Here is a 288358-nt window from a genome sequence, read left to right on the forward strand (position 1 = left end):
TATAGACAGGACATACAGATACAGTAAAGGACAGTACATTAGCCTTAAAATCATAATAGAAATTCAGAGAAAGAATAGAGAGATTTAAGCTTGAGTGACCTAGGAAGATTTCTAGAAAGAAGAACATATATTTGAGAATTGAAAAATGGGCAAGATTTGGATTAGGCACAAGAGATTTCCTTCTAGTTGAAAGGAACAGGAAGGAGGATGTGAATAGGTAGACCATGTGGTACAGAACAGGAATGATTGAGTGCCATTGTGAGATTAGGCTAAAAAAGCCAGATCCAAGACAGACTGAAATGTTTTGCAGAGGAGTGTGAAGATGGACATTTACACATTAGAAAGGCAGAAAAAATATCTAAGGTGAATAACATGATAATAGAGAACCAGATGGATTAGAGAGGAGGAGAAGGGACATGAAAGGCTTGATAGCTATCACATGAATCCAAATGTAAGATAGCATTGGAGAGAGCTAACTGGGGCCATAGGACAGGACCAAGGCAACACTGAACAGACAATTTGGGAAACCATCATATTAAACTAGAGATGACTTGAGACTTGTATCATCCTTTCTTTTAGTAGGTCCAATATACTACCTATGGAAGGAATAAATAAAACTACAAAGATACAATTCTTCTTTCGTCCATTCTCACCTAACCCTGAGGTCCAGATGGTGATTTTTGTGGCCTTCCTGATGATGTACCTGACCAGCCTCAGTGGAAATGCCACAATTGCAGTCACTGTCCAGGGCAACCACTCCCTCCACACCCCCATGTACTTCTTTCTGGCTAACCTGGCAGTTCTAGAAATCTTCTATACATCTTCCATTGCCCCACTGGCCTTGGCAAACCTCCTTTCAATGGGAAAAACTCCTGTTTCCATCACTGGATGTGGCACCCAAATGTTTTTCTTTGTCTTCTTGGGTGGGGCTGATTGTGTCTTGCTTGCAGTCATGGCTTATGACCGGTTTATAGCGATCTGTTGCCCTTTGCGATACACCCTCATCATGAGTTGGTCTTTGTGCATGGAGCTGATGGTAGGGTCCCTGGTGCTGGGGTTCCTCATCTCACTGCTGCTCACCATTTTAATATTCCAACTCCCATTCTGCCGAAACAATGAGATCTACCACTTCTACTGTGATGTACCTGCAGTGATGCACCTGGCTTGTGCAGACACACATGTTCATGAGACTGCCGTCTATATCATCAGCTTCATCGTCCTAAGCATCCCCCTCTCACTCATCTCCATCTCCTATGTCTTCATCGTGGTAGCCATTTTACGGATCCAGTCAGCAGAAGGGCGTCAGCGAGCCTTCTCCACCTGCTCCTCTCATATCCTGGTGGTCCTCCTGCAGTATGGCTGCACCAGCTTTATATATCTGTCCCCCAGTTCCAGCTACTCTCCTGAGATGGGCCGGATCGTGGCTGTGGTCTACACTTTTATCACCCCCATTTTAAACCCCTTGATCTATAGTATGAGGAACAAGGAACTGAAAGATGCCCTAAGAAAAACATTGAGAAAGTTCTAGGTAGATTGATCCTTTGATTTATTTAAATTGGAACACTTTTAAAGGTAAGTGGGATGCTATAAATAGTTATGCTGAGACGATATGCATAAGCCAAGAATGTCCTCAGCAATCTGAAGTATGTGGCCCATTATTCTGGGAGCTCCAAAGGAAATGAATGCCCCTGTCTTACTGAATTAAAGGTATGTCACATGGGCAACATGAAGAGGGAGGATCAACATTTATTTGACAGCAACTATATACCAGGTACTTTACATGGATTATCTCACTTAACCCATAGTGAGTCTTCATTTTACTGAAAATAAAACTCAAGTAGCTAATAACAAATATATCCAGGATGAGAACACAAGTACTTAGAAATCTAAACACTAAGCTATCCTGGTTCTGGTCTTGCTCTGCCAGTAAAAACATACGTAATCTCAGGACAGTCATCCAGATGCTGACTGAGCTTCCAAAGAGAGAGATCAGGACCTCATAAGACTCTCCATTCCTCAATGGACAACTTCAGTCATTAAAGTACTATACCTATTTTGAGCTAAGGTCTGTCCACAAACAACATTCTCCCATTGGTCTTGCTTTCACTCCTGAGCTCTCTTCTATTACACATGAAAGCTCTTCAAATAAGGTAAAAAAGATTTGTATCTTCTGTAAGTCTTCAGTCTTCTTTTCTCTACAACAAGTACTCTAACTCTTCATCCAGGAGATTGTATTTGAATCCTCTCACCATTTCAGTCACTTTCTAGATGTTCTCTAGCTCCATACCCTTGTACAAATTTTCACCCAAAAACAGCCACAATACACTGGGAATATTTGCTCTGGGAAACCATTACTTGTCGTGACCTATAAACCACATTTTCATTAATTCATTCTGACCACTTAGACTCATAAATTTGGTAACAAATAAAACTTCCGTGTAGGCCGGGTGCCCTGGCTCACGCCTGTAATCCTAGCACTCTGGGAGGCCAAGGCGGGCGGATTTCTCGAGGTCAGGAGTTCGAATCCACCCTGAGCAAGAGCGAGACCCCGTCTCTACTAAAAATTGAAAGAAATTATCAGGACAACTAAAAATATATATAGAAAAAATTAGCTGGGCATGGTGGTGCATGCCTGTAGTCCCAGCTCCTTGAGAGGCTGAGGCAGTAGGATCGCTTGAGCCCAGGAGTTCGGGGTTGCTGTAAGCTAGGCTGATGCCATGGCACTCACTCTAGCCTAGGCAACAAAGTAAAACTCTGCTCAAAAAAAAAAAAAAAAAAAAAAAACCCTCCATGTAGCTTCCACATAACTTTCAATTCTGCCTGAACACAATTTATTTTAGTTGAATAAATTTAAGATATTTCATTTAACATTGATGAATTGTGTTTTATCAGTTTTGTCAAGTGATGCAAACTGCCAAAGTCATCTTTGGGCTTTGTTTTATTCATCACAGTTTTGTGCCATGGTTAAAATTATAATCATATTTCATTGCCTTTGTCTAATTTATTAACAAAAATGTAGAATAGGATAGGATGAAGGCAGACTCTTTGGTAGTCTTCCTCTTTGGGAATTATTCAGTTAGATATAAATCTGCTCTATTAATACCATTTGTGGTAGATTGTTGCAATTCTGGCGCACGGAATCCCACCTCCCTACATCCATGCCTTCAGGTAGTCCTCTCCACCATAACTCTAGGAAAGATTGTGTGACTTGCTTTGGCCAATGGGACATTAGCAAATGTATTGCAAGCATAGTCTTACACTTTGGGGCCTTTCTTTTCTTGCTGTCCTAAGACCTCCCGATAGCCCAGGCAAGGATGCCATCCTATAGAACAGAGATAACCCCTCCAAACTGAGACTCCCTAGACCAACCAGTCCCAATCTACCAGCGGACTTTAGCCACATTAGTAACTCCAGTAAGACCAGCAGAGTTTAGCCCAAATTGTTGACCTACAGAATCAGGGCAAATAAATGATGGATATTGTAAGCCATTACATTTGGAATGGTTTATTTTGCAGCAAAACATAACTGATGTGCCATCCAATCTATAATTAACCATCTCTCCCAGAAGGATATCATGGGAAACATATCAAATCCTTTCATGCAATCAAAACATACTACAGGACTTATATAAATACAACCATTTTAAGCCCTATTTTAAAAAATGAGGTGCACTTGGCATGATTTATCATGAATCTTTTTATATGGGATTTTAGAAATCACTGGTCTTTTCAAAACACTTTTAAATTATATGTGAAATCATTCATTTCCAGAATTTTACTGGAGATTGGCATTGAGATGGCAATCTTATTGTTTTGAAACCCACTAATAGTTATATACACATTTTGTATCTGTATTTTCATCTGGATGGGAAAAGAAACATTTCAATAGTTGTTAGTGCCATGGCAATGGAAAAAGTAGCCTTCATTTTTGAATACCAATAACAGTGGGTAGCACTTATTAGACTCAGCTAATTCACGGTCGAGACAGATTACATTTTAGGAGGATGTACACATCTTGTCTTTCTTAAAAATTACATGCTTCTTGTATAAAGTGATTGTGTCTTTTTCTTTTTTCTATCTTGTATATTCTTCACTGCTTCTTTAACAGTGATGGTACTCCATAAATATTTGTGGAATTGAACAAGACTTTCTTTGGCAATAAGTTTTTTCTGATTTTCATACTTTTATTATAAAATGTCACTAATAAAGGTATATTTTCATTTAAAACATTTGTGTTTTATTTGATTCTATTAATAGTATCTGTGAATCCTATATTCTTTAAGAATTACAAATAATGAAGAATACACATGAGCACTATAAAATATCCATTGGAAAGGAGTAGGTGGTTATTATTGCATATTAAAGGAAGATCACATACTTGCTATCTTTAACCCAATTTGAGCAAGGATTTCTAAAATATCAGTCATGCATAGAGGATTTTGAGAATTTGGAAATTTCACATGCCTTGGAGATAGTGTTATTGATGCTGCTTCACTTTATCCCAATGATTCTAGAGAGTCAGGTGGACAGGCATGCTCTACAGTCATGCCCAGAAAAAGAATCCCCACACAGACTCCCGGTTTTCTCATCATCTCTTTTATGTATTGCAGTGTTCAGAAGGAGAAGAAAGGAAAGAGAAGTTCTACTAACCAGAGTAGAAAAGAAATAATGGGAAAGAGGTTGTGAATAGATTCTGGAAAGAACAAATGAGATGAACAGATGAGAACAGAGTGGACAGAGGAGAGGAGATATTAGAGGAATCTCTGGAATGTGACTGCTATGGTTCAAATGTTGTCCCTCCAAAGTTCATGTTGAAACCTACACCTCATTGTGAAGGTATTAAGATATGAGGCCTTTGGGGAAGTTATTAAGTCATGATGGCTCCTCATGAAGAGGTTATTGTCTTATAAAAGGACTGGAGGGAACAAGCTAAGGACCTTTGAGCCCTTTTGTCCCTCCCATCACTTAAGGACACAGAGATTCAAGGCGCCATCTTGGAAGCAGAGACTGGGGCCCACACCAGACACCTAACCTGCTGGCATCTTGGTCCTGAACTTCTCAGCCACCAGAACTATGAGGAAATAAATTTACATTCTTTATAAATTACACAGTCTCTGGTATTATAAGCACAAATGTACTAATATATGACAAAATTAAAGGAGTCTTAGGTTATTATAAAAGGCCGCAAGGAGTTGAGTGGGCATTGAAGCATCTATGAACATTCTCTGGAAGGGACAATGGGACTGAGATCCAGGAGAAATCTCTTCTAGGAGCTGTGTAATGGTGGGAATGTTGCTTTCATTCTTCAAGCCTATTAAGGCTTCAATAACAAACCCCACAGACGGGTAACTTAAGCAACAGAAATTTATTTTCTCACAGTTCTGGAGGCTGGAAGCCTAAGATCAAGGTATCAGCAGGGTAGATTTCCTGTGAGGCCTCTGTCCTTCACTTATAGATGGCTGTATTCTCCCTCTGCCTTCACATGGTTTTTCTTCTATGCATTTTTGTATCCTCTATTCTCCTCTATCCTCTATTCTCCTTAAGACCAGTGATATTGGATTAGGTCCTACTCTAATACCTCACTTAATCTTTATTACCTCTTTCAAGGCCCTATCTCCAAATATATTCTGAGATACTGAGCATCACATCATATGAGTTTGTGGGGGAGGTGGGAAATTAAGTTCATGACAAATCCTCAATCTCAATATCTAGATAACAAGACGATGCTTGTTAATATCTAAGAGGTCTTCAGGCACTGACTTTGATTCATTAATTCACTCCCACTTTCTCTTTACATCTATTAATGTGATGGCCATTTCTCCTCACATTGGAGAGGCTTCTATGGTACTTTCTATCATGCTGTGATGGAAATGTTTTCTCAGCTGCTTCTTAATCAGAAAGCAAAATAGAACAACTTTGGCATGAATGAATGAGGCAGCAATTACCCTTCCTCTTTTCTAAGTAGGACAGCAAGACCAAGTGCTAGGATTCTGTGGGTGTCTGACTTGGGAAGACACTCCCTTTTAAAAGGGGTTGCATCCTCAGGCCCTTTGGAAGGCTGATGTTGCCATGTGACTTTCTCATCATTTTAAATAAGTGGGTATGATGGCGGTGGGGACAGTGGATAGCTGGCCAGGGTGTGTGGGTTTGTTAATTATAAATTACAAACTTGAATATCCTCCACGTGCTTGACTGGTGTGGCACAATTTCTGGATCTGGAATTTGCCAGACCAGTCAGAGAGGCTGCCTAAGCAGGGGCACAGGACTTGATGGTCTTTGGCACCTGAGGCCAGTGTGCACCTTGTAAAGGATAAGGCAAGTTGGCTCGTACACAGTCTGTCCCAACCAACACCTGGTGAGTCTTCACATACTGTGGATCCTAAAAAGCTAAAACTCCCACATTCCCTGACAATTTAGGATGTTCTTTAGTTTCAAATCATATGAATTTCCTCAAGACATGACTTAGAGCTGAGTAAACTGCAGAGAGAGGTGCCATGAGTATGAGAAGTCCATTGTACTGCTGCGAATCCAGCAGACGAAGCAAGGCTCTGGAGCCAAAAATGCATCAAGGACTCCTCGATTCACCAGGCTCTTCCAGGCAAACAGAGCTCTTCTTCTGGAGCTATTTCTATGCTATTTTTATAGGAGTCATTCCTGGAGACCCAACCTAATTAGAGCCTATTTCTCCATCCCTTTCAATGATTTGGTAAGCACCTATATCCCTTCAATAAATTCTTCCCATTTAGAGTAAGAATTGCTAAAACCTAACTAATACACCACAATTCTTTTTTCTATTACGTATATAAATATATTTTGAGACAGAGTCTCATTCTGTTGGCAGGGCTAGAGTGCCATGGTGTTAGCCAAGCTCACAGCACCTCAAACTCCTGGGCTGAAGCAATCCTCCTGCCTCAGCCTCCCCATTAACTAGGACTACAGGCACAAACTACCATGCCCAGGTAATTTTTTTCTATATTCAATTGTTTGGCTAATTTCTTTCTATTTATAGTAGAGAGGGGTCTTGATCTTGCTTAGACTCATCTCGAACTCCTGAGCTCAAGCAATCCTCCCGCATCGGCCTCCCAAAGTGCTAGGATTACAGGCGTGAGCCACCTCACCTGGCCTCAAACCTGGTCTTTTAACCATTCTTTTACACTTCTTCAAACACATTTTGAAAATTTGCCTGCCACACTGTATCTTTCAAAAAAAATAAGCAAATAATTTAAAAAGATGCATACACAGTATAATTTTATTCAGGAAAATGTATGACTAATGTTAAGACTTTTGAAATATTAAAAGTACCTTGAAAACCCCATTAATAATCTTGAGGGCCCTTTGAGATATGAGCATCCAAGGTAGCAACAAATAGATGACCTCTAAAATTTCTTCTAATTCTCTGATTTCACAAATGACTGAAGAAGATGATGAAGAAGAAGAAGCTCTAGATGACCTCTCATTTCTCCAAAGAATACTGGAAGAAAAATCATCTCCCCAGATATTTTACATAAAATTGTATAAAATTGAGTGAAGCATTAGCATTCATTAATTTTAATAAATATTTATTGAGATATTACTGTCAGTATTTGAATGGTTCAATATGTGATACCTGAGTGGATGATGGATTAAAAGTTCTATTTTAAATACACTAAATGTGGCCTGCTGTGGTGGCTCATACCTGTAATCCTAGCACTCTGGGAGGCCAAGACGGGAGGATCCCTCAAGGTCAGCAGTTCAAAACCAGGCTGAGCAAGAGTGAGATTCCGCCTCTACTATAAATAGAAAGAAATTAGCCAAACAACTAAAAATAGAAAAAAATCAGCCAGGTACAGTGTCACATGCTTGTAGTCCCAGCTACTTGGGAGGCTGAGGCAGAAGGATCGCTTGAGCCCAGGAGTTAGAGGTTGCTGTGATCTAGGCTAACACCACGGCCCTCTATCCCAGGCAGAGAGTGAGACTCTGTCTCAAAAAAAAGAAAAAAAGGAAAAAGACCAGCCTGAGCAATAATAGTGAAACCCTCGTCTCCACAAAAAAAAAAAAAAAAAAAAAAATTCATTAAATATGTTAAATGTGAGATACTTATTAGTCATCCAAATAGAGATGTCAGATAGACAAGTGTATACACAAGTCTGCAGTTCAGGGACGAGATTAGGCCTGCTATTGAGTTATCAGCCTATTAAAGCCAAACAACTAATGCAGCTCACCTACAAAATTATGTCAATAGAAGAGAGGACCTAGACCAAGATCCAGCTTGTGCAAAAGTTAGGAAAATAGAGGAAGCCAGCAAAACAGACTAAGAAGAACTATCAGAGAGATAACAGTAAAATTGGGAGGAGAACATGCTAATGACCCTGATCTGATCCCTATACATTATATGGATTGAAACTTTACTGGGTTTCCCATGAAAAACTACAATTATTATTCGTCAATTTAAGAATAAAGTAAAAATTAGGAGGAAATTATTTCCCAGAATCAAAGACAGTAGGAAATATTCTAGAATATGGCAAAAAGAATAATGATGCATGTAGAAATTTGTTTAATGGAGTCTAGATAAGTACAGTGAAAACAATACTTTTTCTTTCCCCCAACTGACCTCATCATTGAACTTATGAATAAGTTACTAAAAGACCATCCCTGGGGAAGATGTACCAATGGAATAATTCTGATGCAATTTTAACTTTTAGGTACACTACATTTGATCTCATTAATTTTTGCTTCCCAAGCAGACCTCAGTCATCTCAGGGGATCAACAATGACTTGTTAGTTAGATTAGTTATGAATGTCATTATTTGATGATAATTTTGATTCTGAATACCAGTGCAACTCCAAAGGTAAGTTCAAGCTACAGAGGTGTGATAAGTAAAGCCTAGATGATACTTTGTACAAAGAAGAAAGAGGCAAGATGGAACATACCCTCCATCTAAGTGGTGATCTGGTAGGAATCAGATCTCATTTTAAAGTGTCTTAAAATAGTACCCAGGATCAGTGAGATATGTGACTACAAGTGGTCAGCATGTCAGCCCAGGAAAATTTGGAGGACAGTAAGACCTCTGGAGTCCTCAGTGTTTGGCAACAGATGCAAGTAAATATGCAATGGCTTGAAGTCCTCTTGAGTCTGGCAAGTGGTAAGAATCTCCTCCCAGACCCCAGATTTTAGAAGATTAGAAAAATCCTTTGTCAGTAACCAAGCTAAAGGTTGGGGCATACATTGGTCAGGGAACAGAAGCTAAGTATTGAGATTTTCACAGGAGGAGTCAAAGTCCAGTCCTTACTCACAACCAGTATTTTATACCAGATGGTTTCTGTGGAACTCTAGAACACATACTGTGAATGCCATGCTCTTCAAACTGATGAAAAGAAGAGAGAAACTGCTCAAAACAGTCAAGGGATCACACACTAGATCAGATAAAATGAGCTCAATATTTACCAGTCCCAAACTACAGAAATGTGAGTTTCTTCAAGGGTCTACTACTTTTTTTAAATATTGATCATTTCAAATTTCAAATTTATAGAAAGTGAAAAATTAGAAAATATCTACTTCTATTATAAAAGCAGTGACCAGAAGTTTCCTTTACATAGGAGTCACCTTTATGCATTAAAAAATAATTGTAATTATATGCAATTTTTCAAAGGAATTTACTGCAAAAAGAGAGAATACCAGAGCTCCCCTAGCATGTTGTCCTTTTATGACAGCTCTTACCTGGATTTGACTTGTGTCATTTTAGTACTGTCTCTTTCATTCTATTTTGAGCTTTCTGAAAAATCTCCTTTTCCACATTTCTCCCTCTTCTCCCAGAATCTAGAGCTATGCTTTATATTTAGCTAGCCCTTAATAATGTTTTTATAAGGACTTTATTAAAATAAATACTGGATGATCATTTTCTATCAAAAAGATAAAAAACAAAACCATTTAAATAAATAAATACTGTTGATAAAATGAGTAGGTGGTCAGAGAAAGAAAAGGAGAAGCAAAAAGGAAAGCAGGAGAGGTCACAAGTTAGGGTACTGAGCACTGCCTTTGTAATAATCTGAGGAATGCTCATGGCATACCATTTTACAGTGACATAGTTTGTTGATAAAGGACAATTAGAAATAAGATTTTGTCTCTCTAGGGCACCTATCATTCAGCCTTGCACATAGTGCATTGCTCACTGAGGTACACTTTCTTTTAATGATAGAAACAGACTTGCCTCCAGACTGACCTAGGAATTAAGCTCTAGTCTGCCATTTCCTAGCTAGGCAAGTGAAACTCTTAAGCCTCAATTATTTCATCTGAAAACACATAAAGAGTGAAGGTATGTGTTGCACAGGAATGGCCGATTTACTGGAAATGATGCCTGTAAAATGATTAGCAAAGTGTACAAATCTTAGAGTACTTGGCAGTACACAGCACCCAATCAATGTTACCCACTGTTTTTGCAGTAAGAGAACAATAAAGTTTTGTTGAATTTCTGAATGCTTCGTATGATATACTCAGAGTTCACTTGTAAAAAGTGTCATGTTGAACCATGTGAAATTGCCTGTGTGATACCATGGGTTTTTATCTTTATTTTTTTTTCTCCCAACTCCTATGCTACCACCTTTTTTTCCAATCTCAGGATAGATAATGAAGGAATCAATGACTCTATATACTTTAGTGAGTAGTTAATATGTGCTAGGCATGCTAGTAGTTTCTTTCATGGACATTATTTAAGTTGCACCTCACAACAATATTGTAAAGTAGTATATTGTTATTCTGAGCAAACAGAATAAGAGGCAAGTGGCCCAGCAAGATCCAAAGCTAATAAGTGGAAAAGCTGGAATTTGAGCACAAATCGTTTAATTCTAACATAGCCTACTTTCTTGAAAGCATCATTTTTGCCAAATTTATGTGCTTTCCTATGTTTTATGTATACATTCCCCTAAAATCTAGCTGTATAACCAAAACAGGCAGTTTTATTGACTTAATTTAACGGCCACTTAGACTTTCCCTCTTTTCTTTGCAGTTATGGGTAAACTGAGTTTCTTGCAAACTACCTTTTTCTCCCTGTGATTAAAGGTTTTCTACAAATCTAAATTGAGAGAAACTGGCAAGGGGGGTGCAGGAGGGCACAAAAGTGTTACAAACAGAATCAGAATAAGGGAAATTCTGAATGACAGTCTTGTCCTTTTGACTATATAGAGTAGATGGCATTTCAATCATCTTTGAGTCCACTAAGTACTTTGTGCATTTAAATGATGAATTAAAAATTGACCTACTCAGCCGGGTGTGGTGGCTCACGCCTGTAATCCTAGCACTTTGGGAGGCCGAGGCAGGAGGATTGCTTGAGCTCAGGAGTTCCAGACCAGCCTGAGCAAGAGTGAGACCCTGTCACTATAAATAGAAAGAAATTGGCCAAACAACTAAAAACAGAAGAAATTAGAGGGATGTGGTGGTGTGTGCATGTAGTCCCAGCTACTGGGGAGGCTAGGCAGGAGGAATGCTTGAGCACAGGAGTTTGAGGTTGCTGTGAGCTAGGCTGATGCCACAGCACTCTAGCCCAGCCAACAGAGTGAGACTCTGTCTCAAAAAAAAAAAAAAAAAAAAATTGACCCACTTGTGCAACCTTGGCCTTGTCAGTCACTCTCTTTGGAAGAGATGGACCAGGTAACAAGGCAGAGATTTGAGCCTGTGTACATCTATGATCTTCTGAGGTCACTAGTCAACTTATACCTGTATTACCTGAAGGACAAAGAACTTGTGAAGCCATGTTCTTAGTTGCACGATGGTAAACAGTCTCAAGAGAGGATAAGCTATCTTTCCAAAAACTAGCTCTCTTCTGGGAGTTTTTCTCTGGGCCATACCTATCTTAGAAGAAGCTGGCTACTGCTCTAGTGTTTTCTTTCGAATAACAGACAAGATCTTTACCAAGTCAAGAGTTCCGACATGGGAACTTGGGGAATTGTATTTTCGATTGAGTAATAGCCAATCTATAGCCTAAATCAATACAAAACTTTTCAACTTGCATACTCTAATTAGTGTAAAAGACCATTTACATTCCTAAGGACTTGATGATCACCCACAAGAAATAAATTTTATTGAACTCTTACGTTTTTTTATCCCTGAAAATTGATGCAAATCTTCCTAATATTCCACATTATCTGCATGTTTGTTTTGATATGAAATCATTCTCCAAAATTTTTCATGTTAAAATTGATCCTTAAAACAGCTGTGCCATGTTGATCCTGGAAACTTACTTTCTACAAAAACACAGCTTTATATCCTCTAGATTCTAGAATATGCACGTTCCAGTTTAAGAAGCCTGTATGGATCCAAATAACCACTACCACTGTTCCAGATTTATATAGAGAATGAAGTCAACAAAACATGTAGCTATTGGTTTGTGCAATACTCAACATTTGGTACGATATTTGGGGATCATATGGTTGGGATATCTGAGCATATTGAACCATCTAAAAGTTGTGTCTAATTGGTTTCTTCTTTGCAATAACAAAGCACCTCATATACTTTAAAGTTGATATAACATCTAGATAGAGCCTAACTTACATCTTTACCTTGTCATAATACAATAGCAACAACAACAAGCATCTCTTTCTTTCTGGAACAAATTTAGCAACAGACCAGGTAGCCTTTTTCCCCCATGTTTCTTTTAAGTATTACCTGTTGGGCAGGAGGAGGTCATAACATGATGAGTGGGAAACTTTTTTATAAAGAAATTAAGAGAATAGTTAGATCAATATTATAATGGATATTCTAGTTCTTGGATTTCTCATGTGATACCCTGAATTTCACAGTATTTCTCTAGGTTTGATTTCCCCTTCTCTTTCCTAAACCTTATATTAAATGAAGCCAATGTAGGCTTTACACTGCATTGAGACACAAGTGTTTTGAGAATAAGGATTTATGCCCACGACAGAGAGTGAGCCTAAAGAGGCTGAAAAGAACAAAAACAGAAGGCACCAGAGGGACTTTTCATCTCTGGTGTCCAAATGAACAGAGAAATTCATTTCATTTTGAATGTATAGGCTTAGTTCAACCACAAGACTGTACATACTGGTTTGAGGACTAGACTGTTAGCCACCATGAGGCAGGAGCTTAAAACTATAGGCACCTATGACAGCTTGGGTCATGAGTCATGGAGGATTCTACCTTCTTTTTGTTCCCATGTTTTCCTTCTTGAAGAATTAATTTAAAAACTCTCCCTTTCTTTCTACCTAAAACATAATTTTTAGCCAAACACTTTCCCTTTGCTCCTTAGAAGAGAAAGAAGAGAGATTCTTTTGGTTGCATTGGCGGGGAAAACATTTACTAGATAAATCACGATCTAGATTGTAATTATGTTTCTCAAGTCTGAAAACACTGTAATCCAACATATTTTGTCTTAGATTTTAGGTGCTGTTTTTCCAGTAGACCATCTAGTTTTGCTATATGGTCTAGCAAAGTTTTGCTAGCTAAACTGGAATCAATCCAGTTTAGTTTTGCTAGCTAAACTGGAATCAATCAAATAATACAACTATTTAGGATATATAAAGTATAGAGGAAGATGGTATAGTGTAAACTAGGTTAAGCACAAGAGCTCTATAGTCAGACTGTCCTCAAACTCTAGCTCTCCCACTTTCTAGCTATGTGACTTCAGAAAATTTCTTAACCTCTTTAAACCCTATATGTCTTCATTTGTTAAATGAGGATCATGATAGCACATGCATACTAAAATGGTTCTATGGCTAAAGGAGCTCATGAATAATTAAGCACTTTTCACCATGCCTAACAGTTAATATAAAATAAATGATAATTTGACATAAGCCCCTGTCATCAGAGCCCCAGCACGATCTTTGGGCTAAAATATAGTTAAGGACAGGACATACAGATACAGTAAAGGACAGTATATTAGCCTTAAAATCATAATGGAATTTCAGAGAAAGAATAGAGAGATTTAAGCTTGAGTGACCTAGGAAGATTTCTAGAGAGAAGAACATATATTTGAGAATTGAAAAATGGGTAAGATTTGGATTAGGCACAAGAGATTTCCTTCTAGTTGAAAGGAACAGGAAGGAGGATGTGAATAGGTAGACCATGTGGTACAGAACAGGAATGATTGAGTGCCATTGTGAGATTAGGCTAAAAAAGCCAGATCCAAGACAGACTGAAATGTTTTGCAGAGGAGTGTGAAGATGGACATTTACACATTAGAAAGGCAGAAAAAATATCTAAGGTGAATAACATGATAATAGAGAACCAGATGGATTAGAGAGGAGGAGAAGGGACATGAAAGGCTGGATAGCTATCACATGAATCCAAATGTAAGATAGCATTGGAGAGAGCTAACTGGGGCCATAGGACAGGACCAAGGCAACACTGAACAGACAATTTGGGAAACCATCATATTAAACTAGAGATGACTTGAGACTTGTATCATCCTTTCTTTTAGTAGGTCCAATATACTACCTATGGAAGGAATAAATAAAACTACAAAGATACAATTCTTCTTTCGTCCATTCTCACCTAACCCTGAGGTCCAGATGGTGATTTTTGTGGCCTTCCTGATGATGTACCTGACCAGCCTCAGTGGAAATGCCACAATTGCAGTCACTGTCCAGGGCAACCACTCCCTCCACACCCCCATGTACTTCTTTCTGGCTAACCTGGCAGTTCTAGAAATCTTCTATACATCTTCCATTGCCCCACTGGCCTTGGCAAACCTCCTTTCAATGGGAAAAACTCCTGTTTCCATCACTGGATGTGGCACCCAAATGTTTTTCTTTGTCTTCTTGGGTGGGGCTGATTGTGTCCTGCTTGCAGTCATGGCTTATGACCGGTTTATAGCGATCTGTTACCCTTTGCGATACACCCTCATCATGAGTTGGTCTTTGTGCATGGAGCTGATGGTAGGGTCCCTGGTGCTGGGGTTCCTGCTGTCACTGCCGCTCACCATTCTAATCTTCCAACTCCCATTCTGCCGAAACAATGAGATCTACCACTTCTACTGTGACATGCCTGCAGTGATGCACCTGGCTTGTGCAGACACACATGTTCACGAGACTGCCCTCTATGTCATCAGCTTCATCGTCCTAAGCATCCCCCTCTCACTCATCTCCATCTCCTATGTCTTCATCGTGGTAGCCATTTTACGGATCCAGTCAGCAGAAGGGCGCCAGCGAGCCTTCTCCACCTGCTCCTCTCATATCCTGGTGGTCCTCCTGCAGTATGGCTGCACCAGCTTTATATATCTGTCCCCCAGTTCCAGCTACTCTCCTGAGATGGGCCGGATCGTGGCTGTGGTATACACTTTTATCACCCCCATTTTAAACCCCTTGATCTATAGTATGAGGAACAAGGAACTGAAAGATGCCCTAAGAAAAACACTGAGAAAGTGCTAGGTAGATTGATCCTTTGATTTTTTTTTTTTTTTTTTGAGACAGAGTCTCACTTTGTTGCCCAGGCTAGAGTGAGTGCCATGGCATCAGCCTGGCTCACAGCAACCTCAATCTCTGGGGCTCAGCGATCCTACTGCCTCAGCCTCCCGAGTAGCTGGGACTACAGGCATGCACCACCATGCCCGGCTAATTTTTTGTGTATATATTTTTAGTTGGTCAATTAATTTATTTCTATTTTTGGTAGAGACGGGGTCTCGCTCAGGCTGGTTTCGAACTCCTGACCTTGAGCAATCCACCCGCCTCAGCCTCCCAAAGTGCTAGGATTACAGGCATGAGCCACCACGCCCGGCCGATCCTTTGATTTATTTAAATTGGAACACTTTTAAAGGTAAAGTGGGATGCTATTAATAGTTATGCTGAGACGATATGCATAAGCCAAGAATGTCCTCAGCAAACTGAAGTATGTGGCCCATTATTCTGGGAGCTCCAAAGGAAATGAATGCCCTTGTCTTACTGAAAATAAAGGTGTGTCACGAGGGCAACATGATGTTATGGGTCTAGATGAAGAGGGAGGATCAACATTTATTTAACAACAACTATATACCAGGTACTTTACATGGATTATCTCAGTTAACCCATAGTGAGTCTTCATTTTACTGAAAACAAACTCAATATATCCAGGATAAGAACACAACTACTTAGAAATCTAAACACTAAGCTATCGTGATCTGGTCTTGCTCTGCCAGTAAAAATATACATAATCTCAGGACAGTCATCCAGATGCTGACTGAGCTTCCAAAGAGAGAGATCAGGACCTCATAAGACTCTCCATTCCTCAATGGACAACTTCAGTCATTAAAGTACTATACCTATTTTGAGCTAAGGTCTGTCCACAAACAACATTCTCCCATTGGTCTTGCTTTCACTCCTGAGCTCTTTTGTATTACACATGGAAGCTCTTCAAATAAGGTAAGAAAGATTTGTATCTTCTGTAAGTCTTCAGTCTTCTTTTCTCTACAACAAGTACTCTAACTCTTCCTCCAGGAGATTGTATTTGAATCCTCTCACCATGTCAGTCATTTTCTAGATTATCTCTAGCTCCATACCCTTGTACAAATTTTCACCCAAAAATAGCCACAATACACTAGGAATATTTTGCTCTGGGAAACCATTACTGTTTGTGACATGTAAACCATGTTTTCATTAATTCATTCTGACCACTTTAGAGTCACAAATTCGGTAGCAAATAAAACCTCCATGTAGCTTCCAGATAACTTTCAATTCTGCCTGAACACAATTTAGTTTAGTACAATAAATTTAGCATATTTCATTTAACACTGATAAATTGTGTTTTATCAGTTTTTGTCAGTAATGCAAAGTGATCTTTGGACTTTATTTTATTCATCACAGTTTTGTGCCATGGTTAAAATTATAATCATATTTCATTGCCTTTGTCTAAATTATTAACAAAAATGTAGAATAGGATAGAATGAAGGCAGACTCCTTGGTAGTCCTCCTCTTTGGGAATTATTCAGTTAGATATAAATCTGCTCTATTAATACCATTTGTGGTAGATTGTTGCAATTCTGGGCCCCACTGAATCCCACCTCCCTACATCCATGCCTTCAGGTATTCCTCTCCACCATAACTCTAGGAAGGATTGTGTGACTTGCTTTGGCCAATGGGACATTAGCAAATGTATTGCAAGCATAGTCTTACACTTTGGGGCCTTTCTTTTCTTGCTGTCCTAAGACCTCCCGATAGCCCAAAACTGAGACTCCCTAGACCAACCAGTCCCAATCTACCAGTGGACTTTAGCAACATTAGTAACTCCAGTAAGACCAGCAGAGTTTAGCCCAAATTGTTGACCTACAGAATCAGGGCAAATAAATGATGGATATTGTAAGCCATTACATTTGGAATGGTTTATTTTGCAGCAAAACATAACTGAAGTGCCATCCAATCTATAATTAACCATCTCTCCCAGAGGGATATCATGGGAAACATATCAAATCATTTCATGCAATCAAAACATACTAGAGGACTTATATAAATACAACCATTTAAAGCCCTATTTTTGAAAATGAGGTAAATTTGGCATGATTTATCATGAATCTTTTTATATGGGATCTTAGTAATCACCAGTCTTTTCAAAACACATCCAACTTATGTGTGAAATCATTCATTTCCAGAATTTTACTGGGGATTGGCATTGAGATGGCAATCTTATTGTTTTGAAACCCACTAATAGTTATATACACATTTTGTATGTGTAGTTTCATCTGGATGGGAAAAGAAACATTTCAATAGTTGTTAGTGCTGTGGCAATGGAAAAAGTAGCCTTCATCTTTGAATACCAATAACAGTGGGTAGCTCTTATTAGACTCAGCTAATTCACGGTCGAGACAGATTACATCTTAGGAGGATGCACAAATCTTGTCTCTCTTAAAAGTTATATGCTTCTTATATAAAGTGAATGTGTCTTTTTCTTTTTTCTATCTTGTATATTCTTCACTGCTTCTTTAACAGTGATGGTACTCCATAAATATTTGTGGAATTGAACAAGACTTTCTTTGGCAATAAGTTTTTTCTGATTTTCATACTTTTATTATAAAATGTCACTAATAAAGGTATATTTTCATTTAAAACATTTGTGTTTTATTTGATCCTATTAATAGTATCTGTGAATCCTATATTCTTTAAGAATTACAAATAATGAAGAATACACATGAGAACTATAAAATGTCCACTGGAAGGGAGTAGGTGGTTATTATTGCATATTAAAGGAAGATCACATACTTGCTATCTTTAACCCAATTTGAGCAAGGATTTCTAAAATATCAGTCATGCATAGAGGATTTTGAGAATTTGGAAATTTCACATGCCTTGGAGATAGTGTTATTGATGCTGCTTCACTTTATCCCAATGATTCTAGAGAGTCAGGTGGACAGGCATGCTCTACAGTCATGCCCAGAAAAAGAATCCCCACACAGACTCCCGGTTTTCTCATCATCTCTTTTATGTATTGCAGTGTTCAGAAGGAGAAGAAAGGAAAGAGAAGTTCTACTAACCAGAGTAGAAAAGGAATAATGGGAAAGAGGTTGTGAATAGATTCTGGAAAGAACAAATGAGATGAACAGATGAGAACAGAGTGGACAGAGGAGAGGAGATATTTGAGGAATCTCTGGAATGTGACTGCTATGGTTTGAATGTGAGTCCCTTCAAGATTCATGTTGAAACCTACACCTCATTGTGAAGGTATTAAGATATGAGGCCTTTGGGGAAGTTATTAAGTCATGATGGCTCCTCATGAAGAGGTTATTGTCTTATAAAAGGACTGGAGGGAACAAGCTTAGGACCTCTGTGCCCTTTTGTCCCTCCCATCACTTAAGGACACAGAGATTCAAGGCGCCATCTTAGAAGCAGAGACTGGGGCCCACACCAGACACCTAACCTGCTGGCATCTTGGTCCTGAACTTTTCAGCCACCAGAACTATGAGGAAATAAATTTACATTCTTTATAAATTACACAGTCTCTGGTATTATAAGCACCAATGGACTAAGATATGACAAAATTAAAGGAGTCTTAGGTTATTATAACAGGCAGCAAGGAGTTGAGTGGGCATTGAAGCATCTATGAACACTTCTCTGGAAGGGACAATGGGACTGAGATCCAGGAGAAATCTCCTCTAGGAGCTGTGTAATGGTGGGAACGTTGCTTTCATTCTTCAAGTCTATGAAGGCTTCCATAACGAAGCCCCACAGACTGGGTAACTTAAGCAACAGAAATTTATTTTCTCACAGTTCTGGAGGCTGGAAGCCTAAGATCAAGGTATCAGCAGGGTAGATTTCCTGTGAGGCCTCTGTCCTTCACTTATAGATGGCTGTATTCTCCCTCTGCCTTCACATGGTTTTTCTTCTATGCATTTTTGTATCCTCTATTCTCCTCTATCCTCTATTCTCCTTAAGACCAGTGATATTGGATTAGGCCCTACTCTAATACCTCACTTAATCTTTATTACCTCTTTCAAGGCCCTATCTCCAAATATATTCTGAGATACTGAGCATCACATCATATGAGTTTGTGGGGGAGGGGGAGAATTTAGTTCATGACAAATCCTCAATCTCAATATCTAGATAACAAGAAGACGATGCTTGTTAATATCTAAGAGGTCTTCAGGCACTGACTTTGATTCATTAATTTAACTCCCACTTTCTATTTACATCTATTAATGTATTGGCCATTTCTCCTCACATTGGAGAGGCTTCTATGGTACTTTCTATCATGCTGTGATGGAAATGTTTTCTCAGCTGCTTCTTAATCAGAAAGCAAAATAGAACAACTTTGGCATGAATGAATGAGGCAGCAATTACCCTTCCTCTTTTCTAAGTAGGACAGAAAGACCAAGTGCTAGGATTCTGTGGGTGTCTGACTTGGGAAGACACTCCCTTTTAAAAGGGGTTGCATCCTCAGGCCCTTTGGAAGGCTGATGTTGCCATGTGACTTTCTCATCATTTTAAATAAGTGGGTATGATGGCGGTGGGGACAGTGGATAGCTGGCCAGGGTGTGTGAGTTTGTTAATTATAAATTACAAACTTGAATATTCTCCACGTGCTTGACTAGTGTGGCACAATTTCTGGATCTGGAATTTGCCAGACCAGTCAGAGAGGCTGCCTAAGCAGGGGCACAGGACTTGATGGTCTTTGGCACCTGAGGCCAGTGTGCACCTTGTAAAGGATAAGGCAAGTTGGCTCGTACACAGTCTGTCCCAACCACCACCTGGTGAGTCTTCACATACTGTGGATCCTAAAAAGCTAAAACTCCCACATTCCCTAACAATTTAGGATGTTCTTTAGTTTCATATCATATGCATTTCCTCAAGACACGAATTAGAGTAAAGTGCAGAGAGAGGTGCCATGAGTATGAGAAGTCCATTGTACTGCTGTGAGTCCAGCAGACGAAGCAAGGCTCTGGAGCCAAAAATGCATCAAGGACTCCTCGATTCACCAGGCTCTTCCAGGCAAACAGAGCTCTTCTTCTGGAGCTAGTTCTATGCTATTTTTGTAGGAGTCATTCCTGGAGACCCAACCTAAATAGAGCCTACTTCTCCATCCCTTTATGATTTGGTAAGCACCTATCTCCCTGCATTAAATTTTTCCCATTCAAAGTAATAATTTCTGAAACGTAGTTAATATACCACCATTTTTTTCTATTATATATATATATATTTTTAATTAATTAATTTATTTTTTGAGACAAGAGTCTCACTCTGTTGGCTGGGCTAGAGTGCCATGGTGTCAGCCTAGCTCACAGCAACCTCAAACTCCTGGGCTCAAGCAATCCTCCTGCCTCAGCCTCCCCAGTAGCTGGGAGTACAGGCACGTGCCACCATGCCTGGGTAATTTTTTTCTATTTTTATTTGTTTGGCTAACTTCTTTCTATTTATAGCAGAGATGGGGCCTTGCTGTTGCTCAGGCTCATCTGGAACTCCTGAGCTCAAACAATTCTCCTGCCTCGGCCTCCCAGAGTGCTAGGATTCTGGCGTGAGCCACTGGGCCCGGCCTCTATTACATATTTTTAAGGGGATTTATTTTTTATTCAGCTGTTCAATATAACTTCATTTTCTTGTAAGTACAAATGTTTTCCTAACCACTCTCCCCATCCCAAGATAAGTGTCATATTGTCTCTGGTGTTCACTTTGTTGTATCTTGCACACAACTCCATCACAGCATCTATGATACTTTAGGGCCTTTATTATTACCTTCCTCAAGTACCATGTGGCCTTTTTGGAGAGAGAAACTAATTCTGTTACCATGGTGCTTAGAAATTTCAAAAATATTGAATTAATTTATTAATCATTACTTTATAGTTATCCTTTTAGAAACAGCTTAGTCTCTGCCTCCACCACCAAGCTTTGCTTAACTCTTCTTATTCCTCTCTGCTCTTACTATAATAGCATCTTTTTCATGAGCAAGTATCACTATATATTATTATTAGAGAAAGATTTTATGCCTGTGTGTTTTATCTCTCAAGTCATTAATGGAAGAGACCATGTCAAATATATCATTTACTATCACATAAAACTTTTCACAATGAATGGGTGATACTCTAAAAAAAAGTCCTCTGGAGAAGTACAGGTTAAGTAACTTAATAGAAGAAACAGAACACACCAATCAAAGCACAGAAACAACAGATACTTTAAAGACCAACAAAGACCATATAAAATACCATCCTTCTTAGATGTCCATCATTGCTCTTCCTTAAACATGTAGGAAGATGCACTATGCCCAGAGCCTAACATTCGACTATTCTTTTGTGACTATCTACAGATTTCCCAATCTTCATCAGAGCTTTGTCTTTAGTGATATCCAATGGGGGTAGTTGTTAGCTCTGCACAGGTTCTTTCTTTATCCTTTCCTTGTCATTCTGGATCAATGACATTCTCTCAGAAGGGAGAGCCTGAGTCTCCTATGGTGTACATCTGTGATAGTATGTATTTCCTCCTCTTGACCTAACTAAGAAACTAAGAGAAGTGAGGAACTTCTTTAACATGAACAAATGCACATTAGCACCCTTAATTACATATCTTTCAAGAAGGAATGCCAGGCAATGCCATGTTATTTATATTTCACAGGATGCTTGGAGATTGTATGCCTTGTTTTATGAAAGAAAAAGAAAGGAAGAAATGAGAGAAGGGAGAGAAGGAAAGAGGGAGGAAGGGAGGGAGGAAATAAATGGAGCCCAGATTAAAGGCATTTTCTCTATAGAGAAATCATGAAGCATGTCTTATTTATAATATAAATAACAAATTAGTTCTGGTCCAGTTGCAATGATCCTACAAGTTTTGGTTACAACCATCAATAATTCATTCATTCATTCAACAGTTCAGTGGTGATTATTGAGTACCTACTGTCTGTGGAATCCTGACACACACTGGGAATGCAGCAGCAAACGACACAGAAACGACTCTTTTGCCCTCATGGAGTTTAAATCCTCATGGAGGGAGACAGGTAGTAACTAAAAAAGATAATTATAGACTTTGATAATTGCTGCAAAGGCAATAAACATGGTAAATATTTTCAACAGAAAATATTAATAATTGACTGAGGAATATCCACTTTAGATAAGACTGTGTACACAATATATTCAATTTCCCATATTGTTAACCTTACCACAGCAAATTTGTCACAACTAATTGACCAATATTGACACATTATTATTATTAATAACAAAACATCATACTTTATTGGGAGTTCCTTATTTTTTACCTAATTTCCTTTTTCTGTTCCAGGATCTCATCTAGAATAGCACGTTACATTTCATCACCATGTCTCTTTAAGTTCCTCTTGACTGGAACAGTTTCTTAGACATTCCTTGTTTCTGATAACCTTGACAGTTTTGAGAAGTCCTCGTCAGGTATTTTGTAGAACACTCTTCAAATTTAGTTTGTCTGGGGCTTAGAAAGGGAGTAAGAGGTTTTTGGAAGAAAGACCACAGAGGTAAAGTATCATTGTCATCACATTATATCAAGGGTACATGTTATAAACATAACTTTTCACTATTGATGTTGACCTTGATCCACCTGGCAGAGGTAGTGTTTGTCAGGTTTCTCCACTATCAACTTACCCTTTTTCCCCTTTGCATATTTTACTCTTTGGAAGGAATTCACTATATTTAGTCCACATTTAAAGGGAGGGAGTTTTGCTCCCAAACTTGAAGAAGGAGTATCTGCAGAAATTATTAATATTTGGAATTCTACTGCATAGGCGATTTGTCTATTCTTCCCCATTTAAATTTTTATTCAATCACGTATTTATGTCAGTATGTAACCATGATATTTATTTTATGTTTTAGGTTGTAATCCATGTATTCCTTTTTTTTTTTTTGAGACAGAGTCTCGCTTTGCTGCCCAGGCTAGAGTGAGTGCCATGACGTCAGCCTAGCTCACAGCAACCTCAAACTCCTGGGCTCAAGTGATCCTACTGCCTCAGCCTCCCGAGTAGCTGGGACTACAGGCATGCGCCACCATGCCCGGCTAATTTTTTCTATATATATTAGCTGGCCAATTAATTTCTTTCTATTTATAGTAGAGACAGGGTCTTGCTCTTGCTCAGGCTGGTTTTGAACTCCTGACCTTGAGCAATCCGCCCGCCTGGGCCTCCCAGAGTGCTAGGATTACAGGCGTGAGCCACCACGCCCGGCCTCCTTTTTTTATATTGTGAATATTTTTATTTACTACAGGTAAGAAGAGAGGGAAGATAAACGAATTGAAAGAATGGACCAATGGAGGAAAGTAGGAAACAAGTAAACAAGAGACAAATTTAAGAAATCAAAGTAAAGTCTCAGATACACGGGGCTGCTGAGCAAAAAGACCCCTCTGATCCACTCACCACAGCTAAACTTGTGTCTATCAGTCCTAGGCAATAATCAGGAGACTTCTTATTCTTGATTTTTTTTCTTTGAGACCTACATCTCTTTCAGAAAGGATGTGCAGGTCAAAGACTAGATAAGATGTGCAGGCACTGAGTTTCTCCCATCTCTCTTCTAATTTCATCCCATACCCAGTGTCAGATATTGTATGACATCCTGAGACATAAAGATGAAAAAGACATGTTCCTCTCTTTAAGGAACTTACAGTCTAGAGGGGGTAACAAACATGTAAACAAACCACAATGATTTGATGCACAAGGGCTATAATGACAATCTAAATAAAGTGCTTTCTACAGTCCTTATTTTGTTGAAAAAAATAATAAAATAAAATAAATAAAGTGCTGTGAAGATGTGCAATGTTTGGGGGATGGACATGCTTGAAGCTCTTATTCGAGGGGGGAGGGGGCATGGGCAATATATGTAACCTTAACACTTGCACCCCCATAATACACGAAAGAAAGAAAGAAAGAAAGAAAGAAAGAAAGAAAGAAAGAAAGAAAGAAAGAAAGAAAGAAAGAAAGAAAGAAAGAAAGAAAGAAAGAAAGAAGGAAGGAAGGAAGGAAGGAAGGAAGGAAGGAAGGAAGGAAGGAAGGAAGGAAGGAAGGAAGGAAGGAAGGAAGGAAAGAAAGAAAGAAAGAAAGAAAGAAAGAAAGAAAGAAAGAAAGAAAGAAAGAAGAGAAGAGAAGAGAAGAGAAGAGAAGAGAAAAGAAAAGAAAAGAAAAGAAAAGAAAAGAAAAGAAAAGAAAAGAAAAGAAAAGAAAAGAAAAGAAAAGAAAAAAAGAAAAAATAAAGTGCTGTGAGAGGCATGAGGAAGTGAATTACAGTTTGCAGTTAGTAAGCAAGCCTTCCCACAGGATGTGGCATTTGGGCTTGTGAGGAAGAATGAGACAAACTTTCCTAGGATTTAAATTAGAGAAAGGCAACCCAAAGAGAGACACTGACAATTGGACTGTCATGAGGAGCTATCTTTAAAGATAATAGAGTTATCTTTAGGAAAAAAGTATATTTATCTATCCAAGGCATCAAAATCAGAATAACAAAATAACTAAATACTATGTCTTTGTAGGACAAGAGAAAGAGGAAAACAAATGTGTAAAATTATGTGGAGTCTTAAAAATTGATTTGTGCATAAACTGATCCTCAAAAATGAAAGTGATAAAGACTTTCCTTGACAAACAAAAGCCAAAGGAGTTCATCACCACTAGACATACATTAAAAGAAATGCTAAAGGGAGTTCTTTACGTTGAAACAAAAGGACACTAAATATCAATATGAAAATATATGAGAGTATGAAACTTGCTGATAAAGGTAAATATATAGACATACACAGAGTATTGTAATCTGTTACCAGCAAATTGGTATTAACGGATCAATGCCTCAGTGGACATATAGGAATAACATTTATCGGGTGTCGGGCAGGTGGGAGGGAGGAGGAGGGGATGGGTATATACAAACACAATGAGTGAGATATGCAACGTTTGGGGGATGGTCATGCTTGAGGCTCTGACTCGAAGTGGGAGGGGGGCATGGGCAATATACATAACCTTGACACTTGTACCCCCATAATATGCTAAAAGAAAAAAAAAGAATATTGTAATCTGTAATGGGGGTAGGTAAATCACTTTTAATCTTGCATAAAAGTTAAAAGTATTAAAAACAACAATTTAAGCTTAGACATGAAATCTTAAAAAAAATAAAAAAATAAATAAAAACAACAATAAAAATAACCATAAAATGTGTCAATCGATACATATATAAGGATTTAAATTGTAACATCCATAACATAAAATGTGTTGGGGGTAAAAGTAAAAATGTAGAGTTTTTGTATGGAATTGAAGTTATCAGCTCAAAATACATGGCTATAAGTTGTTTTATATAAACTCCATGGTGACCACAAAGAAAATACATACAGAAGATGCACACACACACAAAAAGAGAACGGAATCAAAGCATATGAATACAAAAAACTATGAAACACAAAGGAAAACAACAAGAGAGAAAAAAAGTACAAAAGAACTACAAGATAGAAATAATTACAGTACTAAGTCCTTCTCTATTAGCATTTACTTTATGTAATTGGGTTAAACTTCCCAATCAAAAGACATAAAATAGCTGAATGGATTTTAAAAAACAAGATCTAACTATATATTGTCTATATGATACTTACTTTACATTTAAGAACCCACATAGGCTGGAAGTGAAGGATGGAAAAAGATAGTTACCATTTTTCATGAAAATGGTAACTACAAGCAAGCAGGCATGACTATATACCTGTATCAGATAAAATAGACTTTAAGTCAAAAATGTCACAAGAGACAAAGAAGGACATTACATAGTGATAAAAGGGTCCATTCACTAGGAAAATATGGCAATTATAAATTTATATGCATCCAACATAAGAGCACCTAAATATATAAAGCAAAATACTGACACAACTGAAGAAGAAATAGATTGCAATACAATAAAATTAGGAGATTTCAATACTCCTTTCAATAGAGGATAAAACATCCAGACATAAAACCAATAAGGAAACAGGAACCCTGAACAACACTACAGATCAAATGGACCTAACAGGCCTGTACAAAATATCTGACAGCAACAGAATATTTGTTCTTATCAAGTGCAAACAGAACATTCTCCAGGTTAGATCACATGTTACGTTCAAAAACAAGTTTTAACAAATTCAAGAATATTGAAATCATACCAAGTGTCTTTTCTGACCACAATGAAATAAAACTAGAAACTAATAGCAGAAGGAAAACTGGAAAATTCACAAATACGTGGAATTAAACAACACATCCAAGCAACAAATGGTTCAAAAAAAGAAATCAAAAGGGGAATTATATAATATTTGGAGACAAATAAAATGAAAACACAATGTACTAAAACTTATGGGATGCAGTAAAAGCAGTACTAAGAGGGAAATTTATAGTAATAAACACTTACATGAAGAAAAAATAAGGATCACAAAGAAACAACCTAACTTTAAACCTCAAAGAGAGGATGTTGGTACTTGGAGACAGGAGTCTGTCAACCTCTTCATTTACCAGAAAATTAATAAACTCCTCTTTCCTTCTCCTCAAACCACTTGTCTTCATTCTTCTGATGTGGCCTCAAGGACAAGTGCCAAACTTTTGGTAACAGAATTTGGTGTCCCTGTGTGGGCCCATCAACACACTGTTGGAAAGGCACCCACAACTTCTGGAAGAGTCAGGGAGCAGCCTCAGGTCAAAGCCATAATCTTTTCAGGTAGGAGCAACTTCTTTTTAAGGTGAGAGAGCAAGGGATGATCCCATCAGCTTCCAGAGACTGTTTTTGTTCCGGGGAACCCCCATCTCTGTCCCCTTGAAGTAGATTCAGCTCCCTGCAACCTGAACTGAGTTGAAGAGAAGGAAAAAGATTTGGAAGCATCATGACAGCCACAGCCATTTGTAAGTAAAATTTCCCAGGACACTGAGACCCTGTTTCCACCCAAATGTGGTGGGGGGGGGGGGAGTTTCAGACCTCCTTGTTAGATTTGTGTTGAGGTACCAATTTGGTGTTGGAAGTCAAGAGGTTGAGTGGAACCAAGGAACCTGATTTGAACTGAGCTCATTTGTGGTTCCCAGAGAACCAGGAGAAATGGGGAGATACTGGCTCTTCTATCTCAAAGAATTTGGTTCCCAGTTTGTCCCCCTTTTGGATTAGGAGATGTTGATTCTCAATTGAGAATTCAGTTCTCATTTTGTAGTTCTCATTTGGTCAGCTGTGGCATTTTGTGTTGTGGATTTCCTGTATTATCTGTGTTTGTTTGTTTGTTTGTAAAGTTTTTTGCAACATAGGAAAGCTCTATCTCTTGGGAAAAACTTTGGCTGAATGGTTAACTTATAGCTATGAACCTATCTGTAAAGAAAATGGTGTTATTATAATCCAATGTGTGTTAGAGTGTGATCACTGAATCTGAGAAAAAAAAATCAAGGTGTTTTTATTTTCCTTCAGAGAAGGAAACAACTCTCCAATAATGCCTAAAGGGGAAACAAAGCATCTAAAAAAATGGAAGGAATATGGAGAAAAGGAAAAGACAAAAGTGTGGAGGGAACATTCTTATTTGGGTCTCTTCCCCTCATCAGGCATCTTCTTAGCATCCAGTTGTGCAAGCCCCCTATGTTCCTGCAAGCACTATCCCTTCTGTGTTCCAGCCCCGCAGTGGGGCAAGTAGCTATTAACACTAGAGGGCAGCCAAGGGTCAGAAATAGGAGTGCAGGTGGCAGGCAGCCTGGCTAGAAACTGACCCCAAGGCGAGGAGAAGCAGCAGGTAAATGAAAATTCCCATTGGATTGATAGGCCTTGGCATTTTAGATTGTGTTGGGAATTCCCTATATTGTTTGTGAGTTTTTGTCTGGTGAGTTTTTGTACCTATGTCTAAAGATTATTGTGATACCACTTATCTGGAGTGTGAAGAAAAGTGGTGGTTGATGATCCATGGTTTATTCTGAGCTGTTGGTTCTTTTTAAAATTCAGAGCTCAATTGGCTGACCTGCCACTAGAGTTAAAATGTTGAGTCTCTGCTCATTTTTTATGGTATACAAAATGATCTGTGTTTGTATTATTATTATTATTTTAGCCAGTCAAATTTAGCAGTGGAGGGTTGAATACCAACTTTTAGTGACACTAATGTTAATAAATTCTGATAACCCATTACCATCAGACCAGCCAAGTGTTTGTATTATTTTTTATAAATGAGATCATCCCACCCCTGCCGGAACCCCCACAGCTGGCCAGAGTGAGGTGCCAGGTGGGGCCACTGCCTGGGGGCAGACCTGGCAGGAAGAAGAACCAGCACACATGGCCTGGCGGCACACAATAAAGAGAAAGGAACACCTGCCACTGCCGCCATCATGGCACCATGGGAGGGGTCAGGAAGGGCCTGGGCTGAACCAACTCTTCAATCCCACATCCAGTAAATTATGACTCGGGGTTCAGAATCGTCTCTGTCAGCAGCAAACTCAACTTGGGCCAGAGGGAACCCATAGCCAGGGCAGGCATTTGCAGTAAACTTCAATGTGCAAGAACAATCAGCAGGATCCTTTGAGACAATCAAAAGGAATGGGTGAAAAAGCCTCCCCAGACTGATTTTTTGTAAAGAAGAGGGACCTTGAAAGGAACATTGCCCAAAAGTTGCAGAAGCCTCCAGGTAGCAAGAAGCCCCCAGGAGACAAAATGGTTTTTTCAAGTCCAGAACTCAAACGGCCAGAGCCCCCTGCCTCCAAATATCTCCACAGGAACCCTGGGGAAAATTGACAGTGGGGATTCAATTGATGCCAACCTGCGTGGACAGAAGTGGTCTGGTGGGGAACGCCTTACCCCAACTGCAGCCCTGACCCCAGCAGCAGCCACATCCAGCCAGACAGGGAGCAGTGGGGGAGGGGCTAGGCAGCAGTGAGGCAGTATAAGCAAGCAGCTGAGGAACTTGAATGGTACTCTTACATGTAAATGGCAGGATACAGAGACTGTGTTGCCTCGTGGGTTTAAAAGGGCTTTCTTGCTCTGTTTGATAGAAGCTTGGCAGAGGACTTGTAGAACCTGCAATTGGACAGATTTGTAAACTTGTATTAGCTTATCTAGAGTTCCAAGGAATGGCATCAGGATCCCAGACTTTGGATTGATGGTAAAGCCCTTGTATGGAGAAAAAAAAGGAATGAGCCTTAGAGTCTTAGTATAGATGCTGAGAGGCAACCCAAGACCAGTGGCATGTCAAAGCAAGTAGACAATATTGTAAGAGAATGGCCTCTTTGCCTCTGGGCAGTAACAGCTTGGAGTGGTCCAAGGTCCAAGAAAGATGACCCACTACACAAGGAGCCCAACGTGTGGGGGTACACTTGTTCGATGATTGGCAGTTTTACTCAGATGCCTAGGCTTGTATTAGTAGATACCTGTTCAGACTGGGTAGAGGCTTTTCCTATGGTGAGGAAAGAAAGGAGCATCTTAAGGTTATTGGAATCCTTCTGGAGGAACTCACTCTGAGATGGGCTCCTATCAGGAACTGACAGGGCCTTCACTGAGTTCCTGTGTGTGTACAGGAACAGGCCTCGGAGGAAAATGGGATGACGGGCATCAACAGTCCAGGGAAACAGGCCAAGCAAATAGAGAAAAACATGATGGTGACAGAGGCCGTGGACAGACAGCTACAGAGATGGCTCAGCAGCTCTTCCTCCTAGAGTGAGGACATCAACAGACACCCGTTGCCAATAGGACCCAGCAGCACACTCCACAGAGCCCTAGATATTTTGCAAGAGTGATAATAGACCCTCTTTGTAGCAGACGGTCTTTCAATTTATAGTAGAGACAGGGTCTCACTCTTGCTCAGGCTGGTTTCAAACTCCTGACCTTGAGCGATCCGCCCGCCTCGGCCTCCCAGAGTGCTAGGATTACAGGCATGAGCCACCACGCTCAGCCTGACACAAAATTTTTAAAAGAAATACAAAAAGAAAGGGTTGTATCTATATGCAAAACAAGAAAATATCTCTGAACCATTCACCTCAATATTTGGGAAATGACTTTTTTTTATTTAGATGTGTGCAAAGTCTTTGTTTTCAGTTATTATCTGGGTTCTCCTTATCAAAGTTAATTTACTACAACTTCAACTTTATTCTTCAGTCTGATGATTATACCTTAAGGCCACAGAGTGTCATTTGAGAATTATCATATTATGCCCACATATATATCCCTAAAGATTCTAACTTTGTTTAATAAAGCCCAAGGTAATGAATCTGGGGAGTGGATAAATATTGAGCTGAAGCCTTGGTCTCCTGACAAATCTCTTGTTCAATATCAACATTCAAAACTCCAGCTTCAATTTCTGGTTCTTGTCCAAGTTTTGAAACTAATTATTTCTTTTGTTTCCTTTTTTCTTAATACCCATGACCTTTGATTATTCCCTTTACCACGTTCATTCTTTAAGATTAGTGGAAACATGCAATGCTATACTTCCAGATGACATACTCTTTAGAACATCAAAGTAATGACAATTCACATGTGTACAGTACTTTCCATATACAAAACTCTTCCAAGATGATTATTATTTTTATCCTTTTAACAGAGCCCCTATAAAACTGACATTATAACACATCTGACACAGATTGACACAGCGTCAAGACGGTTAAGGGATTAGCCCGGGGTCATCCACCTAGTAAGAGGAGGAAGTTAAACTTCAACTTAAATGTTTTGATTAAGTTCAGCTAACACTCAAGGTAGCATACAAGTTCCCAAAGTGATGTTTGTGTGTATTGCGTGGTTCTAAATATGAAACTCCACGATGTACTCTGCCATCTGCTTTATAAAAACATGAATCCCACACTTTAATTGGCCAGTTTCCTCTCAGCAGATTTGAACGTACAGCAAATCTATCATTAGCCTGGAGACGTCCATGTTTCCTAGTGCACTAATAATTTTTTTTATTTTAGCATATTATGGGGGTACAAGTGTTAAGGTTACTTATATTGCCCATGCCCCACTAATAATCTTTTCATCACCTTACTTAATGAATCTTTCAGCTCTTTGTTTCTCATGCTGCAGATCAAGTGATTCAGGACAGCTGACAAAGGTACAGACAACAGACAGGACATGGCCCATTTCTAGGTAATACCTGGAGCTGGTACATAAATAGATAAGGCTATATATAGCAGCCATGGTGGACAACTACAGTCAGATGAGCAGAGCAGGTGGAGAAGGCTTTGTGCCATCCCTCTGTTGAGCAGATCTTCAAAATGGCAGCCTCATGAAGATGTATGAGATGCAGATGAGGAAAAGGGGATACTAAGGATGATGACACTGATGATGAAGATCATGGCTTCTTGCGTTCATGTATCTCCACATGCCAACCACAAGATAGGGAATACATCACAGTAGGAGTGAGTGCTTCTGTTGTGGCCACAAAATGGCAGATGGAAAATCAGACCTGTTAGTTGTAAGGCTGGAATGAAACCAAGGATCAGAGCTTCCGATCCCAGCTGGGCACACAGCCGCCATCTCATGAGGAGGCTGTAATACAAGGGATCCCAGATTGCTACAAACTAATCATAAGCCATGATGCCCAAGAGGATGCAGTCAGCACTGCCCAGAAAGACAAAGAACATCTGTGTGCCACAACCAGTGAAAGAGATGGATATTCTCCCCATGGTCAGGAGGTTGACCAAAGCCAGAGGGGCAACAGTGGAAGAGTAAAAGATCTCCAGAACTGCCAGATTGGCCAGAAAGAAATACATAGGCGTGTGGAGCAAACAGCCCACACAGTGACAAACATTGTGGCATTACCAATGAGACTGCCAATATACAGGAGCACAGAAAACACAAAAATTAAAATCTGTACCACCAGGATGGGTGAAAATGGAATTGGATCTCTCCAGTTTGGTTTTTACCACCCATAAAAATGGCACATTGGATTTTCTAGGACAAAAGGGAAAAAAAGTGTGCTAGGAAAGAAAGTGGTATGTCTTTGGGATGAAAATGATATGGTTTTATCACCTATAACTTTTATAATTATGAAGATGAATTTATGCTGTGCAGATCACTGTTTGCACATGTATTTGTCAGTCCATATTTTCAAGATAATCGGCTGGGGTTAACAATGAAGCCAATTGCCATGAATAAAAAGCCAGGTTAAATCATCCCATGCGTCAATTGAGCTCAGGACTTTGACTTCATTTTTGTTTTGCAAGAACCCCTCAGCTTCTGAACTTATACACTGCATAGCAATAATTTACTGCCTATCAAATGTAAAGTCATAATGATCCTTATTCCATAACCTATCATATGCTTAAGGGTCATATTGTCTCATGTAAACCGTAATACATTTTTTTCTGAAGGATTGTCTTCCTCTAGAGAAAAAGAGGTCAGCTTGTGCCAATTCTGCAGCATTAAGCATGATGACTCCATTACCAAATTGTGGTTGCAGAGTCAGCCCGAGCTTTCTAGTGCATTGGCCCTTCATTCTACCCACAACATGCTCATGCCTTTTATGGACTTTCTCTACACTTCTAACCAAGAGTCAAGAAAAGCACAGCAGTTCTATAAAGAGCAGCAATGTGGATTTCTAGCTTCGGAGAGTTTATAGACATTCATCTCCCTGTCACAATTGGACAGTGCACACATTCTCATATATGGTAGAAAATAGGTAGAATATTTTTACACTATTCTAAGAATTTTATTTTATTTTTAGGATAATTCATCTTATTACATTTTCATTCGTCACAATTATATAGCCTCCCACAGGGTAAGGACTGTATCTTCCTATTCCTCATCCTCTAATGCCTGGTATAGTGATCAATACGTGTTTATTGAATGAATTAGTAAATGAGTAAGTGTCCTTCACAACTGGGGGAAACTTTTGTTTAGGCAGAGTATGTCATCTTGTAAAGTTTGACTTAAGGGTTCATGGAAATAAACCATTTCTTTATAGAACTGGTATAGCTTAATTTCTTTGAGTTTAGAAAACATGGTCACCAGGCCAGGCGTGGTGGCTCAGGCCTGTAATCCTAGCACTCTGGGAGGCCAAGGCAGGAGGATCACTCAAGGTCAGGAGTTCAAGACCAGCTTGAGCAAGAGCCAGACCCCGTCTCTACTAAAAAAATAGAAAGAAATTAGCTGAACAACTAAAAATATACAGAAAAAATTAGCCAGACATGGTGGTGCATGCCTGTAGTCCCAGCTGCTCGGGAGGCTGAGGCAGGAGGATCACTTGGGCCCAAGAGTCTGAGTTTGCAGTGAGCTATACTGACACCATGGCACTCTAGCCCAGGCAACAAGGAGGGAGGGAGGGAGGGAAGGAGGGAAGGAAGGAAGGAAGGAAGGAAGGAAGGAAGGAAGGAAGGAAGGAAGGAAGGAAGGAAGGAAGGAAGGAAGGAAGGAAGGAAAACATGGTCACTTAAAGTTAACCCATTTCATTATTACTTACTAGTTTTACTTCAAATAAATCAAGTCCAGACTGTTTTCCTGTTTGAGGAAAATATTCTCTCTCTACATCTCTGCTTGAAGGAAATCATGCTGACGTACATTTCTGGCCTAGGCACTGTCCTGCTCAGGCCTTCACCAGTGAAAGGGGACTGAACACTGAATGTAGAGCTTTCTGTGGACTATTGGAGGGCAAATCCGGCTACAATAGACCCTCAAAAGAGAACTGGAGAATTGAAAACAACAGAATCTTTTTTCAGCTGTTTTACCATTGCTGTCACACTAATAAACTTTCCCTCCACCTAATAATCACCAGTAGGAAGTCACCCAAAGTTTCTTGTGTTTTGTTACTTACTGCTTGTATCTGAGTCAGGCTCATCTTTACGGGAAGGGAAGTTAGATTTTAACTTGGTTTTGAAGGGTCTTGAAAGACCCTTATTCACAAAATTAAGTTTTCCCTGGTAAAATGAAAATACACTGGATAAAATGGAAATGTGCAGTAAGATGGATGAGAGTAGGAGTGTAAATTAAAAGGGTCACATATAATACCATTAAATCATTCAATAGCACCTCAACTGATTGTATTAACCAGAATCAGTTTAGCTTCTCTTTCAGGCCCTGGAAATAGGGGAAATTTTAGAGTGCTATATATTTGAGACTAGAAAGTGATATGACCCAGGTATAAACCTTGGCAAGTGACCAGATGCCCAACCCAACGGTATTTGAAGGACAATTTGTTATAGACCATCTTAGGTTTTTTCGATGTATTTATGATCCACTATCTCATTTAATTTTTGCAAAATGTTCAACAGAAGTAAGATAGATATTAATCTCTTCATATTCACCCTGAGGCAGAGACAGAGTAATTAACTGACTCATTTTCTGATGGTGACATAGATGGGAGGCTAATATTTAGATTTCCTTATACTTATTAATGATTATATAAACCTTGGCTTGATTCTTGTCACAGTACCATGAAGCAGCTGTGGTTTTGTCACTGACACTCCCAGTGAATTCAGGACAGAACAACAAATGTCTTTTCCCAGGTTGAAGCTCTCATAATAATGGAAAAATGACTTGAATGATACCAGAGGAAAAGATGAAGGGAATTCTACTCCTGAGCCCAGGAGTCTGAGTTACTGTGAGCTAGGCTGACATCAGGGCACTATAGCCTGGGCAACAGAGTGAGACTCTGTCTCAAAAAAAAAAAAAAAAAATTACAGGGTGAGACTTGGCTTAGTCTGAAAGGAACTCAGAAATATTCAGAAGTAAAGCTGTGGTTACAAGACCCAAAAGCGCCAGTTTCTAACTACTGAAAACACAGTCAGTCAGACCGATTGCCTTTTGGCTAGCAAAATTAGCAACAAAATCTAGTAAGGTTAAGAATGTGAGTAATGGAATCAAGCAGACCTGGGACCATCACCTGGCTGTGCTATTAGGTTATTAAGTTTTAAATGACTAATTTCCAAGTACTAAGTTAGACAGTTGGTATCTCTGACATTTCACTTTGACACTTTTTGTTTTATATTTATTGTGAAGATACATCATCATTATTTCAAACACATGGTTTGGCTTATGACTATCTTTCAATTTTTTTTTCTTTGAGCAACTTTCATGAAACCATCAAAATCGTCAAAACATTCGTGTTATTTTTGAATATGAGTTTTGTCGTGGAACAAATGCAGCACAGACAGCTCAAAATATCAATGAAGTGTTTGGGAAGGATGTCGCTAATGAACTCACAATATGTGGATGATTTGAGAAGTTCCATTCTGGTGATTTTAATTCTGAAAATAAGCCACGCAGGTGAGCTGAGACCAAGGCGGATAGTATGAGCTGAAAGGTGTAGTGGAAGCGAATCCATCTCAACCTTACACGTGAATTAGCAGCAAAGTTTGATGTTACTATTCCAACAATATTGGACCATTTGAAACAAATTAGCAAGGTCAAGATGCTGGATAGATGGGTACCACATGAATTAAACAAGCATTGGAAAAGAAATTGTCTGGAAGCTTGTCTTTCCTTGCTGTCACAACATAAAGGCGAACAATTTCTACACTATATTGTTACATATGATGAAAAATGGATTCTTTTTGACAATCACAAGCATTCAGCACAATGGTTGGATAAAAATGAAGTGCTGAAACACAGTCCAAAACTGAATATTCATCAAAAAAAGCTAATGGTTTGTGTTTGGTGGTCCAGCGCTGGCATTATCCACTTCATACAGCTTCATGAAACCAGGTCAACTGATTAAAGCAGATGTCTACTGCAACCAACTGGATGAAATGACAGGATGCTTGTTATAAAGTAGCTGACATTGGTCAATAGAGACAGGCCAATCCTCTTGCAATACAACACTCAACCACATGTCATACAAACAACGTTGCTCAAACTACAGAGGCTGGTCTTGGAAACTGTCATCCACTGTATGCACCAGATCTTGCACCAACTGGCTATCACTTCTTCCAGGCTTTGGATCACTTCTTGCAAGGAAAAATATTCAATTCTCAAGAAGCTGTGGAAAACACCTTTTGCAATTTCATTGCCACTCACTCTCCAGGCTTCTTCGCGGCTGGCATAAACAAGCTACTGTTATGATGGCAAAACTGTGTCAATAGTTTAGCTGCATACTTTGATTAACCACTTCGGGACTGCGCTCACCGGCTGCGAAACCTTGCCCACAGCTGGCACTCATAGCCCGCACGATAGTTTGTGCTGTGCATTGATGATGAATCCGTTTTGCTCTTGTGTTATAAGGAAAGCTTTAAAGCATTGAAAGCTTGTTTTCCTTTACAGGCCACTTTACTTGTAATGTAAATCAGACTGGGTAACATATATGTTTTCATTACGTTATTTTTAAATATTCACAATTTTATTTTGATAATGAAAAATGAGAAAAGTCATATCACGGCTGTCGGCTAAAGTTGCTGTGTGCATTCATCTGCAGCTGTCGACTACAGTCGATGCTGGTTCTGAAGTGGTTAATTGACTGCTTCTTGTTTAAGACAAAATAAACTAAACTTATTATTTGAAATCAGACATTTATATTTAATGACCTATTTACCAACTGTGTAATCTTGGCAACTTAATAAAATCTTTGGACTCATTTCTTCATCTTCAAAGAATAATAACATTAATATGTATCCTGTAAAGTTATTATAAAGATTAAAGGAGAGGCCGGGCATGGTGGCTCACGCCTGTAATCCTAGCTCTCTGGGAGGCTGAGGTGGGAGGATCTCTCAAGGTCAGGAGTTCAAAACCAGTCTGAGCAAGAGCGAGACCCCGCCTCTACTAAAAATAGAAAGAAATTAATTGGCCAACTAAAATATATATAGAAAAAAATTAGCCAGGCATGGTGGCACATGCCTGTAGTCCCAGCTACTCGGGAGGCTGAGGCAGTAGGATTGCTTGAGCCCAGGAGTTTGAGGTTGCTGTGAGCTAGGCTGATGCCATGGCACTCTAGCCCTGGGCCACAGAGTGAGACTCTGTCTCAAAAAAAAAAAAAAAAAAGAAATTAAATGAGGCAATGACTATAACATGATTTATATAATGTTTGGTGTAAGTGTTCATAAAATGCTGTTACCATAATTGATTTTTTAAATGTTATACTAATGGCCCCATAAGAGTCTTACCATAGACAACATGATTTCTTATTCTAATATAGTGTGTAAAATCCCTGACAATCATTCTTTTTCTATTTTCAGATCTGTATGTACAATACATGCCTTCTTGCACCAGGTAAAGCAAAGTATCTTGGTTTGGCATTGTTAATACTCCAATTTAAACCAGGAAAACCCAGTCTCATGAGGGAAAACTGTGACCATAAAGGCATTCCTAACCTTGCCAGAAGTTTTCTGTTTCTCTTTATTTTCCTGGATTTTAATTACTATAATTGATGACTTTGGTTGTTTACATTTTTCATTACTTCACATTCTCCAAGAAAGAGGGGGCTGTGGTTCTCCTATCTTGTGCATAACACTGTATATATAGAATGCTTATGATAATCATATCTGAATGCAGAGAATAATATAAGAACGAATGTATGAATAAAAAAATTAACATTTTCTTACTTGAGTATGTTAGGAAGATAGACAATATATAGCATAGTCTGGGAGATTTTGAGGTCCTTGCAAGGACTAGTTCAACGTAGGGTCTTATTACAATCCTCGTAAGAAACGAGAAATAGGAGGGAATTTGTCTAGAATGCCCTGTATCTAGGAGATAAAGCCAAAATTTTTTCACCTGATTTTTTAAGACCACATATATTTGTGTTAAATAATGGAGTCTGATGAGTAATGATCACTGCCATTCTTGTGACTAGATAGATGCATAGCTTCTCCATTCTCTTCATCTTGAAGTTTTCTGCTATGAGCCCAAATTGGAAGTTGTTCAATGCACAGTAAAACTTTTTTGATCCCCTTTGCTTGTCTTAGCCCGGACTAGATTGTGAGAACAAGGCCTCATGACAAATGGCAAATCTATAAATCACCAATTGTCAAGAAAGATGGTCAAAACTTAGATCAAAATTCTATGATGCTCCAAAGTCTTCCCAGTTTTTGCAGGTATTACAAAAGCGAAAGATAGGGGCTGAATTTGTATTATTCTAAGCCATAATTGGAGTCATTTTGTCGTTATCGAAAACAGTGATGTGGTTTCCTACTGTCTATTCATAGTTAGCTCTTCAGCACAGAATCTGACACCTTAAAAGGCAGCTAAAAAAGATGCTGCAATTGGTGGGAATTTACCTTCCTCTAGAAGGATGAACTTACCTTCTAATGCAAGTATTGTTTCTAAAGATTTCTCTCAGACAGCAAGCCTTTACAACTCTTGCAGACACCTTTGGGACCAATCTCCCTTGTGTCCTTAGGTTCCTGCCCTCAAACAAGTGCCAGGTCATGGCATTAACCTTGTCACTCCTGCTCTTTAAGTCAGACTCACCTTCAGGAGAATCTGTCAAGTCAAATCATCTCTTCAGCAATTTGGCATCTTGTTCTGTTTTAGTCGAGTGGGTCATTCATGCTTTACAATCTGGTCTCTAGGAGTGTTTTCACAATCCACAAGTAAAGTCTTATCTCCAACAGTGGTTAACAGTCCTTAGAAATTCAAAGCAGGAAGAAAAACAAGCAACCCTCATCAGCCACTATTCAGTAGCTTTTAAAGAACAGACGTACTTCTCATTGGCACTTTGCCCTGATGATGTCATTCTCTTTCTCTATTTTTGTAAAGATAGTTCTTATGGTGTTATTTTCTACAATGGTATAATTAAACCTAAAAACAACAACCAAAAGAGACTGTTATTCTGGAGTAAGATCACCAGTATTATTTTTTTCTTTTTCTTTTTGAGACAAAGTCTCACTTTGTTGCCCAGGCTAGAGTGAGTGCCGTGGTGTCAGCCTAGCTCACAGCAACCTTAAACTCCTGGGCTCAAGCAATACTGCTGCCTCGGCCTCCCAAGTAGCTGGGACTACAGCCATGCGCCACCATGCCCGACTAATTTTTCTTATATATTTTTAGTTGTCCCATTAATTTCTTTCAATTTTTAGTAGAGACAGGGTCTCGCTCTTGCTCAGGCTGGTCTCGAACTCCTGACCTTGATTGATCCTCCCACCTCAGCCTCTCAGAGTGCTAGGATTACAGGCGTGAGCCACCACACCCGGCCTCCTCTGACTATATATTTTCAAATTAACCTGTGTTCAAGGAGATTCTTTCTTCTACTTGATCAATTCTCTGTTGATGCTCTCTATTGCATTTTTCATTTCATTCTTTGTATTTTTTATGTCCAGAATTTTTCTTATTTTTTCATTACAATCTTTCAGTTAAATTTTTCTGATAAATTTCTGAATTGTTTCTCTATGTTTTATTGAAATTTGCTGAGCTTCCTTACAGCCATTTTGAATTCTTTGCTTGATGGATCACAATCTCCATCCCTTTAGGGGTGGTCACTACCACTTATTTTTTTCCTTTGGTGAGATCATATTTCCCTGCTTGTTCTTGATGTTTTGGATGTGCACTGATGTCTACACATTGGAGAATTAAGTATTTATTCATTTTCACAGTCCGGCTTTCTTTGTGCCTGTTCTTCTTCAGTAGGCATGTCCAGAAGTTTTAAGCAGACTTGTGTTCACTAAGCCTGTGACGACTGCAACAATTTCAGCACTCAAGTGTGCCCCAAGCCTAAGTTTGCCACAAGTCCCACAGGGACTTTGAGGTTCGTGTGGTGTCCCAGTCCAGATGAACCTGGGGAATACCCAAGAAGAGTACCAGGGTGTGTGGGAAAGCCTGTATCAGTAACCTAGACAGGTGCACCTTCTAGCAGTTCCCTGAATAGGCGGGATAGTTCCTCAAGTGCAATGAGAGGGGCTGGAGCTGAGACCAGGCTTCCTCAGGATCTGCTGTGGGATGGAAGCTGGCAGACTAGTCCCTGTGGCCCAGATGGATGCATGTCTCCCAGAAGTTCCCTGCATAGGCATGAGAGCTATCCAACTGTGAGAGAGGCCAGAGCTGAGATGGGGCTCCTCAAAATCTGCCATGGGATAGGGGCTGACAAGCCCAGCACAAAGGCTCAGATGGATGGGTATCTCCCTGGTTATGAGATATGGGCAAGTCTCCCGCTGGGTCCTTGTACAAGCATTACTAAGCTGAGACCACAGCTGAATGGAGCTGAAGCCAAGCCATGGGGCAACTTTCATGTCCATTGCCAAGGCTAATGCTGGCACGCAGATGAATTGTCTCCGCCAAGGCACTAGTGTGCATGATTCCTTGGCAGATGGTTTTGGTTGCAGGCTCAAGGCCAATCAGGGCTGTTGCCAAGTCCCTTGGAGAACAAAGCTGTTTCTGGGATTGAACCCTGTAGCACAACTGTCAGGTCTGCCAACTGGATGTAAATCTCCACTCTCGAAATGACCCTGCTAGGTTTTGGGCTCCACCGGGCTTATACAACCTCCTACCTGAACACTGAGGCTTCCACAAAGAGGCTTTTGTCTGGATGGATGCAGAATTCCTGTTGTCATGGAGGGTTACAAGTGGGGGACCTCCTGTTCTACCATCTTGCTGGTATCAGTCCAACAATAGACTCTATTTATTTGTCCAGAAAATTTTCCATGATTAAAGAGTCTGTCGTTTGCTTTCATTCAGGCTGTGGTGGTTTTAAAATATGTCCACAAGTTCTTTGATACTCCTTCCTTTATAAGGTGGAGCCTAATTCTTCTCCCTTCCAGTGTGGTCTATATTTAGTAATATATTTCTAGCAAACAGAGTGTAGCAGAAGTGATCGTTGGTGACTTCTGAGCCTAAGTCATAAAAGATATTGTAGTTTTAGCCTCTCTCTCTGATTACTCACTGTGGGAGAAGCTAACATGTCCTGAAGATAATCAAGAAACCCTATGGAGATGTTCATATAGCAAGGTAAGGAGGCCTCCTATGAATAGCCAAGGAGAAACTAATGCTTCCTGCCAACAGCCTTGTAAATGAACCTTCTTGGGTGCAGATTGCCCAACCCTAGACAAGACTTCAGACATGTGGAGCCCCAGCCAATATTTTGACTACAACCTCCTGAAAGACCCTGAGCCAGCACCACTCAGTTTGGCTGCTCACAGATCCTGATCCTCAAACACTTAGTAAGATAAATAATTTTTAAGCTGCTAATTTTAGGGTAATTTTTATGCAGCAATACATAACTAACATACAATAACATAGCCTTGATTGCCTTGGAAGTGATTGAAATAAACACATTTTCAACCATTGAAAAGCTGATTTTTCAGGAGATTTTATATACAAATGGCTTATACTCCAACAAGGATATCAGGGCATGTCCTCACCAAAGATTTTATAATCTCCAAAATTACAAAAAATGAAAGAAAGAGGTGCCAGGCTCTTTTAAACACCCAGTTCTCTCTGTGAGAACAGAGTGAGAACTCACACATTGCCTTGGGGAAGGCATCAACCCATTCATGAGGAATTTTCCCCCATTTCACAAGCATCTCCTGCCTCCAATATTTGGGATCAAATTTCAATGTGAGATTTGGAGGGGGAAAACATCCAAACTGTATCAATGGACAAGGATATATTTTGAATGGAATGCTGCCATTCCAACTCTGTTCTAGTGATTCTACAGAAAACACAAGAAATCAAAATAAAGAGATATTAAAGGTTACTTGAAGAGGAACTGGCCCTACAAGTAGAGTGTGTGAAATGACACTTCCTATGAAACAGTAGGTAAATTTTTTGCCATTTCTGTTGTATATATTGGCTTATGATTAAAAGAACAACTCAAAAGTGTTATTAAGTCATTTACTATTAAGTATTAAAGTAGATGTGATCAGTTCTACTTGATCCCCAACAACAAAAAAAAAAAAATAGAAAAAGTAAAGTAGATGTGGTTGAGAATAAAATGCTCAATAAGAAATATAGTTTCTATACTTAATCACTTATTCTCACTGGGATGGGCCCAGGAAAAGGGTATCATCCTTTTCCTGGGTTAAATAAATGAAAGAAAAATAATTCTCTATCAGTATGTATACTTTTTTTTTTGAAACAGAGTCTCGCTTTGTTGCCCAGGCTAGAGTGAGTGCCGTGGCTTCAGCCTAGCTCACAGCAACCTCAAACTCCTGGGCTCAATCAATCCTACTGCCTCAGCCTCCCGAGTAGCTGGGACTACAGGCATGTGCCACCATGCCCAGCTAATTTTTTCTATATATATTAGTTGGCCAATTATTTATTTCTATTTATAGTAGAGATGGGGTCTCGCTCTTGCTCAGGCTGGTTTTGAACTCCTGACCTCGAACAATCCACCTGCCTCCTGCCTCCGCCTCCCGGAGTGCTAGGATTACAGGGTGAGCCACTGCCCCACCAGTATGTTTACTAATACAGGAGCTTACCTTTTCTGTGAATCCAATGCAGGAAGGTAGGCCTGCACATTCTCATTCATATTATTGCTTCTCCTTTTAATTATCCTACATAGTTCACCTAGCAACATTTTTCATTTTTCATCTTTAAGTAGTACATAAATCAAAAACTGTATTTTCTCATTATACTACCAAAAATCATTTTGTCTATCCCCAATAACTCATACTCACCATAGGTGTTATGCTGAAAATAGTCCCTAAATTATACCCATTTCCTAATTCCCAGAATTTGTGAATGTTATTTTACATGGTAAAAAGAATTTAGCAGATATGATTAAGTTAAGAATCCTGAGATGATATCATTATCATGGATTATCCAGATGTGCCCAGTGGTAACACAGGGCCTTTATAAAAGGGAGGCAAAAGGGTGGGAGAGAAAAATGTGAAAGCAGAAGCAAAGAGAATTTTTTTTTTTTTTGCCAATTAATTTCTTTCTATTTTTAGTAGAGACCGGGCCTCGCTCTTGCTTCGGCAGGTTTCCAACTCCTGACCTTTAGCGATCCACCCGTCTCGGCCTCCCAGACTGCTAGGATTACAGGCGTGAGCCACCGCGCCCGGCCCCACCCAGAGCTTCTACCTAGAAATCCAGTGTTTCCAGTACTCAATGTCTGATTAGTCCAATCACACTAACATGTAAGGAATTAGGCGAGGCTTCATTTTCAGACACTGGGAGGCCAGCAGCAGCTCACACCTGTTATCCTATCACCACGCCTCTTATCCAATCACGTTGAAAGACCTAGAAGGGAGAATCGCTTGAGGCTGGGAGTTTGAGGAGTTACCAACCTGGGCAACATATTCAGACCCGACCTTTATAAAAAAAATTTAAAAGTAGCCAGGCACAGTGGTGCACCTGTAGTCCCAGCTACTTGGGAGGCTGAGGCAGGAGGATCGCTTGAGCCCGCGAGTTTGAGGCAGGAAGGAGCTGTGATCTTGCCACTTGCACTTCAGCTGGGACAACAGAGCGAGACCCTATCTCTAAAATTTAAAAAGGAAACACCCAAAGAAACAGGTTGCAAAATCCACAAGAATTAATTCTTTGTGGTGCAAGTTTAGTGCTGACGGGAAAAAAATAGTTCAGTGAGTTCCAATGGGCTTAACAGCCATAGAGAGTGCCAAAGGAAGTAACAAACCACCAGACTTCTGGAACCAGGGTGCTGAAGCTTATAGATCGGACACATTCTTTCCTGGGCTCGACCCTCTCAGGAAGCGGTGTCACCCAGGCTGGAAGACCTTACCGCTGTCCTGGCCAGCAGCCCACGGCTGTGCTTCCCTTTATGGTCTTCCGCTCCACGTGCTTGAAGCGCCTGGAGCCTAAAAATATCACCTTAGTTACACCACCCCGAATGTGTGGTGTCTTCAGCTTTTTATAAAAAAAACGGGCGCTGTCATCACTTCGAGCCATATAAATCACAGCCCTGACCTGCTTTTGATTCAGCATGAGACATGCCGCTGAAAGTGGTGACGAATTCTGCCCCTTTCAGGGACCACGAACTTTCCATCTTGTTTTCTCTCCACAGGGCGCAGAATGTAATGTGAAGACCCCGGGCAGCCCGAAGAGCGCGCTGGACGTTGGAAAAATACCCCAAGAATCTCCATTTCTCCCAGCCCAGGCTGACGCTGGACTCGCTGAAGACATATCCTGTGACAATCACACGGGTTTTCTCAGCCCGGTAGGTGACGGAAAACTCGTGACAGGACGCCCCGCCCAGCGCAGGGCGGGCGCAAGAGGAGGGGGCGGAGCTCCAAGTCCCAAGCGCTAAAAAGCCCGCGACGGGCAGCGCGTGCGCAGTCTCTCGCCACGGGACCTCGTTCCCGCCGCCGAGACTAGGAAGCTAGACGCCAAATCTGTCCCCGCGCAGCCGCCGCCGCTAGGCGCCGTGTGGGGCGACCGCCCTGCCCGAGGCGCGCCTGCGCACGTTCCCACGCACGCTCCGGCGTACGGCGGCGGCCAGGGGTCGCGAGCCGGTGGAGGACCCACGCGCGGAGGAGCCGGGGAGTCAGCGCTTCTTCCCTCCCTCCCCCCACTCCCCTCCCCGCTCCCTCCCCCCCTCCCCAAGAATGTTCCGCTACGAGGTGAGTTGTTGCAACCGGAAGTGACCCCTCCCTCCCTCACGCGCTCCTCTTCCTTTCTCACCCCCCGCGCGCCCGTCCCGCGGCTCCTGGGGGGAAGGGGTGGGCTGCGGGAGCCTGGGGACCGAGCCGGGCCCGACTACCCTGGGGTCGAAGGTTTAATCCTAGGGCTGGGAGCTGGCTTCAGGGGGCGGGACCGTCCCATCACTTGCCGCTGGAGAGAGTTGACCTCCCTTTTGGGGTGGGGAGGGCCCGTTAAGTTCCATAACCAGAGCACCCTCCCGCCCCACCCCGGGAGGAGCCATGGAGGGGAGAGTATTGCACCTACCCGGTGATTCTTCTTGAAGAGTCACCCAGGAATGCACAGGGACAAGTTTCCCGCCCTGGACCAGGAACCCCCACCCCCAACTCCAGTTACACTCACACACTACTCCCCCCGTACGCACAGGCAACCTTCAAGTCCCGGGAGCCTGAACCTGCCCTTTGACCGGGGCCTCAGACTAAAGAGGGCTCCGAGTTGGAAGGGGGGCGTGTCCAGCAGAAGTTCCTCTGGGCTAGTGGAGGGAGACATGGGTTTGGTGACGGTCCCGGGAATGTAGCAATAGCAACAGAGTCCTGATCCTGTCCCCAGCTCACTGTGTGACCTTGGAACAACTCCTGATCTCTAGACGTATTTTAAGTTTCTGGATTTGTAGAATGAAAGAACTGATCTAGGTGATTCCTGAGAGTATTTTCAATTTTAAAAAGCTGTGATTTGGTTAAGTAGATCTTTGTGATTACTGCTGGAAGTTGCCACTAGTAAAGAGGCAGTTGCATGCCTGATTTCTCCAAGTTTGGGAGGGCTCTAGGATGGGTAGAATGGCCCTTTGGCCTAACCTTTCCTTTGGGAACAGCCTAGCTAAGAGGTAGCAGGCAAAGTATATCATACACCCACACACTGATAGAACGTGGAATTCTAATTCTGAATCTTTGAAAGTTGGTGAGACTTGATAGGAGTGATCCAAGACCAAACTTCAGTTTTCTTTTCAAAGAAAACTTGGAGCATAAATCAGTTGAATAAAACTGAAGTGGAGGGGGAAAATGTTTAAAATAGGACACACCTAATATGTTATGGTGATATCTAGCTTTTGTTCAGCTATCTACAATCTTTGCCTGGTTTGATCCTCACAACTCTGAGATAGTTGGTATTGTCCCTGCATCACAATTTAAGAGACTGAGGCTTAGAGCCTAGCACAGAGCCTTAGACACAATAGGTTCTTAGAAGTACTTGATGAGTTAATCAGAAAGAATGACTTTTCTATGTTTGCACTACTTGCAAGAGTGGAGCCAGAACTTGAACTTGTCATATCACAGCTTTTTTGTAGTTCACTGAATTGTGGTTTAAAAAACTTAGCTTTCTGTTTTATTATTAGAGTTTAGGTCTGTAGGAAATAGAAGACAAGAGGGATATAAAAAATAAAGAAAAAGCTTTAAAGGGAGATAATAAAATAGTTAAAAAGATGACGTAAATATAATTAGGAAGATGAGAATTTTGCTGAAAAATACATAAAACTCAAAGGAAGAGAATAGTGTTCATTTTTCATTGTCACCACTATTCCAACCAGTGACGTAAAGGAAGTTGTGGGTCTAATTTCTTGGTTGCATGAGGAAATGCTATTATTAGATTCTTGATAAAATAGAGAAATGAAATGCTTGTGGGGAGAATTAAATGAAATGAGTAGAAAATAGAAACCAAAGGAAAGAAGATAGCAAAATTCTCCAATATCAGGGAAATTGGAGATTGGAAAAAAATGCCATCTTTACAAAAGTCATAATGAAACTATTATATTCGTTGAGAATGTAAGGTGAACATTTTTAGAACCTTTTTTAATGAGGATGTGAATTTCATGAATAGCTAATGTCTTTTCTCTTTTTTAGTCTTTGGAGGATTGCCCTCTGGATGAAGACGAAGATGCATTTCAGGGCCTGGGAGAGGAAGATGAAGAGATTGATCAATTCAATGATGATACATTTGGGTCAGGTGCAGTTGGTGAGTGACATCTTTCTCTTATATTATCATCTTGGCCTCTTGTTCTTTTCAAACGCTCTTTTTTTTCTTTTGAGACAGAGTCACACTCTGTTGCCCAGGCTAGAGTGCTGTGGCATCAGCCTAGCTCACAGCAACCTCAAACTCCTGGGCTCAAGTGATCCTCCTGCCTCAATCTCCAGAATAGCTGGGACTGCAGGCATGTGCCATCACACCTGGGTAATTTTTTCTATTTTTAGTAGAGATGGGTCTCATTCTTGCTTAGGCCAGTCTCAAACTCCTAAGCTCAAGGGATCCTCTAAGCTCAAGGGATCCTCCGGCCTCAGCCTCCCAGAGTGCTAGGATTACAGGCCTCAAATGCTCTCTTTTAAAGTGCTTTGCCTTGGTAGGAGTAACCTCATTCACTAATTTGGCAAGATATGTTCTTGATCTCAGTCAGAATAGTTTCTTCTTGACTGAAAGCATCCATCCTGCTCCTCTGGGCCTAATTTTGCCTCATCTGTAAAACCAGGTATTCTCTAAGCCCTGTCCTTTCCAGTTATATGATCTATGGCTGTAGGTTGCTATCATAAGAAATTCAGTTGTCTAGAGGAACATTTAAAAGAGATTTAAAATAATCCTAGAAGTTGAGGAGAATTTTTATTTGTAGAACATATAACTTAAGGAAAACTAGTGGACTAGTAGAAAATTCAGTAGTATGTGGGTACATGTGTTTTCAAATTCAGTCTATCACTAGAATATTGTATAACTGTGCAGTTGTCTTATTAAGTATCTTCAAAAGAGTAAAAAAGCTTTTTATACCAAAATCTTAGTAATAGAAAATCTTCATAAGTTAGAAAAGTGTTGTACATGGATGAAATTTTTTCTATCCCTACATATAGATAAATATTCTAAGAGCTGAAAAAAGTTTAAGAGCGTAACTAAGCTTATAAGTCACAGGGTTATAAATAATGAGATGGAAAATTTAAGAAGCAAGCTTATATGATAAAGTTTGAGAACAGTTGCTACCTAGAACAAGTTTAGAACATGTAGACTAATAAGTTAAAATTTAAACTGTTTGTTTGTTTGTTTGTTTTTGAGACAGAGTCTCACTCTGTTGCCCGGGCTAGGGCTAGAGTGCTGTAGTGTCAGCTTATCTCACAGCAACCTCAAACTCCTGGGCTCAAGCGATCCTCCTGCCTCAGCCTCCCGAGTAGCTGGGACTATAGGCATGCGCCACCATGCCTGGCTAATTTTTTCTATATATTTTTAGTTGGCCAATTAATTTCTTTGTATTTTTTTTTTTTTTTTTTTTTTTAGTAGAGACAGGGTCTCACTCTTGCTCAGGCTGGTCTCAAACTTCTGACCTTGAGCGATCCACCCACCTCGGCCACCCAGAGTGGTATGATTACAGGCATGAGCCACCACGCCTGGCCTAAGGTATTTTTTTGAATGAGTAGGTAAGAGTGAGGCAGTGCAAAATATTTTTGATTAGACTGGTGTTGGAAAGCAGTGATAACAGTGTTTATGTTGGGATGTGTAAATATGTGTGATTTCTTTGGAATCACAGCACTTCTGTCTATGCAACAAATATTCAAACTTAAGTAATAAGGAAGAAAAGGAAATTTAGCAGTAGTAGGTACTCCCAAGATGTTGAGTATCAAAACCAAATAAGAGGTCTTAAGGTGTTATAATGGGTTCTGGTTTTGCAGTGACTTAAATAGTTTAATTTAATAATTAAATTTATTAATGTTTAGAGTAAGTTGAATAAACTGGCAAAAATGTAAAAGTTTGTTATTGTCAATCACTTACAAAATTCAGTAGAGGACTAAATCATTGTCCTGATTGCGAGCAAGAGGAGTGTTGAAAGTAGAAGCTAAACTCATTATGGAAGAAAACTAAGGATCTCTTGGATAAGTCTTAGGTTAGGAAGTGAGATTGTCCAGGAGGATGACATGATCCAAGATACTGTTGTCTCTCTCCATGAACATCACAAGGAAAAGAGCATAAAGTAGAATTATAAAAGCAGGGAACTGATGTGAATTGCAAATTATATTTGGAAGATAGATTAGTAATAACCAATAGAATACAATAGAAACTACAAACATTGTGTGCTTGTTTCTAAAATTCTTTTTCTGTTAAAATATTGTACTTAATATTACCATTTTTCAAAAATTTTTCGGTATTTGATAGAATTGATTTATAGACATTATATTAAGATGAGGCAGCATAGGAACATGTCTTCAGTTTTGAACCTGGACAGAAGAGGAATGGTCTTGCCTTCTCATTGACTTCCAAAGTGCTATGGACAATCTTCCCTGCCCCCTACCCTGAGTTTCCATTTTTCCTCATAAGATGGGAATAATGTCACCTTCAAAGAATGTTAGAGGCCATGGTGGTGGCTCATGCCTGTAATACCAGCACCTGGGGCAGAAGGATCACTTAAGGCCGGAAGTTTGAGATCAGCTAGAGCAAAATAGTGAGACCCTGTCTCTACAAAAAATTTAAAAATTAACTGGGCACAGTGGCATGTGCCTGTAGTGCCAGCTACTTGGGAAGCCAAGTCAGGATGATCACTTGAGCCCAGCAGTTTGAGGTTGCAGTGAGCTATGATGACACCACTGCACCTTAGCCTGGGCAACAGAAGGAGACCCAATCTCAAAAAAACAAAAAAGAATGTTAAGAGTGTGCAGAACTGTATTTCATGTGATGGGAAAGAAGAAAAGTACATGCATGTTGAAAAAGCCCTTGGGATATGAGTATGAGAACAGGTAGTACAAAGCAAAGACAGTGAAATAGCATATAGGTAGCCCACTTTGTACCCCTGGGCAGATGTGTGATTAGGAAGAACTTTTTGGTCAACAAAGTTCATAATGGAGAAAAGATTTTCAGAAGTGAACCCTTCCTTTGAGAATATAGTATATTTAATTGTAAAGTGAAAATCTTAATTCCTTCTAACATCTTGGTATAAATACTATAAAAAGAAACTAAATTAACCTGTTATTTGTGTGATAACACCTCTACAGGTTGATACATAGCTGATATAAAGAGTTCAGGAGGTGAAATGTCAGACCTTTAATGTATGTTTTGATTTGATGATTTTTAATTCATGGAGTGGATATCCCGAATAATACCTGTTATTAAGTGGGTATTACGTCACTGGATACTAATGTTATGATGTCATCTTTTTTTTTTGAGACAGAGTCTCACTTTCTTGCCTAGGCTAAAGTGAGTGCCGTGGCGTCAGCCTAGCTCACAGCAACCTCAAACTCCTGGGCTCAAGCGATCCTCCTGCCTCAGCCTCCCGAGTAGCTGGGACTACAGGCACGAGCCACCATGCCCGGCTGATTTTTATATTATATATATTAGTTGGCCAATTAATTTCTTTCTATTTTTATGGTAGAGGCGGGGTCTCCCTCAGGCTGGTTTTGAACTCCTGACCTTGAGCAATCCGCCCGCCTCGGCCTCCCAGAGTGCTAGGATTACAGGCGTGAGCCACCGCGACCGGCTGATGTCATCTTTTTTTTAAGAACCTAGTCACTGTCTTCTGCATGAAAAAATATTTGCATCATCTTAGAGCAATAAATATGTTGCAGAAATCCCACTATCTAAAAAGCTTACACTTATATGGTGCTTATTATGTGCTAGGCACCATTCTAGAAGTTTTACACATATTATTTATCCCCACAGCAACCTTGTGAGGTAGGTACTGTTACTATCTTCATTTTAACAAATGATGAAGAGTGACAGGATAAGTAACTATAAATAAAATTAATAGTGTAAACTACCAGTTATGTTAAAAAAGTTTTTGAGGAATCTTTGGAAATCTCCTACCTCCACTTGGAAGGCCTCCTCATTCTTTCTACCTCTCTTTTATTGATACCGTGTTTCCCCCAAAATAAGACAGGGTCTTGATATTTATTTTTCCTCAAGAAGACCCCCTAGGGCTTATTTTCAGGGGGTGTGTTATTTTTTTAAGTACAGTACAACATTCTACAATTATTCAAATATGGTTAAGTTATCTTCTCCTGGAACATCGTCATAACTCCTAACTCATCAAACCCCTAATTCCATCCTGAATTTCTTGCAATTCTATTTCCTTTAGAACAGTTGGCCTGAATCTCTCATGTCAAGCAATAGAGCTCTCATGGGGCAGATGAGAAAGGGCTGCTCATCCTCTTTACCGCTCCTCAACAAAATGCATGGGTTGTGCAGATACGCTGTGTAGCCACCCCCATCACTAGGTCTTATTTTCGGGATAGGGCTTATATTGCGCAAATGCTTAGAAATCCTGCTAGGGCTTATTTTATGGGTAGGTCTTATTTTCGGGGAAACAGGGAAGTTGCTATATATAATCTTTAGGAATTGAGATTGCCTTAAAATTAAATAAATTCTATTTCCTTTTTATTATGTTTTTATTCAAAAGTATCCATAAGAGGAGCTTCAAGGGAGTTATTACAACAAGTATAAGTTTATAGACTGCAGCCAGGAATTCAGTAACCCACATCAGGGTATAGGTTAATTAGTTATTGTAGTTATCTCTTTCCCTTCATTTCTTTGTTATTCTTTTGTCTACCCTTTATCATTTTGATTGATAATGGATTAAAGTCAAGTGTTGGCATATCTAAGTAACCATATTTTTAGATCATTTTAATAAGATACAAGGGTGAAATATTCTTTTAAAGTAAGGGCATGAGACCTGACATTTCAGATGATTTTGCACAAGAGCAAGAAAAATCTAAGGCAAGACATTGTGGCTCATGCCTATAAATGCTAGCACTCTGGGAGGCCAAGGTAGGACGATAGCTTGAGCTCAGGAGTTTGAGACCAGCCTGAAGAAGATCGAGACTCTGTCTCTACTAAAAATAGAAAAAGTTAGCCAGGCGTGGTGGTGCATGCCTGTAGTCCCAGCTACTTAGGAGGCTGAGGCAGGAGGATCACTTGAGCCCAGGAGTTTGAAGTTGCTTTAAACTAGGCTGATGCTACAGCCCTTACCTGGGCAACAGAGTGAGACTCTGTATTAAAAAAAAAAAAGAAAAGAAAAGAAAGAAAGAAGAAAATCTAAATTGATAATGATATTCTATGGCATAGATTCCTTTGCCTTCATTTTTAAGGAAAAATAGATTATACATATTTGGTAGGATTTGTTAGTTAGCAAACATGAATATGGGAATTGGTAACTGAAAACAATGCAAATTTGAACTCTGCTGCATTAGAACCAATTCATTAACAAATTAACTTTTTAAATTTGGGAAATAAATATTTTTAAAAATCCTTAAATCTGGGATTATAGACTCCCATTCTTTTGTAATTGCTGAGTTAGTAAAATTGCAAAAACTCAACAATTTATCCTGTCTCAGCTTATTCTTCCTTACCAAAGATGACACAAATACTAATGTTACAATTGATTTTTAATTATACTGTTCTTTAAGTATTTATTTCAGATGACTAGTCATTTATATTAGTAATGTAATTTTCATCTGCAGTGGATTTTTGGTTTTTGAGCACATCAGGGTATGCGTGTGAAGGTAGACCATCATAATAGAATGGCTATCTTAAGTTCTTTTCTGTGAGATGGCATTTCAGAGGAAGAGTGCCACCTGACTAGACACTCGAGTAAGAGGAAGCTGTTGGATAGGGAAGAAAATACCACATGATTAGAAAGAAAACCCATGTCCTGGTGGCTTAGGTAAGGATATTTTTATAGCTCTTGCCCACATCCTTTATTCCAGTGATGGCAAAGTGATCTACAATTTAAGGTATCCCTTTACCACAGCTAGTACATTCAAATCTATCACAGTGCCCAAAGACTAGGCAGTGGGTCTTATGATACCAGTATTATAAATTTGGAAGTCCCATTTCCCTCACTTTGTGGATCACTAGTGTTAGGTGATATATTGTCATGTGATAAAAATAGCAGATTTTAAATGTTAATAGTCTTACGCTGACAAGAAATAAGCCTATTTAAATATTCACTTAAGATGGTAAGATATGTATAATGTTGGTTACAGTATTAGCTGTCATTGCAAAATTGCAGATAATCCAAGTATTTATGAGTAGGGGATAAGTTAAATTACAGTTTACCAATAAAAGAGAATCTTATATTGGTATTAAAAAGAGTGAGATAATATTATTAGTAGTTTTATCTGTGTATGCATGCATGAAAAGATATCCAAGATATATTGCATGAATAAAAAGAAACAAGTTAAACCTTATAGTTTGCATATTTTTTAAAACTTAACATAGCTGTGGAATTATGGCGAACTTTCACTTTTTCACTTACGTGTTTTTGTCATGTTTGAATTTTTAACAAACATGTATTTGTAAGCAGAGAACAGAAAGTCTGTGTTTCTATGTTAGCTATTAAGTGAATTGCCTGTTATCCCTGTTGAATTTTGTAGAATATATAAAACATATAACTAAGGATAAAATACATAACATATACAAAATAATACTTTTTTGTGGGTTATAAAGTAATACATGTGTAGATGAGGTAAAGGTAGAATTAAAATGAAAGGATTGTTTAGGGGAAAGTTCCAGTGAGGATGGGAGAAGCTTCCACATGAGTGCTGAAAGGAGCAAAACTGAGTAGAGCTTTCATGATGGAAGCAGAGTGGAATGATTAGATTGAAGAGAACTGGAATGAGATGTGGTAGAAATAAGATCCAGTTCCAGAGCAGCTGATAAAGGATTCTGAAGATTTTCATTTATGCTCTAACTCAAAAATAATGCTGTCATCATAATAAATGAGAAAAGAACCTTAATGTCAGTGCTACAGACTGCATAGTAGTGTGTAGGAATAGCAAAAGGGATAGTAAAAAGAGGAATTGACCCTGTTCCAAGTCTCTCTCTCCTCTCCCCGGGTTTACTGCAGCAGCTGCTGACAGGCTTCCGTGTGTCTCCAGTAATGCCCCCTTGCCTTCCCCAACCTGTTTTCAACACAGCAGCCACAGTGATTGTTTCAAAAAGTTAAGCCACATCAGAACTCCATTGGCCCCCTATTTCACAGTGGCCCACAAGACCCTGAAGGGGCTCCCTCTTCCTGACTTTTGGACTTCAGTTATCCCCCCCCCCCCACAACTGTTTCATTCCAAACACAGTCCTTGCTGTTTCTCAAAACCGTCAATCTCTCACCTTAAAACCTTTCTACTGACTGTCCCTCTGCCTGGAACCCTCACTTTCCAGATATCCACATGGCTAACTCTCTTAACTCTTTTGAACTTTTGTTTAAATGTCACCTTCTTAATGAGGCCTGCCTCTGACAATCTATATAAAATTTTCAATCTGCCTTTCTTCTTATTCCTATAGCATTTTCATCTTCTAATATAGTATCTAATTTACTTATTCATTATGCTTATTACCTATTATCTATCTCTACTTGAATACAAATTGCATAAGGGAGGGACCCTGTCTAGTTTTGTACACTAATGTACCCTGTGCACCTAAAACAGTGCTTATCACATAATAGATGTAATAAATATTAATTGAATGAAATCAATGGATTCAAAAGCTTGTAAAGAAGATGGCAATTATAATCTAAGATAAAGTTGTATGCTAGTGCTATGGGTTTTAACTTTTCTTTAAAGTGTTTGCCTGAAATGTCATAGAATCTCAAAACCAACAGGAAATAGTATACTCATCACCAGTTTAGAGATTGTTTTCAAAATATAGTTTGGATATCATTGATAATGTTTTAAGCTATTAATACAAATGCCTGGATTTTATTTCTGGTGTCATGTTATTTGTTCTATAAGCACACTTTGTATTTTCCTTAGTTTAAACCTTATTTCCTATCTCGTAAGTGATAACTTTCCACCTGTGTTCTGGAGTTGGAATTATTCATTTCGATAACAAAATTTTATCAACCTTTTTCATTCCAATATGAACTCTATTGTCTTGTAGATGATGATTGGCAAGAAGCACATGAGCGCCTGGCTGAATTGGAAGAGAAGCTACCAGTGGCAGTTAATGAACACACAGGCAATGGAGAGAGGGATGAGATGGACTTGTTGGGTGACCATGAGGAGAATCTGGCAGAAAGGCTCAGTAAGATGGTGATTGAAAATGAATTAGAAGATCCAGCTATCATGAGGGCAGTGCAGACCAGGCCAGTTTTGCAAGTGAGTAAGTTACTCTGATTGGAGAACTAATAACAGACTAATAATTAAAGTGAAGTATTAAGCTTTGCCATTTTCTTTTATCTACTATGATGAGAGAATTGCATATGTCATAGCAAATTGATAATATAATTCCCAATGATAGCAATTCTAGAGGTGAAGTTGGGGAATCATGTATATACTAGAGCACCATAATTTCTTATTCTCAAGCAATTAAGGCTTTTTTGGAACCATATTCCCCAATAGCAGATAAGTCACCCAGAGTCTCCACAGCATTCTAGACTTTGTGTGTGTGTTTTCCTTTTATTAGCCCCAACCAGGAAGTCTGAATTCCAGCATCTGGGATGGATCTGAGGTTCTGAGGAGAATCCGAGGACCACTGCTTGCTCAGGTATTAAATATTTTCTCTTTGTATAAAATTTCGAATACCCCAGATTTTTAAGTTGTCTCCTATTGTCATCCTTTCCTTCCTTTCCTGGATGTAAAGTGTGCATCATTTGCGAGTGTTATGTTGACTGCTGCATCTGTACCTGTTGGTGTACCCTTCCTTAGCCTCTAGGATAAAGGTTGCAAGAGAGCAAGTAGAACTCAAATTTGTCAGTGTATTATTTAAATTACTTAAGTCATTTCTAGGCAAAAATACAGGAACAGAGAATAGATCAGTGTTTACCAGTGGTTGGGTATAGCAGTAGGGGTTGACTACAAAAGAATTTTGGAGAGTGATAAAACTATTCTATATTTTGATTGTGGTGGCATATCCCTTACTCTTATATTTATCAAAACTCAGCTATAATTCAAAGAGTAAATTTTATTATATGTGAATTAAAAATAAATAAAAATTTAAAAACTAATTTCTCAAGATATTTTTGGCATCTGTAGAAATTAAGTATTTCAAGTTAGCTAAATTTCTTTTTTTAAACACATCCTCAATTAGGAAATGCCTACAGTGTCTGTATTAGAATATGCCTTGCCTCAGAGGCCTCCACAGGGCCCAGAAGATGATCGGGACCTTTCTGAACGTGCGTTACCAAGGCGGTCAACTTCACCTATCATTGGGAGTCCTCCTGTTAGAGCTGTCCCCATAGGCACCCCACCTAAGCAGATGGCTGTACCCAGCTTCAACCAACAGGTACCTCTCATTAACAGGCACCCAGCCCAGAATATTGGGAATCTGGGCAAAATTATTTGGGGAACTGGTGATGCTGGGAGGAGGGTGGAAGTTTTGGGTAGGCATTAGATTAGAAAGAAAAATAGCCACTGAGAGGAGAAGTTAGTACAAATAAGAGACACAGTCCCTAATACCCTTTGCTGCTGCTGTTGCTGCTGCTGCTGCTGCCTTTTAATTGGGGAAGAAAAGGGTAGTTAACCACACTTAGTACATATATCCTTTTTAAAGTGTTTTACTGGCTGCCTAAAACATTAGCAGAGAAATAACTGAAAGCTGGGGGGAGTGGGAACACACAGCATTGTCCACATCCCTTTTTACCTTTAAGATATCCCTGCTTTCCCTAGAGCCTGTGCAGTCCTGTTCCATAGACTTTCCTCCACCTGAAACCAGCAGCTGAAAAGGAAGGCCAATTTGGAAGGTATGGGGGGAGGGTGGTGGTGGTATGGCCTAGTTAGGCTCAACATCCTATGAAATGGTGGAGTCACAATGTATCATGAAAGTGCTGAGCATGGCGGCCATATCACAGGGGCTTCAGAATAGGACTTAGTTAATCCTCCAGCTTTCTTATCATTCCTTCTCCCTCAATGCCAAAATAAATCCTCTTGGAGAGAATTTGCAAGTCAGAATATCTGCTGGTACCTCCCTCAGATAGCAGGGAAGGGTGGGGATAACTGGAGAATTAGCTAAATCTTCCTCAGTTAAAACTGCTTTCCCTAGAGCACTGACACTGCTTTATTTGTGAGAGGAAGTGACCAAGGGTTCTATATTTGAACCTAGAGCCATAGCAATTTGCTTAGAAGTAGGGCTTTGCATTGAGTTCTGTGTTTCTGCTAGTACTTGAGGGGAGGGAGTGTAGGTGGAAGAAAAACTGATTTCATTGAGTGTAGTTGTATATATGTTTGTCCTGATAGATTCTGTGTCCGAAGCCTGTCCATGTTCGGCCCCCAATGCCACCGCGTTATCCTGCTCCCTATGGTGAGAGGATGTCTCCAAACCAGATCTGCAGTGTCCCGGTATGTCACTTTACAAGCTAACAGAAATGTATAGTATGTATTTTCTGATCACTATCTGTATTATCACTACCAGTAAATAGAATTGCTGACATCTCCTAAGTTATACCTATTTTTTTTATAATCTCCATACTTGAATTTCTGGATCTTGTTGTCTTCAGGTCAGAGGACGTGGTTCATGTTCACTTGTTTTTTTGTTTTGTTTTTCTTTTTTTACCTCAACTTCTGTCTTTAAAATTCTAAACTATTTGAGATCATCTGGTTTCCTATTATTTCAGTCCCTTATTCTACTGCTTTCTTTTTTATCTTATTTGGTCATAATTTCTGGCATTACTCTTTTTTATATTCCCTAAGTGGAGAGCTGGACTCAAGTTTATGTCCAAATTTATACTGCATTTCTACTGAGTTGCCTTATTATATTGATTGATTTACCTGTTTCAGAATATGAGTATAATTTATTCTTTTTTTTCCCCCCTTAGAATTCTTCCCTCCTGGGTCACCCTTTTCCTCCTAGTGTTCCTCCTGTTCTCAGCCCCCTCCAGAGAGCACAGCTTCTTGGAGGAGCACAGGTAAGCCTGTGATTAGGTCTGCCCATAAAGAACTTTCCTACTTTCCCTAAGGTTCATTAGATGATGCCTCTTTTTTGGGGGGGTGATCACTACTACCTCTTGTTTTTTCCTTTACTTTTTCATACAAAGTTATTGATGGACACAGTATTGACTTTCCTGTAGATAAAAGCAAGGGGGCTTGCTGGTTAACTAAATCTAAGATCTTGTCCCTCTTTGTAGCTACAGCCTGGACGGATGTCTCCCAGCCAGTTTGCACGGGTCCCTGGATTTGTTGGTAGTCCACTTGCTGCCATGAATCCTAAGTTGCTACAAGGGCGAGTCGGGCAGATGCTCCCCCCAGCACCAGGCTTCCGTGCCTTCTTTAGTGCTCCACCCTCCGCTACACCACCTCCGCAACAGCACCCTCCTGGCCCAGGACCTCACCTGCAAAATCTAAGGTATCCAAAATGAATGCCATTGCTTACCCATTGTCAGCCAAGTCTCTTGATCGTGGATGTTTAGTTTTATAATACAGAAATCTCTTGCTACTTCCTAAGTAATATATTTTGTGATAGTATTGGATCTTTAAGTTGGCAAATATGGAAATGTTTAATAATCTCCATACTTTCTTAGGAATCATGTATACCTCAAGAGTCATGCTTCCTGTGTACTTCTGCACATTACAAATTAACCACCTCTTTTATTTCTCCTGAAATTTCTTAAGTCTTACCTCATATCCATTTTATAAACACACACACATTCTAATATATACACACAGTGCTCATCACTTAAGAATTTTTGCCGTGGCATACGCCTATAATTTCAGCTACTTGGGGCTACTCAGGAGGCTGAGGCAGGAGAATCACTTAAGACTAGCTTAAAACACATAAAAAGGATTACCAATATGCTAAAGAACAGAACTATAGATGGTAAAAAGTCGGCTAATCTCCATGCTAAATTGCTTGCTTCTACCTTCTGGTTTTATAACATAGGGGGTTCAAATTCCTGTTTCAGTGAAATTGTGTGTTATTACATATCATATTGTATCAGTGAGAGTTTTTATTTATTTTTTCTCTATATTTTTAGTTGTCCAGATAATTTCTTTCTATTTTTAGTAGAAACAAGGTCTCGGTCTTGCTGAGTCTGGTCTCCTCCCACCTCAGCCTCCCAGAATGCTAGGATTACAGTTGTGAGCCATTGCACCCAGCCATCAGTGAGGGTTTTAAAAAGAAACAGAACCAATAGGATAGAGGGAGAGAAAGCACAAGTACATTCAGTGAGTTCTATTTTAAGGAACTGGCTCATGTGATAGTGTAAACTGACAAGTCCTAAATCCATAGGGCAGACCAGTAGGCCAGAAACAGATAAGAGTTGAAGCTATAGTCTTGAGTTTGAAATAACTAGGGTAGGCCACCAGGTTAGAGACTGACTTCTGTGTTCCAGTCTTGAGGCAGAATTCCTTCTTTGGGAAACTTCAGGTTTTGCTCTTAAGGCCTTCAACTGATTGGATGAGGCCCACCCACATTATTAAGGATAATCTCTTTTTTGTAAAATTAGCTGATTGTAAATATTAATCACATCTACAAAATACCTTCACAGCAACATCTAGGCTTTGTTTGACCAAATAACTGGGTGCTATAGCTTAGTCAAATTGGCATATAATATTAACCTTCACACATACATTTTTATTGTCATTCCTACATAGTTGAAGCTGAGTATGTTAAATCTGTTTAGACACTTCTGTTAAAACAGGAGCAAAAAGGAACAGAATTACATTGCTTTAGTGCTAATTCACTCAGATTTCAGGATCATTCTTTTAGGAGTTGAGAATTGGTCTTTGTAGAAGATGTGTAAAAATACGGCTTTTGCCTCTAAAAGGTCTCCTTAGAATAGACTTTATAGTTTTTTGAGTGAACCTCTGTGAAGTTATCTTGTACTAACAACATTCTTTAGAACTTCAAATCATCAGAATAACAGAATTGAGAATCTTTTTTCCTTTTTTCTTAGATCTCAGGCCCCAATGTTTAGACCAGACACAACTCACCTTCATCCACAGCACCGTCGACTCTTGCATCAGAGACAGCAACAGAATAGAAAGTAAGTATTGATTGGCCCTACTCCTTCATGGCTTCTTAATTCAGCTTTTAATTTTGACAGTGTAACAAGATACTATTACTTTAGTTTACTTTTTTTTAGTAAGTTTACTTAGGGTTAAGCTTATTTTGTTGGTAAAGTCAAATCATAAATGTTGTCATTTTGGTTTTGATGCACTAGCTTTAAATGGCAAGATCTTTTTCAGCTAATTTCCAAACTATTATAATGTCAATTATAAATCAGAATTAAAGTTTAGATCTGATTTTTTTAAAGCCAACATTTTATATTCAATCCTTACCAAATTCTTATAATATTCTTAACTCCTTTACCATCTTAGCAAGAAAGTTAAAGTTCCTGTCTTCATGGGGCTTATATTCTGTAGTCATTCATCTATATGAAATAAGGGAACTAAACATAACTGCAAGTTTCTTCAGACTTCATTTCTATTCTTTGAATGTGTATGATTCTTTCTCAATTTCAAAGATTCCAGAATATTTTGGGTTGGGGGAGGGAGGAGAACAAATATGAGCTCATAAAAAAGACATGAAAATTACAAATGATAAAGGGATAGATTACTATACTTGTCTGTATTAAAATATTAAGCTTCTGTTTAACAAAAGGCCTCATATACAAATATACAGTGTTCAATAGAGGAAACTCAAGTGGCTTGTAAAACTGAAAAGGTGTTTAGACTTTCTTGTATCAGAAAAATGCAGATTAAAATTAGATAACCATTAGCATCATCAAACAAGCAAAACTTGAAATGTCCCAGCACTGTTATTGTTGGCAAGGATAGAGTGCACAGCTTCTTGAGAAGAGAATTCAGCAATAGCATAATAAGGTTGAAAACATGGATACACCAATCCTAGCAGTTCTACTTTTCAATATATACCTGGTTATATTATCAACATGTGTAAATATGGAAAGTATAATACTCAGTGAAGAAGCAAGGACTAGAAGTACATGTATAGTACCACTTATATAAAACTAAATGACACACAGAATAATACTGTGCAATATTTAAAGACAAACACACAAATAATAAAAGTACAGAAACATTTCAGGGAGAATATATACCAAAAGCAGAATAGTGGTTCCCCTGTGAAGGAAGAGAAACCAGAAACTGGGATCCAGAGGGCTACAAGAGGGCCTTCAACTGTAAATGTAACACTGTATTACCATTTTTAAAAATCTGAAGTAAATTTGACCAAATAAAGCTTTTTTCATTAAGTCTAGGTGGTGAGTAAATGGATATTTATTATAGTATTTGCTGGGCTTTTCCTTTGCATTTGAAATATTTCATGATTTTCAACAACTTAAAAAAATTGTATAGACTTCAGAGTCAAAACAGCTGGTGTTCAGATCTCTTACTCTGCCACTAAGTGTACTGCATGGGACAAGTTACTTGATCTATTTTGGTCTTGATTTGTGTCTTAAGTAGAGAAAAGAAAATGATTTGTATCAAAGGGTTATTGTAGGGTTTATATAAAAGTCTATAGGTGAAAGTGCTTAGCATATGGTAAAGTACTCAGATCTTAGCTTTATTTCCTTGATTATGTGTTGCATAGCTCTTTCCTCTTAAATTCTACTGACTTAGTTCTTTTTTACTCCCTTTTTAACAAAATGAAAGGGAATCTTTTTCTTTTCATTGTCCTGGTTTATTTACATGCTGTTAAAATGCATAATTAATGTGCTCACTTGGAGTGAATGTGGCGAATGTTTTTCAGTCAGCATCGGAATCTCAATGGTGCAGGGGATAGAGGAAGTCACCGAAGCAGTCATCAGGATCATCTCCGAAAGGATCCGTATGCCAATCTCATGTTGCAGCGGGAAAAGGATTGGGTCTCTAAAATCCAGATGATGCAACTGCAAAGCACTGATCCCTACCTGGATGATTTTTATTACCAGGTAAATACTCTCTCTGTGCTAGTTTTGAGTGTAACAGTTTGGTCCCTTACACTGATGAGCATATTCATTTAAATATTGGTAGGCTTAAATATTGATAGAATTTTCTTTTGAGGTAGTTTTCAAGTTGATAAGAATTAGCAAATTCTATCCTGTTTTTAAGCCAGAGATTTATAGTATTCATTAAGGTTTGCTTATATGCCTTTTACTTCCCACATACAGATGTTCTTAGACCAATGTTTTCAAATCTCTTTGGCATCATTAATCTGGTTCTTTTAGTTAAGAATATTGGCAGTCTAAAGACATTGATGATTGACTCATTTGAAGCTGAGATTTTTTGATACAGTAAATTTATAGCATTCTAACAAAAATCAGAGATCAATACATTTCTAGAGTTTAACTTGTGTTACTGCCACTGGTATAAATTAATTATTAGTGATATAGAACAGCCACGTTCTGTTCTTGTGTTGCAACTGAATCCTTTTCTCATGTGGTAGAATTACTTTGAAAAACTGGAGAAATTGTCAGCTGCTGAAGAAATGCAAGGTGATGGCCCTAAAAAGGAGCGCACTAAGCTCATTACCCCTCAGGTGGCTAAACTGGAGCATGCCTATAAGCCAGGTAAGGTCCTCATCCCCAGGCCCATAATAAGAGAAATTTGAGATGCTTCTGATATTATAAAACATAGACAAGTATCTATGTGTATAGATAGAGATGTTTGAAAATGATTTAAAAAGCACCATTGTCCTTAAGAAATGCAAAATCAACCTGTAGTTAAGCATGGACTGAATGGTTTGACAGATGACCTTTTGAGTCCTTTTCTACTTGAGATTTCATAATTTTTTAAATCTATTAATAATTTTTAGTACTCCTAGAGTAAATAAAAGAGAAATACTGTAGATTTTCATTTTGATGATCATTGCAACAACAAAAAAGAGAACAGCTAGATTTTGAACAGAGAAGAGTAAAGGTTTGATCACTGCCTGCCTACATTGCTAAGTTCTTATTTTGTTGGAAATTTTTTGTCTTTGCAGTGCAGTTTGAGGGTTCTTTGGGAAAGCTTACTGTCTCTAGTGTGAATAATCCGCGAAAAATGATTGACGCCGTTGTGACATCTCGCAGTGAGGATGATGTAAGTGTCAGCAAAATTGTGTATTTAAGAACATCTGTGTTGTCACCACTTCTTTTGAGGTCACTGTGAAAAGGATCAGAAATGGTAGAGTTCTTTGTAGTCTAACCTGGAGCTTCCCACCACATGTCATGGCTCTCTAGTTTTCTATAGATGTGCTGAGATATTAACACCTTCATTTCTAAGGCAGCCAGGCAGGGCCTAGGGTAGCAAGAGTCTTCGGACTTGGTAACTCTACCTGCAAACAGTATCTAATTACTCCAGTTTGCCATAAAAATTACCATTTTTCATGTATTTTAAGATTTTCCTATGATTTCTTCTTCCTTTACTACATAAAGTAATTACTCATTGCCTATCTGTGAATTCAGTTTAATAATTTGTTCAGGCCGGGCATGGGGGCTCACGCCTGTAATCCTAGCACTCTGGAAGGCCGAGGCAGGTGGATCCCTCAAGGTCAGGAGTTCGAAACCAGCCTGAGCAAGAACGCGACCCTGTCTCTACTATAAATAGAAAGACATTAGCTGGACAACTAAAATATATAGAAAAAATTAGCTAGGCATGGTGGCGCAGGCCTATAGTCCCAGCTATTTGGGAGGCTGAGGCAGAAGGATCACTTGAGCCCAGGAGTTAGAGGTTGCTGTGAGCTAGGCTGATGCCACAGCACTCTAGCCCAGGCAACAGAATGAGACTCTGTCTCAAAATAATAATAATAATTATTATTAATAATATAATTTAATTAATATAATAAATATAATAATTTGTAAGCTGTATGACCTTTGTCCACACTAGTATTGTTTTAGATTATTAACTTTCAGAGAATCAATTCTCTGCTTAGAATTGTCACAGATGAACCTATAGATGCACACTAAATTGTTTTTAACAGAGGTTAAGAGTTCACATTGAATAGTCTTGTCTTTTTTAGGAGACAAAAGAAAAACAGGTTCGAGACAAGAGAAGAAAAACCCTTGTCATAATTGAGAAAGTAAGTTTTAGAATCTGTTGCTATAGTTAGTTTCAAGTAAGGAACTGTCAAATGTATGTGTACACAAGAACTGGAAGAATGAGCGATCTGTGATTTTAATTAATAAATATATTCTTGTTAAGTGACTACTGTGTACCAGAGCACTCTAGAAAGGATTTAGGTGTACCTTGCCTATGGCATCTTGGAAAGAACACTTCAGTTAAAGTTAGAAGTACTGTTTTTTTTGTGCAAGCTAATTCAGTTAATAGCAGAGGATCTTTAGGCAGGTCACTTTCCTAAGCCTGATAAAAGGAGAATAAAAAATCACATTGTCCCACCCGTGAATTAATTAAGTCAATTTAAGTCAGTTCTTAGCTATTTATTGGGCACTCCCTGGGTGTTGGGCACTATTCTGGGTGCTGAGGAAAATGAGATAAAATATATATAATTGGTTTAAAAACATAAATACCACATTGCAAGGCCATAGACCATACTGGTTAAGAGTACAGACTCTAGACACAGCTTGCAAATTTCCATTTCTAACTGAGTCTGTGACTTGGGGCAAGTTATTTAACCTTTCTGTGTGTCCTCAGTTTCTTCATCTGTAAAAATGGAGATGATAATTGTATTTGAGTTGTGGTGAGTATTTGGTGACTGAGTACATGAAAAGTGCTTAGAACAGTGGCTAGCACCCCGTGGAAAAATTATTATCATTTTTATAAATATAAGGTACTTTCTTGTGGCAATAATACAGATTATTATATATTTCAGTGCTGTTGTTGCTGCTAGAAGATTGGAAAGTGTAATTATTTCACTATTTTTACCTGCTAGATTAGAGGCCAGAGAGGGACAAAGAATTATGTTTGAAGGATCTTTTAAATTATTTTATTATATTTTTCTGCATTTAAAAGAGTACCCTTTTTTAAATTTCAATTTTACTATAGTGATTTTCCATTCTTTTATTTAAGACTATTATCTAATAGTCCTAAACTGTGAAGTTGATTATCTAATACTCTGTGAACCTGACCTAGCATGCTGTGTCCTGCTTTGTGTCTACCTTCTTAGACCTATAGTTTACTCCTTGATGTAGAAGATTATGAGAGGCGTTATCTCCTAAGTCTTGAAGAAGAGCGACCTGCCTTGATGGATGAAAGAAAGCACAAAATTTGTAGCATGTATGACAACTTAAGGGGTAAATTGCCTGGACAGGAGAGGTAAGTATTGTGTACTTTGAGGAAACCATGTGACCAACTAGACTCCTTCCTTTACCAAACTGAGCATTACACATTTCTACCTTTTAGGTACCCTTACCTACCATCTCTGTAGGCTCAGAATCTATCTTTTCAGCCTAACTCAAACACTACTTCATATAAAACGTTTTATAATTTTTCCCAGCCAGGAAGAATAATCTCTGTCCTGAATTCATTTATTCAACAAATACATATTCAGTATCTTCTAGGAACTATGCTGGGTACTGGAGATGCAAGGGGGAACATTACCGAGTGTGTGTGTGTTTGTTTTTGAGATAGAGTCTTGCTTTGTTGCCCAGGCTAGAGTGAGTGCCGTGGTGTCAGCCTAGCTCACAGCAACCTCAAACTCCTGGGCTCGAGCAGTCCTGCTGCCTCAGCCTCCCGGGTAGCTGGGACTACAGGCATGCACTACCATGCCCAGCTAATTTTTTCTATATATATTAGTTGGCCAATTAATTTCTTTCTATTTATAGTAGAGACGGGGTCTCGCCCTTGCTCAAGCTGGTTTCAAACTCCTGACCTCCAGCAATCCACCTGCCTCAGCCTCCCAGAGTGCTAGGATTACAGGCGTGAGCCACCCTGCCCGGCCTGGATTTTTGTTTTTGAGCTTTTATGAGTACCAGGTTTATTGTACCTGGTTTATGACTACCAGCATGGTCAACCTTGTAATCTTTTTGTATTTGCTTTTTTACTAAGTTGGGAAGTATAAACATTTAAACTCTTTAACAGTAATCTTTTTCTTTGCATCTCTGTCATCTCTCTCACACCCACTGTCTGCAGTAGAATCTTAGTAATGGTAAATGTTCTATAAATCCTAAGTATTTATTTGATGAATACAAGAGGGCTACATCTCCTGAGAACTCCCTTTCCCTTTGCCCATTTAAGAGAATTGTTGATCCTTCTAAACTAGGACATACACAAAACAGAAAATAAAAGCATCCTCTTTTCAACACACCTTGTCCAGAATTGAGCTGACAGAAGACTGGTTGAATAAATATAGTTTATCCATAGATTGGAATGTTACGAGCCATTAAAATGTATGTAGTTGTCTTTTTTGCACCCTTCCATGTGCTCTCCCTTTGCTGGACAATGGTCTGGTCATCATCTGTGATGTAAAATGTTACTATATATTCATTTATTTATATTTTTATATTTATCGTAAATATATTTGTTTTTATATTTTTATCATATTTATATTTGATATATTTGTTAAAGTATATTTATATGTATATTTATTAACACGGAAAAGTGTTTACAAAAAGTTGTTGAGTGAAAAACAATTCTATGGACTCTTTTTTTTTATGAAAGGAAAAAATATGTAATACACAGCAAAAGGAAAAGGGTTCTTTTTTTTCCTTTTTTTTATTATTATTTTTTTATTTCATCATATTATGGGGGTACAAATATAGTTAAGGTTACATATATTGCCCTTGCCACTCCTCTCCCCCCACTGAGTCAGAGCTTCAAGCGTGTCCATCCTCCAAACAAAAAGGTTCTTAAAAATGACACTAATAAAACAAACTTGAGATTATGAAATTCTTTATGCTTATATATTTTTTAGATAATTGCTCTGTTAACTAAGTGACATTTGTATAGTCGCCTAAAACTTAATAAAGAAAATGAATGCGTATGGTTTGGCCAAGTTTTTTTGACATGATGTGTCAAATGATGATTCTTGACATTTATAAAACATGAAAAATCACCTTTTATTATTTGGTTAAGAGTTGGAGAAATAATTTTATTTTGTAGTACAAATCATTATAGAGTGAAAATGAATGAAATATATTCACTTAGTAACATCTAAGAGGGAAAAAAATGAGGGTTTCTTACATTGCTCTTGTTGACCTAAGTTGGCTTTTTTCTTCCCTTGCAGGCCAAGTGATGACCACTTTGTACAGATCATGTGTATCCGAAAAGGGAAGAGAATGGTTGCCCGTATTCTTCCTTTCCTCTCCACAGAGCAAGCAGCTGACATTCTCATGACAACAGCCAGGAACCTCCCTTTCCTTATCAAGAAGGATGCACAAGATGAGGTGACCCACCATGTGGGATATCTTTCCTTTGGGTCCTTATAGTTGATAAAATTTCTAGAAGCCAAACTTCTTTTTCTCCCCCTCTTCCCTTTTGTGTTCATTTAATCTTGGGCAGTATGATTTGGTTATTTAAAGCAAAACCTTAAGTACTCCAGGCTTGTTTTTTTTTTTTTTTGAGACAGAGTCTCGCTTGTTGACCAGGCTAGAGTGAGTGCCGTGGCGTCTAGCTCACAGCAACCTCAAACTCCTGGGCTCAAGCAATCCTTCTGCCTCAGCCTCCCGAGTAGCTGGGACTACAGGCATGTGCCACCATGCCTGGCTAATTAGTTGGCCAATTAATTTCTTTTCTATTTATAGTAGAGACGGGGTCTTGCTCTTGCTCAGGCTGGTTTCGAACTCCTGACCTCGAGCAATCCGCCCGCCTCAGCCTCCCAGAGTGCTAGGATTACAGGCGTGAGCCACCGCGCCCGGCTCAGGCTTGTATTTTTAATCCCATTTTGGTTGAACAGACTGTGTTTCTAAACATGAGGAAAGCGATAATTCTGTCTTACTTGACATAGTTGTGAAGATACAGTCTATATCAGAATTAATGTGGGAAACCAATAATCTAGTTCTACCTCAAACTGCTGAATCAGAATTTACAGGAGGAGGATCAGGGCCTCTGTATCTTTAACAAGATTCTAGCTGAATCTGCTATTCACTGAAGTTTGAAAACCTCTAGTCTTGGTTACTTTGCTCAATATAAAGTATCCCTCACTGGACTGTTATCAATAGCTTAACATAGCCAGTAGACGTAGTTGAATGTTGTCCCACAGGAATTGGGCCAGCCTTTAAATAAATTTTTATTGTGATCTAAACTAGGCTGGAATTTGAAACATGGTTATCAAGTTTATTAAGTTAATTCTTGGATAGAGTTTCTCTCTGCTTATCCCTGTCATAGCACTTGAAAGATTAGCAAAATTTAAAATAGTCTTCAAGTTCAAAACCAGAAATAGACAAGAGTAGGACAAAGAACTGGCCATTAATTGGTCTGAGATTCAGAATATAAAATGTATGGGGGTGAACCTGTTATTATAGGCTACAAGTTAAGTAATAACCACCTGGGTAATTAGTCCCCAGAAAACAAAGGATGCCAAGATACCTTTTAATGCTATCCTATGAGTTAGAAATTATTCCTTCTGTATACCCTTGAAATGTTAGCATCTGCAGAAGAAATGAATGAGTTTAGATCTCATTGGAAAAAGTGAAATGGGATGAGACAAGTATATTTTTTAAATATTCCATAAATGAATTGGAGAGAAGTCTAAGGATTTGAGGTTTATCCTAGGGAATAAAAAGGACCAGACTGAAAAGTAACAGCTACTGTGCAGCATATAAAAGTTTTGTAGACAATGAGGCAAGCACAAACTCATCAATGGAAACAAGTTTGTTTTTTTTTTTTTTTTTTTTTTTTGAGACAGAGTCTCGCTTTGTTGTCCAGGCTAGAGTGAGTGCCGTGGCGTCAGCCTAGCTCACAGCAACCTCAAACTCCTGGGCTCGAGCAATCCTTCTGCCTCAGCCTCCCGAGTAGCTGGGACTACAGGCATGAGCCACCATGCCCGGCTAATTTTTTTATATATATATATCAGTTGGCCAATTAATTTCTTTCTATTTTTAGTAGAGACGGGGTCTCGCTCTTGCTCAGGCTGGTTTTGAACTCCTGACCTTGAGCAATCCGCCCGCCTCGGCCTCCCAAGAGCTAGGATTACAGGCGTGAGCCACCGCGCCCGGCCAAGTTTGAGTGAGCTTTATTCATTCAGCAAATAGTTACTGAATATTTCTATGTTCCAGGCATTATCTTACATCCAAAAATAAAGCACCTAATAAGTACTAGTTCTAGATGCTAAAAGATAGGAATACAAAAACACCTGCCTTCATGGAGCTTACCTGCTAGTGAGGAAAACTTGTTAAATATAAACTTTGAGTTTTTGCCTATATACATTAAAAAGTGATGGACCACATCTCCAAATACCATTTTCTTGAATTAATAGCTAGTTTCATGGCTGAAGCATGAAATGTACAAGACATCCTGGAATATCTTGTGCAAGTAAGCAAGGAAACTAATAGATTACTAGGGTCCTGTCTAAAAGCATGCACAAACCAATGTAAAATAAAAAGGCTCATATTGTCCAAAAGTGGGATAATTTGCATCCGAAAGAAAAATTACAGCAGTGGACTAAAATGAATATCAAACACATTTAATTTAATGAGTTAATGATACCAAAAGTATATTGATTACCTTTGGAGATTATAGGGCCATCAACTCATTATTCTGAAAATAGATAAATAAAGGAAAAGAAGCATTTTTCCTGCCTTTCCATTACAACCAAATGTCATAATTAGAGGGTTCTATGTAGAGGAATTTCAGCTAATAAATGCAAAAGAAATGATAAAATTAGAAAATAACTTTTTGTAAACTCTAATGGAAAAGCAATCAATCAATCTAGACAGCAGTCATTATTATCTGCTAAAAGCATTAGGTAAAAAGTGGGTGGGGAACTTTACAATGGCTGGCAACACCTGAACCTACTACTGCATTGTGAATACCACTAAGAATGGGATAACAAAGTACTATGTGCCTTTTTATGTAACACAATAGAAAGCACACAGCTCTATTCATGAAGTTTTTTTCTTGCATGCCTCTCTCACCCCCTGTTGAACCTGAATCTAATGAAAACTGTAGTTTTTCTAACTATAAGTTTATGGGAGAAACAGTAACAGAACCTAAGTGACACCACAGAGATGCAGTTAGCCAGATCCAAACTATGAGAAAATGACCTAGTTTCTTCAACAAATAAATGAGAAAAGGAGTTGGGCAGTGGAAAAGGATCATTAAACATTTTAAAAGCCTTGTCAGACAAATGGAACGTGTGGATCTTGTTTGAATCATAATTAGAACAGATTAGCTGCTAAAAGATATTTTTGAGATAATTGGAGAAACTTGAATTTGGAGTAAATAATACTAAAAAATTGTCCAGGTATGGTGGCTCATGCCTATAATCCTAGCACTCTGAGAGGCCAAGGTGGGAGGATTGCTTGAGCTCAGGAATTCAAGACCAGCCTGAGCAAGAGCAAGACCCCATTGCTACTAAAATAGAAAAATTGGCACGCACCTGTAGTCCCAGCTACTCAGAGGCTGAAGCAGGAGGATTGCTTGAGCCCAGGAGTTTGAGGTTGCAGTGAGTTATGATGATGCCATTGCACTCTACACAGGGTGACAGAGCAAGGACTCTATCTCAAAAAAAATTTATTGTTAATTTTGTTAGGTGTGATATTGTGAGAGATTTTGTTAGAGATGCAAACAAGTATTTTTGGATGAAATGATATGATATAAAGGAACATAGATTTAATAAGATTGGTAAAATCTCGATAATTTGTTTTTGAGTTGGGTAGTGAGTATATGAACGTCATTATACTGTTCTTTGTACTTTTGTTTTAAAATGTTCATGATAAAAGCTTTGTTTATTTAAAGTACCACAAAAAGTGTTTTACTCTCTCTTCTTGGATACCCTTTATAGTAAAACCAGCCATCGCTTTTTATATCACGGGCATTGAGTGCCTGGAAGCACTCTTGATTTCCTTTTATAATAATATATTATAGTTATTTATGTTGTAAATTATATAATATAGTTATTTATATTAATAGCTGCATATTTTAACTTTCCAGTCTGGGCCACATGCAAAAAGAAGTGAATGACCAGAAGGCTAGAATTCAACAGCCAGAGGGTCGTCTTCTAGCTACTAGCTATATGACTCTGAACACTGTGTTTATGACCACTTAGCTTCTCTAAAAATTGTTTAATCATTTATCCATTTCTTAATTGAGCTATTATAAAAATAAAACAAGATACAATTGAGTCTGAAAATACTTCTCAGTAATTCTGTAGTGCTCTGAATTTAACCTATCTTAGACTGCTTCTCACAAAATTTTGAAATTGCCAATTACCCACATCTTTCCCACTGTACTTAAGATACCTGAGAGTCTGTGTCCTATTTATCATTTGTTTTTAGCCCACAGTGCCTGCCATATTGTAGGCATTTAAATATGTGTGGAATTAGCATGATTAGCATACTGATGATTTTATCATGAGTCTTGGTATGTATTTGGAAATGATTTTACACCCTCAGTTCACACAAAGTGGTGGCATTTCCAATGCAAATTGAAATGAAAAAGTTCCTAGTAGGTACCTTAGAATCCATTGTTAAGACTCTGGTCATATCTGCTAAGCTCATCACCTCATTTTTCTTAAATCTTGCCTTAAGTGGTTGAGTATATGACTGAGCGTCCTTCGATCCATGCCCACAGATGGAGGGTAACTGAAGTAACCAGTTGCCAGAATGTAATGTTTTTATATTTACTTCTTGTAGGTGCTGCCATGCTTATTGAGTCCCTTCTCTCTCCTCCTCTATCATCTTCCATCAATGACTGTCACCAGCCTTCTGCAACAGCTAATGAACCTACCTCAAAGTGCAGCTGCACCAGCACCCTCCAATCCTCACCTCACTGCTGTGCTCCAAAACAAGGTATTCTTGTCCTTTTATGTTCCTGAAATTTGTGAAGTGTTTAAATTTGAGTTATAGATAAAAATAATGGCTATGGCAACTTGTAAAACAAGGGTTATTTCAGTTGGGAGTTACAGTAAGCTCCTATTAACAAGGCTAGAAATAGCAGTGGTGTCAACAAAATAGGACTTTATCCATCTCAAGTGAAATAAATGTAGATATAGAGAACCTCCACAGTGTCATTGGTGATCCAGGCTCCTTCAGTTTTTTTCCTCTGGCATTCTTAGCAGTAAGTAGCCTCCATACTCGTGATCCCTCATGGTCCAAGATGCTCATAGAATTCAAGACTTGTAATGCAGGGAGAAGGGTGGGTGTAGAGTGCAAAAAGGTATGGATTAGCTATCTATCCTCATTATTGGAACCTTTTCCAGGAGCTTTAACCAACAATTTCTATTTAAGCAGTGGCCAGAACATAGTCACATGGCCACACCTAACTGCAGGGAAGGCTTGAAAATATCTTTAAGTTCACATCATTGTCACTACAAATAAAATCAGTTCTGATAATGGGGAGGAAGGCATATTAGGTAGGCAATTGCCGTAACAGTATAAATAGTTGAATCTTGCATTTTATATTTTACTGGTGTTAGGTTAAAGTCCAGAGATTCATATGGGAAGCATAATATGGAAGAAAAAATATGAATTTGATTCCCTCTTTCTTTTGCAGTTTGGCCTGTCACTGCTCCTCATCCTTCTGAGCCGTGGGGAAGACCTACAGAGTTCAGACTCTGCCACGGAATCAACACAAAATAATCAGTGGTCAGTATGGGCTGTTACTTCCCTTAAGATCTTTTAGGTAATCTTTTAAATTTTTTTTCTCATATAGTTATTATGTTTTTTCCTTATCAGGACAGAGGTGATGTTCATGGCAACCCGAGAACTTCTACGGATTCCCCAAGCAGCCCTGGCCAAGCCAATCTCTATACCCACAAACCTAGTATCCCTCTTTTCTCGCTATGTTGACCGGCAGAAACTGAACTTGCTGGAGACAAAGCTGCAGTAAGTTTGGAACAGGAGAGTTCCATATCTCACTAAAGTTGGCACTTTAGAAGTTTATGATTGTGGGTGGGGTGGGGGGGATAAAACTTAATTTGGTAGAAGAGATTGATATTTATTAACTATTTGTGGATCTACTAGATATAAAACACTGTACTGGGTACAATAGTGCCCTCAGAAGTTGACTACATGCTAAGAGTAAAGAAATATCTTGGATGTTTTGTTATGAGAATGCTTAACAAGGATGTAACTTTAACACATAAGATTACCTTCTGTTTTAACTCATTTATACAAACGAGTCTCCTTTCTCTCTTTCTTTATACCCATAGGCTAGTTCAGGGGATACGATAAAAGATCTCCAAATGTGTCCTGTACCTCCTTTTGGCTGCCACCTGCACTGCTGCCATCACCAATGGAGTGTTTTTAATGAGGGAGGGAAGGTAGCTTATTCCCCAAAGCAAAGTCTTGTGGGATCAATTCCGGTTCACAGGGGTTGTCTCTAATCTAAATGCCAGATATTTCCCCACTGCTCTGTGAAATTTGGCTGGGTGATACTTCTGCTGGTTTCTTCTTTACATTCTATGTTACAATTCTGCATGTTCTACTTTTACTCAATTTTGCATTTTCTTTGCCCTAGATACACAAATATAATCTCTCCCTCTATCTCACCACCACTATTCCAGTTCAGAGTAGATTATAGCCTGCCAAAGTATTCCTTCCTTCATCCTATTGAAGTCTTTCTTTTCATTGCCCCATATTAATATGACTATAGGAGAGCCAATTAAGTAGAAATCAAGATAGAGATATACATACACACACTCTACCCCTATACATACATATATGTGGCCTTCAGAGGATCCTTAAAGAATGAGTTTTAGATTGAAAAATATTTAGTTGACTTATACCTCTTCCAAACACAAACCAGCTGATGTGTTTTTAATGAGTTTCTATTCCATTTTGTAATTATTGGGTTCTACTTGTTTTAGTATAAATACAGGGTATGCAGCACATTTAATAAAATCAGAACTCTTAATTGGCTGATGGCCAGGTCTTGACTAAGTCCTTTTTCTCCTTTCCACCTGTATTTTCTTTGTTTCTGTCCACCTTAATGGAAACAGCACACGGTTACACCTTTTTTCTGCTACAACTACAGTTATCCCCTCAAGTGCATTCAAGATCACCCAGGATGATCCTCACTTATAGCCTGCTTTGGCAGTGTCACTTTTTGCACACTCGCTCTGTCTTCCTGAGACTCCTTCAGTAAGCCATGCTTTACTTCTCTCTTCTCCATTTTTATTTGGTGTCATGGGTAGGAACCTCCAAATGTAACTGTGGAAGCTAAGTTTGGCCTGCTTTGTTCTTCAGTCTCTGCACCATGGCAGAACTGCTGTCCTTGCTATTTCATCTCACCCAGGGCCCCTTCCCAGGCAGCCAGCGGCCTGGGTTTGAATGCTAGCGGGGACAGCCTGCCACGATCTTTTCTATTTACCCCTGTCCCGTTCAGCAATCAACTAAGATAAGGGGTTTTGATTCCTAGTGATAACAGCCCTGAAGAAAATTAAATCTGAATTAATTTTACATGACCGTCCTGATCTACTTTCTGCTGTCCTTACCTTTTTGAATGTAGTGGGGGGACAGGTTATGATAATTAAAGAGAATAAACATTTTGCACATACATGTATTGTACAACAGTAAGATCCTCTGTTATAACCAGCTGTCCTTGTTCACAGTCTCCATTTCTTCCCATTCTGTAGCCCCAGGCTCCACCAGCTGTTTCTCGGTGACATTTCCTAGCTTCCCTCTACCATCATCTACTGACGGTTTTCATTGCGCCTTTCCTACCTTCCCTTCATAACTGATCAAGTGAATACTTGATTATTATTTTTTCCTTACTGTGCATTATCTTTTTTGTTCAGTTCTAATTAATGAAAATAAAAGTTTCTAAATTTACATTTTTATAGGGTATTGTAAATAAAAACAAATTGTATACTTGATGAAAATGCGTGTCTGCCTTTCTACTTTCTTATTACTTTTGAACATGATTTTTAATGTGTTTTTAGCACATTTACATAGACTGGCAAACCTCTTGATGTTGGAGATGAGTAGGGGTATCATTACATAATGTTTTTGCCTTTTTTATTTTGTTGTGAGGAAGATAGATAAATATATTATTTGTATAGGGTAACTTTCCCATAAAAACCTATGGTGCCGGCTCAGAGTTTGGTGGCAGATATGCCTCTCTGAGCACGCCGGCGAAATAAAGCTGACTCTCCAAAAAAAAAAAAACCTATGGTGCCTTCAGTCCTACTCTCCCTCATTTTAACTACAAAACAGAATTATTAATATAAATTGTGGCAGGTATACTGTAGTTCATCCTTCCCTGTCCTGTTTCTCTGTAGGCAGCGGTGAATCTGTCCTCTGACTTCTAAGACACTCAAGTAGCCCAGTTTGGCACCTAGCTGCCCTCATGGTTAGTATTTCCTTAGCTCTGACTATGTACTGTCTCAAAATTCATCTCTTTAAAGGAGATGGGAAAATAAACTTACTATAATAATTATTTCAGACTTGAGTATCATTTTTACTCTAAACTACTCAAGATAAAACATTCAGCAAACAGAGAAAGGCAGAAAACAGTTTTAAATCTTAATGAGAGGAAGGGAGATAATTCAACATTATTGGGTGCCCACTTACATAAAGCTTATTTTTTTTCATGATGAGGGTCATGCTCCTTGAAGTTAAATAGCTTGCCCGAGGTGACACAGCTAATGGGCAGTAGAGCAGAGAATTCATGCAGGATATTATTGCTGTGAGGGATAAAATTACCTTCTGGTAAAAGATCCCACCTCTTAACATGAAAGAACACAGGTGTCATTAAATAGCCCTGCTTTGTTAGGGTGGACTGGCCCGGGGATGCCCTTACATTCCTCAAAAGAAATTTAAGTATTATATGTTTTGTAAGAATAAGGCTAAGAAGTGCATCTACTTTTATGAATATAACATAGCTTATATTACTAGTAATAATACCAGCTGATTTTTGAGTATAGAGTATGTACCTGATACTGTTCTAGATGCTTTAAAAGTTATTTTTAAGCCTCAAAGTACCCAATGAGGGCAATATTAACTTCCCGGTTAATGTACATCAACAATAATCAAAGTAGGTGATGTGCTAAAATACTTTACAGTATGGCACCGAGTTAAAAACTGATGTTAATGTATGTGATCTTATGTAAGACCCTGATGAATAATAGGTAATAAACCCTAATGGGTAACAGGTAACAGACTTGTGAATAATAGTGCACAAAAGAAAATGTAAGTGAATAATATTAAGAAGTTAACCACCCATGGTAATCAGAGAAATAAAAAAAAAATGTTTTTAACCTACTAAATTAATAAAAAGTTTAAAAATAATGCTAGTGAGGATTTGAAGCTGCCACTCACACTGGTAGGGGTAAATTTACATTTCTGGAAAGTACTTTGACAATGTGAAGAACTTCAAAAGTATTTATAGCCTTTGACCAATTTGCTTTTAGAAAGGAAAGATTACAAAGTGATATTTATCATAGCTCTATTTATAATAGAAGAATTAGAAATAGCCTAAATGTTCAACAGTATAATAATGGTTAAGTAAACAATATTCATGTGTCATGGACAATGAGAAATGCAGAATATTTAATCATAGAAAATGTTTATGATACAGTGAAAAAGTATATAGTATATATGATTCTAATCCAATTTTTTAAAGAAAAGTGTACATGATGAAAAAAAGAATATTGGAAAGATATGTTCCCAAAAGTTATTGGTGTCTCTGGATAGTAGGATTATGGAGAACTTTTTCTTTCACTTTTCACTAATTTCCAAATTTTCTGTAGAGAAAATGTATTGCTTATGTTCTTAGAAAATATTTTTTTTTTTTATTTCGGCATACTATGGGGGTACAGATTTTAAGGTTTCAAGAAATGCCCATTTCTCCCCCACCCCCCAAAAGTCTGAGTCTCCATCATGACCATCCCCTAGATGGTGTGCATCTCACTCATTATGTATGTATATACCCACCCCCTTCCCCCCTCCCACCTGCCCAATACCCTATTACTGTAGTACCTATGTGTCCACTTAGGTGCTACTCAGTTAATACCAGTTTGCTGGAGAATATATCTGGTGCTTGTTTTTCCATTCTTGGGATACTTCACTTAGTAGTATGGGTTCCAGCTCTAACCAGGAAAATATAAGATGTGCTATATCACCATTGTTTCTTAGAGAAAATATTTTTAATGAAAAATTGGTTTTGAAGAATTTAGCTCCATGGGGAAATACTAATATAATGTTTAGTAAAAATAGGTTCTGTATCTGTACATGACAATCTTTGTGGAGAAAAAAATATATGGGAAAAGAGAGTGCAATCAAGGATGACCAAATAGTGGTTGCCTTTAAGGAGAAATTTGTGGAGGATTTTGTGTGTAGGTGATTGTTCCTGTGTTTTCATGTTTTCCAAATTTGTCTTCAATGAGCATGTATTTTATTATAACCATAAAAGGGTTATTATCTAAAACCTGCTAAAATTAGTAGGTGTCTATTTCTGGGTCTAACAAGGCAAAAGTGTTTAATCTAGTGCTTGACTTCAGAGCCATTGCATTTGACTGTATAGCAAATTAATGTGCTAGGAGTCTAGAAAGTCATCAGAAAACAAGGCAATTATCCTGAGAGGTGTGGTCAGTTATTTTATTATGAACCTTTAAGATGATATACCAGTTGAGGGATCAAAGAACCATTTGAATAAATCCAAGCTGTATCACCCATATTTACACTAAATTACATTTTTTTCAAATTAGTTGTTAAATCACTAAGGTTGTCCTATTAAACATTAGGAAGACCAAGACATAACTTTCTGAATCTGATGGTCATCTACTTTTGGGGGTAATGAGTCCATCGTGTGAGAAGCAGAAGTGGGGAGATTGAAGGGGTCTTATTCTTTTCCTCTTCTCCCAACTGTGCTTAAATACATTAATATTGTGATCCCTAAGAAATTAGTATGTGGGCCGGGCGCGGTGGCTCACACCTGTAATCCTAGCATTCTGGGAGGCCAAGGCGGGCAGATTGCTCAAGGTCAGGAATTCAAAACCAGCCTGAGCAAGAGCGAGACCCTGTCTCTACTATAAATAGAAAGAAATTAATTGGCCAACTAATATATATTGAACAAATTAGCCGGGCATGGTGGTGCGTGCCTGTAGTCCCAGCTACTTGGGAGGCTGAGGCAGAAGGATTGCTTGAGCCCAGGAGTTTGAGGTTGCTGTGAGCTAGGCTGACACCATGGCACTCACTCTAGCCTGGACAACAAAGTGAGATTCTGTCTCAAAAAAAAAAAAAAAAGAAAAAGAAATTAGTATGTGGGTTTTTAGGAAGCAAATCTTTAATCTGATTCACTGTCTTGTAATTACCTAATAGCATTGTTTTGATGTCCTTCCTTCCTGCACCAGAGTTGTCTTGTGAATAGACTGCAGGTCTCATGACAGCCTCCGCTTTGCTTCTTATTTTTGCAAATGTTGCATGTAAGGCTGTTCTGAGGAGCTTGTTTGTTATTCAGCGTGACTCTCCAAGATTCCAGTTTAGACAAGTTCATTCTCCAAAGCAATGAAATCAGACTTGAGATCTGAGAAATATCTAGATGGGCGGTTAAGTAATCAGTAATGTGTATACTTGTGAATATACCATATCTTAAATTGGTTAGATTGTACCAATCTAAAGAATGAGAAAAAAACTACATATAAGTAACAGAGAAGATATCTGAAATTCCACCCCCTAGAAAAACCACTATTAAGAGTTTATTGCCCTACAAGTGATTTCTCCATACATATGCATACATAGATTTATAGTTATTTTTACCTTTTTTTCTCTTAATACCTCATGAACATGCTTCTATGTCAGTGTATAGAGAGCTACACTGGGGTTTTTTTGTTTTTTGAGACAGAGTCTCGCTCTGTTGCCCGGGCTAGAGTGCCATGGCATCAGCCTAGCTCACAGCAACCTCAAACTCCTGGGCTTAAGGGATCCTCCTGCCTCAGCCTCCCTGGTAACTGGGACTACAGGTATACTACATGGTAGCCACCATGCCCGGCTAATTTTTTCTATATATATTTTTAGTTGTCCTGATAATTTCTTTCAATTTTTAGTAGAGATGGGGTCTCACTCTTGCTCAGGCTGGTCTCAAACTTCTGACCTCAAGCGAGCCTCCCACCTTGGCCTCCCAGAATGCTAGGATTACAGGTGTGAGCCACCACGCCCAGCCTACACTGTTTTTTTTGATGGTCAGGTGGTATTCCACTGTGTTTCATTGTGCCGTCATTTATCTAATGGCTCCCTAGTTAATAGGATTCAATCTTCAATTACTTTTTGTCAGTCACAGTTCTTCATCCAACAGTGAACAAAAGGTAAATCCACAATATCACTTTAGATTTCTATGGCTATTTTATAGTGTACAAAAAACCTACATTCAGGCCGGGCATGGTGTCTTACACCTGTACTCCTAGCACTCTGGGAGGCTGAGACAGGAGGATTGCTCAAGGTCAGGAGTTCAAAACCAGCCTGAGCAAGAGCAAGACCCCATCTCTACCAAAAATATAAATTAATTGGCCAACTAAAAATATATAGAAAAAATTAGCCAGGCATGGTGGTGCATGCCTGTAGTCCCAGCTACTTGGGAGGCTGAGGCAGAAGGATTGCTTGAGCCCAGGAGTTTGAGGTTGCTGTGAGCTAGGCTGATGCCACAGCACTCTAGCCTGGGCAATAGAGTGAGTTTCTGTCTCAAAAAAAAAAAAAAGAAAAGAAACCATACATTCATTTTCTAAAACAGCCATCTCTATGACCTTTTGAAATAGGATGGGCAACTATAGTATAGTACCAAAACTAGATCAGCAAGACCTTCCATCTGGTAACGACTAAAACTGGGATTTAAACTTTAAGTTTAGTCTAGTGTCCTGACTGCAAGAAAGCTACTATTCCTGGACACATGCTTCACAGAAGAGCAGCTGAAAAGCTGCAAGACTTTATAATGTTGCATCTGCAATCTCTTCTGATTGGATTTTAATGCCTTCACTTTCAGTAGGCAAATTAAGCAGTCGCCTCTCAGTAATATCAAAGCAGGCAATTCACCCCTGTGAGGGGTCGAGTCATGGTATTGCACACCTGCAAGGCCCTGCACCCCCAGTGAAGCCAGAAGCAACATCCGGCTTCTAGAAACTGTTGCTTGCTTGCCATGGAAACTGTTGGTTGCTTGCTTGTTTGCGCCAACTTTGCATTGTTCAAACCCCTGTATAGTGGGGCTGCCAGCCAACCAATCATGTTAAAGGTCAATGCATGATCCACGCGTGATCAGCCAATGCATAGCGTATGCACCATAGGGATAAAAGACACGCTGCAACCCCGGTCGGGGTCCTTGCCTGCGAGAGTGGCCACTGCGTTGGTGCTCAAGGCTTGGACCCTGGATAGCCAGAAAATAAACTCCTCTTGTGTGTTTGTGAAAAAAAAAAAAAAAAAAAGCAGGCAATTCAGGTCATAATTATCAGGACCAATTGCCATATATAAGGACCAGAGTCACAGGGATGCAACTGTCAATCATCTGTATGATCCTTCTGGTTTAAATATTATAAAGAGAAAAAAACTTGCTTCCACTCTTTCTCCTTTCCAATATTTTGAAATGCATTTTTCTACATTAGATATATTCAATCATAGGTGATTAGTGTGTTCATTAATTCACTGCATTAATATGTGAGCTTCACAAATGCAGACATAGTCTGTGTTGTTCACAGCTGACCCAAAACCCAACACAAGGTCAACACCTAGCAGGCATCCAACAGACTATGTATGAATATGCAAAAGACATCACTGATCATGAAATAGTTAAACTATTAAGAGAGCTTAAAGGGGTTATTCAGAGAACGGACCTTGATGTAATAAATTCATTTATGTGTGCAAGGCCCATTTCAAAATACACTGTTACTCATTTTATCACAGCAACTTCTAGGTTAGGAACAATTTGATAACATAACTCAGGCAAGCACTTGCGTGTCCCACATTACTCCAGGTACAGCGGTGAGTAAAACAAAACAGCCCCTATTCTGGTGTCGCCCATGATCTGAGGGGAATACTTAACAGTGATAAGTACTAAGGAGAGAAAGTGAATCCATAGTGGGTGAGGGGGAATTGTACTGTAGTCAGGCCTCGATGAGCAAGGGACATTTAAACAAATGTGAATAATGAGAAGAGGACAGCCGTGCAAAGTTTGGAAGAGCATCCCAAGCAAAATGAAAAAGGTGACCATGTCTGTGACATGAGAATGAGTTTGGGGAATTCAAGGAACCACAGAAAGTTAGTGTTGCTGGAGTAAAGGGTGTGGGACAGAGAGTGACCACACAGGGCCTTGAAGGGATTTATTTTCTCATTGAAGTGAAAAGCCTTTGCAGAATTTTTATGTAAAAAAATACAAAACAAAACATCATCTGATTTATGCTTTTAAAAATCCGTCTGCTGTATGGAGATGGAAATAGACAACAGGAGGGAGCACTTTTCAGAGAGCTGCATACTATTAATATTATCCCTGTTCTACATGATGAGGAGACTGGGCCTTTATTTATTTATTTATTTATATTTTTTTGTTCCCACCCAGCACTGTAAATAGACTGGGCCTTTAAAAGGCAAAGTCACTTTGGGAATATTTTCTTCCAAATACATTTAGAATAGCATTTACTTTTGGAAGTGTTTAGGCAAGTGGGATTGGGATAAGGACATAGGAAACTGGTCATTTTGAATTTCTTATGTTGAGTGGTGGATTTACTAGTATTAGTTTTACGATCATGCTTCATAACTTTTATATAGCATATATATTTTGTATATATTAAGGACTGAATTGTGTCCCCCTGAAAACTCATGTTAAAGTTCTAACCCCTAGTACCTTAAAATGTGACTGTATTTGAAGACAGGTTCTTCAGTGGTAATTTAGTGAAAACAAGGTAATTAGGGTGGGCCCAAATCCATTATGACTGGTGTCTATAAAAAGGAGATGATGACACAGGAAGACAGCCATCTAAAAACCAAGGAGGGAGAGCTCAGAAGAAATCAACCCTGCTAACACCTTGATCTTGGACTTCCAGCCTTCAAAATTGTGAAAATTTCTGTTGTTTAAGCTACCCAGGTGGTAGCACTTTGTTATAGTAGCCCTAGCAAACTAATAAACATAGGTGTCAAATATTTCATCATTAAATTTTTTAAATTGTTTTTAAAAATCCATGAGATAGAAGAATATATACCAAACAGTTAACAATGGTCATTTCTGGAAGCTGTGATGCTAGGGAATTTTCATTTTGTAAATTTATGTTTCTGAGCCCTTTTAAATCCTTTATGATAAATATATAATAGGTTTATATCTGAAGGAAGGAAGAAAAGAAAGAGAATGTGGACGAGACTTGTCCAAGATCACAGTGAATGAGCAGTGGTAGACAAGGAAAACCCGAATTACAGTTGTAGTCATTTTTCTACCACTTCTCCACCAATAGAGAAGTAAGAAGGCATGTGTGGGTCTTCCAAAAATGTTCCTTAAAAGAGAAGAACTACCCTTTTGTCCTCCCTTCCCTCTTTTTTTTTTTTTTTTGAAACAGAGTCTCACTTTGTTGCCCAGGCTAGAGTGAGTGCCATGGCATTCTTTCTATTTATAGTAGAGACGGGTCTCGCTCTTGCTCAGGCTGGTTTTGAACTCCTGACCTTGAGCAATCCACCAACTTCAGCCTCCCAGAGTGCTAGGATTACAGGCGTGAGCCACCACGCCCGGCGTCCCTTCCCTCTTGCCTCCTAGAATGCAGTTGTAATGACTAGAGCTACCTTGGGTCAAAAGGTAATAACAGAAACAACATACAGTGGAGGAGAAAGAAGTCTGTGTCTCTGAAAGACTTCAGTGAGTCACCTTACCAACCCTGAGCTGAGCTACCCACCTCTGTATTTCTTTTACATGTGAAAATAAACTCTTATGTGCTTAAACTAATGTAAATTGAGTCTCCGTTTCTTGCAAATAAACTCAATCCTAATTATTACAAAGGACTTTATCAGTCATTTGGTACAGGCTGAACATCCCTAACCTAAAAATCTTAAATCCATTGTGCTCCAAAATCTGAAATATTTTGAGCACTACGACATGGCACTCAAAGGAAATGCTCATTGGAGCATCTTGGCTTCGGGCTTTACTGATTGGGAATGCTGAACTGGTAAGTACTGTATACGTAATGCAGATCTACCAAAATACAAATAAGTCCAAAATCCAAAACACTTCTGGTTCCAAGCATTTTGTATAAGGGATATTCAACCGGTATTACATTAAGTGCAAGTGGGGAAAAATTTTTTTGAATATTTTTTAAATTATTACAAATTTCAGGGAATCTTTGCCCACAGACTCCATTTTTTCTGAGTGCATGATTACCTGTTGTGAAACAGAAGGGTTATGTAGCTTCAAAAGGATGTCAAAGTGTTCGGGTAGTTCTGAGGGATAACAGGAGCAGAGGCAGGTTAATGATACTTCTTAAAAATACAAGAGTTCCCCCATCAAGATTAAATCAAATGTTACTTCATTGTATTGATGACATCTTCACAACTGATTTATTTGAATTGTTTCTGTTCTTTAAAAAAAAAGATTCCAAAGCACGTGTAATATGAGAGTCGGTAGGCCTGTTCATATCTGTGTTCAAATGTCAGCTTTGCCTTTACAGGTTACTTTACTTGTTTGAGTCTGTTTCTCCCTCTGTAACAGGTGGTAGAAAAACTGTTAAATAAACTGACCAAATAAATAAATAAATGAGATTGGCTGGGCCTGGTGGCTCATGACTGCAATCCCAGCACTTTGGGAGGCTGAATCGGAAGGATCACTTGAACCCAAGAGTTCAAGACCAGGCTGGGCAACAGCAAAATCCTATCTCTAAAAAAAAAAAAAAAAAAAATTTGTTTTTTAACTTTCAAAAAATATATTTGTGAATGTGCTTAACACTTAATAAAAAACTAGTATCTCTTCACTGGATTAATCCATTTCTACTTCATATAAAGTCCCAATATTTCCCAGCTTTTCTATGGCATGTCTAATACCCTCAAGGAAGACATGCAGGGCCTCCTTGGGTTAGTTATGTTGTGCTGCAAAGATAGTCTTGCATAAATAATAATTGCAGTTAGTATTACAATTTTCATTTAATCCTTCCCCAAAATCTTGATAAATAGATGCTATTAGTGTGTTCATAAGGAAACTGGTGAGAGGTTAAGTAAGCAGGCCAAGATTGCATTTACTTAGCAAAAACAAGATTTGAAGCCAGATGGTCAAGACTCCGATAATATGATTACTTACTACACTATAATGCATAAATAAGCCAGTAGTTCCTCCTGGTAGGGAGTTAGAGAAGTGATTTTCCCATTCAGTATGTAGCTTCCCTTTTAAAATTTACAATTATTCTCTATTTGATTATAAAATCAATACATAGAATGTGGTTCTTGCTCTCTAAGAGTGACCATTCTAATAACCCAAAATTAGAGGGTTGAATTACCTCTCCTGAGACTCTGTCAAAGAACTTGTTCTGATATACTGGCAGTTCCCATCTCACTTTTGTGTCTTCCTAGTTTCAGTGAATTTCATCATCCTGTTGCACAAACAACAGGAACAAAAGAGGAAAATCACAGAGCTAGGATGTAGCCCTTGCTCCAAGAAAAGTTAAGACAGCAAGCAAGGGAAACTAGGCAGACTACTCCTTGATAAGCACAGAGATAGAATTGATTCCTTGAGCTCTTTTTCACTCTTTAACACAGTATCTGGAATTAGTAGGCTCCTTGTTTTTGTTTTTTTGTGTGTTTTTTGAGACAGTCTCACTTGCCTGGGCTAGAGTGCTGTGGCGTCAGCCTAGCTCACAGCAACCTCAAACTCCTGGGCTCAAGCAATCCTCCTGCCTCAGCCTCCTAAGTAGCTGGGACTACAGGCATGCGCCACCATACCCGGCTAATTATTTCTATATATTTTTAGTTGTACAACTAATTTCTTTCTATTTTTAGTAGAGATGAGGTCTCCCTCTTGCTCAGGCTGGTCTCAAACTCCTGAGCTCAAGCAGTCCTCTAGCCTAGGCCTCCCAGAGTGCTAGGATTACAGGTGTGAGCCACCGCACCGGCCTGGAATTAGCAGGCTTTAAGATTTGTTTAGGGAAAGCATGAATGAGTGACATTAACCTCAATGCCCCTCTGACAAACATAATATCAGGCTTACCACCAAGGACAGTATCGACCAGGTGTTCAGTCTACTGCTGTTTTTATGTAGGTTAAGGGAACCATGTAATATAAGTCTTGGCCTATGAGTAAACAAATGGTTTAGTGTTGTAGTGGATACTCCAGTGCCACCAAGATTCCCTCTTTAGGACCAAGTACTCATACCCTGAGCTGCTGAAAGTATTGCTAGCTGCTGACTCACAGCTGAGCCTCTCTCCCTTTGGTATTTTCCTCTCCCCAAAGGAAATGCCTTGGGTTTTACCCTCTCCTTGGACACAGTCTGCATGCAATGACTGCTCAGTGCTGCAGATAAGTGCCCAGCCATCTCTCGAGGCCGGGCACCTGGGACAGGCCAACTCAACTTCAGATCTCCCCATACCTGAGGTCTCTGTTGCAAGCGCATCTCAGTTTAACTTTCCGCTGGATGCATACTGTTTCTTTCATTCCCTCACAAGTGTTATTCCTGAGAGCACTCCCCAGGAAACTTCTGGGGGAATCTGACCAAAGACAAACTCAAATTTCTTGTTCAGTTGAGAGACTCCTGCTGTCCCTCAAAACTACAAAGTTAGGATAAAACTGGAGAGCCCAATGCCTGCATTGCATTACACTGATAATACCTGCACTATTAACAAATCATCCCTTGGCAAAATTTGGGTGATACGGCCAGTGCCAATTTGGAGAATACGAAAAAAAAGTTTGAAAGTTCACCCAGGTGAGCTGAAAACCTACATCCACATAAAAATCCCACACATGGATGTTTAGAACAGCTTTAGTTATAACTGCAAAAACTTGGAAGCAACTAAGATGTCCTTTGGCAAGTGAATGGATATACTGTGGTACATGCATATAATGGAATATTATTCAGTGCTGAAAAGAAATGAGCTATCAAGCCATGAAAAGACACGAAGGAAACTTACATACTAAGTGAAAGAAGCCAATTTGAAAAGGCTTCTTTTCAAATTATAGTCAGTCCTCTATATCTGAGAGCACTGAATCCACGGATTCAAAGCAAACCAGGGATCAAAAAAAAAAAAAAGATATTTGCATTGGTACTAAACATGTACAGACTTTTTTTCTTGACATTTCCTAAACAATTCAGTATAACAACTATTTATATGGCATTTGCATTGTATTAAATATTAGGATTTTGGTGAGCTTTTTGTTGGATTTTTTTGTGTTTGGTTGGTTGTTTTTTAGCTATTTGAGACAGTTTCACTCCGTTGACCAGCTTAGAGTGCAGTGGCATGATCATAGCTCACTGCAGCCTCACCTCCTGTGCTCAAGAGATCCTCCTGCCTCAGCCTCTGAGTAGCTGGGACTACAGGCATAAGCCACTATGCCCAGCTAATTTTTCTATTTTTAATAGAGACGGAGTCTTTCTCTTGCTCAGGCTAGTCCCAAACTCCTGGGCTCAAGCAATCCTCCCAATCTGACCTCCCAAAGTACTAGGATTATACGTATGTGCCACCACACCCAACTAATTTTTGTATCTTTTGTAGAGATAGGGTCTTGCTATGTTGCTCAGGCTGGAGTATATGATATTATAAGTAATCAAGAGATTATCTAAAGTATACAGGAAGGTGTGTGTAGGTTATATGCAAACATGACACCATTTTAGTTATTTTATTTTATTTAGAGAAAGGGTCTTGCTCTGTTATGCAGGCTGGAGTGCAGCCTGCATATTAATCATATTAATAACTCATTGTAACCTTGAACTCCTGGGCACAAGTGATGCCACCTCAGCCTCCGGAGTACCTGGGATTATAGGCATGAGCCATGACACCTGGCACTACACCATTTTATATAGTGGACTAGAGCATCCATGGATTTTGTTTTTTGCAGGGGGTCCTGGAACGAAGTCCCTATAGTTACTGAGAGATGACTGTGTATGATTCAAACTGTATGTCATTCTGGAAAAGCAAAAACTATGGAGACAGTCACAAGATCAGTGGTTGCCAGGAGTTAAAGGAGAAGGAAGGATGAATTGGTGGAACAGAGAGGTTCTTTAGAGCAATAGAACTAATCTGTGTATTATAATGATGGATACATGTCATTCATTAAAACCCATAGAATGTACATACAACACCAAGTGAATTCCAATGTAAACTATGAACTCTACGTGGATGATGATGTGTCAGTGTCACTTCATCAATTGTATCAAATGTACAATTGATACATTTGGATGTTGACAGTGAGGGAGGCTGTGCATGTGTGGGGGCAGGGCGTATGTGGGAACTGTCTGTAACTTCAGCTCAATTTTGCTGTAAATCTAAGACATCTCTTAAAAATAGCATCTATGTAAAAAAAAAAGTATGAAGCAACTATGTCCAAAGCATTGGAATTTGACAGATAAACCAGTCTGGACCTCATAAATGGGATAGGAAAAGAGGGTTAGGACTTGGTAGGAAAGGGCTTTGGATGGCAAAGTGAGTCACTGATGATTGCTAAGCAGGGAACACAGGTAAAGTAGAGGCTGTTTTAAGAAGATCCTTCTGGCAGCTGTCCCGTGAGGAGGATTCTGGAAGATAGACTGGAGACAAAAAGACTAGTTCAGGCGTCCTCAAACTACGATCCGCGGGCCACATGCGGGTATTTTTGCCCGTTTGTCTTACTTCAAAATAAGATATAAGCAGTGTGTATAGGGATTTGTTCATAGTTTTTTTTAAACTATAGTCCTGCCCTCCAACAGTCTGAGGGACAGTGAACTGGCTCCCTGTTTAAAAAGTTTGAGGACACCTGAACTAGTTTAAAAGCAGGAAGAAAACATAAATGTCTAGTAAAGAAAGGGGTGCATAAATGATCATCCAGTTTTTGGTTACTTACTGGACATAGGGATGAGAACGATGACTCCTTGAGAAAAATTAAACACCAGGTTTTAAAAGTTGTAATTATTTTACACATTAAGCATTGACTGAATCACCATCCATCATGTGTCCAATATTATCAATTCTATCTCTAAATATATCTGGTATTTGTCCCCTTCTCTCCGTCTCTGTTGCCACCACATTCAATCAAGTCACCGGTATTTCTCTTTTAAAAGGCTGCAGAAGCTTCCTAAACTTTTGTGACTCTACACATCAGCCAGTGATAATTTTAAACAAGAATTGAGGTCATTGCCCTAATCCCTTCAATTTCTTCCTGTTGCACTGAGAATAAAATCCAAACTCCTTACATCATGAGGACTTTTTTTTTTTTTTTTCCCAGCCCGAGTCTTACACTGGAGTGCCATGGCGTCATCAGCTCACTCCAACCTCCAACTCCTGGGCTCAAGGGATCCTTCTGCCTTAGCCTCCAGAGCAGCTGGGACTACCGGCACTAACTTTTCTATTTTTAGTAGAGACAGGATCTTGCTCTTGCTCAGGCTGGTCTCAAACTCCTGAGCTCAAGCGATCCTCCCACCTTGGCCTCCCAGAGTGCTAGAATTAGAGGCGTGACCACTGCATCCTCCATCATGAGGACTTGTAGCCCTTTCAGTTCTACATTCTCCACACCTCATCTCTCCACCTCAGTTACTGCCTCTCTTTCCCTCCTCAGGTCTTCACACAAGAATGATTGTCTTTGTTCTTTACTCCCTCCTCCCCAGCCCCCAGATGGTAACTTAAAGAGTTTATTCCTCTTTGAAACAGGTTACACCAGTTATTCTCTTTCATAGCACCCTGCTTGCCCCTCCATGTCACTGTGGATATGTATATAATTACTGTATGTGTTCTCTCTATAAATGTGTGTATTCATTTATATGCTTCTTATTTAATTCCTGTCTGTTCCCAAGATCCTTTATGTTTCATGAGGGACCAGAGCCTATTTGTACATTCATTACTGTGCCCCCAACACTTAGCTTAGGCCTGGAGATGTATAATAGATAAATATTTGTTGTTAACTAGGTGAATATGCTAGACTGTGTGCTAACTGTCAAGAGGGAACCAAAGATGAAACAGATACAGATCACGCATTGAAGGGATTCACCCTCTATTGGGAAAATATGACTAAAATATAAATAATCGTGAGGTAAGACAATCAACATCACAGGAAACTCTACAATTCCTGAGGAAGGGGCATTACTTCTAGCCAGGGAAATCAGGAAATTCTGTGGAGGGACAGTATTACACCAGGCATTGCAAGGAAGGAAAGCATACACAAAGGCACCAACCTAAGAAAGTGTAGGGCAAAAGTGGAGAAAGATGTGTGGATCAATTTAACGGGCACATGGAGTATATCAAGACAAAATAAGGCTGGAAAGGAGAGGTGACACCAAATTGTCAAGGGCCTCATTTGCCAGGCTAAGGCTGCTGGGTTGTATTTTGGAGGCAGTGTTGGGCAACCACAATAATTCAACCTAGCCTTTCAATATCCTTTAAAATTTTTTTTTCAAATATACCATGAAAGTATTAGGTCATTACATATGAAATGTCCAATTTTGAATCAAAGGTTTAGTTTATTATATGTCAAACAAGAAGCAGTACAATTAATCAAGGTATGCACCTAAACTACTTACACAGTTTAATTTCACCATCTTGATGGTAGCTTGTTTATGCCAGCAGCGAAGAAGCCTGCAGAGTGAGTGGCAATGATGTGGCATTTTCCACCGCTTGTTGAGGATTAAATATTTTTCCTTGCAAGAAGTAGTCCAAAGCCTGGAAGAAGTGGTAACCAATTGGCGCAAGGTCTGGTGAATACAGTGGATGACAGAGAGTTTCCAAGTCAAGCCTCTGTAGTTTGAGCAGCATTGTTTGTGTGACATGTGGTTGAGTGTTGTCTTGCAAGAGGATTGGACTGTCTCTATTGACCAATCTTGGCTACTTTTGTCAAGCATCCTCATGATGTCATCCAATTAGTTGCAATAGACATCTTCTTTTCAGTTGACCTGGTTTCATGAAGTTGTAGTGGATAATGCCAGCGCTGGACCACCATTAGCTTTTTTTGATGAATATTCAGTTTTGGACTATGTTTCAGCACTTCATTTTTATCCGCCCATTGTGCCAAATGCTTGCAATTGTCAAAAAGAATCCATTTTTCATCACACATAGCAATACAGTATAGAAATAGTTTGCCTTTATGTCATGACAGCAAAGAAAGGCAAGCTTCGAGATGATTTCCCTTCTGACACTCATCTAATTCATGCGGTACCCATCTATCCAGCTTCTTTACCTTGCTGATTTGTTTCAAGTGGTCCAATATTATTGGAATAGTATTGTCAAACCTTGCTGCTAATTCACACTTAGGTTGAGATAGATTCGCTTCCACTGCGGCTTTCAGCTCATCATTATCCACTTTGGTTTCATGTCACCCACGTGGCTTATTAGTCAAGATTAAAATCACCAGAAAGGAACTTCTCAAATCATTGACGTACTGTCAATACTTCAGAGTTCATTAGTTACCTCCTTCCCTAACACTACATTCATTTTTCAAGCTGTCTGTGTAGCACTGGTTCCAAGATGGAACTCATATTTGAAAATAACACGAAGTTTTGACTTATCCACGGTTTCACAAAAATTTCTCTAAAAAAAAATTTGAAGGATAATCATAAGCCAAGCCATGTGTTTGAAAGAATGAGGATGTACCTTCACAATAAAAATAAAACAAGAAGTGTCAAAGCGACATGCCAGAGATATCAACTGTCAAGCTTAGTACTTAAGGACATCAGACATTCCATACTTAATAACCTACCTAGAAATAATAGTACAATGAGGACCCATATACTTACCACCTGGATTTAACAATTAACATTTTGCCACATTTGCTTGATAGGTAGGTAGGTAGATAGATAGGGGTGTGTGTGTGTGTGTGCATGCGCACATGAGCATTTCAAAATATATATTACTTTTTCTTTCCTGACTTTTTCCTTTCATTGTCTTTCCTTCTTTTTTGCTGAATCATTTCCAAGGGAATTACAGACATCACAACTCTTCACTTCTAAATACTTCAGCACATTTTTCCAAATTTTAAAGGTGTTTTCTTTCATATCCAGCACACCATTATTATAATGAACAAATCTAATAACTGCCTAACAACATCTAATACCATTTCATTTTCAAATTTCTCCAATTGTCCCCCAAATGTCTAAAAGTCTTGTTTTTTTTCAGAACCAGAATCCAATCAAGTATTTGGTTGTGTTTTTTTAAGTTTTTAAAATTTAGAACAATTACCCCCAATCCTTTTTTATGACATTGATTTTTCTCATTCCTTGTGTTTATTTTCCATAATGCAGTTGTCTTATAGAATGTTTCACGTTCTTGATTTATCTGATTTTCTCCTTGAGGGTATTGTTGAGCTGGTTCCTCTAGCCCCTGTAAACTGGAAGTTAGATCTAAAGACTTGATTAGATACAGTTTCAACATTTTTGGCAAGAAAACATCACTAAATGATGCTGTATACTTCATGCTGCAGCACACCAGGAACCTCACAAAAATGTTGGTTTGTCCCAGGGTTAGTGATGCTAGGTTGGATAACTGGATTAAGGTGGGGGTAGCCAGATCTCCCTGTTATAAAAGTATGCGTTTCTCCTTTGTGATTGGCAACACAACTCACATTTTTGTAGCTGTTTCCAGTTTATCAAACACATTCAAATGCACTTAATCACAATAGCATCCCTGTAAGGTTATTCCTGTTTAACAGAAGTGAGAACTGGGGCTTGGAGTGCTTAATGACTTTCACGAAGTTATAGAGCCAGGAGGTTGCAAAGGCAGAACTCAAGCATAAATGGATTTAGTTCAGTTAAAAAAAAAAACAAACTCCTAAAAAGCCTACATCTAACTGAAGATTTTTAAAGCGCATTCTTTCTCCAGAATTAAATAAATATTTCTCTCCTTTTGAAACCATTTCCTAAAAAAGAATATTTGTCTTTACTTTCTTGACACTGGGAAGCACAATGCCAAGGAAAGTCAATTTATTTTAGTGTCTAACAGCTATTTCTATTGCCTGTTCAAACTAGCAAAATGTAACAGATGCTGGATTCCCCAAAGTACAGAGCTTTTGGCTACATTTGTAACAATAGTTTACATCTAAATGTTACATTAGTTATTGAATTTGTGATTTTCACAAATGTGCGAACAAAGTAAGTTGATCAAAAATAACAATTTTCTACAAGAAGAGAATTGTAATGTTCCCAATACAAAAAAAATATAATGTCTACACTCTGGGAGGCCGAGGCGGGCGGATTGCTCGAGGTCAGGAGTTCGAAACCAGCCTGAGCGAGACCCGTCTCTACTAAAAATAGAAAAATTAATTGACCAACTAAAAAAATATATATATACAAAAAAAAGAAAATATAATGTTTGAGGTGATAGATACACCAATTACCCTGCTTTGATCACTACACATTGTATACATGTATCAAAATATCACATGTACCCCCCAAAATATGTACAACTATATCAATAAAAAAATACCCCCACCCAAAAAAAAAAAGATTTTTCTGGCTAAAGTTAAGCATACACATGTGCACTTATGATGCTAAACCCAACGGCCTTCAATTCTGGAAGAATCACAAGAAGTCAGGTCCTGGCAAATCTATTTTCTCCTGAAGCCAGGTCAGCAACTTGTGGGACAGAATTAATAGAAACATATGACCACCTAGAATAAAAAGATAAGGGGTGCGCTGCCATAATGAACAAACCAGGTATGGGAATTAGGGATCCAGCAGGGGGGCTGAGGAAGCTATTTCTGGGCTCCCCATGAATCTGGGCCTTCAGCTCCGAGTATATAAGGGGGCCCTAAAAGGGGGATTCTGGCGCCGGCTGATTGCCAAGTCACTCTGACGGCCAGGTCCTTCTTAACAAGAAACTATCATGGTCATAGTTCAGAATGAGGGAATCCGACATCTCGCCCACATCAAAATACACTTGGAGAGACAGGTATGCTTTTGCCTCCCATCCACTTCCCCAAAGCTGGAAGCGGGTAGACACGTCCCCAAGCGCTCTTCCCGGATTTTATTGGTTGTCCCAGCCTGCCCTCTCTCATTAGGTCTCTTTCATTGGTCAGCATCGCAGCATTCACAGTCAATTCTCAGAACCAACCATCACCAATCATCGCTCCGCCTCTCCGCCGACATAGGAGTGACATAGACGATAACCAATAAAAAATAAGAGTGAATACGAGGGTCCGCTCCTTTTTCCTCAACTCGTTCAGTAAATGGTAGAAAAGGTTGAGTAGCTGATACCAACCACCAATCCGTAAGGGCGGAAGAGGGAGATGCGAAGAGTGATGGGAGGGGGTGACGTGGCAGTGACAGGAGCATAAACTGAAATGAATGGCGGAAACCCTAGCCAATCGGCGATCCAATTGGCCGGGCACCCTGAATTCTTCCGTCCTCCCAGAGCGCTAGAAACTTCAGAAAAGCACCAATGAGCTTCTACATGCATCTGATTGGCCTTCACTCAAACCAATCAACGGCGGGTCTGGCGGACGCGTCCCACCCCGGGCTCTCACTGGGCGGTGTAGAATGACAGGTCTGAGAGAAATGCCTATGTCTGTGGGGTCTTCCTCAAGTGACACTCAGCGGCACCAATCGACGTCCTCCTTCCCGGCGGCCGAGCCCTCCTTCTCGCGGCGGGCCTGGCGGGGCGGGGACGCTCCGCGGCGGCGGCTGATGCGCTAGCCGTGTGGGGCGCTCCGGGCGGCGACGGCGGCTTTCGTAGGCGGTTCCGGTCCTGTATCTCCGGGCGGCGGCGGCTCATGGCGGCGACGGAGCTGAGAGGAGTGGTGGGGCCGGGCCCGGCAGCCATTGCAGCTCCTGGCGGCGGCGGCGCCGGTCCCCCCGTGGTGGGAGGAGGCGGCGGCCGCGGAGATGCGGGGCCGGGCTCTGTGGCTGCGTCAGGGACTGTGGCCGCGGCAGCGGCGGGCGGCCCGGGCCCCGGGACCGGGGGAGTGGCGGCGGGGGGCTCAGGCGGCTCAGGCGCTGGGGGCTCGGGCTCGGCTCGAGAGGGCTGGCTCTTCAAATGGACCAATTATATCAAAGGCTACCAGCGGCGGTGGTTCGTGCTGAGCAACGGGCTCCTGAGCTACTACAGGTAACTGCTTCCGGGGCGCCGTCACTCACCTTGCCTCCCCCAGAGCAGCCGACAGTCCTGGCGCCCTCACCCTAGCCGGCCGGCGCCTCAGCCAAGGTCGCCCCAGGCCCATTTTCGTCACCTGTGCGGATTGACAGCCCGCGACAGGAGCCCACTGTAACAAAAGTGAAAACCCCAGGACTTACACCTCCCCTCCCCCGGGCTTCCCACCCTTGATACCACATCTTCTCCTCATTCCCTGGCCTTTCCAATCAGCAGTTGTTCGGAGAGCATCTGTTCTTCCATTGTATTTCCACCAGCACATGGGTGCAATTATTTATTCTGCAAGCCAGGCACTGTTGTAGGTGCTAAAGGGGCACATGTAGGAGAGCACATCTGAGCACTGCTCCCAAGGAACTTAAACAGTGCAATTCTCAAGTCTTAGCTGTCTGTGCCCATTCTCCAAAATTCAAGGTTATTCGTAGCTCTTGATGTACCCGTCCTTACTCTCCACATTCAGGCACAAGGACAGCACACACTGGGTAGCTTTGGTATACTGTCCCGTTTTCCTTCTCTTTCCAAGACTTGCATATGCTTTCACCTTTTGGACAGCCCAGAATGAAGATGTGCACTCTAGTGCTGCTTTTATTTTTGCTTGCCCCACCTCCTCCATGGGAATCATTCAATGGGAATAATTGTTTTATCCAACATTTCTGTAATCTTTTGGTTAGTTAGAATTAAGTGTTATTAAAAGAATCATCCATGTTTTTGGTATGATTACTTCTGTTCAACAATGTTTATTTTGGACCGTTTAATGTATATTTATGGTGACACACCCTGGCCATAACATAGCATGCTTTTGGGCTACTCATGTTACTATAGATAGAGGAATGAAGATAGATGATTTAGGGACAGGATGTCAACATTTCCTAAGGGCTAGACAGTGTGGCTAAGATGTTTTACATATACTTTGTTGACTCCCAGCAACCACCCTGGGAGTTAGGAGATATTCCCATTTCATTGATGAGGAAACTGAAACTTAATGTGGGCAACTTTCCCCAGGTTTTGGAGGAGTGAGGATTTGAAACTACTTCCGTTCACACCAACATAACCTAAAACCCAGGTTAGTGTTAGTCAGTCAATTACAGAGATAATTATTTATCAATAGCAAGTTTTATGGATCATGCCTACTATGTGTATTTTATACAAAAAGTATAAAGTCTTTTTTAAGGAAGACTTTTCTTAATAAAATGACATTCCTAATTGAAATCTTTTTCTAAAGACCATCTTGTTTGAGACCTAAAACACCGATGTTGAAAAGCAGCTCACTCTGTATTTCCTTTCCTTTGCTAGTAGTCATTGTGCTACCAAGAGAGTTGAGGTGGACAAGTCTCTTTTCCATTAACTCCATTGTATTGGCTCTTAGAGAATTTTGAGGAGAAACTGAAGGTAGGAGTTGGAGGTTGTTGGTAGGAGTACATTCTTATCTTTCCTCTAACTGTGGAAAATGCCTTAGCTCATCCTCACAGCTTAAGCAACATTAATTGTGAATAGTTGTATATATCATTTGCATTATTGTACTCAGAATTGATTTTAATTATGACCCTTTCTAACATATCCAGGACTATCAGTTTAAAGTTTAGATCACAAATCTAAAATTTTTGTTTGCCCAAGAGTTTTTTTCCCTTACTCAAGTTCATGTTTTCCTGTTGTTATTGACCATCATTCTAATGTTCAGTTGACTTATAGCCTCATTTAAGTCATAAGTCACTATTAGTACTGATACCCCGATTTCAAAAATCATCTAAGGGCCTTCATGCATGGTTATTTTCGCCTCACCCACATTCTTGTAGGATCTACTTTCTGAGCCGTTGATTCTTTGATCAGTACAGATCTTAGACATTAGTAACTTATATGTTGCTGTCTCTTCAAGTATTTGTAACCACTTTTAACCTTTCCCTTACAAGAGCTAGTGGTACCTGTCTGACTACAGATAAAACTCCTTTCAAAACATACCAAACCACATGTTGGGAAATATGCCATAGGCCTGTCCTTGCTAACTAAGATGGTTCCACCCACAAACCAACCAAGCAACAGGATCCAGAGTTATCAATTCTATGCAGTATCCTTAAAATTGCATTGAAATGCTTCCTACCAACTATACTGGCAGTTTATTCTTGCCAGCTGGGTCCTTTTGGTCCTCATCTCCCTCCTGGAATTTTTTTTAGCCAAGTTGTCATTCCTCCTGCTATTCATACCTCTAAAACCTGCAATCTCTTATGTATGCCATTTCCAAAATACTGTTTTCCTTTTAACTGAGATCGTGCACTTCCTGGACCCATCCTCTGATGAACTGTCTTAATAGGCCTAAAAGACTTTGGCAAGTCACTTCCTTCTTTTTACCTATCCTGTGCCTCTTACATACCCAGTTACATAGATGTCCCATTATTTAAAACCTCATGTAGAATCCTAGCTCACCCAGAAACATTGCAACAGGCCACAGAGTTAGTTTTCTGGCTAGCTTCTAGAGATTGAATTGCTATTTTCAGCTGGCCTTTTCAGGGAAGAACTTTCTAGCCATAAAATAACACCTAATACTATAGTGCCTGAAGAACTTATCTTGCACCCTGAGAATCATGTCATTCCCACTTCTGCACTAATCATTTATAATCATAGGTATATCTGCCCAAACCCAAGAGTTCCGAGGTCAAACCTGCCTTCCTCCCAGAGTTCCTTGGTATTTTTTTTTAACTGCTACATACTTTATGTGATTTGAGAAACTTTTAGTTTATGAAGATGACCCAGGCAGAAGAGATTCCCAGGAAGTGGTTTGTGAAAAGTGCCAATAAGGAAGAATGTGGAAGAAGGTCCAAGTAGCACCCTTGGAGTAGAAAGCAAGGGTGAGCTGGCCTGTCAGCTGTGTGTCTGTAATTCAGCCTGCATTATTCATAATGTAACTGAAGCTGGGGGGAGGGAGGTAAGAATAGAAAAGGCAGGGATTCACATTACAGTGTGGCAGGTGCAGAGGATGGAAAGTGGCCCAGTCTATTGAGACCCCCCCTGGCCTTCCCATACTGCTCATTTGTACATTTGGGGAAGAAAAACCAGTCTCATGTGACAAATTGAACAACAGTAAACCTGTCTTTCTAAGGACAGTAGACGGACAGACTTTCTCAAACATACCAAATCTTAGTTTCTGGAGATGGGGTGTGTGCCATTTTTGGCATGCAGGAATTCTGGATGTGCCAGATGTGCTTGGCTGCTTGGCTCCACTGAAAGGGAAATGGCTTTGCTTTGTACTGTGGCAGTTGGCAAAGGACTTTGACCTCTTTATGTTCCAAGTTGAACAGGGAAAACTACAGTCTCCATATGCAGGTTTCTGGGCATAACCAGTGGGTAGCAGGGAAATGACACAGTTTTCACTGCATACTCAATTGTGTGAGAAGCTTGATATTTTATGTGAAGTGTTTTGTAGCTTGTTGTCACCAACTATGCTGTAAAGTTCAAAAGTTAGTCTATTAATAGAGCTGTCAGTCAGTAGAGATGGGGAAAATTTTTACACCCAGTCCTCTGAGAGCAGATCTGCTGAATCTTCCCTAGCTATTAATAGGATGGCTTAGGAGTTCCCACCAAGAGAGGCTGGTGGACGTTAGGAAAGAATATATTCCAGGAGGATTAAAACACCTGGTGATTCCTTTATGATCATTCTTTCTTTAATTTCCCAGAAAGCTAGTTATTCTTACTTCATATCACTTGAGCCCTAGCCAATATTTAATACTCTAAACATTTAAATGTGTCTTTTTACATTCCTGCAATATGATTCTAAGCATGGTGTGACAGTTCATGTTTGGCCCGTTACAGTGAGGGAGATGGTTCAGTATATTAAAAAATGGAGCTAATCTTAGGGAATAAGACTGCTGTAGGAAATTTTGTTGCATGAGGTTATAAAGCTCTATAGTTACAACTTGCTAAATAAAAAGTAATTCCTGACTGCAAAAGGGCTTGAGGGAACTTCTTGAGGTGATGGAAATGTTCTACATGTGGTGGTGGTTACACAATTTTATAAAAAATTCTTTCAACTGCACACTTAAAATTGCTGAATGAGTATTTCATGTAGTTATACCTCAGTCCAACCTATTTTTAAAAAGCAAATGAGAGGAACAGCAAGGGAATAAAATATGACTCAGAAACAACACATACAGGCTTTGAAAGAAAATACCTACTAATTGTTTCTTGAATTTTGGGGAGCCATTTGAGGGACTAGAACTTGCTGATTCCCAAGACTATAATATTTTCAAAGAGCTCAGAGTTAGGAACATAAATGGAGTTAGGAACATAAATGGAATGTGATGAAGGATAAGCCACCCATCAGCTTTCTACTTAGCTTGTCTTTATCTCACTATTGCAGGTCAAAGGCTGAAATGAGACATACCTGCCGTGGTACCATTAACCTCGCCACAGCCAATATCACTGTGGAGGACTCCTGCAACTTCATTATTTCCAATGGAGGTGCTCAGACTTACCATCTGAAGGCTAGCTCGGAAGTGGAGCGACAGCGCTGGGTTACAGCCCTGGAATTGGCTAAGGCCAAGGCTGTGATGATGCTTGCAGAATCAGGTAGGGAATAAAGAACACCAGGCCACCAGGGGACATTTGGCAGTGTCTGATTGTCACAACTGAAGAGGCTTGGGGGGAGATGCTACTGGCATCTAGAGAGTAGAGGCCAGGGATGCTGCTAAACCTCCTACCATGCACCAGACAAATGCACAACAAAGAATTATCTGGCCAAGGAGAAAAACTCTGTCCTGGAGGCACAGCAGTTGTGCTTTTGCCTTTAATGCCAGTTGACTGCCTTAAAATTTTGAACGATAATTATTTTATCGTAGGTCAGTTTTAGGATTATTACAATTTACAAATTGGATCTGGCTGTACTTTTATCTCCTGATGTCTTCTTACTTAACTATTTGTTAGTTAAGTTGAAACAATCCTATATAGACTGCCAGCAACTGTGTATGTGATATTTTCTATGAAAAAAAATTGTCATTTTAGTACATTGGTTACACTAAAAAGAGCAGGCAAGTTATGTTTTTATTTTCCTTCAAAAAAAAATGGTAGGATTTCCCCCTGAGATATTAATAGTTTAATCATATGGAGCTTGTTCACTTAGAGCTGACCAAGATAGTCACCTGCTGACTTTTGTTTGTCATTTATTTTATCCTCTGTCATTTATACTGTATTCAATATCAATTAAGCAGTGAAAGGAAAATTAACCACTTTGTAAATTTTTTAGTAACAGGTTATATTCTGACTTTGGCCCTGCCTCCCTGTCTAGCAGATAGGGCAAGTCTTTTCTTATTTTTTTTGTTTTGATTTTAGTGCTGATGTTAGCTCCCCCAAGGGAAGTGACACTGCTAGAAAAGCATTTTGCAGTTACAGAGTGTTAAGTATAAAACTTACAGTGAGAGGTACAACATAGTTCTCTACTTGACTTATTATTAGAGAGCTATTTAACATAATACCTTGTATTGCTTTCATGGTGGCTCTAGTGTCAAGTGACTTCGTCATGAAGTTCCTGAGCTCCCTTTCAGAAAAGATTAATTAATGGGCCCTTTAGTGTTGTGGACTTGGTCTACAAAGAGCTAGTCTGTGATTCTCAACTCATTTCATATAGGGCCCACTGATCATCCAACAGATGGTGGTGGATTTGCAATAATTATTAGCTTGGACTAGATTGGAACCTTCAAGCTAGAGTTAAAAGGTCAATAATTCGTTCCCAATTTTAAAGTCATTCAGCTTCTCTGTGTTGTCCTATAGGTCAGTCAGTGGCTTTCAAGCTTCAGTGTGCATCAGAATTACCTAGGCAACTTATTAGAAAGGCATATTTTCGGGCTTTGCCTCACACCAGCTTAATTAAAGTCTCTGGGAGTGGGGCCAGAGACTTTGCCTTTTTAAGAAGCACCTCAGGTGTTTGTGGTGTGGGTGCTCTGTGGATGACACTATAGAGAAATCATCTGGTAATGGCAAGCTTTTAGTCAGTCAGAATGCACAGCATGAGGAGTGTTGGTTTGGTTGTGAGCAGAGTGGGGTCATAGAATTTGTCTTTTCATTCCTACAGATGAATCAGGAGATGAAGAGTCTGTCTCACAAACTGACAAGACTGAACTGCAGAATACACTTCGGACTCTCTCCAGCAAAGTAGAGGACCTGAGCACATGCAATGACTTGATAGCTAAGCATGGCACTGCTCTGCAGCGTTCCCTCAGTGAGCTGGAGTCCCTGAAGTTGCCTGCTGAGAGCAATGAAAAGATCAAACAGGTCAACGAACGAGCCACACTCTTTAGGATAACATCCAATGCCATGATCAATGTGAGTGCAGATGGTGTCTGTGTTCTGTTTTGATTCTTTCCCTCTTTGAAGCATAATTCTTCCCAAATGTCTGAAAATCGCAATTGATAAAGCATAGAGTACTAGGTCCTGCTTCACTGCTCAAGGACTTGAAGTTACATTGTTTATTGCATGAACTAGAACAGGCTGCACAGATGGAATGACTTTCATGCTCTGCTCAAGTGGCCAGGAGGACATTGCTTAGGAGTCCAGAGTTCCAGCCCTGCTTCTACAACCAGCAGGACCTCTCGCAATGATATTAGTTGAGTCCCTTAATCTGTCTGGGCTGTGGTTTTTATTTACTTATATCTAACTTAATCTGTTGGAACTAAAAGATCTCTGTGTCCTTTCTACTGTCATGGTCTTTGAGCTTTAAGTTAACACAGTCACGTGCTCACTTTGCTAATGCATTCTGGCATACAGGGGGGTAAGTGGAGGCTGGATCAAGTACTAGTGAGAACCTTGTAACATTCATTAGTCCCATCTTTTGTCCTTAATTTCAGGGATAATACTGTTGATATGATAGCATGCTAAACTTTGAGTTTCTTTTAAAAAGCGGAGCCAATGCTTCTGCCTTCTTATTACTCCCACCTCGGGTGGCTATTGTTGGATTGTGGAATATTTTAGCTGCTTGGATGCAAGGCTCTGAGTATATACAAGCACCGCTGGTATTACTGATGTATTAATGGGTATGAAATGAATCCATGGTTTAAACAATGCTGTTTTTCCTCTATGGGTAACTGATTCTCACCTGGCAGGTCGTTTTAGTTACCTTCCTCATAAAAACACTTGAAGACTTTTCATAAGTGAGAAGAGTACTCTGTGAGAAAAGGTTTATGCAGGGTGGTTTTTTTTTCCTGTCTAATTAAATGGGATTAAATCACCTCACTGGTGCCAGATTTTCTCTTGTTTAGGGAGCAATAGTAAGATATGACATCTGCTTAGAACTAGTTTAATTCACATGGCCCTTAAAGATCAACACTTTTTCCTGTAACCATGGGGAAATTTAGTGTTTCTCATTTAACCACTTTGTTGAGTAATAGAGAGTTGTGGTAACCTTTAATTTAATATTTTCTGAAGCATTGAACACTTTGTTCAGTGCTCTGTTTCACACAAGGTAAAAAAGAAGACAAATTATACTCTCCACTTAGGGACCACAAAAAGATTAACTATCTGCTAGGACCATCCAGCAAATCAGTACTGATGCTTGCATTTCTGATATATAATCAGGCACTCTTTCCAAACTATCTCATTTCTTAGTGACTGTGTGCCTGGTTTTCCAGTCTTTTTGTGATCAGGAAAACCTCTAAATCATATGGTCAATTAATAGTAAATACTTTTTAAATAGAACAGTTCAAGATCAATAGTCTCCTGAAAGTGAATGTTGCTTTTTTTTTTCTCTCTCTCCTTTTTTTCTTCTTTCCCCCCCTGAAATGTTGCTTTTTTTTTTTTTTTTTTTTTTTTTTTTGCGACAGAGTCTCACTTTGTTGTCCAGGTTAGAGTGAGTGCCGTGGCGTCAGCCTAGCTCACAGCAACCTCAAACTCCTGGGCTTGCGTGATCCTTCTGCCTCAGCCTCCCGAGTAGCTGGGACTACAGGCATGCGCCACCATGCCCGGCTAATTTTTTATATATATATCAGTTGGCCAATTAATTTCTTTCTATTTATAGTAGAGACGGTCTCGCTCTTGCTCAGGCTGGTTTTGAACTCCTGACCTTGAGCAATCCGCCCGCCTCGGCCTCCCAAGAGCTAGGATTACAGGCGTGAGCCACAGCGCCCGGCCGAAATGTTGCTTTTTTAACCACGTCAGGTCAACACCTCACTCCATGACAATTTTTTTCTATTCTGATGTGAAACTTTTACTAAATAAAAGACCCCTTCATAAAGCTGAAACTTTAATTTGGACTTTTCTTGAAAATATGCTTATCTTTGTTTCTTGGGGAAATTCTTCTTCCCCAAGTTCTAAGTGTCCAGAGTCTGTGTTAAAGGGAATGATCCCTTGAAAGTCAGAGATTAAGCTCTGTTTTCTCATTCTGTTCTCCCTTGGTGCACTCCCTGTACCCCTTTCATAGCTAATTATTGCTTGAAATACACTTTTTATCCCTGTGTTATTTCCATTGTACCTTTTAGGTGATGCTAGCAAGGACTTAAGTATAATATGCATTGTAAAAATTAACATGCTAGAGCATCAAAGCTCTAAACCAGCAAAATTATATCAAAGGAAGAATACATTTCACTCAATTTCTTGATTGCTTAGGATATAGCTTTTATTACTGTCAAAGTGAATCTAATCAGGGAATTAAATTTGACACTGTTAGTATATTCATTTGCTATCTATTGAGCACCTGCTGTGTTCTAGGCACTGCGTTGTTAGGAGATATCCCTGAGGGTGGATATGGTCCATGCCCTCAGAGAGATTACTATCTAGTGAGGGACAGAGAAGCAAATGGATTCTTATGGGGTGTTCTAAGTGACTTGATGGAAAAGAGCATGGGCTGCTGTGGTATAGCACAGTGGAAGTGTTTGGCTCAGACTAGGGGGATTAGAGAAGGTGACACTTCAAATAAATTCAGAAGGAGCAGTGAGACTCTTCCTATGAAGTAAGGCAAGCTCGAGCTTGGGGCCTGGAGTCCAGCTGCCTCGGTGACCTAATTGTAAGCTGGGACAACATACATCCTCTGTGATCACAATTCCTTTTCGCTAAATGGTGATGATGCTAGTGGACCCTTCACAGCATTGTTGGAAGGATTTTGCTAGGTAATTTATGTGAAGTACTCAGCAAAGTGCCTGACATAGCCAAATTTTAATTATGACCAGTATTAAAAGAGAGTGAGGAAGAAACATTTATCCAGGTAGTGGTGTGGCATATGCAGATCATTCCCTTTCCCTTGACTATTAGTAAAGCAAGGAAGTAGCTAGATGTGAGGCTGGTTAGTGTGAGCCCAATATGGTTCTAAGTGCTTATTACCATGTAAAGCAACAACTCTTTTAGGTTGTTATTATTGTTATTTTTTGTTTACTGATAAAGGAAGATGAGGCACAGAAAGGTTAAATAACTTGCCCAGAATTCCATAGCTAGATAGTGGGGTGGAGCTGTGATTTGAGCCCCAACAGTCCCAACTCCAGAGTGTGTATTCTGTACTACCTCTGAGTATGGAGGATGGAAAGATGTATACAGATTCCAAAAATATTGAAAAAGAATCAATAGGATTTGATAGTTGTATATGAGGAGGGAAGCAAAAGTAAGAGAAGGGTGCCCTTAGTTTTCTGGCTTGGACAACTGGGAGGGCCCTGGAACTACTCTTGGCATGGAGAACATCAAAGGGAGAAGCAGAGTCAGCATGAAAAGTGGTGAATTCACTTTGGGACCCATTGATTTTGAGGTTACTTTGAGCCATTGAATAGGCAGTTGGATATTCTGGTCTGAAACTCAGTGAGTGCTGGGCTAAAATTACTGATTTAGTAGCCATTAGCCTGTAAGCAATGGTTGAAGCCATGGGAATAGATATTCTGTTTACCTTTTCATTTCTCTGTAATAGGGGATCAACTTTTTTTTCTCTTTTTTTTATTTCAGCATATTATGGGGGTACAAATGTTAAGGTTATGTATATTGCCCTTGCCCCCCCTTTCCCCTCGAATCAGAGCTTCAAGCATGTCCATCCCCGGGGAATCAACTTTGAAGCTTACATTTCTTGCTTCCTTCATTTATTTATTAAACAAACTTTATCAGGCTCCTACTATGTACAAAGCAACTAAATTAGGAGCTGTAGTCTGTATATGAATAAGCAATAAAATGTGTCTTTAAATTACACATGATCCATCTGGAGAGAGAGAACATCAGTCACGATACTGCTGTGCATGTGTAAAATAGAAATCTGTGCAAAGTGCTATGGAAATGTAGAGAAGAAACTGACTGCTTATGAGACTAGGGGGGAAGGTGTCAAGAAGTAACATTTGCCAGGAAGTTTTAAAGAATGAAGATTTCCCTTTTCTTAGAGACAGGGGATGGAGAAGGGCATTCTAGGCAGAGTGAATAGCATTTACTGAGGTAGGCAGGCCTGAAAGAAATTTGTGTGTCCAAGAAATGGTAGCAGTCCAGTATGGTTCCATTGTAGGGTGCAGGGGTAAATACATCTGTCTGGAAAGGAGGATATAAGACAGGTGGTAGCCATGGTGTGAAGGGCCCTTTATGTTCAGTCTTTAGTACTTAAGATTTTATCCTGATGTTAGTGGGGAGCCAGTGGTAGAACTGATATGATCATATTTGATGTGTGTGTTTTTTCTCTAGATCCTTTCTTTGATTCTTTATGTAGGCTTCTAATTTTTAAGATCAGTTGTTTCTCTTAGTGACCAAAATAAAATCAAATAGTTTTTCCCATATTTGGTCTAATTGAGTGCAGGTTCTCTGTTCTCAGTGTCAGAATTCCTTAGCTTTAGGTTACTTGAGTTAAGTAAAGAATTTGTTGGTCAGCTGTTCGGGAGGCTGAGGCAGGAGGATCACTTAAACCTAGCAGTTTGAGGTTGCGGTGAGCTCTGATGATGCCACTGCACTCTAGCCTGGGCAACAGAAAGAGACTCTGTTTCAAAAATAAAACAAAATAAATCTTATTAAATAGGGTTTTTTTTAAAGAATTTGTTGAAAGCAGTTACTCTATGGAATTTGTTGAAAGCAGTTACTCTGTGTTTTTTTCTTGTCTTTCTCTCGGTCAGTAGATCTCTCTTTTTTTGGTGCAGTTCACATACCTGCCCTTTGTGATATTGCCACAAATAGTATGTCTAGGTTTACTGCTCACTTGGCATTTGTTTGTCCTCGTGACCAGGAATGTATAAAAGAACTATAATAATCATGGTTTTCTGGATTTGACCTTGATTGCAGCATGGAGCTAGCTGTCTCTGATACCTTGTCATAACAGGGAAGGTCTTTCATGGTAAAGTTCCTAGAATAAGGTTACTTAATGGGCTTGCAGAGGCCTGAGGGGAACCTCTGTCTAGTTAAAGTGACATAATCAATGCTTTCTCTACAGGCCTGCAGAGATTTCCTCATGTTAGCCCAGACTCATAGTAAAAAGTGGCAAAAGTCACTACAGTATGAAAGAGACCAGCGTATCAGACTGGAAGAGACCCTTGAGCAGCTGGCAAAGCAGCATAATCACCTGGAGAGGGCCTTCCGGGGAGCCACCGTGCTGCCAGCAAACACTCCTGGCAGTGCAGGTTCTGGCAAAGGTGAGATGCCTACCTGTTAGGCAGCCTTTCTGATGTGAGCCAGGTGGTTTTTCTGTGATTAATAGAAGAACTCCAAAGTTTACACAATCAATAGCTCATGTGAAATGGAATTGGGATTTCTTTTGGCTTTTCCACTGCTTTCTACCATTTGTTGCTATATTTGTGGTTAATATTTAAAAGAACCTGTCATATCAGGCATTTGGTAAATATAATAACCAAAGTAAATGAACAAGGCTTTTCTCCCTGCAGATCAGTGCTGCTCTGGCAAAGGTGACATGAGTGATGAGGACGATGAGAATGAATTTTTTGATGCACCTGAAATCATCACCATGCCTGAAAATTTGGGCCACAAGTAAGTTATCTTGAACTGTTGGAGAAAATAAACATATCTGGCCATTAAAAGGTTAGAAACATTTCGGCGGGCATATCATAGTTGATGTTTACTAAGATCTGGGTCTTTTTCTGTAAGTAAGTGGAAAATTGTCAGCTTTTTTACATGAACAAGTTCTCCAGAGATATTTAAGTTCATACCTATTCTGTCTTACATGTCTTCGTAAGTTTATACATTGTACTTGGCATTCTGCTTTGGAAAGAAATGTGGGGAATATCATCAGAAAGATACCTTAACAACAACAAAAATGTTGAGGACCAAACTCTAGTTCTGGCCTTTGTTCTAATTCTATGTTTTCTATCCATGCAGACGTACTGGCAGCAATATCAGTGGAGCCAGCAGTGACATTAGCCTTGATGAACAGGTAATACTTATATGGGAGTTATCAAAGCTGAAGGACTTGGTGTATGATTCCCAAGGATTTGTTTGTGAAGTGCTAAGAGAAACAGGAAATACTGATTTTTTTTTTTTTTTTTAGCATGGGGGAAGGGAAGGTTGTAAATACTAGGTTTTCTGTTCTTTGTGGGTGATTGAATGGCTTTGTTTTTGCTTTCAGTACAAGCATCAGCTAGAGGAGACCAAGAAGGAAAAGAGAACCAGAATACCATATAAGCCAAACTATAGCCTCAATTTATGGAGTATCATGAAGAACTGCATTGGAAAAGAACTCTCTAAGATCCCCATGCCGGTGAGATTCTTACACACCCAGGTTGCTGCCAGGAGGTCCTCTCAGCCTCAGTGGGAAGAGTGCTGATATGACAGCCCCATCCACTTATGTGGCAGTTTGTAGCATGGTCTTTGTTACCCTTATGGTCATAAACTATCCCTTAAAATTAGCTACTTTAATCTTGCTGTAGATCCCAGATCACCTAGAATCAGATGCATATGTTCAATAACAGTTTTTTTTTTTTTTTTTTTTGAGACAGAGTCTCGCTTTGTTGTCCAGGCTAGAGTGAGTGCCGTGGCGTCAGCCTAGCTCACAGCAACCTCAGACTCCTGGGCTTGAGTGATCCTTCTGCCTCAGCCTCCCGAGTAGCTGGGACTACAGGCATGCGCCACCATGCCCGGCTAATTTTTTATATATATATCAGTTGGCCAATTAATTTCTTTCTATTTATAGTAGAGACGGGGTCTCGCTCTTGCTCAGGCTGGTTTTGAACTCCTGACCTTGAGCAATCCGCCCGCCTCGGCCTCCCAAGAGCTAGGATTACAGGCGTGAGCCACAGCGCCCGGCCAATAACAGTTATTTTTGAGCAAATCCCTATGCTGGGTACTCTGGAGCATGCAAAATAAATATAACATAGTTTCTGTTTTCAAGAAGCATGTAGTTTAAAAGAGACAGATATGAAAACAGGTAGAAAATATTATTTTCGGTGGTAGTCTAATGGAAAGACTACACATATAAAGGTTTAGGGAGCACAGAAGCAAAAATAATTCATTCCAACCAGAAAGAGGAGCACCATCTCCATAGCAAAGATGGCACTGGGGCTGACCTCCCTGCCTCCAGTCATGCCTTCCTCCAATTTGGCCACACTGTTGCCCAAGTGATCTTTTAAAAATTGCACATGTAGTCATGTCACTCTTCAGCTTAAATTCCTTTACTGGGCCAGGGACAGTGGCTCATGCCTGTAATCCCAGAATTTTGAGAGGTCAAGACTGGAGGATCACTTGAGCCTAGAAGAGTTCAAGACTAGCCTGGGCAACATACTGAGACCCCATCTCTATGAAAAATGTAAAAGTAGCTGGCATGGTGTCATGCCTGTAGTCCTAGCTATTCAGGAGTCTGAGGTGTGAGGATTGCTTGAGCCCAGGAGTTCAAGGTTATAGTGAGCTGTGACCTCAGACCAATGCCCTCCAACCTGGGCAACAGGACAAGACCCTGTCTCAAAAGAAAACACCAACAAAACCCTTTACTGAGTCTTATTTTCTTTGAACATAGTCCAGATTTCTCAGTGGGTTTGGTACTTCCTCCCAATCGACAAGGCTGAGCCCATACACATCCTGTGATATACACTGGGCAGTGTATATCACTTGCTTGTTCATTTCACAAGCATTTTCTGAGGCCTATTTGCCTGGTATCGTGGCAGTGTATCAGTTAGGTATAGTTCCAGTTTAAAGAAACAAAACCAAAATATATTAGTTTAAACCAGGGATCAGCAAACAAAGGCCCTCAGGCTAAATCTACTGCTAACTATGTAGACCACAAGATAAGAATGGTTTTTATTTTTACATGGTTGGGAAAAAAGAAGAACATAATAGTTTGTGACATGTGAAAATTAGATGAAATTAAGGTGCTATTGTCCATAAAATTTTATTGGAGTACAGTGATATTTATTTATGTATAGTCTATGGCTGCCCTCATCCTATGACAGCAGTGGTGAGTAGTTGTGACAGAAACCATATGGCCCTCAAAGCCTAAATATTTATTATCTAGCCCTTTACAGAAGAAGCTGGAAACCCCTGCCTTAAACAAATATTGACTTAACTCACTCTATGTTAAAGTCCTCTATGTAAACTAACTCTATGTAAGTGGTCCTGGGCTGGTACCCTACTCCCTGGTGTGAGGACCAGGCTTCCTTCTGTCCTGTTGCTCTGCTGCCTGTGGCCTAAGTTCCTAGGTCTGAAGTGGCTACTGCATCTTGAGCCATCAGGGTCTCATTCTAGTCAGCCAGAAGATGGAAAAAGAAGATGAGCAGGCTCTGCCTTTTAAGGATACTTCCTGGAAATTGCATAAACCATTTTCACTTAAATCTCTTTGGCTAAAACTTAGCTATATGGTCACAGTTAGCTGGAGAAAAGGCTGGAAATGGAGACTTCTGTTCTGGGTGGCATGGCCTAGTAAAAAATTTGGGGGTTCTAGTTGTAGAAGAAAGGAAGAATGGATAGTAGGGGGATGAGGAGGATGGCTGCAGGTTCTGTCCACAGCTAGCTACTTAGCTTACAGAAATACAGAAAGCATTCTCCCTATCCTCTTGGGGCTTATGGAATAGTGTGTGGTTTCTGCCTCTTCATAGACTGCATTCCTTGTGGTCAGGGACTATGTCTTAATGGTCTTTATATTCCTAATGCTTAGCCTAGTCCCTGGCATGTATAGGTCATTCAGCAAATGTTGAAATAATTCATTAAAAGGGTCTTAGAAAACAAGTAAGTTCATACATAAGTATGTAGGATTTTTGTTAGAAAAATGTTGACCTCTAGATAAGAAAGGCCATGAGTAAGCACACTGGAGAAACCTAAAATAATTGCTTTATTGGAGGCCTGAAAAGAACCCCACTTGCCTGGAGCATAAGATGCCTTGAAGGAAATAGTGGAAAGGTGGGCTGGGAAGGCAGGTCATCACAGTCTCAGAGATGTGGTTCCTGCTTTGAAATAGCCTCTGGGTCTAGGTGACCTCTCCATCCCCCTTTACCATTAGTTCCTGGTTGACACTGCTTTTAGGAATGTGTAGTCTTGTACCTATTTTCCTGCAGACCAAGTCCTCACCCTTCCCCTGCTCTGTGTTGTGTCATAGGAAAATTGATCCCTCTAGGCTGTAGTTTTCAGGCCTCTGTATCTGCTGGAGTCTGGCTGGGCTCCACCAATGCAAGACACCAGTAGGAGACTGGAGTAGGAAAGAAGGGTATTATTTCTCTTCCTCCTCTATGCCCTCTTGTGCAGTGCTCTGGCAGCAGCTGTGTGGCTCTAGTTTGAGCAGACAGGCCTCCCCCAACTCAAGGTTTTAGATTTTGCTGGATCTGTACTGGTTCCCCCTGGCCTCTGGGCTACAGTAATGCCACTGCTTCTCTTTGTTCAGCCTACCAATAGTCATGGCTTCCTGCTGTTGCTGATCTCTGGGTTGTCTTTTTTTGGCTGTCCAACTCTTCATCAGTTGTATAAGTAACTTCTTGTTTCTTTCTACTTTAAATACTCAGATTCATCTGCTTTCCTATTTGACTACTGATAAAATGGCCGTTATAAAAAGCTTGGTACTTTTAGAGAAACTGGTTCCTGGAAAAGTTGTTGGTGGGCAGGACTGGCATGTGTGACGAGCAGTGATAGCTTAAGGATATGCTCATTCTAGTCCCTGGCACTGCTGATAAGTTTAGTAGCCACCAGAGGAGTGGCTACTCAATTTTCCTCAAAATGTATGAAAATGTTACTTCATGCTGCCTGAAATTCTGCCACTTAGAGATTTTTTGAGGTGTAGTTAATAAGCATTCTCTTTAAAAAAGACTCATGGCCGGGCGAGGTGGCTCATGCCTATAATCCTAGCACTCTGAGAAGCCGAGGCGGGAGGATTGCTTGAGCTCAGGAGTTCGAGACCAGCCTGAGCAAGAGTGAGACCCCATCTCTACTAAAAATAGAAAGAAATTATCAAATGACTAAAAATAGAAAAAAAAAATTAGCCAGGCATGGTGGCGCATGCCTGTAGTCCCAGCTACTTGGGAGGCTAAGGCAGGAGGATTGCTTGAGCCCAGGAGTTTGAGGTTGCTGTGAGCTAGGCTGACGCATGGCACTCTAGCCAGGGCAACAGAGCGAGACTCTGTCTCAAAAAAAAAAAAAAAAAAAAGACTCGAGGGTTAGGGCTTTATCAGTCTGTCACCCTTCAGTGTGTGTTTGTCTTATACTGCCTCTCAGTGTCTTTCAGCATAGGAAAAATTGTTTTGGAGTATGGCCACTGTTTTGGTAGATTTATTTCCCAGAGTATTCTAATGTTGGTCCTTTGGCTCTGTGTTTATTGGAAAATGTCCACAGAGAAACATTTTTGGTATTTCTCTGAGAAAAAGTAGGCTTTAGTTTATTATTTTTAAAAATGTATGAATGCATAGAAACAAAGATGTGAAAATATTAATAGTGGTTATCTTTGAATGTTAGCATTTCAAGTAAATTTTTTCCTTTGTACTTTGTTTTCAAAGTTTTCTATAGTGAAAATTATAAGGTATTAATTTCACAAGTGAGCGAGGATAGTAAATATTAAGGTAGGATGTAGCTCAGAGATTGATGGGTAGGAAGATAAACAAAAATACAGAAAGGGAGGTGGGACATAAGAAAATTGGTGGTTTTATTGTTTGTTTTTGACTGAAATGTTGCTTAAGGCTGGAACCATTCAATAGAAAGGAAAATTTTCTTCCTTATTCTGTTCTCTGGACCTAAGCTAGTAATATTTAGGCTTGTTCAGCTGTATTGTTGATTAAATAAGCCTTATGGGCTAGCTTGAGAACTTAACTTATTTTTATAGCAAATTTTTTTAAATTAAAAAAGCTGCATTAGAAGCATCTAGAATGTCAACAAAACGGCTGTAACTTTTTTTTGCAATTACAGAGTGGTATTCAGTTAACAGAATAATTGTTTCGTATAAGCTACCATCAGAGACGACTGAAGATGAAAAAACTACCATCCCCATATGTAACTAATTTGTGCTGTGCACCAACAAGAACCTACTTTAAATTTCCATGCCAATTTACAACCCCCATATTGTACCAGGCAAGGTTAGTGGCTATTGAAAATACCACCAGGGCATGGTTAGCTAAAGACACATTAGGTAGTGTGTTAACTATACAAAACAATACACTGTATAGTTTAAAAACAAATCTTACACAGCCTTATATTTCAATTTTTTTTCTTTAAGAGGAGTAAGTTGTATACAGGGAGGTTAAATGCTTTTATAAACTAGGAAAAAAAACTTGCTAGAACCAACTTATTCATCATCATCATCTTATTATTATTCCTCTTCATCTTCCTCCTCTTGCTTGCTTTTTTCAGCCTTGACAACTCCCTTTTTTCTGCATCAGGCCTTCCTTTAGCTCGGTGTGCAGCAATATCCTTTTCCTATTTTTCCTTCAGCTTTGCAGCTTTCTTTCCATAGGCTGTTTGTCATCTGCAACAGTATTATTCCACATCTCTCCCAGTTTCTTTGCAACATCAGCAATGGATAGGCTGGGATGTTTTCCTTTGATTTGGGGTGATACTTGGAACAGAACAAGAAAAAGCCTGAAGGAGCCTCTTGGGTACATTGGGACCCTTGAACTTTTTTGTTTTCCCTTTAGGAGGGATGTAGGTTTTCATTTCTTTTTCATAACAGGCCTTGTCTGCCTTTGCCATATCTTCAACTTTCCTTTCTCTTTAGCAGACATGGTCTTCTACCTCTCTGAGCACTTCTTAGAAAACTCTGAGAAGTTAACTCAAGCATCTGGATGCTTCATCTGGTGCTTCTCCCAACAAGTTTGCACAGAGAATGCTTATGATGACATTTTGCCTCTCTGCTGCTTAGGATCTCCTCGGCCCATGTTTAGTTATTTTTCCTTAGCAAGGCAGAGAGTTGCCCAGTGCCCATCCAGCTCTCACTTGCCCCAGTGCTGTCTCTATGGAGCTAAATGTACTACAGTGACTGTCCAGCAAATTTTTTAAGTAGTAAAATGATTTATAATTCCAAACAGTTAATTTAAAAACTAACTTTTTTGGAGGTAGAGGAGGTGGGGAGTGTGAACAATGTTTCTTTTGTTCACTTCTCTACACCTAATGAGTAGCACAGGGTCTGGTACACACACTCAATAAACATTTGTGGAATGAATAAGTAAATAAATGAATGAATGAACATCTTCTCCCATGTATAATCACCACCTCCCATCCCCTGCCATGCATACTCATAGATACTTGCTTCATCCGATGGTTGAATACCCTAAGTTGGCTCTAAAACTTAAAAAAAGGTAAGAGTATGCACAGCCTCTTCTCAGCACCCATCACAAGTGCTTTCCAGGTCAGAAGTACAGCTCTCCAACCTCAGGTAAGAAATCAGAATCCTGGCCTGATGCAGAACTGAACTCAGTGAGACTGGGCCATTGTCTAGTCCAGGGTGGTAGATGATATTGTAAAGTAATCTTTTCACTAGTCAGGACACACCTGTACTTAAAATTTATTATCCTTTCTTTCCTCCCCCAAGAATTTTAAATACCTAACTTCCTTTCTGGGTATACTTGTACTAAAATACATTACATTTTTTTTTTTTTTTTTTTTTTTGAGACAGAGTCTCGCTTTCTTGCCTAGGCTAGAGTGAGTGCCGTGGCGTCAGCCTAGCTCACAGCAACCTCAAACTCCTGGGCTCAAGCAATCCTACTGCCTCAGCCTCCCGAGTTGCTGGGACTACAGGCATGAGCCACCATGCCCGGCTAATTTTTTATATATATATTAGTTGGCCAATTGATTTCTTTCTATTTTTATAGTAGAGACGGGGTCTCGCTCAGGCTGGTTTTGAACTCCTGACCTTGAGCAATCCGCCCGCCTCGGCCTCCCAGAGTGCTAGGATTACAAGCGTGAGCCACCGCGCCCGGCCTTACATTTTTTTTTTTAATATATTTATTCAACACATATTTGATGATGGTCTCCTTTGGGCTGGGCATTGATGGCTCTTTGGTATGTAGTGCTGAACAGAAGAGGCTTGGTTTCTATCTCGAAGAGCTTTCAATTAGTGAAATAAATGAAAACATTGATTTCTGCCACTCATTGACATGAACAGTTGACCCAGGAGAATGGGTTGCTTGCAGGTTAAATCTTAGAGTTGTTCTACTGAGCAAAGGCCTCTTCTTTTCCCAGTGATTTGCTTTTATCACCTTGACATTTCAGTATCTGTTTCTCTAACCTCAAAAACAAAATTTAGGCCGGGCGTGGTGGCTCATGCCTGTAATCCTAGCACTCTGGGAGGCCGAGGCGGGCGGATTGCTCGAGGTCAGGAGTTCAAAACCAGCCTGAGCGAGACCCTGTCTCTACTAAAAATAGAAAGAAATTAATTGACCAACTAAAAATATATATACAAAAAATTAGCCTGGCATGGTGGCGCATGCCTGTAGTCCCAGCTACTCGGGAGGCTGAGGCAGGAGGATCGCTTGAGCCCAGGAGTTTGAGGTTGCTGTGAGCTAGGTTGACGCCATGGCACTCACTCTAGCCTGGGCGACAAAGTGAGACTCTGTCTAAAAAAAAAAAAAAAAAAAAAAAAAAAATTTAGGGCTAGGCACGGTGGCTCACGCCTGTAATCCTAACACTCTGGGAGGCCGTGGTGGGCGGATGGCTCGAGGTCAGGAGTTCGAAACCAGCCTGAGCAAGAGGGAGATCTCGTCTCTACTATAAATAGAAAGAAATTAATTGGACAACTAATATATATGGAAAAAACTAGCCGGGCATGGTGGCACATGCCTGTAGTCCCAGCTACTTGGGAGGCTGAGGCAGCAGGATTGCTTGAGCCCAGGAGTTTGAGGTTGCTGTGAGCTAGGCTGACGCCACGGCACTCACTCTAGCCCGGGCAACAGAGTAAGACTCTGTCTCAAAAAAAAAAACCAAACAACAAAATTTAAACTCTCTTATACACATGTGGGCAAAGTTTTTATATCTATTCTTTTCCTTCCAGGTGAATTTTAATGAGCCATTGTCCATGCTTCAGCGCCTTACTGAAGATCTGGAATACCATGAGCTATTAGACCGAGCTGCAAAATGTGAGAACTCTCTAGAACAGCTATGTTATGTTGCAGCTTTCACCGTGTCCTCCTATTCCACTACTGTCTTCCGGACCAGTAAGCCATTCAACCCACTCCTTGGGGAGACCTTTGAGCTGGACCGATTAGAGGAGAATGGGTATCGATCCCTCTGTGAACAGGTAAAGGAGCCTCAGGACCATAACATTTCCTTTCTGAAGAAAGGGATGATTTTTTTTGGTAGATCCCCATGAGTGTTATGCTTGAAGAAATTCTAGTCCCTATCATCCCAACCTTCCTTCTTTTCCTTCAGAACTTCAATGGTGGGGGGGGTGGGGGAGCTAGGTGTATTGGTGTACACCTCTAGTCCCAGCTCCTCAAGAGGCCAAGGTGGGATGATCACTTGAGACAGGATCAAGATCTGCCCGGGCAACATAGTGAGACTCTGTCTCTAAAAACAAAACAAAAAAAACTTTAACACTGGAGGCCCGGGGATTCACCTACTGTTGTGGGTATAAAAATGTCAAGTGTGAGTTTTGGGTGTTTCTCACAAATTAATAGGCAGCATCTTTTCCTTCTCCTATCTGCTTTCTTAATTTGAGCCTGATTTCTTCAAGGTGAGTCATCATCCCCCTGCTGCTGCGCACCATGCCGAGTCCAAAAATGGCTGGACATTGCGTCAGGAAATCAAAATCACCAGCAAGTTTCGAGGCAAATACCTCTCCATTATGCCCCTCGGTAAGGCCACCATCTTTGCAAGAATTAGTGCTTCAGGAATAAAAGGTTTTCTGGCATCATGGAGCAGGTAATCGGTTCAGGAATCAGGATACCAGAGGTCTTATCTAGGCACTGAACCTCACTAGCTGGCTTTGGGTTACTTATTTAACTTCTTAGCTATCAAATGAGTGAGAAGGCCAGAAACTCGTTAGGGATCCATCCAATCATAAATTTTTTATCTGCTTAGTTATATTTAATGTATCTTTAGGCACTATTTTAGAACATGAATTTTAGCAGGCTTTTTTTTTTTCCTATTTCTATCTCTTAACTGGTGTTTTTCACCCCATTATGCTAGCAATCAGAATCTGTAAATTGAAACTCTTACTATTGCAAGGTTAGATTTCTTGGTTAACCCCTTCCCTTTCTCCTTTCCTTTCTCTTCTCTTTCTTCTTCTAATTGATGGGCTAGGTATCATTTATGTAATGGCTGAATTTTAGCTAAAATGAAGCTTTATTTTAAAAGATCGTATTGGATTACAAGTTAATTTTGTATCAAGATCAAAAGGTGCAGGCGTGAGATTGGGAATCTAATATGCAATGTTAGAGAGCCTATACCTTAGAGAAAATGTGATTATTGAAAAAGTGTAGTAGAGATTCTCACTGCTTTCTTGAACCAGAGCAGCCACATTTGGCCACGTATGTACTGAAGAATAAATCTACAGAAAGAGAAAGAAGCACAGAGCAGATAGAGAAACCAAGTAGCTCCCAAGAGACAGAGCTGACAGTAACTCCCTGAGCTCCTGGTGGCTTTCCATTTCCAGGTTCTAGTCTTTACACGAGACGTAGCTGTAGTACTTGAATATTACAGTAGAGGTTTCTTCTTTAGTAAATTCCCCTTTGCTCAGAAATACAAAGTATAGTAGGTATAGTGCAAACTAGAAATTAGCCAGAAAAAAAAATCCAGAAATATTTTGTAATATGTTAAAAAAGAAAGTAACTAAAGTGTCAACTCTATTATTTCAAGCTTAATATGCAAAAGCCCCTTAGATGAAAAGGAGACTAAATGATAGATTAGTCTTGATCTTTGCTGAGGACCTTTAAAATGCTTCTAGTTGCTTATTTGTCTTTGAAACTAACAATTTCAGGTGTATTAGGTTAAAAGTAGTAAATGCCTGGGATGTTCACACCTAATTTGCAGAACTTGGATGTTAGTGGTCATATTGCAGTATGACCATGGAGAAGAGTTTCACAGGCTCCTTGAAGATCTCTAAAGGGATGAATTCCAAGGATAGTCATATATAGTCAGCCTTCTATATCTGTGCATTCCACATCCATGATTCAACCAACAAATTGGATAGAAAATATTAGGAAAAAAAACAACAATAAATAATAATACAATATATATATATACCCAATATAGTGTAACACCTATTTATATAGCATTTACATTGCACATACATAGGTATTATAAGTAATGTAGAGATGGTGTAAAGTATATGGGAAGATGTGTATAGTTTATATTCACCATTTTATGTAAAGGACTTGACCATCTGTGAGTTTGGGTATCTACTGGGGCTCCTGGAAGCAATCCCCCATGAGTACCAATAGATAGCTATACATTTAAAAGATAACCAGTGAAATGTTTCACATTTTCTCTATAATTTGACTAATCTAGACTTCAGTGGATGAATAATTATATGAACATGGTATAAGTGGTGGGTCTAATTTTTTGCAGTTAAAAAATGTCTTTGATAGCATTCAGATTCCTGTGGTTATTTGAGGATTTGGGTCACCAGAATGTGTGGTCGTAAGTCCCTCCCTCTATCAGCTATTTGCTGAGTATCTGCCATGTGCCAGGGCATGGTTCTTAGTGTTTGGGAAATATAAATGAACAAAACAAAAATCCTGACCTTCCTGGGAAGATTGGGAAAAAAAAATAGACATGGTTCTAGACATTGGCCCTAGAGATGGCTGTATTTAATATTTTTGGATCAGTGATTTGAAAGGAGACTCATGTAGTGAAATTTTCACACTAACACAATGGCACTCATCTCTCAGAGGGTGAATTGTTAAACCAGTAGATATAACTGAAGAAAGATATATATACAGGGTTGTAAGTGAGTGAGCAGATGGAAGATTGGTTAACTCCAGTATATTAAGCATAAAGTAATGAATTTAGGGAAAGTAATTTAAACTATTGTGGTGATAGTTAAGATAGCATTTGAGTGTTTACTGTGGGTCAGGTGTTGATTAAGTGCTTCTAATGTATTAACTTATGCAAACCTAATAATAATTTTATGATAGGTACTGTTATTGACATTTTTTTTAAATGATGAAAATGAGGCATAGATAAGTTGTCAAGGTCACCCAGCTAGTATGTGATCTGAGCCGAGGCAATCGGGCTTCAGGGCCTACTGTTTTAACCACTAAACTATACTAAAAAGGGGAGAGATTACAATCTATCAGTTATAACTAGGAGAAGTACATTGAAGACATCAGTCCAGTATTCTAATTGAAGTCTAAAAAGACAGGACAGTTTTAAGGTTATTTGGTGGCAAGAAAACTTTGCACAAAATTATGGTTCCGTTAACTCCACTTTGAAAACGTCATAGCTGTGCCTGAAGAAAATCTAATACAGAACAATGAAAGTACCTAAAAGTATTTGGAGGCAGTGGCAATGAGTCTGGGTCTCCCTATAAAAGAGATTAAAAAGATTAGAACTCTTGCAATCTGGAAAGAAGAATGCATCTAGAAAATATAATTCAAGTTTGCAAAATAATGCATGCTATTGTAGAGGGGAAATATGCATTTGTTCATTAAGTTCCAGGATGTTGAAACTAGATGGTAGCCTTGAAGTTTAAAGAGATATATTTAAATAAGGGTATTATTTTATAGTTTTGGAGTTCTCTAACCTAAAGGGAATTATAATTTGAGAATATATTAAAACACCCCCATTCAACCTGTTGATCCTGTGTCAGTCATACAGCTCTGTGGACCTTGGATTTGCCCTTGAGTGGCACCCTAGTCAAAAAATTCCTCTCATATATTTTATTATTGATCTAATATCTGGAGTATTTAATCCATTGACTTTTACTAATAACTACTGATAAGGTAGGATTTATATCTGCCATTTTGCTATTTGTTTTCTACACATCTTATGTCTTTTTTATTCCTCTACTCCTCTGTTACTGCCTTTACTTATGTTAATTAGATATTTTCTGAGTGTACCATTTTAATTCCTTTGTCTTTTCTTTACTATATTTCTTCAAGGTATTTTTATAGTGGTTATCCTGGGTATTACAATTTACTTCTTCTAACAATCTAATTCAGATTAGTACCAACTTTTTTTAAGCAGTAAACAAAAACTTTGCACCTATATAAATCATTACCTTTCTCCTATTTTGTGCTTTTATTTTTATACAAATTATATTTTTATACATTATAACCCTATCAACACAGTTTTATAATGTTGCTTTATGTAGTTGTCTTTTAAATCATTTAGGAGAAAAAAAGAGTTGCAAGCAAAAACTACATTTTTACTGTCTTTTGTATAGTTTAACTGTAATTACCTTTACTGGTCTGTTTATTGTTTAGCATGGATTTAAGTTACTGTCTAGTGTCCTTTCATTTCAGCCTAAAGTACTCTCTTGGTATTTCTTGTAGGGCAATTCTGCTAACTCTGAATTCTTTCAGTGTTTGTTTATCTGGAAATGTCTTAAATTCTCCTTTGTTTATGTAGAATAGTTTTGGTAGATATAGAATGCTTGCTTTGACATTATTTCCTTTCATCCCACTGCCTCCTGGCCTCTATCATTTTTTTCTTTTCTAATTTGTTTTATTGTGGTAAAATACATATTACAGAAAATATAGCATCTTAACCATTTTAAAATGTATAGCTAAGTGGTATTAATAAATATATTCATAATGTTGTACAACCATCACCACCATCCATCTCTAGAACTCTTTATCTTGTAAAACTGAAACTCTCTAGTCATTAAACCATAACTCTCCATTCTTCCCTTCCTCCAGACCTTGGCAACTACCATTCTATTTTCTGTGATTTTTAACTACTCTAAATACTTCACATACTTACCTGGCAGGAGAGATACATGATCATAAGTACCTCACATAAGTAGAATTACATGGTATTTGTCCTTTTGTGATTGGCTTATTTCACTTAGCATAATGTGTTAAAGATTCATTCCTATTGCAGCAAATGTCAGAATTTCCTTCCATTTTAAGGCCGAATAGTATTCCATTGTATGTATATATTAATAATACATTTTGCTTATCCATTTATTTGTTGATGGACTCTTGAGTTGCTTCCATATTTTGTTATTTTGAGTAATGCTGCTGTGAACATAGGTATACAAATATCTTTTTTTTTTTTCTGACCCCCCCCCATACAAATATCTTTTTGAGATCCCACTTGCACTTCTTTTGTTGATTATATACCCAGAAGTGGAATTGCTAGATCACATGGTCATTATGCTTTTAATTTTTTGAGGGACCACTATATTGTTTTTCACAATGAATATACCATTTTACATACCCACCAACAGTACAGTACACAAGGGTTCCGGTTACTCCATACCCTTGCCAACACTTTTTTTTGTAAGTATTCTCTCCCATTCTGTGGGTTGCCTTTTTACTATTGTCTTTCCTTTGATGCACAAACTTTTTTAATTTTCAGGAAGTCCATTTTGTCTGTTTTTTTGTTGTTGCTGTGCTCTTGGTTTCATATCCAAGAAGTCATTGCCAAATCTAAGGTTGTGAATCTTTTTGCCCAACATCGTCTTCTAAGAGTTTTGTAGTTTTAGGTCTTATGTTTAAGTCTTTGATTCATTTTGAGTTAATTTTTGTATACGTTTATTAGGTAAAGGTCCAACTTTATTCTTTTGCATATAAATATCAAGTTTTTCCAGAACTGTTTGGTGAAAAGACTGTCCTTTCCCCATTCGGTAGTCTTGGCACCCTTGTCAAAAGTCATTTGATCATATAAATGAGGGTTTGTTTCTAGGCTCTTTCTTCTAGTCCGTTGGTCTATGTCTGTATTTATGCCAGTACCACAGTTTTGATTATTGTAAATTTGTAGTAAACTTTGAAATCAGAAAGTGTGAATCCTCCAGCTTTGTTCTTTCTCAAGATTGTTTTGGCTATTTGGGGTCCCTTCAGATTACATATGAATTTTAAGATGAGTTTTTTTATTTCTGTGAAAAACATCATTAGGATTTTGATTAAGATTTCATTGAATCTGTAGACCACTTTAGGTGGTATTGTGCATCTTAACAATATTAAATTTAATAATCTATGAACATGGGATGTATTTCCATTTATTTATGTCTTTAATTTCTTTCAGTAATGCCTTATAGTTTTTGTTTGTTTGTTTGTTTTTTCTCAAATACTTCCTGCTTGGAGCCTTATAGTTTTTACCTCCTTGGTTAATTCCCAAGTGTTTAATTCTTCTGATGCTATTATAAATGGAATTGTTCTTAATATCTTTTTCGGATTGTTCTTGTTAGTGTTTAGAAATGCAACTAATTTTTGTGTTGACTCTATACCCTGCTACTTTGCTAAATTCATTTATTGGTTCTTACAGGTTTTTTTGGGTTTTTTTTTTTTTGGTGGAATTTTTACCATTTTCTACATATGAGATCAAGTCAACTGTGAACATGGATAATTTTACCTCTTCCTTTCTATTTTGGATGCCTTGTATTTCTTTTTCTTGCCTAATTGCTCTATAGAAGCTGTGAAAGTGGGCATTTTTGCCTTATTCCTGGTCTTAGAGGAAAACCTTTTAGTGTTAAACCATTGAGTATGATGTTTGTTGTGGAGTTTTCATATATGGCTTTTATTATGTTGAGCTATTTTCCTTCTGTTCCTACTTTGTTGAATGTTTTTATTATGAAAGCATATTGAATTTTGTCAAATGCTTTTTCTGCACAATTGAGATCATTTGTTTTCCTTCATTCTGTTAATGTGTATTACATTCATTTTCATAGGTTGAACCATAATTGTATTTCAGGAATAAATCCCACTTGGTCATGGGGTATGAGCCTTTGACTATGCTGCTGAATTCAGTTTCCTAGTAATTTGTTGAGGATTTCTGCATCACTGTTCATAAGAGATATTGGTCTGTAGTTTTCTCTTTTTTTGCAGTGTCTTTTTCTGGCTTTGGTGTCAGGGAATGCTGGCTTTACAGAATGAGATAATGGTGGAGGAGGTATTAAGAGAGTTAGGATATATTTAGGTGGAACACCTATTTTGAAGATGTTTGTGAAGATTTAATGAGATAATGCATAAGGAAAACATAGCTCAGGACCTGGTACAGCAGAAGTGCTATCAGCAGAGTTGCTATTATTGTTAATATATTATTATTATTATCATTAATGTCATTGCCTTCATTGTTGTTATCCTCATCAGCTACCTATCAGGGCTACTTTAATCTTTTGTATAAGACAGACATGCCTAAACTACAATTAAAGTGTTCTTTTCATTAGTGGTTACAAAGGGAACTTATAGAGTGAGTTATACTGTTATTGGAATTGACTGTATTATTCACTATATGTCTTTTAAATTTTTTTATTATTTTGAATCCTCAATTACCTCTGCTTAAACCACTGATACTGGTATTCATTTGAGATCAACTCATAGGAACAGTAGTCAACTATATGAGTGCCTATTATGTTTCAAGTATTTCACTGAGCAAATAAACAGACATTTACTATATAACAGAATGTGGTTTACAGATAATAAAACTGAGGTTTGGGAAGTTAAAAACATTCAGAGTGCGATACTGTACTGCAGTTTTGATGATAACCACCCAGAGTTCGTGCAGATTCCGTAAATTAAAAGCACAATCTGCGAGAAGACTACCCTTGCTTCAGATGCTAGCAGTAAGTTTGGCGCTCTATAAGCTACTTGACTATGAATTTAGGAGTTCCAGCCACTCCTGCAGTATGATGATTCATTAGAATGACCCACAGAACTCAGAAAAATGCTACACTTAGGATTACACTATTATTTAGTGTACAAATCAAGACCAGCCAAATGAAGAGACCCATAGGGTGAGGTCTGGGAGGGTTCTGACACAGAGCTTTTGTGTCCTCTCCCCATGGAATCAGGGCATATCACCTTCCTACAACATTGATGTTTTCACCAACTAGGAAACTCCACACAGCTTTGGTGTCCAGAGATTTTATTGGGGTTTCATTATGTAGGCTTGACTGAATTATTTTCCATATGATTCAATTTAATATCCAGTCCCCCTTTCCTCTCTGGAAGTCAGAAAGTTGAGTCAATTATCAGTCAAAGCTCTAATTCTGCCGGGCGCGGTGGCTCACGCCTGTAATCCTAGCACTCTGGGAGGCTGAGGCGGGCGGATTGCTCGAGGTCAGGAGTTCGAAACCAGCCTGAGCAAGAGCAAGACCCCGTCTCTACTATAAATAGAAACAAATTAATTGGCCAACTAATATATATATAAAATTAGCCGGGCATGGTGGCGCATGCCTGTAGTCCCAGCTACTCGGGAGGCTGAGGTAGAAGGATTGCTTGAGCCCAGGAGTTTGAGGTTGCTGTGAGCTAGGCTGATGCCATGGCACTCACTCTAGCCTGGTCAACAAGCAAGACTCTGTCTCAAAAAAAAAAAAAAAGCTCTAATTCTGCAATCACTTGATTGTGATCTTTCTGGCCTGGCTTGCCCTCATCTTGAGTGAACTCATTAGTATTGACTATCTGTTGCCTACTATGAGTCACTTCATTAGCATAAACTATTAGGGCCCATCATAAATAACAAAGATACTCCTGTCACTTGGAAAACCACAAGGCTTTAAAGATTCCATCCTAGGAACCATGGACAAAGACCAGACATACTCTTTATTATACAACACAGGGTCACATATCTAATGAGGGCTAGAGACAGGATTGAATCCAGTTCTGTCTGATTTCAAAGCTTCTGCTCTACTACTCCATTTTTACTATTAAGGCCCTTAGATAAGTGGCTTGTTTAAGGTCAGACATCTAATTACTAATAATAGGGCCTGGCCCCTGGTACTGACTATTTCTATACTACTGTATGCTCCTTCCACAATGCAATTTTATTTTTTCATGTTGGGACATAATTGAATCGTTTCTGTAGATTTTGCAGTTGGTATTGTAAGATATAGCTCCCTAGCTAAGATATATCAGTTATCAATGTCTGTTATCATTTAGTTTATTCATAGATTTAAAATAACAAGTGAAAAAATTCAATCGATGCTTTCAGCATTTAAATTTGTAAGTTTTTTATTTTCTTTTTAAAAGTATGAAATACCAATAGAAGGAAATTAATCCATTGCTATTTCTAGTCCACATGGTGCTATTTTTCTAATATTTGGCTTAATTTGTATACCTCTTTCTGCTTCCAGGTACCATCCACTGTATTTTCCATGCAACTGGGCACCACTACACTTGGAAAAAAGTTACCACAACAGTACACAACATTATCGTGGGCAAGTTGTGGATAGATCAGGTGAGCAAAGGTATTCCAGGTGCTTCTGAAGTTCAGAAGAATACCTTCTTCGGTATGTCTTTGCAGTATTTAGTACATGTGAACTGATCCCAGAATATTATTAGTTTATCGGTTTCTCTTAAGGAATTTCTCTCAAGTAATATCCCTACCTTCACCTCCCCAAGTTTCTATCCCACAAATTATTATTTATAAATGACCAAATTACAACATTCACTAATGACTACTGGGACTGTGTTGGGCACTAAGAAGGGTACAAGGAAATAATAAACATGGCTCCCACTCTTAATCTTTTCATTACTCATCAAACATTTGGTACCAGGCAGTATGCTGGGTCCTAGGGATACAAAGTCACATGAGCTGTTACTCAAGAAGTTATTATATCTGGCTGGGCGCGGTGGCTCACACCTGTAATCCTAGTACTCTGGGAGGCCGAGGCGGGCGGATTTCTCGAGGTCTGGAGTTAGAAACCAGCCTGAGCAAGAGTGAGACCCCATCGCTACTATAAATAGAAAGAAATTAATTGGCCAACTAATGTATATATATAAAATTAGCCAGGCATGGTGGTGAATGCCTGTAGTCCCAGCTACTCGGGAGGCTGAGGCAGGAGGATTGCTTGAGTCCAGGAGTTTGAGGTTGCTGTGAGCTAGGCAGATGCCACGGCACTTGCTCTAGCCTGGGCAACAGAGCGAGATTCTGTCTCCAAAAAAAAAAAAAAAAAGAAGAAGTTATTATATCATTAGAGATATATGACAAATGTGTAGCTTGAAAACTTTTTAACAAAATACACTAGTATAAAAGATATACTAAGATAATATATTTAATTGTCAGTTTGCTCTTAAGACATTGGTTGCAGGCCAGGCATGGTGGCTCACGCCTGTACCTAGCACTCTGGAAGGCTGAAGCGGGAGGATCATTTGAGCTCAGGAGTTCGAGACCAGCCTGAGCAAAAGTGAGACCCCTTCTCTACTAAAAAAATAGAAATTAGCTGGACAACTAAAAATTATATGTATATATATATATATATATATATATACACACACACATATATATATATAAATATAAAAATTAGCTGGGCACGGTGGCACATGCCTCTAGTCCCAGCTACTTGGGAGGCTGAGGCAGGAGGATCGCTTGAGCCCATGAGTTTGAGGTTGTTGTGAACTAGGCTGATGCCACAGCATTCTAGCCTAGGCAACAGAGTGAGACTCTGTCTCAAAAAAAAGACAATGGTTGCAGTAAATTCACAAAAGGGAGGGAATACTATCTTCTGAGCAGTCAGGAAAGGCTTCACAGTAGATGTGGGAATTAAGCTGAGCCTTGAAGAATATTTGGGATTTGGAAGATAGAAAGGAGGGGGAAATGGAATGAAAACAGTGTAGAAAGGCCCATCATAGGGGATCTTGAAATTGTGAGTACTTTGATTTAAGCAGGAAAGTTCATAAAAGGTACTAGTGAGGGATTGGTTTGGAAAGAAATTATTTTGTGAAAGTTAAATTATTATGTGAATTTCAGTATTTGTGCTGAAGTTCAAATTATACCCTTTAGCATGTGAAACACAATTCAAAACAAAATAAAAGGTCATGTGGTCTTGATCTCAACGTGAAATACCAAGGTTACATAGGGATTCTATCGCATTTCCAAGATTAGCTAAGACCTGAATCTTTTTTTTTTTTGGGGGGGGGGAGACAGAGTCTCGCTCTGTCACCCAGGCTAGAAGTGTCATGGAATCAGCCTAGCTCACAGCAACCTCAAACTCCTGGGCTTAAGTGATCTTCCTGCCTCAGCCTCCCTGGTAACTGGGACTATAAACACGTGCCACCATGCCTGGCTAATTTTTTCTATTTTTAGTTGTTTGGCTAATTTCTTTCTATTTATAGTAGAGACAGTGTCTCGCTCTTGCTCAGGCTGATCTCGAATTCCTGAGCTCAAGCAATCCTCCCGCCTCAGCCTCCCAGAATGCTAGGATTACAGGCGTGAGCCACTGCGACTGGCCTAAGACCTGAATCTTAAACAAAGGAGTGCTAGAATGTAAGACTGAAAAGTAAAGAATTACGAGGCATGGGGTTTGGCAGACACTGAAGCCATCCAGTCTTAATAAAACTAATCTATGATTTTTTTTTTTTATTTTACAGTCGGGTGAAATTGATATTGTGAATCATAAGACGGGAGACAAGTGTAATCTTAAATTTGTTCCTTATAGCTACTTCTCACGGGATGTTGCAAGAAAGGTAAGGGAAGTTGAAATTTAAATTTTTTCCACAAAGTGCATATCTCTTAGAAAGCCTACTTGTTTGGGGCTGGTGTGTGTGTGTACATATATATGGTGATTCAGAAAGGTAGAGGTGAAGGAGAAAGCAAGAAAGGGGACTATATTCCATTACTGAACCAATTCCTTCTCTTTTCTGGAAAAGACAATAAGTGAGGAAGTGAAAGTCAAGAGCAATGAGAGATTGAAAATAGGAAACACAGAGGAAGGACTAATAAAAGAACTGCAGGAAGAAGGTGTGGGCAGTTTGACCCCTGTGAAGTTTAAGAGAGAGTTGTGTGTTACCACTACAAAGGAATTGTACCATGAGTTTCTGTGGAAGAGTGAAGAATAGCTGGGGATTTAAATCTCTTTATAGGTCTGTATGATTTCTGGAGAGAAGAAAATATAATTCTGAGTACCAGTCAGATGCTTTTCCTACATATATCATTGTATCAAAAATCCTTATACAACAAAAAATTATAATGAAACCCCCAAGTCATGGCTCAGTTATTTCAAGTAGTAAAAAAAAATATAACAACAACATAATTTGGATGACTCCATGGTATTTGTTATGACAGGATTTCACCAGTATTTACCCAGGACTTTAGTTTCCAGGGTAGTCAGGTAAGCTAACTCACAGTGAATGCTACATACCCAAGCCCTGCTCTCCACCCTTGCAGGTAACAGGGGAAGTAACAGATCCATCAGGAAAAGTTCACTTTGCCCTTCTGGGGACATGGGATGAGAAAATGGAATGTTTCAAAGTGTCACCAGTCATTGGGGAAAATGGGGGTGATGCTCGACAGAGAGGCCATGAAGCAGAGGAAAGCAGGGTCATGCTATGGAAAAGGAATCCTCTACCGTGAGTATCAGTATGCATGCTGCCCAGATACTATTTGGACCTTAATGGTGGAGGAGTACTGAAGGCATTTCTTCCTGCCTTCCCACTTCATTATGTGAGAGATTGAACAAGGGAAATCAGAACTTTTAGAGAGATTACTAGAAAGTTGTCATTGTATGATTTTAATTGTAGCATGTTTTTCCCAAGAAAGTTCAAACTAACCAAACCACATTTTCCAAAAAATATTTTATGCTTTCTAAAGATCCTTTGGATTGTGATTCAGAAGGATATTTTATAATTTATTTAAAATTGTATAATTTAGAGCAAAACAATTCAAAAGTGGCTAGAGGAGAAAGGTGCCTATCACCTGTTAACTATTTTAGCCTAAAGGCCCAGCAGCAACAGAATGGTCCTGCGACAATGTACAGGACTTTGGAAACAAGACGGAGGCTGTTTGTCTCCCCTGTCATCATCTGGTACATTCAGTTTGTAGTAATAGCCAAGATTATCCCAGAAAGAGGTTAAAAAGAAAGCCAAGGAAACAGGAATGGGGAATTTTAACTTAATAGAATGTTTCATTCTTCCTAATGAAAATAGATAATTTCACCCGAGAGCAATACAATCCCAGAAGGGTATCCAATTGAGTGATCCTGGGGAGGGGATGGAGAGTGATCCAGTTTGGCTCCTAATTAGGGGTACCTGACGTGGTCTTAGCTTCTTTTTATTTGTAGAACAACCTTGGTGATACAGTCTTGGCAGTGTACTTAGTTGTTACTCTTTAAGTAGGGTCTGGGCTCTGGTATTATTCTCTTTCTCGTCCTTTACTTTCAGGAAGAATGCAGAAAACATGTACTACTTCTCAGAGCTTGCTCTAACTCTCAATGCCTGGGAAAGCTGCACTGCCCCCACAGACAGCCGGTTGCGGCCTGACCAGAGACTGATGGAAAATGGGCGCTGGGATGAAGCAAACGCTGAGAAGCAGCGCCTGGAGGAAAAACAAAGACTGTCCAGAAAGAAGAGAGAAGCAGAAGCTATGAAAGCCACAGAGGATGGTAACAAACTTGCCTTCTACTCTTTTTTCTTGATGTGTGGAGATTGCCAGCACTGATTTTTTCTTTACCCTCTTTCCCTTTTAGGCACACCGTACGATCCCTATAAGGCACTGTGGTTTGAGCGGAAGAAGGACCCTGTTACCAGGGAGTTAACCCATATTTATAGAGGAGAATACTGGGAGTGTAAGGAAAAACAGGACTGGAGCTCGTGCCCGGACATTTTCTGAAATGGCAGTAACAAAAAGGAGGAGGATCTAATGGAGAAGAGGACAGAGGATATGTGGGAAAGCTGGCAGTTGTGACTCTCTTACCAAGTGCTTTCCTCAAGTTTGTCTGTCTTGACCAATCATTTTTTCCAAATCAATCACCAGAAGCAGACACCAGTGGTGGTGATTGGCTGGTTGCCTTAGCTGATTGTAACTGAAATCAACATACTAGATACCTGTGTAAGGGAGAGGTGTAGTGGCTGAAAGTTAATGTTATTCCACATCTGCAAAGTCAAGTATTCTTGGCTCTTCTTTCTCCCTCTGCCCCCAGTTAAGATGATGTCATTCACCCTCCCCTTGTAGTACCCTGCTCAGCCAAGATCTGCATAAGATTATAATTTAGAGGCATTTTGGTGCTGTTCAGAGCAAGAGCTGATATTAGAAGAAGTTCCTTTAAAAAGAAACACGTAACACTTACCGATGGAGACATCGTGAATGGTTGCAGTGGAGCTTAGGTATGACATTATGAAATATGTTCACACATGAGTTCAGTTTCATGGGATGTCCGTGCAGAGATAACTGAAGTATTGGAACATCTGCAAGAGAGATTGCTCTGTAGGGCTGGAATATTCAGAGTTACATTCTTGGAAGTTTCCATTTTTGCTTGTGTCAAACACCCCTCTGCTGTTCTCCATCTTCTTTGACAGCAACTGGAGACCATTGTGGTGGTTGGTAAGAGGGTTGCATTCTCCTCACAAAGGAGTTTTACAGACTTCCTCAGGCAGAGAGCTTCTGAGAACACAGACAGAGGATGGAAAATGACTGCTCGCCACTTTTGCTATTCCACTTCCCCTTCACCCCCATCCCTCATTGTCTTTCTGGCTTCTCTTCTCTCTCCCGGCAGGCACAGTACCAATTTGGGTCTGTGCCCCAGTATGGAGCAAAACATTACCTGCCCCATTCTGATATATTTCAGAATTTGAGAGAAGTTAATCTGGAACAAAAGTTTTTACCATCTCTTAAGCCTCATGGACTGGAGCCACCTCTGGAATAATGTGTTAAATATCTGTATATTATATATATGTAGAGAAAAATCTAATTTTTTTGTTTGATTTTCCTCCTTCCCATTAAGAATCTTGTTTTTTGATATCCCTTGTCTCCCTGGGACTCTCTCTTGGACACATGTTGATATGGATTGGAACTTCTCTGCTTTCCATCATTTAGGGGCAGACAGATTCAAAACCTGAGCAGGATCACATCTGGCAGTTACTGAACAGGGATTGTGTCTATGATTTGAATCATGGGGTGCCCTTTGCTGTCTAAACTCTGCTCTCCTAATTACCTGACTCTTGAAAATGAAATCCTAACCTCTTTGCTGCCTCTTTTCTTTTCTTTTGGTAGGAAGACTATGTGTACAAAGTCAGGAGGGTAATTTCCAGGTTAATTCTGCTTCTGTCGGGCACACAAGACTAAATCCCAAAAGAAATTTTTTCCTAGGATATGGGGATGAAAGCACCATCACATGAGGTAAAGAAGAGAACTTCCTCTGTTGGGCCCTGGCTTCCTTCTTTATTTGTTCTGTATTTATTTTAGTGGTCTTGTTCAGAAATAGAACCCCTGTGTAACCCACCCTTGGTTGAGGATCACAAATTGAGGTGCCTTCCTTGTATGCTTTTTGTTAGTGTTTTTTGTTTTTGTTCCTTAACTGCTGAGCCTCAGCCAGGGTGGGTCATGGGGGTCAATATCATTCCAGAGGAAGCCATCCCTGCGGGGAAATTGGATTTATACTGGGTAAATTAGTATTTTCATTCCTTCCCCACTATTCCTTCCCCACTATTCCTTCCTGGCTGTAATAAACATGAGAAAGGAATGACCTTGACTGCTGGGGAATTTTCCTCCCAAGAACCCTGTTCCCAACACAAGGGATTTAGCCAGGGCTTCTTCCATGGGGGCCCATGAAAATGGTGACCTCAGCTATACATAAAGTGGGAATTCCCCAGGTTGAACTTCCCTGCTTTTATCCCTCTTTTCTTCCTCCACTGTGTACACTACATTTTTGGCTTGATCCCCAATCAGATTCATGCTAACGGAAGCAGCTTAGAGTCCTTCAGGTGGAATAAAGTCACACAAAAACAAAACTATATATATTTTCAGTTTTTTTGCCTTATTGCTTTTTTTTCCAAAAAAAAAAAAAAACTACTAAATTAAATAATTTTTAAAAAGTAATATTGTTGTCTGATTCACTTCTACTCCTGGACAGGAAGTGGTGGTGGGGGGGGGGGCGGAGAACTGGTCCAGTGGTGATTGTTCTGCCTGGGTGTCTGGATCTTCTTGTCTTCATGAGTAATTGATAGAAAAACTGATGTTTCAACTGTTCAACACCACTCTGGATGGCCCATGAGCAAAAGAGTAGTTTTAACAACTCCTGCCGCGTCAATGTAGGTAATTATCAATGTCTCACCTTGGTATAGGAGAATATTTTATTTATTTATATTTATAGAATAGCGAGATGGAGTAGGAGAGGGAGGGAGTGAGAGAAAGCTGATATAGGGGAATAGTTGCTAGTGGTTTTGATACTGGGCTTGCTTCACCTCCAAACTTAAAAATTTAGTTTTTATTGATGAATTTAATTTCTGTTGCCCATTTAGATTCTCAGATTCTTAGCTCTTTCATGTAGGGATTGAAACTCTTTTGAGACATTGAGTTTCAATTTGAAGACATTTGAGAAAAGTAATGATATTGAGCATGTCTGTTTAGGTTTTCACTGTAAAGTTCATGTTCTGGGAGGAAATGAGCAAAGTAACCTAGGGGTCTGGAGGGGGCTTAGATCAGAGCAAGCACAATTCCTGCCTTTAGGTGGGACTTCACATTTACTAAGTACCTGCTTCTTTGTACAGGGTGCTGAGATAGGAACTCCAAGCCAGCATACGCTGGCTTACACATAAAAAATTTTAAGAGGAAAATAGGCCGAGTGCGGTGGCTCACTCCTGTAATCCTAGCACTCTGGGAGGCCGAGGTGGGTAGATTGCTCAAGGTCAGGAGTTTGAAACCAGCCTGAGCAAGAGCGAGACCCTGTCTCTACTAAAAATAGAAATAAATTAATTGGCCAACTAAAATAGATATAGATATATGTATATAAAAAACATTAGCATGGTGGCACATGCCTGTAGTCCCAGCTACTCAGGAGGCTGAGGCAGAAGGATCGCTTGAGCCCAGGAGTTTGAGGTTGCTGTGAGCTAGGCTGATACCACGGCACTCTAGCCTGGGCAACAGAGTGAGACTGTCTCAAAAAAAAAAGAAAATTTTTTTAAGAGGAAAATATTGCAATAATTTTAAAGAGGAAGAGAGAAAATCTAATTTACGTAATTCACTCAAGGTCACATAGCTGATGGATTAGTCACAGTGTTGGAATTCAAAGCTGGGTTTGTTTAACCCTGGAGTTTGTGACCTCTACAACCATGTGCTCTGGGAGAAACTCTCTGGGTTGGAAGGCAGCTGATAATTGGGTACTTTCCTCCCAGATTACATCACATCATGCTGAAATGCACATTGCCATTTCCAGAAGCTAATTAATGTAGACAGAATCATTTATTTTGAAGCTTCACCTGAATAAGGAAGCTTTCTTGAAATTCAGCCTACAGTCTTCATAGCCATAAAATTAGCTAAATTGTCAGGGATTATTTTCTAGCCTGCTTCTTGGGGAGGCCACTTATCTGTTCACTGATTCCCACTGCTGGATTTGATGATTTTTTCTAGCAAGCTAAAAGCTAGAGACCCTTAACATTTGTGACAGCTGCTTCCTACATTCTTGAATATTACGATTGTATATGATTTTCTAGATTAGGGGCAATCAAATGTAGCTGAAACATTTAATGATCCTTCCTCAAGTCCTTGAATGTGACATGATGTGTTGGGGGTTGGATCCTGAGGGGTCTATCATGAATAGTCATTCAAAATATGAGACAGCAAAATTATAACTTATTACACTTGTCGGGGACCTCTAAAGTCCCACAAAAATGTTAAACCTATACATGTCAAGGGTCTCCTCCACTTTTAGCAAGATAACTGAACCAACCTACAGTATAGTCCTGAAAAGAAGTGTAGGAAAATCTTTGGAATTTATTCACCATAGCTGTATACCTTGTGAAACTCTAAGATTGCTATAAAAATTTAGAACTTGCTTTTAAAAATTTATAAAACTTTTGCCCAGGACTGTACCCTACCCAGTAGAAAGCATTCCAAGCCTTTCATGACTTTCCCTTCCAAAGCTCATAAACCAATCTGAGGTTATACTATCCATAGCCTTTCCTCCCTACTGTCTTAAGTAAAGTGCTCCTTCATTGGTTCAGGGGAAGTAGGCAGGGTGACCAGATGAGGCAACTTTAAAGGCAATCAATTAAAGAGCTCAAAATCTTCTACAAATAATCTTGCAGAGGTCACATCTTCTGAGCTTGACCAGGTGATGGTAAAGGCTACTAAAGAACCAGTTGGTCCTGAGATATGGCTAGGAATGTTTCCATTCACTCATTCATTCCAAATTTACTCCAGCCGGTTATGTAACACACATTGGGGATACAAAGGGCAAGAAAAAGATTAGGTAAGCAGGCAATTGCAATCTAGTTTGGTAAGTGGCATAAAAATACTGCAGAGGGACAACTAGCCTGTAGTGGGTGGGGAGGCAGTGGACAGGGACATGTCAGAGCAGACTGGAGGAGAATGTATGTGAGCCCAGTGGTGCAGGTTAAGTAGGCATTAGGAAGAGGGCGATGTGGAAAATGCTGCCTGGACAAAGATCAAGGGCAAGCAGAGAACACTGAGCTCTGGTACTGGAGAAATGTAAGGCCCGCATCGTGGGAGGCTTTATATGCCATATTTTTAAAGCACTCTTGGTTTTTGTTTTCAACTAGGAAGCCAGGGAAAGGTTTTGAAGCAGGACAGTGTGTTCCAGCAAGGGAAATAAATTGTAGTTAAGACCACTTAAGAAGTTGGAGAGGACATGAAGATGAAGAGAAATGGAGGGATTCCAGAAATAATGAAGTGGAATGAAAGCATTCAAGTGTGATTATGGATAGAGAGTGGAAGGAGGAAGGAATTCATATTTTTCTGGCTTTGGAGACCTAGGTAGAAGGACATGGTAAGGTAAACAAGTTTGGAGGGAAAGAGAGGTTCATTTTTGGATATCTTTAATACAGGGTCCTGTGGAGAGGTCGAGTGAACAATTTGAAAAATGGTTCTTCCATGTGACAGCTAAACTTTTGTGAAAACGGAGGAATGGGAGACTGAGAGGAACTTCACATTAAAATCACCTGACCAATTGAAAAATATATAATACATAAACCCCATCTGCAGAGATTCTAATTCAATTAAGGCTAGGGCTAGTATAATTATATATATGTATATGCTTATATATATATATATATATAATACAATTTTATATATATATATATAAAATAAGAAGGAATTGACTTGCCCAAGATCATAGGCAAGTTATATATATATAAAATATATATTATAGGCCGGGTGTGGTGGCTCACGCCTATAATCCTAGCACTCTGAGAGGCTGAGGTGGGAGGATTGCTCGAGGTCAGGAGTTCGAAACCAGCCTGAGCAAGAGTGAGACACCCATCTCTACTCTAAATAGAAAGAAATTAATTGGATAACTAATATACATAGAAAAAATTAGCCAGGCATGGTGGTGCATGCCTGTGGTCCCAGCTACTCGGGAGGCTGAGGCAGGAGGATCGCTTGAGCCCAGGAGTTTGAGGTTGCTGTGAGCTAGGCTGACGCCATGGCACTCACTCTAGCCTGGGCAACAAAGAGAGACTCTGTCTCGAAAAAAAAGAAAAAAAAAATATATATATATAATATATAGGCAAGTTATATATACATAAAATATATATGGCAAGTTATATATATACACGTGTGTGTATATATATATAAATAAGAAGGAACTGACATTCCCAAGGTCATACACAAGTGACCAGATGAGAATTTAAATCCACTCTTTGTCATTAATATACACAGCCTAGGGCAAGTCTATACTACTGTATTAGTTTTCTATTGCTGCATAACTAATTACCATCAACTTAGTGGCTTAAAACAACCGTTTGTTAGCTTATAGTTCTGTAGGCGAGAAATCCCACATGATGTGGCTGGCTTCTCTGCTCAGGGTATCACAAGGCTGCAATCAAGGTGTTGACCGGGTTGTTCACATCTGGAAGCACTGGGGGTAAATCTCCTTCCAAACTCATTCTTGTTGTTGTCAGTTTCTTGCAGTTATAGAACTGAGGAACAATTTCCTTGCTGGCTGTCAGCTGGGAGTCACTCTCAACTCCTAGAGGCTGCTCACATTTTTGCCATGTGATCTCCTCCATCTTCAAGCCAGCAAGGAAGTGTTGCATCCTTCTTGTAGTTTGAAACTCTGACTCCCTTGTGCAACCAGCTGGAGGAAACTCTCTGCTTTTAAAGGGCTAATGTGATTAGGTTAGGTCCACCAGATAATCACATATTTTATTTTTTGTGGGTTTTTTTTTTTTTTTTTTGAGACAGAGTCTCGCTTTGTTGCCTAGGCTAGAGTGAGTGCCGTGGCATCAGCCTAGCTCACAGCAACCTCTAACTCCTGGGCTCAAACAATCCTGCTGCCTCAGCCTCCCGAGTAGCTGGGACTACAGGCATGTGCCACCATGCCCGGCTATATATATTAGTTGGCCAATTAATTTCTTTCTATTTATAGTAGAGATGGGGGTCTTGCTCTTGCTCAGGCTGGTCTCGAACTCCTGACCTGAAGCAATCCGCCCGCCTCTGCCTCCCAGAGTGCTAGGATTACAGGCGTGAGCCACCGCGACCGGCCTCACATATTTTAGAGTCAGTTGTGCTATATAATATCATGTAGCTATATATTATATATCATAAAACCTAATAACAGGTTGTCTTAGTCCATCTTGCATTGCTATAAAGGAATATCTAAGGCTGAGTAATTTATAAAGAAAAGAAGTTTATTTGGCTCATGATTCTGCTGTATAAGAAGCACGGTGCTGGTATCTGCTTCTGATGGGGGCCTCAGTAAGCTTTTACTTATGGGGGAAGGAAAAGGATGAGCAGATATTTCATAAGGCCAGAGAAGGAACCAGACAAGAGTAGAGGAGGTACCAGATGCTTTTAAACAACCAGCTCTCATGTGAACTATTAGAGCGAGAACTCACTCACTACTACACGGAGGGCACCAAGCCATTCATTAAGGATCTGCTCCCATGACCCAAGCACCTCCTATTAGGACCCACTTCCAACACTGGAGATCACATTTCAACATGAGATTTGGAGGGGACAAACATTCAAACCATATCACAGGTTACAGGTTAATAGGATGGATTTCATAGTCCCAGGGATTATGCATGGGAGGGTGTCTTGGGGGCCATTTTTGGATTTTCCCTACTACAACTACCCAGGGAAAACAAGAGCGTGAAGCTTAAGCTAAACAAATGATAGGCTCTTGAATCTGAAAATACTTTGAAGCCACTTAGATTAGGCCTGACAGCCACAACTTCTCACCTCGGAAATACCCTTTCCTTAATCTCTCTTGAGAAGGGCTATCTAGAATCATCCTCCATTTTAAGTCTATTGTTTATAAATTTTAAACTAAAGTCATGTTTTTATTTCAGGTTATAACAAGACCATGTTATCTTTTATTTATGAATCAAGTGAATATGAAGCATTGACTCATTCTAAGTAATAGCCTTATGGAGTTTATTTAAAACATGTTTAAGTGAATAAATGCAAGGGATGCAAAATTAGGAAATGGGAGGTGGAGGTGGAATAAAATCAGCATATTATTAAATCACAGCTTGCTTTTTAGAGTTTGAGAGAAGCCTGAGCTAATTCCATTTTTTGACTATATATATATGTATATTTAAAAATGAAAAAATGCCAAGACGGTATTACAAAAGTTGAGGAATATTTTTAATAGTAGATTTTGCAAATCAATGCTTTTAACAAATACTGTACAATTATTCCATGTATACCTCATGTGGAAGTAACACTGAAAGTCTACATTTGAAGCCTTTACAAATGGCCTTCCTGTCCTCTTCTATAAATTCTCGGGTCCAATTTGAGGTTATCTGTACAAAACAAAATGTTCTTATCTTTTGACCTTGCAAAATCTGCCTTCACACAAGAACAAATATATACAAAAGAATATTTATTGCAGTATTGTTTTTAATAATGAAATATATTAACAAGTAAAAATGTCCATCCTCTGGGAAACTGAGGCAGGAGGATCATTTGAGCTCAGGAGTTCAAGACCAGCCTGAGCAAGAGCAAGACCCCCGTCTCTACCAAAAATAGAAAGAAGTTAATTGGCCAACTAAAAATATATAGAAAAAATTAGCCGGGCATGGTGGAGCATGCCTGTAGTCCCAGCTACTTGGGAGGCTGAGGCAATAGGATTACTTGATCCCAGGAGTTTGAGGTTGCTGTGAGCTAGGCTGATGCCAGGGCACTCACTCTAGCCTGGACAACAAAGTGAGACTCTGTCTCAAAAAAAAAAAAAAAAAAAAAAAAAAAAGTTCATCATTAGCAGTTTGATTAAATAGATTGTGTTATACAATCCAGTACTGTGCATGGATTAAAAAGCATGAAATTGGAGAATCCCAACTTTCCTCCTCCTCTCCCCTCCTTCCTACCCCCTCCTCCCTCCCCTCTCCCCAGGCCCCCCAAAAGCATGAAATTGTTCTACATAACTGCCATGAAAAAGTCCATGGTTTATTTTTAAATGAGAACAGCAAATTGCAGGGCAGATAAAAAAACAAATAAACAAACAAACAAGCTCTGAGAAAAGTGAAGCTATCACTTCTAGCTTGTAAACAAAAGCTTTGCCCTTTCACCTCTGTAATATCTGTAAAATTCTTACCTCCAAGTGAATTTATATGACCTTTACGATCGTGGAACACATATTTCATTATAATTATGTGAGAACGTCGTTAGAAGGAGCCGAAATAGCTCAGTTGGGAGAGCGTTAGACTGAAGATCTAAAGGTCCCTGGTTCGATCCCTGGTTCGATCCCGGGTTTCGGCAGCACTTCCGTTTTAGGCGTGGTCGCCCACATGTAGCTTCTCGCTCAGTACGCAGTCCCCACGCCCTGGGCACTTTCGCTTGCTAGAGCAATCCCAGCTGAACTCTTCTTCCGGGTTTCCAACCTTTGCCCTAGGGGCTGGCGCTGGGGCAGCTCGGGACTCTTGAAAATCAATTGATGACCAGTAGGAAAGAAACCCAGATAGTGGTCTCACAGATGCACCTTGCATGATGTATGTCAGCATATGTGACATCTAATTCTGTGTGTCCAATTGGCTAGGCTACGGTGCCCAGTTGTGTGCTGAAATGCCAGTCTAGATGTTACTGTGAAGGTTCTGGTTTTTTTTTTTTTTTTAGATGTGAAGGTTCTGGTTTTTTTTTTTTTTTTTTTAGATGTGATTAACATTTAAATGATTAGGCTTTGAGTAAAGTAGATTACACTCTGTAACGTGGGTGGGCCTCATCCAATCAGTTGAATCCCTTAAGAGCAAAGACTGGGGGTTTTTGAGGAAGAAGGAAGTGTCCACACAACTTTGCACAAACCTGCCCCAGTCTCCAGCTTACTGCCCTGCTGAATTTGGACTCAAGACTGCAACATCAACTCTTACCTGAATTTTGGAACTGTCAGTCTGCCCTACAGGTTTTGGGCTTGCCAATACACACAATATCCCTACCTCTGTTTCTCTCTGTCTCTCTATTCTATTTCTATCTCTATCTTACAGATTCTGTTTCTCAGGAGAACTCCAACAGCATGCTTTAAAGTGTTGCTTACACACAGGTAAGAGTGAAGAATGAGATCGTTACTACTGCTCTGAGCAAAGGTCAAACACCTTCGGACCATTAGGGTGGGAGTCATACTCCTAGGAAATATTGGGATATTGCCCTAAAAAGGCAAACCCTGTTGAGTTTTCGGCATGAAGAAGAAAGGGGGCATCCCAGTGAGAAGCATTTGGAATTCAAGCACAAAGCTCAGAGAAGAAGACAAGGTATCTCTGGTTCTTTCATGCCTGCACACTCCTACTCACCTTTCAAGGCACAATCCTAATGTCTTTTTTCCCGCCAGGTGCAACTCTCCCCATCTAGTTTTTCCACTGTGTTACCAAAGCACTTGATTATTCCTTTATTAAAGCATTAATTAAAGGGCTCTCAATTGTTTGCTGCCTGCCTGCACACCTGGTAGAGCTATAGGAGATCTACAGTTGGTGGGTAGTGGGTAGTGCAGGGAGGAGCTGGAAGAGGAGGGATGAGGCTGGTTACAGGGAACTTCCGAGAGGATGGCAGTTAAGCTGCTTTCTCAAAGGTGTGAAGGGTAGCAGAATATGCCACCTCAAAACATGCCACTTTGATTTAAGGATTATTTTGAGTTAAAGGCAATTGAGAGCCGGGCGTGGTGGCTCACGCCTGTAATCCTAGCACTCTGGGAGGCTGAGGCGGGCAGATTGCTCGAGGTCAGGAGTTCGAAACCAGCCTGAGCAAGAGCGAGACCCCGTCTCTACTATAAATAGAAAGAAATTAATTGGCCAACTAATATATATATAAAATTAGTCGGGCATGGTGGTGCATGCCTGTAGTCCCAGCTACTCGGGAGGCTGAGGCAGCAGGATTGCTTGAGCCCAGGAGTTTGAGGTTGCTGTGAGCTAGGCTGACACTATGGCACTCACTCTAGCCTGGTCAACAAGCGAGACTCTGTCTCAAAAAAAAAAAAAAAGATTAAAAAAAAAAAAGCTCTTTACCCTCCTTCTATTTGCCTAAAAGTGAGACATACATTTACAAAGGTGTCCCTCTTTTCTTCTAAAGTCGATCACCTAAGACAACTTTAGGCTCTTATCAGTTTGGAGAGAGCACCAGAGGAATCTATATAACATACTTTACTGACTACCTTTTATCTATCATTAATTTCCCATATATTTGCTTTCCTACACTTTGCTGCCCCTGCCACAAGGTCCTTTTCCTTTATCTTGTCACTTCTCCAAAAATTTATTGTTCTTTGTTGAAAATGCTATATAGATTGCAGTTCTAAACCGTTTCTTTGGAATTATTACTTCCCTGGGTATCTCCCACATGCATATGAAATACATGTTAATATATTGCTGTTTGTTTTTCTCCTGTTATTCTGGTTTTTTATTTCAAAATATTAAGAGGATACAAATATATCTGTTACATGGATAAAAAGGATACCAAATATAATGCTTAAGTCAGGGCTTTTGGTATGCTTGCCACCAGAATAGTGTTCATTGTACCCAATAGGTAAATTTTATCCCTCCCCCTCCCCCATTCTTCCCCCTTCTTGGTTTCCAATATCCTTTATATCTCTTTGTGCCTTTGTGTACCCATTGTTTAGCTTCCACTTATTAGTGAGAACACATGGTGTTTGGTTTTCCATTCCTGAGAAACTTCACTTAGGATAAAGATTTCTAGTTCCATCCAAGTTGCTGCAAAAGACATTATTTCATTCCTCTTTATGGCTGAGTAGTACTCCATGTATTGTGTTTTGTGTGTGTGTGTGTGTGCGTATGTATATGACATTTTCTTCATCCATTCGTGAATTGATAGGCTCTTAGGTTGATTCCACATCTTTGCAGTTGTGAATTGTGCTGTAATAAACATTCAAGTTCAGGTGCCTTTTTAAATAAAATGACGTCTTATCCTTTGGGTAAATACCCAGCAGTGGGATTGCTGGATTGAATGGTAGGTCTACCTTTATTTCTTTAAGGAATCTCCATACTATTTTCCATAGAGGTTGTACTAATTCCCAGTCCAACCAACAGTGTATTCGAGTTCCTTTCTCTCTGCATCCATGCCAGCCTCTATTGTTTTTTGACTTTTTAATAATGGCCATAATGACAGGGGTAAGGTGGTATCTCATTGTAGTATTAATTTACATTTCCCTGATGATTAGTGATATTGTGCATTTTTCATATTTGCTGGCTATTTGTCTATCTTCTTTTGAAAAACTTCTGTTCATGTCTTCTGCTCACTCTTTGATTTGTTTTTTCTTGCTGATTTGAGTTCTTTGTAGATTCTGGATATTAGTCCTCTTTAGCATGTATAGCTCGTGAATATTTTCTTCCATTCTGTAGATTGTCTATTCACTCCGTTAATTATTTCCTCTGCTGTGCAGAAGCTTTTACATTTAATTAAGTCTTATTTATTTATTAATATTTTTGTAGTTGCTAAATTTGCCTTTGGGGTCTTAGTCATAAATTCTTTGCCTATGTTGATGGCAAGAAGAGGTTTTCTTCTAGAATTTTTATGATTTCATGCCTCGCATTTAAGTTTTTGTTCTGTTTTGTTTTGGTAAAGGAATCCCACTGAGAACTCAGAATGGTAGGAGAAAATTTATTTTTCCTTCTCTACAGGTGCTTGGGGAGAACGAAAGGGAAGGAGATGAAAGGACGGTGACGTTGCAATTACCGACGGAAGACAGCACATGCAAAGGCCCAGAGGACTAAGAGCATGGCAGGATCTGTGACATGAAAATAGTGGCTTCTGGAGGCGAAGAGCAGAGAAGGAGCGGGGTCAGCCCGCGAATGGTGGCGTGAGCTGCGCGTGCGCAGAGGCCTGGTTGGGGGGGATGGGAGGCGGGGGGCTGGAGGGCTGGGGGGCTGGGGGGCCGGGGCCTGGAACGCAGGCGAGCAGTGGCTCAGATCATCCCTTTTGAGCTGATCTGTTTGGCCCTTCTTTTTGAGGTGGGCGCCTGGGATTCGGACGAGGAAAAATTACGAAGTGATGTCTACTCCGAAGAAGGGACAGCCTGATGGTCTTTAACCACTGCACTGTGGTCTTCCAACCTGGGTGCTTTGGGTTTAGGGGCAAGAAACGCGTAGCGCTGGGGACAGTTAGGCGGCTTCACCCTCCGAGCAGTTTTGCAGAACTCAAGGTTCCGGTTTGCCAAGGGGTCTCTAAGTAAAAAGAGAGCATGCTTCATTGAACAAATCAGTATTCAGCTGCTAAAGAACAAACGAATCACTCTCCCTCCAGATTCCTTACTTCGCTTCCTCCCCGCCCCTGCCGGCTTTGTGCTTTGGAATTAGGTCGAGTCACACAGAGGAGGAGCCCAAGAGCTCGCTCCGCGCCACGCTACGCCCATTAGTCCCCAGCGCCAACGATGACACAGCTTTCAGTCACCGAAGGGGACCCTTTTCCCGAGAGCCCGGATAGCTCAGTCGGTAGAGCATCAGACTTTTAATCTGAGGGTCCAGGGTTCAAGTCCCTGTTCGGGCGGAAGTTCTTTTTTTCACAGTAAGAAAAGAGAACCCGTTTAGGGAGATGTGTGTTAACCAACTTACTACCTTTGAAAAGGGGAATTAAGCCCCACTTCTCTCTGGGGAGAATCCTGTCTTCTCCGCGAGCACGGTCACCTGTGGGCCTTTGTGCAGAGGCATCCGGGAGACTTAAAGCCCGTCGTTGTGGTGGCTGAAATAGGCAGATTTCTTCTGTAGCCACCGCCGGGTTGTTGGGTCCCAACTACTGATACAGTGAAGGATGGGAAAATGACACGTCTTCAGGGAGCCCCCGGGACTCCCCAGTCGCCGCATCCCTTAGCTCCCCTGTGAACGGCCCCTGCTCACCTTTCTCTTGGGTTCCCTCCCGCTCCGTGCCTGAGGAATATGACTCGGATCCTGCACCTTCCCAGCCCTCCTTAATGCCCTTCTAAAGAGTTTTTCTGCACTCTAAAAAAGAAGAGATAAATATCTAGGAGCTGAAGCCCCTAGCAGAGCAGCTCCCCTCTCTCAATGATGTCAAATCCTCCCACTCCCCTCCCCCGCTTCACAGGGAGGACCCCGAATACAGCAAGAAGGTGAGGTTGAGACAGCAGCTTGTGTTGGTGGGAGGAGGAGGGTGCATATTCGGAGAGAGTGCATTCAAGAAACTGGAATGGGATAAAACGAAAAAAGTTAGCGCCCACCTACTTCAAATTAAAAAGGGAAGCACCGGATCCTGCAGAAGTTTTTAGGAACTTGACTTGTGAACACAAAAAGCTCATATGTAAGGTCACCAAGGTGAACTACTTTTTCTTGTGCGGTGAAGGGACCGGGTAAATAATAATAGCTCCCATCTCGTAAACTTGTGATAATTAAATGAGATGACGATGCATGCACAGTGCTTAGTAGAGTCAGCCTAAAAGCAAGCATTCAATACATGGGAACCATTATAATTAATAAAGCACTTTCAATCTAGCAATGAAACAAAAGATACACATTGAAACAGGCAAGGAGTCATTTCCAAGAAATATATGCCCAGCATGCCTAAGAGCGTAAGATCTTATTCATGTGACTTGGGTTGGTTGGTATGTGCTGAAGGGACAGCAATTATCACTGATCCAAGAAAAAGAGGGCTGGTTGGGCAAGAGGCTCCTTTCTTGAGGAACCTCTTGAATGGTGGGGCTCAGAAGGCATTCCAGGCAGAGGAACAGGTAAGGAGCTGTGGCAAGCACTCGATTTTTTCTCTTTCTTCCTGACGGAGTCCCTTGGGAACTGATCGGATCCACTTTGGGGAACCCTGAAAAGTGGACTGTCTTTACTGCAACCACTTTCTGACTGAACCAGAAGGACACCCAGGGTGAGGACAGGGGTGGAGAACACCTAGCCCTTCTAGTCTTTCCTCCTTCCCCTCCTCCCATCCATCCCCTCTCCATCCACGGTTTTCAGCCTTTGCTAAAAGGTGACAAACAAAAAGCTCAGAGTGTGTCTCAATCACGACCTTTCGTGTTTTGGAGCCAACAGATGTGGTTTAGTTCTGAACGATTGGGAACAAATTAGTTATTTCATTTAAAAATTATTATATTGTCACATCCACTCAAGGCAGGCGTTGGGGTGGGGATTGAATGCGACCCTGTGGATCCGTGCTGGGCACACAGTAAGTTCTTAGTAAGTGGCTGGTTTTATTCTTATTAGGACCGGGACAGAGGTACAGAAATCTTGAGGCAGACAGTAAAGGCAGAACGCGAGTTTCCTCACGTGACAGGAATTAGTTTTCTTACTCATTGTCCTCAAAACCTCAGAGTTAAAAATAATACAGTTTGGAAGGTGAAATGAGTAATTAAAAAGGTGGAAATGAAAGGAAACGGGATTTTTTTTTTTCTTTTAAATTTCTTCTAACAGGGCGGGGAGGGCACGTGCCCTAGCCGAAATAGCTCAGTTGGGAGAGCGTTAGACTGAAGATCTAAAGGTCCCTGGTTCGATCCCGGGTTTCGGCAAGTCTTTTGTTGGGACGGGAGTCCACTTCCAGCCCTTCAAGGTAAATTTGTACCTACACCGTACACACACACAGACGGCTGTTCTCCCTGTCTCTTATGTGGGCACGTACTGAGACGATAGGATTTAGTAAAGCATTATGAGGATGCAAAGACTTTAAGCCTCTTAAAGAAATCAGAAAACAGAGAATGATCTGTTCCCAGTTCCGTAGTCACTGTTTATACTATCGGATGTTAGGTAGCAACATATGGCGCGAAATTTCTTATTGCGGTGGTTAACACCTCTGTTCCACTGGGGGAAAGTCTTGGGTTTGATACCCAGTATAGTCACCTCCCTGGGGTTGCAAATTTTCTCGTCGGCGGCAGACATGAAGACAATCTTCAGAAGCATTTGTCTTTACAGCAAGACTCACAAGTCAGAGTCCCACCAGGCCGCTAGGAATCTGGTGAGGGACCCCGCCTCGTTGGAGACGTATGAATTATGCGCCTTCACGTGCCTTTGCCCGAAATATTTCTTGGAAGTTCCGTTTCCTCACCGACCTTTTAATAAAAAGTGTCTGAAAACATTCCTCAGTGCCAAAAGCTGCACAGTTTCTGCCAAGAATATAACTATTATGACTCTTGAGGACAGGTGTGTAGTTTTCTCAGTTATGTGCTTACTGATGTTTTGACTATAAAAGTAATGCAAGCTAGTTTCAAGGGGAAAATATCGGAACACAAAGCAACAAAGGTTGGAAGACTAAGGCCTCCGGTTGGAAGAGAAAGTTACTCAGCACTTTCCTCATCATTCATTTTTCGGACCCAAATCACTAGAGAGTCTTAAGTTTTCCCTACTTTTGGGTTATCTAACTCCCCTAAGGATGGAACCCTAGCAGAGGTTTATGCAGGAGCTCCCACTTGCTCAGCCTTGGCTGGGACACACAGTATACCTCAATTTGTTTTGGAGTTTAAAACGACCTCCGCCCGAACAGGGACTTGAACCCTGGACCCTCAGATTAAAAGTCTGATGCTCTACCGACTGAGCTATCCGGGCTCTGAACAACAGCCCTTCCCCTTGCCTATCGGCAGTAAAATAGGCCACGTGGCCGCATTCTTTCCCCTGGGCTTTAAAGTCGCGAGTCTTCTTGCTGATTCCCTGAGAGGCGAACCTTCGGAACTGAGACGAAAAATAACCGCCTGCCTGACCTGCCCGGCGCCCTGAAGGGAACTTCCCGCGAAGAATTGCCCAGATCTAGAGCTCCCCGGGCGGGCCTCTGGGGAAGCGAGCGGCGGGATTTCTAATCCCAGTCCTGGTCTCCGAGGAAGCCCGGGGCGTCCTGCGGGCGGGTCGCGGTGATCGGTGCCGCAGACATGTTTGAGCGCGAACCGCGCCTCAGGAACGCGGCGCGCCCGGGGGGCTGCAGCCGTCGTCCCGGCCCTCGCTGGGGCCGGGAGTCGCGCAACACAGAAGCCCCCAGGCGAGCGCTGCGAGGTGGGGCCAGCGCTTTTGCGCACCCGGGAGGAGGACTCGGCGGGCGCCCGAAGTCAGCCAGCACAGTTTCCCGGAGTGGCGGCGCCTGAACTGAGCTTCGGATGGCCCCGAACACTCGGACAGAGAACGCCGAGCGGAGGGAATGGCAAATGGGAAGTGACGTCGTTTACTTCGCGGGGGCGTCTGACCATTTTCCTGAAGCTTCCATTGAAAGATTTTGATCGGGCAAGCTGCAGGCTGGATTTGACCTTTTTAGGGAGCCCTGTTACCTTGGCAGCTGTGTCCCGGCCGTCCCTAATTAGTCAATCCTGTAATGCGTCCTGTTCCTTCGTATGTTCCTTCGTGACTTCTTTGCCATGTCCTCCTTCCCTAAGGCACTGGGTAAGATCCCTTGAAAGGGAGCCTCACGCCCGTTGTAGCTCTCCTTGGCGTTCACAGACACTGTGGGGGAACGATGAGGTTTGCATTCCTTTATGGAGAAACATATCAGGAGAGCAATAGGCAAAGGTTAAAAAATAATCATATGGAAAGATATCCATGTTATGTCAAGCAAAGAGGACATAGTGTGCCAAACAATATGTATGCTGTAATACCCGTTTGTGAAAGAACTAAACAATTTATGTATATGAACATGTGTACACATATCCTTTAATTTTATATGTATAGTTATATATATGTTGTTTACATATGTACAGTAGATCTGTAAGAGTAGAACACAATCTTTTTGTGGAATGACAATGAAGAGTATGAGAGAAAGCTCTCATTATTTTCCTTATGTATATCTGTATTATTTGATGGTTAAAAAGCATGTATTAGTAGAATCTGAGGGTATTTTGTCAAAAAAAAAAAGCATGTATTAGTTTTGTAATGAAATAAATGAAAAAAAATGTGATATGTGAAAAGATTCCATGCTTCTGGTAGCGCCTCAGATCAAAGCTTCCTTGATGCTGTTTTCTAAGGATCCAGCAGAGAAAGGTTAAGGCACAAACTTTTTGTAACCCAGAAGAGAAGAAGGAGGTGGAGGAGGAGGGGGAAAGGGGGGAAGGAGGAAGAAGAAGGAGGAGGAGGAAGAACAAGGAAGAAGAGGAAGGAGGAGGAGGAGGAAGGGGGGAGGAGGAAGAAATAGGAGAAAGAAGAAGAAGGAGGAGGAGGAAGAACAAGGAAGAGGAGGAAGAAGAGGAAGGAGGAGGAGGAGAAAGAAGAGGAAGAAGAAGAAGAAGAAGAAAGAAGAAAACTCACCAAGAAGAAAACTCACCAAGAAGGAGAAGGAGAAGAAAGAAGAAGAAAACTCACCAACTTTCTCCTCAGTGAGGGTCCCTCCATGTCTCATTGTTTTGGAGAAGAGTTGTTGGTACTGAAAAAATCACAAATGTATTAGGTACAGTTTCCACAAATGAAAACTCGGATCCCTAAGCATCAGATGGGAAGTCTCTGTTCACCCAAGAAAACCAAAGCTAGACTCCCTAGAAAGGGGCTGTCTGTGCCATGAGGTCAATCCCCAAGGGGAATTATGAGCCTTTGGCCTATTCCTCTTCAAACCTTTGAACCTCCACTCCTTACAACAGTGTCAGAGACACAATGGCTGCTGAGTATAGCTTTGAATGACAGCATGGAGACCTGTTTCCTGTTCTCCTAAGACAGACCAGACTGACAGGCACCAAACACTGTATAACTGTTATCAAGTGTTCATGGTGTGACACAGGTCTGTTTAACACACAGAACTAGAGCTGTTTGTATTTCATTGAATAGTCCACAGGGCTTTCTTTCCTGCTCCCCTCCCCCCATCTAGAAATGCCACCCTCTTCCCACTTTCCCATCTCCTTTGGTTTGGGAAGTTCTGGCTGATCCTTACAGACAGGGCTCAGGAGTCACCCCAAGGTTCCCTGCTTCGTCCTCTCCAGATGGAGTTAGGGACTGAGGGCCCTGAGCCTGTCCCTTTTGCTGTGCCCATCACAACCTACCTTAAGCACCTGTTTAATGGGTCTGTCTTTCATCCTAGAGTGTTTCCGCTGGGAGGTCAGGAATTCTCTATATTCCCAGAGCCTCGGTGAGTGCCTAACTACAAAGCTCTCTAAAACTGTCCTTCAGTGAATGGATAGTTGAATGAGGTCGTTGCTCAGGGAAGATTTTTAGTGGAGGAGGAGGGGCAGAATTGGTCTTTGGAAGTTTGATAGAGAGAGAGGAAGAACATTCCAGTCAAGGTGATGATTTTCATAATCAAATGGAGTAAGTTTGTCCTGAAAAAGTTCTATGTCACTTTTGTGCTGCCTTGTTTTTTCTCTCAAGTGCTTATGACCGTATGAAATTCTATTTATTTATTTGTCAACTTTTTATAAACCATATCTTCCTCCTGTCACTTTGTCATGTAAGTGTTACTGGGCAGTAACCTGTTGGTAAGGACCTTGCCTTTTTTGTTGTTATTTTATATTTTGCTTTGAAGACAAACAAACCCCCAAAACTGCAGCCCCACAGCCATGGCCTTTAAAACCGTACTTGGTATGTAGGATCTCAAGAAATAACTGTTGACTAAGAGTGAATGTTTTCACAGGACAATGTTATCTCTCGCTCTCTGCTCTCCCCCTGCCCCAGGTGAAGTTCACACAGATGTTTTCTTTGTACCTTCCAAACCATCAATGCTGAAAGTGTCCCTACAGTTTCTGTGTCTGCAAAAAGACATTAACTTTTAGGTTGAGACGTTATTGTCACTTAACGACTCTCTCAGGCTGTGTTGGATACTGTCATTTGAACGCCTCAAATTGCAAAATTGACAACTAGGAATTTGGAAAGAAAAACTTTGTTTTACTCGGGAAAAGCAACTCGTCTTTACCAGAAGTGGGGTTCGAACCCACGCGGATATAAATCCATTGGATCTTAAGTCCAACGCCTTAACCACTCGGCCATTCTGGTACCTGACTGGTCACCTTTTTGGTTTTGAACAACTCCGACAATACTGAGCGACTTTAAAAAGTTTTACAACAATTTAAAAATTGTGTTTTATTCCTGTTGTAAAAGAATAATATGGAAAAAGCTTAGTACCTTTTATCATCTCTAATTTCTTCATCACACCACCAGAAACTGGAGCCACGTGAAAGTGACTCAAAAGGGTGGAGGAGCCGGATTCCTGAAACCATCAGGCGACAAGACGTAACAAGGAACTGCAATTAGTTTCCTTCCTTTTCAAGATAGGCGTGTCAGACTGGAAATTTTAAAAGGTAAGGCTTTTTTGTTTGTTTGTTTGATCTGCCTCTTCAATTTTCCATTCTCCCCCCACTGTCCTATAACGAAAGAAAAGCGACTCTGGTGGGACTCGAACCCACAACCTTTGAATGCCTCCAACTGTCTAGAAGTCCAATGCGCTATCCATTGCGCCACAGAGCCTCGCACGCGCGGCCCTTCCGTGCTCCATTCATTAGGGGAGAAAAGACGCACGCCCGGGATTAGGACGCTTTCTTTCGGAGGAGCTGTGGGGCCCTGTGGCCGACGAAAAACGTGGATGGGAGTTGCACCAGAAAGTCTGAAATTCTTTCGAAAGTTTCTCTTCCTCTGTACGATTGCCGAACAGCAAATCGTAATGCCCTTTCACATCATTAAAATTCTTTATGTGCAATTATTGAACCCTGAGGCAAGTGGCTCACGTGTGGTTCCATAGTGTAGCGGTTATCACGTCTGCTTTACACGCAGAAGGTCCTGGGTTCGAGCCCCAGTGGAACCATGGGTGGCTTCATTTTTTTTGTCAGAGTTAGTGTTACATTTTGGGAGCTTGATTTTGGGTTTTGTTTCAGGAGGCTGGCAGACGCAGCCGTTTCAGCCGCGTCTCTGCTGTCCCGCTCCTCTTAGCACTAGGACAATCTGAATTCCCTTTGAAAGTTTTTGTTCCTGAGCAATCATCACATATAAAATCTTAATCTCATTTCCCAATGTTACAGTGCCATTGACTGTAATTACCTATCCTGGAGCCGCTTTCCCATGTGTGGTTCCATAGTGTAGCGGTTATCACGTCTGCTTTACACGCAGAAGGTCCTGGGTTCGAGCCCCAGTGGAACCACGAGATGCTTGGCATTTTGTTTTACGGTTTCCCTTTAGGGTGCTAGATCTTGAGTCCTGCTCCGTGAAGCTGCAGGCGCAACGTTTTCGCCGGGGTCTGAGGCGCGCCCCGCCGGACCGCGTCAACCCGGTTCCGTTTAGCGCTCCGCGCGGTCTCAGCCTCCGAGGCTGCCCCCGTGTGGCGCCTCTCGGGAGGTGCAGGCGGCTCCGCCCGGCTCCAGGCGTCGCGCGCCGCCGCGCCTGCGCTCTCCAGCCCGCGGGCCCGCGCATCTCCCGGTGACTGCGCGCGGCCCCTGCGTGCAGCAGCTGCCTCGTCCTAAACCCGCCTGGGCCCGCCTTAGAAGTTGCCGCCGCCAAATTGAAGGGCATCCCGAAGGCTGCCCCTTGTTTGTAGATTAACTCCAACTCCACTCGTCTTTTATTCGAATTAAAATTACTTTTTGAAAAACTGATTTCATGCACAAGACGAATAATTCACAATCCCGCGCTTGGTTGCAGTGATGTCTGCCTCCCACCTTTTTCAGCTGTTAAGAGTTTCTTTTGCGACCCTCCGGAAATATTCTATGCACTCACCGGTAAAGACGTACATTTACTTTATAAGCGGCTTTGAGCTTTTCGTACAAGAGGTGGCATAGCCTAGCACACCAGGGCTCCCATTCATCTCCCCAACAACATTCTGAAAACCTTCCTGTTTCATTAGTCTTCACTCATCCTTTCACTTCGTGTGTTTCAAAAGATCGCAGTTCTTTAGTCTGTGCCTCTGGATGAACAATTAAATCGTATCTAGTCTCAGGGGCAATGCTGTAGTGTATTTCCTCATCCACTGGTTTTAGACAGGCGACTCTGTAAATAATAATAGAAAAATCTTGAGTAGGCACTTATGTGGGACGTGCGGTCTCGGCGGACTCAGTGATGGTGATGACTCGGTTACTATCTACCCCATTTTGCAGGTGAGGAAGAGGAAGCAGAGAGAAGTTATGGTTCAGTAATTGCCCGGGGCTACAGCGCTGGTCAGGGACAGAACAGAGTGCCAACCCGAGCAGGCAGAGGATGGCCTTTTTGTCTTAGAAAATTCACTCTTGGGCATGTATTTGTTATTTCTATTGATGCGGAAAACGTCGGGTGCCGGGATGTGGCCCATTGCCGCCTCCCCGTAGTTCCGCATCTCCGGGGGCCAGGGCTGCAGTGGCCAGTTAGAGGCACGCTGCTCGGGCCAGGCCCCACAGCGCCCAGCCACCAGGGACACCTGCGGTGGGGCGCCTAGCCACCCCGACCCCAGCTTGCTGCCGGACCCTGCCTGAGGGAATGCCCCAGGCCCACGTGCCTCGGCCTGTTTCTGGCCACCCTGCTTGCGTGATCCTGATTGGGTAATTTTCGAATCCCACTGTCGATTGGATGTTAAAGCTTGTTGCTGATTGGATGTTAAAGCTTGTAGTTGATTGGACGCTTCTTGAGCCCTACCAAGGGTATAAAAGCAGGGGCAGAAGGGCAGGGAGGGGGAGAACATGGAGAGAACATCGGAAGGCAGGAAGAGAGCTGTAACACTAGGTATACTGAGACTGCTATAGAAAAAGAATAAAGGCTGTTCTCCAACTCTTCGTGTGCCACTCTTTCCCCGGTCAAATGAATAAGAGCTGTAACAAGGGCTGTAACGCTAGCTGTACACACTACCGCGACACTATAAACATTGCCACTTTCAACACTGAAGAAAACATAACACCAAAGAGCTTGTGTCAAATTACACTCCCTCCAACATGAGAGCACTGGCTTTTCCTCAGTTTCTCACAAATGAAAAATATTGATGAGTTTCGTGGCTTTGTTTGAAGGTGAAAATGGTTTATTCTAATGTCTTTTATTGTAAGACTGAATGTTTTTCATGTGCTTAAAAGTTTCCTTCCTCCCTTCCTTCCTTTCCTCCTTCCTACTTCTTTTCGCCTCTTTTTGTCCAATTTTCTATTATATTGTTAATGTTTCCTTATTGATCTTTAGGTGCTCTTTGTAGATTTAGATTTAGAACATGTTTTGCCAATGTATTTCCCAGATTTGCCATTTGCCTTTGATTATATTTTTGCCTGTAAAGGGAATTTAAAGTACTCTGGAGAATTGAGTATGTGTGTGTAAATCAGTAAGCTTGGTAAAATCACACAGATTCCAGAAATTAAACTGCCAGTTATTTGTTGCTTAATGTTCTTTCCTTAGAACTTTCTAGAAGTTCTGCTAACCCAGGCTTTCCTGCTTGTACTCCTTGGACTCATCAAACCCTCTTCCTTCTGCTTTTCTGTGTTCCTTAGGTTAATTAGCGTGGCAATCAGAGTGACTTCCCTGAGATGTAAAAGTCACGTCTCCATCCCCTTTTCCCCTCAAAGCCCTCTGAGAATTGGTCTCTCTCCCCAGCATGTCTCATGTTTCATTTCCTCCATTTCTCTGTTGCCCCAGCCTTTGGTGCCTTTCTGGAGTTCTTCCCCTCTCCTCATTACTACATTTAAAGCCCAACTACTCCCTGTTCATGATATTTCATGATACAACTTCCTCTGTAATGCTTTCTTGACTTCAGCCCCAGCCCCTGTGGAGCTGGTCACTCCTTTCTTCCAGCCCCAATTCCATTTTATAGTATGAAGGCCCATGAGGCCAGGACATCTTGTTACTTATTTTTATACCTTTCCCGTCCCTACCTCCACTCCAACCCCTAGGTATTCTTGAAGAAAAACATTATTCTGAGACTTCTTAAAACAGTAAGGAAAACTTCATTTAGGAGGATTGCAATAGGTTTCAAGATTATTGCAAAAGAAAAGACAGATTGGGCTCAACTCCAAACACAGTAAAGACAGCTAGGGATTTATGGCCAGAGAGCAGACTTGGGGGTGGGGTGGGGTCAGTGGATGGAAAATTACTAAGAGGAGACATCAAAGGTAAGAAGGATTGTGGCTAAACTCAATTAACAGGATTCTTGCTGAAGGCAGGCCAGGATGATCAGATACCTCTTGAGAAGGGGAGATTCTCGATAAACTGAGTTAGTGGGATTCTTGCTAAAACTGGGCTATAGGTAGGCTGAGCGAGGATAGGGCAGAGGCTCCAGTGGAGAAGAGGGTTCAGAGAAGCCTGACTAGCATTTGATCAAGGAGAGAGTCCCTGTCAGCACCCAGCCAGCTCCCCATCTGTAATAGGCACATGATTCTTTCTTTCTTTCTTTCTTTCTTTTTTTTTCTTTGAGACACAGCCTTACTCTATTGCCTGGGCTAGCGTGCCTAGCTCACAGCAACCTCAAACTCCTGGGCTCAAGTGATCCTCCTGCCTCAGCCTCCCAAGTAGCTGGGACTACGGGCATGAGCCACTATGCCGGGTTAATTTTTTCTATTTTTAGTTGTTTGGCTAATTTCTTTCTATTTTTAGTAGAGATGGGGGTATCGCTCTTGCTGAGAGCTGGTCTTGAACTCATGACCTCAAGGGATCCTTCCGCCTTAGCTTCTATGAGTGCTAGGATTACAGGAGTGAGCCACTCTATATTTTGATTATAGTGGTGGTTACATGACTTTACATATTTGTCAAACTTCATAGAACTATACATTTTGAAAGGGTGAATTTTACTGTACATAAATTATACCACAATAAACGAACAAAAAGGGAGGGTTTTATAGCACATTGCAGGCTCTCAAAAATGAGAACATGATAAACAAGTAAATATATAAATAAATATGTACTTATTGAAAAAATGTTAGAATGAAGTGGCAAATAGATTCAGATTAAGGTCAGTAAGAGTTTTATATGAATATAATTTTGTGGATAATTTTTTACAGGCTTTTTCCATTTTTGGGGGCAATGGTTACAGAATTTAAGCTGACAATAAATACATTAATATCATGCTAAGTCACAGAAATATCAAGCCTCAAGATGCCTTCTTAGAACTCTGTATTCCATTGTGATTAAAGATGCATAAGAAACTATTTCTTTTGTAATTTTTAAGAAGAAAAACAATGACTTTTTGAGGCATAAGGAGAAGAAGAAATGCATTCAAGGCATCAGAAACTTTGCATCATTCTTCAAAGTATCTATGGGAAATTATAACTAAGAGACAGACTATTAAGTCAGAATTGTGAAGCAATTTAGTGCCTTTCCAGTCTAACTTCAGAGAGGCTAAAGTTTGGAAACGGCTCTGGTCTTCTCATTCATCTTGAGAATCAGCGATGAGCCAGGGTGACAACGGGATAAGAAGTGTAAGAAACATCAAATACAAAGAAAAGATGGGCAGGGAAGAGAGGGGGAAAGTGAGAAGTAGAGAGAGAGAGAAGAAAAAGAAGAAGAAGAAGGAAAAGAGGGAAGAGGAGAAAGAGGAGGAGGAGGAACAAGAGGAGGAGGAGATGAGAGAGAAGAGGAAAAGGTGCCATGTGGGGAAGTGATCTGCAGTCACTTCAGGTGTCACGGACACGGGTTCAATAATTTGTCTTGGAGATTTTGGTCTTCAGGTATGACCTTCCTTTTGATAAGTTGTATATTAAAAAAAATATAAAAATAACTTTTAAAATGGTTTGTTGCAAATCTTCATTTCTTTAGCAAAGGCGCATGCTACTTTTGACTTCAGTTCTTTCTTGAAGACATCTGGTTTTGCAACGTGATTGTTCAGGCCATCAACATGTGGTACTGATGACAGTGAAGATGCCTGAAACCACTTGGTCCTTGGGAGTTTCACCTTCTCCTATTTTTTTTTTTTTTTTTGACTTTCAGACTTGCTGAAATCTCCTAGTTTACTCGGAGAGTCCCATTGACCTTTACGACCCAGGATGTGGCTTCTTTTAGTGACTGTTATGTGCTCCCTAAGTGTTAACATTGGACAGATCTAATAGAGGGGCCAGAACAGAGCTCCACAGCAATGGGACAGAGGGTCGAGCAAATGCACCTGATGGCTCCGGCCTTCACAAAGTCCAAGTCACAGAGGACGTCCTACCACAGTGGCTTCCAAACTTGTTTGACTGAAGCATGTGCTAAGAAATATATTTTAGTTACATTAGGATATATATATGAAATAAAGATTTGAGGAAATGATACTTTAAAAAAGTAATTAATTAATTTTAAATTGACAAATAAAAATTGTATATGTTTATGATGTGCAGCATGATGTTTTGATATATGTACATATTGTGCAATGACTAAATCAAGTTAATTAACATAGGTATTACCTCATGTTTTTTTTTCTGGTGAGAATGCTTAAAATCCACTCTGTTAGCAATTTTTAAGTATACATTATATCTGTTGGTCATTTGTATATATTCTTTTGATTAATGCCTATTTAAGTCCTCAGTCCAATTTTTAATTGGGTTATGTGGCTTTTCATTTTTTATATTAAATTGTTTGAATTCCTTAACTATATTGGAATATTAACCTCTTATCAGATATATGGTTTGCAAATATCTTTTCCCATTCTGTAGGTTGTCTCTGGATACTTTTCAATGAGTTCTATGATTTTTCTATTCTACCCTATTCTATTTCATTCAAATAATGCATGTCCAGACCTATTAAAATGACATGACACCTCTTAGCGTTTCAATAGCTGCAGTTTGAAAAAAACTAACTTGGAGCAGTGTTTCTCAAAGTGTTATACAAAAGTGGGTTGCCTGCACTAGAACAGAAGTGGATAAGATGGGAGGACAGGAGAATGTGTTGGTTAAAAATGTAGATTCCTGGTATCCCCAAGAGAACTATTCAGTCTCTTTGAGAGGTGCCTAAGATTTTTGCATTTTCATTAAACTTCTAGGTGCTTCTTATGACCACCGAGGTTGGGGAACCACTGGCCCCATAGCATATAGGATGCCGTAGCCCAGGTTTCTAACTCTTGACCTGTGGGACCCTAGAGGACTGAACCAGAAGTACCTCAGGAAACTATCTACTGAGCAGCTTCTCTTGATCGGTGTAAGAGTTCATGTGTAAAGTAATTTCCACTCCTCAGAAACAGATCTGAAATTTTAGGGAGAGAAAACAAATGTGACTTGGGTTTTGAATTTTCACCTCCGGAAACAAAAATTCCACTTAAATTCTTAAACGTCTGCCAAAGGGAGAAACACGGAAAACAAATGGCTCCCTCTAGTGGCGAGGAAATATTAACGCAAACATTTTATTTAATAGACATTGCTCCTAATTCAAGAGGAAAAGGTTCTTTAGTAATTCGGCGTCCCAAGGTGGGAGATGCTGAATAATCTAGCAAAAATTAAAATGATCTTGTATTAGGATACATAAATTAAAAGACTCAGTCAAGCAACACATTCTTATTACCTTAAAGGAGAGGAACATTTGTTTTTTATGGGAAATGGGCTTTTATGTATACTACTTATATCTAAGGTACTGTAGTGTTAGGAAATGCAGAGTGTGTGTGTGTGTGTGTGTGTGTGTGAGAGAGTGTGTGTGTGTGTGTGTTCTGGGATAGTCTTAAAGAAAAAAGTGTGTATATATTTTAAATTTAAATATATGCTATATGTATTTTCTCATAGTAAATATTGTGTATGTAAACACACATGTATATACCCAGTATACACACACACACACACACACACACACACATATGGAACTAAACAGTCTCTTGTGAATTTTTAGTTCATTATTTACCTCTAGGAAGTAAAGCCTAAATGTTAGAATAAGCTCAGCAAGAAGTACAAGGAAGGGAAAATTAATTTTTATGAGAATCATGGCTTTTTAAAAGTAAAAATGATTTACAAGGAAGAAAATATCTACTAGTGTTGTTAGATAAAGGGACATAATGGATATGGCAGAATGTGATTCTGTACTTTTTGGTTCAAAGGGAAGTTTGAATTGTTCTTGAAGTTTTTGTTACATGCATGGGTAATTAGATACAAAATTCAAAGATGAAGTTAGAAGTGCAGGGGACTATTTTAATTCTAGGCAGGAGTCAACAACCATTCAAAAGAAGCAAATGCAGAATTTTTCCATAAGATCTTCCAATTTTACTAAAGCACTGATAATCAGTGTCCAGGATCAGATGTAAGCAAATGTTCATTTTGTTGGTAGTGTTTGCCTTGCCTCATCTAGGCCTCCATGCTGAAGTGCTCTATCCTCTGGAATTGGGTCCTTTACTTTGGATAACTGCTGGGGTGTTTCACAGGTCACCTAGTCCTGGACCATGTGGAATTAATCCCTTGAGAGGTACTACTGAGAATGGACTTAGGGGTCCCCTTCCCCAAACCCTGGCATCACTATCACCATGTATGTCCAGATTGCTAAGACCTTCTGTAGCTGTATCTAATTTCTGAAATTGCTGCATGGTATCTAGCATGTCCTCCATGAACTGCGTCTAATTTGTGAAATATTACAAGAGCAGGAATTTCAGGTAAGCAATAAGGAAATGTAAAGGAAAAACAAAAATCTCAGGAACCCCCAAAATTCATTATGCCAAAAAGGAGAACTGAGACTGACAACTGAGTCACACAAGCTCTGGCATCCTCTCCCCAGTGAGGTACAGGGGGCCTGCTGCCCAAGAGGAAGCCAACACACACAGACAGCAGAGTTTACCATAGAGAAAGAATTTTTAATTCCACATAGCACTAAGCAGGGAGATGGGAGAAATTTCTCAAATCCATGTCTCTGAGAATTTTGGAGACAGGGTTTCTAAACACACTTTGGCATAGGCGATAGAATCTGCTAATTGGCTGGGTTCTGGGTGGAACCATAGGGTTGTAGAAATTGTCTTCTTTGCTGACCAGGCTCTTGGGTAGGGGTCGCAAGACCAGCTGAGTCAGGTCCTCTGTACAGGCCACTGGTCTGGGTGGGTCAGCTGTTCCACTGGAATTCGGGACAGGGAAGATATCTCAGAAACTACCCCTGGGTTTTAAAAGGGTGAGGTTATCTATGGATAAAGCTAAGAATCTTTATGACCACCAGCTGTGTGGCTCCAGAGTGGCAATTATAGAGACGTAGACAGGAGGACAGTGGCTAATGATTGTCATTATTTTTAGCTAGGCCCTTACCACAGCTCTCCCTTATACCTCTTTATCAATTTGTAAAGGCAGTCTCACAGATCATGGCGTTCAGGAACAGGGATGATGACAGTGAAGGCGATAGAGACAGCTCTGTCCATGGGGAGGGCAGTGAAGGGCCGGGCATAGACGTAGATGCAGGGCACAAAATGCAGGGTCACCACAGTGATGTGGGAGGTGCAGGTGGAGATGGCTTTCCTTCTGCCCTCCCCACTGTGAGACCACAGCATTGTCAAGATGACCCTGTAGGACACAAGCAGGAAGACAATCCACAGTGTAGAGATCAAGCCATTATTGGAAATCATTAAGAACTCAAGAACAGGCCGGGCGCGGTGGCTCACCCCTGTAATCTCAGCACTCTGGGAGGCCGAGGCGGGCGGATTGCTCGAGGCCAGGAGTTCAAAACCAGCCTGAGCAAGAGCGAGACCTGTCTCTACTATAAATAGAAAGGAAGTAATTGGCCAACTAAAAATATACATAGAAAAAATTAGTCAGGCATGGTGGTGCATGCCTGTAGTCCCAGCTACTCGGGAGGCTGAGGCAGGAGGATTGCTTGAGCCCAGGAGTTTGAGGTTGCTGTGAGTTGGGCTGATGCCACAGCACTCACTCTAGCCTGGGCAACAAAGCAAGACTGTCTCAAAAAAAAAAAAAAAAAAAAAAAGAACTCAAGAACAAAGGTGCCTGTGCAGGTGAGTTTCAGGACCTGGGGGACATCATGGTAGAAGTCGTCACCAATGTTAGGTCCACAGAAGGGGAGCGGGAGCAACAGGGAATCTGCACGATGGCGTGGACAAACCCCCCACCCAGGGGGCTGTGATGAGGGCCACGCATTGCCCCCTACTCATCATGGTCACGTAGCACTGGGGCTTGGAGATTGCCACCTAGCGGTCAAACACCATGATGGAGAGAGAAAAAATGTCTGCCCCACCTACCGAGGAGATGGAAGAACATCTGAGTGACACAGCCATTGAAGGAGAGGGTCTCTCTCCAGGAGGGAAGGTCTAGGACCTTTGGGGCAGTGATGGAGGAGAAGCAGATGTCCCAGACAGAGAGATCGCAGAGCAGGAAGTACATGGGGGTGTGAAGGCGGGACTCGCAGGTCGCAGTGACCTTGTTGAGGAGGTTTCCCAACGCACTTGCTGTGTATACAAAAAATAACAAAAGAAATAAGACCAAGCTCAGCTCTCAGGACTGGGTCAGTCCTTGAAAAAAAAAATTATTTTATCCTGGTGTAATTTTCCTGCTCCATTGGGTCATGTTTCTTCATGTTCTTCAACCACCTAGGGAAAAAATACTTTTGTCATAGAACGTTTATCATAAAAGCAAAAGCAATGTGAGTTATGTTTTAGGGTCGTTTCTCTTTTGGGCCGGGATGTCTACACTTCAGTGAGCTCTCTCCAGGGGATGGTGTTTCTTGAGCTCTCTCAGAGCACACCAAAGAGTGGGCTTCCCATGGTGTAATTGATTGAGGCACATATATTAGTATGTTGTGTCATAAAATTTTTATTAAAAATGTCTTAGTCACAAAATTTTATATGTTCTATATCCCTCTTGAAAACTCACTAAATTCTCTGAGAATTAAAAAAGACTTGTTTAATTTACCTAACCTCATTTCAGCAGCGACCACTCTCCCACTTGCCCCCGGATAAGCAGCATTAACATTTCACAGACCTAGTCTTCCATACAACATTATTTGGGAAATGCTGACAAAAATGCACTCTGTTATGCTTTTCTTTGCTAAGAAATATACTAAGTCTTTGCAATAATTGCAACTATTATCGAATCTAGCATTGAAAAAGCAGATACGTTCTATACAATGGGATATCACTCTGCAATAAAAAAAAAATGGGTAATCAAGCCATGAAAAGACAGGTGAAGCCTGAATGCATGCTGCTAAGTGCAAGAAGCCAATCTGAAAAGATATTATACATACTATATGATTGCAACTTAATGACATTCTGGAAAAGGCAAAACTATAGAGATAGTAAAGAGATGAGTGGTTGCCAGGGTGCTGGGGTAGGGAGGTGGGTAGGAATGAAAAAGGGAACACTTGGGATTTATAGGGCAGTGGAACTATTCTGTATGATATTATTAAATATAATCGTGGATACATGACTATGCCTTTGTCAAAACCTGTAGGAATGCACAACGCAATGGGTGAGCCTGCATGGAAACTATGAATTTTAGTTAATAATAATGTATCAAGGACGGGTGCGGTGGCTCACACCTGTAATCCTAGCACTCTGGAAGGCCGAGGCGGGTGGATTGCTCAAGGTCAAGAGTTTGAAACCAGCCTGAGCAAGAGCAGGACCCTGTCTCTACTATAAATAGAAAGAAATTAATTGGCCAAATAATATATATAGAAAAAATTAGCCGGGCATGATGGCACATGCCTGTAGTCCCAGCTCTTTGGGAGGCTGAGGCAGCAGGATTGTTTGAGCCCAGGAGTTTGAGGTTGCTGTGAGCTAGGCTGACGCCACGGCACTCACTCTAGCCTGGGCAACAAAGCGAGACTCTGTCTCAAAAAAAAAAAAAAATTATGTATCAATATCGGCTGGGCTTGGTGGCTTAGGCCTATAATCCTAGCACTCTGGGAGGCCAAGGCAGGAGGATCGCTCAAGGTCAGGAGTTCAAAAGCAGCCTGAGCAAGAGCGAGACCCTGTGTCTACTAAAGAAAATAGAAAGAAATTAATTGGCCAACTAAAAATATAGAAAAAATTAGCTGGGCATGGTGGCGCATGCCTGTAGTCCCAGCTACTTGGGAGGCTGAGGCAGGAGGATCGCTTGAGCCCAGGAGCTTGAGGTTGCTTTGAGCTAGGCTGACACCAGGGCACTCTAGCTCGGGCAACAGAGTGAGACTCTGTCTCAAAAAACCCAAAACAAACAAAAAATAATGTATCGATATTGGTTCATCAATTGTTAACTAATGGAAGATATTAGTAATGGGGGAGCTGGTACTGGTGGGGAGAGGGAGTATATGGGAACTCTCTGTACTTTGTGTTTAATTTTTCTGTGAACCTAAAACTGCTCTAAGAAATAAAATCTATCGATTTTTTCAAAAGCAGATATGTCACAGGATAAATAGAGCATAATGTAAAGAAACACTTTTTAAAACTTTAGTTATCAAACTTCATTTCTTATAAATCCTGCTTCAACTCTTTCCCCCCTTCTTCCCACTCTGTTTTAAACAGAACGTTTAAAATATTTAAAACAAAACATTTAAAATTTGGGGTGTTGACAGGTATCTGGATATTGTGCTTTTGTCAACCGCTTAAAATGAAATTGTCCTTTGCTCACGCCTGTAATCCTAGCTCTTGGGAGGCCGAGGCGGGCGGATTGCTCAAGGTCAGGAGTTCAAAACCAGCCTGAGCAAGAGCGAGACCCCGTCTCTACTATAAAATAGAAAGAAATTAATTGGCCAACTGATATATATATAAAAAAATTAGCCGGGCATGGTGGCGCATGCCTGTAGTCCCAGCTACTTGGGAGGCTGAGGCAGAAGGATCACTCAAGCCCAGGAGTTTGAGGTTGCTGTGAGCTAGGCTGACGCCACGGCACTCACTCTAGCCTGGACAACAAAGCGAGACTCTGTCTCAAAAAAAAAAAAAAAAAAAAAAAAAAAAAAAAAAAAAAAAGAAATTGTCCTTTGCAATTTTTTTAAATTACCTTTTTTTTTTTCTTAGATAGAGTTCTTGCTCTGCTGCCTAGGCTAGAGTGCTGTGGCGTCAGCCTAGCTCACAGCAACCTCAAACTCCTGGGCTCAAGCAATCCTCCTGCCTCAGCCTCCTGAGTAGCTGGGATTACAGGCATGTGCCACCATGCTCGGCTAATTTTTTCTATATATTTTTAGTTGGCCAATTGATTTCTTTCTATTTTTAGTAGAGACGGGGGTCTCGTTCTTGCTCAGGCTGGTCTCGAACTCCTAAGCTTGAACGATCCACCCGCCTCAGCCTCCCAGAGTGCTAGGATTATAGGCGTGAGCCACCTCGCCCAGCCCAGTTTTTAGCTTTAATGTACATCAACCTACACCTATCAGGAACATCGTTAACATTCAAAACACTTCTAAATAATCTTCAATAATATTTTAATATTGGTCATAAATAGACACACCTGCACCGATAGGTAAGCACACACCAGAAAGCCCTAACTTAACATAACAACCTCATTTAATAAGCCCCCAACCTTTAATCCCTACCCAAGAAGCAGAGCTGACCATTTGATTCCATTCACTGACCTTAAGAGTCATTAATCATCAAGGACTATTCCCCTTTAAGGCAGACATGCATCTGAGGGCTGGTTGTTCAGTATCTTCTCTCCTGCAGGCTCCAAGAATCGCCTCTGCATGGCTCTGCCACACTGCCGCACAGTGCCCCCGCCAGGAGTAACAGTCCCTCAGCCTCAGACCCAGTAGAAAAATCACCAAAGGGAGTATTTTCGGATGCGATTATTGAAGCTGAGGGCCAGACTTTCCCATGGGGATGAAACTCCACTGGGAGTTATTAAGAAGTCAAACATGCATTGAAAGGTGTGTGCAATTGCACACGTTTTTGGTTTTGAAATTCTTCTAAGGTAGGGGAGGAGATGAATTCTTGCAGACTTAGTGCTTACAGCGCAAATATCTGCCTGAAAGAGCTCATGGGGGCAAATAGAGTTTGTCTCCTTAAGAAATAGGAGCTTAGGGAACAAATAGCACTCTGAGTATGGTGTGTTTCATCCCGTTCATTTTTTTCTCCCCAGGCAATGGTTTGCTTGTTGTCCTATTAATGTACATAATCAGAAGCATCATAAAGACTGGGAAACACACTTTGTCCTTGTTTTCCACCAAACTTTTCATATGAAGAGGGAATATATGCAGACAAAGAATATTTTGGTACCATTCATTCACCAAATATTTAATTGTTAAGTATTTATTGGGCACCTATCATATTCCATGCCTGATGGTTCCAGACATTCTAAAAACAAAGAATTCCATTTTTTCCCTCAAAAGTCTCTTGTTCTCAGCTCACCCACCAGTGTAATTTTTGAAACCTTGTCTCTCACCATAGAGCTACGGGGAATCTCACTTGGATGTATTGCATAGCCTCAACTTAAAATGTCTAAAATTGATCTGATAATTATCATTAAGAACTAAACACTCCCCTTTCTGTAGCTGGCACTGTCATTCTCCTTATTAGAAGGAATCAGTATCTCTGAATTACCTCTGACATTTCCCCGTACCCTCCTATCTTTTTGTAACCCTTTCTGAAAAAATTACTTTGACATTTCTTTTATACTTTACCATGATCTTTTCATAATTTACTTCTAGAACTTGTCAGTCCCTGCTGTGGTATTTATATACACTCATGTAATCCCCTCCACTTGTGTATGGACTGGACCTAGTGACTTGCTTCTAATGAATAGGGTACAGCAAAAGTGGTGGGATGTCACTTCCAAGATTAGACTATAGAAGACTGTGACTGCTACCTTCCTGAGACACTCTCTTTTGCCCTCTTGCTTGCTTGCTCTGATAAAATATGCTGCTGTGTTAGAGAGACCCAGATGGCAGGGAACTGAGGACAGCCCAGCCTATAGCCATTAATGAACGGAAGCCCCCCAGTCCAGCAGCTCATGATTCTGGTCAAGAATCATATGTGTAAGCTTAGAAATGGATCCTTCTCCAGATGAACTTTGGGATGAGACTGCTGCTCTGAGCCGACACCTTGATGGTAGCCTTGTGGGAGACTTGGATGTAGATGTCTCAGCTAAGCCACATCAGATTCATGATCCACAGAAACTATGACATGAAAAATATGTGTTGCTTTAAGCCACTAACTTTTGGGGTAATATTCAGCAATAGGTTACTAATATAGTCCTGAACTAATAGTCTGTTTTATTGAATAATAACTATGCTGACAAAATTTGCTTTTAGACTTGAAAGACAAGCAATACAACAACAACAACAATAACAGCAAAACTCTATAGATCCCCCCAGGGTAGTGCTTTGTGACTAGAATTTCATGGATGCTTAAATATAGTTCCTGTGGTGCTGACTATACTAGCATCTTAGAAATTAAGCAGAAGCAACCTGAATTTTCTTTGAATTTCTCAAAGAAGTAAGAAGTCCAGAAATGCAGGATCATTCCTAAACCAGCCAGTTTGTGTATATAGATGCATTTATTTGCTTATGAAAAATATCGTACAAATTTAAAATCAACATTTCTCGTAGAAAAAAACATCGAGGATGGTAGGAATAAGTATATATGATCTGTGTAGATTAAGCCAGAAGCAGTTTATTTAATATTATAGTTTTCTAAGATGTCTCTACCTGAAGAAAAATATGGATTAATCTAATTATTTGATGTTATGTTAAAAGAGAAGTAAATTTAATGATATTCTCCTGATCAACTGCTTTTCCCACTGTGTTTGATCAGGCTGTTCGGCATGTGGACACAATCCAATGCAGCTGCAAGAGCAGCATTTTCTGGGTCACTGTCATTTGTGGGGTCCTGCATTTGGGAACATGAACTGTGATTGAGCAGATTGTTGGTCACTTAAAATTGTGCCCAGTCACAAAGTTTTGCTTGAGGTAAAGCCAACAGAGAAGGTAGGAAAAAGGCATTATTGGAAAAAGTCTGGAAGTGTAGGAACCATGATACCAGACCAAAGATGGAGCCAGGCAGTAAATGGTGATTCAATATCTGCAGATGGATCTGGTTAAAGATAAACTTATGTCTTTGTTAGAATTTTAATGCCTAGGGAAGTGTGTCTAACCTTGGAAAACAATTCAGAACTTTTTTTTTTTTTTTTTTTTTTGAGACAGAGTCTCACTCTGTGGCCTGGGCTAGAGTGCCGTGGTGTCACCTTCCCGCACAGCAACCTCAAACTCCTGGGTTCAAGCGATCCTCCTGCCTCAGCCTCCCGAGTAGCTGGGACTACAGGCACGCGCCACCATGCCCGGTTAATTTTTTCTATATATTTTTAGTTGGCCAATTAATTTCTTTCTATTTTTTTAGTAGAGACGGGGTCTCGCTCTTGCTCAGGCTGGTTTTGAACTCCTGGCCTTGAGTGATCCTCCCGCATCGGCCTACCAGAGTGCTAGGATTACAGATGTGAGCCACCGCGCCCAGCCCAGAACATTTTTGAGTGGTGGGAATAGAACAGAACACAAGAAAGTTCAATGAACAAAGAAGAAAAACACTAATTTCTAAAGGAGCTTCTGAATTCATAAAACTTTTGTTTATGACAAGCCTATGGAAAGTATGGAAGAAAGCCAGGGATGCCTTCTTTGAGGACTGTCTTCTTGGCTGGTCTTCTCTGGGCATTCTACTCCAGTGTTCCATCTCTGGAACCTGAGACCTGCCCTTCTAGTCTACTGTCACCGTAATCTCCACATTTACCTTGATCGCTTTCCCCTTCCTTTAAACTAAATTATCTTCCCCATAAAGCCTTCATTTCAGCTTGCTTCTTTGTGTGTTCCAAGGGTCTGGTAGTCTTTCTAGCAAACATTATTATATATTAAGAGGCTCCTTTCAGAGACAACGTCTTCATCCTTGTCATCTAATCCAACTGTGATTTCTCAGCAGTGTGAGTCAAGCATGTGGAAGAGATCACAAGAGTTTACCATTTCTCATCTTCTCTTCTTTCTGCAAACAGAGCTTGATCACATTCTGCAGCCTCCCTTCCAGTTAGGTGAGGCTACGTGATTAAGGGACGGTCAATGAATGTGGTCAGAAGTGGTCCACACTGCCTCCAGGACTGGCTGATATAGACACACCTCTCTCCCTATAATTCTTTTTTTTTTTTTTTTTTTTTTTGAGGCAGAGTCTCACTCTGTTGCCCGGGCTAGAGTGCTGTGGCATCAGCCTGGTTCACAGCAACCTCAAACTCCTGGGCTCAAGCGATCCTCCTGCCTCAGCCTCCCGAGTAGCTAGGACTACAAGCATGCGCCACCATGCTTGGTTAATTAATTTTCTGTCTACCTGTAATCCTAGCACTCTGGGAGGCCGAGGTGGGAGGGAGGATCACTCAAGGTCAGGAGTTCGAAACCAGCCTGAGCAAGAGCAGGACCCCATCCCTACTATAAATAGAAAGAAATTAATTGGCTAACTAATATATATAGAAAAAATTAGCCGGGCATGGTGGCACATGCCTGTAGTCCCAGCTACTTGGGAGGCTGAGGCAGTAGGATCGCTTGAGCCCAGGAGTTTGAGGTTGCTGTGACCTAGGCTGATGGCATGGCACTCACTCTAGCCTCGGCAACAAAGTGAGACTCTGTCTCAAAAAAAAAAAATTAATTTTCTGTCTATTTTCAGTAGAGATGGGGTCTCGCTCTTGCTCAGGCTGGTTTCAAACTCCTGACCTTGAGTGATCCTCCCACCTCGGCCTCCCAGAGTGCTAGGATTACAAGCATGAGCCACCGTGCCTGGCTTATATCTTTATTTAAACATTTTGGTCCATGCCTCTAGGGTGGTGACTGTATTTAATCCTTTTGCTGCAATCTGAATCCTAGCACTGTCAGAATATATACAGGATATATTCTGTAAATATTTGCGGAATGAATAGTTGAAAGTGAGCCGTGGAAGACATGAATGGGTCTCACCTTAAAGCAGTATCACCTCCATGGTCCTCAGCACATATCACAGGACCGGCCTCTTTCAGGACTCCATGGTAGGCATAGATACCCCTATGTTTTGGGCACTAAGGTGATCTCTTCCTATTTTGATAAAATGAAATTTAACGTCTATCTTTACATTTTACTACCATCTTTTCCTCATTAAATTTAAATCTTTTCTGAATACCCTAGTTGTTTCTTTAGCTTCCTCATAGCTGACTTCATTTCCTGATTCCTCAGGGTGTAGATCAAGGGATTCAGCAGAGGGGAGATGACAGTGAAGGTGACAGAGATGGCAGTATCTGTCGGGAGTGCAGTGAAGGGCCGGGCATAGACGTAGATGCAGGGCACGAAATGCAGGGTCACCACAGTGATGTGGGAGGTGCATGTGGAGATGGCTTTCCTCCTGCCCTCCCCACTGTGAGACCTCAGCATCGTCAAGATGACTGTGTAGGATATGAGGAGAAAGACGAATATAAACCAACTGAGTAATCCGTTATTGGAAATCATTAGAAGCTCCAGGGTGAAGGTGTCCGTGCAGGCAAGTTTGAGGACCTGGGGGACATCACAGTAGAAAGTGTCAAGAACGTTGGGTCCACAGAAGGGGAGCGGGAGCAACAGGGAAATCTGCACGATGGAGTGGACAAAGCCCCCCACCCAGGAGGCCACTATGAGGCCAGTGCATCGCCCCCTACTCATGATGGTCACGTAGTGCAGGGGCTTGGCGATGGCCACGTAGCGGTCAAACGCCATGATGGAGAGAGAAAAAACATCTGCTCCCCCCAGAAGGTGGAAGAAGAACATCTGAGTGACACAGCCATTGAAGGAGATGCCCTTTTTCTCTGAGAGAAGATCAATCAGGACCTTAGGAGCTGTGATGGAGGAGAAGCAGATGTCCAAGACGGAGAGATTGCGGAGCAGGAAGTACATGGGGGTGTGGAGTTGAGAGTCACAGGTAACTGTGACCATGATGAGGAGGTTTCCTACCAGAGTTGTCATGTACACCAAAAACAGGAAGAGAAATATGACCCAGCTCAGCTCTCGGGACTGAGTAATTCCCAGAAAGATAAATTCTTTCACTCTGGTATAATTTCCCTGATCCATTGAATCACAGATCCACAGATCCTTTTTCCAAGTACATTGCGGGAAGCAATAAGAGTGGAGTTAAGGAATGTGTTGTCTTTATGCTTAAGGTTTGGTTTAGACTTAGGAGGAAGTTCTTTGCTCTGCATGCACCGTGCCTGCAATTCAGTATGCTGCTGTTAGGTGAAAGATTATCCAGGTTTTTGATTCAGCCATCCCGGCAGATAGGCTGAAACAGAGGTTACAGCTCTGTGAACCTAATTCAATTGTACTCTTACTATAAAATCTGACACTTGAAATAAAAAATAATAAGCATAAATTCTGTCTTAAGAATTTCTGTTCATAGAAGTCGTCATGACGAAAATTCAAAGGTAACCTGCAAATGGAAGAAGATATTAACAATACGTTTCTCTGAGAAAAGACTCATGTCCAGAATACATAAAGAACTTCTACAAATCAGTAAAAAACCCTAGATGATCCAACCAAAAGATGGCAAAAGATAGGAACCAATACTTAATAAAAGAAGTATTTAGCTTTATTAGTTATCAGGGAAATGCAAATTAAAATTACAGTAATAAACCATGATATACATACCAGAATGGCTAAACTGAAAAAGATGAAAAATAGCAAGTGGTGGTGAAGATGTGGAACAATTGCAACGCTGCTGGTGGGTGTGTAAAATTATAATAACTACTTTGCTGTTTGATTATTTCTGCTAAAACTATCTCTCTCTATATATAAGATATCTATATATCTACATATGATATATCTATATTGTATACAGATATATATTTCTTAAGGATCTTTATCTATACCTATATATCTCCTAAGGATATCTATTTCTACTCCTGGGAAATATGTACATATGTCCACCAAAAGACATGTCCCTAGAATATTCATAGCATCATTATTTGCAATTTTCTCAAACTAGAAATGACACAAAAATTTATCAACAGCAGAATAGACAAATAAATTGTGTTCAACTCACACAATGCTATACAGCAATGAGAATGATTTACATAATATGTAACAATATAAGTGAATCTCACAAACATAATACTGTGCTAAATAATTCAGGTACCACAGAGTACACACGCTCTTATTTTATTCATATATATAAAATTGAATGGAGCCTGAGAAAGACTTCTGGGGTGTCGATAATGTTCTGTTTCTTAATTTGGGTGCTTGTTACAAAGGTATATTCTGCTCGTGTAAAAATTCATTGAGCTGTACACTTACATGCATTTTTCCGAGTGTAAGCATATTATATACTTTGGTAAAAAGTTATAAATAATAAACATATAGTAATTCCTTTATAACATTTTAACTTCATGTCTAAAGAATAAATTTCATTTAAAGCAAACTTTAATGAATCATTCACTTTCATAACAGTTACTTTTATAGTTATGTAGCTATATTCTTCACCAGCTGCAATCTGAGAGTAACCTTTTTATTTTCCACTCACTTACGGACTTTAGGTCTCCCCAAACTCATGGTATATAGGTGACCCTGTTGTCCACATATAGTTCTTTCTCTGATTCTCATTTTAATTTTTCTATTTTTCCCCTCATTTTGCTTTTCTAATCTTGAGGGGAAAAGTCTTTAAAAGGCCACACTCTCCTTTCACTCACACAGAAAAATAAGATAAGAGCCCCCTTTCCCACTTCACTGGGATTAGTTCAGATTCATCTCAATCTCCGCCTTGTTGGGATTTATGTCAACAGCAACAATAAATGTTCAGAATAATGATTGCAGATTTTGGGGCTCCAGAATCCCAGAAGCAGGAACTCCCCACACTGTACTTACCATGGCTGGAAAATAGAGGAATCACCCAAAAAGGGATGTTCAGATAACCTGTAACGCAGAGACAAATTCGAATTAATGACAGCAGCCCACTCTAGGATCTTTCTGTCGGGTGTTGAAATGATAAGCTGACGGTTTTCAAATCTTCTGCTTGGGAAAGCTCTGTGACAAGCCTGAGGGCTTCCTGCATCACTCGTCCTCTCCTCCTCTCTCCTCTTCCTTTCTCCTGTTCTTTATTTTTTTTTCCATTTTCTCTCCTTCTTTTTTGTTTCCTTCTCCTAGATACGATTTCCGTGACACTGAGAGGGGCTTTTTGGAGGAAAGGTGACTTAAATATAGGTTCTTTCCTTAAGCAGTTTACCGTTAAGGCTGGAAGAGTGATGCAGCTTGAGGAATAGGCAGAGAAGAAGGTGATGCTGGGAACAATCATGACAATTTTATGAAAAATCCATCCCATTTGGGAGTACAATGTTTGCAAACGCCATGCTATCCAGGAGAGCTGCTGAGCAATACTATGTCCCACGCATTGTGGACACGCGTGTGTGGATCATCTGGAACATTTATGAAGTTTGTGTTTTACCACTTCCTAGCTGGCAGGTTACTCAATAATAGTACTGAACTCATGAGAAATATTTGTGAGGTACACAGGGCATGGCTCAGAGTCAGTTCTCAACATCTACTGTAATAATTTATCTTCAACATGATAATAATAATGCCTTCCTCATGCACAGGGTGCTTGTAAGTAGTAGGTGAAATTTTATGCCTGTTTCTTAGAAACTAAAGGCAGTTTAGGAATCTGATTTTACCAGCTGCTACCCCGTCCCACCAGCCCCAGGAAAGTGCTTCTTTCTCTACACACAGGGTAGGTCCTTCTGCGGGGACTTGTCTCTGTGTGGCTCATCTTGCTATAGATCTTGTGGTTCAAAGAAAGCTCTCTTCCCAACACTTTAGGGTAAGTGGAACATGCTATCACCTCTTCTCTGGGGAGAGTTTTCTTTTTTGCTTAGGGACTTGAGCTAAGGCTTATGTTCAGAAAAATCAGAGTATTTGTGTATACATCTGTGTAATATACACAAATTAAATTTAATTTTATATGCAGTTATAAATATAGGTATTTACATCATAAACCTTTATAGAAAGAAACCATAATCCTCAATACGAAATCCACTCATCTGAATATCAGGTCCCAGGGGTTCCATGCAATTTTCAAGGTCTCAGCATTATATTGTAGAGCTGTGGGCCGAATAATGAAGCTGTGCTTTGCTAATATTTTTGGTTGCTTTGAGAGAACATTTATGGAGTGATTCTTATGTATTTTACCAACTGATTCACTTTATCTCTTTCAGAACCTGTGATATCCATGTGAAATAGGTATTATTATCCTGATTTTACAGATGAGGCAACTGAGGCACAGAAAGATTAAATAACTTGCTCAAGGGTCTCGCAGCTTGTAACACCTTGTCTCAGACCAAGATTTGTGTTATTTCAAAGATTCATTTTCTTAACTACTACTACTTTCTCCTGGCATTGATCAGTCCTTCCCAGGAAATGCTGCAAAGCAAAGAGTTCAGAAAAATCCTTTGCAAATAAAATGAAAATAGTATGTGGTGTAAGATGGGGTCGTTAGATGTCTGTATACAGCAAACGAGAGGTATGGCTAGGAGTGATTGAGCATGACAGCATGTCAGAAGTGTATGAAAAAAAGCAGAGTTTGGAAAAATCAGATTTTGCAGTCTTTAGCAGCACCTTCACAAAAAACCTGCATCAAACACAGAGTCTCCAATGGCAAGGTGTAGAAGTAAGTTCTGAGTAACATTACCTGAAATATGAACTCCCCTTGAAAATAATGGACCTGGTGGCTTCCTGTGGAAGGTGTCTTTTTACAGAGTGGGAAGGATACTTTGAAAGCGTAGGACTGTGATATACATGTAATGGAATTCAATTTGTATCCCCTAAAACTACTAAATTAAAAAAAAAAGTGTAGGATGGCGCACATTGCATTGAAATGCCACACAATTGAGGGGTGGGAGCAGGGAAATGAACAAAGAAATACAATTTCATGTGTCTTTGCAACATCAGAATAAGGATCATGAGGATTTCTTAGAAATCACCCCCAAGAAGTCCGTCCTTTAGAAACAAGCTTATCAAACATGTTGGACACAGCCTGCAAACAAAAGCTTCTTCCATAGCCCAGCATCCCACTGAGCAGATGCTGCCTCCTTCTCTACATCAACCCAGCTTTCTAGGATGCCCCTCATGTGATGGTTTTCTCTTTCCCAATTTTGAAAATCCCTTACTCTTGAGTGAATCCCTGTAAGTTTTAGAAGCATTATTCATATCCACTGGCACATGAGGGCACAGACAAGCTGGTCATTAAAACACCTTACTCAAAGCCTCCAAACTTCCATTCCCAGCCAAGAAGCAAAGCGGGACAGATCGCACATGCGGAATTTAGGAATCACCGCCCTAAAGTGCTATTTTTCCAAGGCTGTCACCCTCTCGAGTGCCAGGGATGTCAGCACCTTCTCAGCCACCCTCAATGCACTTTGAATCTCAACACCCTGCCAAGTAAAATGCAGCCACGTCCCTTGGAGCCAACTGACCTTCTTCCTATGTTTTGCAAGCCACATTTTCCCTATTCGTAAGGAACCAGCACTTTCCTTTGCTTCATGAAGAGTTTTCGCTTCTATAGGAATATTCTACACATTTGCAGAATTTCTGAAAATTCAACATGAACAGCTGTTTGGTTTCAGGAGTTCACACACACTAGCACTAACTGCTGGTTTAATCTCCAAGTGGAGATTGATCCACTTATGATGCACCAACTGCATCTTAGAAGAAGTAGGTACCTGGGAATTTCTATGTTTAATGTCAAGCCTACCTCAAGGCTAGTGATTTTGTTATCTTCTTTCTTCAGATGGGAAAAGACAACCTCAGGGAATCACATTGGTCTGATTCTTCTATTCTGCCTTACAGTGCCATGGCCACCTGTACAGTGCCGTGGCCACATGTAGTCCCTCGATGCAGGAATTAGCAAAGGGAATATTGTTAGGTAGGAATGTGGAAGCTGGGTGGCCAATGCGATAAAGTTCCTGTGGGAGTCATTAAAATGTCACCAAACATATTCTCTCTCTCTCTCTCTCTCTCTCTCTCTCTCTCTTTCCTCTCTGTCCCATCTCACACATACATGCAGAGGCACCAGTGCACATCATTCAGGACATATCCTTTCCTTGCAAGGAAGCACATGAGACAGTGCATTTCCCCCTTTGGCTCAGGAAGAGAGTGTTGTGTTAAACCACACTTATGACCAAAGTTGCTTTGCCTGCAATTGGCTAGGAAATGAAACTTAAATAAAGGGTGGCAATGGAAAAATCAAAGCTCTGTGGCTGCTGTCAGAGCAGCTCTCAGAAAGTGGATTGTGTTGACTTATATGTGCAATTTCTGTTTAAAGCAACATGTACATTGCCCTTATGTGATTATTTTAATCTACATCTCTGAGATCCATAACTCACTCAGAATCTAGGGACAGCTCTTGATATTCATCAACTTAATGGCTTCATGATTCTTTTATGTTATTTTTTTCATGGGTACTCAGAGATGTTAATCATTAAAACATATGATTCAAGGGGTACATATATGAAAGGATAGTTTGAAATCCATGTGTGTGCCCAGAGTCAGTTGACTTTTCTATGGTTCTTAGCAGCAGAGCTTAAAAAGTGATCAAAAGGTACATCATTTCATAAGGTGTACATACATTAAAACATCACATTGTATGGCACACTGTAAATAAATGCATTTTTTATTTGTCAATTATACCTCAATAAAGCTGGTAAAAAAACTGATTTAAATTGGAAGAATGCAGCCCAACTCATGATTTTAAGTCACCCAGATACATGTTTGTGTGATCAGATGCAATTGGGTTTCCCTTCTTAAGTTACTGAACCAGGTAATGTTGTGTGTTTAGACATGGTTTGAGGCAGCCATCAGGGACAACAGTGTGGCAGGGCTTCCCTGGTTCTTGCCCCTTTGGGATTATGCTTCTGAGATACAATGATTCAGACCCCATAGATCTTTGGTGCCATCTGATTCTGATACAGAAATAAAAACCTGATTTGAGTAAGTTACAAGAGGCTGGAAGGAAAGGAAAGGGCACACTTACATGAAATGGGCTATTAAATGGTTTCTGGTATATATTTTTTATAGGCAATTTCATAAAGAAAAGCCCAGGGACTCTTGAGACCAGAACTACTTGGGGAAAGGTAGCAGGACCCTATGAATAATGACTTGACAAGTGTGAATCATTCTTAGAATTTGTCTTGCTTGGGGAGGTCAGTTAGTATTGTAAAAGGCTAGAAGTGGTTGATCAGGTGACAGGAAATGGCAAGCATTTGCACCTGTTAGTTAATGAATGTTTGTGGGGCCAGGCCAGATCCAAAGAGGGACATAAATGAAGTTTGTCTTCAATGCTCACTATCCTTTGGCTAATTCTCCTTGGGCTCTCTGTTCTATCCAATGGGACCTGTCTTCTTGGTGTGATCTCTTATAGCTACTCTCAAAGCTATCTTCTTTTGATATGAAACTCTCCTGTGCTATATCTCTCATCAGTTTCAGGGTGACTCTTTAAGCTTTATAAATAACAAGCAAGCCTATTGTCATGTTCTAATGACAGAAAGCCAGATATTTTAGGATGGTAGACATTTTGAATTCAATGTACATTTCCATGTTTTCTATTTCATCAGTTTTTCCCTAGTAACTAGGAGTATGAGCCATAAAGGGAAGAGAGTAACAGGCGATGGGGAACAGAACGTGTGGTAGGCAGAGCCATAAAGGTGATATTCATAATGGCGTTCGTCTTTCACAGAACATTTGTTATCTGCCAGGTATCATATGTTTCACATACACCATCTCATTTTGACCTCCACAATAGGTCCATGGCATGGATATTATAATAAGTACCTTTGTATAGGTGAATATGGCCTTTAGAGGGATGAAATAACTTGCTCAAGCTATGGGTGGCAGAGATAGGATTTGGATGCAGGTCTGTATGACAGAAATTGGAGCTTTTATCCACCATGCTTAATGGCTTTCCCAGGCAATAACACTAGCATGCACTGTCTTTACACGAACACCAGAAGTTTGAAAAATAGGCTGGTTAGAGATTTATTTTCTTTAACATTTCCTCTCTTTCCCTCTCCAGAGGGAAGAAATAAGAATTTTTGATGGTGAAGCCAAGCCAAGCAGATTTTTTTTTTTTTTTTTTTTGAGACAGAGTCTCACTCTGTTGCCCAGGCTAGAGTGAGTGCTGTGGCGTCATCCTTGCTCACAGCAACCTCAAACTCCTGGGCTCAGGCGATCCTCCTGCCTCAGCCTCCTGAATAGCTGGGACTACAGGCATGTGCCACCATGCCCGGCTAATTTTTTCTATATATATTAGAAAAATTAATTAATTTCTTTCTATTGATTAATTTCTTTCTATTGATAGTAGAGATGGGGGTCTCGCTCTTGCTCAGGCTGGTCGAACTCCTGACCTTGAGCTATCCGCCCGCCTCGGCCTCCCAGAGTGCTAGGATTACAGGCGTGAGCCAGCGCGCCCGGCCCAAGCAGATATTGACTCTCGTAAAGCTACAACTGGAAAATCAGTCCTTGGGTTGTAGGAACGAGTGTCCCGTGTGTGGGGTTCCTAAGGCTCTGCCTTTGTCTTAACTCATCATGAGAATGTGAATCGGGCATGGGTAGTTCTGCATTAAGGTAAATAGCTTTAGGCCACTATGAGAAATCTTCCCAAGCTTCTTCATACCTGATTGGAATCCAGGAAGACAACTATTATGTGCCTAAGGGGTTCTCAGTAGCTCACAAGGCCACAGGGAGTTTAACTAAGCAGGTGAATTTCTCAATCTGTGATAGGCCATACCTATCCATATAGGTGTACTCCAGAGGCACAGATCATGAGATCCTTCTAGAGCAGGACTACAGTTTGGTACAGACAGGTTCAACAATGTAAGTTACATTCACGTGGTAGAGAAACAAGGGTGGAAGACCTGAAGATGCCTCTGTACTTAACTTGATATAAGACCTTGAACTAATCACTTAACCTCTCTGGACTTAAATATTTCCTTATCTTCTGAAAAAAGAGTTAGACTTCAGTAGCCTATCTGCCTGACTTATAGTTATCTTGATGGACATATTGTGACCTTGGTCTTTGAGTGGAAAAATACCAGTCAGCTCAATCCTACTTCACGAGTTACTTCAGGCTGAACAGAAGCTTGGGTTATCAGTTACTACTAACTAAACAGGAAAATAAATTGTTACATAGTATGTGTAGTTGGTTTACTGACAATGTATTTGAGTATATAAATATAATTCTATGGAAAAATTAAAATATGTTCTTGGTGATAAAGAGTTGGGGATTCTTTTCCTACTTCTTGTCAGAAGGCACGAGTCTTCTCTTCAGTCTCTGCATGGCTGACTTCATCTCCTGGTTTCTCAGAGTGTAGATCAAGGGGTTCAGCAGAGGGGAGATGACAGTGAAGGTGACAGAGATGCTCTTATCGGTGGGGAGTGCAGTGAAGGGCCGGGCATAGACGTAGATGCAGGGCACGAAGTGCAGGGTCACCACAGTGATGTGGGAGGTGCAGGTGGAGATGGCTTTCCTCCTGCCCTCCCCACTGTGAGACCTCAGCATCCTCAAGATGACCATGTAGGACACAAGCAGGAAGATAAACCACAGTGTGGTGACCAGCCCATTGTTGGAAATCATCAGGAGCTCAAGAGTAAAAGTGTCCGTGCAGGCGAGTTTGAGGACCTGGGGGACATCACAGTAGAAAGTGTCAAGAACATTGGGTCCACAGAAGGGGAGCGGCAGTAACAGGGAAATCTGCACGATGGAGTGGACAAAGCCCCCCACCCAGGAGGCCACAATGAGGGCTGTGCATCTTCCCCTACTCATGATGGTCACATAGCGCAGGGGCTTGGCGATGGCCACGTAGCGGTCAAACGCCATGATGGAGAGAGAAAAAATGTCTGCCCCACCGAGGAGGTGGAAGAAAAATATCTGTGTCATGCAGCTGATATAAGATATGGTCTTTTTCTGTGACAGAAGGTCCACCAAGACCTTCGGAGCAGTGATAGAGGAGAAGCAGATGTCAAGGATGGCTAGATTGCGGAGCAGGAAGTACATGGGGGTGTGAAGGCGAGATTCACAGGTCACAGTGACCATGATGAGGAGGTTTCCCAGCAGAGTTGTCATGTACACAAAACATAAAAAAAGAAATAGGACCAAGCTCAGGTCTTGGGACTGAGTAAGTCCCAAAAATATAAATTCTTTTACTCTGGTGCCATTTCGTAACTCCATTGAATCATACTCCTTCTTCTTTGTACATCTTGGAAAAAAAAATAAATAGTGTTATTTCAGAAAGTGTTTACTCTCCCTTAACGGATTCAGGTTTACAGATTCAGGTATTAGGTCTGAAAATTTGTGAGGTATGATCATCACATGAGGTTATTGCTAACGCATCCAAAATGACATCTTATTACACAAGCATGCATTTATTCGTTTTTCTGTAAATTACAAATATTTTAGAAGATGTGTAACAATAATGTTCTAAGTATATAGGTTCTAAGTATTCAAGATAAACAGAAGTGGATGTTAAATATTCAGAAAGGGACTTTTGTGGCATAAGAAATACAAAAGTGGAGTTAGTTTCATGTGTGCATAAGGCCATTCTTATTTTGTGTGACTAAACACTTCGAGTTCCACAGGGTTGCAGTTTTCCCCCCAGACTGAATGCTCCATTTAAGTTGTTCTAAGAACCCCTATCAGCAAAACGGTCCCCTCTGTATTGAACTCTACAGAAGCACCTCCCTCTTCCTTTTAAAATCACAAATTTAGTTCTGTGAAAAAGTAGAAAACTTTAAAGTCATAAAATTCTTCTCTGTTGCTTTATTCTTCTGTAAGGGAACCTCTTTGTTTCTACCGTACTTTAATCTACTTTAGGTACCAAAATCCCTGGCTGGTGAACAGCTCCTCAGTTATGGAAATAAAAGTATTACTCAGAGCTTCTCTTCTGTTCATTGTTTAAATTTATTTCTTAAAAATTAATTGTTATCGAGTTATCATTGACATACATTAGACTGCACATATTTAATGTGTGTATTTGATAAGTTTTAACATAAATATATACCTATAACAGCATCACTACAGTTAAGACAATGAACATATCTATCACCCAAAAAGTGTCCTTGTGACTCTTTGTAATCCGTTCCCTCTACTCTTCTCTCTTTAGACAACCACTGATCTGTTTTCTGTCATTATACATTAGTTTGTGTTTTCTAGAATTTTCTATCAATAAAATCCTACTATATGTATTTTTTTCCCCCTCTGGCTTCTTGAAAGTCATAAAATCCCTCCATGGTTTTGTGTGTACTGCTATTTTGTTCCTTTTTATTGTATGGATATGCCACCGTTTGTTTATCCATGCACTCGGTGAACATTTGGGTTGTTTCTAGGTTTTGACTATTACAAACAGAGCTGCTATGAATGTTCATGTTCAGGTCTTTGCGTAGTTGTATGTTTTCATTTCTCTTGCTTAGGCAGCTAGATGTGGAATGACTATAACTCTTTGTATTCAATAAGAAGAGAACAAACAATACAATTTAAAAAAGGACAAATGATTTGAATAGATGCTTCAATCAGAAGGTAGAGGGATAGGAAATGAGCACATGAAAAGATGCTCAACATCATTTATCACTGGAGAAATGTAAATTAGAAAACTATATATTAGAACCACTAAAATAAAAAGGACTGATATATCAAGAGAGGTTGAAGATATGGAGAAACTGGAACCCTAGTGGGAATGTAAAACCATACAACCACTTTAGAAAATAGTTTGGAGGTTTCTTAAAATCTTATGCATATACTTACCCTATAATCATGTTACTTTTGAATTCCTTCCTTTTCAGTTTCTTCTTTTTTGTGAATCCTTGAAAAGGAAATGACCTTACTTTCATTCTCTCCCATTTACCTCCCTTTTCTTCCCATAATCAGAAACAAAAGATGGGCAAAATTTCCTTTCCTCTCGGTTTTTGGGTGTGTTTTCCAGTTCAAATGAAGATATTTCTTATCATGTAGTTCACTTTCCCTTCGAGTTTTCTTTCCTCTGTGCAATTTTGTTCAGAATCTATTTAATATGGAAAACTAAAAAACAAGCTACCATAGAAATTTCTTAGCTTAGAGTTAGATGCCTGCTGGTCTCTGGCACCACACAGCGTGTGTGAGTCCCAGCTGAGCACTTACTGGCTACGCTACCACAAGCAAGTTACTGCACCCCTTGGCCTCAGTCTCTGCACTGGTAATTTGGGGACAATAACACTGCCTTTATACAACTTTTTTGAGGATTAAATGAATTAATCTATATAAAGCATAGATTTATATACAGTAATTACCTAATCTATAACAAGCGTGTTTATATATGTGCTACCTTAAGGAACAACTTCATAACTCTCATTTTTCTCTCTAGGTTTAAATGTAAGGTAACAACAACCTCTGTCAATTTCAGTTTATGGAGATCTATCTAGAGGAAAGAAGCCTGAGAAAATCTCTTCTCTGTACAATTCAAGAGGTCCCAGAAAACAAAAACTCTTAATAACTCTCAGAGACACACAACTGCTTCAATCTACTGACAATCTTTTAGAGGAGATGTATGTTTCCCACATGTGTATCCTCAAACAACTTCATCAGAACATCCTGTTTTCAGAGAAATAGGAGGTATTTTTCTCCCCGTGGCCCAGAGAGTAGTGGCAGCATATGATAGCAAGAAGACCAACTGGCTTGGTTTGGTTTCTAATCTGACATCTTCTTTGCAGACCAGAGAGGTTCAGTGCAGTGAGTCGAGAGCCATCTGGGCTCAAGTCCTGGCTTTGCCACTGTGTGATTTGGGCAAGTGTGTGACCTCATGGAGACTCTACTTCTTCATCTGTTGAATGGGAATGATATTATAATAATACTCACCTCACAGGGGAGTCATGAGGACTGGGTGAATTAACGTATGTAAAGTTCTCAGCACACAGGTTGGTTACCTGTTATGATTAGAACTATGCTGGGCAACCCTAACAGTGGAGGCTGGTCAGTAAAAGGCATGCACTGAACTAAATAGTGGCTAAGCTCTTGATCCTGAAGCTTACAGAAAGAGGAAGTGATCACCAGAAGACACCAACTCAGAGCAGTTACTAGAGGTGTTGAGGAAACCACCTTAGTTATAAGAGTCTTCCATGGACCCCATGTAAACAGCACACTAGGGTCACAGAAGGGTAGAAGATAGTTCCGCAGACCCCAGGCCAGGCCTGTTTGTCAGAAAGGAATAGGCCCTGTAGTCACAAACTGCCTTTGGTAATTAAAGCACAGCATCCTCAGCTTCTGCTCCATCCTTCTGCTATTTTTAATCCATCTGATTATTTAGCAAATATTGATGGAGCATAGGAAGAGTTCTAGGTTATGCGAGAGGAAGGAATAGGATCCAAACACAGTGGAAAAGGACTGAAATACAATAGTTATATGGGAGTGGACGGAGGGAACCACCTAGGGCCGGATGAAAATGGAGTGTGAGAAAAGGATGATTTCTCATGAAAAGGCTTGAAGAAGCTGCATGGAGGAGGTGGCATTTATGTTTGGGGCACATGAGGGCAGGGAGAAAGGCCACTCTGTCTTTACAGGACCCTTTGCATATATGAAAATTGCTTATGAATGGGAAGTTTGGCTGGAAAGAAAGGGTGAAAACATGAAGGCATGGAAAGACATAGGAAAGAACATCATTGCTATCGTAGGGGCTCAGAAAAGGGTACACCCAAGTGAAGACCTCAGAAGAAGCCTCAGAAGCAAGAGTTTCTCTCTGACCTTCTCCTCCACTCCTGTCCCTGGCCCCTCAGTCTCCCTGAGTCTAGCCACAGAAACTAGAATCTCTCTTCTCCAAGGTGTGTCATTGTGGGGCGCGGTGTCAACGCCATTTACAAGTTGGCGCCTGTTTCCGGCTTTGCCTAGAGCAGCAAACAAGTTCAGCGCACGTGCAATTGTCGGTTGCCCTGTGGCGCGAGCATGCAAACGAAGGGTCCTGCTATGGACTAATGCTTTGGTGGCTCGACAGCTGAGCGGCCTATCCCAGCTTAGGGGTTGTGCTTCTAGGGTATATAGCAGCCTGCGCGCTGCCGGGCTGGGTCTTCCGCATCATGTAAGTCTAAAGGGAACCCCATTAAAGCACTGTCAGAAGAACTCCAGTTGCCGCGTCTTCCTTGCTGGCGAGGCGGGCGCGACATGTCATAGAAACCAGAACCCCATTTCCCCAAAGCCAGCCGCAAAACCTAAAAAATATTATTCTAACCTTCCCCCACCTTTCTAAGAGCTGCCCATAAAAGAGTTCTCTGACCTACCTCGTTTGATTGTAGTTCATAAGATCCCCCATTCCAGAGAGTGTCCTGCCCCACACCCAGGAGGAAGGAATATTACACAGAGAGGCCAAGAAGAATCTACACAGACAGGCCTTGCTGGGTTCGCCCCCAGTCCATTAGCCTTAGACTGTACCCTTTTTGTCCAATCATATTTCTGTAAAAGTGGCTGTCTATACTTTGTTGACCCTAAGCATAAAAATGGTTAGTTTTCCTTTTTTCTTTGGGTCTTCATTCTGAAGGCTCCTATGTCACATAAAACTATCACAAATAAGTTTTTATGCCTTTTCTCCTATTAATCTGCCTTTTGTCAGTTGATTTTCAGTGAACCTTCAGAGGGTGAAGGCCCCTGTCTATACACTTTTTACTTTTTGGTAAATCTAAAGAAGGGTATGTAGGTGTTTATTAGACTAGTCTCTCAACTTTTCGGAGAGTTTGAAATAGTTCATTTTTCTCTCTAGGTTTAAATGTCAGGTAACAACAACCTCTGTCAATTTCAGTTTATGGAGATCTATCTAGAGGAAAGAAGCCTGAGAAAATCTCTTCTCTGTACAACTCAAGAGGTCCCAGAAAACAAAAGCTACCTCGTCTTCAATTCTAAACTGACCTCATCTCTATGTCTCTCATTGCACAATGTCCTTTTTGTTAATATTTCTGACCTGTGCTGTCTGTTACTGAAGGTTCTTCCTGGAATGCAGCATTTTGTGTTCACATTGTGTTACTTGTAGTCAACATGCACTTGTGAATCCTGATGATCACACCTAGATCTCAGTTTTGTTCATTCTCATCTTCTCACTCTGTGTGTAGACACTCAAACACTCCAGGCACACAGACTCATGTACAGTTTTATTTCTTACCTAAAGTCTCCAATCTTCTTTCCGGAGCTTCAACGCCTTAAATAATGTTCACATGAACCTTGAGAATCCTTCTGCTTCAGAAAATTCTGTTAAGCACCCTTCTGAAGGCCAGTGATTTCTGCGGCTTCTCTTGTATCTTGATGTGGAAAGGACTTGGGGAAAAGTATTTTTTTGGCTCTTCCAGGCTGAGTCACAGCGTCCCACCACATTTATCAATTCTTTAATCCCAGAACCAGCGTGAGAATTGTCAGAGGGATTATAGTTGGATGTGCCTGTAGAAAAATTCTGCTGATGGTGAGGTTGTTTCAGTGGGAGTAATTAAGAAGTCACTCAGGCGCACACGCTTAGGAGTACACATTGGTTTAGGGTCTAAAATTTTCTAGAGGCAACAGAAAGAATGAATCCCCTCATCCTCTGGCTTCAGTAGGAAGAAAGGTTGTGTTGAAATGTCAAACTATATTTCTTTTTTTTTTTTCTTTTTTTTTGAGCCAGAGTCTCACTTTGTTGTCCAGGCTAGAGTGAGTGCCGTGGTGTCAGCCTACCTCACAGCAACCTCAAACTCCTGGGCTTAAGCAATCCTGCTGCCTCAGTCTCCCAAGTAGCTGGGACTACAGGCATGCGCCACCATGCCCAGCTAATTTTTTCTATATTAGTTGTTATATATTAGTTCTATATTAGTTTTTCTATATTTCTATATTAGTTGGCCAATTAATTTCTTTCTATTTATAGTAGAGATGGGGTCTGGTTCTTGCTCAGGCGGGTTTTGAACTCCTGACCTCGAGCAATCCGCCCGCCTCGGCCTCCCAGAGTGCTAGGATTACAGGTGTGAGCCACTGCGCCTGGCCTCAAACTATATTTCTTAGAAAGCCCAAATAACACTGTTCTCAGTGATCAGAGGGCATCTTGCCTGTGAGCACATGTGGTGCAAATAGACACGCAGCTGACCCAATGCCCGGTCTTTCTGTCCCATTCCATTTCCAAGTCTAACAACGTATACAAAGAGAACTGGAAATGTCAGAGGCTTGAAAGTTTGAAGGAAAGCCCAACCCTTCTCCCTACCTCAACAGTTTATGCACAAGGAATCCTCCAGTTTGGGAAGAGGTTGAAGTGGGCACAAGACAGAGCAGCATGGTTGGCTGTTTGCACCAAGAAAAGGAAATATTACGGTGTAAATTTGTATGTGAGCTGAGAAAGATTTCTCACACAAAGATTAGGATATACAGAAGTAAAAAGTTTACTTCTCAAAGCTGGGAAGGGCACAACACGAAAGAAGGAGAGGAGAAGTGTTGGCATGGAGCAGAAGAAACTCAGGATTTTTATGGGGACAAAGAGAAGAGAGAAAAAAATAGTTACAGCTGGCAGCTAATAACAGAAGTGGCTGTGAAGCAGCTGAATTTGGTTTTCCTTTTTTTTTTTCTTTTTCTTTTCTCTGTGAGGCTGGCTTTATCAGAGTCCTTGGAATCTGGTTCTAGCAGAGAGCTGAGAGGGAGTTCCGACCCCTGCTGTCTGCTTAGTGCTCTTCAAGGCTGTTAAAAGGAACTCTTAGAGATAAGGAGTTAGATTTAAAGACAATGAGTTGGGCCTGGGGTGTTTAATCAAACAAAACAAAGAGGGTAGCTGTGCTGTGAGTTTTCACTTTAAAGGGGCAATTATGTGCCGTGAGTTTATTCCTCTTACTTTCTGTTTGGTAGTTCATCTTTCTCCTTAGCTAGTTTATTAACAAGACCATCCTTTTAAGAAAGTTCAGTGAATCAAGACACCCAGATGGCTACATGGGTGAGAAACACGATTCCACTCAATAGCTTGCTATATTGGTTGACCATCTTTAAGATCTACAGTTTTAAGGCCTTTAAAGCCAAACATTGGCCATAATTGTTCCCATTGTCTACCTAGGATGTTTCAACAATAGAGGGCTCACTGCTGGCTTTCTCCTCCTTCTTTTGGGCCCAGGCTGCCTCCAGGACTCAGGGGTCCTCAAACTTTTTAAATAGGGGGCCAGTTCCCTGTCCCTCAGACCGCTGGAGGGCCGTTGGAGAGTGAGGCGCACATTCCACACATGTGCACTGTGGGCCCGGGATGACTCGGCTGCTAAGCAGGACAGGCAGCGGTGGCAAAAACACCTGGTGGACCGGATAAGTGTCCTCGGTGGGCCGAATGTGTCCCATGGGCTGTAGTTTGAGGACGCCTGCTCCAGGTGGTATGGTTCTGCTTCCTTCTGTGGGCTGAAATCTTCCTGAACCTATCTTCACTGACAGTCCAGACCCAGCTGCTTCTCTGCAGCCACAACCAGAATTAAATTTAGTATGTCTAGCTCTGTCACCAGTAAAGATTACCAAACAGAATACTTAATATTGCAGTGCTAGTTTTGAATGTCTGCTTGGGTTCAGGACTTCCCCATTTGCAAAGTGTAGGGATTTGCTTTACGTTTGCATAACTCAGTAAGGGTGTCCCTTTCAAAATGACAAATTCCAGCATCCAACCTAAATAAATAAATAAATAAATAAATAAATAAATAAATAAATAAATAAATAAATAAACAAACAAGAGAGGTAGAAATTGCTTCAGGCTCCCTGAAAGGCAATTTGCCAGGATATTCCTTTGTAATATTAACTAAGAATCCCCACTACCACCCTCTTCTCGCCCTCAAAGCCCTTAGGGGAAGAAAAACATTCTGAACCTAGAAAAAATGTTTAGAGAAACATCCTGATGAAAAAAGAAATAAGAACAATATTTATTGAGACTTCCTATGGGCTAAGCACTTTAAAAAAAAAAAAAAAACCTTTAAGTTTAGATTAGATTTGCAGAAAGACTGCAGGAGTATTACAGAGAGTTCCTGTGTATTCGATATATGATTTCCTTATTGCTATTATTATGGTACATTTGTCACAACTAATGAACCATATATTGATAAATTATTATGAAATAAAGTCCATACTTTTTTTTTTTTTGACTTTGTTAGCTTTTAACTTATCATCCTTCTTCTGCTCCAGGGTCCCACCCACAATACCAGATTACATTCAGTCATCATGCCTCCTCAGGCTCCTTTCCTCTAAGATAATTTCTCAGACTTACTTTGTTTTTGATGACCCTGACAGTATCGAGGAATCCTGGTCAGGTAGTTTATAGAATGTTCTCCCATTTGGGTTAGCCTGATGATTTTCTCATGGGTACACAGGGGTTATAGGTTTTTGGGAGAAAGAACACAGAGGTCAACTGCCATTTTCACCAATCACATCATAACAAAAGGTACATGCTATTAACATGCTTTATCACTGATGATGTTAACTTTGATCACCTGGCTGAGGTAGTCTGTCAGGTTTCTCCAGTGTTGAGAAATATGATTGAGGAATCAGTGAGATGTAGCTCATAAGATCATTATTTTATTGTATAACCCAAATTGCTATATTAAAGACAGAAATAGGAGTTTGCAGCGTTTCTCCCTGAAGGAATGTGTGGACTTAATGGTTTCCTTATTAGAGGCTGCTATCATGGGAGAGCTCTCAAATCTCTGGTAGGGATGTTTTCCAGGAAGATTTCCTGGTATCTCAAAATCTGTGAGCTTCCCTGTGTCTTGAAAGACTAGACAAGGCAAATGTGTCCTACAGGATGGGAGCCTGAAACAATGAGTACACTTTGCCCAGAGATGTGCCCCAGTGGTTATAAACAACCTGTTTATTAGAGATGGGCTTACTGCTCTCTCCTGTCTGTCTACCTTGAAGTCCACCATAACTAATCAAAGAAATATAGAGTCACTATACCTCTTTTGTTATACCTTTGTTAATTGACAATTACCTGTCAGAACCTAGAAGTTAGCCCCTGTAAGACTTTGTACCTGTTTGTTCACCTAAATAGATTAGAAGCCCCTTGAGAGGACTTTTGACCCTAACCCACTACCTGTATCCCCTAGCAACTGCATTTCCTGATATGCAAATATGTTACCCTGACAACTGGTAATTGATGTCTGTGATAATAAAAACCTTTATGAATCTAACCATATTGCTGGCATTTATGGAGATACGCCAGTCTCCTAAGCATCCCCTCTGTGTTATATCCGATTTTTTAATATATATAAAACTATAAACTATACTTTAGTCTCTGTGTATTCTTTTTCTCTCTGTTGCCTATCAATTTCCTTATCCTCTGTGGAGACCCCTATCTTAGGGACTTGGCTCCGTGGGGAGAAGTAGCTAATCTCCTTGCCTGCCTGCCTCAACTACTCCCCCACACTCCAGGTGTCTTTTTTTTTTTTTTTTAATATTGTACTCTTTGGGAGGTGATCACTATTCATAACTCACACTATGGAGTTGGGAGGGATGCTCCACCTCCTTGAGGGTGGAGAATCAGCAGACATTATTTAGAATTCTTCTGCATGTGAGACTTGGCTATTCTCCTCCATTCATTTATTTATTCAATCATTTATTTATATCAGTGTGGACTCACTTATGGATATTTATTTTACACTTTGGGCTATCATACAACACTACATTATGTATTTTGTGGCTTGGATCTTTCCAACTTTGTCCATTGGGAGCTCTTTCTGTTGACTCATGTGCTCCTTTGACATACTCCATTGTTTTGTATTTTGAATGTTTCCTTGTTTTTTGGCAGTACAAGATGTTTTAGGCTCATACTGTGTATTCCCTGTCTCAGCCTTAAAATCAGACATTTTTCTAAGGAACACTGGTTCCTTTTTTTAAAAAAATAAAAATGATATTTATTTCACAATATGGAAATATAAATAACATCAAATGGTAACAGAAAACCCGAAATGAAACAAAAAACTGGCATTTCATACTATTTATCATTTCTAGGCACAACATTTGTTAATGAATATAAAAAGTGAATTTATTTTCATCTATTTTTTTCCAGCTTTGCTTACAGGGATGCTTTCTGGGAAGCTCAAGTTCCTAAGAAAATTCTACAGCTACATTGACTCCTGCAATGTGACAAAACGAGGTTCATGTTCGGCTCCTACTGGGAAATAACATTTCTATTCTTGGGGACTCTGAACAACTGCCTTAGGCAGAGGAACTACTGAAATGTGACACAGAAGCATTGGAAGGAGCCACTGAATCTGAAGGGGCCATGGAAGTGAGAATGAAGGAGCTCTCGATGGGCTGATGACTAAACTGGATGAGGGAGCTCTCACAAGGCACACATGTGGTGAGGAGACCCACATTGGGTCCATCAGCAAATCCCACTACCTTGACCTGTAAAGTCTTTCACATTCCCCACTATGACCGTCATCACTGCCCTAAGTCATGTCTTCATTATTTCTCTCCTGGGACTGTTGTAGTCAGTTCTTAATTGGTCTCCCTGTTTTTGTCCTTAGCTTTTTTCGGTCTATTCATAACAGTAGCCTCTGCAATCCTCTCAAAACATGCATTATTGCTCTGCTCTTCAAAGCCCTCCAAATGCATTCTATCTTACTCAGTGTGAAAGTCAAAAGCTTCGCAATGGCCTGCTAGGTTGTGATGACCTGGTCCCAAGGCTCCTTCATCTCTCATCTACCTGTACCTCAGTACACCTAGTCTGTCTCTCTTCCTCGCTCCTTCCCATCTAGTCACTAAGGCCTCCTTGATGTTTCTTGGGCCCTCTGGGCATATCCTCATCTCAGGGCCTTTGCATATCTGATGTGAACTGAGATCTTGTTTTGTATCACGACACAAATACTTTTCTAGCTTCAATGATTTTAAGATCTAGGATCTACTCTCAGAAATGGGGAAAAAATCCTCCCAGCAGCTAAAAATAGCGTATTAGGCAAACAATAATCAAGTTGATATATCGAATAATGTTTTTCACTTTATTCCAGCCTTTTTGAATATATATACGTAGTCTGAAGAAATCTTACAGGTTTTGGGGGAGTCGCGTGTGACCTTTGAGCCGTTCACCCCCTTTGGGGGCGTGTCTGCCTCGCCAGGCAACAGGTGCCAGGTGTCTCTGTGGTGCGACAGATGAGTACCGGTGGCTACAGGAGGGCTGGGGCCCTGGCGGGTGCACCACTGGGTAAGGCCCCCAAGGAGTGTCCCCTCAAGACCCAGCAGCTGGTCCAGGACGTCTCCAGCCTCACGCTCCTGGAGATCTCAGACCTCAACCAACTCCTGAAGGAAACGGTGAGGACTCAGGATGTGGGACTCATGCGGATGGGTGGTGTAGAGCCTGCTGCTGTCCGGGAGGTGGCGGAAGAAGATATCCCCAAACAAAAGGAACGGACACACTTCACTGTGGACAGAAGCAAAGCCCGTAGACAGAGTCAGGTTGATCAAGGAAATCCAGAACTACGCCCAGGGCATAACCCTCGTCCAGGCAAAGAAGCTGGTGGAGTCCCTACCCCAGGAAATCAAAGCTACCGTCGCCAAAGCTGAGGCTGAGATCAAGGTTGTTCAGGGGCCCCCTGATCCCATGAGGCCCCGCCCACCGCTGCCCCCGCCCACCGCGGGCCCCGCCCACAGGGCCCCGCCCACCGCGGGGCCCCCGCCCACACGGGCCCCCGCCCCACCCACTCCACCTCCTGCACCAGGGAAGTGGGAGTGAGAGCTGCTGGCACCATGTGGCCAGGTCAGCCTGGGCGTGGCGGGAGGATCCACTGGACCCGAGCGGGAGCAGATGCTGGCTGCGCAAGGCACAGGGAGAACAAGGCGAGGACACACGAGGAACATCCTCCTTTGGTGGCCGTGGAGAAAAATACAGCGTGCACCTTGAAAAAAAAATAAAGGAAAAGAAATCTTGTAGGTTTAAATTATTTTTAGGGAGTCATATCTTCAGAATGTCAAAAGGTATTAGTTATTTTCTTAACAATATCCTCCAATGATTTGAAGAGCAGAAATGAGTGAGAGGCAATATTCATTTGTTGTTTTAATTCAACGACTTTTTAGTAGCGTTTATTATATTCCAGTTGTGCCGGGTGCTGGGAATATGAAAGAGAGCAGGAAATTTGGAACAGCGTCCCGAGTGCTGTGCTGGAGCTAAGCACAGGCTGCTGAGGGAAGGCACTGAAGGGGTGGCCAGTGGAACTGGGGTGCAGAGAAGGTCAGGCCAGGACTTTGCTCAGGGTCACAGAGCTCGTGATTGGTGAAATCCATGTTTTAACTCAAGCAGTGCTAATTCCAAGGCGCCTATTCTCAAACACTGGAGGGTGAGCTTTAGATTAAAAAATCTTCAGGTGATAGTTATTTAATTTGTTTACATTACAGAATTGGAGAATAAATTTAATTTGGATGTGTTTACTTCATTAGGATACGTTTACTTTAGGAAAGATCTTATGGAATCTCAGTACGCAATTTGGATTATGTTTCTAATATGTGTCTCAGCCCTTTTTTGATGACAGTACAGAATGTAGAGGCAATGTCTGAGTGTATTTTGATTCCATTTCATTGATTTTTTCCAAAGTTGTATTGCAAAAGCAATATACACCTCTCCTGCTAATAATTGCACTTCTGTACTTTCTTTTGTGATACAAAATCCATATTTTTATGTTACTATGACATGCTGTTCATAATATTTTAAAGGTCATGTGTGTCTTATTAATAGATTTAGAAATATTAATTATAAATCAGTAAATAGAATCAAATTGCTGCTCAAACATTTTTATTTATTTATTATTTTTGAGACAGAGTCTCACTCTGTTGCCCGAGCTAGAGTGCGGTGGTGTCAGCCTAGCTCACAGCAACCTCAAACTCCTGGGATCAAGCGATCCTCCTGCCTCAGCCTCCCAAGTAGCTGGGTCTATAGGCATGTGCCACCATGCCCCACTAATTGTTTTTTTTTTTTGTGTGTATATATATATATATATATATGTATATATATCAGTTGTCCAGCTAATTTCTTTCTATTTTTTTAGTAGAGACAGGGTCTCACTCTTCCTCAGGCTGGTTTTGAACTCCTGAGCTCAAACGATCCTCTTGCCTCAGCCTCCCAGAGTGCTAGGATTATAGGTGTGAGCCACCACATCCGACCACTGCTCAAACATTTTTAAAGGTGGTGAGAGGATGGAAATACCAGTCTACTCCTGTCAGAAGGCACCAGTCTTCTTGTTAGTCTCTGCATGGCCGATTTCATCTCCTGGTTCCTCAGGGTGTAGATCAAGGGGTTCAGTAGAGGGGAGATGACAGTGAAGGTGACAGAGATGGCCTTATCTGTAGGGAGGGCAGTGAAGGGCCGGGCATAGACGTAGATGCAGGGCACAAAATGCAGGGTCACCACAGTGATGTGGGAGGTGCAGGTGGAGATGGCTTTCCTCCTGCCCTCGCCTGCCTGGGACCTTAGTAATAACAGTATGACCATATAGGACACCAGGAGCAAAAAAAACCATAGTGTGGTGAGCAGTCCATTGTTGGAAATCATCAACTGTTCAAGTATGAAAGTGTCTGTACAGGCAAGTTTGAGGACCTGGGGGACATCACAGTAGAAAGTGTCAAGAACATTGGGTCCACAGAAGGGGAGTGGGAGCAACAGGGAAATCTGCACGGTGGAGTGGAAAAAGCCCCCCACCCAGGCAGCCACTATTAACCCAATGCAACGGCCTCTACTCATGATGGTCACATAGTGCAATGGCTTAGAGATGGCCACGTATCGATCTAATGCCATCACTGATAGAGAAAAGACATCCACCCCTCCAATAAGGTGGAAGAAAAACATCTGAGTGAAGCAGCCTTGGAAGGAGATGGTCTTTTTCTCAGACAGAAGGTCTACCAGAACCTTGGGAGCTGTGATGGAGGAAAAGCAGATATCGGCAATAGATAAATTACGGAGCAAAAAATACATGGGGGTGTGAAGGCGAGATTCACAGGTCACAGTGACCATGATGAGGAGGTTTCCCAGCAGAGTCGTCACATACACCAAAAGGAGGAAAAGAAATAAGGCCAAGCTCATTCCTTGATTCTGGGATAGGCCAAGGAAAATAAATTCTTTTACCCCAGTGCAGTTTTTCTTCTCCATGGAGTCACCCTCTTCTTGCTCTTTTATTTCAAGCTATGTCTTGTGAAAGCACTGGGCTATTAATTTTGTTGTCCTCCTAAGCACCTAGAATGCAATTCAGAAGCTTTCCCACATGGCTGTAGTGTTTGCAATTTGTTGAGTTGTCCACATTTTTAAGATTGTAGTTTGGTGATCAAATCAAATTATCACGTGTAAAATCGTTTGATAATTCTTTTCCTATAGAACTATTTTGGGAAAGAAAATGTGTTAAGTAGTGACATTTGCATAGCCTATTTTCAAAAGATTAATCACCCAGGTCCAATTTTGTATTTTTGGTATAAAAGTCCCAATGTAATAAATCTTTTCTTTATTTATTCTGCTTTAACAAAATATTTTTGAAGAAAAGAAACAACAAAGGTCAGAACTGAAATAAATGAAATTAAAACAAAACCCCCCAACAATATGAAAGATCAATGAAGCAAAAAGTTGGTTTTTGGAAAAGATAAACAAAATTGTCACACCTTTAGCCAGACTAAGAAAAAAAGAGAGAAGATCCAAATAAATAAAATCAGAGATGAAAAAGGAGATATTACAGTTGATATTCCAGAAATCCAAAGGATCCTTAGAGACTATTATTATGAGCAACTATTTAATATACACCAATAAACGGGAAAACCTAGAAGAAATGGATAAATTCCTAGACACATACAACCTAATAAGATTGGACCAGGAAGAAACTCAAAGCCTGAATGAACCAATAACATGTAACAAGATAGAAGCAGTGATAAAAAGTCTCTCATCAAAGAAAAACCCAGGACCCAATGGCTTCACTGCTGAATTCTACTAAGCATTCAAATAAGAACTAATAGCAATCCTACTTAAACTATTCCAAAAAATCAAGGAGGAGGGAATACTCCCAAACTCATGCTATAAGGCCTGTATCACCCTGATATCAAAACCAGACAAAGACACACAAAAAAGAAAACTATAGGACAATATTGCTGATGAATATAGATGCAAAAATTCTCAACAAAATATAGCAAACAGAATTCAACAATTCTTTAAACAATTATTCATCGTGATCAAGTGGGATTCATCCTAGGGATGCAAGGATGGTTCAACAGAGGAAAATAAATCAATGTGATACATCATATCAACAGAACAAAGGACAAAAACCATATGATATTTCAATTCATGAAGAAAGAGTACTTGATAAAATTTAATATCCTTTCATGCTAAAAACTCTCAGAAAACTTAGTATAGAAGGAACATACCACAACATGATAAATGCCATATATGACTGACACACAGCTAGTAGTATATTGAACAGGGAAAAACTGACAGCCTTTCCTCTAAGATTTGAAACAAGATAAGGATGCCCACTTTCACCACTGTCATTCAACATACTACTGGAAGTTCTAGCTAGAGTAATCGGACAAGAGAATGGAATAAAGCCCATCCAAATTGGAGAAGAAGAAGTCAAATTATCCCTGTTTGCAGATGCTATGACTGTATATCTAGAGAAACCTAAAGACTTCACAAAAAACTATTAGAACTGATAAACAAATTCAGTAAAGTTTCAGGATATAAAATCAACATACAAAACAATCAGTAGCATTTCTGTATACCAACAGTAAACAATCTAACAGAGAAACCAAGAAAGTAATCCCATTTACAATAGCTACAAATAAAATAAAATACCCAGGAATAAACTTAAGCAAAAACATGAAAGATCTCTATAATAAAAACTATAAAACATTTCTGAAATAAATTAAAGAGGACACACAAAAAAAGGAAAGATATTCCATGTTCATGGATGGAAAGAATCAATACTGTTAAAATGTCCATATTACCCAAAGCAGTTATAGTCCATATTATCCAAAGCAAGGATGTGGAGAAAGAGGAATCTTCATACACTATTGGTGGGAATGTAAATTAGTGCAATCACTATGGAGAACGGTATGGAAGTTCCTCAAAAAACTAAAAATGGAACTATATATAACCCAGAAATCCACTCTTGGATATTTATCCAAGGGAGGGGCATTCAATACACAGAAAAAATATCTGCACTCCCATGTTTATTGCAGCACTATTCATAATAGCCATGGATATCCATCAACAGATAAATAGATAAAGAATTTGTGGTACATATACATAATGGAATATCGTATAGTCACAAATATTGTATATTCTTACTGATATGTGGGAGCTAAATATTAAAAACAATTGATCTGTTGGAGACAGAGAGTAGAATGATGGTTACCAGAGACTGAGAAGGGTAGTTAGGAGGTGGGGATAAAGTGGAGATGGTTAATGGGTACAAAAAAATAATTAAATGTAGTTAGATAGAATGAACAATATTTGATAGAACAACAAAGTGACTATAATCAACAATAAGTTACAGTATATTTTACAATAACTAAAAGAGTAGAATTGTAATGTTCCTAACACAAAGAAATGATAAATGCCAGAGGTTTTGGATTCCCCAATTACTCTGATTTGATTAATTCACATTATATGCCTGTATCAAAACATATGTCCCCTATAAAGGTATACAGCTATTATGTACCCATAATAATTAAAAATAAAAACATTTAAAAAGAAAAATATTTTTATTTCACTTTGTCATTTATACTGCTTTGGGGGGGGTGTGTCAAAGAATCTGGCTTCCCTAAAAGACAAAAGTGAAAGTATCACTTGCAGATTCACATTTTTGTTTTAACTGCTCCTAGTTTATTATTATTATACATTATCAGTTATTTTGCTACACTTTTCAGGAGCATATCTTGATAAGAACCTATGGAATTTTGAACAGTAATTTATTTTTTCCCAAAAGGAAGAGTTTCCCTGCTGAGAGAGGCACTAGAATGTAGTGCAGAGAGCTCTGTATTCGGAGATTGGAGCATTGGTTCTATCTGGTCCTCATTCTGACATCAACTAGCTAAGTGATTGCAGCTCTGACTCCTTATCTCTGAACTGTGTTGGATGGATTCTGTGTGGGTAATATCAGTTTGAGCCAGCAGAAAGGAGGAGGAATCTGAAACGAGGGGAAATTCACTTGAGAGGCTACAAGACTGAACGAGGGTGCAGACCCCCGGATATGAATGCAGGTGCCCAATTTCAAGCTCTGCTAAAAGGTAGGAACAGACTGGTGACCTACTTCCTGTCCTGTTCCTCCTTCCTCCCTCCTGCCTCCACCAACAGCAGATCCATCTGTAGCTGGTTGGGAAAAACCATTTGGAGAGTTATGACCCTCTCCACACTCTAAGACTTAAAGTGTCTTGCGAATGATTCTCTTATGTATTCCTACGAAGAAGGGTTTTTTATTTCTTCCCTGCAGATGAAGAAATGATGTTCAGAAAGGTGAGCTCATTTTCCCAAGCTCACAATAGTAGTAAGTGATGTAACTGATGGTACTTGTAACTGATGTTACAAGTAAGTGATGAACTTCAGATGTGATTCTGTTTGGCTCCAAAATCTACATCCCATCTGTGGTAACATATACAATCATTGTTTAAGAATGCAATTGACTGGAGTTATTTCTTTGCATTAATTTTAAGGTAAAGGAGGCAGAAAACGTGTCCCAGATTTATTTATATAAAAAATAATAAAATTCCAAAGTAATTTTGAGGGTCAGCGTAGATTCTACCCAATCTCCCACTACTTCTGTATCACCCTTAATAAGATCGTGCAGCAGAATTTGATGTCATTAAAATGGAACATGACTCCCTAAAGTTAGATTCAATTACATTCCTGACACCCCATTTATTAGGACAAGTGAGAAGGCATTTATTTAGTCAATGAGTCCTTCAGTCCACACAAATTTTGTGATGCTTATAGTGTGATTGGAACTCTGCTAGTACTAGCAATATACACATGTGCACAGCAGAGTTCTTATTGTGGAATATTTTTCAGTCTGATGAGAAATACAAATATGTAAGTGTGTAAGCATGCATGGGATACGATGTTGGTACAAACATGGTGCTGGGTGAGCACAGCAGAGCTCTGTCTGGGGATAGTGTGCGAGGGTTGCCTAGAAGAGGTGAAGCTTTCACTTGGTCTTGATGGATTTCCAAGAAACAGAAGTAGGGATATATCATGCAAAGGAAACAGCCCATACAGTCACTCAGTGGCGAAAATGATATGCTTGTACAGAGGACACCGGAAAATGCAGTGTGGCTGGCACAGAGTGGGGCATGTGGAATGGAAGGAGATTTTTATTTATAACGGAACATTTCTTACCTCACTAATAAAAGATTTATTATTACAGTCAATGTTCTTAGGTATTTGGTTGGTGAATGATGGGCCTAAGCCTACTGGCCTTTTCATTCTTGCATTCAACATTGTAAAACCTAAAATTTTCTGCCATGGCGGGTAGGGGAAATGTCCTTTAACTCTTTTACTGGCCACCGTGATCCATGATCTTATAGTATCAGATGCTGGGGGGTGTTCTGGAAAGTGGTGATGGAAGATTATGGTTCTTGCTCGAGTGTGAGGGAGATAAAAAGACAGTGACCCTCTTCCAAGAGGTGGCCCATGTTGCATTGGTCACACTCTCCTCTGCTCTTTCCCTCTTTGGATCAAAGCTAAGAGGGTTGTGGGGTTGCATAGCAGTGAGAGACATTGGTGCTATTGCAATAATGCCTGTTTTTATAAGCTGCTATTGATCATTCGAAGGAAAATTTGTAATTATTATTACTTGCCCCACCTTATACAAAATCAGTGGACATTTATTTCAATCTTCAAATGTATATGAATAAATTGGGCCACATTGCTAAAGTGTTTACAGACCAACAGAAGTGGAAGATTTGTGCAAATTAATGAACATGATGCATGATGAAAAGTGATATGTGTTGTGAGGGAAGTGGAGATAGATTTGGGTGACATAGCATATATGATCATTTCTGGCAGTAACAAAAACAATTTTTAAGTCCTTTGCATGTGTGGCGTGATATAAAAGTTTACTTGCATCCTACCAGCACCCATTTGGTAAATCTGGACTAGTTTTAATCTTGTTTTTACATGGAATATAGCATGAATCTATGTTGGGTGCCAGGAAGGATTATGAAATAAAAGGAGTGGAAACAGGATGGAGGATACAGTGTTTATATTTCCACCCAAATTCAATCCATATAGGTTGAAATTTTGTATTGCAAGAACATTAGGCAAAGTCTGCCTGAGTGTAAGCATTTAGCAGAAAGTGGATCTGGAAATCCTTTTCACATTCACCTTAGTCCTATGTAGCCTCACCAATAAGCAACTCAAAGGGTCATATCAGATGCATGATGCCTTCTCTTGTACCAAAAGGACCACATTTCTGCACCCCTTTTAACATCCCTTTTAATACAACATCCCTCTTCCCTCTAACACCTACCTTTGTTGTTTCTGTCAGTGAGATGATCATCTTGGCTCTGAAATATTAAATAATGCAGAAAATAGTCAAAATCAAATTAGCTATACATCATCAATAGCAATAGCTCATTTTAGTATGCATAACCTGAACCTTTGCTAGAAGTTTAGTATCTTCACCTAGTTCCTTTGATCCTAGTACTCCAACTAAAAATTGGGTGCTAGTAGGTACAGTGTGTAACAATTGGTGACATTAATTCCTGAAAATTTTGTCTCAGGTTAAAGCCATTTGGAGGACTAAATATCTTAGTATCTTTGCTTAATTTTTAGGAGAGAAAGGGCAGACTCAAGGAATCACATCTTTAAAGTTCTTCCACTGTGTTCCTGTCTTATGTCCAAGTCCCTGAGCCTCAGGCTTAATGTAAGAATTGCAAAGAAAATGTTACTGGACAAGCGAGTGAAACCAACTGGCTGATTTCACTGTTGGTGATGGAGTTTCAATGGGAATTATTAAAATGTTACCAAAACATGTACATGTGTGAGCGCACACACACATACATACTGACACGTTTTGGTTCATGTCCAAATTTTTTAGAGGCAAAAAAGGAAATCTATCCCCTTAACCACAGTTCAATCAGAATTGCATAAAACTTGCCAAATGCCGTAGCGAAGGGACTTTGAGTCCAATTTGCATAGCTTGCAAGACTCAGAGGACACTATATACATGTGAGTTTCAATTAGGTTGCCAAAAACCTAAAACAAATCAGACCTCAAATCATTTGCTACCAGTCTAGCTTCTAATTACATACAAGATGATTGTAGGCCCCTGATGTTTCTCTAAGTGTCCACACAAACAAAAACATGACTTAGATGATATTTGGGTAATATATATTTTTCCTGTTTTCTAACACTCTACTCATGTGGAATCTCTGAAGTTGGAAAGAGCCAGGCTGGTGTAAGTTAGTAAAACCATGCACGCAAATACAGTACTTATTTTTACACTAAGTCAATTTATTGAATGGTTTGACATTATGTAGAACCCACTTGCACTGTTTCCAGAATTACAATGAGTTTGGATTTACTTGTGTTTTCATTTTGTTTTGGTACATTAATTAGTCTACAAAGATAAACAGCATGAGACAGGACAAGCGTGTTGAGATGGAGGATGCTTGGCTTTTGCCTTTTCTGAAGACTAGTGACCTGGTCCTGGAGTAGATCACATGGAACTTTGCCTCCATCCTCTTCTGTCTCAGTCACTGGGGTTTGACTTGCGTGAGAAGCAACAAGATACAAGGAAAGAAAAAGGTCCATTAGTGAAAGGAACCAGGATGTGCTTTACCTAAAAGTTCCATGGGTAAATTGTATTAACATGTATGGAGGCTCCTGATTGAGAGATATTTCCTAGGCAATGAACCTGAGAGCAGTGCCTCTCAGGGAAGGCAGAGAGAGGGATGAATTGGAACCAGACAAATCTGAGTCTCTTTTGGAATGTTGGTACTGGGGAATGGAGTTTCAAGATTTTAAATTCAATTTAGAACAAGAATGGATATGTGAACAGGATGCAGGAACGGCATTTATGTGAGACAGGGACTTTGTTGTTATATAAGCTCTCTGGCATCTGTGATTTATATCAAATATACACACATGCAAGTGCAGCAGTTATTGCTCAAGAGCCTATTTTATATCCAAGGCACTGACTACACAGCAGTGAATGAAATAGACCCGAATCCTGTCTCCATGGAGTTTGTGTTCTATTGGGAGAATACGGATAATAAATAAAATAAATAAAATGTATAGAGTGTGTTGTTGACAGAACAAGAACAGTTCAGCAGGGCAGTGAGATGAGAAGCATTGGGTAGGGGCTGAATTTCATTAAAGGGTGTCAAAGTAACACACGTCATGTTTTTTAAAATATCAAGGAGGCCAGTGATTAGCAGATGATGTCAAGATTATGTAGGACCAGCAGGCCATTGTGAGAATATGGTTTTCATTCTGAAAACCAAATTGGAGGAATTAAGCAGAGGACTGGCATGATTTGTGTGGTTAATAGACTGAAGAAGAACATTAGAATACATATACCCCTACCAAGATATATAAATATTAATATTTTGACAAGCAAATTTTAGTGCTAACTTAAAAAATCAATTTTGTAGAGTTGTAATACCGAGGGACTCTTTTGTGTTTGGCTTTTTACTTATGTTTTTGAGGTTCATTTGTTTTGTTGAATGTATTAGTTGTTCCTGTTAATTGCTGAATGGTATTCCATTGAATGGGTATACCACCATTTGTCCAATTATATGTTGATGGACATTTGAGTTGTTTCTAGTTTCTGGCTATTATGAGTATATGTGCTATAAACGTACTTATTCAAGTCTTCTTTGTGGACACAGGTTTTTATTTCTCTTGGGTAAGAGGTGTATGGGCAATTATATGGTTAAATGTATGTTTAACTTTATAAGAAACTGCCAAACAGGTTTCCAAAGCGATTGTGCCCTTTGACATTCTAAGTAGCAGTCTTCCAGTTGCTCCATTTCCCCCAAAACACTGTATATGGTCAGTGTCATAATTTTAATTATTCTGATGGGTGTGTGGTGGTATTTCATTAAGGTGTCAATTTGCATTTCCCTGATAACCAGTGATGTTGAGCATATTATCATGTACATAATGACTATCTATGTAATTTATTTTGTTTTTGTGTTTATTCAAATTGGTTGCCATTTTAATTTCGCTCTTATTTTGAGTTTTATAAATTCTTCATATATTTTGATATGTTGTTTATTAGAAATATGTATTGCCAATAGTTTTGCTTAGTCTACAGCTTGTTTTCTTGATGTATTTTGAGATGTAAAAATTTTATTTATTTGTTATTTCATTAAACCTCATATTTCTTTATTCATCAGTGTTTTTCACTAATCCGACATTTTATATATTTACTTTGTGCTGCCTCTCTGCTCTACAATAAGTGCCACTAATATCCTCCTATTCCAGGCGGAGACACCTATAACTTGCCAAATCTTAAAGTTTTCATTTTTTGTATTAATTGATTCTACTTTACATTAGCTATTTCCAGTTAAGGGAGACACCTTATCTCATTGTCATGTTTAGGTTAGATGTTTCTTGAAATTTCTGATTTCATCCATATAATATGGATTTTATTAACCTCATAGATTGTTTTATTAATGTCATTTTCCTGCTTTGTTCCTTTCTCACATCTCTTCAAGGCTGAGGAGCAGAAATTTTAAAATTTGAAATTCAATATTTTCTAATTTTTTTTTGTATCTTGTCTAAAAAACTTTTGTCTACCCCAAGATTGCAAACATTTTATCCAATTTTTCTTAGAAGTTTAATAGTTTGAACTTTCATGCTTAAATCTTTGTTGTATTTCAAGCTGATTTTTTAATGTAACATAACATATTCGCAGGTTCTGGGGGTTAGAAGGTGAATGTCTTTGCAGGGGAATTATTCTGCCTACCGCAACACCCTCTTTTTCAGTTTCTGTATGTGTTGCCAGTTATTATGAAATTTTTTTTTTTTTTTTTTTGAGACAGAGTCTCGCTCTGTTGCCTGGGCTAGAGTGCCATGGCATCAGCCTAGCTCACAGCAACCTCAAACTCCTGGGCTCAAGCAATCATCCTGCCTCAGCCTCCCAAGTAGCTTGGACTACAGGTGTATACCACCATACCCACCTAATTTTTTCTATTTTTTCTTTTTTTTAGTTGTCCAGCTAATTTCTTTCTATTTTTAGTAGAGACAGGGTTTCCTTCTTGCTGAGGCTGGTCTTGAACTCTTGATCTCAAATGATTCTCCTGCCTCCGCCTCCCAGAGTGCTAGGATTATAGGGCGTAAGCCATCACGCCCGGCCATGAAATCTTCAAGCTATGAATGCTAAAGGATTTTTAGAAAGTCATTTGGTAATAAAAACTGACCTGACTTGAACTAATTTTGTGGCAAAATTTGATCTCAATTAATTTGAGGCCATATGTAGTTTTCTTTTTTTAATTTAAATTTTATTTTTTCCTAGAGATAAAGTCTCTCTCTGTCACCCAGGCTGGAGTGCAGTGGAATGATCATAGCTCACTAGAGCCTCAATTCCCAAGCTCAAGCAATACTCCTGTCTCAGCTTCTTGAGTTGCTAGGACTACAGGTGTGAGTTATCGTGCCCAGCTAATTGTTTTACTTTTTGTAGAGATGAGGGTCTTGCTATATTGCCCAGGGTGGTCTTGAACCCCTGGCCTAAAGCACTCCTCTCACCTCGGCCTCCCAAAGTGCTGGGATTACAGGCGTGAGCCCCCATGCCCAGCCCATAGTTTTTATTTACTATACTTTGTGGGACTATTAGCACATTTCCGATGGAGATATTAAAGTGTTTGGTTATCAGCTGCTCTGCATGGGAAAAATGGTGGGATGTACAGTACATTCACCATATCATCTTTCTAAAATCTAAGAAATTCTATTAATAAACTCCAAAACCTATTTGGTCCCAGTAAATTAAATAAGGGAATGTAGTCCTGTATTATTATTATTTGTCTTTCATTACATTTCAGTGAACCCCTTACCTTGGTCTTACTAGATTCCACACTCCAGATGGGAGAGAGAGGAAATAAACCCCACCCTGCTGTGTATGATTACATTTAGTTTGGGAATCCCAGGGACCTGTCAGTACATAGAACACAAGCTGGTTGGAACCCTGAATGAATGAATTTCTGTGTGCACAATCATTCACATGCTTCGGGATGTTTCTATTCTATTGTGTACAAAGGTTCCAACAACGTTTTTGAACCTAACCCTTGTTTTGGTGACCTCATAAAGATACACACATAGATGCTCAGGCCTTGAGTGTGATATCATGGTAAACTCTGATTCAGCCATTTCTATTTTCTCTGGCTTTCCTCAAGAAGTATCTGTTCAAGAAATAAAGTCAGTTTTAAACACTAAAAGCTAAAGACAAACTAGAATTTGGCATTATCTTCTGTATGCATTCATTTCCTTCCATTCCACAGATTTAACCAACATTTTCTGATGGCTGCTTATAGGTCAGGCACTGGACACTGGAAATACAAGGGAGAATTAAAAATACTAATTTGACATCTTATGAGATATTTTAATACACCCTGGCAAGGGAAATGATAAAGAATTGTGCATAAGAAAAATACAAATACTTATTGGGTTGGATATAGCTTTTTATTTTTTCAACGACTCCAGCTGGCTTGTATCTGTGGTGGTGGTATGAACGGTAGGATAGGTAGTTCCAGATTCTTGCCATTTCGGTAGTTATATATCAGGGTTTTACAAAATAGGACTGTACAAATCCCAGGTCACATCCAATTGTGACAAAGTCACAGGAAGTGAAAGACAATAGGAAATTCTTAAAAGCTAAAGCTCTTTATACACACCAAATGGCTGTAGGAGATTGTGCTAGTGTATTTTATAAGTGAGTGGATTTAGAAAGAAAGTCCAAATTACTGACAAAGCAGAAGTAATAGAGAGACATGTTTCTCACAGTATTTAGTCCATAGTAGACAGCAATAAATACTCATGGGATAACTATTGATGAACTGGGACCTAGCTGCTGGAGCCCTGCTATGTTGAGACAGATGTCCCTGTTGCCTACTGCATGTCTGAATGCCATAGCACTAGCCTTTACCACATTCTCTGGATAGCAAAAAAATTCTCTTATATTTCACATTTGCACAATTGTGCCCGGCTTGCTGTCAGTTGCTCTTCAAAGTCTACATTCTTCTTGCTTAACTTTCTGCTGCTGTTCCTTCTCAACACTAGTGTGCCTGGTCACTGGTTTTTTGTGTCTATGCCACCCTGCTATAGTTAGTTGTCTGTGGATGGCTGAGTCACAATATTTGACAGTAAATGTTTTAAGAAAATAATTTAATTATATATTTGTATCTTCACCCACAAACAATAGTGAGGCTATTCTCCTTCAAAAAGCACGAGTCTTTTCTTCAGTCTCTGCATGGCCAACTTCATCTCCTGGTTCCTCAGGGTGTAGATCAAGGGATTCAGGACAGGGATGATGACAGTGAAGGTGACAGAGACAGCTCTGTCCATGGGGAGGGCAGTGAAGGGCCGGGCATAGACGTAGATGCAGGGCACAAAATGCAGGGTCACCACAGTGATGTGGGAGGTGCAGGTGGAGATGGCTTTCTTCCTGCCCTCCCCAGTGTGAGACCTCAGCATTGTCAAGATGACCGTGTAGGACACAAGCAGGAAGACAAACCATAGTGTAGAGATCAAGCCATTATTGGAAATCATTAAGACCTCAAGAACAAAGGTGTCCATGCAGGCGAGTTTGAGGACCTGGGGGACATCACAGTAGAAGCCGTCAACAACATTGGGTCCACAGAAAGGGAGCGGGAGCAACAGGGAAATCTGCACGATGGAGTGGACAAAGCCCCCCACCCAGGAGGCCGCTATGAGAGCTGTGCATCGCCCCCTACTCATGATGGTCACGTAGTGCAGGGGCTTGGCGATAGCCACATAGCGGTCAAACGCCATGATAGAGAGAGAAAAAATGTCTGCTCCCCCCAGAAGGTGGAAGAAGAACATCTGAGTGACACAGCCATTGAAGGAGATGCCCTTTTTCTCTGAGAGAAGATCAATCAGGACCTTAGGAGCTGTGATGGAGGAGAAGCAGATGTCCAAGACGGAGAGATTGCGGAGCAGGAAGTACATGGGGGTGTGAAGGCGGGACTCGCAGGTCACAGTGACCATAATGGCAACATTTGCTAACACAGTTGTTACATAAACCATAGATAAAAAGAAAAATAAGAATAAGCTCAGCTCCTGAGACTGAGTAAGTCCACAAAAAATAAATTCTGTCACCCTGGTATGATTTCTCAGGGCCATTGGGTGCTGTTTCTCCCTCCATGTACACCTTTGAAGAAAATACTATTGTTACTGAGACAAGGACATCAAGCAAAGATTATCTCTTATTCTGACATTAAACATGAACTTGCTGTATTACCTGGGGAAATCACTCGATTCTACTTGCCTCAGCTCCCTCATTAGTAGAAGCTGTGGTTTGGACTAGATCACTCTTTTTCTTACTGTAGTCAGTGGGCCCATAGGTTGTGTGAAAGCCCACCTCTAGCAGTTCCTGAGAAAGACAACCTTAAGGAAGGCTTTGTGAAGGAGTTCTGGGTTCCCTAAACCTTCTGGAACCAGAGCGGCTCTGATATTGTTCACTTTCCACATTGTGTCTATGGCTTAAAAGCCATTGAAATAAATTAACATCCAGTAACAACATGATAGGGGTTCATTTGAATAGCATGTTATAGTTTTAAAAACTGCTGCACACCTAATTACAATAAAATTTCCTAACATGCCTCTGTGGTTAGGGGGGAAGCTATTCTTCCCACTTCAACAATAGCAAAACTGAATTCAGTCAGTTTTCCAAGGTCATGCAGAAAATCAGTGGCAGAGGGCAAATAAGACAAATTTCTCCTGGCTCTGGGATCTTTCTGCTCTCTCACACCGCCTGCCAGTTTCAGAATACATAAATCCAAGAATAATTTGTACAAGAAACTCTGCACAGACTTTTTCTAACACTTTCAATGATGGATTTCATCACCCACTCAAGTGTCTGTCTCTCTTGTGGCAATGGAATTTTAGTCCATTGTCCTTCTGTTACCTTTCAAGTCATATGTCATGCAAATGGCACCTCCACTCTTTAATTTTTGATTTCATTTCATTGGAAACTCAGAGGTTGAGGGTAAACAATGGGGTTTAACACAAAGAAGATGACAAGGATGGTGGTGGAGATGGCTGTATTCATGAAAAAGACAGCTGAGGTCCAGGTGTGTGTATATGGAGAAAGGGCATGAAATGCAAGGTCACCACTGTGATGTGGCCAGTATAGATAAAGATGGACTTCCTTCTGTCTCCTTCCTAGTAATGTTAAGCAGTGTCTGCTCAGCATGGAACTTGCATTTCCTGGCAAAGTACAAATCAGCACATTTACCCCAGCACAAGCTGGAAACAATGACCACCACCTGCTTCGCCCACCATGGCTGGGGTAGGTTCTCTTACTATGAAGCCCTGGTTGGGGAGGAAGGGGTAGAGCCAAGTGCTAGAGTTTTCAAATCATTGCATTTTCCCCATTTGAGTGAGGAGTGAGCAACCTTTTGTTGCTTGAGGATTAGTTCAGGAAAAGTAGAGTTCCTGACAGGCTTAAGTGATGTGCAGAAGGCCATGCATGCAGTAAGCTAGCGATGAAGTTGGTCTTTGATCTTCAGCCCAATACATTTTCCATCCATGGCACTTTAATAATTTCTGAGATTTGTGATGTTGGCAGAGGGACAAAAGTTAACTCAGAGAAAAAAGGCACGCTCAGCCCGAGCATCCGTCTGAGTCCTCTGACACCATCATAGATAGATGGTCCCAGTTCAGTGCCCTGCTGGGATGCATTGTGCTTGGGCTGCATAAGAACAGGCTTTAGAGGGTGATAACCTTGAGAAATCATGTGGATAAGGAAACCAAAAATACATGTTGCCTCTCATTTGCTCTGGAGAATTTGACTACTTGTCTTGTTTCCTCAGTTTATTTCTGTCTTTGTGGGCACAGTTGCCTCCATAGCATGTCCTGATAGGTGGGGGATTTCACCCCAAAGATGTATACTGAGCTACCCACACTGCAAGGAGCCAGGACTGTGTGCAAAGTTAACTCTCCTGGGGATCCCACCTTTTCCATGTCTCTCAATTTGTTGTCTCTTCTCCATCCTGAGTTAGACCCTTATCATCTCTCCTTAGGTTGTTTGTGGGAGTTAACTAACTGTTCTCTTTTACTTTGGTCTTCTCTGTTGTTTCCGGAACTATCTTTATGTCCTAAATAGAACCATATTATTTCTTTGGGTGGGTTTAAATTTTTCAATGGTTCCCTATTGTTTACAAAATAAAGGTCAAGATCCCTTTATAGCAGCTAAGACTTTCCTCCATCTTGGATATTATCTGGGGGCCCTGTTTCCTTTGGTCTCCTGTTTCAGTGGCTCAGACATTATGCAAATAATTGCTGATTCACACCTTTAGATTTGTGTTCCTGTTGCTCCCTCTGCCTATCATGCCCTTCCCACTCTTAGGATTTCTCTACTATCTGCTTTGATAAACATCAGTCTTTTAACACTCAGATTCAGGGTGTCCTCTTTGGTGGAAACTTTCCTGACACCCCTCAGCTGGATCCCTCCTTTGCGTCTCCATCATTTCCTGCACTGACTTCTGGCATCTCTAACAATTTATTGCACCTAATTTCTTATATGTCTATTTGTCTTTAATCCAGTAGAATTTTCCTATAAATCTCAAGTTCATCTTATCTGCTCAATGTTTCATTCATCCCAGTATTTTCAAAGCCTTACCTAGTCTGGGGACACATGTTAAGTGCCTGATAAATGTTTTTTAAAGTAGTGAATACACATAGCTGATAAATGCACATTGTGACTTATAAGGATTGGCCTTGGAGTCTGGGTGAATGAGAAGGATCTTGACGAACACAAGTTAAGACACTATTTTGCTCTTGAACTCTTGATCTCAAGTGATTCTCCTGCCCTGGCCTCCCAGAGTGCTAGGATTATAGGCATGAACCATCACGCCCAGCCATGAAATCTTCAAGCTATGAATGCTAAAGGATTTTTAGAAAGTGGTTTGGTAATAAAAACTGACCTGACTTGAACTAATTTTGTGGCAAAATTTGATCTCAATTAATTTCAAAGGGCCTCAGTACATAAAAAGATACATATTTTTGATATTAAATTTCCTTGTAGGGGAGCAATTAGGAAAAAATATCTAATAAAGCTCCTTGCGGGACAAGTCTTTGACTTGGCCCTCAGGGATGCCAGGTAGAGATTTGTTTTCTGATCCAAGCCACAAGAGTTCTGTGACCTTGAGAAAGCCTCAGATCCTCAGTTGTGAAATGTGGGAACAATCTACTGTGACATAGTGTGTGACAATCTTAAGAGCTTTGGAGAAGGGCACACCTGAGCTGGAATTCTGCCTCTTCCTCCCTTGTTATCTGGGGCAACTCCTTTATTTTTCTTCGGATTCCTCCTTTGCAAACTGGGAAGCATAACACTGACTTCATCAGCTAGCATAAAAAGTAAATACGATAATGTTTGTAAAGTACCTGGCACCCAGTAGGCATTCAATTAACTTGGTTCATTTCCCTTTCTTCTAAAACGGTATCTTCTCTGCCTATCACAGAAGGTTATTTATGCAGACATTAGCAAAATGTAAAATGCTATTCTGTAAAAGAACAACATCTCCTTGAACCAACTTGCTTATTTTTGTTTGGATGAACATGTGTGAATTGACCAAGTGGAACAGAGGCTTCAGCGCCGGGTGAGTGGGTTCCGGGATAAGCTGTCTCTGAATCAAAGGGAAAGGAGACCCAGTGAGCCGTGGGCAAGTGTGCATATGGAGCTGCCTTGGAAACCCTCGCAGTTTTTAAGGGAATTGGGGGTTAAAATCATGTTTTTTAAGGAAGCGCCTAACTTGTAGAAAGAGGCTTCATGCCCAACTCATGGACAACCTCTAAACTGGAACAAAATCTGCTCTTTGTATGCAACTCCATTTTTCTATCAAATACGAACTGCCTTTTCTTTTGCTGTGCTGGCCCCATCTCCGTGGCTCCTTCTTATGAAGACATTCCTCATTTCCCAGTATTTAACATCCATTTCTTTGTTTCCTGTTGCTAAAGTTTTCAACTATTTTTTGCAGTATCTTACACACCTGACACATTTTTCATGCTCATTATATTCACATATAATTCACACTGTCTCGGACTCTGACAGTTCAATATTCTTACCTGAATCCTTCAGTGTCCGACCATGAATGTGCACCATCTGAGACTGGGTAGCTGGGACTCAGCGTATGTGATGGCGGGAAAATATTGTACTTGAAGGTAAAGTCCCTTTGAAGATTAGTTATACCAGATTTCAGTGTGTTCTCTCCAGTCTTCACTTTGCAAAGGGCAGAATCAGAGAGTCACGACATCATGGCTCTTCTGCCTGTCCCAAAGTGTCTCTGCTATGTGTGCTGGTCTCTCAGGCCCAAGCCTAATATAAGAATTAGCAAAGGGAATTTTATTTGATATAGAAAGAGAATGGGCATTCTTCTGGTAATGTTGGAGTTCCAGTGGGAGTTATTAAACAGTTTCCAAGCAAGCAAGTCCACACATATGCGTGCACACACACACTCACATGCACACAATGATGTCCACATTTCTCTGCTTTCCAAATTCTTGCAAGGCCCCAGAAGACATAAATCTATCTATTCTGTGCTTCTCTGAGTTTTGGGGAAACATTAGCCTGTGGAGACATCTAATGTTATATGACCATTCATTCTCAATAAGGATAACATGCCCAGATGGAAAACAATTGAATTAGGGGGAGCAAAATCTTAAATATTACAATGATATATTGCCCTTCAAAGGGCCAGTACATAAAAAGATACATATATTTGATATTAAATTTCCTTGTAGGGGAGCAATTAGGAAAAAATATCTAATAAAGCTCCTTGTGGGGCAATAATTTAAAAATGTTGAGAGGCACTATCATTAGATAAAATATATTAGGAGTCTTGGCTCAGTGCCTCTATCTTATAGGATTCAGGGAAGATCACAGATATGTGTCACCTACCAGGACTTTCTTGGCCAAATGTCAAGGCATTATAACAGTTTGGTACCTTACAAAATTTTTTCAATGTGTTGCAATTTCTTGAGCTTCCTTATTCTCTTGGCCAATGTTTGAGTGACTATTGGAGGCTGAAGGGTAACTTGAGCCAAGCATAGAGGGAGATGGGAGATTCATTGTTTCTCTACATGTCAATTCTCTTGGAATTCTTCACTTGGAGGAGAGGTGGATTCCAACACAGACCTAGTGGCTATTCCTAAATGACTCTGAATGCAATGTGTTTCTTTTCTCTCCTGGAATAGAAAATGGACCTTGAGGGCCTGAAAGGACTTTCTTAGGTGGTTTTGTTTTTGAACTATAGTGACTTGTCTTGAATTGTCTATGCATACATAGAAAAAATATATATAGTTTTGCTTCAGTTATAAAAGCTTTGGGGGTAAAATGCAAAGAAGGAATAGAGAGAAAAATAAAGTTCATGTTAACATAAAATTGTCAGTGTGGATTTTGTGCAGATATGCCTCCAAACTATATGAGTACCTGTGAGATTAATTTCAGTAGGCAAATCAATAGAATGGACCCAAGAACAGGAAATATCTGGTTCATGTATAGATCTGTCCATGTGTATATCTGACTTACAACTTAAAATATTTCTTCTCTTTTTAATAATTGGTGAAATATATTTAAGACTCTGTACTTACAATACAAAATCAAGTTATTTTAACAATTGGCTGGAAATTACAGAGTCGCCAGATATAGCACATATGAAATAATTGTCTATATTCTGTGTATATGCATATTTAGGAGGGATAGATAATAGGGAACATTGACTAAATGCCTGATTAATGCCAGGAGCAGTGCTAAACTTCGCAACTATCATCCTCCCTACGTCGGTCCTATTTCATTCTTGTGACAGTCTAGTAAGTTAGTAAGGTTATTTCTGTTAGGTTCAGAACCACAGAGAGAAGCCTCAGGTGTAGGAAAATGCTGTTTATTTGAGCATCTGGGTGCTGATGGGTGGAAGTGGAAAAGAGCATCCACATGAGGAAGGGGAGAGCCTTGGGTTTTATAAAGGGTTTTTCCAGGGGGAGTGAGAGACTGGGTGAGAACAGCCATTGTAATAAATTCTTTTCAAATAATCAGCTCCTGGGACCCCTGCATTGGTCACATTCTGCAGCTCCGGAGTCATCTTTACCAGGTAGGGTAGGGAATGCAAGTTTCCCTCTTGCATTCCATTCCTTTATCTCCCTAGGGGTTTGGCAAAGGCTACACCTAATGATTTCCATATTAACAGTTGGTGAAAGTGAGGTAAGTGTTAGCATGAGAGTAACAGATAACATCAAAGTAGCATTTAGGTTATTGATTTCAATCTTAGACCCCATACTTCTCCCCAGCACACAAGCCCAGTAGCTCACATTGTTCAATTTCATCTCTTCCTTTGGTTCTTGTATTTCCACTAATAGAGTTCAGTGGCTAAGAAGATATACAGTAAAATGACTGAAGAGAAAAGAGCTAGCTGTCTCTTATTCTTAGACTTGCAGTTTGAGAAAACTAAGTCAGTCTTAGACCTCCAGTCTCAGGCTGACTGCCTATCCCAGTTTTCTGCTCTCAGAAGGCCCCAGCCTCCTCTGCAGTCTCCGCATGGCTGACTTCATCTCTTGGTTCCTCAGGGTGTAGATCATGGGGTTCAGCATGGGGGTGACGACTGTGTTATTGATAGATATGGCTGTGTCCATGGGCAGAGTAGTGAAGGGCCGGCAGTAGATGTAAACACAAGGCACGAAGTGCAGAGTTACCACCAGGATGTGGGAGGTGCAGGTGGAGAGGGCCTTGTTCCGCCCCTCCCCAGAGTGGGATCTCAGCATCACCAGAATGATAGTGTAGGAGCCCAGGAGCAGGAGGAACCACAGCAGGGTCACCAGTCCATTGTTAGAGATCATGAGAAGCTCCAAAGCGAAGGTGTCAGTGCAGGCCAGTTTCACCACCTGGGGCACATCACAGTAGAAGGCATCCAGAATGTTGGGCCCACAGAAGGGGAGTGGAAGCATCAGAATCACCTGGACAATTGAATGCAAACCACCACCCACCCAGGAAGCCATCACCAAAGCCAACCATACCTCCTTCCTCATAATGGTCACATAGTGCAGGGGTTTGGCAATTGCAAGGTATCTGTCATAGGCCATCACAGAGAGGAAAAAAATATCTGCCCCACCAGCAAAGTGGAAGAAAAAGATCTGTGCCATGCATCCATTGTAGGAGATAGTTTTCCTCTCTGATAAAAGATCCACCAGGAACTTGGGGACAGTGATAGATGAAAAAACAATATCCAGGACCGATTTGTTCCGCAGAAGAAAGTACATGGGTGTGTGGAGGCGGGACTCACAGGTGATAGTGACCACAATGAGGGCATTTCCCAGGATGGTTGCTACATACACAGCAAGGAAGACCACAAACAAGAGGAACTCCAGCTCCCGAAAGCGAGTAAGTTCCAGGAAGATAAATTCCTTCACATTGGTGTGGTTGACCTGGTTCATGATGAGAATGACCTTCTTTCAGGTCTACATTGAGAGAAGATATATTAGGGTTAGGATTGTGGTGTCATGAGATGGTACCATAATTCTTCACATATTGTTATAAAGCTTTCTCAAGCACCTAGATCATAGTGGCTACTCAGAAAAGCTAGGCTAGAGTCTTCCCCTGTAGTCTGGAAATTCTTTATTCTGATGGTTCTTCTTTCCTATTGTAGATGTTCTGCACAGAGAGTGATGAATGGAATGTAGTCATTTGCCTGTGGTTTATCTTCTTCCCTGTAAGAATAACTTTGGCACATGCATGCCATGCTTTATACTTTACCAAGGGCTTTCAGCTGTAGCATCTCAACTTGATTGTAATTCTAACGATGCCCCTGTAGGGTCTTTATTAGTTTTATTTCCCTTTTACCCAAAGGACAATACCTTGATAATGGGTCTTTAGAATGATTACGATTATCTCCATTTTATATATGGTGAAACTAAACCTTAGAGTAATTAATGATTTGACCACATCTACATAGTTGCAACGTTAGTGAATTGTAAGTCAAAGATTCAAATCCAAATAATTTTTTAGACTTGACAAAGACTCCCTCCTTGACCATATTTTGGTTAAACGCCTTCTTCTCTTCTAGGTCTGAACCTTGGCTGTCTATATCTGTTCTCACTGAGCCCAGTTTTAGCAAGAATCCTGTTAAGTCAGTTTAGTGAGAATTCCCCACCATGGATATCTAATCAAATTCCTCATCCCTCACTCTTAATATCTAAGCCCTTGGACAGTCTTGAGCAAGAATTCTTTTAAGCCAGTTTAGCAAGAATCACCCTACCCTTGCTAACTCATTTTAATAATCCTCCATCCACTGACTACCTCCCTCTGCTCATTGGCTACACATCCCCACTTGTCTTTGTTATATTTGGAGTTGAGCTCAATCTCTTTCTCCTATTACAATAGTCTTCATCCCTATAGCAATAGTTTGGAGTGAAATCTATGTTGCTGTCTTTAATAATTTTCTCATGAATAGTTTTTTTCTTTAATAGCCTCCAGAGGTTTTTCCACTGTGCCACTGTGCCAGATCAGAGAGTCTGAGGCTTACTTTGGTCTATCAGAATTTTAGTGGGTGATAAGGCCAATTACTTTATCCTCATCTCATCCCCTAAAGGAAGAGAAGAGTCAGGCCTGCATAGGTACTCCTCTCTGGCACTCTGGGAAAACTGGACCTCACAATTCACACACACGGCTCTTGATAGAATATAGACCCATAATCAGGGAATATTAACATATTACAGAAAAACTGGTCATTAAAGCTTCACAGGACTTCAGAGGTAACGTAGCCCAACACTCCTTACTTAGGGGTGAATACAGAAAGAAATTCATTTTTCCACAATCAGACTGAATTGGTGATAAATAAATCTGGTTAATTATTTATTGACTAAAATTCCAGGGATTTTCTATTTTTATATAAAAGCCAAATAGATTTTTTTGAAATAAAAAATTAGCCATCAGAGGACAAAACTGAGAATAGTCTCAATAGGAATATCTATATGTCCTAGGGGTGAGATCAAGACGGCTGACTAGACACAGGGAGTACGTGCTACCTCCATGAAGAGGAACCAGAATTATAAGTAGACACTCACATTTCTAGGAGAGAATGCTGGGGTATACCAGAGAAGTGACAGGAAGCACCAAAAGTGAGTAAGGAGAGGGTTCAAAAGAGTTTGACCAGCAAGGAACTTGCTGATATCCAAGAGGAGTTTCTGGATGTGGGGAAACACGTAAGAGAGAAATTTCTGGGGCTTCCCACTCTGAAAAGGACTTTTAAAGTCTTGGCTATGGAAAAATCCCTTGCCTCATTTGGGCCTCAGGCCTGCCATAGGGAGCTGCCTAGAGATTTCACAGAGACATTGCTCTAGAAAGGGAACCCTCACAGAACACCACGGGCATCCAAGCCTAGAGCACCTCCAGCTGGGCACCATTCCAGGAGCCTAGATACTGAAGATCTAAGGTAAAGATGCAGGAGCTGCTGCTGTGCTGCTCTTGGGGCTCCCATACAACCCTGAGAAGGTCCCCAACACCCTGCTGCTGGCTTTTGTTGAGACTGAGGCGTGAGTGGATCACACTCTTCACACCTTCTTTTCCATGCTGTGTGCCTGGAAGGGGCCCAACTTCTCTGGTTGCCATTTTGACAGTTTGATGCTGGGCTGTGCCTCACCCTTGGGCAGAATTCGGTCCTACATGGTCGCAGCTGCCACCCAGCTGCGGACAGGGAAACTAGATTCTCCTATGCATACCTATGAAAATACACACTGCCCTATAACTGGCTGCTGTGAGACTGAGACATAAATGGACTGGATTCCCTATAGCAGGCATCTCAAACTATGGCCCATGGGCCACATACGGCCCACAGAGGACATTTATCTGGCCCACTGGGTGTTTTTGCCGCCACTGCCTGTCCTGCTTAGCAGCCAACTCGTCCCGGGCCCACAGTGCGCATGTGTGGAATGTGCGCTGCACTCTCCAACGGCCCTCCAACGGTCTGAGGGACAGTGAACTGGCCCCCTGTTTAAAAAGTTTGAGGACCCTTGCCCTACAGCTTCTTGCCCATGCTGCTCACCTGAGCAAGGCCTCTGGTAGCAGGCCCACAGCTGGCACCATTTAGAGACTTTAATGCTGGGATGCGCTCCACTCTTAGGCCAAGTTTGAGGTGATGCAGCTGCAGTTGTTACCCAACCTGGGAGGGACAAGGAAGATTGAGCCCTCTTAAGCACACCTAGAAAATAGTCACCACCCTGCCATCAGTGGCATGGGTCTGCAGACTAGCCCACTCATCCCACTGTAGCTACCAGCAATGCTGGCATGGACCCTTTTGGTCCTAGTGGATTACTCCACCACTGCAACAGCCATCACCCACATCACACCAGCTGCTGAGGAGCCTGAGAACCTAGCCACACACTTGGCTCACTCCTCCCACTATTAACTCCTGAGAAAGCCACCTGGAGGCCCAAGAATTGGCCCTCCAGAACCTACTAACACTGGTGCTAGTGTAAACTTCTCTGGGACCTAAAAACAGGCATACATAGCCCATGGCTGCTACCACCAGGGACTGAAAACTGGCTCAGTTGGTGTCCAATTCCCCTGTAAAACTTCACCACAGCCTCAACTAATAACCCTAAGCAACCAAGAAAATCACAGATACACTAACCCTGTGTACTGCTTAAGAAATCATGTAAAGATCACAGTACATCAGGCACCCAAACCAAAGCCAACATGTCCTACTTAAGCAACAATATGCACACCTCTTCAGGAAAAATTCCCCCCTATGAAAGAAATTTATAAAAAATTAGATGAAGTGTCTGCTACACTAGATGTGCAAATATCAATGGCAGGACACAGGAAACATCAAAAAGCAGGGAAATATGATGCCAGCAAAAGACCAAAACAATTCCCCAGCAACAAATCCCAATTAAAAAGAACTCCTCAGAATGCCAGACAAAGAATTCAAAATATCAATTTTAATGAAACTCAAGAAGATGCAAGAGAAATCTGATAACCAACACAAATAAATCAGTTTAGGATATGAATAAGAAATTCACCAAGGAGATAGATATCTTAAAAAAAAAAAAACCAAACAGAAATTCTGGAAATGAAAAATTCATTAAAGGAAATACAAAATATATTGGAAAGCTTCAATAATAGACTAGACCAAGTAGAAGGATGAATCTCAGAACTTGAAGACAGATCTTTTGAAATAATCCAGTCAGAAAAAAATAAGAAAAAAAGAACAAAAAAGAATGAATAAAGCCTTTGAGACATCTGGGACTATGTAAAGTGACCAAACTTATGAATTATCAGTATTCCTACAGGGAAAGAGAGATCAAAACATTTAGAAAACTTATTTAAGGAAACAATCAACAAAAACTTCCCAAGCCTAGAAAGAGAGTTAAGCATTCAGATAAAGAAGGCCCAGCCTCAGCAACATAGTAAGACCACTACCTCTACAAAAAATAGAAAATTTAGCTGGGTATGGTGGCACACACCTGTAGTCCCAGCTACTCTGGAGGCTGAGATAGAAGGATCACCTGAGCCCCGGAGTCTAGGGTTGCTGTGAACTATGATGACACTACTGCACTCTAGCCCAGGCAACAGAGCAAGACTCTGTCTCAAATAAATACATAAATAAATAAAAAGTGGGCTAAGGACATGAATAGAAACTTTTAAAAAGATGACAATTACATGGCCAATAAGCATATGCAGAAATGCTCAACATCACTAATCATCAGAGAAATGCATATTAAAACCACAATAGGATATTCTCTTACATCAATCAGGATGGCTATTATTAAAAAGACAAAAAATAACAGATGTTGGTGATGCAGAGAAAAGGGAACTCTTATACACTGTGGATGGGAATGTAGAATAGTGCAACATCTATGGAGAACAATGTGGAGATTTCTCAAAGAACTAAAAATAGAACTCCCATATGATCCAGTAATCCCACTTCTGAAAAGAAAAGAAATTTATATATAAAAAAGATACATGCATTCATATATTTGTTGTAGCATTATTCACAATAGCAAAGATATGGAATCAACCCAAGTGTCCATCAGCAGAGGACTGGATAAAGAAATGTGGTACATATACACAAGGGAATTCTATTCAGCTGTAAAAAAGAATGAAACTGTGTCTTTCGAAGCAATATCAATGGAACTGAGGCCATTATCTTAAGTGAAACAACTCAGACACAGAAAGACAAATACTGCATGTTCTCACTTATAAGTGGGAGCTAAATAATGTGGACACATGGAAGCAGAGTGTGGAACAATGGACAGTGCAGACTCAGAGGGGTGGGGGGTCGGTGGGGGTGGATGATGGGAGGTTGCTTGGTGAGTACGACGTGTGTTGCTTCAGTGATAGATGCACTGAAGGCCTTGACTTCACCACAATGCAATATATACAAATAAAAAATAAATTGGAAAAAAGAATATTTGTGTGTCTCAAGGGCTCATATCCCAGATAATTTTTAAAAATTTCAGTTCTCAGTAGATTTTTATCTATTTAAAATTTAATAGTTGAGATGATCAAACTCCAACTTAACAATAAAAAGTGGACAGTTTGCATTTGAAGCAATGGAATAAAAAAGATAAGGATAAGAAAAAAGAAAGCATACTATAATATATTAGATGAAAAAAGAATAGAGCACATTCCCTGAAAAAAAAAAGCATAATAAAATTTTCTATAAACACCTTGCTCTTGATTTTTCTTTTCTTAGATTGTCAAAGTTGGGTCTATTTTACAGTTTCGTTTCGAGGGTTAGAACATACATCCACAAAGCTTCTTAGATAAAAAATTTGTAATCTTCCTAGGTCTCTGATGTTCCCAAATTAGACTAATTTCATTCCTTTGGAAAAGTGAATTGACTCTTTTATTTTTAATTAAAATTTTTAAAAAGTTAAAAAAATGTATATAGTTTAGGTATACAACCCAATAGGAATCTTATTTTAATAAGCCAGAACCCAGTAACACATTACCTAGAACTGGTACTCTGGAGTTTTTTTATTGACACCTAGAAAATCATAGACAGCTATGCAAATAGTATAATGTATTTGGAATTGTTATTGCCTTTTATCAAGGGTTTCTGCATGGAAGAGCGTCCACCTAGTGATTGTATCAAGGGTGGGATCTATTCTATACTCTCTATTTGAGACCCCAAAGGAGACATTTATCCTAGACCCAAGTGCAAGGGAAAACTCCCCTGGGACTCTAATAAGATTCCTCTTCTTAGACAATGAGGACTTTATAAGTGACTATACCTTTTTGTTTTGATGTCCAGACACTCAAAAACATACGTAGCTTAATTTCTTATTCCATATTTTTTACACGTTGCCTCTTAGTTCCTTACTTATATCTTATTGTTTTATTGATTGTGTTTTGTTGTTATTGATGTAAGTTCTCTCTAATCCTTTGTGGAACGTGATTGGAAATACCCTGGTTACTAAGGTAGAGATGGATTTTCCTGGGTATAAGGGAACCAGCAGGTGGAGAGTAAGCACCGGTCATTCCAAGGCTGTATTGGAATGAGGCACTGGCTGGGAGAGCACAGTAGTCGTGAGAGACAGGAGCTCAGAGAGGGAGTATGGAAACCAGGGGGGTAGGTGGCACTGGGAGTCAGGCTTGTAGAACGTACAGGAGGTGAGGAGCCACAAAAGTCATGCACTGTCTACAGTTTTCCTAGTTGTGCCGTAATCAGTATTTTCAAATAATGCTGCACTCAACATGTTGTAAATGCATTTTTGTGTGCATCTGCGATTTCTTTAAGGCATATTCCCAGAAATGGACTTACTATGTCAAGTTTTCTAATTTTAACTGATGATTAAGATATTGTAAAGAAATAGCCCAATTCTAATTGTGTTTGAATGTTTGATTTCTTTTTATAGATAGATACTATGATCTGAAATAGATCATAACACTTTAACTTCTCATAGAAATGGAAGACTGAAGAAGATTTTGTCATCTTAATAATATAAATATCAAAAATTAAAGTTTTAGAATAAAACTTAAGTAAATGTTCTCATAATTTCTGGAGTAAAGGAGCATTACATCAAAAATTATTAGATTTTACTAAGTAAAAACATGCAACATCAATGTTTAAAAGCATTATAAATAAGTTAGAAACTAAATATAAATGAAGAACTAGGGACAATTTCTATAAAAAAACAGAACAAAACAGGCTAGTGTCTTTGATGTATAAGGAGCTCTTATAAATCCATAAGAAACAGATACTTTAAAACGAAAATGGGTCATGATTCACAGAGAAATACAGTTGGCCAGCCCACATATGAAAGGATGTTCAATCAGAATATTAATCAAATAAATGCAAATTAAAATTATAATGAGCTATCACTTCTCCTCTAGAAGATTAGCCAATGTTGAAAGAGTCCATGATTGGCATGGACGTGGGGAAAGAGTCACCTTCGTATATGGTTGATGGGAGTGTGTACAGTAACGCAATTTCTGGGGTATTTCTGGACATGAGTCAAAATGTAAAGTGTACAAACCCTGTGACTCAGAAATTCTATTTAGAAATTTATGCTAAAGAATAAACTAAATGCTTAATGTTATAAATACAAAGAAAGCTCATCACAGCACTGTTTAAAATAGAAGAAATTAGAATTTAAGTGTCTGATACAGAAAATTGATTCAATAAATATGATACATAGTACAATTTAGAATTTGCAGCCATTCAAATGTATTCTACATTGATAATGTAGAATTATGCTTGTAGACATGAAAGGATTCCTTTCAATGACAGGTTAAAACACTGAATGTATCATATAATGTTTTTTTGGGGGGGTAAATCTATATACATAGAAGTCTGGAAAGGCATCTATCACAATAGTAGCAGACATTATCTGTGGCTAATTGGATTTTGGCAATTTCACTTTAAAAAGACATTCTATTGTGTCCAATTTAAATAAAAAATGATTTTAAATGGCTTCTGAATTTGAAAATCAGAAAAACTCATATACCTATTTACATATTGAAGTAAAAGGTTTTCCTAATTAATTTGAGCTTATTCTATGCCTCTTGTATTTTTCTTTTCCTTTTCTGTAAAATTGTTCTAAGAAAGCTGTCTTATTAAAGGAAAGAGGTGTGTAGGGAATACAGTTCTAATTTTCCTTTTGGTATGTTATGGCACCATGAGGCTTCGGCTAGAGGCATTCAGCAGAGAGCCTGGGACCAGCCAGCTCAGTTCCTGGGAAATGAGGTTGAAACTACTTATTCTTGGCTTCTCTTTCAAATTAATATTATTCCACCAGCTCTTCTGGCCAATCCCTTAGAAGGTTCTAGACTACCAGGCTCAATGTCAGGTCAGGATCAAATGACAGTCTTTCTATTTGTTGACCTCAGGGTTGCATTATCAAACGTAGAGGTAGCTTGAAGCCAGATTCAAGTAGTTTAATTTTGGCTGGGTAGCCCTGACCAAACTAACCCTTCGGAACCTCAGAATCTTCTTCTATGAAATGGGGAGCATACAGCTTGCATCACAGTGCGGTGTACTTGTGATAATCTAGCCTTTTTTTACTCCCTGTCATTATGTGTCTATTTGTGTCTACCCTTCCCTCCAAATGTAAACTCCCTGAAGGCAGGACTTTCTCTTGTCACTATTGTATCCCCAGCTCCTGCCTGGCACATATCAGTTATTTAATAATTTTTTTGAATAGATGAATGAATGGCTGTCCTGTGCCTACTATGCAGTAGTGCCCCAAGAAATATTTGTTTTCCTTTGTTCCATCTTCAGTCTTATCCTCCATCCTCCATTCCCTTGTGCTGCTGTATAAGTCAATTAAGTAGTTTAGTACATATGAGAGCACGCTGTTAACCTCAAAGCATTATACAAATGTACTATATTAACATTGTCACAAAGTTAATATTGTTATAAAATGGTGTTTCTCTCCCTGCTTCCAAATAGCTTTTAATCTTTTTTTTAGAAAGGGACTATACTAGTTAATTTTGTACACATCATAGGTGCTCAGTAAATGTTAATGGAATAAGTTTTAGTTTTTAAAAATTACCTAAATTCAATATGTTTTAAGAAGCCCAATATTTTTCATTAGAGGCAGGAGATCTTAATCAGCCTAAAGCTTTTAGTTCAAAGTAGCATATACTTAAAGAATGGACATTTTGCCCTTTAGGGACACTATTGAAATCATAAACTATATGTGAACTGAACTAAAGTTGCCTGCAGGCAATTGTGTTTTCAGGATGTTCTTACTTACCTTTGTGTTAGAAAGGTGAGCCTGCCAGGTTCCCCATCTTCACTGCTCTGCCCTTCTTCACCCAAATACACAGTCTACACTGTTCCCACAGACACTGAACTGGGAAGTCTAATATAATCATCAGCATAGGGAATAGTGTTGGATATTTGTAGGAAACATAATTTTCAATGGAGAAGCTAGCAGTTGCAGATGCAGTGGGAGTTATTAAAAAGTTACTAGGCAACATGTATACATATTTTTCTGTCTCTCATACACACGTATACTCATCCATTACAATAAGACATCTAATGAGATGATGAAACTATGTACAGGAAAGTCTGAGCAATCTCCAAAGGCCACTGCCCTAAACTATATCGGTGTTGAATTTGATGCAAGGTCCTTGTATTATACCTGTTACAGCAATTTTATCAACCATGTTATCATGCAAGAGTCAATTTCATATGACGAATGTGACAGTGGTCACAACTTTGGTAATACGATTGATCTTCTTCAAAAGGATCAATTATAATAATCAACCAAAATGTGTATTGAATGCTTTCTGTGTGTCAGGCACAGTTCTAGATGCTGTGAACATAGCAATGAACAGACAGATATAATTTCCACCCTTGAGCATGTAATGCCAACTGTGATGATTCATACCAAAGGGAAAGAATGGGGAGAGGATGGCCCAGAGATTTAGTGTGGTTCAGAGCGCCTGAGAATACTTCCTTAGGTGAAGTGGCATTTGATTATAGTAAGAATCCCTGACATTTATCTAATATAATGTTTGAAATTTTTTCTGAGATTTTCAAAAGTCCATTTTCTTTTTTGGGCTTATAATAATTCCGTAAGACCTAGGCATTGGATGTGACCATCTTTCTTACACAGAGGCCTAGGCTGAGAAATGGAGACACTGGCAAATTGGGTCCCCTAGACTGGGCTTCCTGGTCTGGAGGCTCCTATACACGTGAAGGGGACTTCAGTTCAGGGCTTCTTAAGGAGTGAGGATGGAGGAACCCTAAATGGATTAGTAAATGTGGGGGACTCCCTTGCCTTCTTCTCCTGCTTCCCTGCAGAGGGACTTAACCCTGAAATGGCACTCCTGGTTTTGCACCCTCTCCATTCAGTTCCCTCTAGCAAGGTAGGGGTGATTTAAAGGATTGATGAGTTTTAGAAAAAAATTAGGCAGGTACCTTGGCTCCCTGATCTTTCTTCTCTTTCTTTGGGATCTGCCTTTCTGCAGAGAACATGTTGAATGGTTTCTTCTCAGCTGCACAGTAAGCACAACAGGGCAGGACTGCTCCTGCTGGGTTAGCCTGTCTAATTCTGGGGTGCAGTCTGGGGCAGCCATTGGGCCAGATATTGAAGCCATGTCCACCAACAGAACATTATCAGGAATCAAGCCGATACTTTGATTTTTATCTGCCTGTCTCCTGCAGTTCTCTCGGTAGGTTCTACACCTTGTTGGAGTACAAGAATATCTCTCTTAGTTCCCTGAAAAGCCAAAGATCTCATTTTACATTATATTAGTTATTTTTATGTGCCTGTTATTTCCTCTAGAACAAATCCCCAGAGAGCAGGTTCCACATCTCATTGATTTTTGCATCTTTAACAATTCACCTAGTCAGATTCAATGAATGCAGGTAGAATTGCGTGATTGAAACAGGAGATGAACTGCCTTCCATTGGCGGTGATTTCTTGTCATCTTCTAACACTCCCCTTCTCCTGCTGCCATTGCACCCCTGCAGTAAAATAAGAACAGAAACAAAACCACAATCTATTTAAAGTGAGTCTATTTAAACCTCATCCTACACTACCCACTTTTGGCCCCATAGTCACTTCCTGCAGCTACCTATCCATATAAGTCAACTAAATGACTTAACGCGTGTGTGAATACACTGGAAGTGTCTAAGCACTATATGAAAGTAAAGTGTTCATCTCATCATAATGCTAATGTCATTGTGTAGGTGTGTTTCTGTGACACCAGGTGGAGAGAGGAGTGCTGTTCTGTGACGCAGGAGCAGGGAACAGAAGGTAGAAGAGCAGTAGGGACAGTTGGCTAGAAGAGGCAAGAGGGCCAAATTCCTCCTGTTGGGTGGGCAAATTGCTCCACTCAACACCTGGCAACTGCTGGTCTTTTTACTGACTCCACAGTTTTGCCTTTTCCAGAAGGTTACATAGCTGGAATTATGTACTATAATTTTTCAGACTGGCTTACTTCACTTAACTATATGCACTTAAACTTCCTCCATATCTTTTTGTGGCTCAATAGCTCATTTCTTTTTATCTCTAAATAATATTCCACTGTATTGATGAACTACAATTTGTTTATCCATTCACCCATTAAAGGACATCTTGGTTCCTTCCAGTTTTGGGTAATTATGAATAAACATGCTATAAATATTTGTGTATATAAGTTTTCAACTCAGTTGATTAAATACCTAGAATCATGACTGCTAGATCATATGGTAAGACCATATTTAAATTTGTAACAACATGCCAAACAATCTTGCAAAGCGGTGCTTGTACCATTTTGCATTCCCACCAGCAATGAACGAGGGTTCCTGTTGCTCCATCCACATCCTCATCAGCCTTTGATGTTGTCAGGGTTCTGGATCTGGGCCATTCCAATGGGTGTGTAGTGGTATCTTGTTTTAATTTGCATTTCCCTGATGACTTATGATGTTGAGCATCTTTTCATGTGCTTATTTGCTACCTATATGTCTTGTGTGGTGAGGTGTATGTTCAGATATTTTTCCCATTTTTAAATTGGATTGTTTTTTTATTGTAGAGTTTTAAGAGTTCTTTATATATTTTGGATATAAGTCTTTCTATCAGATATGTGTTTTGTAAATATTCTCTCCCGGTTTGTAGCAAGCCTTTTCATTCTCTTAACAGTGACTTCTGCAGAGCAGAAGTTTTTCATTTCAGTAAAGTCCAACTTAATTTTTCTTTCATAGATTATGCTTTTATTGCTGTGTCTAAGAACTCATTACCAAGCCCAAGGTCATCCAGATTTTCTCTCATGTTATCTTCTAGACATTTTATAGTCTTGTGTTTTAGATTTAAGTCCATGACACATTTTGAGTTAATTTTTTGTAAAGGCTGTAAGGTCTGTATCTAGATTCTTTAAAAACATTTTTTTTTTTTTTTTGCATATAGATGTCCAATTGTTTCAGCACCACTTATTGAAAAAACTGTCTTTTCTTCACTGAATTGCCTTTGTTCCTTTGTCAAAGATCAGTTGACTATATTTGTGGGGGTCTATTTCTGGGCTTTCTCAGGTGTGGCATGATATTTGCCTATCATGCTGTGTTGATTCAAGACTTATGGTAAGTCTTGAAGTTGTATAGTGTCAGTATTCCTACTTTGTTCTTACTTTTTTCTCATCTTTCTTCAGTATTTTTGTATGCATGTTCCTTTTTTCCATATAAATGTTAGCATCAATTTGTTGATATCCACAAAATAACTTTTTTTGGATTTTGATTTAGATTGTGTTGAATTTATAGATCAAGTTGGGAAGAATTGATGTCCTAATAATATTTAATCTTCTTGGTAATGAACATGAAATATTTCTCCATTTAATTAGTCTTCTTTGATTTATTTCATCAGAGTTTTGTAATTTTCTTCATAGAGAACTTATGTATATTTTGTTTTGAATATTGTGTTATGCTATTGTGATGGTTAATTTTATACATCAACTTGACCGTGCCACAGAATGCCCAGATTAAACATCATTTCTGGGTGTGTCTGTGAGAGTGTTTCTGGATAAGATTAGAATTTAAATGGACTCAGTAAAGTAGATCTCTCCCCAGTGTGAGTAGGCATTACCCAATCCATTGAGGGCTCAAAATAGAATGAAAAGGCAGAGTAAGGAGCAATTCAGCTCCTTTGTTTCTTGTCTGCTTGCTTGACCTGGAATATTGGTCTCCTGACCTTGGACTGAGATTTGCATCATGGGCTCCCCTGGTTCTCAGGCCTTTGAACTCAGACAGGAATTACACCATCAGCTTTCCTGGGTGTCCAGCTTGCAAACAGCAGATCATGGCACTTAGCCTTCATAACTGTGCCAGCCATTTCCTCATAATAAGTAGCTTCCTATGTATATCCTATTTGGCCTATTTCTCTGGAGAATCCTGACTAATAACAGTTATGAATATCTAAGTATTTCATTTTTTGGTACTAATGTAAATGGCATTGAGTTTTTAAATTTCAAATTCCAATTGTTTATTGCTGGTATATAGGAAAGCAATGAACTTTTATACATTAGTATCCTGCAAACTCACTATAATTGTTTATTAGTTCTAGGAATTTGTTTTCATCAATGTTTTGGGATTTTCTACATGGCCAATCAAGTCATCTATGAACAAAGATTTTTATTTCTTTTTTCCCAATCTGGATCTTTTTAATTTTTTTTCCTTGTCTTGTTGAATTAGCTAGAACTTCCAGTAGAATATCGAAAAGGAGTGATGAAAGGGAACATCATTACTTTGTTTCTGATTTTAGGGGGAAAGCAACTAGTTTCTCATAATTAAATATGATGTTACTTCTAGGATTTTTTGTAGATAGTTATTTTTTATCAAGTTGAGGAAGTTCCCCTCTATTCCTAATTTGCTGAGAGTACTTTTAAAATCATGAATATATGTTGGATTTTGTCAAATGCTTTTTCTGAACCAATTGATATGATAATATGATTTTTCTTCTTTAGTCTGTTTATGTGCTTGATGACTTCAACTGTGTACCTGGAAAAAATTCCACTTGGTCATGGTGTATAATTCTTTTTAAACATTGCTTGATTAATTTTACTGATATTTTATTGAGAATTTGTACAACTAAATTTATGCTATATCTAGGTCTGTAGTTTTATTTCTTGTGATGTCTTTATCTGGCCCCATAGAGTGAATAAGGAAGTATTTTGTCTGCTTCTGTTTTCTGGAAGGGATTGTAGGCAATTGGTATGATTTCTTTCTTAGATATTTGATAGAATCCATCTGGGAAGCCATTTAGGCATGGTGCCTTCTCTTTTTTTTTTGAAGCTTATTAATTTTTTTATAAATATAGGCTTATTTCTCTTGATTGAGTTTTGGTAGTTTGTATCTTTCAAGAAATGGTCTACTTCACTAAATTAGCAAATTTGTAGATATAGAGTTGTTCATAATATTCCTTAATTATCTTTTAATGTCCATGGAATCAGTAGTCTCCTCTTTCTTTCTTTTTTTTCTCCCCTGGTTGGCCTGAATAAAGGTTTATCAATTTTATTGATCTTTTCAAAGAACCTGGTATTAGTTTGATTGATTTTCTCCTTTGATATCTTGTTTTTCAATTTTACTAATTTCTGCTCTAATTTTTATTTCTGTTTCTTTTCTTGATTTACACTTATATTAGTCTTCTTTCTCTAGTTTCCTAATGTGGAACCTTAGATTATTGATTTTAGATTTTTCTTCTTTTCTAATGTATGCATTCAATGCTGTAAGTTTTCTTTTCTTTTTTTTTTTTTTTTGAGACAGAGTCTTGCTTTGTTGTCCAGGCTAGAGTGAGTGCCGTGGCGTCAGCCTAGCTCACAGCAACCTCAAACTCCTGGGCTCCAGTGATCCTTCTGCCTCAGCCTCCCGAGTAGCTGGGACTACAGGCATGCGCCACCATGCCCGGCTAATTTTTATATATATATCAGTTGGCCAATTAATTTCTTTCTATTTATAGTAGAGACGGGGTCTCGCTCTTGCTCAGGCTGGTTTTGAACTCCTGACCTTGAGCAATCCGCCCGCCTCGGCCTCCCAAGAGCTAGGATTACAGGCGTGAGCCACAGCGCCCGGCCTGTAAGTTTTCTTTTAAGCACTACTTTCACTGTATCCCACAAGTCTTGATAAATTACATTTTCATTTTCATTTAGTTTAAAATATTTTTAATTTTTCTTAACGCTCCTTTAACCCATGTATCATTTAGAATTATGTTGTTTCATCTACAAATATTTTGGCATTGTTTTTCCATCTATCTTTTTGTTGTTGCTTTCTCATTTAATTCCATAGTGGTCTGAGAGCATACTTTGCATGATTTGTTAAGGTATGTTTTATGGCTCAGAATATGGTCTATCTTGGTGAACATTCTATGTGAGCTTGGGAAGACTGTGTACTCTGCTGTTGTTGGATGAAGTATTTCATATATATCCAGTAGAACCAGTTGATTAGTGATGCTATTCAATTTAACTGTATCTTAAATGATTTTCTGCCTATTGGATTTGGTAATTACTGACAGATGTTGAGATCTCCAGCTGTAATAGTGGATTTGTCTATTTCTCCTTGTAGTTCTACCAGTTTTTGCCTCATGTATTTTGATACTCTGTTGTTAAGTGCATATCCACTAAGGACTGTTACATATTCTTGAAGAATTGACCCTTTTATCATTATAATTATAAAGACCCGCTCTTTATTTCTGATCATTTTCCTTATTCCGAAGTCTGCTTTATCTCAAATGGATATGTCTTCCCAGATTTCTTTTTATTAGTGTTTAAATGGTATATCTTTTTTCCATCCCTTTACTTTTCATCTGTATCTTTATATTTAAAGTGAATTTCTATAGAAAACATATGGTTAGATCTTGCTTTTAATCCACTGTGCAGTCTGCTTTTTAATTGTTGTATTTAGAACATTTATTTTTCATATTAGCTGGCTTTAAAAAGCCTTTTAAAAACTATAGACTATAGTTCACTTGCAACAAAATAAGGCATAATTATAGAACAAATCCCATGTAACCATCATCCAGGTCAAGAAATGAAACATGGTATTATAGTTTGCATGTTTGTTTCCTCCAAACCTCATGCTGAAATTTGATCCCCAATGTTGGAGGTGAGGCCTAATGAGAGGTGTTTTGGTCATGGGGTCAGATCCTGCATGAGTAGATTACTGCCCCTCCCTGGGGGTAAGTGAGTTCTCACGGTATTAGTTCCGTGAGAGCTGGTTGTTAAAAAGAGACTGGCCCCACCCTCAGGCCCTCTTGGTTCCTCTCTCGCCATGTGGTCTCTGCATGTGCTGGGTCCCCTTTGCTTCCTGCTGTGAGTGAGAGCAGCCTGAGGCCTTAGGCAGATGAGATGCCCAATCATGAACTTTCCAGCCATCAGAAGCCTGAGCCAAATCAACCTTTTTTTCTTTATAAATTACCCAGCCTCAGGTATCTCATTATAGCTACACAAAACAGACTAAGACATGTGACTAGCACTTCAGAAGCCCTAGAATGTTAAACTTGGATCACAGTCCCCACTCCCACCCCCAGACAATCACAATTCTGACTTTTATGGTGATCACTTGCTTGTCTTTCATTAGTTTAACCACTTATGCATTTCTAAACAACGTAGTTAATTTTGTCTACTTTTGAACGTTTTGTGCATGATTATATTGCAAGTATTAGTTTGTGGCTGGCATTTTTTATTTAATGGCATTTTTGTGAGGTCAATCTTTGTTGCTGCATGGAGCTATGATTTGTCACATTTATTACTATATGATATTCTATTGTGTAGAATAACCTAATTATTCATCCACATTGTATTAGTCAGAGTTTTCCAGAGAAACAGAATCAGATCGATCTATCTATCTATCTATCTATCTATCTATCTATCTATCTATCTATCTATCTATCTATCATCTATCAACTATCTATCTATCTATCTATCTATCTATCTATCTATCTATCTATCTCTTTTTCTCTCTCTCATGTGCATACCTTATTATAAGGAATAGGCCACACAATTTGGAGGCTGACAAGTCCCAAGATATGAAGTCAGCAAGCTGGTGACCAAAAGAGCTGATGGTTAAACTGAATTGATTAAATAAAATAGCAACCATAAAGTCTCTGGCACATGCTCCATAAAAAGTAGGACTCAGTGAACGTTAATTCCTTTACATACATTGTGAGGGAATGGTGGAATGCATCTGAGGAATTGATGTATCTCCAATTAGCTGATAATATAAAACCAGTGAAACAGATAAGATTTTGTTGGTGTGCAAGACCCAGAATGTTTTATACATACTAGTTTAGCTTTTTGTTTTTTTGTTTTCAGCATATTATGGGGGTACAAATGTTAAGGTTCATATATTGTCCTTGCCTCCCCCTCCCCCCTCGAGTCAGAGCTTCAAGCGTGACCATCCCCCAGCCAGTGCACATCTCACTCATTATGTATGTATATACCCATCCCCTCCTCCCTGCTCCCACCTGCCCAACACTTGCTTAGTTAATTAACTCTTACCATTTTCAAAATGTCTTAAAATCTGTGGCTAAGTTTGAGCTTGACCATTTGGGATGCCAGTTTGGGCTTGACAGATGTCTTGGCTATAAAAGTGAAATGGCATAAATTGATATCAATGTTATGTAACCAGGGCTAATTTGAGCCAGACTGTAGTGTTTGTGAAGTTTGTCTCTGACTGCATCGTCTCCTGCTCTGAAACTTTCTTCGTTCACTGTTGCCTTCTCCCTTTAACTTCTCAGGTGCTTGGAGCTTTCTCTCTCAGATCCTTACTGTATAAATGGCTGATGAAACGTAAAGCATAGCCTCCCTAAAAGTGAAAGTTTGCCATTTTAAAAGGAGACAAGCATTAAACTAACAGATGAGTTTCAGATGGTAGAATTCCAGGCATCCACATGAAAATAAGGTGAAGTTTGGAGGTTAAGAACCTCTCTCATGCCTAGAACCTCTCTCAGTGCCTCTTTTTTCACAAACACTTTTTAGATTGCTTATTCCTTGGGTAGGGTCCAAGAGTAAGCAGCTTCTTCAGGAACTTGTTTCCCCCCCCCCTCTCCTCCTGGGAGCAAAGGTTCAAACATGGGTCAGAATACAAATCAGAGGATGTCATCAGAGCAGCAGAAGAGGAAAGGGGAGAATTGGGTTGAGTTTATGGAACAGCAGACAGACTAGAGTAATGCATGGAGAAGACATGCTGAAGAAGTCCCTCTCATCTGTCTTGGTCTTGCAGTTCCCGAAGGGTCCATGAAAAGAGTCTAAACATACCATTCACTTAAAAAGCAAATGCTGACTGACTGCCCTCAGCTTCTCCTTCCTGCCAGTCTATCCTCTAACTACTTTATATTTTGATTTATTCTGGTTTGGATAGAGTCTAATCAGGCATATGTAGCTCCTTCTAATACCAAGATGCTCTGTAAAGAGACGGGAGAGAATTTGAAGCTGGCTTAATCAACTAGGGCTCAAGATTACCATTCGTCCTAGAGCTGGAAGTGTGTGTTTGTGGGTACACATTTGAAGTGAGGAGATAAAGGAGATTGGAGAGAGGTGATAACCCATGAGAATTGCTCCTCTAGTGAGTGTTAATATCATCAGCTTTGGGCAGTAGACATGGGGTTTTCAAATCTGTGGTTAGAGATGTGTTTAGGGAGATGGCTTTCTATCTTTGCAGATGAATCACTGCACTTACTGCTAGAGAACATCTTTGTGAAGGAGGGAGAGCCAAATCCAAAACTCACAGCTCCATGAATTAATCAATCATTGGGGTGTAAAGGGCACTTCCTCGTTGAGTTTTCTAAAATCAAAGGTAATTAATTTCCATCCCAGTGGTCAGTCCCTCAGATTCCCCAGGGTGGATCCAAGTTGGGATTTTCCTTTGTGGTCCAGGAGGAAAACACATGGAGAGTCTGGAAAACACAACAGGATAAACACTTGATCACCTTAAATATTGTCCTCTTCACTCCCCAAAACTTGTTAGCATAGATAATCTCATATTTGTTGAATTTCTGTTGTTTGCCAAGTGTCGTGCTGGACATTTGGAGTCAGGAAGATCTGGGTGTGGATCAGAGTTCTTCCCCTTCCTTCTTGTGTGACCCTGAGCACACAAGTTTAGTTTTTCTTGCTGAGACCTCGTTTCCTTGTTTTGTGACACAGGGATAGTGCAGTGTGCATTGTAGCACTGCAATGAGTATTTAATTAAATAACTTTTGTGTCTGCTACATATTAAGTGCCCAATAAAGGAAAGTTATTGGGATTATTATGAGAATAGGCTATTTGGGGGAGGTTTTTGCTGAGGAAATTTCTTCTCCTTTCTGGCTATCCATGGTGTGGTCAGTGGAAAGGTGACCATGAGGAAAGGTGAGAGGCATCTGGAGGGAGGAGTCTCCCATTTCAAATATGAGCACCGACTGTATCCCTTGCCTAAGGCAGAGATGGCAGTGATTCCTTGGATCATTTAAGTCTGCAGCAGTTTGGAGAAATATGTTTCTCCCCATGGCCTAGAAAAACACTTTCTTCTTCTCCAGCACCTTCCACAGGGCATTTTTGATCTCTTTGTTTCTCAAACTGTAGATGAGAGGGTTCAGCATGGGGATCACCAGCGCATAGAACACAGATACCACCTTATCCCTGCCAGGTGAGTAGCTGGAGCTGGGTCGCAGGTACATGAAAAGGGCCGTCCCAAACAACAGCATCACCACCACCAGGTGCGAGGCACATGTGTTAAAGGCTTTCCATCTGCCTTCGGCTGAGCGGATCTTCAGGACAGCAGACACTATGTAACCATAGGAGATAAGGAGGATGAAGAATGATGTCCCCCCGACAGCGACCACCACAAAGAAATTCACCACCTGACTGAAGAAGGTGTCAGAGCAAGACAGAGCCAGGATTGGCGGAAGGTCGCAGAAGAAGTGATTGATGACGTTGGGTCCGCAGAAGTGGAGTCGAAATATGGAGCTGGCCTGGATCAGGGAGCTCAGAAAGCCACCGATATAGGATCCAGCCACCATGCGTGTGCAGAGGCCCTGGGACATGATCGTGGTATAGCGAAGGGGGCTGGAGATGGCTGCGTGTCTGTCGTACGCCATGGCCGTCAGGAGGAAGCACTCGGTTAGACCCAGGCCCACAAAGAAAAAAAACTGGGTAGCACAGCCCATGAACGAGATGGTCTTCTGCTCCTGGAAGGAGTCAGTGAGCATTTTGGGAGCCACTGTAGAAGAGTAGCAGATGTCAATGAAGGACAGGTTGCTGAGGAAGAAGTACATGGGTGTGTGCAGATGGGTGTCACCTTGGATCAGAAAGATGAGGGCCAGGTTCCAGGCCAGAGTCACTAAATAGATGCCCAGGAAGGTCATGAAGAGGAGGGCCTGGAGTTCTGGATGATCTGTGAATCCCAGGAGAATGAACATGGTGACTGAGGAGCTGTTCCAGCCCTTGGTTGCGGACATATTTCCCACGGACCACTTGGACAAGAGGCAGACCTGGGAGGATAATGGCAACCCGTAACCCAGGTGGTGTCAACAAATAATTATGAAATGCATGAGAGGGAAGGCAGAGGATTACAGAGGGTTACAACTTTATGCAAAGATTTTTTTTTTTTTGAGACAGAGTCTCACTTTGTTGCCCAGGCTAGAGTGAGTGCTGTGGTGTCAGCCTAGCTCACAGCAACCCCAATCTCCTGGGCTCAAGTGATCCTACTGACTCAGCCTCCCAAGTAGCTGGGACTACAGGCATGTGCCACCATGCCCGGCCAATTTTTTTTGTATATACATTTTTAGTTGGTCAATTAATTTTTTTCTATTTTTAGTAGAGACAGGGTCTTGCTCAGGCTGGTTTTGAACTCCCAACCTTGAGCAATCTGCCCGCCTCGGCCTCCCAGAGTGCTAGGATTACAGGCGTGAGCCACCGCGCCTGGCCAGTGCAAAGATTTTTTTTTCCCTCTTTCTGTCTTGATCTCAGTGTCTCTCTCAAAGAAGGCAATTACAGTCATTGTCTTAAATATTAATATTTAGGCAGTATAGCATAGCTGATAGGAGTTTAAACTTTGTCCCCAGACTCCCTGGGATCAACTTCTGCCTCCACAGTTTCACTAGTTGTGTCACTTTGGGCAAGATACCTAATGTTTCTTGCTTCAATTTCCTTATCTTTAAAGCTGAATGATAGCACTTACTTTGTACATTTGCTTTAAGGATTAAATAAGGCAACATATGTAAAGTGCCTGACACATAATAAGTGGCCAGTGAGTTATTATTAGGACAGTTCTGTATGCCCCGGATGAATTAGGTCTTGTGCTGCAATAACTATTCATCTAATTCACTCAAGTTTCAATATTAGAATGAAAAGATCAATGGGACTAAGTTCAGCTATATTAGTTGTAAGATGATCAATCAGACAGATAGAATTTTTTAATGGAAAGTATCAGACCACAAGTGTATACAAATGTTCTCAATTGCCAAATATTAGGTCAGAATATGCTAATGTAGTTCCAATTTCAAATGTGTGTCAGTCTAAGCCCTCTAAGCTGTTTGATTGTTCATGAGTATGAGCTCTGGATCTAGACTTCCTGGATTCAATTCCCAGCCTCACTTAGTACATGTGTGACATTGGGTAGATCACTTGAACTCTCTATTTATCTCTGTAAAATTAGGGCTAATATTAGCATTTACTTTGTCATAGGATCTATATCTATCTGTCTGTCTGTCTGTCTATCTATCTATCTCCTTTGGAACATACCTGGCTTATAGTAAGTTTTCTATAAGTGTTTATTGTTGCTGTTGTTATTTAAAGCCTAAGTTACAAAGTATCCTCAATCGAATTCTTTGAATTTTCAGTGCATGAAGCATCCTTCAAGAGCAGGAAATTGATTCCATAGAATCCACGTCAATAAGAACCATCACCCCCCTACACATCCACACTAAGTCTCAATCCACATTGACCAGAGGGAGTTGCTGTCAGTGGGCCTCTGAAGCTGAGTCCCTAACCCTATAGAAGATTCCAGGAAAGTGGTCAGAGGGCCTGGTGGCTCATGGTGAATGACCCTTAAAGGTTTGGGATATATCTTGATCCTTTATTTGAAGATCAACAAAATTACCTTAAATGGTTCTTAAACTACATTGTAGCCTATGTATTTAAGTATAGTGAGTGTTATCAATTTAATTTAATTTTTCAAAATGGAAATAAGTTATTTTATGAATTTAGAAGCAATATAAGAGAACTGCAAGATAATTTGATCAATACACCAATGTGAAATATTGAAACTAAAAATCATGTGTAGTTCCTGATCAATGCAAAAAAAAATTGGAATTGAACATCACAACATTCTAGCTCCTGAAATAACAACTCTTAATATTTTATTGTATACTTTTCATATACAAGTATATGTACACATGTGTGGGTGTTTGTGTCATAGTACACAAGCCTTAATAACTTGTATATACCATGGAAATCATTCTGAGACAGTAACTTCACAATCTGGGAAGTAACACTTTCTCTATTTGCTCTGAATTTTTCTTGCTTAGTTTATGAGAGCCACTTCATTTTAGCATCGTGAGTTTTCACAAATCAATGCATATCTACTCATTGCCAGTTAAGGGCTCATTGACCTTCTTAACATTTTTCCTGGAACTTATACAGAGAGATGCCTTTGAAATTGGGCCCATCCTCTCTGATATCAGTAGTTTCTGCTACATATTTTTTAGTGCTAAACCCGTCAAATTTGGACAGTGAGAGAACATGAAGCTCCTTTTAGTCATCACCATGGTGTCATCAGTTCAGAGTTTCAGATAATCCCTCCCTTAGTCCCAGTCTTATTGGGGTGACTTTAAGCTTTTCCCTATGTTCTCAGGTTATGCACCTTTTTGTGAAGGGTGGGTGGGCTTCCTAAATTCAAGAGAGGATTCTTTCCTTTGGAAGAAAAAGGAGGAACCTGCAGCAAACTTCGGCACAATTGAGTGCAGATGTAGAGCCACATGGAGACTTTGGTAGCTAAAACAGGAAGAGCTCTGCTGGAGCCCTCGCCCATCGTGTGTTGGGTCAGACAGTTAGCAAGGTAGACACCTGAGGCCTGTGTTGTGATTCCAGGTCATCTGGGGCACCTGTTCAGGTCAGCAGAAAGGGGAGTGGGTAAGGTGGTGGTTATGGTTCTGGGTAGACTTCAGGACAAGCCTAAACCTTACTTGCCAGCTGTGGAATCTTGGGCAACTCATTTAGCCTTTCTGAGTTTTGATTTTCTCATTTGTAAAATGGGGATGACAGTGATTACTTAACAGAGTTTGAGGATGGCTTAAGACAATAATGTCTAAAAGGCTCATGAATGTTTGCTTAACAAATTGGGACTGTGACTGCTCCCAGCAGCAATTATTCCTTAAAAAATTATTTATAGAACTGACCCTTATTTTGGAAACACTTCCTCCTCATGGGATAGGCTGAAGTGTGCTTATCTTATAAAAATAAGGAGTTCCCTAGTGGACCATGCAGATTTATAAGAAGTATTAATATTTAGGAGCAAGGTTGAGGGATTTTATGATTTGAGGGTTGATGGGTTAACTGAAAGTCTGTTTTGAATGTTGCTATCAGGAAGGAGAACTTTCCTATATAAGGACGAGATTTTCCAGCCCCAGAAACAGAAAGTGAAGCTGGACAAATTGACACAAAAGGAAAAGCATATGTTGAGTTTTATACCCACATAGGGGAATCTTATTCTAGAACATTAAAGAGAAGGGCTGTAGGGAATGCTCTATTTCACTGGAGTCTGCTCCTGAAGAGGTGCTTCTTCTGAAGAGAGTAAGGATGTCTCCCTAACTCTTGCAGCAAACTTGGGGAGGCTCAGTGGGGTCTGAGTCTGGACTCTCTATAGTTCTATGATACAGGTAAAATCAACACCAGGCCTATTTTACACAGCTGAAGAGGAAGAATCTGAGAGGTTTGGTGATCTTAGATTCATAGACGCTGGAACTGCGTCTTTATGGGTAACAGCCTTGAAGGCCATGTGAAGATTCAATAATGCAGTAAAAATAAGCACCTACCACAGTCCATGCATGTAGAAGACACTCTGCAATTGGTAGGGACTTACAGAGTTGATTTATGACTCAGCTCATTTTCCATCAAATATCTGCCAGAAAGTGTTAAACTTTATAACCAAGTTGCCTAGTTTGAGCTTAACAGATGCAGTTGGTGATGGAGGGGAAAAATGGAATAATGATGAGGAGAACCTCAGCCATACTGGGGAGTGGGTCGTGTACTGGGATTTCCCCACAAGTCCCCACCTGGGCTCACTCCTTCACTTCCTGAAGCCTCCTCTCTCACCCCTGCAGGTGCTCAATGCTCTCAAGATCTTGCTTTTCTAGGGCTTTCTTTCATGTGAAGGTACAAATGATTGATGAAACTGAAAGAGTCCCTCTCAATGTAGGGTGACAATTTAAAAGGGGCCAAGACTTTAATCCAAGAATTAAGATTTAGATGGTAAAATTCAAGGCATCGTTAGATAAGAGAAGGAGGGTTTTGGAGTTGGGAGCTCTTTGCAATGTCTGGATTATAGACCTTCCACATTACTTTTAAGACTACTTACTAATGATTGGGACTGTGTTCAAAGGCATAGAAATTCCATTGGAAATTTTATTCCCCTTTAATTCTTTTGCTAGTTGCAAGGGCTCAAAATATTCCATCCAGGAAGCCCATCAAAGGAGCAGTAACGCAGAACCAAGGTTGGGCTGTGATTCCAGAATAGGGCTTTAAAAAAGTCTCACTTTGCAGCCTCACTCAGATTATCACAATGTGCAAATTTTCCTCTTTAGAGCAAACTTGGTGTTTGAAAAGACCGGTTTAATGTTTGTTTTACATTTGCATTTAATATCATGCTAGATTTAATTTTCACAAAATTTTTAATAAACAATTAACACATTTATAAAGTTAATCATTCAATTCATCATGGTTTTCTGAAGAGTTTTTAAAAATGCCACTGAATATTTAAGAATCAACTGATTATCAGTGGAAGAGATCATGTATTTCTTTTAGCTCTCTTTTAGTAATATGGGCCACTTATGACACAATATAGAATAGAATCTGGATTATAGCACATTTCAATTAATAAAACACTGCAATGAAAAAAAACCACTGCAATGGGGAACTATTCAACTGATAAATTGGGAGCATAGTATTATCTGAGGCAGATAACAGAACTTAATGTAAATCCTGAAATTCTGTAGGTTATCTTGAATTTCAATTTTGAATTGAATTAAAGAAAGCTCAAATGTGAAAAAATGAGTAATGTGAGCTTATGTTTAATCTCTAAGTTTGATTTTGCCTTATTCTACGTAAGTACATAAATTATAGTCAGCAATGCTTGAAAACAAAAAAGTATACGGCAGACCTTTTGCAAAGTATAGCACTAAAAAGAAATGAGTTGTCAAGCCATGAAAAGACATAGCTAAACCATAAATGCATTTTACTAATTGAAAGAAAACAATCTGAAAAGGCTACATACTGTATGATTCCAAATATATGACATTCTGGAAGAGGCAAACCTATGGAGACAGTAAGAAATTGGTGGTGGTTATGGGTCAGAGGGAGGTAGGTGGGAAGAGACAGAGCATAGAGGATTTTTAAAGCAGGAAAATGATTTTGTCAGGTACCGTAATGGTGGGTACATATCATTATGCATTTGTCCAAACCCATGGCATGTACCACACAAGAGTGAATCCTAATGCAAACTATGGACTTTGGGTGTCAATTTAGAATCATCAATTGTAACAGATGTACCACACTGGTGGAGGTTTTGGTCATGGAGAAGGCTGTGTGTATGTGGGCACAGGAAATATATGGGAAATCTCTGTACTTTCTGCTCCATATTGCTGTGAACCTAAAACTGCTCTAAAAAAATAAAGTCTATTTTTTAAAAGTACAAAAAAAAAAAAAAGATTGGGCTGAATTTAGGAAAAGGCAGATAGTATTGAGTTATATAGGGAGAAACCTAAAAGCCAAAGAACTCCTTGATCATCTTTATGAGCTTGTAGATATAGGGAGCTCTATAAAGTGAGATTAATATCGACATGAAGACAGAGAAGATGAATGACCACACTTACCCTCTCCCTCCTGATCTGTCTGCCCTTTAGCTGATACCTGTATTAAAGTGTCCTGTTTTGGAAGAAGTTTAATCAGGCTTCAGTGGCTGTTTCCAATACCCAAAGTGCTAATGAGTTTGGAGAGAGCTTGAAGCTGGTTTGTTCATCAAGGATCAACATATCCTCTTGGTGCATAGAAAGTGTGTTTGTGGACAAAGTAACAGAGGTAAAAGGTATACAAAAAGGAGAGGGACATTGTAATCTTTAAGAAGCTCTTCTGGTATCTGCTAACATTTGCATTTGGGGTCCTTTTGGAAGAGTGTTTCAAAACTAGGGTTGGGGGTGAATTTCCAAGAGGTTTTTTCCTCTCTCCTTAGAGATGTTTTGTTACATTTGCCCTTGAGGGTCCTTTTGAAAGAGAAAGGAATGCATCACCCAAACTTCACAGCTTTGTAGTTAATTGCTCTCTAGGGTTGTCTAGAACACAGACTCACAAAAATGCTCCAAAGACAATGCTTATTAAACTCCATCCCAGTGGCCAAGTCCTCTGATCCTCTAAAGCTAATCAAGATGTCTTCTGGGAGTACATGAGGAAGAAACTCAGGATAGCAGTGGAATGGACAGGATATACACCTACTCTACAGAAGAAAGCAAGATTGCCTACACATAAATATTCATTTACTAACCCCTTCCATTTCTTCATAGACCCTGTTTGGCCTGAAGTATGTCACCAGAATGGGATCTCAACCTTCTTGAACTCCTACTATGGACCATTTGGTAGTTGTTCTATTTTTAATTTTTTGAGAAACCTTCACAATGTTTTTGATAATGGATATACACACTATATACTATGTTTAAACTTTTTTTTAGTGTCAAAATATTAAGGGGGTACAAATATTTTTATTACATGGATACCTTGTATAATGCTTAAGTCAGGCTTTCAGTATGCCCATCACCAGAATAATGTTCATTGGACCCAATAGATAAGTTTTTACCCCTCATAATCCTTCCACCCTTCCTCCTCCTAGGTTTCCCATGTCCTTTACATTTCTTTGTGCCCACGTGTACCCTTTGTTTTGCTCTCAATTATTAGTGAGTAGTAGTGTCTTTTCTTCTATTCCTGAGATAACTTCGCTTAGGATAATGGTCTCCAGTTCCATTCAAGTTGCGACAAAAGACATTATTTCATTCCTTTATATGCTGAGTAGTACAAGGTATGTGTGTTTGTGTGTGTGTGTGTGTGTGTGTGTATCAAATTTTCTTTATCCACTGATGAATTGATGAATATTTAGTTTTATTTCATTGCTTTGCAATTGTGAATTGTGCTGTGATAAACATTTGAGTGAAAGTGTCTTTTTGATAAAATGACTTCATTTGGATAGATACACAGCAGTGGGATTGCTGGATCCAATGGTAGGCCTACATTTATTTCTTTGAGGAATATCCATACTGTTTTCCATAGAGATTGCACTAATTTGCAGTCCCACCAATAGTGAATAAGTGTTCCTTTCTCTCTGCATGCATGCCAGCCTCTGTTGTTTTTTGACTTTTTAATAATGGAAATTCTGACAGAGGTAAGGTGGTATTTAATTGTGGTTTTAATTTGCATTTCCCTGATGAGTAATGATATTGTACATTTTTCATATGTTTGTTGGCCATTTTGATGTCTTCATTTTAATTTCAGATTGAGTTTATTTGGGTCCTTTCTCCTCTATTTATGATTAATCTAGCTAGAAGTCTATCAATTTTGTTGATCTTTTCAAAGAACCAAGCTTTTGTTTCATTGATCCTTTGTATTTGTTGTTGTTGTTGTTTCCAATTCATTTATTTCTCCTCTGATCATTGCTATTTCTTTTCTTCTGCTAGCTTGGTTTGTTCTTCTTCTTCTTGGTTTGTTCTTCTTTCTCTTCATCCTGAAAGTATGACATTAGGTTGTTAATATATGATCTTTCTGTCTTTTTGATGGAAGCATTTAAGGTTATGAATTTGCCTCTTGACACTGCTTTTACTGTATCCCATAAATTTTGGATGCTTGTGTCATGATTGTTGTTTAGTTCAAAATCTTTTTTTTAAATTTGAAAACATTATGGTGGTACAAATGTTTTTGGTTACATGGATTGCTTTTGTAATGCTTGAGTCAGGGTTATAAGTGTGCCCATCACCCACATGGTGTTCATTGTACCCGTTAAGTAGGTTTTCACCCATTCCTCTCTTCTCCCTTCTGTTTGATTTCGACTGTGTTTTTCTTCTCTCTGTGCACATGTGTACTTATTGGTTTAGTTCCAATTTAATAGTGAGTACAGTTTTAAAAATCTTTTGATTTCCATTTTATTTCCATCATTGACCCAAGGATCATTCAGCAGCTGGCTGTGTAATTTCCATGACTGTGTAAATTGGAGAGTTTCTCTTGGATTTGATTTCTAGTTTTACTGCACTGTGATGTGAGAAGATTCATGGAATAATTTTGATTTTTCTCAATTTGTTGAGACTTGTTTTGTGGACTAACAAAATTAGTCATTATACAAGGAACCCATGTAACAAAAACATTTGTACCCCTGTAATATTTTGAAATAAAAAGTAATATATTTTAAATGTCATAAATACAATAAATATATCATAAGATATACTGAAAAAGGTATTTTTATTTTATTTAGGAATCAGAACTTAAAATTTCCTAGTGATTCCTTTTCAGTTTAAGTCATACCTAGCAATTCCAAGAGAGTTTAATATTTTTAAGTATTTTTCAGGAGATAAAGTTTACATTATTTATAAATAATTAGTGTTTATGATAACATTAAGTACATGAATAATAAAAATGACACTGGTATCAAAGGTAATTATTTATTTAAAAATATTTTGCCAAGAATGGCTAAAAATAAAAGTCTTTTTTAAAACTATGTCTTTTTTAAAACCATATAGTTAGCTGGTATTTAATACAAATATATAGTTAGTATGGGACAACAATAATATAGATTATATGTTATTTATAATAAACTGGTATCAAAATATCACAGCTGGAGGTGTTTCTTCTGAGACAAATGATAGCCCCTCACATTTGAAAAGTTCTTATATAATGGTTTTCAAATATGAGGTTGTATATCCTATGACCCTCACACAGCCATACAATGAAGATACATGGTACAATGCTTGGAGTGCAGTGAGCATATAATGTGTTTGATGATGATCAATCACTGTTGCAATGCTGGGGCTTCATGTGGATTTTAGCCCCTAGAGGTCACCTCTTAAAACTGGTCCTACAACACATAGGTGCTACAGTAATAGGGTATTGGGGAGGTGGGAGGTGGGAGGGGGGAGGGGGGCGGGTATATATAAACATAAAGAGTGAGATGTGCACCATCTGGGGGATGGTCATGATTGAGACTCAGACTTTTGGGGGGAGGGGGGGAAATGGGCATTTATTGAAACCTTAAAATCTGTACCCCCATAATATGCCAAAATAAAAAAAAAAAAATTCCTCAAAAAAAAAAAAAGAACTAGCCACAATAAAAAAAAAAAAAAAAAAAAACTGGTCCTACAATTTAGGCACACTTCCACTAGGTGGCAGCAACATTCCACAGGGGTCAAAACCAGTAGGAATCAGTGCAGATAATGGTTTATTAATGTTCAAGGTCTGTCCGGAAAGTATCCAGCCACGTAATAGAGAAATAGAGACGTTGAAGAAGATACAAGATATAAGAAACATTGTACGTAGGACAATGATGCTCCAGTCCCCTTCAAAGGAGGCACCTTGGTACCTCACACAGTTCTCCCAGCATCTCTTAAGCTAACGCATACGGGTTCAACATTCTCAGGTGTTCTGCTTGTTGCAGACCTTCCAGAACATGGATCACTTTCACCAGATTCTTGTCCATCTTTGAAGCTTTTGTGCCATACTTTTATTTGCGCTGCACTTTTGCATCATCCCGAAAACCTTCTGAATCATCTGGATAGTTTCCACGGAGAAATATTCAAGCTTAATGCAAAATTAGATGAAGATTTGTTGCTCTACTTGCTCAGCCATTTTGAATGCTATGGCCACAAAGTACACATGCTCACTCAATGGCGTGACTAGTACAGTGAAGTCGTCATTGTTCACGCATGCGTATTCGAGTCCACTCTCCTTGGCTGCCAGGTTACGTCCATGTCGCACAAACCATTCTCATTACATTAAAATATTAACAATGGCTGGATCCTTTTCTGACAGACCTTGTAGTTACCTTAATTGTAATTATGCTGTTTGGGTTATTAGAGGTCTTCTACTTTAGCTCTTTAGTTTCAGAATAAAAAACTGAGGCCCTGAGAAATCCACAGCCCAATTTGCCACATTAGAATAGGAATTATGATTCAGGTCCCATGATTGCTAACTTTGTGATTTTCCCCTTTTATATATTTTAAAAAATATCTCTAAAAACTTTAAATGTACTTTTAACTTGTATTTTTGGGGGCTGCCTGGTGAAAAGACTTTGGACTTAGGTTGAAATTTTGACTAGTCACTAGTAGAAGAAATACAAACTGAGATAACTTTTCAAACTCCAATTTGAGAATCAAGATGTTTTACTGCTAAGCACCTTTGAATTTTTTTCTAGGTTTGCTTCAAAAACACCTAAAATAAATGCATTAAAATAGCTATGCTAAAACATTAAACTAACATTAAAGTAAATCATATGTTAAGAGAATATACCAGAGAATAAACTCTAAGATGCATAGAATTCTAGCAAGACAAATTTTGAGTTGAATCTCAAAGCACTGTCTTCTGCTTCTAAGCACTGATAATTCTATGTGGAGTTCATTAGTCTGTATGTGCTATTTGCTTTGATACTTTTATTTATTATGGTAAAAAGCAACTAACGTTCAACTTACTATCTGTGTTTGTTAGTTAGGGTTCTCTGGAGAGACAGAACCAATATAATGTAGACAGACAGACAGATAGATGAGAGGGAGTTTGTTAGGGGAATTGGCTCACGAGATTATGGAGGCTGAGAAGTTCCATGATACAATGTCTACAAGCTGAAGGACAGGGAAGCCTGGCTTACTGGACATGAACCCATCCAACTCTGAAGGCCTCAGAACCAGGAAAGCTGATGGTGTGACTCTCAATATTGGGCCCATGGTCTGAGAAGTTGGGGGGGGGGGCTGCTGAGGCAAGTCCCAGAGTCAGAAGGAGAACCTGGAGTTCTGACATCAAAGGGCAGGAGAAAAAATGTGTCCCAGCTCCAGAAGAGAGAGGGAGAATTTGTCTTTCCTGGGTTTTTTTTGTTCTTTTTGTGCCCTCAGCTGATTAAATGGTGCCCGCCCATCTAAGGTGGCTCTTCCTTACTCAGTCCGTTGCTTCAAATGCCAATCTCTTCCAGAAAGACCCTCCCAGACACACCCAGAAACAATGTATTACCAGCTGTCCGGGTATCCCTTAATCCAGCCAAGTCACCGCCTAAAATTAACGATCCCACCATTGTAACTATTTTTTAACTGTACGCTTGAGTAGTGTTAAGTATATTCACATTTTTGTACAACAGATCTGCTTTGATACTTTTTGATGGTCACTTAAACTTCTGCTATTTTAGTCAAATTTGCTTTTTTAAAGGAAGGGTATGGAGAGCTTGTGATTTTGTGCATGACTTTCTTTCTCCTTCTCAAAGTTCTCAGAATAAGTTGACAAATACAGAATGTCCCCATTCTGCATTTTCCTGCCTAATGCAGACATTGTTAATTAATAATTTTCTGTTTATTCTTAAGATTCTAGTTCTATTTTGTAGATAATCATTATCACTATGATCAGAGTTGGCATGAGAGATGAAATCTATTGCTATCCTATCTTATCAAAATTTTCAAATCCTAGGAAAATGTATAGGTCATAATTATAGAGTTTGCCTTTTAAGTTTCCCAGATCTTAACTCACTATCAAAACTCTCTAGTTGGGCTTGCCTTTTTCAGCCTCAGGATTTGCTGGGCCAGTTTATCTCCAACCCTTGATATGAGAATATTTCTCTTGATGAAGAACTTCGTTGTCTTTTCATGTTCACGATTGATTTTGGAAGTCATTTACCTTCTTTTTCTTACAAGATCTCAGTCACTAAATTTTTTCCCCCTAAATTAAGTTTATTGCCTTGTGTGTCAGGAGTCTCAGTAATTATATATGCTCATATAGAAGACATTTCTATCATTTAATTTTTTTTTTCTTTTCAGACTATGGACTTTTAACTTGATCTCCATGAAATAGGTTAACTCGCTTTTAGGAAATTTATTCTTTAATAAAACATTCCAAAAAGAAAATGACTATCTTAAAATATCAGACTTTCAGGGCTGGAGGGGTCCTTGGAGAAAGAACCCGATTTGCTCAGGCCTGGGGTGTTCCTTGACTTGCCCACAGTGGCACAGCCAGGTAGTGGCAGTGCTGGGCGTAGCATCCAAAATATTAAAGAGAAAAGAAATTGTTTTCATCACGATGAAAATGAGTCACAATAAAAAGTCAGAGAGAAAGGAAAGACACTTCTTGGCCATGACCCAAGGGACAGAGTTAATGATGTTATTAGTTTACATTCATTGAGACATTTCTATTCATTAGGCATGGTGCTAAGCCTTTCTTATTTAAATCTTGTTTAATTATCACAGCCACCTCTTTGAGGTAGGTATTATTGCGACACTGGTTTCACAAATGAGAAAGTTGATGTTTAAGAGATTAAACAACTTTGTACGTTTATATTGATAAAATGGCACAGCCAGAATTTGAGCCCAGCTGTCTCTGTTGGAAACTTGTGTTGGTGACCACTGTGTGTTAGTATTAATACAAGGCTTGGTCTGTTTGCATGTGTGGTTTACGTCCGATGGAAGTTCTCTTAAGCCAAAGGCTGTCCGCTGATGCAAAAGGACATCTTCCTGGACCCAAATCAGGGACCGCTCAGTGGAGAATAAGAAGGGGACAGGAAAGAGGTCTCTGGTGATGAGTGGCTGGCCCCTCTCACCATCTCTCCAGGGAACAATTAGTACTCAGAAATGTTTAGCTCTCATTATTGCTGGGCTCTTTACGTTGGACCCTGGAGTATGTGACAGAGGCCAGCCTCTTAGAGAGAGAGTATGGCTATCTCTGCCCATTAAAATAATGAACTCCCATAGGCCACTCAGAAGACTTGGCAACAAAGGAGCAGGGATTTCAGAGGCAGGTATTAGTATTTACAGAGGCCAAAGCATAAAAAACTGACTGAACCAGAAGCCAGGCATGGAGCAGTGGGAAATGCAGATGAACTGAGGGTTGTGAAAGATGTTATTGGAACAAAGTGACCAATATTACTTCTCTTGTAGCACAAGATCTCGGGACACTGCTGCCTAAAGTAATTCAGTAAGTCCCACTCAGTCCTTCCAGCTTCATTCATCCAGCAAATGACAACTGTAAATTTAAGCCTATTCTACCTTTTATTTGTCAAAAGGGCAGAGTAACACTACCACTTCCTGAAGCTGTTGAGAGAATTAAATGGGTTTATATAAATCAAGTCCTTAGAATAGTGCCTGGTATACAATAAGTGCTAAATAATGTGGTTATATTATATATTATATAATTATTTTTATTATATTATTATGATTGTGATTATATTCTATACTACATATTTTATTATAATAATAGTAGGCCAAATTATAACTCATAATAACTCATAGGCTGAACACTCTGCTAAACTCTGAGGTTAAGCAGTGCAAAAAATTCATTTATTCAACAAATGTTTACTGGGTGCCTATGTCCCAGGCACCATTTTAGGCATTCAGAATAGATCAATAAACAGAACAGACAAAACGCCCTGTCTGCCTCTGAGTATCTTACATTCTGGTAGGGAAGATTTCATTAAGATAAGAAACACCAAACTCATTTTCACTCCTTTTTGATGGGATTCTATAGGTTGATGCCATGGTCAAGAGCAGTCTAGGCTCCGCTTGGTTTCGACTGTTCAGTCAATGATTTGGGAGATTTGAAACTTGCTGAAAACACAAAGCTTGGAGTGGTTTTTAATATGATGAATAACAAAGAAGACCATCAGATGGTTGCCCTCCCTCTCTCTCTCTTTCTCTTTCCCTCCCTCCCTTCCTTCCTTCCTCTCTTTCCTTTCCTTCCATTCTTCCCTCCTTCCTTCCTTCCTTCCTTCCTTCCTTCCTTCCTTCCTTCCTTCCTTCCTTCCTTCCTTCCTTCCTTCCTTCCTTCCTTCCTTCCTTCCTTCCTCTCCTTTCTTTCCTTTCTTTCGCTCCTTTCTTTTCTTTCTTTCGCTCCTTTCTTTTCTTTCTGACTGAGTCTCACTCTGTTGCCCAGACTACGGTGTGATCATAGCTTACTGTAACCTCAAACTCCCGGTCTCAAACAATCTCCCACCTTGGCCTCCCAAGTAGCTGGGACTACAGGCATATGCCACCAGCTAATTTAAATTTTTTTTTTTTTTTTTGAGACGGAGTCTCCCTGTGTTGCGTAGACTGGTCTTGAACTCTTGGCCTTAAGGAGTCCTCTAGCTTTGGCCTCCCAAAGTGCTGGGATTACAGGCATGAGCTTCTGTGCCCAGCCAAAACTCAGGTTTCTGATTCCCAATCACTTTCTATAGTAGTCGAGTGATTCTCTTTTAGTCAATATAATATATATCATATATATTTTTAAAAATTTTTATGTATTTTTTTCCTTTTTAAAAATTTTAATAGATTGAGGGCATACTAGCTGAATTCCAACACGGTATATATTGTACAGTGGTGAAGTCTTGGCTTTTGGTGTAGCATACAGATCTTAAATGGTGCCTAGAGATTATCCTAGGTTGACTTCCTCTGAGAAGACTTTGTCTGGGAGGTGGCTGGACTTTAGGTGTTAGCTGTTTATATGATCTTCCAGGAAATATCCACTCTTATGATAACAAACAAAATCTAACTGACCACAGAATCGCTCCTTTTCTTTATGCAGGAAGCAGGCCTATGGCTATAGGAAGGAACAACACAATTGTGACAAAATTCATCCTCCTGGGATTCTCGGATCATCCTCAAATGAAGATTTTCCTTTTCGTGTTATTTCTGGGGATCTACCTCCTGACCCTGGCCTGGAACCTGAGCCTCATCGCCCTCATCAGGATGGACTCTCACCTGCACACGCCCATGTACTTCTTCCTCAGTAACCTGTCCTTCCTGGACATCTGCTATGTGTCTTCCACGGCCCCCAAGATGCTCTCTAACATCATCGCAGAGCAGAAAACCATTTCCTTCGTTGGCTGCGCCACGCAGTACTTCGTCTTCTGTGGGATGGGGCTGACCGAGTGCTTTCTCCTGGCAGCCATGGCCTATGACCGGTACGCTGCCATCTGCAACCCGCTGCTCTACACGGCCCTCGTGTCCCACACGCTTTGCCTAAAGATGGTGGCTGGCGCCTACGTGGGTGGATTCCTTAGTTCTTTGATTGAAACATACTCTGTCTATCAGCACGATTTCTGTGGGCCCAACATGATCAACCACTTCTTCTGTGACCTCCCTCCAGTCCTGGCTCTGTCCTGCTCTGACACTTTTACCAGCCAGGTGGTGACCTTCGCAGTGGGCATTCTGGTTGGAGTGGCGTCTGTCTTTGTGGTCCTCATCTCTTATGGTTACATTGTTGCCGCGGTTCTGAAGATCAGCTCAGCTGAAGGTAGGACCAAGGCCTTCAGCACGTGTGCCTCTCATCTGACTGCTGTGACCCTCTTCTATGGCTCTGGTCTCTTCATGTACATGCGCCCTAGTTCCAGCTACTCCCTAAACCGGGACAAGGTGGTGTCTGTATTCTATGCCGTGGTGATCCCCATGGTGAATCCCATCATCTACAGTTTTAGGAATAAGGAGATTAAAAATGCCATGAGGAAAGCTGTGAAAAGGGACCCTGTGCTTTCTCACGGGCATTCATTTTTCTGACCCCATGGGCTAATGTTTACAGTGAAGCTGTGAGCCGGGTCAACTGTCCAGATGCTTATGTAGTTTTGGAACAGTAGAGCCACATGAAGATTTGTGTGGACCAGGCTCTTTGCCCCCTTTCTAAGATTCCACTAACCAGTTTACTTCTTGGCTATTAGAAAATAAATTGGCCAATATGGGTTTCTAGAATAAAATAGTGTTGCATAGAGTGAGATTTTAAATGCTCAATTTAGCAGAAAACTTCACCACGACAAAAAAAAAACAAAACCATCCTGGAATGTTAAAATAGAGCTTGTGCCTGTAGGAGAAGAACTATAGAAAAATTAGTCCAGCATTTATGGGGGTGATCCTTAAGGTGCTATATAGCAGCATGACCCGCAGAAGATGACAGTCTTTCAGAACACGGTTGCCTTTTCCTCTTCTGAGATTCTCAAATGCTTTCTTTAGAGCTCGGGAGGACTGCAAGGCAGACCCCATCACCTGTTTGAGAATCTGGCTGTAAGGAGCCACTGCGGCTGACGAGGGTATATTAATACTCTTCAGATGGATTAAGGCAGGAACTCTGATTTGAACCTTAAAGACTAAGCAAATGGAGCAACCTCTTGGCCAATTCAATCAATGATACAAAATGTTGTCTACTAAAATGATTTAAATAAAACCAAGAAATTACTGCTTAAGCCCAAAGTAACAGCTTTATAACCAACCCTCAAAAGTTTCTTTGGAATCTAGAAGAGCACACACTCATTTGGGGTAAAAGGGTTGAGATAAATTCTAGGTGAGAACTTAGCCAAGGAATTGAAGACAATGATTTTTCTTCTGCACATTTTCCCAGAACTTTTTAACGTGTCCTTGAACTGGCAGTAAAAAACTAGAATCGATTTATGCCTCTGTGGTCTTTCGACGGAAGGGCATAAAAGAGTGAGTAAATTATGTCTCCCTGTGTGTCCATGGGCAATTTACTAGGACTCTGTGTGCCTCAGTTCCTCATCTGCAAATTAGAAATAATAATAGTAATTATCTGCTAGGATTATTGTGAAGAATTAAAGTGTGCCTGTGAATGCTTAGGGTAGTGCCTTGCATATAGGAAATGTTCAAGAGGTGCTATTATTATTATTATTATTAGATAATGACTTATCATTATCCAAGCCAAAGAAATAGAACCCATTTCCTTCATATGGTGGAAAATGTGAGCTTTGTAATGGCTTTGCTACACTGGAAAGAGGGTTGGGAGAGACTATCCCAAAAAGCAGTTAAGAATATTCATTTTTAAGTCAGCAGACCTGCGATTATTAATCTCATTTCTGCTATTTTGTAGGCATGTGGCTTTATGCAGCTTATTTATAGGCTCTATTTTCCTCTGTAAAATGAGGATAATAATTGTATCTACCTCATAAAATTGATGCAACAATTAAGTGAGAATATGCACCAAAAGAGAATATGCCAGTGCCTGGCATATGGTGATAGTTAATAGATGTCAGGTTGTGTTATTAGTCAATCAGTCAATATTTTTTTAGCCAAGTTTGTATAAATAAACCAAACAAAGAAATACAGGGAAATGTGCTAAAAAGAGACAAAAGAAATAGCTTTGGAATATCTCCAACTGGGACATGTCAGTCTCAGTGAGAAGACACACCCATGCTCTCATGTCTGCTATTTCTCTTGCACAAAAGAAGTGGTCCCTAGGGAATCAGAACAAGCTTAGGTTCATAGATGTGGCCACTGTGCCAACTCCCTCAGCAACCCGGATGCCTCCCCCTCTTCCCTACAGCCACTTCCCCCACTTCTCGATCTGTCCTCCAGCTCACCAAACTCCTGTCTTTCAGTTTACCCATTTTTAAAGTGGTAGCTAATTTTAGGTTCTAGTGCCAAAAGTCATTGAAGCCACACAACCAACTAAATAAAATGTTTCATGATTTGGATTTACGTGGAGCTGTCGCTGATCTATTATTATCTCTAAACTTTTTCGGTGAAATGCGATTCCGAATACAAAATCTTTATTAAACATCTCTCTCGTTTTGGCCACATATATATTTGCTAGTAATGGAAATTTTCTCTTTGCACTGAGAAGCTATAAGGTACTTTTGCAGTTTGCCCAACTGCCAGGGAGAGTGTGAGGCTCATTAATAATGATCAATCATTAATAATGACTCATAAGATGGGGTATTGGTTGCAAGACTTGAATGAAGCAAAAATGATCGGGGGTTTACAGTAAACAACATGCTAAATAAGACTTCTCAAATAAGTACATTTATTATGGGGCATATAAGCAGACATGCATTAACAGAATAGTTTGGGTACTGAAGGAATTAGGCATTTGATAGGCATTTAGAGCAGGACAAGGTACACCTCTCTCTGGGGAGGGCTGGCTAGCTGGGGCTGGAACTCACTTTAGTAAAATTACCACCATCCAGGGTGTGGCACTCCTCTTGGCAACCTTAGAAAATCCTTCCCAGATGGGCTGAAGTTAACCAAGCTCAGAATAGCTAACTGCATACGCCAGAATGCCAGTTTTAATTTTTAGTGAAGAACAAAACTGCCAAGCTTGTGCTTGTGCCAGTGGCACAATTCTCCATCTGTTGAGGAAGCCACATAGAAAGACAAATTACAATCGAAAGTTTATTTGGAGAAAAAGGGCTCAGAGCAAAGTGGATAACATCCATTAGCACCTGATGAACCCAGTGAGGGGTCCAGACAGATGAGGCCCTGGGCACTACCAATATTTGTCCCCAAACATCCCTTTTCCTCTCTTCCAAGGTGACCATCCTCCCTTCTAATCAATCTTTTGGTCTAAGGAATATATTTTCTCTAAAATGCTTCTGTTACATAATTTATTTATCTATGGTGGCCTGATTTTATGGTTTAATTTTAAGAGATTTGCAGACACCTGGCTGCTGTCCCTATGTACCACCAACATTCCCCTAATTTTTTTGTAGGTACGTCGTACAATCACATACTCATGAATTAGTGCTTTAACTTTTGTCTAAAGATTAATAGTCTCATGTTTCTAGTCTTAAACCTAGACAAACCTAGATTTTGCCTGTTCTCTGATCATCCACACAAATGAAGAATCGCTTGCATTCCATTTGCCTGTGTCCAGATAACTGATCGGGGTCTCCCTGACCTAAAAAGAGCAGCGACAGTCTGCCTACCTTGTGTATAAGGAGACACACTGCATACCCCAGCATTCTCCCATAGCTTGATCTACGAGTACCTTCCCTGAATTCTTGATGTTTCATCCTCCTGTCTGTAACACCCCCAGACCCACTGGGGAAGATCACCCAACTGTCTATATCTGACCTTTGCTGCTTTTATTCCACCCTCACTCTTGTCATACTCTACTCTCCCCTTGTGTTGGCCAAGACCTCCTATGTGCAATGTTGCTTGTGGGCCTGGCCAGAGATGAGATTCCCCTCTTTCCTACAAGCAAAAAAATAGCCATAGGAGGCTAGGAGATTTTACCAACTAGATGTAGCAGTTTCAATGGTGCCAGACCAAATGGCTGGCACTATCTAGTTGGAAGGGAGACAAACCACACACTTTGTGTGGGACCACACTCTAGCAATAACCAGGCGGCGCGGACCCAGAGAGACCTCATGGAAGAACAGAGATGATTTTTGTCTCCCTTTTAAAGCCAAGTTCTTCGGAAATGGAACTTAACAATGCCAGACTGGACTTAAGTCTGTCAGCATACATAGAAAAACTGGCATGCAGAAAGTATTAGCTTTGATATTGTATGGTATTTTCTTGTTCGTTTTAATATAACTTCGTTCTTATGCAAAAGGAGGCTGTGTTATTTTCAATCTTAAGAAATCCTTGATTTCCCAAGAAAGATTACAGGCCTGGTTGAGGTTGAAGTAATAAATATATAAAACTAAAAAACAACAACAACAAAAAAAACAAAGAAATTCTTAAGGAGTAAAATTGATCCACTTGGTTTGGAAGGCCTGAGTCTGTAAGTCAGACAGACGCTGACAGTCATTTCCTAACAAAGGAAAGCCATGCATATTGTCTGGCAGGGGTCATTTCACCCCTTGTTTGGAGCCTCAACCTGCAATACAGTTGGCCATGAGGCTCCACCTAGGGTTCAGCTGCAGCTGGAGGTGTCCTTGGAGCCTAACAGGAAGAGGTGGGTTCTGAGAAGCCCTGCGTCCACCCAGTGTCCCCTCTCCTCCTTTCACACGTCTTGTAACGGACACTCTCGTATTGTCAACACAGTGGCACTTGTACAGATGCCACTCTTTTCTTGCAGACCTTCTTTTTACCAGAAGGCAAAGAAACTATTTCTTCTCTTTTTAACACTTTTGATGTCTATGGCTTCCAGATCTTGGAAGGTTCTGGAATTGTTTTCCATCATACATGCCATCCCTGGTAGTTTTCTAACAGAAGGTCATGCAGAAGATTTTCCTGCTTTAGCAAGTTAAGCACCTTTTTATTAGGACTTGGGCCTTCTTTATTCATTTTATTTACTTTTATTTTACAATTACAATTAGCTATAACGTGCCTTCACATTTTCTTTTTAAAAAATTAACATTATTTTTAATGATAGATCATAACTATATGTATTTATGAAGTATAGTGTGATGTTTTGATATATATATGCAATGTGGAATGATAAAATCGAGCTAATTAACATATTTATTCTTATCTTTTCTGTCTTTTTCCTTTTGGTATTCAGCATGTGTCCTTACAGCTGAATTTGATGGCATCCTTTCTCTGTCCTCAACAGATAACCTTCATTTTTGGATATGAAAGTCAGCTGATAATTAAAAAAATGAAGACGACATTCTTGTTGCTGGAGTCGTTAGTAGAGTCAGAGTAGCGTGGGGAGGAGTCCTGATTTAGTAAATCTTTCTGTGATATTATCTACCTGTCTGTTTTGGGTTCCAAAGAGGGAGGGGAAGTGGTTTTACTGCACTTTCCGCTACCTTCTCTTCTATTGTTGACAACAGGACCCTTGAGGTTCTAATATCTGAACAGGGCCTGGCAAATCATATGGACTTAATCAATATTTGTTGAATGAATGAATTCATCTTAGTATTTCAGTGCAAATCCTGAAAGTATTTAACAAAAAATAAAGGGAATCATTCATGTGACAGGTAAGTTCTCAGTAGAGTTCTTCTGAAGGAAATTTGGTAATCGTGACTTTAATTTTTAGGCTATATTAGATAGTAACAACATATATTCTTTTTATTTTGTTTTAAAAAGAATTGGCTTTTTATAGTGAAAATCAAAATTGTGTTTCATAGGGCTTAATTTTTAGATAAATAAAAGTGTGTGAGAAAAGTTATTTATTTTGGGTTTTATGTTTAGAATACAGAATTTTTCAGTTTTCTAGTCAACTCTGACAGACTGCAATTTAATTTTTAAAATTACAATCTATAATTTTGAAATAAAAGCAAAACGTGATTTTCTTATATTTTAAATCCACATACTTATATATATTCATTACTCAGGCATAAGGCCTTAGAAACATTAAAGAAAGGCTTTTGTGAGTAATGAGTAGGCTACAGAAATTAATAACAGTATAAGCTAATTATGTCTTTATGAGCAGAGGTGATAAACAGAAGTTAGGATGAAATGAATGTGTGTTATGTTATCTTTCCATTTTGTTCTTTTTCATTTGCTAAGCAAGGTCAGAGGAGGCAAGCAGGGGGAAAAATAATACACTGTACCAAGAACAGGGTAAGAAAAAGCTGAAGAAAGAACCGAGATAAATTTTATTCCCAAATAAACTTTATCCCAAACAAAAGAAGAAAGCTTAGGAGTCTTTGGTAACTAAGAGGCAGCTAAAACAAGGTTTCATTAGAAATGGTAACATGTGGGGTGGCTGAGAAAAATGATGGGACAAACCAAGGTAGGGGTTGCTGTGGTCGTTTTGTCTCTCGGGAGTCTGTAAACACAAGCTTTGCAGTGGTCACTACCTGTATGGTCAGATGTCCCCGTGCCCCAGTTATACCAGCACGTTTTGCAAAACATTTTGATCGCTTACCATTTCTTCTTCCTGAAAGAAGATATAAATTCTCTTCCGGTTCATCTCGCTTCCTTGGCATGGTGGTGCATGCCTGTAGTCCCAGCTACTCGGGAGGCTGAGGCAGGAGGATCCCATGAGCCCAGGAGTTTGAGGTTGCTGTGAGCTAGGCTGACACCATGGCACTATCCCTGGTAACAGTGAGCCTCTGTCTCAAAAAAACAAAACAAAACAACAACAACAACAAAAACCTATGGGGTCTGTGTGTGTGTGTGTGTGTGTGTGTGTGTACACCACAGTTTCCACAGTTTTTTATTTTATTTTATTTTATTTTATTTATTTTATTTTTTTTTTGAGACAGAGTCTCGCTTTGTTGTCCAGGCTAGAGTGAGTGCCATGGCGTCAGCCTAGCTCACAGCAACCTCAAACTCCTGGGCTCAAGCAATCCTTCTGCCTCAGCCTCCCGAGTAGCTGGGACTACAGGCATGCGCCACCATGCCCGGCTAATTTTTTATATATATATCAGTTGGCCAATTAATTTCTTTCTATTTATAGTAGAGACGGGGTCTCGCTCTTGCTCAGGCTGGTTTTGAACTCCTGACCTTGAGCAATCCGCCTGCCTCGGCCTCCCAGAGAGCTAGGATTGCAGGCGTGAGCCACCGCGCCCGGCCTCCACAGTTTTTTAAATCAATTCTTCCACTGATGAACATCTAGATTGTTTCCATATCTTGGCTATTGTGAATACTGCTACAACAAGCATGAAAATGCAGAGGTGGTGATTTCATTTTCCTTGGGTATATACCCAGAAGAAGTATTGCTGGCTTGTATGATAATTCTATTTTTAATTGCTTTAGTAGTCTTCATACTGTTTTCCATAAGGCTGCACCAATCAATCAGTCCCACCAACAGTGTCTTAGGGTTCCCTTTTCTGCACACCCTTGCCAGCACTTGCTGTCTCTTGTCTTTTTGATAACAGTTATTCTAAAAGCTATGAGGTGATACCTCATAGCGGTTCACAGTAGTTTTGATTTGCATTTCCTGATGATTAGTGGTGTTGAGCACCTTTTCATATACCTGTTGGCCACTTTTATGTCATCTTTAGACAAATGTCTATTCATGCCCTATGTCTGTTTTTTAGTCAGCTTATATTGTTTCTTGCTATTGAGGTGCAAGTGTTTTAAAAATAAATATTAGGTTTAATCTCTTATTTGATATATGGTTACAAATATTTGTCCCAATCTGTAGGTTGCCTTTTTATTTTGTTGATTGCTTCCTTTGCTGTGAAGAAGCTTTTAGTTTGATGTAGTAACCCCACCCCAATTTTTTCTTTTCTTTTTTTTTTTTTAGCCTGAACTTTTGATATCCTAGAAATCATTGCCAACACCAATGTCGAGGAGTTTTCCCCTATGTTTTCTTCTAGGAGTTTCATGGTTCAGGTCTTACATGTAGGTCTTTTATTCATTTCGAGTTGATTTTTCTGTAAGGGTCCAGATTTATTCTTTTGCATGTGGAAATGCAGTTTTCCCCAGCACCGTTTCCTGAAGAGGTGATCCTTTCCCCGCTGTGTCTTCTTGGTTCCCTTGTGGATAATTAGATAACCATATAGGTGTGGATTTATTTCTGGTCTTTCTGTTCTGTTCCACTGGTCTAAGTGTCTGTTTTCATGACAGTAGCATACTATTTTGATCAAGATGGCTTTGTAAGATTAATATAATTTAGTGCTTTGGTAATATTTATGCAATTTAATTCTCAATGAGGAGCTACTCTATGAATTAACTATTACTATTAGCCTCCTTTTACAGGTAAAATACTGAGGCTTGGACAGATTAATTTGCTCAAGGTGACACAAACAGCAAATGGAAGAGCCAGAATTTAACCCAAGTTGTCTGATACCAACAACCATGTTCATAACTTAAGTCATGGCTCTGCCATGAATTGGTCTTATCGTATTCCTTTGTGCCTTTGTTTCCTCACTTGTGCATAGGAAATATTGCCACATCTGCCTTCGGGACTGCTTTAATGATTGATTTAGGTCAGTTATTTGAGAGGATGCATGTATGCATCTGTATACACTGAAAGTGCTTTGTAAATGGGAAGTGTACACATATGCATTTGATCGTTATCAAGCTTTATTACCAGAAAGCTGTGCTAACTTGGGAAAATCCCTTGTCGTCTTGGCCTCAGATTCTTCACCTGGAAATTGAGAGTTTTGGATTAGAAGATCCCTATATCCTTCCAGTTCAAAAGACGCCAGGTTCAGTAAAGAAAAACAACAATCCCAAGGTTATCATAGGACCATGGGGAAGTGGGGAATGGATCCAGCAGGGACATGCCAAAGAGGGGCATGAAATTAACAGGAACAAAAACTATATTGCAACCAGAACATTAGAGATCAATCCCCTGGAGTGTTCTCTCCCTTTAATTGGCTTTTCTCCTTTCATCTCTGCTCTCAACAGCACATGTAAGAGGATCTGCAGTTGTGGACATCTCTCTCTCTTGCTGTGAGTGGCCAGAAGCACCCAATTTAGAGTGCAAGAAGGCTCACCTGGAAAATCCATAAGTTTTTTGCAAGGGCTGATGCCTAGAAGCAATTCCAACGTTTGGCAGGAATTTTGTCTTCTTGAGGAATCTGAGCAAGGTCACAGGGCAAGATTTAGAGAAACTGGTGGATTCTATGTTTTCTCATTATCTGTGTGTGATTCTGTGTGCTATGTGATTCTTGTTCTGTGTGAAACAAATTTATGGATCTCAGTCTCTCCTATTATTCACCTCTTCTCTCTCCCTCACTTCCATTCCCTCCATGGGGTTCTCTGTATCCTTACTCAAATTTCCTAACTTTAATTAAAAGAATAATCTCAACATAAAGTTTCCAATATTACTCTGGGATGAGATATAGGTGTTAACTTCTAGCTCTGCAATTTCATAAAGGTATGACCTTAAACTCTGTTATTTTCTGATTTTAACCTGTAAAATAGGGATAGTAGGATCATCTAGGGTCAAATGAGACAGATTCTAAAAGTCAATAATGATAGCTGAATCAAAAACATTTAATTTACTGAGTTTTGGAGGAATTTACTAAGATCAAAACGTGCTTTTCTACGTTTTCCAATTTTCTCCACCTCCCAAACCCTTTTAATTTTATGTTTGCTCTAGAGAACTACACTTTTGAAATAATAATAATTAGATTTTTATTCAAATACACAGCTTTGTTAGCCAGGCATGGTGGTGTGTGCCTGCAGTCCCAGCTACTCAGGAGGCTGAGGTGGGAGAATAGCGTGAGCCCAGGGAGTTTGAGGTCATAGTGAGCTATGATCATACCACTGAACTCCAGCCTTGGGGATAGCAAGACCCTGTCTCTTAAAAAAATTAAATATACAGCTTTGATTCATAATTTCCAAGTAGTGAGAAATAAACTGTGCACTACAGAATGGTATGAGAAAGTACTCATGTATAATCTCATTAGACCCTTTGCAATATTTCAGATAGCTCTCATTGTCATGTTTAGAGACACTGGGGGTCTGGAGACACTAACATACATAACACAGATGTAAGAAATACTCACTCCAAACACAGGTAATGACAAATGGTCCTTTTAACCTTCTTTTTCTCACATTGTTCTTCCTTTAACAACATTTCTGGCTTTACCTGATTTTGTATTCTGCACAACTCTGCAAACTGACCATCTGCGTAATAGATCAGAATTGGAAAGGATTTTGTCTCCCTGCAGGTTCAGTAAAGAAAAACAACAATCCCAAGGTTATCATAGGACCATGGGGAAGTGGGGAATGGATCCAGCAGGGACATGCCAAAGAGGGGCATGAAATCAACAGGAACAAAAACTATATTGCAACCAGAACATTAGAGAAAAATCTAGTAAAATCCCCAGTGAATATTTACATCAGTCAACTTTTCTTCTCCAAATTGTCAACTCCAACTAGTCCAACTTTTCAATTCCTAATTGTGAGTTGGGGAACACAAGCAAAAAATTAATCAGGAGTGAGAGTAGTCAGAAATTTTTCACTTTTTTTCTAGCTCTCAAAACATTAACAAGAAAAAATTTCAGGATAAACTTTATCATGAGTAAGAGAAACAATCCACAATTCCTCACTGTTTTCTGGGAATGGTGGATTGCATAGAATACATTTAATTATGGCTGCTTGTGTCACCAGGATGTAATAGAAAGGTAAAGAATTTTAGTGCAACGGATTGATCAACAGTTTGACTTAGTTTCACTGAATTGACTAATAATTTTGGTGTTTGGGGCATGTTGTCTGTGAGAGTTTATATTTTCAAAATAGTTTCATTAAATGTAAGCTATGTTGGATAAAAAAAAGTGACAAATTTTATTAGGAGGACACCATTCTGAGAGTAAACAGGAAGATTTCCAAGTTCATAAAACCATAATGGAAATAAAACAAGCATAAGATATCCTTAGTTTGATATCCAAAGCTGAGTGAAAGATCCATTCATTAATGTGCTGGACATGCGTTCACTGAGTCATACAAACATGAGCACCCACGATGCTTAGTGTGGAGTAGGAAAACGTCTCCCCTGTCCGCGACCTGTGCACAGTCAGTGTTGTCAGCTGGAGGGTTCTTGGCAATGGTGGAACATAAAAAGCAGCATCAGGAAACCACGATGCAGCTGGGTGGGAGATAACACAATATTACAAGATAGAAATAAATACAATCATTCATTAACCATATTCTTTAGTCTAGCTTAGAGACCATATAAGTTAAGAGATATTTTTATTAAGAGTTTTTTAATATTTCTGTGTTTCAGTATTATGTCTTCTTTGCCCTCTTTTGCAGGAGAAGTGATGTCAGGAGTGATAATTGCTAACGTTTACTGAGCCCTTAGTGTTTAAAACCCTTCGTGTCATTTAATCTATGCAACAACCACGTATGGGGTGGTAACTATGATTAGCTTCACTTATAGATGAGACAACTGAGGCACAGAGAGGATAATATCTTGCTAAACATCACACAGCCAGCAGGTAAAATACATAACATCTATTTTCTCTCTCTCTCTCTTTCTCCCCCTCAGCACTAAATGTTAAGGATTTGTGTATCTTGATAATTTTTCGTATTATAAATATAGGAGCTGTAGAAAATTGAGAAAATGCAAGTAAGTATAAAGAAGAAAATCAAAATAATAACACCTATTACTTTTGATGTTTGGCATTATAAATGGTTTGTGTGGTATGTGTGTGTGTTTGTGTGTGTATGTGTGTATGAAAGGGAGAAAGTGAGAGAGATTATAGAAAGCAATTTTTTTCCAGAAAGTTCGAAACACTTGTGTACTCATCAGTGAGTGTATGTGAATGCATGTTCCTCATAGATTTGTAAGATATTTTTCATATTAAAGGAATTATTATATTTTCTTTTGTATTTTTGTGACTATATCCCCCAGTTCACCAACTGTTTTTTTTTTTTTTTTTTTTTTAGACAGAGTCTCACTTTGTTTCCCAGGCTAGAGTGAGTACCATGGCGTCAGCCTAGCTCACAGCAACCTCAAACTCCTGGGCTCAAGCAATCCTTCTGCCTCAGCCTCCCAAGTAGCTGGGACTACAGGCATGAGCCACCATGACTGGCTAATTTTTTATGTATATATTAATTGGCCAATTAATTTCTTTCTATTTATAGTAGAGATGGGGTCTCGCTCTTGCTCAGGCTGGTTTTGAACTCCTGACCTCGAGCAATCCACCCGCCTCGGCCTCCCAGAGTGCTAGGATTACAGGCGCGACCCACCAACCCAGCCCACCAACCGTTTTTAAGATGTGTTTTACATAAGTGAGTTTTCTTGCCATAACCAAGTTTTAAACTGTGTTGTCATATTTTTTCTCTTATAGCTTCTATTTTGGTTTAATGTTTCAGAAATATCTTTTCCATCTCAAGATTATATAAATGATTATGTAATTATTTCATCTTTTTACCCATGATGAATCAGGTTGTGAAGACCATTTCTGAAAGAGTTTGTCTTTTCCTTGTCAATTTCAAATACTGTCATATACAAAATTCTTACCAATACTGAAATTTATTTGTGAACTTTCTATTCCTCTTTTGATACATCTATTGTTACAAAAATAATGAATTATCAATGTTTATAATACTTTTTAATATCTGAAAATTAAGTCCTTTTATTTATTTATTTAAAAATATTAAGGAGTACAAATGTTTTTGTCACACAGATATCTTGTACACCAAAAGCCCGTCACCAGAATAGTGTTCATTGTACCAACAGGTAAGGTTTTATCCTTCATCCTCTCCCACTTTCCCCCCCTCTTTGTTTCAAATGTACTTTATATCTCTTTGTGCCCATATGTGCCCATCAATTAGCTCCCAAGTTTTAAGGAGCACATATTGTGCTTGTTTTCCCATTCCCAATTTTTTCACTTAGGATAATGGTCTCCAGTTCCATCCAAGTTGTTGCAAAAGACATTATTTTATTCCTTTTTATGGCTGAGAAGTACTCCATGGAAGATCTATATCTATATCTATCTATCTATCATCTATCTATCTATCTTCCATGGAGTACTTCTCAGCATATATATATATATGTGTATATATATATATATATATATATATATCTTCCATGGAGTACTTCTCAGTATATATCTATATATATATCTCTTCGATTTTCTTTATCCACTCATCGATTGATGGGCACTTAGGTCGATTCCATATCTTTGTAATTGTAAATTGTGCTACAGTGAACATTTGAGTGCAGGTGTCTTTTTGATAAAATGACTTCTTTTCCTTTGGGTAGATATGCAGTAGTGAGATTGCTGGATTGAATAGTAGATCTACATTTATTTCTTTAGGGAATCTTTATACTGTTTTCCATAGAGGTTGTACTAATTTGCAGTCCCACCAACAGTACATAAGCACTTCTTTCTTTGGATCCATGCCAGAACCTATCATTTTTTGACTTTTAATAGTGGCCATTCTGACATGGGTAAGGTGGTATCTTGTCATAGTTTTAATTTGCATTTTCCTGATGATTAGTAATGTTGAGAATTTTTTCACGTTTGTTGTCATTTATCTATATTTTGTAGAAAATGTTCTGTTCATGTCTTTTGCAAACTTTGATGGACTTGTTTAGTTTTTTTTCTTGCTGATTTGATTGAGTTCTTTGTAGCTTCTGGATATTAGTCCTTTGTTCTATGTATAGTTTGCAAATGTTTTCTCCCATTGTGTAAATTGTCTATTCATTCTGTTAATTATTTCCTTTGCTCTGCAGAAGATTTTAATTTAATTAAGTCTCACTTATTTATTTTTATAGTTACTGAATTTGCCTTTGGTGTCTTAGTCATAAGCTCTTTGCTAGGGCTAATGTCTAGAAGAGTTTTTTCTATGTTTTCTTCTAGAATTTTTATGGTTTCATGCCTTACGTTTAAGTCTTTTATCCATCTCAAATTTATTTTTGTATATGGTGAGAGGTAGGAGATCCTGTTTCATTCTTCTGCATGTGAGTATCCACTTTTCCAGCACCATTTATTGAACAGGGTTTCCTTTCATCAGTGTATAATATTATCTGCTTTGTTAAAGGTCAGTTGGTCATAGCTATTTGGTTTTATTTTTGGGTTCTCTATTCTTTTCTGTGGTGTGTGTCTCTACTTCTATACCAGTATCATGCTATTTTTCTTATGATAGCCTTCTTGTATAATTTGAAGTCAGGTAATGCGATGCCTCAAGTCCTTTCTAATTATTCATCTGTTTCAAACGTTTTTGGCTGTTATCATTTGTCTACTCTTTCATGCAACAAAAAGGACAGTTTGGGTATGAAGCATAGCTGATAGGTGTTAACTGCTATGAATTTGTTAGTGAGCTCTAACTTGCTGATTGTATCTCTAAAAAGAAAAATTATACTTTTGTAGTACTGGAGAATTACAATATTTACATTGACATTTACTGCAGATGAAGACCCTTCATAGTTTGATGCTGGTTTTCTATTGGTCCAGTGCACCCAAAGTCCAGCAAACTAAATTTAATTAATGAATCTACCTTATATATGATAATCTGAGAATTTCTCTGACATTTTTATAAAACTTGCTAGTCACCATTTTCATTGTCTTTTATAATTCTTATGAGATTCCATGAATTAACTGAGAACCTAAAGCACTATGCAGATATGTGTTGAGAATTCAAGAACAAAAGCTGAGGTCTTTCCACTGAAAGGACAGTAAAGCATTTCTCCTTTTCTTGTGCTCCTTGGGGGAAAGATAGATTCATATGAAAATGATAATGCTGTTATTTTTTCTGAGTCAGCAATGCATTATCTTGTGTCCCTTCTGATATTAGGGCACCAAGCCAATGATTGGAGCAGAAAATATTACAGAGGTCACTCACTTCATCCTGCTGGGATTCTCAGATTTTCCCAGAATCGTAGGATTGCTCTTTGTCATATTCCTGATGATCTACATTATAACTCTGACTTGGAACCTGTGCCTGATTGTTTTAATAAGGATGGATTCCCACCTGCATACACCCATGTATTTCTTCCTCAGCAATCTGTCCTTCATAGATGTCTGCTATGTCAGCTCCACAGTCCCCAAGATGCTCTCCAGCTTCTTTCAGGAGCAGCATACTGTTAGCTTTGCAGGTTGCATTGTGCAATACTTTGTCTTTTCCACGATGGGACTGAGTGAGTCTTGTCTCATGACAGCCATGGCTTATGACCGCTATGCTGCCATCTGTAACCCCCTGCTGTATTCATCAATCATGTCACCCAGCCTCTGTGTTCGGATGGTGCTGGGATCCTACATGGCCGGACTCACTGGTTCTTCATTGCAAATTGGTGCTTTGCTTCAGCTCCACTTCTGTGGGCCTAATGTCATCAGCCACTTCTTCTGTGACATGCCCCAACTGTTAATCCTGTCTTGCACTGATACTTATTTTATACAGGTCATGCTTGCTATACTGACAATGTTTTTTGGGATAGTAAATGTACTAGTTATCATGATATCCTATGCCTATATTGTCATCTCTATCTTGAAGATCACTTCTACTAAAGGCAGGTCCAAGGCATTCAACACCTGTGCTTCTCATCTGACAGCTGTGTCCTTCTTCTACACTTCAAGTATCTCTGTCTATTTGAGTTCCAGCTCTGGTGCTTCCTCCAGCTTTGACAGATTTGCATCTGTCTTCTACACAGTGATGATTCCCATGTTGAATCCCTTGATTTATAGTCTGAGGAACAAGGAAATCAAAGATGCTTTGAAGAGGTGGCAGAAGAGAAGGTACTGCTAAGGTGACAGATTCTGAGAATCCTGACAGATTTTGCCTATCAGAGTCACCTTATCCCACAATAGCAAGCTTATGAATGTAATTTAACAAAATTCATTCCACCTTTGGACAAAGAAGGATTAATTTTATGCAGACAATATGCTATTATGGACCAATAGCTAACTCAATGCCATAGAAACACAGTCATTTTAAGTTGTGAAGGATCATTATTTCTATTACACATTGGGGGGGCTTCTTCATTTATTAACATATTCACAAGTATTTGTAAAACAGCAAGCTGTAGAAACTTTTTGCCATTTTCTTTCTCCTGAGATTGAAGATGGCTGAATGTCAGCATTCTGCTCCTAGAAAAGTCATGCCTGGAAGAGACCCTCAGGAGGCCAGAAACATCATCTGCCATATATTCTGATGCAGCATAATAAATGCATGGTGATGGCCATTGATTATTCTGTGTGTTTCTGAACAGACAGGAAGGAACAGACACAGGGGATATACCACTGGAAATACAAAAATCTATACATTGGCTTCCTTGTGGGAAGACAAATCTGAGAAAGCTAAGAATTATTTAAGGCCTCTTTCAGTGCTAATCATCTAAGTTTTTGGTCATATCCTTGCCTCCACCAGCTCTAGTCTAAGGAAGGAGGAAGTTATCTGAATCATGAAAGGGATGATAGAAGAATGTGGTCCCTCCAGTGCCATATACTTGTGAGTTTGATGACTTATTTTTTTTGCATGTAGAGTCCAGTGAGGATTTATCATGCGACATGATATTCAAAGTTCATGTCACAGGCAATAGCAATATATGATACTTTAGGGCTCAGACCTTTCTCTCTTTTCCCTATTAAATTCAGAAAATCCACCCTTGGTGGAAATAGCCAATGGGATCATGCCATCAACTTATTTTTGATATTTTAAGCATCTGTTCACGTAATGACAGAGGCACTGAATATTCATTGTTGCAGAGAGTAAACACAAGTATGGGAAACTGGTATACATTATTCTTATAGCTTTTGTTCTAGGGTTTTATGGTTATATAAGTGACACAATGCATGCGTAGAATAACTATTACTGTAATGTTCTTTTTTATCCAGAAAGATTGTCCTTTCTGAGAAACAGACCAAAAGTTGTTGGAGAGGAAGGCATACACCCATCTGGATAACCCAAAAGTTAAATAAATCCTGGAAGTAAATTTAAAGTCAGAAATCACGCTTAAGGGTGGAGCAGGGAGCAGTGAACATGATCACCCACTTTGTGTGATAGAATGGGCTCAGGTTATATAAATATATATATACACACACATACAGATATGTATAATGTAAACATATACATACACACGTATAAGTATATATATGTACAATATGGACACATGGATCTCTGTGAAGTGTTCAATGGCCAGAGTGGCTGGTCAGGGATCTTGAAAGAGAAACACTGAGAGGTTGGAGTCTAGGAGGTCTGAGTGAGAGGCATGTGGATGGACTCATGTAAGCAGATGTCAGTAGGAAAATCTTGCACCATATATTAACACCCATCAAAATAGTTTGCTGCAACAGAGAAACTGAACATCCAAGTATACAGACGAACTTGGCCAGTTGACTTCAGCCAGCCTGGATCACTGGCCACATGATGGACACATGATAGTAATGACCATGGCAGGAGAAAGAGAGGCTATTCATGGGCCTAGTGTCACAGGTTTTCACTTACCAAGGCTGATTTGTTACTGTTGCTTCCAAATGTCATGTATAGAAAGAACAAAAATTATAAAAAAAAAAAGTAAAAAAATTCTATTCCCCCCAATTACTGTATGGATTGTGTGAAAAACCAATTAAAATCCCAACATACTTGTTTGCAGAAACTAAATAGTTGATTGTGAAATTAATACAAGAAAGAGCAAAATATATCCAAGATATTTTTGCCCTAAATGATAGCAGTATATTAAAAAGCTATATTAGTGATATCAACAAGATGGACAGGAGGAGATCCCAGCCCTTATAGCCCACAGAAAACAACACTGACAGCTGTCTGTGAATGAAAACAGCTCTTAGACGGCTCTAGAGTTCAGCTAAGAAGCTGCAGCAACACAGTGGACAAAAATAAAAGAGTATTTTAGGCCGGGCGTGGTGGTTTACGCCTGTAATCCTAGCACTCTGGGAGGCCGAGGCGGGCGGATTGCTCGAGGTCAGGAGTTCGAAACCAGCCTGAGCAAGAGTGAGACCCCATCTCTACTATAAATAGAAAGAATTTAATTGGCCAACTAATATATATATAAAAAAATTAGCCAGGCATGGTGGTGCATGCCTGTAGTCCCAGCTACTCGGGAGGCTGAGGCAGTAGGATTGCTTGAGCCCAGGAGATTGAGGTTGCTGTGAGCTAGGCTGATGCCACGGCACTCACTCTAGCCTGGGCAACAAAGCGAGACTGTGTCTCAAAAAAAAAAAAAAAAAAAAAAGAGTATTTGAGTCACGGTTCTCCAGAAAGACAAAAACAATAAGATATCAGAGAAGTCTTGGAACTCCCTAAAATTGTTTCTAAAATATTCTGCCCATGAACATCTTTTTTTATTGTAGGGATAAGCTTTATATCATTTGAATTCACAAGAATGTCCATAAGGTAACCACTGAAAGGTCTAGGCTGTAATCTTGTAGACACTTTCGATGCATTTCTACATGTTATCTTCACACAGAGATGGTCCTTTTGTTTTGATATTTGTGTGTATGTATTCTTTTTTCTTTTAACTAAAAGTAGGACCAGACTTTCTCTAAATATGCTGTTCTGCAACATGGTGTTTTTTTCATTTGAGATGACTTTCTATGTCAGCACATACAGAAAACATTGCTAAGTGTTCCACAGTGTCCTTGCTTAATATTAGGTGCAACATTTGGGCCATAATTATTTAATCACCACAAACACAGAGTGAGTGTGCACAGATCAAAGGAAGAATTCTTTGCATTGGAGAAGGGGATTGTGTCATGGCAACTTAGGAGAAGCAGAATATGTGAAGTTGGTGAATTGAGAAGAGATTTGATAGGTCACCAACACCTTATTGGAAACAAAAACACAAAGAAGGATGGGGAAAGTGCAAAATATTTGTTACCACTAAGGGCAGAAGCACAATTTGAGTAAAAGGAGTTACGGGTGTAACTAAGGCTGCCTGCACATATGTCCCAGCCTCAGCACTCCTCTCCATGCCAGAGACATTAATAAAATGGAAAGCAGCACGCACACATACACACAAAATAGATAACATTAATCATAAGCCAATGCATGGCCACGTGTAGTCTAGGCAAAGCCACCTTGGGGAAAATTCCAGGGATGAACTGAGAAAAACTTTACCAGAGGCAAGAGACAGAGGCATGAAGTCATAAAGGAAAGAACTGAGTAATGTATTAAAGAGCCATGCTGGCCAGGCGGGGTGGCTCACGCCTGTAATCCTAGCACTCTGGGAAGCCGAGGCGGGCGGATTGCTCATGGTCAGGAGTTCAAAACCAGCCTGAGCAAGAGCGAGACCTCGTCTCTACTATAAATAAAAAAGAAATTAATTGGCCAACTAATATACATAGAAAAAATTAGCAGGGCATGGTGGCGCATGCCTGTAGTCCCAGCTACTCGGGAGGCTGAGGCAGCAGGATTGCTTGAGCCCAGGAGTTTGAGGTTGCTGTGAGCTACGCATTCACTCTAGCCTGGGCAACAAAGTGAGACTCTGTCTCAAAACAAAAAAACAAACAAAAAAAAAGAGCCATGCTGAATCAAAGCATTCGAGAGTGTCTGTGCATCTTGGTCACCTACTTTATTCCAGTGACAATGGTCAAGACAGGTGAGACATGACTGCACTTCTAATCATCCTTATGGAGGTCTGGAAGGATGCACTGACCCCTGCCCTGCGTATAAGACGATCCATTCCTTTCCACCCTCCCCTATTCCGCAGTTTCTCCCTGGACTCTGCCAGCAGGCAGGACCTCAAGCCAGCTAAGCTCCCCAAGGACTGTGATGGGGACCTAGAGGTCCTCTGCCCTGGATCAAGGCTTGAGCTGGGACCGTTGCCCTCCCGTGGCAGCAGGGGTGTACTTTGAGCACGCTGCAGCTAGGACCCACTCTGATCGGCCCCTGAAGGCACACACTCCTCAGTAGACTGGTTCCCTTCTGTGCCCCCAGGCCATGAGATAGAGACCTGGCTGTCTGTGAGAGCACTGTGAGACCAGAGAATTATTTACATTGGAAATAGAACAACATAGTTGTCAATTGCAAGAGGAACATATTCAGCCCTAGTCCCCAGTGGGGAGGAGTCCTGATTTAGTAAACCTTTCTGTGATATGATCTACCTGTCTGTTTTGGGTTCCAAAGAAGGAGGGGAAGATGATTTCACTGCACAGTCAGCTCCCTTGGCTTCTATTGTTGATAACAGGACACTTGAGGTTCTAACATCTGAACAGGGCCTGGCACATCATGCGTACTTAATCAATATGTGTTGAATGAATGAATTCATCTTAGTATTTTAGTGCAAATCTTAGTATTTTGATTCTTACTAAGTGAAAATTATCACATTACTTACATTCAGGGAAGTTCCTGAAAATATTTAACAAAAAACAAAGGGAATAATTCATGTGGCAGATAAGTTCTCAGTAGGGTTCTTCTGAAGGAAATATGGTAATCATGACTATTTATTTTTTAGGTTATATTAGATTATAACAACATATTATTTTTATTTTGTTTTAAAAAGAATTGGGTTTTTATGGGGAAAATCAAAATTGTGTTTCATAGGGCTTAATTTTTAGATCAATAAAAGTGTGTGAGAAAAGTTATTTATTTTGGATTTTAGGTTCAGAATACAGAATTTCTCAGTTTTTCAGTCATCTCTGACAGACTGCAATTTAATTTTTAAAATTACAATCTATAATTTTGGAATGAAAATAACATGTGATTTCCTTATATCTTAAATATACATACTTATATATATTTATTATTCAGGCATAAGGCCTTAGAAACTTTAAAAAAGGTTCTTTTGAGTGTTGAGTAGGCTACAGAAATTAATAAGACAATAGTATAAGCGAAGTACATTTTTATGAGCAGAGGTGGTAAATAGAAGTTAGGATGAAATGAATGCGATATGTCATCTATTTCCTTCCTTTTCATTTGCTAAGCAAATCAAAGAGGCAAGCAGGGCAAGGAGGAATACATTGTACCAAGAATCAGGTGAGAAAAAGCTGAGGAAAAAGCCAAGATCAATTTTATCCCCAAATAAACTTTATCCAAAATAAATTTTATTCAAATAAACTTTTATCCAAATAAACTTTATCCAAAAGAAGAAAGCTTAACAAGACAAGGAATAATTAAAAATGGTAACATCTGGAGAGGCTGAAAAACGAAAGCCTGAAAAACCCTGAAAGGCTGAAAAAAATGAAAGCGGCAAACCAAGGTAGGGTTTGCTGTGGTCATTTTATCTCTTGGGCCTCTGTAAACACAAGCTTTGCAGTGGTCACTGTCTATATGGTGAGATTTCCCTGTTTCTCAGTTATACCAGCACGTTTTGCAAAACATTTTAATGCTTTATCATTTCTTCTATACCAAATTCATCTCGCTTCCTTGGCAAGCAGTCAGCATTACCACTTTTCTGTTCATTTCCTGAAAGAGCATCTATGTGAAGTGGCATGGTGATTGTGTTATTGACAGCACGTTCGGTTACACTGTCATTGCCCTGTCCCTCTTTGTACAATAATGTCTCTGAGATAGGCCCTGCCATTCCAGAGACCTTTTGTGAGAAAGTCTTGCAAAAAGATATGCAGGAGGATTCTCCAGTCTCTTAATGTCCACACCAGGTTCTCTCTTTTTCATGCCACAAATCATCCCTTGCTGGTATTGTGCCTCCACGGGCACATTTCTCCTCTCGCCGGGCAATATGGTCCTTATGAGATCCTTTGCTTGTCCAGGCTAACTAGTAGAGTGCTTTGCAGTCTCTAGTTGCTAGGAATAGGGTTGACGCGTGAATGAATGCATTGTAGTGTGTGCAGTGCAGTCTTTAAGACGTGGCTCCGGAGGTAGAGTACCTGGATCTGAACCCTGGTTCTGTCCTTCATGGGATCTGACTTTGGGCTGTTTACCACTCTGCCTCGGTCACAGTCTCCTTATCTACAAAATGAGAATAATGATATCATATATCTCATAGGGCTCTGGACAGATTAAAATCAAATAAAGGATTTGATTAAAATCAAATTAAAGATTCAGGTAGCACCTGGAATAGAAGCTTCGCTCAATAAATGTAAGCTATAGAATACCATGCCTTGCTTTTAAGGCAAATTTAATCATATTAGGAACCAAAAATATAAGCCAATCAAAGAGCTTCGTGTTTTTAGAAAAACTGACCTGTGATAAGCTGTGGTAACAACAACTTTTGTCAAAATATTGTTTGTAGACATGCTTCTGGGAATATGGTGGGTTATACATTCACAGAAACTTCTAAGAATGCTAGATAAAATCAAAAACACATTTTTTTGTGACATATAGCAACTTACCTTAAAACTTTTGATTTTTGTCCCAACGTTCCCTTTTCCTAAATAACCAGTCAATTTAGGACAAAATTTTTATGCAAGATCCTTTCTTTAAATTATTCTTTCTGTTTAACCTTTCTTACCAAAAATATATTTCTATATTCATTGCCCCTTTACATCTTTTTCTTACACACAAGTGGAATTTTGTTTTTAATTTCTTTTTAAATTTATTTTGATTTAACCCTTCAATAACCTCTGAATTAGACAAAATTATACTATTTTAATAAGAACACATTAATAACCAATTTGGTTTGTCAACTGTCTGTAACGATGGCTGGTCAAGTTTTATCATCTTTTAAGTTATTATTTTACTTTGATTCTGCATTTACTTTGATTCATCTCAGAAAGTGGTTCTTTCTGGCTAAGTCTAAAATTGGCTTCTTCAAGTAAAGGCCATGGAAAGGACTGACAAATCCACTTAAATACTGGTTTCTAATAACTTTGGAGATTATATATACCACTGGACTAAAACAAAACGAAGTTCCAAGACTTTAACTTTAGTTAAAAATCTGACATGACCATGAGTATAGCTAACTCAAACCTCATGAGACGGAACTAAATTTTCATATAAAGACTCTTTATTTAAAACATTACTAATTCTTTTGTTTTATTTTCCAGAGTCCTGACAAATTTTAAGTAATTAGCAAGTTCACCTGATCTCTGGGACCTTTAAAACCATAAAATCTGCCAAAGCCCTGTTCAAATGTCCTTCCTCTAAGCCCAGGGAATATCGTGGAAGAGGGGGCGGCACTCACTCTAGCCTGGACAACAAAGCAAGACTCTGTCTCAAAAAAAAAAAAAAAAAATTTTCCTTAGCTTAAATGTTAATAATGCTTATATTTTGTTACAAGTTTTAGGTAAATTAGTTTTATAACTTTGCCTTTAAAATATTAAAGATCAAATGTTTCTCAAATTCAATTTATACCCTCCTCAGGATGTTATACCTATGGAGACTAACTGGCCAGAGAAAAAATTAAATTTATTAGATTCTGAATTGGTATCAATTTTGTAATCCTCAAATAAAATTTACCATAAAGTTCAATTGACTGTTGGTAAAGAGGGTAAACAGATTGTAAGTCTGATTAAAGAATATGATGATGCATGCAGAGGATTTTTTGGCTGTTTAGGCTGCTTGCTACCTTCTGATTCTACTACCTATGACTCTCTTGGGCACCTACTGTTTAGTACTTTTATGACACTCATTGCTGTATTATTATTATTATATGTTTCCTGTAAATGCTGTACCAGATACAGGAAAAGGAAAAAAAAATCAATCAAAGGCCCAGATCATGATAGCTGGCAGAACAGATCTGGTCCAAGACGTTTTATCAGAATAGGCCCGAGGCCTGACTCTATCTGGCCCCCTTTAACAATTGGCTACTAAATCAAGTGGAGTCATGTCCCTCCCCTAAGATATAACACCGCCTATTTCAAAGCATCGTGGGACCAGACAGACAACTTTAGGAATGAGCCTTCCTAGTGCCGTGGGACCTCATGCTGCTTATTGGCCTACACATGCATTCCATGGAATGATCTTTGGCCAACAGGGGGAACTGACGACTGAACTCTAATCTTTTCCTTTTGCTAACAACGCCTTCCTAAGGAGGCCAGCTGGGTCAGGCTGACAAATTCCCACTAAGCAGGGTGGTTTACTTCCCAACCTGATTCTGGTATGGCATTAACATCACCTAAAAGATAAGAAGCCCCTGTCTTAACTTAAGCATCCTAGCAGATGCCTATCATAAATTTAAAATATCTTAAAGCATCCTAGCAGGCACCTATTGTAAATTTAAAACATCCTCCTGTCAGGACCTCCCAGAGTGCTTATACCCTTATCTTAAAATAAGCATATCCTTTCTGGTCTTCTAGATAAAGTCTAACTCTCTCAGCCAATTGCTAGCCAAAGAATCTTTAAACCCACCTATAACCCGTAAGCTCACGCTTGGAGATGTCACCTTTTTGGGCCAAACCAATGTATGCCTCTCATGTATTGATTTGTGACTTTGCCTGTAACCCTTGTCTCTCTGAAAATGTATAAAACTGAACTGTAACCCAGCCACAGCGAGCCCACTTGCCCAAGGCCTCCTGGCAGTGGCTCTGGGTCATGGTCCTCAAATTTGGCTCAGAATAAATCCCTTTAAAATTAAAAACAAAACCAAAAACAAACAAACAAACAAAAAATCCCACATTTTTTTTCATGGCTAATGAGAAAAGAAGTAAATTCCTGAAAGTATAGAGATGACAAGAAAGCACAAGGCTAAGAGAATGGTGGACTGGGGCCAGGATTTTCCCAGGAGGGATCTACTAAGTCCCGGTGGCCTAAGGCCTGGGTTTTCATGGGCACATGTATGAAGGGTAGCAGCGTGTGGAGTTGGACAAGAGACAAACCCCGAGTTACTGAATCTCGCTAAGAGGGACGTTCTTGGGGGCCAGCATAGGAAATGAGATGGTGATGTGCACAGCTCTCTGTCTTGTTCTGAGAGGCAGAGGGAAATGAAAAAGGCTCTCCTCATAATCCTTAAGCTCAAACTTCAATTTATTTAGATATTTAACTGGGGTTCCAGAGATATATAATAGAAATATAGAGAATTTTCAGAATTCTGAAGTATAGAGATATTTTTCAGAATTGAGTATGGAATTCAGTGAATACTACCCGAGACCTAAGCTTACTATAAAAAGCTTTGTAAAGCAAATTAGTGTCTCTGTCACTTCACAGTTACCCATTTTTCCCTGTGTCAAGAGCAGCTATAACCTACTCATTTAGCAAAAATCCTGAATACAATACAATATCATTAACTATAGGCCTCACGTTGTACATTAGATCTTTTGACTTGTTAATCCTAAATATTTGCCACTTTGGCCCCTTTGAACATCTCCTCATTTCCTCTCCTCCATCCCACCCCTGGTAACCACTGTTTTATTCTCTATCTTTATATGTTTGACCTTTTTATAATATAAAAAAAAAGATTTCACATAGAGATTATGCAATATTTTTCTCTCTCTGTCTGACTTATTTTACTTAGCATAAAGTCCTCCAGGTCCATCCATGCTGTGGCAAATTGCACGATCTACACCTTTATTTAGGCCTAATAGTATTCCATTATGTATATAAAACTGTGGTGCCCGGGCACAGGGAGTCTTGCCTGTAATCCTAGCAGTCTGGGAGGCTGAGGTGGGAGGATTGCTTGACGTTATGAGTTCAACACCAGCCTGAGCAAGAGCGAGACCCCATCTCCACTAAAAATAGAAAAATTAGCCAGCCATGGTGGCATGCGCCTATAGGTCTCAAAAACCAAACCAAAACAGGCAGACAATAAACAACAACAACAACAACAACAAAAACTGTGTGTGTGTATGTATGTATGTATCTCACAGTGTTTTAAATCCAGTCTTCCATTGATGAACACCTAGATTGTTTCCATTCTTGACTACGGTGAATAATGCCACAACAAACATAGAAATGCAGAGGTGGTGGAACCCATTCTCACTTAGTAGAATGGGTTCCAGCTCTAACCAGGAAAATATAAGATGTGCTATATCACCGTTGTTTCTTAGAGCTGAATAGTACTCCATGGTATACATATACCACATTTTCTTAATCCACTCTTGGATTGATGGGCACTTGGGCTGTTTCAACAGCCTTGCAATTATGAATTGTGATGCTATAAACATTCGAGTGCAGGTGTCTATTTTGTAGAGTGTCATTGGATTTTTTTGGTAGATGCCCAGTAATGGGATTGCTGGATCAAATGGTAGATCCACTTGTATTGCTTTAAGGTATCTCCATATTACTTTCCACAGAGATTGATATATACCTCTGGATATATACCTCTTTTGGGTATATATCCAGAAGAGGAACGGCTGGCTAGTATGCTAATTCCATTTTTAATTGCTTCAGGAGCCTCCATCCTGTTTTCCATAAGGCTGCAGCAGTCCACATGCTCAACAGTGTATTAGGGTTCTCTTTTCTCCACATCCTTGCCAATACTTGCTATCTCTTATATTTTTGATAACAATCATTCCAAAAGCTATGAGGTTATACCTCATAGTCGTCCACAGTAGTTTTGATTTCCATTTCTCTGATGATTCGTGATGTTGAACACCTTTTCATATACCTGGTGGCCATTTTTATGTCACCTTTAGACAAATGGCGATTGATGTCCTATGTCTGTTTTCCAGTCAGGTTATATTTTTTTCTTGCTATTGAGGTGTAAGAGTTGTTAAAATAAATCTTAGATTTAATCTCTTATTTGATATATGGTTTGCAAATATTTTTCCTATCTGTAGTACTTTTAGTTTGATGTAGTACTCACTACCCCACTTTTCCCTCCCCTCCCCTCCCCTCCCCTCCCCTCCCCTCCCCTGCCCTCCCCTCCCCTCCCCTCCCCTCCCCTCCCCTCCCCTCCCCTCCCCTCCCCTCCCCTCCCCTCTCCTCTCCTCTCCTCTCCTCTCCTCTCCTCTCCTCTCCTCTCCTCTCCTCTCCTCTCCTCTCCTCTCCTCTCCTCTCCTCTTCTCCTCTCCTCTCTTCTCCTCTCCTTTCCTTTCCTTTCTGTAGCCTGAACATTTTTTTTTATTTAGGCATACTATGGGGTACAAGTTTTAAGGTTTCAAATAATGCCCTTCCCCCCCTCTGCCCACAAGTCTGAGTTTCCATCGTGACCATCCCCTAGATGTTGCACATCTCACTCATTATGTCTGTATACATCTGCCCCCTCCCCCCTCCTACCTGCCCAATACCCTATTACTGTAGTACCTATGTGTCCACTTAGGTGCTGCTCAGTTAATACCAGTTTGCTGGTGAGTATATGTGGTGCTTGTTTTTCCATTCTTGGGATACTTCACTTAGTAGAATGGGTTCCAGCTCTAACCAGGAAAATATAAGATGTGCTATATCACCGTTGTTTCTTAGAGCTGAATAGTACTCCATGGTATACATATACCACATTTTCTTAATCCACTCTTGGATTGATGGGCACTTGGGCTGTTTCAACAGCCTTGCAATTATGAATTGTGATGCTATAAACATTCGAGTGCAGATGTCTATTTTGTAGAGTGTCATTGGATTTTTTTGGTAGATGCCCAGTAATGGGATTGCTGGATCAAATGGTAGATCCACTTGTATTGCTTTAAGGTATCTCCATATTACTTTCCACAGAGATTGAACTAGTTCACAGTCCCTCAAGTCCTTTTTGTTTTTGTTGCCTAGAATTGCTTTTGATATTCAGGGTCTTCTTTGGTTCCATACAAAGTGTAAAATTATTTTTTCTATATCTGTGAAGAATGCTGATGGGATTTTAATAGGTATTGCATTGAATCTGTAGATCAGTTTGGGTAGTATAGACATTTTAATGATGTTGAGTCTGCTGATCCATGAGCATGGTATGGATTTCCATCTGTTTCAATCCTCTGATATTTCCTTCCTCAGTGTTTCATAGCTCTCCATGTTGAGGTCTTTTACCTCCTTGGTTAAGTATATTCCTAGGTACTTTAAATTCTTTGTTGCTATTGTGAAGGGAATTGAGTCTTTGATTTGGTTCTCAATTAGATTGTTGTTGGCGTCTATGAATGCCTCTGATTTCTGTGTATTGATTTTGTATCCTGAGACTTTACTAAATTCATTTATCAGTTCCAGGAGTTTCTTGGTTGAATATTTGGGGTTTTCTAGATATAATATCATATCATCAGCAAACAGTGAAAGTTTGATCTCTTCAGCCCCTATTTGGATACCTTTGATTCCATTTTCCTGTCTGACTGCTGTAGCCAGGACTTCCAGCACTGTGTTGAATAGAAGTGGAGATAGTGGGCAGCCTTGTCTGGTTCCAGTTCTAAGTGGGAATGCTTTCAATTTTTCCCCATTCAGTATGATGGGTCTGTCATATATGGCTCGTATCATTTTTAGGTATATCCCTTCTATGCCTATTTTGTTAAGTGTTCGTATCATGAAAGGGTGTTGAATTTTGTCAAAAGCTTTTTCTGCATCTGTTGAAAGAATCATGTGGTCTTTGTTTTTGCTTCTGTTTATGTGGTGAATTGCATTTATAGATTTATGTCTGTTGAACCATCCCTGCATCCCTGGGATAAAGCCCTCTTGGTCGTGATGGATTATTTTTTTGATAAGCGTCTGGATTCGGTTAGCTAGGATTTTGTTGAAAATTTTTGCATTTATATTCATTAGGGATATTGGTCTGTAGTTTTCTTTTTTGTTGCATTCTTTCCTGGTATTGGTATCAGAGTAATATTTGCTTCATAAAAGGTGTCGGGGAAGATTCCATTCTTCTCAATGTTGTGGAATAATTTTGCAAGATAGGCACTAGTTCTTTGTAAGTGTGGTAAAATTCGGGTGCGAAACCATCTGGACCGGGACTTTTCTTTTTAGGGAGATTTTTAATTGCTATTTCTATTTCAGCTGTTGAGATTGTTCTGTTCAGTAAATCTATTTCTTTCTGGTTGAGCCTAGGGAGGCTGTGTGTTTCTAGAAATTTGTCCATTTCGTCCACATTTTCCAGTTTGTGTGCATAAAGATTTTTGTAGTATTCATAAATTATATCTTGTATCTGTTTGGATTCGTTGTGATATCTCCTTTTTTGTTCCTGATGGAGCTTATTAGAGATTTCTCTTTTCTGCTTTTCATTAGCCTAGCCAATGGCGTGTCAATTTTTTCAAAGAACCAACTTTTTGTTTTATTAATCTCCTGAATAGCTTCTCTATTTTCAATTTCCTTTAGTTCTGATTTGACCTTGTTCATTTCACTTCTTGTGCCGTATTTGGGGTTGGTCTGTTATTCTTTTTCCAGCTCTTTGAGTCGTTTCATGAGATTGTCTATTTGTGATCTTTTTGACTTTTGGTTATAAGCATTTATGGAGATAAACTTTCCTCTCAGAACTGCTTTAGCTGTGTCCCAGAGGATTTGATAACTTGTCTCTCCATGGTCATTTTGTTCATAGAATTTTTTTATTTCCATCTTGATGTCTTCATTTATGAAGTAATCATTTAGTAGGAGGTTGTTTAATTTCCACGTTTTTGTGTAGGATTGTGAGTTTCTGTTAGGGTTGATTTCTACTTTTATTCCACTGTGATCTGAGAAGATACATGGTATGATTTCTATTTTTTAAATTTCTTGAGGTTTACTTTGTGTCGTAGGATATGGTCAATCTTAGAGAATATCCTGTGAGCTGATGAGAACGTATATTCAGTGGATTTTGGGTAGAATGTCCTGTAAATGTCAGTCAGACCCAATTGTTCTAGAGTTTTGTTTAAGTCCATTATTTCTTTATTGATTTTCTGTTTGGAGGATCTGTCTTGAGCCATCAGTGGGGTGTTGAACTCTGTGGTGATTATGGAGATGCTATTAATCGATTTGCTTAGGTTCAGTAAGGTTTGCTTTATGAATCTGGGTTTATGAACCTAAGTTGGGTGCATATATATTTAAAATTGTTCTCTCTTCTTGTTGAAGTGTGCCCTTCACCATTATATAATGACCCTTTTTGTCTTTCACTACTTTTGTTGGTTTAAAAACTAAATCATCTGAAATTAGAACTGTCACGCCAGCCTTCTTTTCTCTTCCACTTGCTTGGAATACTGATCTCCACCCTTTAACTTTTAGTCTGTGTGCATCCTTGCAGGTTAGATGTGTTTCCTGAAGACAGCATATACTTGGCCTATATTTTCTTATCTGTTCAGCCAGTCTATGTCTCTTGAGTGAAGAGTTTAAGCCATTCACATTTATGGAGAGAACTGATAGGTATGGTAGTTACTGTTCATTCTATTGGGCTGGATATTGTTGCTTTCCTTTCTCTCTTGAGCCATTGTAATATCTGGTCTTTAATCTTTGAGGTTTGGTTGTTTTTATATTCGAGAGTTTTTATTGTGGTGTTCCGAGTGTAACACTGTTTTGAGTACTTCTTTTAGGGCTGGTCTTGTCTTGGTGAATTCTCTGAGACTTTGCTTATCTGAGAATGTCTTAATTTCCTCCTTCATACAAAAAGCTTAGTTTTGCAGGATACAAGATTCTAGGCTGCCCATTATTTTGTTTCAAAAGAGTGAGTGCTTTAATGATTGATTCAGGTCAGTTATTTGGAGGACATATGTATGCAACTGTCTACAATAAAAGTGCTTTGTAAGTGAGTAGTGTACACATATGCAATTGATTGTTATCAAGCTTTATTACCAGAAAGCTGTGCTAACTTGGGAAAATTCCTTGTCTTCTTGGCCTCAGGTTCTTCACCTGGAAATTGAGAGTTTTGGATTAGAAGATTTCTACATCCTTGCAGTTCAAAGGACTCCAAGGTGAGTAATAAAAAACTACAATCCCAAGGTTATCATTGGATCATGAGGAAGTGGGGAATGGATCCATTAGGGACATGCCAAAGAGGGGCATGAAATCAACAGGCACAAAAACTCTATGGCAACCAGGACATTAGAGATCAATCCCCTGGAGTGTTTTCTCCCTTTAATTGGCTTTTCTCCTTTCATCCCTGCTCTCAATAGCACACGTAAGAGGATCTGCAGTTGTGGACATCTCTCTCTCTTGCTGTGAGTGGCCAGAAGTACCCAATTTAGAGTGCGATAAGGCTCACCTGAAAAATTCATAAGTTTTTTGCCAGGGCTGATGTCTAGAAGCAATTCCAACCTTTGGCAGGAATTTTGTCTTCTTGAGGAATCTGAGAAAGGTCACAGGGCAAGATTTAGAGAAACTGGTGGATTCTATGTAATCTCATTATCTGTGTGTGATTCTGTGTATTCTACGTGATTCTTGTTCTGTGTGAAACAAATTTATGGATCTCAGTGTCTCCTATTGTTCACCTCTTCTCTCTCCCTCACTTCCATTCCCTCCATGGGGTTCTCTTTATCCCTACTCAAATATCCTGACTTTAATGAAAAGAAGAATCTCAACATAAAGTTTTCAATATTACTCTGGGATGAGACATAGGTGTTGACTTCTAGCTCTGCAATTTCATAAAGGTGTTACCTTAAACCCTGTTATTTTCTGTTTTAATCTGTGAAATAGGGATAGTAGGATCATCTAGGGTCAAATGAGACGGATTCTAAAAGTCAATAATGATAGCTCAATCAAAAAATTTTAATAATAATTTAGTGAGTTTCGGAGGAATTTCCTAACATCAAAAGGTGCTTTTCTATGTTTTCCAATTTTCTCCACCCCCCAAACCCTTTTAATTTTATGTTTGCTCTTCAGAGCTATGGTTTTCAAATAATAATAATTAGATTTTTATTCAAATACACAGCTTTGTTAGCCAGGCATAGTGGTGTGTGCCTGCAGTTCCAGATACTCAGGAGGCTGAGGTGGGAGAATAGCGTGAGCCAGGGAGTTTGAGGTCATAGGGAGCTATGATCACACCACTGCACTCCAGCCTTGGGGATAGCAGGACCTTGTCTCTTAAAACAATTAAATACACAATTTAATTCATAAGTTCCAAGTAGTGAGAGATAAACTGTGTCACCACATAATGATATGAGAATTTACTCATGTATAATCCCTTTAGACCCTTTGCAATACTTCAGATAGCTCTCATTGTCATGTTTCAGACACTGCGGGTCTGGAGACGCTAACCTACATAACACAGATGTCAGAAATACCCACTCCAAACACAGGTAGTGATAAATGGTCCTTTTAATCTTCTTTTACTCACATTGTTCTTCTTTTAACAACATGTCTGGCTTTACCTGATTTTGTATTCTGCACAACTCTGCAAACTGACCATCTGCGTAATAGATCAGAATTGGAAAGGGTTTTGTCTACCTGCATCCATCTAGTAGAATCCCCAGCGAATATTTACATCAGTTAACTTTTCTTCTACAAATTGTGTTGGGAGTTAGTGAACACAAGCAAAAAATTAATCAAAAGAAGTGAGCGTAGTCAGATTTTTTCACTTTTTTTTTTCTAGCTCTCAAAACATTAACAAGAAAAAATTTCAGGATAAATTTTATTATGAATAAGAGAAACGATCCACAATTCCTCACTGTTTTCTGGGAATGGTGGATTACAGAGAATACATTTAATTACGGCTGCCTGTGTCATCAGGATATAATAGAAAGGTAAAGAATATTAGTGTAACAGATTGAAGAACAGTTTGAGTTTGTTTTACTGAATTGACCAATAATTTTGGTGTTTGTGGCATGTTGTCTGTGAGAGTTAATATTCTGAAAATAGTTTCATTAAATCTAAGTCATCTTGGATATAAAAACGTGAGAAATTTTGTTAGTAGGACTCCATCTAAGAGTAAAGAGATAGATTTCCTAGTTCATGAAACCATAATGGAAATAAAACAAGCATAAGATACCCTTAGTTTGATATCCAAAGCTGAGTGAAAGATCCATTCATTAATGTGCTAGACATACATTCACTGAGTCATACAAATATGAGCACCTACGAAGCTTAGTGTGGAGTAGGAACACGTTTCCCCTCGTCCACGACCTGTACACAGTCGGTCTTGTCAGCTTGAGGGTTCTTGGCGTTGGTGGAACATAAAAAGCAGCATCAGGAATGCACGATGCAGCTGGGTGGGAGATAACACAATATTACAAGATAGAAATAAATACAATCATTCATTAGCAATGTTCTTTAGTCTAGCTTAGAGACCATCTAAGTTAAGAGACAGTCTTATTAAGAGCCCCCTAATATTTCTGTATTGCAGTGTGAGTTCTTTTTCGCCCTCTTTTGCAGAGAGAAGTGACGACGGGATTGATAGTTGCTAACGTTTATTGAGCCCTTGGTGTTTTAAACCCTTTGTTTCGTTTAATTCCTGCAACAACCACATATGGGGTGGTAGATGAGGGAATGGTATAGATGAGGCAACTGAGGCACAGAGAGGCTAATATCTTGCTAAACATCACACAGCAAGCAGGTAAAATTCATAAAAGTCTATTTTCTCTTTCTCTCTTTATCCCCCCAACACTAAATGCCAAGGATTTGTATATTTTAATAATTTTTTAATTGTAAATATAGGAGTTGTAGAAAATGCTATTAAGTATAAAGAAGAAAATCAAAATAATACCATCTATTACTTTTGATGTTTGGCATTATAAATGATTTATGTGGTGTGTGTGTGTGTGTGTGTGTGTATGTGTGTGTATGCAAGAGAGAAAGTAAGAGAGATTATAGAATGCAAAGTTTTTTTCCAGAAAGTTAGAACCACTTGTGTACTCATCAGTGAGCATACGTGAATGCCTGTTCCTTCTAGATTTATAAGATATTTTTCTTATTAAAGGAATTATTATATTTTCATTTGTATATTTTGTGACTGTATCCCCCAGTTCATCAACTGTATTTCAAATGGATTTTGCTTTAGTGAGTTTTTCTTCCATAACCAAGTTTTAAGCTGTTTTGTCATATTTTTTCTCTTATAGCTTCTATTTTGGTTTTCTGTTTCAGATATATCTTTTCCATCCCAAGATTATATAAATAAAAGACCTAAATGTAAGACATGAAGCCATAAAACCTCTTTTTAAAACGATTGATAGAAGATTTGGGGCAAGTTTGTGGGTAATTTCTTTAAATAGAATAAATGCTTATCTGATTATTTTATCTTTTATACCTTTTACTCATAGTGAATCAGGTTGTGAAGACCATTTCTGAAATAGTTTGTCCATTCCTTATCAATTTCAAATACTATCATATACAAAATTCTTAGCAATACTTAAATTTATTTATGTACTTTCTATTCCTCTTTTGACAAATCTATTATTGCAAAAATAATGCATTATCAATGTTTATAATATTTTTAATATCTGAAAATTAAGGCCTTTTATTTATTTATTTAGAAATATTAAGGAGTATAAATGTTTTTGTTACACAGCTATTTTGTGTAATGCTTAACTGAAGGCTTTTGGTGTACCCGTTACCAGAATAGCGTTCATTGTACCATTAGGTAAGTTTTTATCTCTCATCCCCTCCCACATTTTCCCCCTTTTTGTTTCAAATGTACTTTATATCTCTTTGTGCTCATATGTACCCATCATTTAGCTTCGAATTGTTAATGAGAACATGTGGTGCTTGTTTTTCCATTCCTGAGGTACTTCACTTAGGATAATGGTCTCCAGTTCCATCCAAGTTGTTGCAAAAGACATTATTTCATTCCTTTTTATGGCTGAGTAGTATTCCAGGGGAGATATACATCTCTCTCTCTCTCTCTATTATATATATATATATATATATATATATATATATATATATATATATCCCATTTTCTTTATCTACTCATTGATTGATGGGCACTTAGGTTGATTCCACAGTTTTGCAATTGTGAATTGTGCTACAATAAACATTTGTGTGCAGGTGTCTTTTTGATAAAATGACTTCTTTTCCTTTGGGTAGATATACAGCAGTGACATTACTGAATTGAATGGTAGGTCTACATTTATTTCTTTGAGGAATCTCTACAGTGTTTTCCATAGAGGTTGCACTAATTTGCAGTCCCACCAAGAATATATAAACATTCCTTTTTCTGCATCCATGCCAGAACCTATTGTTTTTTAACTTTTTAATGGTGGCCATTCTGACAAGAGTAAGGCGGTATCTCATTGTAGTTTTAAGTTGCGTTTTCCTGATGATTAGTAATGTTGAGAAGTTTTTCACATGCTTGTGGGTCATTTGTCTGTCTTTTGTAGAAAATGTTCTGTTCATATCTTTTGTACATTTTGATGGAGTTGTTTATTTTTTTTTTTTCTTGCTGATTTGATTGAGTTCTTTGTAGTTCTGGATATTAGTTCTTTGTTCTATGTATAGTTTGCAAATGTTTTCTCCCATTCTGTAGATTGTCTGTTCATTCTGTTAATTATTTCCTTCGCTGTGAAGAACATTTTAAATTTAATTAAGTCTCATTTATTTATTTTTATAGTTACTGAATTTGCCTTTGGTGTCTTAGTCATAAGCTCTTTGCTAGGGCTAATGTCTAGAAGAGTTTTTCCTATGTTTTCTTCTGGAATTTTTATGGTTTCATGCCTTACATTTAAGTGTTTTCTCCATCTCAAATTAATTTTTGTGTATGGTGAGAGGTAGAGGATCCTGTTTCATTCTTCTGCATGTGAGTATCCAGTTTTTCAGCACCATTTATTGAATAGGGTTTCCTTTTGTCAGTGTATATTATTGTCTGCTTTGTCAAAGGTCAGTTGGTCATAGCTATTTGGTTTTATTTTTGGGTTCTCTATTCTGTTCTGTTGGTGTGTGTCTCTACTTCTATACCAGTATCATGCTGTTTTTCTTATGATAGCCTTGTATAATTTGAAGTCAGGTAATGCGATGCCTCAAGTCATTTCTAATTATTTATCAGTTTCAAACTTTTTTGGCTGGTATCATTTGTCTAGTCTTTCATGCAACAAAAAGGACAGTGTGGGTATGAAGCATAGCTGATAGGTGTTAACTGCTATGAATCTGTTAACGAGCTCTAAGTGCTGATTGTATCTGCAAAAGAAAAATTATACTTTTATAGTATTGGAGAATTACAATATTTACATTGACATTTACTGCAGATGAAGACCCTTCATAGTTTGATGCTGGTTTTCCATTGGTCCAGTGCACCCAAAGTCCAGCAAACTAAATTTAATTAATGAATCTACCTTATATATGATAATCTGAGAATTTCTCTGACAATTTTATAAAACTTTCCAGTCACCTTTTCCATTATCTTTTTTAATTCTCACGAGACTCCATGAATTAATCGAGAAATTAAAGCACTGTGCAGGTATGTGTTGACAAATCAAAATGAAATGCTAAGTTCTTTCCACTAGAAAGACAGTGAAGCATTTCCCCTTTTCCAATGCTCATTGGAAAAAAGATAGACACATATGAAAAAGGTAATGCTATTCTTTCTCTTGAGCCAGCAATGCATTATCCTGTGTTCCGTTTTATATTAGGGGCACCAAGCCAATGATTGGGGCAGAAAATATTACAGAGGTCACTCACTTCATCCTGTTGGGATTCTCAGATTTTCCAAGAATCATAGCATTGCTCTTTGTCATATTCCTGGTGGCCTACCTTATGACTCTTACTTGGAACCTGTGCCTCATTGTTTTGATAAGGATGGATTCCCACCTGCATACACCCATGTATTTCTTCCTCAGCAATCTGTCCTTCATAGATGTCTGCTATGTCAGCTCCACAGTCCCCAAGATGCTTTCCAACTTCTTCCAGGAGGAGCAAACTATCACCTTTGCGGGTTGCTTTGTGCAGTACTTTGTCACTTCAACCATGGCACTGAGTGAGTGTTGTCTCATGACAGCCATGGCTTATGACCGGTATGCTGCCATCTGTAACCCCCTGCTGTATCCATCAATCATGTCACCCAGCCTCTGTGTTCGGATGGTGCTGGGATCCTACATGGCCGGACTCACTGGTTCTTCATCCCAAATTGGTGCTTTGCTTCAGCTCCACTTCTGTGGGCCTAATGTCATTAGCCACTTCTTCTGTGACATACCCCAACTGCTAATCCTGTCCTGCAGTGATACTTATTTTGTACAGGTCATGCTTGCTGTACTGACAGTGATCTTTGGGATAGTAAATGTTCTCGTTATCCTGATATCCTATGGCTATATTGTCATCTCTATCATGAAGATCACTTCAACTAAAGGTAGGTCCAAGGCATTCAACACCTGTGCTTCTCATCTGACAGCTGTGTCCCTCTTCTATATGTCAGGTATGTTTGTCTATTTGAGTTCCAGCTCTGGTGCTTCCTCCAGCTTTGACAGATTTGCATCCATCTTCTACACAGTGGTGATTCCCATGTTGAATCCCTTGATTTACAGTCTGAGGAACAAGGAAATCAAAGATGCTTTGAAGAGGCAGCAGAAGAGAGGGTGCTGCTAAGGTCACGGATGCTGAGATTTCTGATCATTTGGCCTGTTAGAATTGCCTTATCCCACAATAGTAAGCTTATAAATAGAATTTAACATAATTCATTCTGCCTTTGGACAAAGAAGGATTGACTTGATGCAGACAATATGCCATTATGGACCAATAGCTAACTCAATGGCATAGAAAAACAGTCATTTTACGTTGTGAAGGTTCATTATTTCTATTACACATTGAGGGGGCTTCTTCATGTATTAACATATTCACAAGTATTTGTGAAACAGCAAGCTGTAGAAACTTTTTGCCTTTTCTTGCCCTTGAGATTGAAGACGGCTGAATGTCAGCATTCTGCCCCTAGAAAAGTCATGCCTGGAAGAGACCCTCAGGAGTCCAGAAACATCATCTGCCAAATATTCTGATGGAGCATAGTAAATACATGGTGATGGTCATTGATTATTCTGCATATTTCTGAACAGACAGGAATGAACGGACACAGGGGATATACCACGGGAAATACAAAAATCTATACATTGGCTTCCTTGTGGAAACACCAATCTGAGAAACCTAAGACTTATTTAAGGCCTCTTTCAGTGCTAATCATCTAAGTTTTTGGTCATATCCTTGCCTCCACCAGCTCTAGTCTAAGGAAGGAGGAGGTTATCTGAATCATGAAAGGGATGATAGAAGAATGTGGTCCCTCCTGTGCCATATACTTGTGAGTCTGATGACTTATTTTTTTGCATGTAGAGTCCAGTGAGGATTTATCATGAGACATGATATTCAAAGTTCATGTCACAGGCAATAGCAATACATGATACTTTAGGGCTCAGACCTTTCTCTCTTTTCTCTATTAAATTCAGAAAATCTACCCTTGTTGGAAATAGCCAATGGGATCACACCATCAACTTATTTTTGATATTTTAAGCATCTGTTCATGTCATGACAGAGACACTGAATATTCAGTGTTGCAGAGACTAAAAACAAGTATGGGAAACTGGTGTACATTCATTTGTATAGCTTTTGTTCTAGAGTTTTATGATTGTATAAGTGACACCGTGGATGCATAGAATAACTGTTAGTTTAATGTTGTTTTATCCAAAAGATTGTCCTTTCTGAGAAACATACAGAAAGTTGTTGGGGAGGAAAGAAAACACCCATCTGGATAACCCAAAAGTTAAATAAATCCTGGAAGTAAATTTAAAGTCAGAAATCATGCTTGACGGGTGAAGCTAGGAGCAGTATACCTAATCACTCATTTTGTGTGAAAGATGGGGTCTCAGGTTTTATATATATATACACACACACACAAAAATATATATATATTATACAATATATATTATATATATAAAATATATATGTATATATATATATACACACAGAGGTATGTACAATATAAACAGATACATACACTCATATAAGTATACATATGTACAATATGGACACATGGATCCCTGGGAAGTGTCGAATGGCCTGAGTGGCTGGTCATGGATCTGGAAGGAGAAACACTGGGAGGTTGGGGACAAGGAAGGCTGGGGTAGAGCATGTAGATGAACACATGTAAGCAGATATGAGTGGAAAATCTTTGCACCATATATTAACACCCATAGAGTAATTCACTGCAACAGAGAAACTGAACATCCAAGTATACAGACAAACTTGGTCAGTTGACTTCAGCCAGCCTGGATCACTGGCCACATGATGGACACATGATAGTAATGACCATGGCAGGAGAGAGGGAGGCTACTCAGGGGCCCAGTGTCACAAGTTTTTCACTTACCAAGGCTGATTTGTTACTATTGCTTCCAAATGTCATGTATAGAAAGAATCAAAACTGTAAAAAAAAAAAAGGCAAAAATTCTATTCTCCCCAATTACTGTATGGATTGTGTGAAAAACCAATTACAATCCCAACATACTTGTTTGCAGAAACTAAACAGTTGGTTGTGGAATTAATATAAGAAAGTGCAAAGTATCCAAGATATTTTTGCCCTAAAAGATAGCAGTATATTAAAAAGCCATATTAGTGACATCAGCAAGATGGGCAGGAGGAGATCCCAGACCTTATAGCCCACAGAAAACAACACTCAGACAGCTATCTGTGAATGAAAACAGCTCTGAGAGGGCTCTAGAGTTCAGTTAAGAAGCTGCAGCAACACAATGGAGAAAAATAAAAGAGTGAGTCACAGTTCTCCAGAAAGACAAAAGCAACAGGATATCAGAGAAGTCCCGGAACTCCCTAAAATTGTTTGTAAAATATTCTGCCTATGTATATATATATATATTTTTTTTTTTGTAGGGATAAGGTTTATATCATTTGGATTGACAAGAATGTCCATGAGGTAACCACTGAAAGGTCTAGGCTGTAATCTTGTAGACACTTTCATGCATTTCTACATGTTATCTACACACAGAGTCGGTCCTTTTGTTTTGACATTTGTGTGTATGTATTCTTTTTTATTTTAACTAAAAGTAGGACCAGACTTTCTCTAAATATGCTATTCTGCAACATGGTGTTTTTTCACTCGAGATGACTTTCTATGTCAGCACATACAGAAAACATTGCTATTGTTCCACAGTGTCCTTGCTTAATATTAGGTGCAACATTTGGGCCATAATTATTTAATCACCACAAACACAGAGTGAGTGTGCACAGATCAAAGGAAGAATTCTTTGTATTGGTGAAGGGGATTGTGTCATGGCAACTTAGGAGAAGCAGAATATGTGAAGTTGGTGAATTGAGAAGAGATTTGATAGGTCACCAACATCTTATTGGAAACAAAAACACAAAGAAGGATGGGGAAAGTGCAAAATGTTCATATTTGTTACCACTAAGGGCAGAAGCACAATTTGAGTAAAAGGAGTTATGGGTGTAACTAAGGCTGCCTGCACATATGTCCCAGCCTCAGCACTCCTCTCCATGCCAGAGACATTAATAAAATGGAAAGCAGCACGCACACATACACACAAAATAGATAACATTAATCATAAGCCAATGCATGGCCATGTGTAGTCTAGGCAAGGCCACCTTGGGGAAAATTCCAGGGATGAATTGAGAAACACTGTACCAGATGCAACAGGCAGAGGCATGAAGTTATAAAGGAAAGAACTGAGTAATGTATTAAAGAGCCATGCTACATCAAAGCATTGGAGAGTGTCTTTGCATCCTGATCACCTACTTTATCCCAGTGACAATGGCCAAGACAGTTGAGAAATCACCTGGCTGCAGTGCTAATCATCCTTATGGAGATCTGGAAGGATGCACTGACCCCTGCCCTGTGTATAAGACGATCCATGCCTTTCCACCCTCCCCTATTCTGCAGTTTCTCCTTGGACTCTGCCAGCAGGCAGGACCTCAAGCCAGCTAAGCTCCCCAAGGACTGTGATGCAAACCGGGAAGTCCTATGCCCTGGATCATGGCCTGACCTGGAGCATGGCCCTCCCATGGGAGCTGCCATGCCCTTCGAGCTCACTGCAGCTAGGACCCACTCTGTTAGGCCCCTGAAAGCACGCACTCCTCAGTAGACTAGTTCACAAATATCCCTTCTGTGCCCCCAGGCTATGAGGTAGAGACCTGGATGTGTGTGAGAGCATGGTGAGACCAGAGAAATATTTACATCAGAAATAGAACAAGATAGTTGCAAATTGTAAGAGGAACATATTCAGCCCTAGTGCCCACTGGCAGGCTGCTGCAGCCGGGGGCTGTGCCCCCCAGTGGTCCACAGGGATGCATTCATGAGGCCGGCTGTGAGCACCAGCCCCGTGTGGGAGTGCAAGTTCATGCCCCTCTTTGCCCAAGCCAGAAAGCTTGAATTCCGCAGTAGGTTCCAAAGGGAACTCATAGAGAACTGACAAAGATTTAGTAAGTAGCTTATCAATTTGCAGGCCCTGCAGCCTGATGTTGTCAGGATACTCAGAGGGAACCGTGTCTTTCAAGGGCAAAGAAATCAAGCTTGATAGGCTGATAAGCACAATGGAATACCCAGTTTTTGTTTTAGAATTTTTTGTTTTGTTGAAAATTGTAGTGCATGTTCCTGTTGGTAGATGACCATGGGAAGCCAAAACAAAACCACAGCTTCCTTCACAAGCGTGCCATCTCTACCCAGAGGGTCTCAATGTTTAAGGGCATCCAGCCAAGAGTCTGCAGCTTCTGTTTCCATGACAGGAGCAGCCCTGCCAGGGGACCCAACAGGTTGGTGCCTCTGGCGAATTTGCACCACCCTGTGTAAGGGTGAACATTTCCAAGAGTTGCCTCTGTGACTCATTTTTCACACTCACAGTTGTCTTCAGCACTCCTCTGTCTTGTAATTGGTACTTTGTTCCTTTCTATATTTTACCACCTGCAGCCTGGCTCTCTTTTTAGTTGTCATAGACCCGACAGTCCATCCTGACCAAAGGGAGGAAAAGGTGAAGACTGATTTCCTTTGCTCCTGTACCTACTCCCTTAAATACACGTGCCCTTTTATGTTACATTTCTACTTCTAGGAACTAATCCTAGAGAAACAGGCAACTGCACAAAGACTTACATACAGGATTTCAACACAGTATTGTTTATAGTAGTGAAAATGTGGAAACTACATGACTGTCAGTGACTCCCCCTTCCATTCCTCCCTTTGAGCAGAGACAGGGCATGAGCCCAACCCTCACCCGAGGTGGTAAGAGCTCTTTGCATGCTCTGTGTCGCTGGGTCATCTTATACATGGGGCAGGGGTCAGTCAATCCTTCCAGACTCCAATATGGATGGTTAGAGCTGAAGCCATGTGATCTCCCAGTTGTCTTGACCATTGTCACTGGAATAAAGTAGGCAATCAGGATGCACAGATACTCTTGAATGCTTTGACTCAGCATGGCTCTTTAATACATTGCTCAGTTCTTTCCTTTATGACTTCATGCCTTTGCTGCCTGTGGTACAGTTTCTCTCAAATTCATGCCTGGACCTTTCCCCAAGGTGGCCTTACCTAGACTACATTTGGCCCTGCCTTGGCTTATGATTAATTTTATATGCTTTGTGTGTGTCTGTGTGTATGTTGCTCTCTATTTTATTATAATGTCTGGCATGGAGTGGAGTGTTGTAGGCTTGGGCATATTTCTGGGCAGTATTAGTTATGTCAATAACTCCTTTTGTTCAAACAGTACTTTTGGCTTTAGTAGTAATGAATATGAACATTCTGTAGTTTCCTCGTTCTTATTTTTTCTTTGTTTTCATAAGGTCCTGGTGACCTATAAATGTTTCTTGGAATTCACCAACTTCACCTATTCTGTTTTTCTTAACTTTCCATGACACAATCCCCTTCTCCAATATAATGAATTTCCTTCAATCTGTGCCCACTCACACTATGTTTTTGATAACTCATTAAATTGATTATGACCCACTGTTGTATGTAATATTGAGTAGTGGGTAATATTGAATTGGATCTTGCTGATGTCACTAATATATGGCTTCTTAAATCTGTTATGCGAAAGTGGTACTGGCATAAAAACAAATACATTGACTAATGGAGCAGTATGAACTGTTCAGAAAGCTTCAGAAAGTCCAGAAATAAACTCAATGCATTTTTATGATCAATTGATCCTTGTGAAAAGTCCCAAGTACACAAAATGAATAAAGAATAGTGTCTATAATAAATGGTCGTTGGAATACTGGAAATACACAAACAGAAGAATGAAATTGGACCTGTATCTCACATCTTATACAAAAGTCATCTCAAGATGGATGAAAGATTTAAACATAAGACAAAAAACTGTAAATCTTCTAGGAAAAAAAATATGGAAAATGTTCCAAGACTTTGGTCTGGGCAAAGATTTTTTGGAGATTATCCCAAAAGTACAGGCAACAAAAGATAGACAGATGGATTGCATTAACAAGCTTCTACACAGCAATAAATAAATAAATAAATGAGAATGAAAAGATGATCTGAAATAAAAATAAAAAATAAAATCCACTTTCTATTATATAAAAAAAGAAAAGACAACCTATCAATTGGGAGAATATATTCACAAAAAGTATACCTGATAAGGGGCTAATATCTAAAGTACATAAGGGACTCAAACAATTCAGTGTCAAGAAAACAAATAAACAAATCAAAAAACGAGCAAAGGACCTACATAATCACTTCTCAAAAGAAGACATAAAATGGACAACAGATATATTTTAAAATGCCCGTCATCACTAATTATCAGGAAAATACAAATTTAAGACATGAGATGTCACTTCATACTTGTGACATATCACCTCACACCTATTAGAATGGCTATCATCAAAAAAACAAATGATAACACATTGTGGCGAAGGATGTTGAACAAAAGGAATCCTTGTGCACTGTTGGTATAAATGTAAATTAATAAATATGGCCAATTTGAAATACAGTATGGAAGATCCTCAGAAAAGTAAAGACAGAATTACCATGTAATCTATCAATCCCCCTCTGGATATATATCCAGTATGTTGAAGAGATATCTACATTCCCATGTTCGTTGCAGCATTAATCATAGTAGTCAAGATATGAAAGCAACCTCGGTGTTCATCATCAGATCAATGGATAAAGAATGTGTGGTATGTAGACAAAATGGAATACTATTCATCATTACAAAAGAAGAGCAGTCCTGTAATTTATGACAACAGGATGAACCTGGAAGACATTATGCTAAATGAAATAAGTTAGGCATAGAAGGACAAATACCACATGATCTCACTCATATGCACAATCTACAAAAGTTGAACTCTTAGAAGTAGAGAGTAGAATGAGAGTTATCAGAGGCAGGGGGAGGAAACTGCATGGGGAAAGGAAATAATCTGATCAAATGGTACAAAGTTTCAGTTAGGAGTAAGCTGTAGAGATCTATTGCACAGAAGGATGACTATAATAAATAAAAATACGTTATATATTTCAAAATTACTAAAAGAGGAGATTTTAAATGATTTCATCACAGAAAAATATAAGTGTGTATAATAATGGATTTGTTAATTAGCCTGGTTTATTTAGTTTTATTTATTTAGTTTTTGTTCTGTGACTAAACTTTTCTGTGGTCAGAAATACTATCTTATGGTCTATGGTTATAGTCAACAGTGATGCTTAGTGATGCCTGGATTCTTTTTTCTTTTTTTTTAATTTTTTGTCATTTTATTTCTTGATCTCATAATATTGAGCACATGCCTTGGTCGTATTCTTGCATATGGGCTCTATTCTCTGCATTACTTAAGTTTCTCTTCCATCTTCCCCTACTTTGTGCTCTCATTCCCACCTCCCATTTCTTACTTTTTAGAATTTCATTTATTCATTTGTTTAAATTAACAAGTAAAAGTCACATCTATTTATGCCGTACAACATGATGTTTTGACATATGCTGTCGACCTAAAATGGACAACAGGGAGACCAACTCTCCAAATGACACCACCCCTCAGCCTCTGGTAACCGCCATTTTACTGTCTGTTTATGTGAGTTCAACTTTTCTCCTTCGAGAGCTCTGTCCAGTCATTCAGGCCATTCAATACTGGCCTGTGTCCTGATGCCTAAACAAACATGCTACCCTTGGGCTTGGGCTGCTTCTTTCACAAAGCGTGGATGACCAGGTTCCCTGCTCTAAGCTCCACCTTTTGAGCACAATTTCTGACTTTCAAATCTTCTTCCAGGATTGATTTAGTTTATTGTGCTAGCCAGGTAGGTGTTTCCCTTGCTC

The 288358-nt window shown here is 39.8% G+C and overlaps 14 protein-coding genes and 8 non-coding genes across 22 annotated transcripts; 13 read left to right on the forward strand and 9 right to left on the reverse strand.

Annotated features, from left to right (window-relative positions):
* Positions 1–598: 598 nt before the first annotated feature.
* Positions 599–1528, forward strand: LOC105868730 (olfactory receptor 10V1-like). Its single transcript, XM_012759825.3, has one exon. It carries the CDS (start codon positions 599–601, stop codon positions 1526–1528), a length of 930 nt encoding a protein of 309 aa, XP_012615279.3.
* Positions 1529–14423: 12895 nt separating this feature from the next.
* On the forward strand, positions 14424–15353 carry LOC105868726 (olfactory receptor 10V1). Its single transcript, XM_076001256.1, has one exon. It carries the CDS (start codon positions 14424–14426, stop codon positions 15351–15353), a length of 930 nt encoding a protein of 309 aa, XP_075857371.1.
* Positions 15354–44529: 29176 nt separating this feature from the next.
* Positions 44530–74500, forward strand: PATL1 (PAT1 homolog 1, processing body mRNA decay factor). The gene is made up of 19 exons (XM_076001844.1): positions 44530–44688; positions 46603–46714; positions 54593–54810; positions 55118–55198; positions 55742–55936; positions 56887–56988; positions 57465–57554; positions 57774–57991; positions 59541–59630; positions 61355–61535; positions 62030–62153; positions 62567–62664; positions 63584–63643; positions 64688–64836; positions 66746–66905; positions 71313–71468; positions 72172–72263; positions 72354–72503; positions 72830–74500. Exons 1-19 carry the CDS (start codon positions 44674–44676, stop codon positions 72849–72851), a joined length of 2313 nt encoding a protein of 770 aa, XP_075857959.1. The 5' UTR covers positions 44530–44673; the 3' UTR covers positions 72852–74500.
* Positions 74501–92987: 18487 nt separating this feature from the next.
* OSBP (oxysterol binding protein) lies at positions 92988–129988 on the forward strand. Its single transcript, XM_012759843.3, has 14 exons — positions 92988–93772; positions 98160–98368; positions 99867–100117; positions 105159–105357; positions 105607–105709; positions 106058–106112; positions 106305–106436; positions 114126–114371; positions 114807–114927; positions 123312–123415; positions 125548–125643; positions 126344–126525; positions 127336–127556; positions 127641–129988. Exons 1-14 carry the CDS (start codon positions 93438–93440, stop codon positions 127781–127783), a joined length of 2397 nt encoding a protein of 798 aa, XP_012615297.1. The 5' UTR covers positions 92988–93437; the 3' UTR covers positions 127784–129988.
* Positions 129989–136746: 6758 nt separating this feature from the next.
* On the forward strand, positions 136747–136831 carry TRNAF-GAA (transfer RNA phenylalanine (anticodon GAA)). The gene has a single exon. It is a non-coding gene; the product is annotated as a tRNA-Phe (tRNA).
* Positions 136832–140979: 4148 nt separating this feature from the next.
* On the forward strand, positions 140980–141052 carry TRNAK-UUU (transfer RNA lysine (anticodon UUU)). Its single transcript has one exon. It is a non-coding gene; the product is annotated as a tRNA-Lys (tRNA).
* A 1902-nt stretch (positions 141053–142954) lies between these two features.
* Positions 142955–143027, forward strand: TRNAF-GAA (transfer RNA phenylalanine (anticodon GAA)). The gene has a single exon. It is a non-coding gene; the product is annotated as a tRNA-Phe (tRNA).
* A 957-nt stretch (positions 143028–143984) lies between these two features.
* On the reverse strand, positions 143985–144057 carry TRNAK-UUU (transfer RNA lysine (anticodon UUU)). The gene has a single exon. It is a non-coding gene; the product is annotated as a tRNA-Lys (tRNA).
* A 3262-nt stretch (positions 144058–147319) lies between these two features.
* TRNAL-UAA (transfer RNA leucine (anticodon UAA)) lies at positions 147320–147402 on the reverse strand. Its single transcript has one exon. It is a non-coding gene; the product is annotated as a tRNA-Leu (tRNA).
* Positions 147403–147787: 385 nt separating this feature from the next.
* On the reverse strand, positions 147788–147873 carry TRNAR-UCU (transfer RNA arginine (anticodon UCU)). Its single transcript is given in 2 exon segments — positions 147788–147823; positions 147837–147873. It is a non-coding gene; the product is annotated as a tRNA-Arg (tRNA).
* A 261-nt stretch (positions 147874–148134) lies between these two features.
* On the forward strand, positions 148135–148207 carry TRNAV-UAC (transfer RNA valine (anticodon UAC)). The gene has a single exon. It is a non-coding gene; the product is annotated as a tRNA-Val (tRNA).
* Positions 148208–148467: 260 nt separating this feature from the next.
* On the forward strand, positions 148468–148540 carry TRNAV-UAC (transfer RNA valine (anticodon UAC)). The gene has a single exon. It is a non-coding gene; the product is annotated as a tRNA-Val (tRNA).
* A 16733-nt stretch (positions 148541–165273) lies between these two features.
* LOC105868735 (olfactory receptor 4D9) lies at positions 165274–166209 on the reverse strand. The gene has a single exon (XM_012759829.2). The coding sequence runs from the start codon at positions 166207–166209 to the stop codon at positions 165274–165276; it is 936 nt and encodes a 311-aa protein (XP_012615283.2).
* Positions 166210–174406: 8197 nt separating this feature from the next.
* On the reverse strand, positions 174407–175342 carry LOC105868732 (olfactory receptor 4D11). Its single transcript, XM_012759827.2, has one exon. The coding sequence runs from the start codon at positions 175340–175342 to the stop codon at positions 174407–174409; it is 936 nt and encodes a 311-aa protein (XP_012615281.2).
* A 6711-nt stretch (positions 175343–182053) lies between these two features.
* MRPL12 (mitochondrial ribosomal protein L12) lies at positions 182054–186815 on the forward strand. The gene is given in 3 exon segments (XM_076001367.1): positions 182054–182057; positions 186165–186507; positions 186509–186815. Coding segments are annotated over 3 exon segments (654 nt in total).
* A 1437-nt stretch (positions 186816–188252) lies between these two features.
* LOC105868721 (olfactory receptor 4D10) lies at positions 188253–189218 on the reverse strand. Its single transcript, XM_012759816.2, has one exon. It carries the CDS (start codon positions 189216–189218, stop codon positions 188253–188255), a length of 966 nt encoding a protein of 321 aa, XP_012615270.1.
* An 11253-nt stretch (positions 189219–200471) lies between these two features.
* Positions 200472–201407, reverse strand: LOC105868720 (olfactory receptor 4D9-like). The gene has a single exon (XM_012759814.2). The coding sequence runs from the start codon at positions 201405–201407 to the stop codon at positions 200472–200474; it is 936 nt and encodes a 311-aa protein (XP_012615268.2).
* Positions 201408–207764: 6357 nt separating this feature from the next.
* On the reverse strand, positions 207765–208709 carry OR4D6 (olfactory receptor family 4 subfamily D member 6). The gene has a single exon (XM_012759826.3). The coding sequence runs from the start codon at positions 208707–208709 to the stop codon at positions 207765–207767; it is 945 nt and encodes a 314-aa protein (XP_012615280.2).
* An 18972-nt stretch (positions 208710–227681) lies between these two features.
* Positions 227682–228629, reverse strand: OR5A1 (olfactory receptor family 5 subfamily A member 1). Its single transcript, XM_012759828.2, has one exon. The coding sequence runs from the start codon at positions 228627–228629 to the stop codon at positions 227682–227684; it is 948 nt and encodes a 315-aa protein (XP_012615282.2).
* Positions 228630–243167: 14538 nt separating this feature from the next.
* OR5A2 (olfactory receptor family 5 subfamily A member 2) lies at positions 243168–244127 on the forward strand. Its single transcript, XM_012749881.3, has one exon. It carries the CDS (start codon positions 243168–243170, stop codon positions 244125–244127), a length of 960 nt encoding a protein of 319 aa, XP_012605335.1.
* Positions 244128–258410: 14283 nt separating this feature from the next.
* LOC105863120 (olfactory receptor 5AN1-like) lies at positions 258411–259346 on the forward strand. Its single transcript, XM_012749874.2, has one exon. It carries the CDS (start codon positions 258411–258413, stop codon positions 259344–259346), a length of 936 nt encoding a protein of 311 aa, XP_012605328.1.
* A 20418-nt stretch (positions 259347–279764) lies between these two features.
* Positions 279765–280700, forward strand: LOC105863126 (olfactory receptor 5AN1-like). The gene has a single exon (XM_012749880.2). It carries the CDS (start codon positions 279765–279767, stop codon positions 280698–280700), a length of 936 nt encoding a protein of 311 aa, XP_012605334.1.
* Positions 280701–288358: the final 7658 nt, after the last annotated feature.

This window comes from Microcebus murinus, chromosome 4, assembly GCF_040939455.1.
Source record: "Microcebus murinus isolate Inina chromosome 4, M.murinus_Inina_mat1.0, whole genome shotgun sequence".
NCBI lineage: Eukaryota > Metazoa > Chordata > Mammalia > Primates > Cheirogaleidae > Microcebus > Microcebus murinus.

Excerpts from the sequence above, each read along its gene's own strand:
- LOC105863126 (XM_012749880.2), top strand. The coding sequence starts at position 279,765 with ATGATTGGGGCAGAAAATATTACAGAGGTCACTCACTTCATCCTGTTG.
- LOC105868730 (XM_012759825.3), top strand. The coding sequence starts at position 599 with ATGGAAGGAATAAATAAAACTACAAAGATACAATTCTTCTTTCGTCCA.
- OR5A1 (XM_012759828.2), bottom strand. The coding sequence starts at position 228,629 with ATGTCCGCAACCAAGGGCTGGAACAGCTCCTCAGTCACCATGTTCATT.
- OR5A2 (XM_012749881.3), top strand. The coding sequence starts at position 243,168 with ATGGCTATAGGAAGGAACAACACAATTGTGACAAAATTCATCCTCCTG.
- PATL1 (XM_076001844.1), top strand. Across the intron at positions 56,989-57,464 it reads ACCAGATCTGCAGTGTCCCG|AATTCTTCCCTCCTGGGTCA; the intron begins GTATGTCACTTT and ends TTCCCCCCTTAG. Across the intron at positions 72,504-72,829 it reads TTGCTGGAGACAAAGCTGCA|GCTAGTTCAGGGGATACGAT; the intron begins GTAAGTTTGGAA and ends TTATACCCATAG.
- LOC105868721 (XM_012759816.2), bottom strand. The coding sequence starts at position 189,218 with ATGGAGAAGAAAAACTGCACTGGGGTAAAAGAATTTATTTTCCTTGGC.
- LOC105868735 (XM_012759829.2), bottom strand. The coding sequence starts at position 166,209 with ATGGATCAGGGAAATTATACCAGAGTGAAAGAATTTATCTTTCTGGGA.
- LOC105868732 (XM_012759827.2), bottom strand. The coding sequence starts at position 175,342 with ATGGAGTTACGAAATGGCACCAGAGTAAAAGAATTTATATTTTTGGGA.
- LOC105868720 (XM_012759814.2), bottom strand. The coding sequence starts at position 201,407 with ATGGCCCTGAGAAATCATACCAGGGTGACAGAATTTATTTTTTGTGGA.
- LOC105868726 (XM_076001256.1), top strand. The coding sequence starts at position 14,424 with ATGGAAGGAATAAATAAAACTACAAAGATACAATTCTTCTTTCGTCCA.
- LOC105863120 (XM_012749874.2), top strand. The coding sequence starts at position 258,411 with ATGATTGGAGCAGAAAATATTACAGAGGTCACTCACTTCATCCTGCTG.
- OR4D6 (XM_012759826.3), bottom strand. The coding sequence starts at position 208,709 with ATGAACCAGGTCAACCACACCAATGTGAAGGAATTTATCTTCCTGGAA.
- OSBP (XM_012759843.3), top strand. The coding sequence starts at position 93,438 with ATGGCGGCGACGGAGCTGAGAGGAGTGGTGGGGCCGGGCCCGGCAGCC. Across the intron at positions 106,437-114,125 it reads TCTCTAAGATCCCCATGCCG|GTGAATTTTAATGAGCCATT; the intron begins GTGAGATTCTTA and ends TTTTCCTTCCAG. Across the intron at positions 114,372-114,806 it reads ATCGATCCCTCTGTGAACAG|GTGAGTCATCATCCCCCTGC; the intron begins GTAAAGGAGCCT and ends GATTTCTTCAAG.